Source organism: Rhamphochromis sp. 'chilingali', assembly GCF_963969265.1.
Source record: "Rhamphochromis sp. 'chilingali' genome assembly, chromosome: 10".
Lineage (NCBI taxonomy): Eukaryota > Metazoa > Chordata > Actinopteri > Cichliformes > Cichlidae > Rhamphochromis > Rhamphochromis sp. 'chilingali'.
The window spans coordinates 30814284-31092828 of record NC_137937.1 but is presented as its reverse complement, the minus strand read 5'-3'; the positions used below and the strand labels follow the sequence as shown (position 1 = coordinate 31092828).

Sequence of the window (278545 nt, the reverse complement as noted above, 5' to 3'; positions counted from 1 at the left end):
AGGAAGAGGAGGAAGAAGAGCCAGCAGCAGCTGACAGATGGAGATAATAGACAGACTGTTCCCTGTTTGTGAAGGACTGCTAGGAAAGTTTAACATAACTAATTGTCTGTCCTAAATCAGTCTTATTAGGTTATGTTCAAATAATTTTATCATTCCAGTGTTTTCAGTGTGGGAGAAAGTACTCAGGGCCTTCAAGTTACACACCATGAAAGGCAGCAACAAGTTTAACATTCAGAAACCTAAAGTATGTATCTGCAGCAGAATGGACCTAAAAATAAATGTTTGTTCCAGTTCTATGAAGCTTTGAGTATTTTGGATTAGTAGTACTGCTGTGTTTGTTGCATCATATTGCTGTAATTGTTTATATGCTTTATATATTCTGAGGTAAGTTGATCTATATTGTTACATCATATTCTATAAGGATGTTATGTGTTTGTATACTTTCTGCCCAGTTTGACCCATTTAGCAGAAGTCAGCCTGTTTAAGGCTCTGATATCTATTCTGTATGACTTAAAGCAGTTATGACATGGTCATGGTCCATAAAGGAATATTTAATATGTCAGTCTACTCTTCATTCTATCAGAAACAGTTTTCACAGCTTGTACATTTTCTTTTTATAAATATATGTAAACAATGAGCCAAATTTAGTAATGCCAACATACTGAAGGAACAACATTTGTCTCTTATATAGATTAGATTAGATTAGATTAGATTAGATTAGATTAGATTAGATTAGATTAGATAGAACTTTATTAATCCCTCGGGTGGGTTCCTCTGGGAAATTCGATTTCCAAAAAAGCACAGCACCGACAGAAGTTACAGAGTTACAGAATATTATATATATATATATATATATATATATATATATATATATATATATATATATATATATATATATATATACACACACACACACACACACACACACACACACACATATATAAATACAGAGACAATATAAATAAAATATACGAAGGGGATAAATAGAATAAATAGGAATAAAAAATAAAAATACAAGTGAATGAATTGCACATTTCAAGTATTGAGGTCTATTGCACTGTTGACTATTTACAAAAGTATTGCACAAAAGGTATTGCACAGTGAGGTGAAGAGGCACTACAGCTTAGTTGTTCCCCCCTCCTTTGTCCTCCTGTTTCCCCTCCCTCTCCCCTCCAGAGAGGAGTTAAACAGTTTGATGGCGTGTGGGACAAAGGAGTTTTTAAGTCTGTTGGTTCTTGTCTTGGGGAGAAGCAACCTGTCACTGAACAGACTCTTCTGGTTGTTAATGGCCGTGTGCAGAGGATGCCTGGCATTGTCCATAATGTCCATCAGTTTCTTTAATGTCCTTTTCTCTGCCACTGTCACCAGAGTGTCCAGCTTCATGCCAACCACAGAGCTAGCCCTCCTGATCAGTTTTTCCAGCCTGGATGAGTCCTTCTTTGCTGTGCTGCTCCCCCAGCACACCACAGCATAGAAAAGTACTCCAGCAACCACCGACTGGTAAAACATCCTCAGGAGCTTCCTGCAGATGTTAAAAGATCTCAGCCTCCTGAGGAAGTACAGTCGGCTTTGGGCTTTTTTGTACAGGTGCTCTGTGTTGCATGACCAGTCCAGTTTATTGTCCACCCACAGCCCGAGGTACTTGTACTTGTTGACCACCTCCACCTCCTCCCCCTCTATCTGAACCGGCAGTGGACCTGCTCTAGACCTCCCGAAGTCCACAACCAGTTCCTTAGTCTTTGAGGTGTTGAGTTGCAGGTGGTTTGTGTGACTCCATGCGACAAAGTTTCTCACCAGACTTCTGTACTCCTCTTCCTGATCATCCCAGATACACCCCATGATGGCTGTGTCGTCTGCAAACTTCTGAATGTGGCATAATTCAGAGTTGTAGCAGAAGTCAGAGGTGTACAGGGTGAAGAGAAGAGGGGACAGCACAGTTCCCTGTGGTGCTCCTGTGCTGCTGACCACTGTGTCAGACGTGATGTCCTTCAGCCTGACGTACTGTGGTCTGTCGGTGAGGTAGTCGGAGATCCAAGCGACCAGGCAGGGGTCCACCTCCATCCTGTTCAGTTTTTCCTGAAGCATATATATGCATATATATGCAGTTTTTCCTGAAGCATATATGATACACCTATATATGCACTGTCAAAGATACTTGTCTTTGAGTGAAGATTTAAGGTGATAAGACATAAATAACTGCAACTTGAATCTGTACTGAGGCTCAGTATTTGACACAGAGTTCATGTTCACTGCTGTAATAGCTAATAATGATTAATATAATAACTATAATATTGGCCATATTATATTTACATTACCAAAGTGATATGACTTTAGTCTCATGAACAACATTAGCTAATTGTTATTTACTAACTAATGTTAAATGACTGTTCAGTACAGAAATGAAGCCCAAAAATCATGTTTTACTGTCCTGTGGTCTCAGCCTCAGATACTTATCAAATCACACAAAGCTCTTGCAGAAACAAACAAACGAACAAAATATGTTCTCCTTCATTTCTGTCAAACAAAGTTGTATAACACGTTTCCAGCGGTTAGTATCATGGTTGCTAGGCAACCTGGGCAGTGTGACGGAGACTATACCGTCCCATACAGCCCAACAAACTTGCCGTTTATTTTGCAAATCGAGCTCAACACTGCCCCTAGCGTCCAGGAGCACTTCCATTGTGATTTGGAGTTTGCATGTGTTTTGGATTTTGTAAGTGTTTTGGATTTTGTACGTGTTTTGGATTTTGTACGTGTTTTGGAGTTTGCATGTGTTTTGGATTTTGTACGTGTTTTGGATTTTGCATGTGTTTTGGATTTTGTAAGTGTTTTGGATTTTGCATGTGTTTTGGATTTTGTAAGTGTTTTGGATTTTGCATGTGTTTTGGATTTTGTAAGTGTTTTGGATTTTGCATGTGTTTTGGATTTTGCATGTGTTTTGGCATGTGTTTTGGATTTTGCATGTGTTTTGGATTTTGTAAGTGTTTTGGATTTTGTAAGTGTTTCGGATTTTGTACGTGTTTTGGATTTTGCATGTGTTTTGGATTTTGTAAGTGTTTTGGATTTTGCATGTGTTTTGGAGTTTGTGCATGATATTTGGAATTTGTAAGTGTTTTTGGAGTTTGTACACCGGGGCCACCGTAATAAAGGTCTAATGAGCATAAAAGTTCAAGTACCACAAAGTTGTTGTTTTTTTAAATGTATCTCTTTATTTGAATTTTTTGATACAAAACAACAACAAACAACAAAAACAACACAATAATGTCACGGTTCTGGGTCAGTATTGACCCAGCATTCTGAGTTCTGATCTATTTTGAATGAACGTTTTGTTTCTCTGGTGTTTTGTTGATGATGATTATTATTGTTTGAGTTCTATGTGTTATATTCGGTATGCCTGCTTATGAGTCTGCGTCTGTGTCTCTGTCGTGTGCTTCCTGTTTTATTTTGTAGTTCTGTGTCCTATGTCAGTGCGTTCAGCTTTGTGCTCTCCCTGTCTCGTCAGTGTAATCAGCGTCAGCCGTGTCTCCCAGCTGTTTCCTCTTCGCTCCGTTCACCTCTTGTATTTAGTGTCTGTGTCTTCCCCTACTCGGTGTTGTGTCGTTAACGTCTGTTCATCCTCTTACCTTCTCCATGCTGTGTGTTTGTCATGTTCCAGTTCTCCAGCACCACTGTTTGTAAGTTTTTGTTCAGTTTTGTGACTCATAGTTTGAGGAGTTTTTCCAGCAATAAAGCTGCGTTTTCAGTTTAAGTCCTGTCTCCAAGAGTCCTGCGTATTGGGTCCACCACTCCTGCCTGCCTGCCACACAGTCAACCATGACAAATAAGCAGTCTGAGACATGTAAAAGGAAAACTAATAGAGTATGGTAAATAATTGGGTCTACCAGCCATTTACACATTTGTCCTGACAAACCCAACCTGCCATTGGAATGGGGCTGCCCCTCTCACTATAGTTTTCCTCAGATCATCAGGTAAGTAATCACTGGAGGGCGCCATATATCCAAAAAAAGTGTCACTTCAATTCAGTCTCTGCCTCTGCTCTGGCCCCAATCTGTAACAACCACCTATTGCCACCATCCCTCGTGAACTCGTGTATATGGGAGTCCACGAGGGATGGGTATTACATGTTTTTAGGATTTTTTTTTTTTAAACATAACACTATTCTAAGCTTTAGTGACCTGTCTTCTTTGTATAATTTGTATTATTATAACTTGTATCATTTCTTCCGCTATTGTCAAATAAGACACTGTGCATCTTCTATCTTGCCAGAGTTTCCAAGTCAGCCCCCTAAGCAATGGTAGGAAGAATTATTTGAGCTGAAGTCTCACAGTAAGGCTCTTATAACACAAAAAAGGGCGATCGTGGCTCAAAGAGTTGGCATTTCGTCTTGTAACCGGAAGGTTGCCGGTTCGAGCCCCGGCTATGACAGTCTCGGCGTTGTGTCCTTGGGCAAGACACTTCACCTACCGCCTACTGGTGATGGCCAGAGGAGCCCATCGCGCGATATGGCAGCCTCGCCTCTGTCAGTCTGCCCCAGGGCAGCTGTGGCTACAACTGTAGCTTGCCTCCACCAGTGTGTGAGAGTGAATGAATAGTGGAATTGTACAGCGCTTTGAGGGCCCCGAAAAGTGCTATATAAATGCAATCCATTATTATTATTATTAAATACCTTAATTAAGACATGGGGCAATTACTGAACCCCCCCCCCCCCCCCCCCCCCCCCAAAAAAAAAAAAAAAGTTGGGAACAGGACCTGGGCCTTAAGTTTGGGAAAGATTACTGGGACAAAGTAATTGACAGAATTCATACCTCGTCCTCATGTGCAAGACTCTCTCTTATTCAGTTTAAGACGGTGTACAGATTGCACTTCTCAAGATCTAAACTTTTTGCAATGGGTACCACCTCATAAAATATATGGCTCTTAAAGTAGCATGCTTATGACCGACATTAAAGTACAGTAGTATAGGCCTATTTAACACCTACATACAGTTTACACAAGACAATTTTATGTCTTATATGAATATTATTTATTTTAACTTTCATAAACAAGATGTGACGAGTGATAATATAACAACTGTACTGCATCAAAACATTCACAGCAGGTGGGATATCCAATCTTTAAGTGATTACCTGATGAATCCTGCTTCTGGGTCCAAACTACTCTGCATTTATTAAAGCGGTTTTAATGCTTTTTATTTTGTTCTATTTATTTTGAACAAGCCCCTAAAAACAGTCAGTGATCACTGTCGGCCTCTCTCGGTTTTTATTACTGCTAATCATTTTAAAGCTCAGTTTTTAAAACCTTACGATGTAACTACACCCCAGCCCATGCAGCAGAATATTAATGACTAACCTTGGATTGTGGATGGATTATCTCAGTTTTTCTCCTGACTGAAGTTTGGTCTGTTTACAGCATCCAGCCATTATTCGATTAAATTTGTTCCTAATCATCAGGAACTCTCGCGTCAACTTTTATCGAGTTGTAAAAAGTTACCTATCATACTCCAGCTTCACTGAGTTTATGTTATGCTAACATAGCTGTGCAGCTAGCCACCGTGCAGCACATAATTATATACCAGCTAGCCCAACTTCAGTAACCCTACAAACGCCACTGCTGTTTATTTTTCAGTCTTCATTTATGTTGGAAGTGATAGCAGAGCTGTACATTTTATCTTTTGCTGTTGCGGTTAAGCTGCCGGAATTATAGCTTCACGACCCTCCTTTGTGGTTCATGCTTATCGAAGTTCAGTTTGCTCTCCATGACGTTTCAGCTGACAACATGAATTACTATCGTGTGGTGGCCTCGCTGGATCCGCTGTCCACCCGCTGTGTGATGACCCTCCATGATGATGATGGTGATCCCCCCCACCCAAGGGAAATACACCCCTCTCAAGGCACTGCTGCTGTGGTGCTACTCCCTCTCCGATGCAGAGCTTGCTGATAAACTCCCTCTCTCAGGCCTGGGTGATGGTACAGCTCTCAAGCTCATGGAGGGCATGCTGCCCTTGCTAGGAACGGATGACGTTGGATTCCTCTTTCTCAGACAGTTTCCGTTGCGAGGTGACCTCGCCAAGTCCCCACTGCTGGCCGCAAAGGATTACCATTCACTCGCAGGAGAAGCAGGTTGCCTTCTCCTGGCTACCAAGAGCTTCGGCATCCAGGTGATAGTTCCCGACTCACCAACGGCATCTCCCGCGCCACGGATTCTCCAACTCATCGATTGTGGCTAGGATTGTGGCACTGCGGAAAAGGGCTGTGTTTTTACCATCAGTGCCGTTCCATCTTTGCAGTTTTAAGGCCCAGGGAAACGAGCCTGCCAGCGCTCTGTAGTTGCCGTGACCACTGGCAGGCTGCTCTTCACACAGGACTCGCGGTTGGAGAGACGTTTTCTGGTTCACTCCGGCTCACAGAAGAGCCTCGGGAGTCAACCCGAAAACGTCGGGAGCCTCCACAATGGCACATTATTTAATCTTTAAAAAAATTGGAGCTTTCCCATGTACCACCAGAGAGAACCCAAGTACTACTAGTGGTACGCATACCACAGTTTGAGAAAGACTGATCTAGACTATCTAAAATATACCCCGACATTCCTGACCTGTGTAACAGTGGCAACACATCCACCTCGTATTTAACTCATGTGTTTTTTACCTGCACAACACTTCAGTTATACAGGACTTTTTATTTTGCACTGCTCTCTCCTGTTTTGAGTGTTACACTCAAGCCTTGCCTATTTTTTATTTTATTTTATTTTTTTTTTGGATTGGACGTTTGGATCAGGACTGGTTATCAGCTGTTCACTAGTTCTCAAAAATTGTAATTGCCTGAACTGTAATGAGGTATATCTTTGTATCATTTGGTACTTATTTTATTAGCCCTGATATGTCAAGCTACATGTAAAAATTCTATAAATAAAGAGGAAAAAATAATAAAAATGTAACAATTCAGATTATGTTTTTTAATTCATATACACATTCACAGGTACAAAGAAAATGCTATGCAGCTGTCCAGCATCCACCACGACAGACCCATGAGTGCTCTGGAAGAGGCAGTATTCTGGATTGAATTCACACTGAGAAATAAAGGGGCCAAGCACTTGAGGGTCCAGGCCCATGAGCTCACCTGGTACCAGTATCACAGCCTGGATGTCCTGGGCTTCTTCCTCACTATAGTTCTACTTCTCATATTCATCTTCATCAAGACCTGCAGTTTCTGTTTGAACAGGTGTTGTGTCAGGAAAGAAAAAAAGAAAAGGAAGGCTAAATAACAGACTGAACTGAAACAGAGATGTGGGACCAGTGCAGTATTTGTTACTTACATGAGATTTTCTTTCATGTATGTTTAGTTTCCCACCATCTTATTCTTTATGTATCACCACTGATTACTTTAACTAATTACAAGTGTGTTAATTTGCATAAATGTACCTGAATTTAATCTGACATTAAAAACCAAATGCTGATTGGCTGTTGAGTATATTTTTTTAAGAAAAGAAAATTCATTCTATGCCTTTAGCTGAGTAACACAAGTTTCTCTTTTAGTAATCTAGGCATACATCCATGCCATCAACAGTTATATAGATATAAAAGGTTCAAATTAAAATTTTACATAAATTATGTTATTATGAATTATGAGGAAAAACAAAAAAAACACTAAATCATGTTATGAAAGAGGTTGATACAAGCTGATACATTTGGATGACAAAACTTCGTAAACATTTCCTTTGTATGAACATGTTGAAAAGTACAGGAATAAGTTTTTACTTAAAGTGCTGCGGTGTCCTAAAACTCAATTTTCCATTTTTTTTGACGATAGTTCAGAATATGAAAAGATAAAAAAATTAATATGAAAAAGCAACCACTACATCCTGGTGTCCTGAACACGATGTAATGTAATGTGGCTATATACAGTGTTGTGATATTTTGATACCATGGTAGCATTTACAGGATATTGCTTTGTAGTGAAAACTGTTACTCAATAAGGCCCATTTACTAGTTGTTTTTCTCTTTCTCTCTGACCCAAGAATTGATGTGTAAGACTCACAGGCTGGTACCCCAAGGTCGAAAATACCACAGAGACGAGACCACTTCCTTACTCCCATCCTCCCTTCTTTATCTCTTAGAAAAAGGCTCGTTAAAGGCCAGGTGGTTTGTTTCAGAATTCACTAATGAAAGAACTCTGTATTCTATGTCTAGGAGTGTATTTTGCTGGGATGATCATAAATTGTAGCTGAACTGATAAACTACACAAAGGATACTTCTTTGCTCACAAGGCAGGAAGACGTTTCCTTATTTGGTCTGTACTGGTTTGAACTGAGAACTTGCTGACACACGAACCTTTTTTTCCTCTATATAAGCTGTTATGTACTAAATAAACCTTTGAGTTGATTTGGGAAGGCAACCTGAAGCAGTCTGTGTTTCCTTGTTCTCCCAAGCTGCTCCCGGCGCTGTAACTAACCCAGCTGAACGGCATACTTGAGTGTTACTTTGAATAATTAGGAATCTAATAAAGAAAGGACAGAACTCTGCTTATCGGTGCTCGTGCCTTGGAGGGAAACCGGGACGGAGATTTTCTCTTCATACAGTATCTCACAAAAGTGAGTACACCCCTCTCATTTTTTAAATTTTATTATATGTTTTCATGGGTACAACACTAAAGATATGACACTTTGACACAATGTAAAGTAGTCAGTGTACAGCTTGTATAACAGTGTAAATTTGCTCAAAATAACTCAACATACAGCCATTGATGTCTAAACCGGAACTAAACTGGAGTCCGCTTCCACTCCTCCATTATGACATCATGGAGCTGGTAGATGTTAGAGACCTTGTGCTCCTCCACCTCCCATTTGAGGATGCCCCACAGATGTTCAATAGGGTTTAAGATTGTAGACATGGTTGGGCAGTCAAGTACCTTTAACCTCAGTTTATTTAACAGGGCACTGTTTTGGGGGGGAATCATTCTCTGTTTCAGTATGTCACAGTACATTAGCATTCATGGTTACCTCAATTAACTGTAGCTCCTCAGTGCCAGCAGCACTCTTGCAGCCCCAAACAATGGCATCCCACCACCATGCTTGACTGGAGGCAAGCCACACTGTCTTTGTACTCCTCACCTGGTTTCTGCCACACACCCCTGACACCATCTGAACCAAATAAGTTTGTCTTGGTTTCATTAGATCACAGGTAATCCATGCTCTTAGCCTGCTTTTCTTCAGCAAACTGTTTGCAGGCTTTGTTGTGCATTATCTTTAGAAGAGGCTTCCTTCTCGGACAATGACCATTTGATGCAGTGTGTGGCATATGGTCTGAACACTGACAGGCTGACCCTCCATGCCTTCAACCTCTACAGCAATGCTGACAGCACTCATACAGCTATTTTCTAAAGGCAACCTCTAGATATGATGCTGAGCACGTGCACTCAACTTCTTTGGTTAACCATGGTGAGGTTTGTTCTGGGTGGAACCTGTACTCTTAAACTGCCTTATGGTCTTGACCACTGTGCTGCTTCTCAGTTTCAGGGTGTTGGAAATATTCTTATAGTCTAGGCCATCTTTATGTAGAGTAACAATTCTTTTTTTTTTTTCAGATCCTCAGAGAAGTCTTTGCCATGTTGTGCCATGTTAGACTTCCAGTGACCAGTATGAGAGAGTGTGAGAGCAATAACACCAAATTCAACACACATGTTCACCATTTGCACCTGAGACATTGTAACACTAACAGGTCACATGAAACCTGGAAAGGAAAATAGCTAATTGGGCACAATTTGGGGTGTACTCACTTTTGTTGCCATGGGTTTAGGCAATAATGGCTGTGTGTTGAGTTATATAAAGGTGACAGCAAATTTACACTGTTGAACAAGCTCTACACTGACTACTTTGCATTGTATCGAAGTGTCATATCTTCAGTGTTGTTCCATTAAAAAATATATATACAGTGAGATACTGTCAGCTGAAGTTGAAATAGGGCCGGTGTTCTAGATTAATTGGCATTGTAAATTAACTGGTGACGGTCAAAGAAATGGGTTTATGTATTTATTTGTCGGGTGGTTTGCCATGTGTTTTTTTTTTTAGTTTTGAGGTTAGAGATTTAGAGATTTTTAGTTTTAAAGCCAAGTTAAGAATATTCATAGTTTAATTTCCAAAACTTGCATATGATCTTCAATTTGTAGCTGATCTACTGACGTATCACATAGCAGCTGGGGCAGTCTCAAATGGAGGTTAGTCCACTACTGCCACCTGTGGCCAAGTGCCATACTACTACCAGATTAACTAGTGACCATCTGCACCTGGTTCTATGACCACCTTGAGTAGAGGCTGAGTGGCTGCACTTAAACCTGGTGCATTCAGATCTACCCATAAACACGTTGAAAGATGCAATGCTAGCAATTTTGGATTGTCAACACTTAAACCAATCATTGAGCAAAGACAACAGGGATAATTTTTTCTGTGTATTAAGCCTGGGTAACATTTGTAGTCGCCTTCTGTACAGGGTAAGTCCATGCACAGTCCTTGTACGACTTTCCACAGCAGGTGCATTCAATAAGAAAGAAAATTTAGATTGTCAGAATCATTCATCTAAAGTCGGGCTGTTGAGTGAAGCAACTAACGATGATCCTCTAATCGCCTGAGCCAAGATAGATGGCAGACCAACTGTCTGCCATCTATAATCCAGTTTTGAGTTCCCTCCCCAGACACCTTAACGCCCACTCACATCCTGGGCCATCTGACCTCAGGAATTTGCATGATAAGGTGAGGCTAGGTTTCACGGACGATCTGATTTCCTCGTGTCAGCATTGTTCCCACATCATCATAATTAATGTTGTTCCAGGTTCAACATTGCAAGTGACCAATCACCTTCTTGTGACGTCATTCCTTTGCGACTTCGAAATACCCGCCTTCGAGTATTTCGAAATACAAGTGAAGAAGCGAAAAACCGCCGCCTGTCCGCCGAATTTGAAGTCAATTTAGGATACTTTCCTTTAATAAACGGTAAGCATTATACATATGTTCCTCACTTGGCTTGCTGTTTGCTTGCTAGCGATAGGCTACTTGACGACAGCATTAGCTAACCAGTGTTCTCTAGACCAGCGTTCCCCAACTTTTTGGGTGTTTCGTGGCCCGGGGGTTGGGTCAGGCAAAATTGCAGTAGCTTCCCTGATCATTTTACAAACATAAGTGAAGAGAATCTGGACTAAAAGGCCTAGACTTATGGTTGTGTGCTGAATCTATGAATCAAACTATCACCTGGAAACATAATTAACTGGTCCATAGCTGTGAAACTGGACATGAGTTCTTGATTCTATGGAGATTAACAGTAATCCAGAAATTTACAAATTTGTCCTGGTACATCGCGTAAATGTTGTCCCTGAGACATCGCGTAAATGTTGTCCCTGGGACATCGCGTAAATGTTGTCCCAGGGACATCGCGTAAATGTTGTCCCTGAGACATCGCGTAGATGTTGTCCCTGAGACATCGCGTAAATGTTGTCCCTGGGACATCGCGTAAATGTTGTCCCTGGGACATCGCGTAAATGTTGTCCCTGGGACATCGCGTAAATGTTGTCCCTGGAACATCGCGTAAATGTTGTCCCTGGAACATCATGTAGAAGTTGCCCTGGGACATCGTGTAGATGTTGTCCCTGGGACATCATGTTAAAGTTGCCAGAGACATACCATATGAAAGTTTAGCTTCTTTTAGCCCCTGTTTGTTTTATATTATTTTATATATATATATATATTTTAATATTATATTTAATATTTACATTGTATTGCAAAAAACCCCACAACAAGTTAAAATGAATTAATGAATATTGACTAATTAAACCTTCGTTATTTTTCCACCAGAAATGGACGACATAATTAGAAGAAGTGTTCTGAATGACGAAAAAAAAAGAACTGGAAAAGACACACAACTTTGTGTGCATGTGTCACAATGCCAGGAGGACCCATTCAGTGTTGTGTTAGAAAAATTGAACTCATTAACCCTTCATGGACATTATAAATGTTTAAATGTTGCCTCAGGTAAAGACAGGAAAAGAGACTATTACAAATTCAACTGCATCAGAGCTGGGAAAAAAAGTCGAAACAGCTACAGAGCAGTGGGCTGTAAGGCCTATGTTTCATTTAAAGTACTCAAATGTTGGAAAGACCACACAGTCATCGTGCAGCGTACATATGATAAGCATGATGGGCATGATCCTTCGGACCCAAAAGACGCACATTTCAACAATATTTCCAGTGATTTGAGGAGGAAGATTGAGGAACTGCTTTCCCTTGGAACTAAGCCAGCCATCATACTAACCGAATGTCATAAATGGGCCAAAGAACATGGACACAGAGATCTTCACAACAGAGAGCATTTTGTCACACCACGTGACATTGACAGTGTTAGAACCTGCATGATGAGGAAGAAGCACTTTAACTGTGGAGACAGTCAAAGTGTACATACCTTACTTAATGGAAAACATCAAGAACATGTTCTCTTCTATCAACCATACACATCTGACCAAGAACTAATGATTGTTTTGCAGACACCTGTAATGAAATCAAACATGGAGAACTATGCAAAACAGTTAGTATTTGTTGACACCACGCACTGCGTTAACCAGTATTCATTTCCCTTATTCACACTTGTTGTAAGAGATGATCATGGGCATGGAGTCCCTGTGGCCTATGCTATTGTCAGCAACGAAAGTCAGAAAACCCTGGAAACTGTTCTTGGAATAGTTTGTGAGCATTTCCCAACTTCCCCGAGGTAAATAATACATTGACAGCTATTGATTTTGAAATAATTCCTTTTCAAAAAAGTTATAACATGCCAGAATCTAATGCTATAGCTGCAGCATGGGCTGCAAAAAACTTTCCTTTCCAGTTGTTAAAGTTATTCCTATAGGCTGTATGCAGTATTTTATATATCTACTTGTGAGTTGAAATGTTTAATTTGGCATTGAAGTGGTGCTTTGAGATAGCAAAAACATTTTCATACTGTTTAATCTCATTTAGTGTTTTCTTTTTTTCTGTAGAGCATTTATGGTTGACAAAGACTTTGCGGAAATAAATGCTTTGCAGAAGGTTTTTCCAGAGTCAGCTATCCTTCTATGCTGGTACCATGTCTTGCAGGTAAACCACATTGTTTTCTTTTCACGTTGTCTAAGATGCACCTGAAACACATTTTTACAACAGGGTCCTGTTGTCATGATTTGCCTCATTGTGATATTCACCTACTCAGGTTAATGAATATAAAGGGATAAAATGTTGAGTGACTATGTCCATCCATTTAAGACCACAGTGCACTCATCTTCTGGTGGCTGCTTCCCAAAGCTCTTTTTGACATTTAAAAATATGTTTGCCTGGTTGATTTCTGTAATGCACAGGTCCTCTTGTCCAGTGAGTGACAAAGTTATTTTTGGACGTCAGCTTTCTTTTATGCTTTTTGTACAGCTGCTCCTCTGTCTCTCTCTCCAGATTAACTTTTTTTCTCTTACATTCACAGGCTGTTAATCGATGGCTTTCAAAATCAGAGTCCGGGGTCCATGGGCTTTCTAACACCCAAAAGAGAAATGAAATCATTTCTTTCTTTTGTAAGCTGAAAGCTTGCACATCTGTAAGTGTAATTTGTCTATTTCACATTTTGATTTCTTGATTACACTAAGAGCATAATAACTTTCAGTTGCTAAAAAAAAGTTACAGAGAGATACAAAATAGATTTTTGAAACAATTTCTAAAACTGGCTTCTTATCTTGCTTATCAAAACAAGTACTTAAGCTGTGCAGAACATCATTGTGTCACCCACTGTGCAGTAGAACTTGTGAGTGGGATTCTTTCACAGACAGATGCTGAAACCAAATATGCTTATAGGTTTAGTGTTCCTTCTTAGCCATTGTAAGGGAAGAAATAATTGCTTCTTAATACAAAAACACGACATATTATTAATAACTTAAAATTCTTAATGTTATTCAATAAAAGGAAAAGGGCTTCAATACATAATATTAAAGATTTCAATAGGTCTGTTAAATGGGTTGAAATATATTCTGTTGCATCCAATTCTCTTAGGAGGACGACTTTAAAGCCACATCAGCAGAGTTCTGCCAGACATTTAAGCAATACCCTTTGGTGTGCCAGTATTTTCAGAAGCACTGGGAAGGCATTGGCCACATGTGGTGTGACTACGGCCGTCGCTTCAGTCACGCTCGTTCTGAAACAAACAATGTGATTGAAAGGTATGATTTATTATTTTGACCTCATTCAATTGTATTGCTGAAAAAAAGATATTATGCTTTAATCCAAGAGGCTAAACTGAGTAGGTTCGTCATGTCATTGCCAGAACAGGTTTTAGGCAAATCCTTTAAATTCTAGCAGCGTTTTTTATGTTATCACAACAAAAAACAGAGTAGGTGGATTTGCCTAAATCAGCTAAACCGGCACAGAGCATTCCTTTATAAAAGACGTGTGCAATAGGTATTCCAATTTTTAAAAAAATAATACAGTCTTGATTAAAACTTTAAATTCCTTCAATTACAGTTACTAATCATTTCAAATAACTGTTTTTCAGATTTTTCCACCGCCTGAAATACCAGTTTTTATCTGGCTACAAGAATAGGCGTCTGGATGATCTGATTGAAGTGCTCCTAGGGAAGGCCGACGACTACTTGTCAGTCATAAAAACCCTGCAAGATGTGGGCCGCATGAAAAACAGGTTTGCTGACACCTTGTCTCAAGTTTCAGACTCTGCTTCAAGACTGATGGAAAGTGGTTGGGCTCTTAAAATTACAGTCAAGAACAGCCATGGAGTTAATGCATATCAAGTCCCATCTGAGTCAAGAGAAGACATGGTGTATGATGTCTGCCCTGTTGAGTCCTACTGCAACTGTACATATGGCTTACGAGGACTTCTTTGCAAGCATCTAGTGTTACTTGCAAAATTAGCAGAGGCTGACAATGACATCTATCCAAACAGGGAAACAGACATTTCTACCTTGGCAAGAATTGCAGTGAAAGAAAGGCATTACTTTGTACACTGTGAGGACTTGAAAGTGATAAAAATGCCAAGTTTGTTTGGAAATCTGTGTTTTTTTGCATCGGCTGCAACACTTCAGTGCACTTGTTGTACGTTCTCTCACTATAACACATGTGCTTGCCTGAAGGTGGCTTGTAGCCATTTTAAACAAATGAAAAACTCTCTGAAAAGTCCTCTATCAACTTTGAATGACACTCCTGTAGTTGAAAGCACAGACAAAAAATGCACAGAAGATGCAGTTGGAAAACTAAATGCTGTTTTAGACACAGTTAAACAGTGGGCATTCATTCCAGAGGGTATTACTCCAATGATAGATGAACTGCATACAAATGTCTTAAAAACAAAACAAGTAGGCAAAAGTATATGCCAGTACGAAATAAAGACGACAGATAATGCACGCAAAATTAGGCCATTGTATTCTAGCAAGAAACGTTCGGCCAGCATCGACATTCCAACAGTCTGTGAAAATGAATGTGAACAGTCGATAACCACTGAAAGAGAGACATCCTCTGGAGAAAATGAAAACCTTTTGGAATACAAAACAAAAAAGAGAAGAGTTAAAGCTAAGTATATGCACAAGTAGACTTTTGTGTGACATTTCAAAGGGACTGCATCCATTACTTCTGTTTATTGAAACCTAAAGCTGAATAGCTGTCTTAACTTTCTGCCAAGGAACAGTTGAAAAGAAATTGTTTGGTCTCTCAAGCAGTTGTTATTTATGTGTGTTATTCATTACTTTGGCTTGGTTGCTGTTTTTGATACAAATTCATCTGTGCCCATTGTAATATTTTCATATGTTACTATTTTTATATTGCTATGCATTATAAATAAAGGATTACTTATTACTATTAAAGGTCTGCATTTGTAATTGTTGGTATTATTTATAAAATATGCGCTCTTAAGTTTTTTGCTCCATAAAACGATACCTGTCACTTTTTGGACATAGAGTATCAGCTGTTGAGAATCCTGGCTCATACAAAATAGAAGTAAAAGGTTTCAACATCCAGCCTTTTTATGATTAAATACAAAGTGTAATAACAGAGTTATTGGGGTGTGATTTTGTTAATAGTTAGTCTTAAGTATAAGTTTAATAGTAATGAGTAAGAAAATATAGCCAGAATAATGGAATGAGACTAACACCTGACCTCACACTGAGATTTGGTATGAAGTGGCATGTTTGTGCTAATGCTGACATTGGGGCTCAGAGTTCCTCTGTGTGTATATATTTGTGAACGTTAACTTGGCTAATGTCCAAGGGTTTGACTGCTTTCCTGTTGGATTGTATCACAAAGAACAGGGATAAGAGCACCAGTGGCCGTGCACACCCTCATCTCTCTCCTTCACCCGATCATTAGTGTTGGAAACCGGCATTAGCTCAGAGTAGATTAGACTTCAGTATAGTGCAAGTGATTTGATTTTATGATTATTTGATTCAGTTTTTTCTGTGTTCAAGCTCAATTACTTTAATAAAATATGTTGAATTCAAACAAATAAATAAACAAATAAACTGTGGACATTACCCTTTTAAACCTTTCTGAAACAAGACAGGTAAAAACCAGTGTATAAAAGTTTACATAGGTATAAATAGCTCTAACACTTTACTCCAGCCTGGCGTCCACACATGTGGACATCACATTTTGGGTTATTTAGACCAAAATACTAAATCTTGATCAACAAGTGCCTGATATACAGTTATGAGGACATTATACTGCAACTGTTCTATCGAAATTTCAAATCAATGTCCTCATATGTGGCTCTCATTTTTCTCAGAAACAAAAATTAGGTAAAAAAAAAACAAAACCTGGTAATTCTTTCTTTTTACATTCATCGGGTTCCAATCGGCCCAAATATCAAAGAGAAATTAAAAATGCATGCCATGGAAGATTTCGGGTCTTAGGGGGTTAAAATGACCAGACCCCTCCGGCCTGTTTTCCAGGCCACTAAATTAAACCCAGTCAATTACCAATTGAACAGAATAAAAACCTACGAGGTCCACTAATAGTCCAAAAGTCCAAATCTTTAATAGAAAAGACAGGCAGAACTCAAACAAACAATAATCCAAACGAGGAGCATATATACACACTGGAAAGTAAATAATTATAAGTTATTAAATCAGACTAATTAAATACAGTAAAACTAATAAGGGAAGACGAACACACGGGAAATAAAAATAACAGTGTAAACATACCAAAACTCAAAATAAAACAGGAAAGCTACTACAAACAGAGTGTGACACAATTACATTCATATTGAAACATATGTGATAATTTTCTTTCTTTGTAGCATTTTTAAGATATGTGTTAGAACAGTCATTATGCTGTTTGGATTAGGAACCAATCATTTTTGCCAAATAGTTAACACAAACTTAGAACAACAATGAACAATTTTCAAGATTCTGATTTACAGAACAAACAAAAGTCACAAAAGGTTTCATTATTTAAGAAACAAGATCAAGTTTTTCACACAGGAATGAAATGACAGAATCCAGTGCAGCGGGGCCAAAGGTGTGTGTCAGCAAACTGAAGGTTGAGGAATCAGTCAGCTCATGTTTAAGATTGTGTTGGATTTTGAGAAGAGTCTGTCTGTTATTAGAAAGTAAGATTAACAATGTTACACCAATAACCCAAATACGGGGAAATGACAAATAATACCAAAAAAGATACAACTTTCATATTGTTTTACTAACTTACTTTGTCATATCAGCACTTGAATGGTCGATGCCTTTACAGACCATGTCTGTTGTGACATCGCAGGCCAATCTTCCGGCAAACCCGAGGGCTAGCTCCCCAGCCTCCTCTTCACTCAGAACACTAAACACTGTTACTTTAGTTTTGGCCTTCTTAGGCCTGTCAAGAATCATTGCGGGCAGTTTGGCTTTACGGCCCTAAAAAAGAAAAAGTGCAAACACCAAAAGAGCAGAGAGAGACACACACACGCGCACAAAGTTAAATGCTTTTGTTTACATGGTGTAATTGTGTATATGTTGCAGCAAATGCACAATTTCCAGCCACATTGTCACTTCATTGATACGAGTAACCCGGATTTATTTCAGGTGACATCAAAATCACGAAATGTATACCTACCCCAATCAAACCTCTGAAAACATGAACTGACATGTTCTCTGCGTTGATTCTGCGCTTGATCTCGTCTTCTGTTATTGTGTAGGTTTTCTTTTTTGAGCTTGGTACAGATAAGCGACCATGCACTCTGTAAACTGTACTAGTTCCTTCTGAATCAGTTTGGAATTCTGTATCTGCATCGATCCTGTCAACATCATCAGCAGCAACATTATCTGTACTCAGACTTGTGCCGTATACTTCTGTTTCTTTTTCTTTGTCTTCAGTCTGTGTACCTTCATCTCTGACTGTCAGTCTTCCTATCTCACTGTTACTTGTCGATTTGCTGCAGATGTTCTCTCCCTTAGGAACTTTTCCTTTGTCATTCGCTGCCTGATGCTTTCCCTGATGACATTCTTCACTGGCTACTTCTATTGCTCCTCCTGTATAGCCACCCACTATGCTGCACAACTCCTTTCCCTCTGCTGTGCTGCACTGTGCTGTTACATAAAGAAGAATGATATAAACAGCATGTGGCGTGGGTGTGGTCCTTGGCCAGCTGCAGAGGAGGCGTGACGCAGTGAGCTCCCGGGGCGGCGCAGGGGCGGGGTGAACAGGTGTGCTGGGATCTGACAGTGATTGTGTCTCTTTATGTGTTGGCAGTGACAGACGGAGAGGGAACGTGACAGCAGAGAAAGAGAGCGCGGAGTACATGTGTCCACTACAACCCGAGCTTAATAAAAAGTTCTGCACTGTCAAAAGTCGCTCCGGCTGGTATTTCTTGGGTCCACCGTTACACAGCACTATATCAATTTAATTGTGAAGAGAAATCCCCACAATACGACACAGTTATGTCTAAAATAGTTTTGTGTAAAAACTGGATCTTGAAACGTCCACTTTAATTACACAGTCCGGGTGTGCAAAGGCAAAATTACGAAAAAAAAATTCACTTTAAACATTTTTGGACGTTGTTTAGTTATATTGTGACTTACTCTCACAGAAGATACAGATGCCACAAACAGACTTTGAACAACGCATGTGCTTGTATGCACCACATTTCTGGCACTGCACCTGTGAATTAAAAAAAAAAAAAAGAAGAAGAAATAAACAAACAAAAAACAAATGAACAAAGTCCATTAAATAAACAATCTATATGGCTAAGGACATGTCATAGTGTACCCGGTCTTTGGCTGCAATCACACACCAGCACTGACTGCACTTCCTAGTTCGATCTGCAAAATATAATTTGTTTAAGTACAAGTTACATTTTCCAATGTTAGAGAAAAAGAAGGCAGCTAATTTTATCTTTACCTATTGAGGAAAATAAGTAGTGGCAAAGTCGGGACCTGAGCTTTGTGATTTCAGTGTTGTACTCCTCCACTTGTGTTTTACCGTCAATGAGAGATTGGGCAAACTAATAATTGACGAAGAAAAAAAAAAAAAAAAAAGAACAAAAAGAATTAGATTAACAAAGAAATGTTTGTTTGTTTTTAACCCCCCCCCCACCCCCACCCCCCCACCCCCGAGAAAAAAAAAAAACAGAGCAACCAAAGCAAAGCATTACTGCTGAAATGGTTCAATCTACAAAAAAAATTGAGATTTTACCATCCTGCCTCTAAGGCTTTAAAAACTGAATAGGCAAAAATGTAAACATTACTTATATAGGTTAAAGCTATAGTTTTCAGTACCATTATGACATGCACTCCACATGAGTTCCCATCCTGTTGATGTGGGTGGCTCACATGTGACAAGGTCCACTCTCCAGCGCAGCCTCTTGCTGAAGCAAATGAGCTGAGAGATCGCAGTTATTACAAATAAAAAGCATATAGAGAAATCAATAACCACGTTCGGTAATGCTTTCAATTAAATTAAATATGTTATGTTAAATATGTTAATTAATTACCTCCAGTTTTTCAACACCGCACTTTTTCTGACCTCCGACTCGCCAAATGAATTCATATAGACTATGGTCCTCTTGGGTATGTCACAAAACTGTTTTGTAAAAAGATGGATATGGTAGGCTTGAGCCTTGAGAATTCCTAATGAGGGACACTGAAAAGTATCATGCACTAGAGAGAGTGCAAAATCTGTGCAACTTACAAACAAGGTCCAGTGGCTGCCGTTTTCCAGACAGGCTCCAATCAATTTCTCATACATCTGAAAGATGTTTTTCTGGAAATAAAAATAATGTGACAAGTATGTTTTTCTGTCAAGAATGACACTGCAAAACTGCAAAAGCTTGTCAGGTGAGACTTGTAATTAATTCTGCAGATACACAAACATATAGAAAGTGTCATTTTTGGTTTACATTAATTAATTTCTATAGTGTGTACAAAACAAATCAAGACCACAGACTCAACACGCACCACTCAATTTTTGGTGTTCTTTATCAGTTGGCCAAGACAGAAATGTTTTAATCTGTGTGCATTGCTTTTGAACAAGTCTTTACACAGAAAAGGTTTCAGAAAGGTATTTTTCAGGTTCTTCTGACAAGGCTTCAATTTTGGAAAATGCTGTTTGTTTATAGTGGCAACTTATAAACCCTTTGTGATAAGAACATAGTTACCACAGTCCAAGTCATACCTTCAAAAAGTATGCACTTTGTGCTCTTGTGGACCCATCCAAAATTTTTCCAGTGATTTGGCTTGGTATTGGATAAATGTGAGGGAAATTCTATAAAAATAACATAAATACACCTATGTTTTCAAATACATTACAAAAAACGTAAACATGCTATGTCATTATGATCAAACAAGCTTTTCAACATACCTCACACTGCAAATAGATTAGGCCATCTATTACCTTATAAAACAAATAAATAAATACATATAAATAAAAACAGAACTAAGGAACACGATTCATTAAGTAAATTGTACAATAAAGTGTATTTAAAGCAGAATTTAACATTAGTTTTATGACAACATAAAAGGATTTTTATGTCAAGAGGTACCTCATCTGAAATGTTAGTCTGGTCAAACAGGGATTTCAAACTTGAAATACCAATAGAGTTTGGTCCAGCTACTCCCACAAGGTAATCTGTGAGAAAGCATATGCTGTAGTCAACAGATATCATTTTCTTTTTGCATGCTGCAACCATCATCCATTTCAGTCTTCTAGGAGCTTTGTCTGGTTGTAGTTCTTTTTTCTCCTCCTCTCCCCTCATCTATTAATTAAATTGTTTTCTGACCTTCCTAACTGTTTCCGACCTGTCTTCCCAATGTGATGTTTAAGCAATATATGTATGGTCAGAAGGGGGTGAAATTTTCATTGCAGTTGTACGTGTAACATTGCATGTGATAATAAAAGGCTTGATTGGTTGATTATTCAACATGAGTTGACATTTACCTGACATTGTGAAGGAGTCACAGTTTCTGTAAGGGTGTAAGAACATAACATGTGGATTTGTTACACTTCTTTTTCACAAGTTAATAACAATCAATAATTTTCATTCCATTATTTACAAGCTATCACACGATGTCCCTGGGACAACATTTACACGATGTCCCAGGGACAACATCTACACGATGTCCCAGGAACAACATTTACACAATGTTCCAGGGACAACAATTACACGATGTCCCAGGGACAACATTTACACGATGTCCCAGGGACAACATTTACACGATGTTCCAGGGACAACAATTACACGATGTCCCAGGGACAACATTTACACAATGTCCCAGGGACAACATTTACGCGATGTACCAGGACAAATTTGTAAATTTCTGGATTACTGTTAATCTCCATAGAATCAAGAACTCATGTCCAGTTTCACAGCTATGGACCAGTTAATTATGTTTCCAGGTGATAGTTTGATTCATAGATTCAGCACACACTTCTTCACTTGTATTTCGAAATAATCGAAGGCGGGTATTTCGAAGTCGCAAAGGAATGACGTCACAAGAAGGTGATTGGTCACTTGCAATGTTGAACCTGGAACAACATTAATTATGATGATGTGGGAACAATGCTGACACGAGGAAATCAGATCGTCCAGGTTTCACAATGAGCTCACCCGAAATCCTGGCTGATTGGGACCCACACCCAGTTTCACACCTTGGCTAAGGGGATTAGAGGATCATCAGGGGGTCCTTTTGTCCCTCTGTGGGGGGTTACTCCCACTAGGTTTAAATCTGGGACTCTCCACCATTTGACATTAGAATGGAAGAAGCTTCGTGGATGAGAGGTGAAACGTCTTCAAGCAACTTAAAGAAGTCCAGACACTTTTCTTTGCAAGCTCCTTTGACTACGATGACCTGGATGACTGAGAACCTTCAGAGACACAATCACAGACAGAATTGAGTAAATGTTCATCTTAACTGAGTTCAGAATTATCTTTCATAAAATACTTTCACCAAAGGATCAGACCACAGCTGGTTATCCTGCTGACATTCAGACACCATGGATCTGCGTCTCTCTGCCTGCATCCTGATGGTACTTTGTGCAACATCGTGTGCAAATGGAGGAAATATTTTGGTGTGGTACGCCGATGGCAGCCACTGGATAAACATGAAGCCTGTTCTGGAGACGCTGGTTGACAGGGGACACCAGGTAACTGTACTGATTCCGAGCTTGTCAGTATACATGAACACCAATGAACCCACCCGCTTTCACTATGAGCCCTTCAATGTCTCTTTCTCATTGGAGGCTTATAAGAAGCTTCTAGAAGACTTCCTCCAATTCTCCATATACGAGATTGATTATATGAATTACTGGAAGATCTACATCAGATACATTAACATTTCAAAGACAAACCTTCAGTACAATATCCAGTATTTGGACGGTGTGGTGAAATCAGAAGCCATTATGAAGAAGTTGAAAGAGGGAAATTATGACCTTCTCTTGGCGGACCCCATCAAAGCTGGCAGTGACTTGGTAGCAGATATTTTGGGGATCCCACTCATCTTCTCCTTGCGCTTCTCCTTAGCTAATAACTGGGAGAGGCATTGTGGTCAGATGCCTGCTCCACCATCCTTTGTTCCCGGTGCCATGAGCAAACTCACAGATAAGATGGACTTCTCAGAGAGAGTGTGGAACTTTCTCTTCTACGCTCTCCAAGACATCGTGATTGATCACACTTTTTGGAACATATTAGACAGATATTACTCTGATGTCAAAGGTGAGCAAATAGGCGTGAAGCACTGATTTAAAAAATATTAAAAATTTGCAAATAATGTAAACACAGTGTTTTAAAATTTTCTGATTAAGAAAATATGATCTCTTGCATAAACTATTGGTGATATGTTAATGTTTTTGGAACGTATTAGACAGATATTACTCTGATGTCAAAGGTGAGCAAATAGGCTGATTTAAAAAAACTATTTGAAATCTGCTAATAATGCAAACGCAGTGTTTTAATATCCCATCAGATCTGATTAAGAAAACATGATGCCTTGTATAAACTATTGGTGATACATTGATGTCCATTACTTATGCATTGCAACAGGAACTCCCACCAGTGCCTGTGAGTTGATGAGTAAAGCAGACATCTGGTTAATCCGAACCTACTGGGATTTTGAATTCCCTCGTCCTTTCCCCCCCAACTTCAAATATGTTGGTGGGATCCACTGCAGACCTGCTAAACCTCTACCAGGGGTAAGGACACTCAACTATTACCATCTGATTAATCATTACATCACAGAATATTCCTGCCAGGAGCAGTGAAGCCATCAAAATGTTGCAATGAGAAAACAGCTGGTTGGCTGGTGGTGGGATAATATTCGACTTGTTACAGGATCTGGAGGAACTTGTGCAGAGTTCTGGAGATGATGGCATTGTGATCTTCACTTTAGGATCCATGATCAACAACGTCACCAAGGAGAAGGCCAACATGATAGCCTCAGGCCTCGCTCAGATCCCACAAAAGGTCAGAGGATAATCTTTGTTTCAGCTGTAATTAATTTTCTGAAAAGCATGGAGTCGTTTTTCATGTTTCAGAGTGCTCTACTTCTGACTACCAGAACTACAAAAACTACATGTTTTAATGAGATTGCAGACTTTGGACATTTTAGGCTGCATGTTTGTGAGAATCAGCCATCTCCAATTTTACATCCATCACGCACTGCCGCTCAAACTCTACTCACACTCGCTCCTCTTCGACCACTCACTCTCAAATTCCACTCACGCTGCCACACACAGGAATCTCAGGAAGGGTCCACCAACAGGTCCGGGAAATCTATTTAAAGAAACAACGGTTAGTTAAAGACAGACAACTTTAAAACAGAGCAGAGAGCATGAACTATGCGGGTTCAACGTTTCAGCGATGAGGTGCTCAGAGCCCTACCCTTAAATAGCGCCAGAGTGATCAGGACAGATCAGCAGGAGGTGGTGGCAATAAACCCAGGTGTGAAAGGTGCGAGCCAAAGGCAAGAGCCCAGTAACTCTGAACTCTGCCCAGGCAAGCAGGAGACAGTAGGGAGGAAAGAGAGAGAGAAACAAAAACCCAACCTGTAACCAGTGTGGGCCAGCCAGAGAGACACCGGGACCGTGACAATTCCTTTGACTGTTCACAGCAAGCACCACCCTTAAATTTAACTCCAGGCCTTTTATCTGCTTAATTGATAATGACATAACAAAGGAATTGCCCACACCTCATGATGAAATGGCCCTTTAGTCCAATTACTTTTGGTCCCCTTAAAAAAAGAGCATGGCACATGTTAAGGAGCTAAACACTCCTAAAACCTTCATCCAATTTGAATGTAGATACCTATCTGAGAGTCTACAGATTATGTCGATGTAAATGATATAACTACAAATAGAACAGGTTTCAGTAAACAGGTAAAAAGAAAAAAAAACTTGCATCAATCTTGTAAATACATATATAAATCTAACTTTAAAATAAAATCTAAAATTAGCATTCAAAGAGTTTTATACCCAAATCACTCCGATTATGCAGCTTTAGATGACAGGTAGAAAACAGCTGACTAGAAACACATACTGCAGTTTTATTTTCCCATAATATTTTGTGATATATTGCCTAAAGTGTGGCTGTAAGTATACTACAACAGAAAACAAACAAATCATGTAAGCTAAGAAATATGTTACCTTTTATAGGTGGTGTGGAGGTACATAGGAGAAAAACCAGAAACCTTGAGTGCCAACACTAGAATATATGACTGGATCCCTCAGAACGACCTCCTGGGTACGTAAACTTGGCACTAAACACAGATTTTCTTAAAACTGCAATGACATAAATTAAACGCACATTCAACATGAAATGCAAGCTGTGAGCATTCTGTTTATTAACAAAAGGAAAAATTGATCAATTATACTTTTCTAACAGACACCCTGTGCAAATCTAATCTGTTGCACTAAAAGATTAGTTGAATGCACATAAGTATTAGAACGTGCAAATCAATTTCAACTCAGCACTTATGCCGGGTTATTGAAATTCTCCTGTTGTTCACGTGAAAAACTAACTTTCAATGTCACATGGTTATTTGGCATGTGTTAGGTCACCCTAAAACTAGAGCTTTCATCACTCATGGAGGCACAAATGGGATTTATGAAGCCATCTACCACGGAGTACCCATGGTGGGCATACCCATGTTTCTTGACCAGCCAGACAACATGATCCATATGAAGGAAAAAGGAGCTGCAGTTATTCTCAATTTGAACTTCATGACAGCTGAGGACCTAAGAGATGCAGTCAACACCGTCATCGATGACAAATCGTGAGTTCTCTGAACTATCTGCACTTTAAATTAGGCACTGGAAACAGGCTTTAAAGGGAAAAAATGTAGCAGGGTCAGAGTATGAAACGTGAAGAATTTACCTTGAACCCCTTTTTCTTGGAGCCAGCTAACACAAGAAAGCCTTGCTGAGCTGAACTTTCATGACCTGTGTAAACAATTTTTTATGGTCTCATAGCTTTTTGATTAATACTGCATGATATTCATTTTTACAATTTTTTTTCTCATTTATATACACATTCACAGGTACAAAGAAAATGCTATGCGGTTGGCCAGCATCCACCACGACAGACCCATGAGTGCTTTGGAAGAGGCAGTATTCTGGATTGAGTTCACACTGAAAAACAAAGGGGCCAAGCACTTGAGGGTCCAGGCCCATGAGCTCACCTGGTACCAGTATCACAGCCTGGATGTCTTGGGCTTCATCCTCACTATAGCTCTACTCCTCATATTCATCTTCATAAAGACCTGCAGTTTCTGTCTGCACAGGTGCTGTGTCAGGAGAGGAAAGACCAAAAGGAAGGCTGAATAACAACTGAAAAAGGTGCTGAGTGTGTTGTGCCGGGGCAATATTTGTTACCTACATGAGACTTTCTTTCATGTATGTTGAGTTTCCCACCATCTTATTCTTTATGCATCACCACTGATTACTTTAACTGAAGACAGGTGTACCGATTTGCAGAAGTGTACCTGAAGTTAATCTCACATTAAAAACAGAATGCTGATTGGCTGTTGAGTTTTGCTTTTTTAAGAAAGGAAAACACAAAATTCATTCTATGCCTTTACTTGAGTACTGCTCATGAAAAGTCACCACTGTGGGTCCTCTTGGCACTACATGTGGTCAACATTTATACAAATATGGAAGATGGGTTCCAAATTGAACTTTAACATACAGAACTCATTAACATAAATGTTAATGTGATTGTGGCTCAAGAGTTGGGAGGTCATCTTGTAATTGGAAGGTTGCCGGTTCGAGCCCTGGCTGGGACAGTTTCGGTGTTTGTGTCTTTGGGCAAGACGCTTCACCCGTTGCCTACTGGTGGTGGTCAGAGGGCCCGGTGGCGCCAATGTCCGGCAGCCTCGCCCCTGTCAGTGCGCCCCAGGGTGGCTGTGGCTACAATGTAGTTTGCCATCACCAGTGTGTGAATGTGTGCGTGAAGGGGTGGATGAATGGATGTGTAAAGCGCTTTGGGGTCCTTAGGGACTAGTAAAGCGCTATACAAATACAGGCCATTTACCATTTATATTAACAAAAAACAAACTGCCCTCCGTGTCCTGAACGAGGTTTACACAAAATAATACATTTGAATCACAGCTAGTATTTGTTCCCCCTCCCCCCACATGAACTGTACAGGAATAATTTTATTTCCATCATTTTTTCAATTTTCCATCTTCTTTGACTTTCCACAACATCAGCTCCATACAGGCAGTAGCATCTTCTGCAGTGTCATGGCCACAAACTAAGGGGTATAAAAATAATCTTTTATTGGTGAGTGACTCAATGTAGCATGCTCTCTGCCCTGAAAGGTGTAGGAAATATAATGGAGAGTCAGAAGAAGTACTGGCCTTCTATTCAAAGGGACAGCAAACAGTGGATGAAACACCTTTATGGTAGCCCCGTCATCACCACTAGATCCTCCCAGAACGACACCATGTTCAGTTCAGGAGAAAATAACACTGGAGCAGCTTTCCATCACTGCACACAGCTCTTCAAGAATAAAATGAATCAATGATCCTTGAATAATAGATCTTTTTTGACTGCTACCTGTTAATAACTGTTCATATATGTTTTCTAAGGTAGCTTTTTGTGAGAGACTTTATATACAAAACAATTGCTGTATGTGATTTGCTTAATTAGGTCACAGCAAATAGTGACTTTTTATTTCTACTTCAAGACAGGGATTGGTAGTTACATTACACTGAGACTTTACGGTAATGTGCTGCCACCTGGTGGTAAAAGCTTTAGATAAAAATTTGGTTCAGGTAATTACAAATAGTATAATTAAGATGGAAAAAATAAAATACTTTTAGAGGACATCAGAGAGAAATAAAGTGAGATTACTGTATCATGACATTTCAACCCTTTTGTCCAAAAATGACTTATGACAAATTAAATTCAGGGTATACAAGACAAGACAAGCAGACCATGACGAATTTTCAATATCTGTTGGTCTCTGTCAACTATGTGTTTGAAATACACCATATGGAAAAGAAATAGTAAAAACTTATGATTTATATGTTATATTGGTTTAGTAAGTATCCAAAACATACAAGTTTCATTTATATAATTTTTCAAGGCATCTTATATCTGTTTTCACTCTTGTATGCTTTTCATACAAGTTTCACACAAGACAGATACAAACTTTATAAGATTTATATATATCTTTTCTATATGGGACACTACCCATCAAAAGTTTTGAAACACCTCAATTGTCCAGCTATTTATTCCAATTTATGTAATTCAAATCCAATGAATAGGTTGAAATGGTACAAAGGTAAGTGTTGAACTGCCAAAGGTTAAAAAAAAAAGGAAGAAAGGTTTCCCTTGATCTCTTTTTTGACTTCAATTGTTTGTTTCTACTATGCTTTCATTTCAGACTGCAATGTGACATTAAACAGCATGATTTTCAATAGAAAACTGGAATAATTGGGGTGTTCTAAAACTGGTAGTTTTTTAAGAAGACACAGTGGTGTATAGTATCTCATCAAATCGAATGCCTCAGAAGTTTGTATAGCTAACATTTTTGTATTTTCACAACAGCTGACCTCTGACCTTAATGCTGAGGGCACTGGGGTAAAAATGCGTGTTTTAAAAATCTTTCATTGATTAATCTAAAAAGACAAAGGAAGTCCTTGCAGTCCCCATGTGCTGCTCATAGGGGTCTGATTATTGGGATTCAATACCCGTTGCCGTGAACTTGTATAAGCTGCAAAATTTCTAGGCGAATCCTGTTGAATACTTTGAGTATATGATAAATAGAAAACATAACATTTAAAAAAATAAGTGTAACAAAAAACAAAAAGGTCCCAAATGGTATGTTCACAACCAATCAGATGTTTTGTACTTTATTTTACAAACGCCTTCCATGGTTCTGGTTCAAAACAGACATCCAGATGATTTTGTGTTAATTATTTGCACATTAAAGTCTACTGAGGACTGCAACTGGAAGATGTGAAATAAGCTGTGAAAAACTTAAAAAGAAAAAAGAATACATTTTTAAAAAAGGAAGTGAAGAAGTCACCTTGAGTAAACAGAGGTCTTTTTCCAGGCAGTGTCCAATTAGAATCGTGTCAGCATTTCTGAAGCCCAACAGCATCTCCTGGACATCTCTTAGAGAACCATGGTGACCCTTCACACCCTCCTCACTAACACCTGAAAATCTGGCCAAGTAAGTTGTCACACGGGTTCTAAGCAGAGCTGCATAATATGCGTTATAAAGCAAAACCTTACCATCTTTGAAATACTGACTAAACCTTGCACTTGGTGTTGACCAAATTTTCAATAGACAGAAAGATTTTCAGACTTCTGCCACACTTCTGTAGTGACAGAGCGAGTTGGTATAGTTTATGTAGTGCACAGAGAAAGATGAGGGGTATATTATCACATTACCTGGTGCTATAGTCAATGACATCATTTTCAGGTTTAATCCAAGGTGTCATATAGAATTAGCTGACTCGAGTTGACCGTTACTCTGGATAACTCCAAACCATGAATGGTTTAAAACTACAAAGGTAAACATATGTTTTCATTGCAAACTGATTAAAACAAAAATCAAACTTCAGACATCTTTTTCCACACCAACAAGTTCTGACATAAAGCCCATGGGCACAAGAGTTAAAGGTAGAGTATATAATGAGGTGAGCTGAAGTGTCATACAGCAATCCTACACACATCAACAATCCTGCTGTGTTGTGCATGTGTCACAAGATATACTTAATATTATACTTAATTAATAATGCCTCCCGGAACCAGAGGCAGACAGAGAAAGACCTGGGTCATCCGCAGCCACCCTAGGGTACTAGGTTAGAAATCAGTCTTGTTTCTCAGTACAGTCAACTTTACTGTGACTACCTTTTAACCCATTGTGATAGCACAGACAGATATGAGTCAGAGTTCAGATTTATTGAGTTAATAATTATCTTTCCTGATATACTTTCACCAAAGAATCAGACCACGGGTAGTTTTCCTGCTGACATTCAGACACCATGGATCTGCGTCTCTCTGCCTGCATCCTGCTGGTACTTTGTGCAACATCGTGTGCAAATGGAGGAAATATTTTGGTGTGTACACTGATGGCAGCCACTGGATAAACATGAAGCCTGTTCTAGAGACGCTGGTTGACAGAGGACACCAGGTAACTGTACTGGTCCCAAGCTCATCAATGTACATGAAAACCAATGAACCTGCCCGCTTTCACTATGAGCCCTTCAACGCCTCTTTCTCATTGGAGACTATAGAAGATTTTTTGGAAGAGCTCCTCCAATTCGTATTATACGAGTTGGATTATATGAACTACTGGGAGATCTTCACCAGATCCGTTAAATATGTGAACACACACATTCAGATTTCTTTTCAGTATTTGGATGGTGTGGTGAAATCAGAAGTCATCATGAAGAAGTTGAAAGAGGGAAATTACGATCTTCTCTTGGCGGACCCCGTCAAAGCTGGCAGTGACTTAGTAGCAGATATTTTGGGGATCCCACTTGTCTTGTCCTTTCGCAGCTCCCCAGTTAATAACTGGGAGAGGCATTGTGGTCAGATGCCTGCTCCACCATCCTTTGTTCCCGGTGCCATGAGCAAACTCACAGATAAGATGGACTTCTCAGAGAGAGTGTGGAACTTTCTCTTCTACGCTCTCCAAGACATCGTGATTGATCACACTTTTTGGAACGTATTAGACAGATATTACTCTGATGTCAAAGGTGAGCAAATAGGCGTGAAGCACTGATTTAAAAAAATATTAAAAATTTGCTAATGATGTAAACACAGTGTTTTAAAATTTTCTGATTAAGAAAATATGATCTCTTGCATAAACTATTGGTGATACATTGATGTCCATTACTTATGCACTGCAACAGGAACTCCCACCAGTGCCTGTGAGTTGATGAGTAAAGCAGACATCTGGTTAATCCGAACCTACTGGGATTTTGAATTCCCTCGTCCTTTCCCCCCCCCCCAACTTCAAATATGTTGGTGGGATCCACTGCAGACCTGCTAAACCTTTACCGGAGGTAAGGACACTCAACTATTACCATCTGATTAATCATTACATCACAGAATATTCCTGCCAGGAGCAGTGAAGCCATCAAAATGTTGAACAAAAATGAGAAAACAGCTGATTGGCTGGCAGTGGGATAATATTTGACTTGTTACAGGATCTGGAGGAATTTGTGCAGAGTTCTGGAGAAGATTGCATTGTGATCTTCACTTTAGGATCTGATAGGTTTGTAGCTTGAACCTATTCGCTGGAACGTTGAAGACAATATAATTACACAGCAAAAGCATTGAACACCAAGTAGACAAAGTTCTTTGTGTTACTCAACAATACAAAACCTAACAGGATCCCTGATCAACAACATCACCAAGGAGAAGGCAAACATGATAGCCTCAGGCCTCGCTCAGATCCCACAAAAGGTCAGAGGATAATCTTTGTTTCAGCTGTAATAAACTTGTGCAAAGCATGGAGTAGTTTTACATGATTCAGATAACCAGTTTCAGAGTGCTCTACCTCTGACTACCAGAACTACAAAAACTAGTTTTTTTAAATTACATTGCAGACTGTGGACATTTCAACGTGCAAGTGTTCAATTTCCATGTTATTTCCACAATATTTATGTTCGTTTTCCTAATACAGAGTGCGAAAAATCAGATCAACAGCTGATGATTTCCAATGACAGGTCAACCCTGATGCACCCGCCAGGGGGGAGAGCGGCGGGGTCGGGGGATGCGGGTCCCCCGCGGAGGGAGGGAGGGATGGAGGGAGGAGGTCGGGGTCGCGAGAGCCCCCCCGAGGGGATGGGACGGGATGGGAAGGGAGGGCGGGGCCGGGGGATGCGGGTCCCCCGCCGAGGGAGGGAGGGAGAGAGGAGGTCGGGGTCGTGAGATCCCCCGAGGGGATGGGACGGGATGGGAGACAGAGAGAGAGAGAGAGAGAGAGAGAGAGAGAGAGAGAGAGAGAGACGTGAGTTTGACAGAGAGCACACGTGCAAGCGCGGACGATAAAGTCTTGTAAAAGGTGGCCGAGAAACACCCCAGCGAAAGCACAGCGCGTCGCGCGGCGAGATGGTAAGAGCGTGGATGGCGGGTACAAAGCGCGTCTGGGTTACAGGTTACAGAGGCGGTGTCCGGGCGCGTGCCGTACAACAACAACAACAACAACAACGACGACAACAACGGCGACAAGGTGCCAACGAGAAAGAAGAAGACGAAGAAGACAATGTCACGCACTAGACCGTGGGAGCCAAAGAGCACTAAGGTCGGTACAGGCGGATCGCAATCGCCGGCGGTGTCATCGTCGTCCTCCTCCTCCTCCTCCCGCTCACCATCACCATCGCCGTCGCAATCGCCATCGCCAGCGCGTTTGGCGTACGCGGCGTGGTCGGCTCCGGTGGCTCCGTTGTTGCGACCGGCCACGTTTCGCTATCGAGGGCTAGGGGTCGAGGATGACCAAGAGCAGCAGCGGCGGCAGCAGCGGCGGCGGCGGCAGCGGCGGCGGCAGCGGCGGCGGCAGCGGCGGCGGCAGCGGCGGCGGCGGCAGCAGCGGCGGCAGCAGCAGCAGCGGCGGCAGCAGCAGCAGCTACAGGAGAACTTGGAGGAGGACGAGAGCGAGGAAGAGGAGCAAGAGGCCGAGGGGGACGACAACGACGACCCGACGGCCCGAACGCTCGCAGATGAGGAGCGCCACTCGGAGGAGCAGGAGGACGAGAGCGAGGAAGAGGAGCAAGAGGCCAAGGGGGACGACGACGACGACCCGACGGCCCGAACGCTCGCAGACGAGGAGCGCCACTTGGAGGATCAGGAGGACGAGAGTGATGGGGTGGCGGACCATAGGTATTTCGCGGAAGAGGATCACGGTTACGAAATGGCGTCGCAACTTTGCCAGGACGGCGGCTCGCAAGGCGAGTCGAACCGCCGAGAGGGAGAGGAAGAAGCAGGCGCCGAACCGGGGCGTGGGACTCGGGAGGTTTGGCGAGAGGACGACACCGGCCATGCTGCAGTTGGCGTTCATGATCTTGGGCGCGATCGCGGCCGCGGCGCTGTCGGTGAAACTCGTGACGCAGATGTAGCCGACGATTATGACTACGACGATGACGAAGAAGACAAAGACTATGAAGAAGAAGAAGACGTCCTCGCCGATGATTATAACGATGACTATGAAGAAGAAGACAAAGACTATGAAGAAGAAGAAGAAGAAGAATTAGAAGAAGAAGAAGAAGAATTAGAAGAAGAAGACGACAACGACGACCTCGACCCGCCAGGACGAGGCCCCACCGAAGAGGCCATGGCGGCGGCGCGAGACGAGGCCTCCGCGTTCATGGCCTACTTCCCGCCGGATGTAGAGGACTTGGTGATCGCCATGACCAACCTGGAAGCGGACAGGCGCGGGCCCGCCATCGACGGATGGAAGCCCATGGGCCGCGTCGAGTTCGAGCCTACGTGGGGCTGCTCGTGCTCGCCGGCGTGTACAGGTCCCGGGGAGAGGCCTGCGAGAGCCTGTGGGACGCTGAGAGCGGCAGGTCCGTGTTCAGAGCCACGATGCCGCTCAAGACCTTTCGAGCCTACTCGAGCGCGCTGCGCTTCGACGACAGAGAGACCAGACAGGCCGGGCGAGGCGAGGGCAACGGCGTCGGCGATAGCTACGACAAACTGGCCCCCATCAGAGCCGTGTGGGACGAGTGGTGCGCGAGGTTGCCCGCCATGTACCGCCTGGGACCGGAGGTCACCGTCGACGAGAGACTGGTGCCGTTCAGAGGTACGTGGTGTGTGTGTGTGTGTGTGTGCGTGTGCGCGCGTGTGTGTGTGCGCGCATGCGTGTGTGTGCGTGTGTGTGTGTGTGTGTGTGTGTGGCTGTGGCGTGCGGATGAGAGGAGGAAGAGGAGCGGGAACAACGACAACACTAGCTTTCTGCTGTCGTCGTCGGGTTCTGCGGCTGTGCTTTTACACGACTTTATCGTCCACCACGCTTGCACGTGTTTGTGTTCCGGCTGTGCTTTTACACGACTTTATCGTCCACCACGGATCAAGATACGGGTGGCGTGCGACGCGCGTTCCAGCTACGCGTGGAAGATGCAAGTCTACACCGGCAAGCCCGACAAGCGCGGCCCTCCCGAAAAGCACCTGGCCACTCGAGTGGTCATGGACCTCACCGAGGGATTGACACCGGGACGCAACGTCACGTGCGACAACTTTTTCACCTCGCACGAGCTCGCCGACAGGCTCTATCGCGAGAGAGGCCACACCGTGCTGGGCACTCTGCGATCGAACAGACCCGAGATCCCCAGAGAGCTGCGCTGCGTCAAGGGCAGGGCCGTGGGCTCCGTCGAATCCGTAGTACTCGGCGGCTCCGCGGGACGAGGAGGAGGACGAGGGCCCGACACGATCATCCTCTCCTACGTGGCCAAGAAGAACAAGAACGTGCTGCTCCTCACCACCGCTCCTCGCTACCACCACCACCGCCGCCATCGCTCCGGCCCCGAGCCCCGGCCTAGCCGCCGCATCAGCGACAGCAACAGCATCGGCATCAGCAGCGGCAGCGGCAGCAACAGAAGCAGCGCAAAACCGCCCTTGGTGCTGCATTACAACCGCACCAAGGGAGGCGTCGACAACCTGGACAAGGTCGTGAGTACGTACAGCTGCAGGAGAAAGACCCGCAGGTGGCCCGTGGCCCTTTTCCACAACATGGTCAACGTCGCGGCCTACAACGCGTTCATGCTGTGGAGGGAAATTCACCCCGACTGGATGCCGGGCAAGCTCAACAAACGACGGCTCTTCCTCGAGCGACTGGGCAAAGCGCTCGCGCGCCCCATGCTCGAAGCCAGGGCGTTAGCGCGAGGAGGAGGCAGAGGAGGAGGAGGAGGAGGCAGAGTTGCGGCCCGAGGCACTACCGCCGAGGCCGACGGTGCCGACGCCGACGAGCGCGATGCTCGTGCCGCCGCCGCCTCTGACGCTACGCCACGCGACTCCTCTCCGGTCAAGAGGCGAAGGTGCCGCGTGTGTCCCAGGAGCAAAGACGTCAAGACCAAGATCCTGTGCCGCGAGTGCCGAGTGCACGTGTGCACCAACTGCGCCGTCACGTACTGTCCCAACTGCGCCGCTTCTTCCTGCACCGCCGCTCCCCAGACGCCACCGACGCCGTAATAACACAAGCGGCCCCGCGCATATGTGTACACATATATACACATATGCCCCGGGGGGGTCCTAGCGACCCCCACCCTAATCACCATAACACACATATGCCCCGTGGGGGTCCTAGCGACCCCAACCCTATCATCGTCATCATCATCATCATCATCATCATCATCACATATGCCCCGTGGGGGTCCTAGCGACCCCAACCCTATCATCATCATCATCATCATAACACATATATACCCCGGGGGGTCCTAGCGACCCCCACCCTAATCACCATAACACACATATGCCCCGAGGGGGTCGCTAGGACCCCCACCCTAATCATCATACAACACACATATGCCCCCCCCCCCCAGGGGGGTTACCAAGACCCCCCATCACCACCACCACCCCCATCATCATCATCATCAATACCATCCTAATAACAACACACACGCCCCTCGGGGGGTCACCACGAGCCACGCCCCGAGAACAGGCGGGCGCACAAGGGTTAAGTCTAATATATACTCTGGTAAACTATAGTACTTTTTCTGTTCTGTTGAAGAAAGATGTTGAATCTATTTAATTATTGTAGAAAAATAATTGATTTCTGTGCTTTTTATTTTTTTACGCGTGCATTAAATTAAAGTTGATTAAACATCACGAGGCGGAGGGTAGTTCCCTATTTTTTTTGCTGGGAGTCGGCAACCCTATTAGTTAGGTTGTTTAATATTTCTGGTAAGTACTCTTTAAAATACAACAATAGGGAGGATGGAGTAGGTTTAAGTTTATTAGATTGATCAGTTTTGCTGAACTATGAAATGTTTTGGGTGCAGTGTATTTTTTGCATACAGGTATAACAGAATAGCTTTAGTGTTTTGTTATTTAAAACTTGAGTATGAACTTATACAAAATGCAGCGAGATATTAAAAAAACAGTTTTATTGATTAAGAAATACACTATATCGGATTCATATCGTATCAGCAGATATCCAAATTTATGATATCGGTATCAGACATAAAAAAGTGGTATGTGCGATCTCTGGTATATAATGAGGTAAGCTGAAGTGCCATACAGCAGTGCTACACACAACAATCCTGTTGTGTTGTGGATGTTGTTAGATTTGTATTGTTTATTGTCATTTATGCTTAGAAATATCTACTCATATATGCTTAGAGTTGTATAATCAATGCCATGTTGGTAGAGGGTTGATCCTTAATAGTCTGCAAAGACTTTGTGTGCAATCCAGAGTGTTCTGGCATTCACACCTACATCCTGGGAGCAGGGGAGAGGTCCTACCTTGTTTTATTGTTTTATGGTAGGATAAACGTAGCTATGTCAGTCTTAGTCTAAGTGCGTTTTATTTAGATGAACTTCCAGACCAGCAGGTTTAAGGAAGTCATTTATGGGGTCACACACTGACCCCCCCCCCCCCCCCCCCCCCCCCCATACACACACACACACACACACACACTTACACAACGCACAGGCAAGGTACTCTTTGTGTGTATGTAGACATCATATGTTAATGAACCTATGTGAGCTCAATAAAAGAACAATGTTATGGGGGAGTGGACGAGAGCGACTGGGGTCAAGCGAAGGAACGGCGCTTGTCGTGGTCCTCTCCCTCATGCATGAGTAACACGAAGAACTTTGCCTACTTGTGTCTTGCTTTTGCTGCATAATTAAATTGTCTTGAACGTTCCAGTGAATAGGTTCAAACTACAAACCTATCAGATGTATCACAAAATATACTTAATTAATAATGCCCCCCTGGAATCTGAGGCAGACAGACAAATACCCAGAAGACCTGGGTCATCCACAGCCTCCCTAGCATACTGGTACAGGTTAGAAATCAGTCTTGTTCCTTCAGCACAGTGAACTTTGCTATCAATACCTTTTAACCTATTGTGATAGCACAGTTAATAATTATCTTTCCTGGTTAGAAATCAGTCTTGTTTCTCAGTACAGTCAACTTTACTGTGACTACCTTTTAACCCATTGTGATAGCACAGACAGATATGAGTCAGAGTTCAGATTTATTGAGTTAATAATTATCTTTCCTGATATACTTTCACCAAAGAATCAGACCACGGGTAGTTTTCCTGCTGACATTCAGACACCATGGATCTGCGTCTCTCTGCCTGCATCCTGCTGGTACTTTGTGCGACATGGAGTGCAAATGGAGGAAATATTTTGGTGTGGTACACTGATGGTAGCCACTGGATAAACATGAAGCCTGTTCTGGAGACGCTGGTTGACAGGGGACACCAGGTAACTGTACTGGTCCCGAGCTCATCAATGTACATGAACACCAATGAACCTGCCCGCTTTCACTATGAGCCCTTCAATGCCTCTTTCTCATTGGAGACTATAGAAGATTTTTTGGAAGAGCTCCTCCAATTCGTATTATACGAGTTGGATTATTTGAACTACTGGGAGATCTTCACCAGATCCGTTAAATATGTGAACACACACATTCAGATTTCTTTTCAGTATTTGGACGGTGTGGTGAAATCAGAAGTCATCATGAAGAAGTTGAAAGAGGGAAATTACGATCTTCTCTTGGCGGACCCCATCAAAGCTGGCAGTGACTTAGTAGCAGATATTTTGGGGATCCCACTCATCTTGTCCTTTCGCAGCTCCCCAGTTAATAACTGGGAGAGGCATTGTGGTCAGATGCCTGCTCCACCATCCTTTGTTCCCGGTGCCATGAGCAAACTCACAGATAAGATGGACTTCTCAGAGAGAGTGTGGAACTTTCTCTTCTACGCTCTCCACGACATTGTGATTGATCACACTTTTTGGAACGTATTAGACAGATATTACTCTGATGTCAAAGGTGAGCAAATAGACATGAAGCACTGACTTAAACTATTTGAAATCTGCTAATAATACAAGCACAGTTTTTTAATATCCCATCAGATCTGATTAAGAAAATATGATGCCTTGCATAAACTATTGGTGATACATTGATGTCCATTACTTATGCACTGCAACAGGAACTCCCACCAGTGCCTGTGAGTTGATGAGTAAAGCAGACATCTGGTTAATCCGAACCTACTGGGATTTTGAATTCCCTCGTCCTTTCCCCCCCAACTTCAAATATGTTGGTGGGATCCACTGCAGACCTGCTAAACCTTTACCAGAGGTAAGGACACTCAACCATTACCATCTGATTAATCATTACATCACAGAATATTCCTGACAGGAGCAGTGAAGCCATCAAAATGTTGAACAAAAATGAGAAAACAGCTGGTTGGCTGGTGGTGGGATAATATTTGACTTGTTACAGGATCTGGAGGAATTTGTGCAGAGTTCTGGAGATGATGGCATTGTGATCTTCACTTTAGGATCCATGATCAACAACGTCACCAAGGAGAAGGCCAACATGATAGCCTCAGGCCTCGCTCAGATCCCACAAAAGGTCAGAGGATAATCTTTGTGTCAACTGTAATCAGTTTGTTCAAACCCTGAAAGCATGGAGTAGTTTTTCATGATTTAGATAACCAGTTTCAGAGTGCTCTACTTCTGAAAACCAGAACTACCAAAACTAAAAAATTTTAATGACATTGCAGAGTGTGGACATTTCAACGTGCAAGTGCCCAGTTTCCATGTTATTTCCACAATATTTATGTTTGTTTTCCTAATACAGAGTGTGAAAAATCTGAGTTTGTCAACAGCTGATGATTTCTAATGACAAGTTAACCTCACGCTTCAATATACAGTTAGGTCTATTAATATTTGGACAGAGACATCTTTTTTCTAATTTGGCTTTTGTAATTTTAAATGATATAACTCGGATGCCATTGTAGTGCAGACTTTCAGCTTTAATGCAAATACCTTGTAACTAACAGTGAAGTGTTCCAATGTTTTTCTTGTGTTTATATTTGTAAGTTTCCTTTAATTGTGGAACTTTGTTTTGTAATTGGTGGTAGCGGAAGTAACGTGCAGCACGGACTGAGTTTGTGGTGACACTAGAGCAGAGAAGCATGGCGCTCTGTGAGTTCAGCTGCATCGTCCTACTGCTTTAAACTGGACTTAAGTTTTAAAGAACACATAAGTTAAGTTAAGTTAAATTAAACCCAATTGTGGACTCACCGTTGAGAGGAGTAGCGGCTCGCGCGAAGAACGGACTTTCTCCCGTTTGGCTACAGCAGGCAATGAGGTGTGTTCAGGGTGCCTCTGTTAATTTCAGTTTCAATGAAAGTGCCATAAAAGGGCATTTATGTGTCTATACCTTTATTGTTTGGATTTACTGTGATATGAGTTATTGTAAACATGTTGCTTATTGCAATCGTTTTCTTTGGGTAGTTCTCACGATGATGATGATGATGACGACGCTGAGTGATCTTGTCGCCGAACATTGAATAAATCATCTGTAAACAAGAACTTGTCCGCGTGGTGGCTAACGGGAGCTACAGTGAGAACTCATCTGCTCCTTGTGAGTGGGCGAGAAAGAAAGGAACATAAGTCATCTCTAGCGTGTCTACAAGGGTCCCCAAGCTCCTGCCAGAAGCCAAGAACGGGTTTGCTCATCCTAACAATTCAAAGAAAGGACATATTGATCTTCTCAAGTGTGCTGCAGAAAATTAACCTGAAGACCATTTGCAAGTTTGGATGCTTTAAAGTGTTAATAAGGGTGTCCTGAAGTGGCTTCATTGTAGCTGCAAGCAAGAAGGTTCAAGTTTACAATTGATCATGAGTTTGAAAAATATGTGTCTTTAAGGGTTGTTAGTGATTTCAGACATGTGTTTAAGGGTTATAAGAATAAGCTACTAAAGCAGTCCTGGATTTTATGCAAGGTTTTATTCAAAGGAAGTAACCAAGTTTGTTACAAGCTATAAGCAGTGTTATTTTATGTTATCAGACTCCTTTACTTAGCCTAACATGTCAGTCACAAATCTCTCTAAACTGAGTGACAATCCTGAGGCAGAGACTGTGACCAGGCCTCAGCAAAACCCTCCACTGTGCAGTTCTCCTCTGCAAAATACAGATGGTCCACAAGAAGTTCGAGTAACATCAGATGTTCATCCATCAACAAGTAAGTGTGCGCAACAAAAAATTCAAAACCCACCTCGTAAAAGCCAGAGGTCAAGAACCTTAACTGAAAAGGGAAGAGGAATGTTAAACCAAAGGATTAAGGAGTTGGAGCAAAGTTTTAAGATCAAGTACGAAAAGTGGAAGGTTCTAGCAAAGGATGCTAACCATTCAATTTCTGACAATTGTTCAGATGAAGAGCTGCAAGCAATAATAAACAACATTAATACTGCTTCCAGCGAACTAAACACAGCATATGAAAATTGGCGTCAGGTGGACATTCCTGATAACAATGCACGCCGCAGAATTGATACTTGCGAGGAGGTAACAAGAACTGTTATTAAGACTGCACAAAGACGTTTGAGAGGAAAGGCACCAGTCAAACCACAGTTTAATGTAGATGAATCTTTTTTAATGTCTGAGAAATCATATGGCGTCAGTAAGCACTCACAGGTTTCCAGTCAATACAAACAGTCACACGTTGCATCAAGAGTCGCTTCTAAGTCCTCCAGTGCGTCATCCATGAGCAGACAAGAAGCTGCTGCTAAAATGGCTGCAGCCCAAGCAACACTGGAAATCCTTCATGAACAACAGTGTCAGCAAGCAGAGCTTCTGCAGCTGGAGGCTGAAGATAAAAGACAGATTGCAGAACAAACAGCTGAAGCCTGCAGACGACGTTTAAGAATGGAGGAAGAAGAAGCACAGTTACAAGCAAAACTTGAGGTTGAAAATGCTGCCAGGCGAAAGCTTTTGGAAGACAAACGCAAGGAACTGGAACGATTGGAAGCACTCAAACAGTTAAGGGTGGCTAAGGCAACCATGCAAGTGTATGAGCAAGAGCAAGATGAAGATTCAGAAGAAGAAATTAAGCAGTTACTGCATGGATGTAAAACTGAAAGCCAAAGGGAAGGGGACCGATTTCAGCACACAAGTCACATACATAACTCACCAGAGTTACACTTACCACAACAAGCTGTTATACATCCACAGCATGATGGTGGCATCGCAGCACTTGCCATGTTATTAGCAGATTCTATTAGTGCCAGTCGTCTTCCTATGCCAGAGCTGACAACATTCAGTGGTGACCCCCTAAAATATAAGAACTGGAAGGCTGCCTTTCAAACTTTAATCGAAAGAAAAAACATACCAGCCTCTGAGAAAATCTACTATTTGTGCAAGTACGTTAGTGGACCAGCTAAGAAGGCTGTTGAAAACTATTTCCTGTTAGGCACTGAGGCTGCTTATAAGGCAGCATGGGAAGTATTAGATGAGAGATTTGGAAACTCCTTCCTTATTGCCAAAGCCTTCAGAGACAAACTCAGTGCATGGCCCAGAATTGGCTCCAAGGACAGTCTGGAACTTCAGGAATTTGTGGACTTTCTACGGAGCTGTGAAGCTGCGGAAAGCCAGATTAAAGGTCTAGAGGTTCTTAATGATTGCAATGAGAATCAAAAAATCCTCTCCAAGCTCCCCGATTGGTTGACATCAAGGTGGAATAGGAAAGTGTTGACGATAGAGGAGGAGACTGGCAGATTTCCAAGCTTTAGCCAGTTTGTGCAGTTTCTCATAAGGGAAGCCAGGATCGCATGCAATCCTGTGACTTCACTCCATGCCTTGAAACAGTTCGATGGAGAAAAGGTCAAGCCACAACGAAACCAGACTCCTGCAGCTAAAGTTCTAACAACAAACACTGATGAGAAGATTGCTGCCAGCAGTTGTCTGTTTTGTGAAAGACCAGGCCACAGTCTGTACAAATGTAGAAAATTTTTGGAACGACCAATATTGGAACGACACAGGTTTGTTCAAGATAATAAGCTATGCTTTGGTTGCTTAAAGCCTGGACATCACTCGAGAGACTGTAAGTACAGAAGCACTTGCAGTACATGCCAGAAAAGGCATCCAACTTGCTTACACGATGATCAAAGAGAACAAAAGACACGAAAGACTGAAGGAATAAGGCAGGAAGCTAGACACAGAGAACAAAGCAATGAACAGCTAGAAGAAAGAGAAGCTATAGCAATACAGTGGGGCAAAAAAGTATTTAGTCAGCCACCGATTGTGCAAGTTCCCCCACTTAAAATGATGACAGAGGTCAGTAATTTGCACCAGAGGTACACTTCAACTGTGAGAGACAGAATGTGAAAAAAAAATCCATGAATCCACATGGTAGGATTTGTAAAGAATTTATTGGTAAATCAGGGTGGAAAATAAGTATTTGGTCAATAACAAAAATACAACTCAATACTTTGTAACATAACCTTTGTTGGCAATAACAGAGGTCAAACGTTTACTATAGGTCTTTACCAGGTTTGCACACACAGTAGCTGGTATTTTGGCCCATTCCTCCATGCAGATCTTCTCGAGAGCAGTGATGTTTTGGGGCTGTCGCCGAGCAACACGGACTTTCAACTCCCGCCACAGATTTTCTATGGGGTTGAGGTCTGGAGACTGGCCAGGCCACTCCAGGACTTTCAAATGCTTCTTACGGAGCCACTCCTTTGTTGCCCGGGCGGTGTGTTTTGGATCATTGTCATGTTGGAAGACCCAGCCTCGTTTCATCTTCAAAGTTCTCACTGATGGAAGGAGGTTTTGGCTCAAAATCTCACGATACATGGCCCCATTCATTCTGTCCTTAACACGGATCAGTCGTCCTGTCCCCTTGGCAGAAAAACAGCCCCATAGCATGATGTTTCCACCCCCATGCTTCACAGTAGGTATGGTGTTCTTGGGATGCAACTCAATATTCTTCTTCCTCCAAACACGACGAGTTGAGTTTATACCAAAAAGTTCTACTTTGGTTTCATCTGACCACATGACATTCTCCCAATCCTCTGCTGTATCATCCATGTGCTCTCTGGCAAACTTCAGACGGGCCTGGACATGCACTGGCTTCAGCAGCGGAACACGTCTGGCACTGCGGGATTTGATTCCCTGCCGTTGTAGTGTGTTACTGATGGTGACCTTTGTTACTTTGGTCCCAGCTCTCTGCAGGTCATTCACCAGGTCCCCCCGTGTGGTTCTGGGATCTTTGCTCACCGTTCTCATGATCATTTTGACCCCACGGGATGAGATCTTGCGTGGAGCCCTAGATCGAGGGAGATTATCAGTGGTCTTGTATGTCTTCCATTTTCTGATGATTGCTCCCACAGTTGATTTTTTTCACACCAAGCTGCTTGCCTATTGTAGATTCACTCTTCCCAGTCTGGTGCAGGTCTACAATACTTTTCCTGGTGTCCTTCGAAAGCTCTTTGGTCTTGGCCATGGCGGAGTTTGGAGTCTGACTGTTTGAGGCTGTGGACAGGTGTCTTTTATACAGATGATGAGTTCAAACAGGTGCCATTCATACAGGTAACGAGTGGGGGACAGAAAAGCTTCTTACAGAAGACGTTACAGGTCTGTGAGAGCCAGAGATTTTCCTTGTTTGAGGTGACCAAATACTTATTTTCCACCCTGATTTACGAATAAATTCTTTACAAATCCTACCATGTGAATTCATGGATTTTTTTTTCACATTCTGTCTCTCACAGTTGAAGTGTACCTCTGGTGCAAATTACTGACCTCTGTCATCATTTTAAGTGGGGGAACTTCCATAATCGGTGGCTGACTAAATACTTTTTTGCCCCACTGTAAGTGAAGCAACATCCAACAGAGTTCAGCATGACAACACCAACATTCAGACATCTACAATCATTCCTGTGTGGGTTTCAATGATGAAAGAGCCTGACAGAGAAACACTTGTGTATGCTCTCCTTGATACGCAAAGTGACACAACTTTCATTCTTGAGGAGGCAGCAGATTCTCTAAATGCAAAGGGGGAACAGGTCAAGCTAAAGTTATCTACTATGGCCTCTACAAACAAAGTTGTAGCTTGCCAAAGGATCTCTGGGTTGCAAGTTAGAGGATTCAACTCAGAGAAGAAAATAACTCTTCCTACAACCTACACAAGAAAGTTCATTCCGGCGAACAGAGACCACATACCCACACCAGAGACAGCAATGGCATGGCCCCATCTTGAGCAGATTGCAGATAGGATTGTTCCTCGTCAAGGGTGTGATGTTGGTCTACTAATTGGCTACAACTGTTCTCAGGCACTTCTTCCTAGAGAGGTGGTGTGCGGTGAAGAAAATCAACCATTTGCACAGAGAACAGACTTGGGATGGAGCATTATTGGACATGGCAGCCCATACGTAGACTGTGGAGACACTATTGGAGTGAGTCATCAAGTCATCACAAGGCAAGTGACACCGGAACTTCAGCTTCCATCAAGTCCCAAACAGGAAGTTCACTATGTATGCAGAACACAGATCAAGGAAGTCATCTCATCTGACATAATTAAAGAGCTTGAATGTGACTTTAATGAGAGAGTTGCTGAGGACAATCACTTCTCTCAAGATGACCTCCAGTTTTTGTCGAAATTGAAACAAGGAATCAAACACAAAGAAGATGGTCATATTGAGATGCCTCTTCCATTTAAACGAGAAAGGCCGAGCTTGCCAGACAATATGGTGTGTGCTATCCATCGCCTTAAGCACCTAGAAAGGAAATTAAGGAGAAACAGCAGATATTACCAGGACTACAAAACCTTCATGGAAGAGACCATAGCGCGTGGAGATGCTGAGAAGATCCCCAAGGCTGATCTCCACAAACACCCAGTGTGGTACATCCCACACCATGGTGTTTATCACCCGCAAAAGCCTGGGAAAATCCGCATTGTTTTTGACTGTTCAGCCCGGTTTCAGGGGACATCTTTAAATGATCATCTATTGACTGGTCCAGAGCTGACAAATTCCCTTGTTGGTGTCTTGTGTCGGTTTCGCAAGGAAAAGGTTGCAATCATGTGTGACATAGAACGTATGTTCCACCAATTTCACGTGAGGGCAGAAGACCAAGATTACCTCCGCTTTCTCTGGTGGGAGAATGGAGATTTAGAAGCACAGCCAGCAGTCTATCGCATGAGAGTCCATTTGTTTGGAGCTGCTTCGTCTCCAGGCTGTGCTAATTATGGCCTCAAACATCTTGCTGCAATGGCAAGGGGGAATTTCAGCGAAGCATCCGTCCGCTTCATAGAAAGAAACTTTTATGTTGATGACGGTTTGACTAGTGTATCCACCGAAGCAAAGGGAATCCAGCTAGTGAATGAAGCAAGGGAGCTTTGCAACACTGGCAACTTAAGGTTGCATAAGTTCATTTCCAACAGTAAGCAGGTGTTGTCATCAATCCCAAAGGAAGAGTGTGCTGGAGGAGCCAACAACTTGGATATGGCTCTTCATGAACCACACATGGAGAGAGCCCTTGGTGTACAATGGTGTGTCACATCAGATGATTTCCAGTTTAGAGTGGTGGTGAAAGAAAAACCCATGAGCAGAAGAGGGGTATTGTCCACCGTGGCCTCGGTGTTTGATCCGCTTGGCTTTGTCGCACCTTTCATCCTTTTAGGAAAGAAAATCCTCCAGCAAATGTGTCTCGAGAGAGTTAGTTGGGATGATCCTCTTCCAGACCATCTGCTGCCCCAGTGGGAATCCTGGTTGAGAGGACTGCAAGATCTAGCAACCATAAAGGTACAACGATGCTACCTACCAGGAAGCTTTGGCAAAGTTGTGAAATACGAGCTGCATCATTTTTCAGATGCCAGTGCCTCAGGTTATGGAGAGTGCTCATACCTGAGAGTAATAAGCGCATCGGGAGAAGTGCACTGTTCCCTCGTGATGGGGAAAGCAAGGGTAGCTCCTTCAAAGGTAACAACTATACCAAGACTTGAGCTCTCTGCAGCAGTGGTGGCAGTGCGCACAAGTGACATGCTCCAGAGAGAGCTTGAAATGGAAGGCCTGCAGGAATACTTTTGGACTGATTCAAGGGTTGTCCTTGGCTACATCAACAATGATGCAAGGAGATTTCATGTTTTTGTAGCAAACCGTGTCCAACGTATCAAGCAGAGCACACATCCTGACCAATGGAACTACATTGCTTCAGAAGACAACCCCGCTGACCACTCTTCTAGGGGACAGACAGCAGAACAGCTCAAGGCATCTAACTGGTTTAGAGGTCCAAATTTTCTGTGGCAGCTAAACCTCCCAAGTAGTGTGTTCACAGTGGGAGAAATATCAGAAGATGACCCAGAGTTACGAAAGACTCATGTCCACAAAATTCACTCAAGGGAAGAGAGGTCACTGCTAGATCGTCTTGAAAGGTTTTCAGATTGGGCAAGAGCAGTACAAGCTGTAGCCATACTGAAACGCAGAGCAAGGGCAGCTAAAGGCCACAAACCAAGGTTTAGTGAACCCACCACTTTGCAGGAGCGTAAGGAGGCAGAAGTTTTTCTCATCAAACTGGTTCAAGCAACACACCTTGCTGAAACCATGAAGAGTCTCAAGCTTAATGGGCAAATCAAGGCAATTGACAAGGCAAATAAATTGCACAAATTAAACCCATTCCTTGATGAGCAGGGTGTACTCAGGGTTGGAGGGCGCTTAACAATGTCCAGTCTTCACCCCCATGTGAAACACCCAGCTATCCTTCCTAAAGGAAGCCATTTGGCAACACTGCTCATCAAGCATCATCATGAAAAGGTGCAGCACCAAGGTCGAGGTATGACTGTTAACGAGCTGTGAGCCAATGGTGTTTGGATTCTTGGATGCAGTAAGGCAGTCTCCTCTCATATTTACAACTGCACAAAATGCAGGAAGTTTAGACGGAACACTGAAGGACAAAGGATGGCGAACCTCCCACAAGAACGCACGGAGTTGTCTCCACCCTTCACATATTGTGGGATGGACTGCTTCGGGCCTATCTATGTCAAGGATGGCAGAAAGGAGCTTAAGCGTTATGGGCTTTTACTCACATGCATGTGCTCAAGAGCCATACATATTGAGATGCTTGAGGACTTAACAACTGATGCATTCATCAATGCCTTGCGTTCGTTTATTGCATTGCGTGGAAGTGTCAGGCAAATTCGATGTGATCAAGGCAGCAATTTCATTGGTGCAAGGCACGAGTTCGCTGAAGCCATGAAGGAGATGGATGGAGAGAACCTCAAGAAAATTGGATGTGAGTTTGTTATGAACACACCATCTGCAAGTCATAAAGGTGGGGTTTGGGAACGCCAAATACGCACCGTGCGTAATGTTCTGGCATCCGTTCTCGACCAAGCAGTTAAAAGGCTCGACAGCAGTTCGTTAAGAACCTTCCTCTACGAAGTTATGGCAATTGTGAATAGCAGGCCATTAACATCAGAGCATTTGCACAATCCATCTGGTCCAGAACCCTTGACACCTAACCACATTCTGACAATGAAGTCAAGCATTATTCCCCCACCTCCTGGAAAGTTTATCAAGGAAGATGTGTACCTGCAAAAACGATGGCGCAGAGTACAGTTCTTAGCCAACAGCTTCTGGGAACGGTGGAAAAGGGAATATCTGTTGAATCTTCAGAGCAGACAAAAATGGAACAGAGCAAGACGAAATGCGAAAGTCAATGATATTGTGCTTCTCAAGGATGATTCTGCTCCACGTAGTCAATGGAAGATGGGAAGGATCATAGATGTCTATCTGGGACAGGATGGAAAGGTGAGAAGTGTGAGGTTGTTGATCAGTGACTCAACTCTAGATGCTAGAGGAAGGCGCACCACAAAACCAACCTATCTGGAGAGACCTATTCAAAAGACTGTAACTCTACTGGAGGCTAATTGAAGAGTCACTTTGCCAATCCACAAGTTCAATTAATGTTAAATGTGATTTCTTGTTATATCCATACATGTTACGTTTTATGGGAAAATCACAGGTGATTTGGTGGGAGTGTAACTAACAGTGAAGTGTTCCAATGTTTTTCTTGTGTTTATATTTGTAAGTTTCCTTTAATTGTGGAACTTTGTTTTGTAATTGGTGGTAGCGGAAGTAACGTGCAGCACGGACTGAGTTTGTGGTGACACTAGAGCAGAGAAGCATGGCGCTCTGTGAGTTCAGCTGCATCGTCCTACTGCTTTAAACTGGACTTAAGTTTTAAAGAACACATAAGTTAAGTTAAGTTAAATTAAACCCAATTGTGGACTCACCGTTGAGAGGAGTAGCGGCTCGCGCGAAGAACGGACTTTCTCCCGTTTGGCTACAGCAGGCAATGAGGTGTGTTCAGGGTGCCTCTGTTAATTTCAGTTTCAATGAAAGTGCCATAAAAGGGCATTTATGTGTCTATACCTTTATTGTTTGGATTTACTGTGATAAGAGTTATTGTAAACATGTTGCTTATTGCAATCGTTTTCTTTGGGTAGTTCTCACGATGATGATGATGATGACGACGCTGAGTGATCTTGTCGCCGAACATTGAATAAATCATCTGTAAACAAGAACTTGTCCGCGTGGTGGCTAACGGGAGCTACATACCTTGCATGAAAATGTGAGGAACTAAAGCATTAAAAAAAAGGAAAAAGAAAACGAAAACACACAATCCCTTCATTTCAGGGACTCAAAAGTAATTGGACAAATTACATTGAATAAAAATGAAAATAAAATGTTCATTTCTAATACCTGTTTGAAAACCATTTGCTGGCAATGACAGCCTGAAGTCTTGAAGTCAAGAAAATCACAAGATAGTAGTGGGTTACCTCCTTTGTAATGCTCTGTCAGGCCTAGGGATGGGTATTGATAAGATTTTCACGATTCCGATTCCATTTTCGATTCTGTTTAACGATTCGATTCTTTATCGATTCTCTTATCGATTCTTTTTAAAAAAGGAGAACACTAAGTTCGATTAGCTTAGAACTTTGTTTTATATCTTCTCTTTGAACAAGATAGAAATTTAGGAGTAACATGGCCTTACAAACCCAACAGTGAGATCTTAAGAGATCCAGCCTACGGCTCTTCAATGGGGTGTCACAGGGTCCCCAGGAAAAAAAATTGTAAATGTAAAATAATAAAATAAATATTCTTCTGTAGCAATAACAAAGCATAACATAAATTATTCAGTAGCAATTACACAAGAATATCCAGTAATGTCCCTGCCTACAATTAAACACATTCACTTACCTAAAATTGGGGGCATCTGCTGTGGCAAATGGGTTCAAGCCAGTGTTGCCAACTTAGCGACTTTGTCGCTATATTTAGCGAGTTTTCAGACCCCTTGGCGACTTTTTTTCTAAAAAAAGTCGCTAAAAAAAGACGTGAAAGCGCGTATCGCTTTTACTCTCAACAAGCAGTGGGTGCTGTAACGCAGTCAGTTCTTCTTTTACTCTTTTACTCTTATGCTGTTTTGTGGATCACAAGGTTTAAAACTACTTATAAACACACACACAAAGTAACTCCACCAGAGTGCCTATTTCAGGTCACTTTTGCCGGTCCAAGCCCGGGTAAAGGAGCAGGGTTGGAATTGTGACATTAAAAAAACAATAATTGCTAAAATAAATTTAATTTGTAGTTCTAAATAAACTCTAAATGCATTTAGGACGTTTTTTACTCACTTTGTCTCTTCCACGATGTTATTTCTCTCTCCAACAACATAGGTTACAATTAGATTAGCATGACCAATTATGCAAATTAGGCGATGACGTCATTTAGCGACTTCTAGCGACTTCTAGGACAACCAATAGCGATTTTCCTTACTGAGGAGTTGGCAACACTGGTTCAAGCCTTTTACCACAAACTTAGTCACTGCTCAGTGACATTCATCTATCCTGGCCTGAAAGGAGACGCTACCGGTAGACTGCAGCGAGAACTGCCAGCATCTGAGCCAGCCAGACTCTGTCTGTCTCATCATGGTCACCTAAATGCACAGTAATAGCAGGTTTTGTAATAAGGCAGATCGCGCTAACATAATATGCACTGTTAGTTAATTATTTACCTGCCGCATTAACGGGAGAGGACGTGCAAACGTTACCGCTGCTGCTGGGTTGAGATTCACGAGTCCGGAGCGGAATTAAAAACATGACATTCATTTAAGGTTATCACGTGTTTTGTGACCCCTCCTTGAATCGCTACCTTATCGTGGTGGAGGGGTTTGTGTGTCACAGGGATCCCAGGGGCTATGTTGTCTGGGGGCTTTTGCCCCCTGGTAGGGTCTCCCATGGCAAATTGGCCCTGGGTGAGGGACCAGACAAAGAGCGATTCATAAGACCCTTATGAAAAGGACACCGAGGGAACAGTTTACCCTGCCCGGGATAGGGTTACCGGGGCCCCGCCCTGGAGCCAGGCCCGGGGAGGGTGCCCGAGGGCGAGCGTCTGGTGGCCGGGCCTTAGTCCATGGGGCCCGGCCGGGCACAGCCTGAAGAGGAGACATGGGCCCATCCTCCCGCAGGCCCACCACCCGCAGGAGGCGCCATAGGGGTCGGGTGCATTGTGTGCCGGGTGGCGGCCAGGAGCGGAGGCCCTGGAGGACTGACCCCCGGCTGCCAAGACTGGCAATAGGGACATGGAATGTCACCTCTCTGGTGGGGAAGGAGCCTGAGTTAGTGCGTGAGGTTGAGCGGTACCGGCTAGATATAGTCGGGCTCACCTCTACACATGGCTTGGGCTCTGGAACCAGTCTCCTGGAGAGGGGCTGGACTCTGTCTCAGTCTGGAGTTGCCCCTGGTGAGAGGCGGCGGGCTGGAGTGGGTATCCTAATATCCCCTCGGCTTGCTGCCGGTATGTTGGGGTTTTTCCCGGTGGACGAGAGGATTTGTTCCCTGTGCCTTAGGGTCGGGGAATGGGTCCTGACTGTTATCTGCGCTTATGCGCCGAGTGGCAGTTCAGAGTACCCAGCCTTCTTAGAGTCCCTGGGGGGGGGGGGTGCTGGAGGGTGCTCCACCTGGAGACTCTGTTGTCCTGCTGGGAGACTTCAATGCTCACGTGGGTAACGACAGCGAGACCTGGAGGGGCGTGATTGGGAGGAACGGCCTCCCTGATCTGAACCCGAGTGGTGCTCTGTTATTGGACTTCTGTGCTAATCACAGTTTGGCCATAACGAACACCCTGTTCGAACATAAGAGTGTCCATAAGTGCACGTGGCACCAGGACGCTCTAGGCCGTAGGTCGATGATCGATTTTGTAATCGTATCAGCAGATCTGCGACCATATGTTCTGGACACTCGGGTAAAGAGAGGGGCTGAGCTGTCAACTGATCACCACCTGGTGGTGAGTTGGATCAGGTGGCGGGGGAAGACGCTGGACAGACCTGGTGCACCTAAACGCGTAGTGAGGGTGTGCTGGGAACGTCTAGCAGAGGCCCCAGTCCGCGAGATCTTCAACGCACACCTCCGGCAGAGCTTCAACAGCATTCCGAGGGAGACTGGGGACATTGAGTCCGAATGGACCATGTTCAGCGTCTCCATTGCCGAAGCTGCTGCATTGAGCTGCGGCCGCAAGGTGGTTGGTGCCTGCCGTGGTGGTAATCCCCGAACCAAATGGTGGACACCAGAGGTGAAGGGAGCCACCAGGCTGAAGAAGGAGTCCTATCGGGCTTGGTTAGCCTGTGGGACTCCGGAGGCAGCCGACAGGTATCGACAGGCCAAGCGGAATGCGGCTCGGGCAGTGGCTGAAGCAAAAACTCGGGTGTGGGAGGAGTTCGGAGAGGCCATGGAAAAAGACTTTCGGACTGCCTCGAAGAGATTCTGGCAAACCGTCAGACGTCTCAGGAGGGGAAAGCGGTGCTCTACCTGCACTGTGTATAGTGCTGGCGGAGCGCTGCTGACGTCGACTGAGAAAATTGTCAGGCGGTGGAAGGAATACTTCGAGGACCTCCTTAATCCCACTGACACGTCTTCCGAGGAGGAAGCAGAGTCTGGGGATGAGGGGAATCACCCGCCAATTTCCGGGGGCGAGGTCACTGAGGCAGTTAAACAACTCCTTGGTGGCAGAGCCCCTGGTGTTGATGAGGTCCGCCCCGAGTTCCTGAAGGCTCTGGACGTTGTAGGGCTGTCCTGGTTGACACGCCTCTGCAATGTTGCGTGGAGATCAGGGGCAGTACCTGTGGACTGGCAGACCGGGGTGGTGGTCCCCATCTTTAAGAAAGGGGACCGGAGGGTGTGTTCCAACTACAGGGGGATCACACTCCTCAGCCTCCCTGGGAAAGTCTATGCCAGGGTGCTGAAAAGGAGAGTTCGTCCGTTAGTCGAACCTCGGATACAGGAGGAACAATGCGGTTTTCGTCCTGGTCGCGGAGCACTGGACCAGCTCTTTATCCTCTCCAGGATACTTGAGGGTTCATGGGAGTTTGCCCAACCAGTCTACATGTGTTTTGTGGACTTGGAGAAGGCATTCGACCGTGTCCCTCGGGGTGTCCTGTGGGAGGTGTTGCGGGAATATGGGGTGTCTGGCCCATTGCTACGGGCCATTCGATCCCTATACAACCGTTGCAAGAGCTTGGTTCGCATTGCCGGCAATAAGTCGGACTCATTCCTGGTGGGTGATGGGCTCCGCCAGGGCTGCCCTTTGTCTCCGGTTCTGTTCATAATTTTTATGGACAGGATTTCTAGGCGCAGCCAAGTGGCGGAGGGCTTTCGCTTTGGTGGCCTCAGAATCTCATCTCTGATTTTTGCAGATGATGTGGTTCTGTTGGCTTCATCGGGTGAGGGCCTCCAGCTCGCACTGGAACGGTTCGCAGCCGAGTGTGAGGCAGCGGGAATGAGGATCAGCACCTCCAAATCTGAGGCCATGGTTCTCAGCCGGAAAAGGGTGGAGTGCCCACTCCGGGTCGGGGATGAGTTCCTGCCCCAAGTGGAGGAGTTCAAGTATCTCGGGGTCTTGTTCGCGAGTGATGGGAGAAGGGAGCCGGAGATCGACAGACGGATTGGGGCTGCAGCTGCAGTAATGCGGACGCTGCACCGATCCGTCGTGGTGAAGAGGGAGCTGAGTGTAAAAGCGAAGCTCTCAATTTACCGGTCGATCTACGTCCCTACCCTCACCTATGGCCACGAGCTGTGGGTAGTGACCGAAAGAACGAGATCGCGGATACAAGCGGCAGAAATGAGCTTCCTCCGAAGGGTGGCTGGCCTCTCCCTTAGAGATAGGGTGAGAAGTTCGGCCATCCGGGAGGAGCTCAGAGTAGAGCAGCTGCTCCTCCACATCGAAAGGAGCCAGCTGAGGTGGTTCGGGCATCTGACAAGGATGCCCCCTGGGCGCCTCCTGGGTGAGGTGTTCCAGGCATGTCCCACCGGGAGGAGGCCCCGGGGCAGACCCAGGACACGCTGGAGAGATTATATCTCTCGGCTGGCCTGGGAACGCCTTGGTATTCCCCCGGATAAGCTGGAGGAGGTGGCTGGGGAGAGGGAGGTCTGGGCCTCTTTGCTTAGGCTGCTGCCCCCGCGACCCGGCCCCGGACAAAGCGGATGAAGATGGATGGATGGCTGGATGTGTTTTGTGAGCAAATGCTTTTGCATATTCGTAGTGTTTCCTCCCTTAAATTAAGTATCTACTTTGCAAGTATTGCAAGTTGCCCTGTTGTCATCCGTTCTCGTAAACTTTTGAGCGTTTGAGCCGCTTACGCGCCGTGTTTCCTGCCAGGTAAATGACGCTCCGCAACGTGGTGACGTCATTCGGGGCGACTGGAATCGATAAGGGAATCGTTTGCAAAAATGTCAAACAATTCCAAGGAACTGAAACAGTGGGAACCGGTTCTCAACAAGAACCGGTTTTTGATACCCATCCCTAGTCAGGCCTTTACTGCAGCGACTTTCAGTTACTATTTGTGGGCTTTTCTGTCCAAAGTAAGAAATTAATCAGTCTGTCAGAAATTTGTATCAACAGCAGGAATGACCCCACTTTTTAAATTGCTCCTGTGAACCCATTTTTGACACCAGGAACATAAAAACACACTGTTGTGTAGACATGTCCTCACGGTTCAAAGGGTCTTTTTGATAGGAGTTACGGTTTTGGATTTAGAAGCAGTTTTTCAACAGGTGCGGTCAGGGAGATTTGACTTGGTTTTGCTATAGAGTAATAGTATTCCAGTAGTTAGTGCAGGCCAACTGGATAGAGCATTCTGATTGGCCTGTTAAATCCAAGCTTGTTGTTCATTGGAGGATTTCTTTACAGCAGACAGGTGGTTCAAATCTGGGCAGTTGGAGTCAGTTGATCGAGTTTAGAATCATCTTTTCTGACTGGATGATCAGACATGAAACTATTTACCTGTCTGTAGTGGATTCACCCACAATTAAACTCATCTAACCTAATTTAATATCTCTGTTATTACTTTGACACACGTGCATAAACGCACACAGACACACACGAACACAGAGACAGATATGTGCACAGATGCAGAAACATTTTTTGCCATTTGTGATTCTTGATTTTAGACATTTAAAATACATAATTCCACTCTTCTACTTTTTAAGGAATATAAGCTGTCAACACTCATCTAGATTTGTTCTGATTCAATTTTTTTTTACATTTCACATATGTACTTCCAAGTCATTTAAAGAATATCAGATTTCAATATTCATTCAGATGTTTTCTGACTCTAAATTTTCTTTTGTCATTACTCAGCTTTTTCTAATGTGTATTTAAACATGTTGAGCTACCTTTCAATTTTGAAACTTCTTCTGTGTCAGCTTTCAACTGTTTAGCACTTTTATTTTCAGGTGAAAAATTCTCTTCTTCAGCTCATTCAGCATTTTTAACTTAACATTCAGGAATCATCACAATCCAGCTCAAAACATTCAACTATCAGCATTCACACTGCATTTTCTTCAGGAAATGCATTCTGTAGCGAACCCCCCCGAATGAAGGATGACACTTTACTGATGACGTTTTGAAGGTTTAATGGCAGTAAACCATCAATCTCACCGTAAGAGCTGGGGATGTATACATAGAAACAGCGTGTAAGCAAAAATAATCCACACTCTTACAATCGTAAACCTTATAACATGAAGTTCGTTTCAACGTAACATTTAACAAATGTAGCGACTGTCACAAAAACATCTAAACGTGTCCTTATTTATATCATAACCATACCTTGTGCCTCTATCAAGGGGGCTGCTAATGACAAAAGAAATCTCCATAGGCTCCGTTAAGCCATCACATTTCAAAACTCCCGCGACTACCGCTGAAAACTGCGCCAAAAACATTTTACAGGAAATCGTCCCATCAAAATAAAAGCTTCTACACCCGAACAGGAAGTTGGTAGTAGAAGACAGCAATGAGTGCCAAAATAAGTTGCAAGGAAAGGCATTCAGGGTTATTTACACATTCTCTAGTTTTTCTATAATACGTTGTGATATATTACTTAAATATACTGGGCTGTGAGTATACTACAAAAGAAAAAATGTAAAGTAAGAAATGTTATTTTTACAGGTGCTGTGGAGGTACAAAGGAGAAAAACCAGAAACCTTGAGTGCCAACACTAGAATATATGACTGGATCCCTCGGAATGACCTCCTAGGTACGCAAACGTGGTACCAAACACAGACTTTCTTAAATCTGCAATGACATAAATTAAACATGCATTCAACATTAAATGCAGGTTGTTAGCATTCTGTTTATTAACAAAAGGAAATTATATTATATTATATACTTTTCTAGCAGATGTGATCTTGATTACATATTGCACCCTGTGCAAATCTACCCTGGCTAATTCTTTTTCTCCAAGAGGTTGCACTAAAAATTAGTTGAATGCACAGAGGTATTAGAACGTGCAAATCAATCTTGGCTCAAAAAACTTGTTCCAGGTTCTTGAAATTCTCCTTTTTTTCACATGTGAAAAACTAACTTTCAATGTCACACGGTTATTTGGCATGTGTTAGGTCACCCTAAAACTAGAGCTTTCATCACTCACGGAGGCACAAATGGGATTTATGAAGCCATCTACCACGGAGTTCCCATGGTGGGCATACCCATGTTCAGTGACCAGCCAGACAACATGATCCACATGAAGGAAAAAGGAGCTGCAGTTATTCTCAATTTGAACTTCATGACAGCTGAGGACCTAAGAGATGCAGTCAACACCGTCATCGATGACAAATCGTGAGTTCTCTGAACTATCTGCACTTTAAATTAGGCACTGAAAACAGGCTTTAAAAGGAAAAAAATGGAGCAGGCTCAGAGTATGAAACGTGAAGAATCTACCTTAAACTATTTTTTCTTGAAGCCAGCTAACACAAAAAAGCCCTGCTGAGCTGAACTTTCAATTCAATTTTATTTATATAGCGCCAAGTCACAACAGCAGTCGCCTCAAGGCGCTTTATATTGTACAATAGATCGTACAATAATAGATACAGAGAAAACAACAACAACAATCATATGACCCCCTATGAGCAAGCACTTTGGCGACAGTGGGAAGGAAAAACTCCCTTTTAACAGGAAGAAACCTCCGGCAGAACCAGGTCCAGGGAGGGGCGGAGCCATCTGCTGCGACCGGATGTGGCGAGAGAAGAACTTTAATGACCTCTGTATACAAATTTCTGGAGTTTTTATGGTCTGGAGTTTTATGGCTTTTTCATTAATGAAAAAGCAAAGAAATGGTAAATAGCCTGTATTTATATAGCGCTTTACTAGTCCCTAAGGACCCCAAAGCGCTTTACACATCCATTCATGCACCCATTCACACACTGGTGATGGCAAGCTACATTGTAGCCACAGCCACCCTGGGGCGCACTGACAGAGGCGAGGCTGCCGGGCCCTCTGACCACCACCAGTAGGCAACGGGTGAAGTGTCAAATCAAATCAAATCAAATCACTTTTATTGTCACATCACATGTGCAGGCACACTGGCACAGCACATGCGAGTGAAATTCTTGTGTGCGAGCCCCACAAGCAACAGAGATGTGCAAACACAACAACACAAACGAGCAAAATACAAGAATGGCCAACCTGAAACTAATAAATATATGTACAATATATAATAGTGTATGCATTTCTGGATGTGTATACTAAATATTTTCCTACGTGTGTGTGTGTGTGTGTACACATTTTTACAAATTAAATAGTAAAAAAAAAAAAAATAATAATAATAATAATAATAATAATAATAATAAAATATATAAAATATACAGAGTTGAATATGTGCAAAACAAGTGGCATTTATATACAGTGTGGAGTGCATAATGTTGAAGTTCCAGTAGTGAAGCTGAGGTGTCTATGACGTGTTCAGCAGTCTGATGGCCTGATGGAAAAAGCTGTCTCTCAGTCTGCTGGTACGGGACCGGATGCTGCAGAACCTCCTTCCTGATGGAAGCAGTCTGAACAGTTTATGGCTGGGGTGACTGGAGTCCTTGATGATCCTCCCCGCTTTCCTCAGGCAGCGCTTCCTGTAGATGTCTTGGAGGGAGGGAAGCTCACCTCCAATTATCCGTTCAGAGCACCGCACTACTCGCTGGAGAGCTTTGCAGTTGTAGGCGGTGCTGTTGCCATACCAGGTGGTGATGCATCCAGTGAGGATGCTCTCAATGGCACAGTGATAGAAGGTCCTGAGGATGCGGGGGCTCATGCCGAATCTTTTCAGTCTCCTGAGAAAGAAGAGGCGCTGCTGCGCCTTCTTCACTGTTTTGTTTGTGTGTACTGACCACGTAAGATCCTCAGCCAGATGTACACCAAGGAACCGGAAGCTGCTCACTCTCTCCACAGCAGCGCCGTTGATGGTGATGGGGGTGTGTACTTCTCTGCACCTCCGGAAGTCCACTATCAACTCCTTTGTCTTTGCGACGTTGAGGGTGAGATGGTTGTCTTGACACCAGTGGGTCAGGGCGCTGACCTCCTCCCTGTAAGCCGTCTCATCACCGTTGGTGATAAGACCCACCACTGTAGTGTCGTCCGCAAACTTCACAATGATGTTGGAGCTGTTAGTGGCTGTGCAGTCGTAGGTGTAGAGTGAGTACAGGAGAGGGCTCAGTACACACCCCTGTGGAGCACCAGTGTTCAGTGTGATGGGGGATGAGGTGATGCTGCCCAGTCTGACCACCTGGCGTCTGTCAGACAGGAAGCTAAGGATCCAGCTGCAGAGGGAGCTGCTCAGTCCTAGATCCTGCAGTTTCCTGTCCAGCTTCGAGGGAACGATGGTATTGAATGCTGAGCTGTAATCTACAAACAGCATCCTCACATACGTGTCTCTCTTCTCCAGGTGTGACAGGGCAGTGTGTAGTGTCAGGGCTATGGCATCATCAGTGGACCTGTTGTGGCGGTATGCAAACTGTAGAGGGTCCAGTGAGTCGGGTAGTGCAGAGCAGATGAAGTCCCTGACCAGCTTCTCGAAGCATTTGCTTACGATGGGGGTCAGGGCTACAGGTCGCCAGTCGTTCAATGAGGAGATGGTGGAGGATTTGGGTACAGGGACGATGGTGGCCATTTTGAAGCAGGCTGGGACTACAGACAGAGAGAGGGAAAGGTTGAAGATGTGCGTGAACACTCCAGCCAGCTGAGCCGCGCATGACCTGAGGACGCGGCCGGGAATCCCGTCCGGACCAGTAGCTTTGCGTGCGTTCACCTTCCTGAAGCACTTCCGCACATCCTCCTCAGACACAGTGTGCGCACTGACGTCATCCGCGGTGCGCACACTGTCCGGTCTCATGGTGTTCGCTGTGTCGAATCTAGCGTAGAATACGTTTAGATCCTCACACAGAGAGGCCGTGGTCTGCGGTGTGCTGGTTTTCCCTCTAAAGTCTGTGATCGTGTTTAGTCCCTGCCACATACTCCGAGGGTTGTCAAACTGTTGCTCCACCCTGTCCCTGTACTCACGTTTGGCTGCTTTGTTCGTCTTCCGGAGTTGGTAATGTGCGTGTTTGTAGTCCGATGTGTTCGCGGAGGCAAAGGCGGTGTTCCGTGCCGCGCGAACATCTCCGTTAATCCAGGGTTTTTGATTTGGGAAGGATTTGACTGTTCTGGATGGGACGACATCTTCCACGCATTTCCTGATAAATCCACAGACTGAGTCTGTGTATTCATCAATGTCTCTGGCAGCCACGTGAAACATTTCCCAGTCCGCGTGATCAAAACAGTCCCGCAGGTGGTCTGTAAGTGCGCCGTCTCAGTCGAACCAGAACGCCAGATCTTCTCCCTCTGCGTCGGCGTTTGCGGCCTCCAGGGCCAGAGAACAAAGGCGTCTCAGGTGAGATGAATGGGGGGTCTGCAAACGGAGCGTCCGTGTTGCAAAACTTGAACTCCGGAAAGTTATAAGAAAGACCGTCTTTTATGTCCAGTAAGGTTTGTCGGTCGTACACAAGGAGACAAGTGCTGCTCGTGAAAAAATAAAGGAAAAGTAAAATTAAACACAGAAGAAAGCCGTTGCTTGGGGGAGCTCGCGACGAGGCTGCCATACTCGGCGCCATCTTGAAATCTTGCCCAAGGACACAACGACCGAGAATGTCCGAGCCGGGGCTCGAACTGGCAACCTTCCAATTACTAGGCGAACGCCCAACTCTTGAGCCACGATCGCCCCATAATGAATGATATTCATTTTTACAATGTTTTTTCTAATTTATACACATTCACAGGTACAAAGAAAATGCTATGCGGTTGGCCAGCATCCACCACGACAGACCCATGAGTGCTTTGGATGAGGCAGTATTCTGGATCGAGTTCACACTGAAAAACAAAGGGGCCAAGCACTTGAGGGTCCAGGCCCATGAGCTCACCTGGTACCAGTATCACAGCCTGGATGTCCTGGGCTTCATCCTCACTATAGTTTTACTCCTCATATTCATCTTCATCAAGACCTGCAGTTTCTGTCTGCACAAGTGCTGTGTCGGGAGAGGAAAGACCAAAAGGAAGGCTGAATAACAACTGAAAAAGGTGCTGAGTGTGTTGTGCCGGGGCAATATTTGTTACCTACATGAGACTTTCTTTCATGTATGTTGAGTTTCCCACCATCTTATTCTTTATGAATCACCACTGATTACTTTAATTGAAGACAGGTGTACCGATTTGCAGAAGTGTACCTGAAGTTAATCTCACATTAAAAACAGAATGCTGATTGGCTGTTGAGTTTTGCTTTTTTAAGAAAGGAAAACACAAAATTCATTCTATGCCTTTACTTGAGTACTGCTCATGAAAAGTCACCACTGTGGGTCCTCTTGGCACTACATGTGGTCAACATTTATACATATATGGAAGATGGGTTCCAAATTGAAATTTTACATACAGAACACATTAACATAAATCACACTAACAAAAAACAAACTGCCCTCCGTGTCCTGAACGAGGTTTACACAAAATAATACATTTGAGTCACAGCTAGTATTTGTCCCCCCCTCCCCCCACATGAAGTGTACAGGAATAATTTTATTTCCATCATTTTTTCAATTTTCCATCTTCTTTGACTTTCCACAGCATCAGCTCCATACAGGCAGTAGCATCTTCTGCAGTGTCATGGCCACAAACTAAGGGGGGAAAAAAAAAAAATCTTTTAAAAAAAAAAATCAATGCAACTGAAGTCAGTATCTTCAGGAATAAATCTGATATCTGCTGCATGAGTCTGTGGCATTTAATGTTATAATAAGTCATATTAATAAGTCATCTTTATTTGGAATGTAATGATATTATAGTGACAGAAACCATTTGCATAGTGGTAACCCACCACTCTCTTGAATGATCCTTCTGAGGTATTCAGCTGTGAGCTTGTTGAGGGTCAGTTTGTGAGGGGGGCCCAGGCGGTGGGGAAAGACTACCGATGTATCCACCACCATCCCGTGGAGCAGCTGCAGTAAACAGGAAGATATCTCAAGCTTTTCTTATAGGTTCAAACTTGATAAATTACTCTGTTTTACTTTCAACATGAACTATAGCTACAGCATATGAACAAAATCTGGAGAAGTAACCAGTGAATCTTACTGCCCAAAACACTTAAAGAGGATATATAAGCTGAAGCTGAAATGGGGCCCAGCAGTACTTTCATGTAATACCACTTTGTGCCATAAAATGGTGCAGTGACTCAATGTAGCATGCTCTCTGCCCTGAAAGATGTAGGAAATATAATGGAGAGTCAGAGGAAGTACTGGCCTTCTAGTCAAAGGGACAGGTTGGTGGCCCCGTCATCACCACTAGATCCTCCCAGAACAACACCATGCTCCGTTCAGGAGAAAATAACTCTGGAGCAGCTTTCAGAGCAGCTTTACAGAGTTTGTCGTTTTTGTTTTGTTTTTTTAATGAGACTACTTCCCGTTTCTACCAGTTCATATATGTTTGCTAAGGTAGCTTTTTGTGAGAAACTTTTCATACAAAAACAATTCCTTTATGTGATTTGCTTAAGTCAGGGCAAATGGTGACTTTTTTTGTATGTAGCTCCCAACTTGAGAGGGGTTGGGAACTACATTACATTAAGACTTTCCAGTAATGTGCTGCCACCTGCTGGTGAAAACTAGATAAAAATTTGGTTTGGGTAATTAGAAATACAGTGGTCCCTCGCTATAACACCTGTTTTGCTGATTTTTTTTTGTGTGCAATTTTGCGGGCTTTTTTATTTTTATTTTATTTTTTATTAAATTTAAACAGCACTTTGTGTTCCGCGTCCTGATCAGCTGTAGACCATTGTCAATCCCGTGCCGTGTCTGCTGTCCAGTAGAGAATGCGTTCAGCTTGTCAAATTTACATAAATCTTCAATTTCTACCAGTGTGACTAAAGTGCTGTACTTTGTTGTTTGCTGGGGAGAAAACTTACAAACATAATATCAATGAAATGTTTTGCACTGTCAAAGGCACCTGCAGGGGCCGTTGGTTTCATTCTATAATACTGGACTTATTTTTCTACAAAGGTTTTAAGTTTGAGAGTGTTTAAACAAGAGGAAAAAGTGAAAATGTTCATGCCTGTCTAAGAAAAGTGTATAAAGTGTGTAGTGAGGGGTTTTACAGCCTTAAAACATCTATAATAATTGTAAAAATTAAAGTTGGCTACGTCGCAGATTTCACCTATAATGTAACTGCCGCGATAAATGAGGGACCACTATAGTGCAATTAAGATGGTCAAAATAAAATACTTTTGGAGGACATCTGAGAGAAATGAAGTGAAATTACTGTATTATGACATTTGGACCCTTTTGTCCAAATGTCATACAAAAAATTAAATCTAGGGTATACAAGACAACCAGACCATGATGTAGTTTCAATATCAGTTGGTCTCTGTCAATTATGTGTTTGAAATAAGTTGCCGGTCAAAAGTTTAGAACACCCAAATTTCTCTATTATTTACTGCAATTTATGTTGTTCAAGTTCAATGAACAGGTTGAAATGGTACAAAGGTAAGTGTTGAACTGCCAAAGGTTTTAAATAAAAAAATTAAAAAAATTAAAAAAAAAAGGAAGAAAGGTTTCCCAAAACTGAAAAATAATGTCCATTTCAGAATTCTACAAAAAGGCCTTTTTCAGGGAACACAAAATGGGTTAATAATTTAAAGCGGTTCTACAGCAGTGGAGGTTGATCAGGCCTTGAAAGCTAGAGGTGTTCCAACTTTTCTGGATTAGTTACAACTATCCTGTCTGCATAAAAGCAGTGTTGGAACACACTGTGATACCATACCCTCGTGAGCATCAGCTGAACAGTTTTGTGCTGCAGAAAGTACTGTGTTCCTACAAAAATGGTGAGAAAAAGGCAATTAACAATGGAAGAGGGACAGACCATCATAACACTTAAAAATGTAGGTCTTTCCTACAGAGAAGTTGCAAGGAAAGTCAAAATGTCAGTGCGTACAGTTTCCTTTACCATCAAAAGGCACTCAGAAACTGGAGAAAAACTGGCAGAAAGAGGTCTAGCAGACCCAAAGCCACAACTGAATCAGAGGACAAGTTTCTGAGTGTTAACAGCTGATAGGCTGCTCAAAGGACATCAGCTTCAAACACAGCTTAATAGTGGTCGTAGTATTTAAGTCTCAGTTGCAACTGTGAAGAGAAGACTTCAAGCTGCACGTTTGACAGGACCAATTGCAGCAAGAAAGCCATTGCTGAGATTTCAGAATAAGACAAAGAGGCTTGGCTGGACCATGAAACACTGCCATTGGACTACTGAAGACTGGAAGAAAGTATAATGGATTGATGAAAATGGATTTGAAATCTTGGCTTCATCACACAGGATCTTTGTACACCATTAAGTAGGTGCAAGGATCGTTCCACAGTGGTGGCATCAACTGTCAAACATGGAGGAAGTGTGAAGGTCTGGGACTTTTTGCACCCAGAACCAAAACAGCTACCACAGGGTTTTGCAGCACCATGCAGTACCCTCTGGTATGCGCCTAGTTGGTCAGAGGTTCATCCTACAGCAAGATAATGACCCAAAACATAGTTCCAAGCTACGCTAGAAGTACCTCAGGAGAACGAACAGGGTTGTAAGCTTGAAGACATGGAGTGGCCAGCACAGCCTCCAGATTTAAACCCCATCAAGCTGGTTTGGGATGAACTGGACAAAAGGGTGAATGCAAAGCAACCTACAAGTGCCACACATTTATGGGACAATACCACTTTTTTTTTTTTTTTTTTTTAATGTCCGATACCGATATCATAAATTTGAATATCTGCCGATACCGATATGAATCCAATAGTGTATTTCTTAATCAATAAAACTATTTTTTTTAATATCTTGCTGCATTTTGTATAAGTTCATACTCAAGTTTTAACTAAAGCTATTCTGTTAAACCTGTATGCAAAACATACACTGCACCCCAAATATTTCATAGTTCAGCAAAACTGATCAATCTAATACACTTAAACCTGCAACCACCTCCCTATTCTGGTATTTTAAAGAGTACTCAGAAATATTAAGCACCCTCCGTCTCGTGATGCTTAATCGACATAATCAACTTTAATTTAACTCACGCATAAAAAAAAAAAAAAAAAAAAGCTCAGAAATCGATTATTTTTCCACAATAATTAAATAGCTTCAACATCTTACTTCAACAGAATTGCAGACTGCACAGATGGTACATTTCTGAAGGAAAAAGTACTAGCTTACTAGGGTATATTAGACTTATTAGTTACTATATACAGTAATGGACTTCTATACATTTTACATCAGATTAAAACTTTGGTTGTAAGATTCAGATAATTATTTATTAAAGCGAGACATTTTAAATGAGAATAAGAAAGAAAAGTATTTCTTTGTGCCCTTTCCCTGTTAATGCCCTACCTGGCCCCCCCGGCTAAACTTTGCTAGACCCGCCCCTGCACAGTAGAAAAGGATCCTGGTGCTGGTTTCCTCTTTCTGGTACAAAGTGGGCGATAAACTTACAAGAGAGACGAACTCGCGACAGAAAAGCCGATCAGCTGATTATTGATCAGTTTCATGATTGAAGAGAGGCAGTCGCTCCATATTTCGGTTGTTAAGCTTAACGTGGGAATGCTTTACAAACATCCAGAGATGAACTTACACACTTGCTTTACTTCTCTCTGGGATAACTTTCTCGGAGATGAAATGCCGGTTTGGTAGCGAGGCTCCAAATGCTCAACCTGACCACAGACAGGTCTCACACGCCACAGCCGCTCTATCACGTGACGCATACTGCTCCGACGAGTTACGCCATGTCGCAAGTTTTCTGAGGTGCTTTTGTGACATTTAATGGATCGGATTACATTTTTTATTTCTCTCCGATATCCGATCCAGTAATTTAGGTACCGATACGCAATATCGGATCGGTCCATCTCTAGAAAGAACGCAATGGGTGTGTTCAGCTGTTATATCTCCCAAAAGTGGCTACTTTGATGAGTCAAAAATTTAGAATACATTTGGGTCTAATAATTTATTCCTTGATTTCTTTTTTGACTCCAATTGTTTGTTTCTACTATGCTTTCATTTCAGACGGCAATGAGACATTAAATTGCATAATTGTCAATAAAAAAATTTTTTTTTAAAAACCCCTGAAATTAGTATTGTAAAACCAATAAGTTTTTTTTTTTTGTTTTTTTAAGAACACCCAGTAGTGTATAGCATCTTATCCAATCGAATAGCTCGGAAGGTTGTAAAGGTAACATTTTTCTAAAAACTTGAAAATCCTAGGTCTTTTCATAATAGCTGACCTCTGACCTTAATGTTGAGGCCACGGGGTTTCAAAGTCTTAAAATATTATTAACAAATTCACCTATGCATGTATTTGAAAACCCCAGGTGACTTCTTTCTTGATTTATAACATTTACAAGATTTTCAGAAAATCTGATGTTAAGGTCACTGGGATTCAAACATTCAGATTTTTAATAGCTACACCTAGGGTATCAATTTCAAACTCCTACGTTGCCTCAATCTCGAATTACTCAATTCACAAACTGTGTCCACGCTGCCTGTCCAGCAGGGTGTTGAAAATACCCCATCACTTTTTTTATTTTTATAAAACCGCCTGGGTGGTAAGAAATGCCTTATGTAGTTACAGAGTTGTTCATTCAATAAGTGTTCTAAAAATCTTTCATTGATTAATCTAAAGAGACAAAGGGAGTCCTTGCAGTCCCCATGTGCTGCACAAAGGGGAATCTAATTGAGATTCTCTCAATAACAGTTGCTACAAACTTCTTCCATGGTTCTGGTTTAAAACAAAAAGCTATCCAGATGAACCCTCAATGAACTCACTAGAACCATTACATCAGTGTCTCGGTGAAGTTAAATCCTGGATGGCCTCTAACTTTCTTAACTTCAATGAGAACAAAACCGAAGTGATAATTTTTGGACCAAGTGGCAATCCCTTTTATCAAATCGCATGCCAAAAATTTGGTCTTTTATTTGACAGCAATTTCACCTTTGAAAAACAGATTAGCTCAGTTGTACAGCAGTCCTTCTTCAAACTGAGGCTTTTATCTAAGGTGAGATCACTTTTATGTTTTAAAAGCTTTGAACTGGCGATTCATGCTTTTATTACATCCCAGCTGGACTATTGTAACTCCTTATAAGCTGGAGTTAGCCAGACCTGCCTGGCAAGACTGCAGTTGGTCCAGAATGCTGCAGCTCGTCTTCTGACACGCACTAAAAGACGTGAACATATTTCCCCCGTACTTGCCTCTCTTCATTGGCTCCCTGTCCACTTCAGAATTGATTTTAAAATTTTATTGTTGACTTACAAAGCCCTGAATGGACAGGCTCCCGGGTATTTGTCTGACCTCTTGCAGCCTTATGCGCCCTTTAGATCTCTTAGGATCAAGTGATCTTTTGTTTTAGCCATACCAAGGTCGAGGCTGGTTCATAGAGGCGATTGAGCATTTGCAGTCGTAGCGCCTAAGCTGTGGAATAATTTACCCCTACACATCAGACAGGCTCCTACTGTCAATCTTTTTAAATCTTATCTTAAAACTCATGCTGTATTAAAAGCCAGTAAATACAAATGTGAGTTATTTGTTCATTTATATGTGATGTTTGGTATCAATATTATCAGGTATTTTACTAGGCATTTTGTATTCTTGTACAGGACTTTAGTCAACATTCCTGTTGTAATTAAATGTGCTATATAAATAAATAAACTATAACTATAAGGACTGCAGCTGTAAAATGTGGAATACGCTGTGCACTTAAAAAAATAAAAATAAACAAGAATATGTGTGAAAAGGGAAGTCAAGAAGTCACCTTGAGTAAACAGAGGTCTGTTTCCAGGCAGTGTCCAACCAGAACGGTGTCAGCATTTATGAAGCTCAACAAGGTCTCCTGGACATCTCTTAGAGAAGCATGGTGACCCTTCACATCTTCCTCACTAACACCTGAAAATCTGGACAAGTAAGGTGTCACATGGGCTCTAAGCACAGCTGCACTGGTCTTGTTAGCTTCATTCCATCATCCTCATCATGTGTGTCATAAAGCAAAAAATCTTCCCCATCTTTGAAATAATGGCTAAACCTTGAACTTAGCATTGACTAAATTTCCATTATACAGAACAATTTTCAGACTGCTGCCACACTTCTGTAATAACAGAGCGAGTTCGTATAGTTTATGTAGTGCACAGAGATATATTATCACATTACCTGGTGTTATAGTCAATGACCTCATTTTCAGGTTTAACAAAGGTGTCGTATACAACTTCCAGACTCGAGTTGACCACTGTCACTCTGGATAACTCCAAACCATGAACGGTGTAGCACTACAAAAGCAAACACATGTTTTCATTGCAAACTGATTAAAAACAAAAATCAAACTTCAGAAATCTTTTTCCACACCAACAAATTCTGACATAAAGCCCATGGGCACAAGAGTTAAAGGTAGAGTATATAGTGAGGTGAGGCTGTTTATTCTGTTAGTGTAGCTTATAAAACTATCTATTTAACTGCACATTTTAATAAAGCCACATGTAAATCCCCAAATCCAACATCACCATTTCACAATCCAAGGAATAGACACCAGGACAGCTCCTGTCTGAGGGACCCCGGGAGATGGTAGACACAAACCCATCCAGGCTGAGGGCATCATGGACATGTAACTGGTTGACAAAACAAAGTGGTCCTGGTACATATGAAATATTTGACAAGAATTCCTTTAACTCAGAGGACTTTTCCTTCCCCTTTTTACCTTAAACACTTGACATCCAGGGGCTCCCATGACTCCCTGACAGCAGCTGTAGCGAGTTTCCACTCCACCGGGCACTGGAAAATTTTATTAAAGTTTTAAAAATGTACCAATGCTTAAAAACTGTTACTGCACAGCCCTCAAGTCTTCAGGTTGCTTTGAGGCTGCTGCTTACAAAAGGAGAGCTTTGAACTAGTATCAGTATGGTGCTCCTAAAAAGATGGTCTACTAGGACGGTGCGCACCTTCAAGCATGTTTATATAGCACATAGATTTAACATTTAGATGGTGAAAAGACACCAGTCAAAATATTTTATAAAATAGTCAAGAATAACCTGGTAATGGTTTCTAACCTCTATTCTCAACTCCTTTCCCATAATGGTAGTTGCATTCCTCCTTGCGAATGTGTTTGCCACTTTGGCTCACAGAGTATGTAGCACCACAGCGACAACAGATCCTCTTCAGTGCTTTTAACAAATAAAATACAACACTTAACAGAGAGAACCAACCCAGAGTCCAAATACTTTAGTCAAGCACGCCCTCTAGTGAAATAATATAGAAATACCAGGGAGCATGGTTGGATATTTCCACTTACCATCTGGACTAACTTTCTTTTCAGCAAAAAGAACTGCAGAACCACATTTCTCTGGGTGTTGAACAGGATAGTTACTCTCAATTAGCTTTTCATCAGTCAAAATATAATCCTTCAGACTCTCACACAATGCCATGTCATCTGCTGGAATAATAAAAACACTCATAAACTGTCAAAATATTTAATAATTATAAAGTCTACATTTGTACAAAGGAAACTAATGCTCACAATTTCCTTTAAACTTTGTTGGGTTAAGAGGCATGTTCCCTTTCCGTTTTTGACTGTAGACTTTGTTTTCATCTGCAAAACAAATATTTAAATGTCCGTTATATACCAGATCAAAACATCTGTTTATTATTATCTTTTTTAAGTCAAAAAAACTCAAGATATATCAAAAACAATAAGCACAAAATTACAATTACGAGATATTCATACCAATTATAATGTGGTTTATCTAGTAGCCCATTCATCCCTTTTAACACTCTAATCAGACAGGTAATTGATTTATGAAAGACCCTGCTTGAGGAACTGTATCCAGTCCCCCCCGTAGTACATGTCCTTATTCCGAGGCCACCTATCAAATGTTTCAAGTATTTTTAGATTTAGTGTAGTATAATTTTTCTTGCTAGTACTGTGAATGGGGAGATGTTGGTCCATCTGCTCTAAACAAGTACAGTTAGAAAGCAACAGGGAATTTCCTTATTTAAAGCCCTGGATAAGAATTTAAAATAAATTATCCCAAAAAGTCTGTAACACTGAATGAATTATCAATGAGTTGAACATTTTGACTATTTTATGTAATTCGGTGAACAAAATGTACAATAATTGTACAGTGAATGAATTGTATGCCCAACATCTACAGAGATTCTGGAGATATTTTACAAACAGGTAATTTCCTACAGCTTTTTCCATGAAGTGCTCACCTTTAGCAGCAACAGTGCTTTGACTCTTCAGCCTCTTGAGTGCATTCACTGCAACACTCATATACTTGAGCTTGTTCACACTCCGATTGTACACGGTCTTCTCTTCAGCAAGAGCCTATCAACAGAAAGATCAGAGAAAAAAAAAATACATACATATGTCTCTCTCTTTCCACACTAGAGTTTGTTACTGAGGAGGATTGTGACATATGCTCACCTTTTCAAAGGCATCATTAACATTGGGTGTCGTTTTGAGGAACTCCTCCGTAAACATGTTGACATACCGCTGTCTGACATCATGGGGCACTTTGTCTTTGGCAGCCTCACACTGCTGCTTCAGTTTTCGTTTAGCAGGCAACGGCTGTGGGGACAGAACCACATAATATTTATTAAGTGGGTTAAGCATTTCTAACTTGTACTGACGATCCAGGTTTAGTTGAAGTTCTTACCTTTGCAGAAGCTTGACCAGAATTTTGAGGAACAGTAGAAATAGTTGAACTTGAACGTAAAGATGCAGATGTAAAAGTAGAGTTTAGTAAAGGTTTGCGTGCAACAGCAGGAATGAGCACTGGTGCTGCCAGGCGGCATCGCTGCATAGGATGCATAGGAGTAACTGCATGTGGATGGTATGTTTGTTTTATAGCAAGGGCCCTTGTGTGAACCTGATTTATTGGAGTTAAAACTGGAGTAACTGGATTGGAATTGGAAGAAATGGGCACAGGGAAGGCACCGTCTGGAAGGATCAAATGCAAGTTGTTGCCCACTTCAATAACAGCTGGTCCCAAAGGTATATAGTTCACAAAAGCTATGGAACAGAAAAAATGTGTACTGAGGAAAAGCTAGTAAGAGCATACTCATACTAGACATGGTTTACTTGTACTGTGCCAATAATTAAAAAAAAAAAAAAAATACACAACTTGCACAGAAGTTTGAGAAAGGATGATAGAGCTACACAGAGCAATGCAAGTATGCTTTAGTGATAAAACTTTCTATATCAAACACAAAAATACAATTTCAATGAAGTGCTTTCATTTGTTTATTGGAATGGTTTTTGTATACATTATTGTATATACATATGTACCTACATTGTTTGCACTTCAGATTAGATGCCAAACTGCATTTCATCTTTTGAGTTATACTATCTCAATGACAGTAATCTGAATCTAACCTAATTTACACGTTATCATGCTCTTGCATTTTTTATTCTTAATGTGTCTAAGAACTAAACAATCATCACTACTACTGCCAACAGATACTTACCATTGCGCACAGGCTGGAGGGTTGCAGGGTTTTGAGTTAAAACAGAAGGTGTAAACTGGGTCTCTGGTTTCTTCTGAGAGGTGGAGGAAACAAAAGCCTGCCCACCTTTAACTGAAGCAGTCGGAGTGGAGGCTCTCTGCTGAACCTGCTGGGTTTTGGAACTGACAGAGGGTCTAGAGCCATATCCTGAAGTTACTGGCTCACAGAGTGGAACCAAAACCTGCGGCTGAGGCCTGCTCTTAGCTACTGGCTGCTGCACAGAGGAGGTCATTCAAAACACATGCTTAACTTTGATTATGCAATCCTGGGTAAAGATTAGTCAACTTACATCATGTCACAACAGATCTTAAGAAAAAGGCCACGACTTCTAGTGAGTCATTATGGACATAAATGGCCAACCCTACTTTTTAATGTTCCTGAGTGTGACCTTTCATCTGCCAAGCATGGTGATTTTTTTCCCCCACATTTCTGTCATATTATTTTTAATACATTATTCAATTAAAATTTGTTATCATTATTAAAAACTACTAGGTTAGGCTTGGGTATTAAAATACTGTTTAGGCAATAAAAACAGTGTTTTGGATTTTAAAAAAAGACATCTCCTGTCTTTAAAAAACACATTTTGCTATGAGACTGGACTGTACCTACCTCTGTTTGTTTGGCTTCATGAGCCACTCTTTTCCTTCCTGGTAATCCCTTGGGTGTGACATTTACCTCCATCTTCTCTGCATCCACAGCCCCTAACTAAGAAATACAAGGGGAGAGAAAAAAATCTTTATATTCTCAAAAGAATTTCTTCATAATGAATTTGCAGTCTCTACAGGCTACTTACATGTGCACCAGGAGTCTCTTCAGTTCCTTTTTCCTCATTGTTTGCCTCCATGAAGATCCTGTAGCATTCCTCCATTGGGTCGCTGTCTGAGAGCTCCATTCCTGAATGGTTGAGCCCTTCCTCCTCCTCTTCATCAGAGCTGGAGTTGATTAATATGATCTCTTCAGTATTTACCGTCACCAAATTCTGCTCAGAACACGGTTCGGCTCCGAGTTGTGAGCTGACAGAAGTTGACAAAACATGCCGACCCTCAAACTCGCTGTTCTCTGACCCTTGTTCTGCTTGCTCTAGAGGCAGGTTAGGACCGTCAGCAGCTATTCCCTGTGTCTGTCCTGACATTTTGCTTGACTTTTTCTGGTTTCCTATCACTGCTGAGGGTGTACTTTTTTCAAAACAGCTGTGACTTTGAACTCTGTCCTGAGGCACTTGCCTGCGTGATGAGTTAGAGGCTGGAGATTTACAAAAAAGTAAATTCCTGGGTGTCTCCTGCTGATTAATTTTCTCAAAGATACTGAGCAGGTCACACTGAGGATTGTTCAGGTTGTGATCTTGTTGTTCGGGGATCTTCTCCAATACAGATTTGGTAATTTTTTGACATTCATTTACAAGGTCTTCTGGACTTTCTGCTAAGTCCACTACATTGCCACCATTTTTTAGATCTTCAGACTCTTTGTCAGCAAGTATAGTTAATAAAGCTTGACTGTTTTCAACATAATGATGAGTTTTATTTGAATCTGATGAAGACAGAGGTATTTTATAGTGTCGTGATGGAGAATCAGGTAAATTAGGTTCTTTTTTTTCCTCCGTTACCTCCACTGCTGTCACCTGAGAGGATTTACCTGCTACAGACTTAGCAGTTCTCTGACCAGTTTTGTCAGGAGAAGGAGGAACATCAATAATTAGGTCTTCACCTTCAGAAGAAACATCAAGTGCCTCCGGAGATGGTGATCGGGAAATCGGAGCCTGATACGCAAATGGTTCTTTATCAATACATGGGGCAGTGTTTTTTGGACTTTTGTCTTTTACTTGTCTACTTTTCAACTTCTGGTCCTTTGTCAATGAGCTGAAAGAGAGCAAGTCTGCAGAAAAGTTAGACAGTGGGTCATACTCCAAATCAGTCCTCGGTTTTGAGTTGTCAACCACATACTTCTTTCCTCGCTGGTGTGCTTTAGTAAAATCTGTGCGAGACGATGGCCCATAAGCTTTTCTGTCTACAGTTTTACTCTCACGCTTGGAAGCAGGCCTGTTGTTTATGCGGTCTGCTTGTACAGTCTGGTAACGTGACAGTCGCATCCGCTCTTGCTCCACCTCATGCCTTACAGATTCAATCTCCTTGTTGATCCGCTCCAGCTCATGAAGGCAGTCATCTCCACAGCCCGTATAAGGCCTCTGTTCTTCTGTTCAACGTGAATATGAAACAGGATAAGTATTTACTTAAATGTAAGTGACAGCTTGATAATTTGCCATTTAGTTTTTGTGCTATTTGATGTGTGAAGATCCTATCGTGCCCCTTTAGTGACAAAATAGAACTTTTAAAGAACACAAGGTAGATGGTAGAAGTTGTTTTTTTTTTTAAGAAAACACTTGTCCTTACACCTGTAACGTTAAAACCCTTTTAATCGATTTAAAAGCTTCTTATAATTCCCAGGGTTTATGGGGTTTTTCTTAAACAATTAAACCTTTTTAACAGGTAAAACGGCAAGCTAATGCACAAGCTGTTCGAAGTCAGTTGGCATAGTTGAAGCACTGACCTGTGAAGTCCACTTTGGATGATTCAAATGAGACAGCAAACCAGTCCCGCGCCTGCTTTGTAGGATGTTTGTATAAACAGTGAGGCCGCTCACAACGCCCATGTTGTGAGAAGGGACAGTTTATATCAGCAAAAAAGCCCGAAGAAGGAAACATTAGCTACTTTCCGCACTTTTTTTCCTCAGATTTTTTTATAATTAACAAACGGACGTTAGCAGTTGAAGCCTCCGACATCAGGTGACGTCAGCCTTGTTTATATACGTTGTGGTCAGGTCGCTTGACGACTGTCGAAAAACCAATTTTAATACCTTCAAATAACACAGTATTCCGTAACATTTAAAATTTTAATTTTATTTATTGTGTTTGTAAATTTAAAAAAATGCATTTATAGAAACTTTTTTTGGTAGTTGCTGCGTTGCAGTAACCCCTCCATGTCGAGAGATGGCAACGTTGCACGTAACTGAATTGGGACCTACAATGAAAGAACTATTACGACAACAACAGCAGCAGTAGTTGTAGCAGTCTATATTTCAGCAAAATGTATTACATTTACGAGCTTTGAGATGGAAAACAGCGAGGATGAGGAGGATGAAAACGAGTGGAGGAACAGTTTCGTGGATTCACCGACACATAGCCCCCCTGCTGCTGCTGCTTCAGGTAAACTTGGAAACTTAAGCTAGGCAGTCTGAAACTGAAATCTGACAGTTGCTCTTTGCTTTCATATGACTTTCAGAGTTCGAGATATGGTAACTGTTGTACATATAATGTGTGTTTCAGGACCAAGCATCAGTAAAACGCGAGTACATGCACACAAAGTCATTTTGCATTTTGACCTAGACTGCTTCTATGCTCAGGTGGAAATGATCAGAAACCCTGCACTGAGAGAAGTCCCGTTAGGTAAACTTGCATGCTATAAAAGCTGAAAAAGAAAAAAGTGTAAAAAAACATTTGTGCCAAAGCTTCCAAATGACTCTCATATCATCAGGTATACAGCAGAAGTACATCATAGTCACCTGTAACTATGTGGCAAGGGAGAGGGGTGTCAACAAGCTGATGTCTGTGACTGATGCTAAGGAGAAATGTCCTGAGCTGGTGCTGGTTAAAGGAGAAGACCTCACACACTACAGAGAGATGTCATATAAAATGACAGGTAAGCAGTGTATCACACCAGTGTGACATGAAAATAGTGCTCTGTAGTAAATAAAGTAATTTTTGTCGTAGTGTGCAGTATGATATTAAAGTGTACTCTGAGAAAATGAAATTGTAGTTGCTGCAATAAAAGAAGCTTGGAAGGTCAGGCTAAACATGGAGATTAAGGTCGCACCATAGCAATCAGGTTGGACTTTGGTCCACTGCAGCATCTTAATTCTTTTCTTTTTCAGCCATTCTGCTGTAGATTTGTGCTTGGAATTATTATGATGTTGATAACCCAGTTTTAGCCAGGCTTTTGCTGTATTTTGCTGTGTATGCTATATTTTACTCTAAAATACTTTGGTATACAGAGATGTTCGTGGTCAGCTCAGTGACTCCAAGATGTCCAGGTTCTGTGGCTGCAAAACAAGCCCAGATTAGCACCATGCTTGACAGCTGGTATAAGATGTTTGTGCTAATATGCTGTTTCTGTGATTTACAGCCAAATATTTCCGCTTTGGAAAAAAATAGTCATCCTTGATTTGTGCCGAATGCTTTTTATAGAGGTTGTCACACTTAGTGATGAAAAAATAATCAGCTGCATTTGATTTGCAGTCCTGTAAAAACCTTTCACATGACTGAAAGATGTGGGTAACAAGAGGGCCTTGCTGTAACTTCTTTTGACTAGCCATTTATGCCAGATGGTGACGTGACCCTTAAAGTTTATCTGGGATGCCGTTTTTCTCCGGTGACTAGTGTTTGTTTCTATGACATGGATTTATTTTCAGCTTGTAGCAAGCAAATTAGATAGTGAGCTGCTTAAAGCAACAAGATATCAAATTTTGGAGTCGGTCTCTTAAAGAAAATCATGATTTGGTCAACTTTTAAATTCCACAATTCATAATGAAAACAACCCTTTTTGACTAAACTGCTAAAATCTCTAATTCCTACATTTCAGCAATTGTTTTACTCAAGAATGTAAACTGTTTTTAACCCACTGTTTGGTTCACCACCCTGCTGGTGTTCCTTGTTGGTTATTAGAAACTAAATGGAATTGATGTTTTCATCTGATAACCGTTTGTATATATTTACCTTTTCTTGTTTGCCATCCAGAGCTGCTGATGTCTTATTGTCCTCTCGTGGAAAGGCTTGGATTTGATGAAAACTTCATGGACGTCACTGAGATGGTAGAACAAAGGCTTGCACAGCTAGTGAAGTCTGAAGACTTTTCATTTAAAGGACACGTCTACAATCATCCAAGTAAGTCACATTTGTGCTTCTCAAGTGTAGATGTACATCTGGCCCACTGAAACTGGGAAATGGCTCGTAAAAATAGCTCAAACTCGTGAGATATTTGCATAGTGCTTTCAGTTTTGTTCTTCATGAACAACTCACCTGCAGATCCTAAACTGTATCGCGTGTGCTCATACCCACAGTTTTTCCCCTTCCTGTTCAGGTGCAGATGTTAAAGCCAGTAACTACCCAAGGTTGGCTTTAGGTTCACACATTGCAGCAGAGCTCAGAGAAGCCGTCCACAGCAAACTGGGCCTGACCGGCTGTGCTGGCATCGCCACAAACAAGCTGCTAGCCAAACTGGTTTCAGGCACCTTCAAACCCAACCAGCAAACCACTCTGCTCCCAGAAAACATCAGTGACATCATGGGCTGCCTAAGCAGTGTCCGCAAAGTGCCAGGTATAGATGCTCTAAAAGATAGTTAATCATCAGTAGATGGCAGGTAGGTGAACAGAAATGCATAACATGATATGCATCGAGATTGAGTTTTAATGAAGTATAGTTGTTACACTGTTGTCCTTAACATTTGGAGCATTTTTAATTAAAGATGCTTTTATCCAAAACTCACTGATGCATTTTTGTTGTGTGTCACATGTGTTAAATATGCCTGACAATATATTTTGTGGTGCCATCTTGTATTCTCAGGGGTGGGTCACCAAACTGCTAAGAGACTTCAAGCCCTGGGATTGGTCAGCGTAAAAGACTTGCAGCTGTGTCCTCTGAATTACCTGGCGAAGGAGTTTGGAAGTCCCACTGCTCAGCGTTTGAAGAATCTGTCCCTCGGTGTTGATGACTCACCTGTTACTTGTACTGGGGCCCCTCAGGTAGGATGCGACATCTGAGATTCCCGGTATCTAAGAAAGCTAAGGTCGGGAAGCTAAATGAGTTTTTCTTTTTTGTAGCTACAACCTGCATTTTTTCTGATGATCAGCAGGGAGCGGCTGCAGTATAAAGATTTATGAATAAATGGGTGTTTGCTCCATTTATTCAGGCCCCCATTTTTGCTGTGCAGAAACTCTTGCAGTACTACAAGATAAGAAACTATTGGAAATTAATTACTGCTATCTACAGCTTATATAGTGTGAGGTTGTATGTTTTTAAACACTTCACTGATAAATAAGTTTTAGTAGTATTCAAACAAAACATCAGTGACTTGGTTTTAATTTGGCGTTTTGAGTTTAAGCAATCCAGTTCAGTTTAGTGAACCATAGTTATTTAGTTTTAAAATATAGGGAAAAAATCCAGAAGTGACCTTTAAGGAAGCAGATGAAGAGTAAAAATGGAAGTTCATAAATAATATTGATTCCTGTGTTTTTAATATGTAAATTGCCGTAGAAATCCTTTAATTCTAGTCATGTTTGATGGGAAACGATTTTACATTTCTTGGCTGCATTGCTCTCCTCTTTATGTTTCAGTCTCTCAGTGATGAAGACTCTTTCAAAAAAATGTCCTCAACAAAAGAAGTTTCAGAGAAGACACAACAACTTCTGAGCAGTCTGGTTGAAAGGTCTGTTTTACCAGCTCAAAGCTGAATCGCCACAGGGGGATGGCTTCCTTAATCTTACCTTTGGTTTTATATTTGAAAGCAGGATGCGCAAAGACGGCAGGCAGCCTCAAACCTTCAGGCTCACAATCCGTAAATACACAACGACCAACAAGTGGTTCAGTCGGGAGAGCCGGCAGTGTCCGATCCCCAACCACATTGGACAGAAGATCAGCTCTGGTATGCTCACGTGTCAGGGAGAGCTCAGAATGATATCTGTAGAGGTTTTATCAGGTTTTTAATTTTCTGTGTGTATAAATTTTTGAAAAATGTGCTTCCACACTATAGTGGTTTACACATTTGCCTAAAGAGCAAGAGTTACCCACTCTGTCTATCCCTTGTCAATAATTAAATTTTGTTTTTTCAAAAATCTTCTCTCATAAATGTTTTACAGATCCTTTTCTTATGTTCTGTCACACATGTACTGCTAAATGGTAGATCCTCAAAATAAGATCATTTCTAGATGAGCCCTTTGATCCAACATTTCAGATTTCAGATTGCTCCAAATGCTCTGTTAAAAGCTGTTTATCATCCACTTAGAGTTTTACAATGTCACTCTGAGCAGATATCTCTATAAATGGTCATCACACAGGAGGCTCCTCCTCCTTCTGCTTAACAAAGCGCCTCCTTTTAGAGGAAAAAATAAGGTTTAGTTTGAACTGTGAAGCATGCAAAACTTCTCTAATAGAGTCAAAAAATAAAACGTAGCCAAAATATTAAACAATGTATACATTTTTTAAAAATATATTTGTCCTGGCTCTCTGCCTTTGAAAACTACATCCTTTTCCCCGAGATTTTGTCAGCATTCAGCAGTTTCCCCTCAGGCTAACTATAAATGAATATTCCTAGTTTCAGACAAAAATGTCAAGCACTCACTGTGCGCCTTTACCCAACACAAACAGGCTACGCTGGGAAGGAGCTTAACCTTGCAGACTTTAGTTGCTAAAGTTGATTTCTCAAGTCAAAATCAGAGCATAAATAAACTTTTTTGATTTTGAGTTTAAGTCGGTTTACAGTGATTTCTTGCTTTTTCGCTAAACAAAAACATAATGAAAAGCTTTAGTCATCCAGGTCTGACTATAACTAGAAGTCTAGATGTACCATATCTACTGAGCCTTTGTAATATCTGGTAATGTCTTCAATCACGTTAATTTAAATTAATCAGTTAATTAGTTGGTTAATGAAAGCAGTTAAAATCAGCTCAGTTAGGAAAACTCTTTCCATTAAAACAGTTTTTCTCTAATGCGTCTATAGGCAGCAGTGATAATGCTGTGATGCAGCTGCTCCCGTTGGCCATGAAACTCTTCTACAGGATGGTGGACTGCGGCGCCCCCTTCCACCTCACCCTCATTAACGTCTGCTTCAGTAATCTGCAGACCAGAGCAGCTGCCGTCACCGGGAAGGGCTCGATAACATCGTTCTTTTCACAGAGCACATCTCCCAAAAAATCCCAGGCCGTCTTATCGCAGTGCCAGGTAAAATGTAACGTGGCTTGTCAACACTGTTAGATAATCTTAGTTTGATTTTTCCATAAAAAGGAAAATGAAAGGGGTTGTAATAAAAAACATAGTAAAATCTTTTAACTGTAGCCTATAAAAGTGAATTTTTTTGGATTGCCCGCTAAGGCCTTCAGAATCACTCATAAAAACTGTTGGATCTGATTTCTGTCTGATTAGGGCTGCAAATAACTTTATTTTCTATCATATTAGTATATGAATTAATTAATTAATTATAAAATGTCAAACCATAATGGAAAAAAAACAAATCAGTCACTCTTAATATGTCTTATTTTGTCTCAACAGCCCAAAGAAATTAATTTTACCTTTCTTTGTGACAAGGAGAAGCTAGGACTTGACCGTTTGTACAGTTTCTTAATTTTGTCTGAATGGCAGGAATTATTTATCATTTTCTTTCATTCCTATTACTAAGCGCCATTAGAGTTGCACTCGACAATTTCAATACTACGATTTGCAGTAGCTGGATCACTGAGGATCCACTGCCAGCATCCTAATGTTATAGACACCCAGAGGATTTTTGTCCATACTCTGATGGGTCAGAGATATTGAGCCAGCCATGGAAACCATGGCACATCACTATAGGCAAATTGATGTAATGAAATCATTGGATTTCCTGTTCTAAAAATATGCTACTGTAACCTGATTACCACCATTGGCAGTACTCCTCTTTCTTATTTGGCTGTTAGGGGCAAATATTTGTGGGTTTCTAAAAACACTCCAGAGCAACTTCAGGAGTTTTTCCTGACTTAAAATTAGCCTTTCAGGGTCAAGTATGGACGTAAGCACAACTAGTCATCATATTCTTAAGGCAATAAGTGTGTGTAACCATACGTAAGAGAGGTCCGCACATTATTTCTGGCCATGCTTGAGGAAATGAAAGCCCACTTAAAATATTACAACCCCTGCGATTTTCTTTTTAGGTAGCAACAAAACGTCTTTGTTAGGTGCCAAATTTATTATTCCGAAGAAAAACTGAACTGTGTTTAAATAAGTAATGACAGCTGAAACTTTCCTTCATGTTCTGCCTCAAAATGTCATTAAAGACATAATTTATCCAGATCATGTGGTCTGAGCTGATGGGCTTTCATGAAACATGTTTAACTTGAGTGGACTTCATATGTAACCAAACTCCATGAAAACGCTGCTTTGTGTTAGCAGTGGGAAGTCCTGAAAAATGTATTTAAGGCCATATTGGCTCTACTTTGAACATCATGATCATGAAATAGGTATTAAATTAAAGTCAAAGTGGTATTAGAAGGGTTCTTAAGAAATAATTAATGTTGGTCAGTAGAAAGGCTGTTCTTTCACACTGCCCAGTTACCTAATGCAGGATTTTTCTTTCCTGGAAGGAATGTGCTAGTACTCTGAATTTCCTCACTTCACTTTTGTTCCTCTTTCATTCTCCAGTGTGTTGATTCCTCTCAGGGTATTGATATGGATCATCAGTTTGGCACAGATGGCATGATTACTCAACACAATAAACAACCCGCCATACAAAGCTCTTCTAGTTCTTCTAGCTCTGAGGCACCATTACACAGGTTAAGATGGAAACAGAACTCTGCTGTCATTGTAGAAGAGACTCGAAATGCATCCTGCAGTACAGCTGGGTGCGACCCTGACGAAACTGCTAACGCTGTGACACGGTTGCCTCCCAATGTTGACCCGGAGGTGTTCAAGCTTCTTCCAGAGGACATCCAGAAGGAGCTGTTATCTCCTGCTTATGTGAGCTCCCTGTACAGCACTTCTAGCAGCCAGTCAGGCACTGATGTCCCCAGCACATCAAAAAGCAAACTTCCTGAGACACTTACAGACTCAGAAAGTATTAGTGACACAAAAGATGCTGCAAACAAGTTGAACTCTTCCAACAGAGTGACCACCGTCAATCACCAGGGGAAGGCAGGTACAAGCGCATTCCCAGAAGAAGAAGTCATGGAAGAAGGGGGTCTGTCATTCCCCCGGTTATCTGACTGCGAGTTCCCGGGAAATGTGGACCCTAAGGTGTTTTCTGAGCTTCCGCCAGATGTTCAAAGGGAGCTGATGTCTGAGTGGAAACAGCAGAAGCCAATTCTGAAGACTTCCTCATCTAAGAAACCAGGAAAAAGCTTGATGTCCAAAGACAGAAAGGCTCCAGGAAAAGGCAGCCAGGCCAACAACTTGTTCAAGTATTTCAAACCCAGTTAGAAACTATGTCACGAAGATAAATGAAAGTTTTCTTGATGTTGGGTTGTTGAACAAACTGAGCAACTTTTCTTAAGTAATTTATAACCTAAATTGACTCAGATGACCTTGAATGTCAGAAAGTTTGTTTTTCTTAAGCATTAAATAATTGATATCTAATACTGTGTGATATCTTTACCGTGTGTATAAAATATATTTTCTATCATACAACATATTATAATGGTAGATGTTCATATTAAACATGGTCAAACCATTTTTTGTGAGAGGCAACCAATCTGTATGTAGTTCACGTAAAGGAAGGGGGACTTTAAAAGGAGGGGTATACTAAGCTTTTAATCCTGCTTTTAACTGTTTAAGTATATATAGAAAAGATACAGAACCTGCCTAGCAATAAAGGAGGAAATTAACTGATTCCATCAATGATCAGTAGTTAAGCTCAATAATGGAATAACTAAACTATAACCTTAAAAATGAGTATGAGCAGAAAGCCTCACTTCAGACATTACTGATTAACCTGACAGTGCTGACAATTGATATATATTTAAAGTTCTTTTTTTTGTACCACAGCACATATAAGTGACATAGTTTTCCTTTTTAGAAATAAAACCTTTTATAGAACTTAAAAACGTCTACAGGCCGCTTTGTTTTTAGAAGCAGGATTACTTCACTGAGCCTCCAGACGTGAGGCCCGTTTTTTTGGTTGGACCATTTCCACTTAAATCCACAGACGATCCAGTGTTCAAAGAGCCCTTTTTCCTCGTAAATAACAGCGGAAAACACAAGGGTCTGTAAACACAGCAGAAGCTGGTATTAAACTCCTCCCTGGATCACATGTAGCACAGGGGAAAGGTTCAGGCTATGCAATGTACCATCGAATGATGATAGTGGTTATTTAATAAGAACAAGCGGTGCAACTTGTGAACGGATGTTTTCATTTTCTCCACGTAGACTGGTAAGATTTTAAAGTTTTAATGGTTTGTGTGTGCTGAGGGTGTAGTATTGATGTTTGGACTATTTAGAAAATTACTAAAGTAATGTTTTGTGTTAATCTAGTCAGTCTTTTTGTTAATCATTAGAGGGTTAATTAAGCAGCATCCTTGTCACTTGATTGCACAGAGTAAGATATAGTAATATCTCTTTTAATGTAGTTTTTTTTAAGTACATAAGGGAGTAAGAAAAATACTTTTAACTATTTGGCATCATTAAATGGGATTTCCCATCCTGCCTTTACTGGACTAGCCCCAGCTGACAGTGTAAGCAAAGCATTGCGATGACATAGTTGCGTCATGCACTGCTGAGCTGTCTGCCCATAGCTCTTTAAGTCAATAAAAGGACTTCTGTGTGCCAAACAAGCTGGGTTTTGCTAAGCAAAGTTAGAGAAAACTCTGGAGAGGCATTTGACTGCTCATGTGGAAGCCAGCTCCAGTCATGTGCTAGTCCTTCTCTGATCAGTGCCTAATGAGTGGGGAGTTATGACGTCCTGCAAAGCCTGTGTGATGGTCCTACAGCCTCAGACTGAGAACTGCAGCTTAGGTTGAAGAATTTAACCTTATAAGTTGTTATTTTCCCACATGTGTCTCAGCTCTCATGGTTTGGGACATGTGAAAACCAGCAAAGTGTTGTACTGTGAGCTAAACTCTGTGGCAGGTTCGGCACTCAGCTGTACAATGGCTAACTGGGACTATGACTATCTGATCAAGCTGCTGGCTCTGGGGGACTCAGGAGTGGGAAAGACCACCTTCCTCTACAGGTACACTGACAACAAGTTCAACCGCAAATTCACAACCACAGTGGGCATCGACTTCAGGGAAAAGAGAGTGGTGAGTACATGTTAATGGTATTTAAATTATAGGGAAAAAAACATTTCAAAAACTCAGTAAGGCCAGGTAAGCCTTTTACACATTTATCTTTTTAAGTATTTTATAATAATTGGCAGATAATGTTTGATACAGAAATAAGTGGCCATTAACTTTTAATAGAGTACACAACAAATTATTATTTGTCAGGTTAATGTGGGATCACTAGAGTCAAGAAAGCATTCTAGTGGAGATATATTGTAGGAAATATAAAAGAAGCAAAGATATGTTTGAAGGGATGACCCCCAGACTCCCTCCAATATTGATCCCCACCAGTGAAATCTGCATCTTTAATATCAAATGTTATTTAAAATGTTTTTGTTGTCTTTGTGTTAACAGTCATATGTGGTCTTTTTTTGTTAGTTAGTTTGTTTGTTTGTTTCACTGACTTCTTGCAGCAAGTCACAATAAATTGAGGCGTTCAGGTTGCTCTATTTTAGTAGAACTTTTCACATTTATTGAAACTATTTTAAATTTTACAAGAAAGACAAAGAAAAATCTGCAAATACTCACTGGACTAAAAAACTATCTCAATCTGAGAGTGTTCTTCTTACTTAAAACAATAATAAAGAAAAAGTATGCATATAGAGGGTAAAATTATTTTCTGGCTTCATCGTCTGTTAGAAAAAATGTGTTAACTCAGGTTGTTAGTAACATGGTAATAATCTATTGAAGAAAATCTAACTAAATGTCTAATAAACACTTAGACATGCCAAACTCGTCTTAGGGAAATAATTAAAACAAAGTAGAGAATTACAGACCAAAAGTTTAATACTTTCTTCTTGAAAAAATATAACAAAGAACAAAATGAAATCCTGTAAATCCTTAGTGAGTAAAACCACGATTTTGAAGCTGAAGTAGCAACCCTAAATGTATTTTTCCTGATGTAATCAGCTATACTGAAAATGCTAGGTTTTTATGTTATATGAAAATCTCTGTAGTCAAGTCTGTAGCCAAGAGAAAAAAGACGTCTCTATTAGCTGCTTATATGAAACTAAAACATTAGTGTGGTATTATGTTGCCAGTACAGCTATGGTCACGTTGAGTTTTGTCCATAAAGTAGACCTGTTATATCAAATTATCTATTTTGCTTGATCCCTATCATAAGTGTAACTGTGTTGCATCCGTCCACGCATCCTGCTAATCCAAAGAAATGACACAAAACGTAAAATAGAAATCGTGTAATTTGGTTTGCATGTGGAGCATTTTGAACTTTTTGAGTTGATTACTGGGCTCTGTGTATTGCTTTAGGTTTATACGGGGACAGGTGTAGATGGGGCAACTGAGAAGAACTTCAAAGTTCACCTTCAGCTCTGGGACACAGCAGGACAAGAGAGGTAATCATGAAATTTTTCTTTGTTTCATAATTCATAGTTAATATTTCATAAATAAGTGTGTGTGTGGAGGATCGAAGCATTATTTATCATTTTAAAACTCTTTGCACCTGATAATTAATTCCTCACACCTGGTTTATGTAGTCCGGAATGTCCAAATTTAGCTGTCAGGCACATGATACATGATGTGGTTGCAAAACCAGCTTAATTCTTCACCCTCCACTAACAGTCTTGACAGGTGGTATAAGGTGTTTGCCTTGATATACTGTGTTTGGTTTCCTCCAAGCTAAACACTATATTGTGCATTATGGACAAACATCTCTGCTTTGGTGTCATCTGTCCAAAAGATATTGTTCCTGACATCTTGTCATTTGTTCTGACATGTTCTTTTTAGAGAGAACAACTCTTGTTCAGTCTTTTGCTAATTGTATTGTCACAAACTTTCAGTGTTGGGGAGTAACGGAATACATGTGCCGGTATTCAGAATACAGTTACTTTGTTGAAATAAATGGATTACACAGCGGTCTTTTCCTGCTTTATATGTTAAGCTATGCCCTCTCTATTTTTGGTAATTCCACACTGGTGGGAACCCAAACAAATCACATTAAGAGACTCTGTCTGTGTCTCAATCTCACGACCCATGTCACCCCTACTTGCAGCCCCATACAACGATGTGAAGGAATATCTTTATTATTCAAAACATTATTTAATATGAAGGCAACAGGCAGAGTGTTACAGGCATAGCCCTAAAGAATGTAGCCTCATGGGCAGTGTAGTCCGTGCTGCAGGGAGAATGGACTGCCATACTCATTATCTGTCTGTGTGCAAGGGAGGGAGAAAAAGAAGAGTGGAAAAGTACAAGTTGTCACCGACCAGAAACAGGAGCTGGAAGCATGTAAATATAAAAATAACCACTGCAGCCAAATAGAGTGCCTGACGAGCCCAGTTGTAAGTAAGCTATTAAGGCTCGACTGTACACTGCGTTCGTGTTTTCCTCCGAAACAACAATAAGTTCAGTTGGAGCCGCGTTTCAACGCCTCTCTCTGTCTCTCGCAAAGTTCACCCAGAAAACAAAGTAAAGCTAGTTTTCGGCTATGAGCCCGACACAGAACCCAACGAATTAGCCAGAGGTCCCTTTACTACGGTTCGGAGCCGCTGACCTGTTTTATAGTTTTCTATATGAGATCGCTGCAAAAAATGCAGCCTTACCTAATGTCCACCCTACTGTTTCTCATTTTATATTAAGATTTAAAAATCTAGTTAGTATTGGTATGGCGAGTAGCCTTCAGTAATAGTAATAAATCACACAGCAATAGTACATTCATGTAGTTGTAAAAAGCATGATAATATATTAAGTAATCCAAAGTATTCCGAATACGTTACTCTCATTGAGTAATGAAACGGAATACGTTACAATATACATTTTGGGGCTGGTATTCCGTAATCTGTTGTGGAATACATTTTAAAAGTAACCTTCCCAACGCTGTAAACCTTAGCATGCTAACTGAGGCCTGTAGAGTCTGAAATTTGGCGCTTGTCTGAATTTGTTGTTTGATCTGAGAAAGGTTGTAGGATTGTGCTAACTCACCCTTCAATGCTCCAGACAAGCAAAATGCAATAGATTCTGCATTTAAAGAGATCCTCACACTTGCTGATGATCAGTTGATTAAATGTATTTGATTAGCAGCCCCCTGCTGCTACTTACCTTCCTGTAGAAGCACTAAAGGTGTAATCAGGACTGCATAGTTCTTACTTTAGTGTAGCCACTCTGATGTCACCCACTTGTTACTGAAGTCCTATTTCTTTGAGCCCTCTCCATCATAGCTTTATGAAACCAGACACCATGTGTACAAGGTGGCACAGACTTTATCAAGTAACCCACACGTTCATAAGGTAGTGGCTAAAGCATACTCTGCTTTTATCATCATACTTAATGTTACGCTAAGACTTGAAACTAGTGATAAAGACCATAAACTGGAATAACTTTTGCTGAGGCCACTGAAAAACCAAACTGAAAGCTATTTTCTCTTCTTGGAACCAGAGTAGTTACCTCCTAGAAACAATGCAAGTAACATCTTCCATCCTTTATATACAGTCTGTGCTAAGAAAAAACAATTTTAGCCTTGTGGGTCTGCTGGGGATGCAGTTACAGAAATCCCAAACGCCAGTAGGATTCTTGGGACCATGAATGTTGTATTGTATTTAAATCCATTCAGCAGGTGCTTAGACATGTCAGTTTGACATCTGCTTTCTAAAAAATCTGCTTTTTCTTTAGGTTCCGCAGCCTCACCACAGCTTTCTTCCGAGATGCCATGGGCTTCCTGTTGATGTTTGACTTGACCAATCAGCAAAGTTTCCTCAATGTCAGAAACTGGATGAGTATGTTTCCACTGAGCCCCCTGTTCTGCTTCCAATCAATATATTTAGTTTTATGTTGCTGCACAGATAATAATCTCGACTGATTCTGAGTTTCTTCTCATGTATGCTGAGGCTTTACGTGACTTCCTCTGTGTTTCAGGTCAGCTGCAGGCCAACGCGTACTGTGAGAGTCCAGATGTGGTGTTGGTGGGTACCAAGGCAGACGTCAGAGACATGAGAAGTGTTCACGCCAGGCAAGCCAGAGATCTGGCAGACAGATATGGGTAAGGCCTTACAAACACTGTATTAATCATAAAAATATGTCTGTACCCATAAAGAGACATAGTAGTGTACTTTCATACTTGTTTTTTCATTTTTCTTTCCTCTGCGCAAACATAATTATGGCTGCTGTTTGTTTGTTTATCAATACTGCCATGGTATTAAATTAATAACCAAACTTCATGTGACAACAGTTTACAGTTTTGTGTATGACTTTTATTGATCTTATGTCCTGTTTTATTTTTTTAATATTCAGAAGACTTATTAAACCTGACGTTCTACCACATTAAATATAAGGTTACTGTAACCTTTTTATTGCTATTGTTTTGTGGTAAATTATTATTTTATGAATTGTTTTTACTCATTTTAGCTTCTCCAATTTTAGTAGGTCTCTCAAAAAACTTTCTCTTGGCCTTCATACATTATCACCTGATTCTAGTAACGATGCCAAGTGTACAACATAAAAAAGACATCCAGTGTGTCCTACTAGATTTCCTACAGATTTATAAATGACAGATGAGAAGGGGATAACTTTTGGACTTTTTGCTGATTTGTACACAATATCCATTATTATGAATAGATGAAAGTGGTTGCCTGAACTGATGAGTTCATTTGAGCCAGAAGTGTGAATTATCCCAAACGAGACCCCATTTTCCAAGCTGGAGCCCAAAGGGGCTTTTCAGCATGACCTACAAATACAAACTGACAGTGGGATCATTATATTTTTATAGCCTAATTGCTGAGAAAGACATTATTAGCCAAACCAAAACGAAATGACACTTTATTAAAATTGTTTTCTATCACTACTCTGGTGCCATTTTAAATTTTAAATTTAATATCATTTTATATTTATATAGCTTCATCTGGTAACTGTGACTTAGAAGTTTGTGTTTTCCACAGGTTCATGATGAGTTAATGAGTTCAGATTAGAAATTATTTTCTCTTTTCCTTGAAGATGATGGAAATCTAGTTTTAATTCTGTCACCATAAGATGGTGCTGGTCAACAGTTTTCCCTGATCTTGGATCTGTAAAAAAAACTTTTACAGCAAAGACTTATTTTGGATTGTAAAACAATCATTTTTAAGATCAGCTAATGTTTTTGTTTTTTTTTGTTCCACATTCTCCTAAGCATCCCGTACTTTGAGACGAGTGCAGTGACGGGTGCTGATGTGGACCTGGCGGTGACCACCCTGCTGAATTTGGTGATGAAGAGGATGGAGCAGAGCACATACGGGGGCCAAGGCTCAGAACCCAATGGCAGCCCCGTCTCCAGCCATGAAGTGGAGGAGGCATCTGTGAGGAGCAGGTGTGCCTGCTGATGTTGCAACCATCAGCTCCTCTTTTCTCTTTTACACCATATATCACTGCATTTTGAGATCCTACCATTTTCTCGAGATCTACAACAGCCTGTGAAATGAGACATTTGAGATCCTAAAACCAAGCAAAATATAAGCCCATACTGTACATGAAAGGAGAAGAGCTTTGGAAAGTTTCATTTAAAGCGTTATTATTGTTACAGTATAAATTCGTCTTCTAGTGTTATTTATTCACACACTTTGTATTGTCAGAAACAACATAAAAGAAAACTGCAAAATGAAACAACTGTATGTCCACTTATAAAAAACTGCAGTACTATGTAAAAGTCTTGAACCCCTTATTTCTTTATATTTTGCATCCAAGGAGCCAAACTTTCTTATTATGTTGGTCTTTACTTTCTGAAGGTCATTCAAAGTTTTTCTTTGGACACTGGCTGTTTTTAACACATTATCTGAAGAATGTTTATTTAAGCCACTTTAGCCTGACTTATAATCATTCACCGGAAAATATGCAACTCAACAGATGAGCCAGTATTGTGTCTACACATAGGAAACAACTTGGCAAATAACCAGTCAATACCCGTGTCTTTCAAGTTCTTTCTTTACGATTGAAAACTCAATTTCTTACTTTTTAAACTGCATTTCCATATATGTCTGTTTGAAAAACATTCCTGGCCCTTATTCCCATTTTCAAGTAAAGTAGTGGTCCAAAGACTTACACAGCTCTGTGAACAGGTCGAATATTGGCTCTTTTGACATGTTTGTACAAACACACCACAGATAAAGATATGGGTTCAAACAAATGCCCCAGAGTAATTTTTATAATTCAAAAAAATGATTAAAAATATAGATAGATACAAGACAGATAGAAAAAGTAAGTACACACTGATACATTTATCTTTCTTTAAGTGTAAAATTAGGTGGTTGGGTTGCTAGTGTTTTGAAGAACTTTATGCAGTGATATTTAAACATGTGGTCTGTCTTATTTAAACCTTTGACATCTTGGGTGTGTTGTTCTTTTTGTCATTGAAATGTGCGGTGTGAGTATCTGAAGAACTCTCAGACTTTCTACAGAATCCTGTGAAATCTTTTGAAATAATCATTCCACTGTAAAGTAAATCATATACCAGTGGCAAATATAGTCCCCAAAACTCAGTCGTAGTATGTGCAGGTAACTGTTGGTGCCAGTGCGTACATGTCTACTCTCCAAAGAGGCTCAGAATGCTGATAAAGACAAAAGCCTTCTCTGGGCATACAAAATCTAGGAAAGAGAAGACCAAAGGGTGCTTTCCAGAGGAAAGTCATACCAAGTGTGATGCATGATGTTGGAAATTATCTGGTCTGGGGTTGCTTTGCTGCCTCAGGTAGCTGGTAGTCAATGATTCCACTCAGTCACAGATAATATGAGGAAAGTTGTCTAAAAGTGGAAGTTAAAATTATCCAAATCCACTAACTGTATATAAAAGATGGACATAGTCTCTGGCTCTGAATGCCAATTCCAAAAGACTTCCCGTTCCAAAGACGTTTTGGGGGGAAAAGGCCCTTGGCTTTCAATAAACATTTTCTTGATTAATTTATGGGCTTGTGGCAGTTTCCAGTTATATTAAACACACCCAGAAGTTCATATGTTAAAATGTAACATTTGTGATTAAAGATTTTTGATTTACAAACTGTAGATCCTGTTGTAGTCAGATCCAACACTGGGCTGGTAAGGTGTAGTTTTAAAAAGGTGTGATGGCAATGGTGAAAATACCCAGTGTGGGGCTTCACAAGAGGACTTCACTAGCCACTTACATACAGTCTATGTGTGTCCTAAGCACCACTGCAAATCCACTCAGGAACGGTTGGAGGGTTAATAACAGTGTGAAATAGTCTATGCAATAAAACCTTTGAGCATTTTAGCATCTTGCAAATAGAGGAATCTTGCATGGAACAGTAGTAAAAACGCAAGAAGCTGAAATTCGGGGACAATAAAAATGTCTCTACATGTAAAGTATATGTGACTTTATGTGTAGCCACTATTTCAAGCAGAATAAGATTTTTGTGTGTGTAAATATATTGCAAAGCCAGCAATTTCATTTAGTTTATGTAGTTGTTGTTAGTTTACTTTTTAAAAAAAATATTTTAATCTCCAAATGGGTCATACCAGAGAAAAATACTGTTTATTTGACACGTTGAGGCATTGATGGAAGGAATATGCAGGCACATAATGTATATTTATCATGGAATATAATCAAAAAACATTTACTGTAGGACATGGTTTCTTACTTGGATGATTGCTGTTGATCGAACAACCAGGATAGTACAGTCACTTACATGATTTATGACTTTTATACAACATGTACATAAGCAGCATAATGGAACAAAATCGCCATGCAGATCAAACACAAGTACAGAAATGTTAAAGGGTTGTTAAAGAACAAATCCTGTATAGTGCTCAATTTGGAATAAACACATTTAATGTTTAGGTAATGCACATCACTGTCTGGTCATTTAAACATACTGTAATGCACAAAAAATATATATTACTCTGACTGGAATACAATCATCACAGAGTTTCTTGGCATCAGCATATTTTACACACATTCTGCACATTGATTTTTAATGTTACGAGAAATTTTCTTAGAGGAGGAAGTGCCCAGCAGTATACCACTGGATATTTCCAACAAATAACTCTGAAGGAGGACATTCATAGCTTTACAAGGAAATTCTACAAATGTAGTTAATTAGGGAAATCTCTGCAAAACAGTGGCCATTAGGCAAGTGTCAGCCCTAAAAACCTCAAATGTTTGTGGGGTTACCCTAGTGTTCTGAAGCCAAAGTGCCTCAAACTTGTATTCCTTTTGCATCCAGCAGGGGGCGACTCCCTTGACTTCCTGTCCTATTACATAGAAATATGGAAAAACACCCTTCGCTCCTTCAGTCTGTGACATTTATAAACATTTTTATCATTACTTAATCAACTCAATAGTTTAGTTTTGTAAGTCATGATCAGGATATTGCAAGTCGTTAGCTAATGAGAATACATGTACGCAGCCAGATCCAGCCCTCACTTGCCACAGGCAGTCTCAAAACACCAAGGTGATCACGGCAAAAACACTTAGCTTGAGGCTTCATATTCAGACTTTACAAATCAGTGGAGGTGTGCAGGGCTGCCACTTTCATTTTTTATACTGTCTACTGCCATTAGTTTTCATAGAGCTTTCACAAATCAGTTTCCATTATTTCTTTTAAGCACATGGTCTTTGGTGTACCTACAAAACATTCAGTGAAGGGACTGCTTAAATTATTCTTACACATCTATAACAATCAAAGTCCTAAAATTTGGCTGTCTTTTTACAAGATGTGCAGTTTCATGGTTGTTGCTTTTAATGTCGTGACTGCACTGTGATTTAAAGGTTAGACACACAAGTTAACGATTTGAATTAGTTCGTTTGAACAAGACGAAAGAACAGACACTACATATGGTAAATGTGCATGACTGCATTTCTCTGTGTGTTAAACCTCAGCCTAAGCTGGAATTTGCAACAAGGAGCACATGTTGCAGAGTCATGGGATGGTCATGTGGCCAGCTTTTATTGTTTGGGTCCAGTCTTCCTCACCCCCATATCCACCAGTCTGTTTCAGTCTGGCACGATAAGGTGGACTGTTTAAGACCCCAGGACTATCTACAGTTATAAAAAATAAAGCTTGTTCATTTTTAAGTTGATCTGTAGAAGTTTGGTCCCATGTGGAATACAGCGTTCTTTTTAGCCTTCAAACAGCTCTCATACAAAGACACCAGTGATATTCTTAAGGAATACACCACCAGGAATACAAACAATAGCAAATGACTAAATTTTACCCTTCAAAAAGGTTGTATAAAACTAGCCTAAAAGATCTGTTAGTGCCTCACATGCATTACCACTTAAATATTTCATGCTGTTTGTACAAGATGCAATAAGCCATATAACATTCATTCATTTTATCTTGCATCACGAATATTGAATTTGATACAGTTACGGTCGGAATAAAGAAAATTTCTTCAGTCAACAAAATAGTGAAGTTCAATCGTCGTTTGGGACATAGTGGGAAACCTCAAGATCGGTTATTATTTAAAAAAGTTCTATTTCCTGATGTTTTAAGCCACACTTGAGCCATGATTTACATCACAAGGTGGTCCGAGTCTGGTAGCCCCTGGTCAAAAATGATTTTTGACATTTGTTTGTATGCTTAAACCAAGCTTGTGTTTACTAAGTGAGAATTTAAGCATACATATTGAAGCATGTTGCATAAATATGTTGTTAGTAAATAATAAATATCATAACCCACTTAGACTCTCTCATGTAACTAGCTAGCTAACATTAGCTCCCTAATGTTTCCATTTAGGCAGGAGAAAAAGAAACAATCTGAATGTGTAAACATAAACTTACAAGATCTGAAATTATATCATGTAAAAGCAAAACTACATTCCACTAAACAGCATTAAGTAGGCTAGCATAATCAACTATGCACAACTCCCTTTAAGCTAACAGTGTGCTAACCACGAAACCGTTCAGATTTGGAAGATATGTTACAGCTCAATAATAAAGTCTTTACTAATGATGATTTGGGGTTTTTCTGTTTGGAAACGACCAACATTTTCACATATTTCCACAAGGTTGCTAGGTCAGTGCTTTCTATTTTGGCCTAGGACACCCTCGCAAAAGCGATTCTTAATCTCAAGAGTTCAATTCCTGGTACACTTAAGGTAGACATACAACTTCCTCACTGAGCATTTTTTTAGCAGTTGGTTGGTTGCTCATGAACACTTCAGGCATTTGGTTGTGTAGGTCAGTGGTCCCCAACCTTTTTTGCGCCATGGACCGGTTTATGGCCGACAATATTTTCACGGACCAGTCTTTCAGGGGTTGCGGATAAATACAACAAAATAAAACCAGTACTGGTACCAAAAAAACAAGAAGATTTATTCATAACACACGGGAAAAGACCCAGGGAAACCGAGTTAACAATAAAACCGATAAAAAACCCTGAAAACCATAAATTCCATAAATCACACCCAAGCCTCAACTTTTGCGGCCCGATACCAAACGACTCGGAGACCGGTCCGTGGCCCAAAGGTTGCGAACCGCTGGTGTAATTAACCCTCTGAAGTATTTACCAAGTACTCATTTATCCACTTAGAAGTCAGCAGGGCTCCTGAACAGGGGTAATTAACCTTGTTTCACTAAAATCTCACCAATACTCTGGGAGTAAGTAGCAATCCAACACTGCACTGCACCACATTCAAGAGCAATGCATGCTGTGTGGAAAACCCACTCTGGCAACACTCGTGCCTTTAACTGTGAAATAAATATTTTTACCTAATAACTTAAGTTTGATTAAGAGTGGTGAAAGAGCGGAAATAAATAGCTTGGCTCTTCTGAAGGATCATAAATTTTGGTTGGCAGATCTTTTAAAACTCACAAAATAGCATCTTGCATCTGCACGGGTAAATATTTTTAGACAATGTGTGAAAGATTTGCAGTTTTACAGAGTGGTTAGGTCAGGGATTACCATGTTTTGGGTTTGACCAGTGGCTTCCTGAGGTCCCAATTTAGTAAGCTAAGTTTTAAACTAGCTTAGGTACGATATTCAAACTTGGTAATAGAATAGAATAAACCTAGAATAAACCTTTATTATCCCACAAATGAGAAATCTGGGATTTAATCATGAATTGGCAAAACGATGGAGCTGTTGCTCCAGTCTGTCATGTATTTTGATAATATTTTAATTGTAAACATTGGTTCTTTTATACATGATGATAACAAAACTTGATGATCTCTTATCAGAAATTACTTGGCTAAATTTGATCCTAAATCAAGTAAGTTTACCATTACATACAGTGGGGCAAAAAAGTATTTAGTCAGCCACCGATTGTGCAAGTTCCCCCACTTAAAATGATGACAGAGGTCAGTAATTTGCACCAGAGGTACACTTCAACTGTGAGAGACAGAATGTGAAAAAAAAATCCATGAATCCACATGGTAGGATTTGTAAAGAATTTATTCGTAAATCAGGGTGGAAAATAAGTATTTGGTCACCTCAAACAAGGAAAATCTCTGGCTCTCACAGACCTGTAACGTCTTCTGTAAGAAGCTTTTCTGTCCCCCACTCGTTACCTGTATGAATGGCACCTGTTTGAACTCATCATCTGTATAAAAGACACCTGTCCACAGCCTCAAACAGTCAGACTCCAAACTCCGCCATGGCCAAGACCAAAGAGCTTTCGAAGGACACCAGGAAAAGTATTGTAGACCTGCACCAGACTGGGAAGAGTGAATCTACAATAGGCAAGCAGCCTGGTGTGAAAAAAATCAACTGTGGGAGCAATCATCAGAAAATGGAAGACATACAAGACCACTGATAATCTCCCTCGATCTGGGGCTCCACGCAAGATCTCATCCCGTGGGGTCAAAATGATCATGAGAACGGTGAGCAAAGATCCCAGAACCACACGGGGGGACCTGGTGAATGACCTGCAGAGAGCTGGGACCAAAGTAACAAAGGTCACCATCAGTAACACACTACAACGGCAGGGAATCAAATCCCGCAGTGCCAGACGTGTTCCGCTGCTGAAGCCAGTGCATGTCCAGGCCCGTCTGAAGTTTGCCAGAGAGCACATGGATGATACAGCAGAGGATTGGGAGAATGTCATGTGGTCAGATGAAACCAAAGTAGAACTTTTTGGTATAAACTCAACTCGTCGTGTTTGGAGGAAGAAGAATACTGAGTTGCATCCCAAGAACACCATACCTACTGTGAAGCATGGGGGTGGAAACATCATGCTATGGGGCTGTTTTTCTGCCAAGGGGACAGGACGACTGATCCGTGTTAAGGACAGAATGAATGGGGCCATGTATCGTGAGAGTTTGAGCCAAAACCTCCTTCCATCAGTGAGAACTTTGACGATGAAACGAGGCTGGGTCTTCCAACATGACAATGATCCAAAACACACCGCCCGGGCAACAAAGGAGTGGCTCCGTAAGAAGCATTTGAAAGTCCTGGAGTGGTCTAGCCAGTCTCCAGACCTCAACCCCATAGAAAATCTGTGGCGGGAGTTGAAAGTCCGTGTTGCTCGGCGACAGCCCCAAAACATCACTGCTCTCGAGAAGATCTGCATGGAGGAATGGGCCAAAATACCAGCTACTGTGTGTGCAAACCTGGTAAAGACCTATAGTAAACGTTTGACCTCTGTTATTGCCAACAAAGGTTATGTTACAAAGTATTGAGTTGTATTTTTGTTATTGACCAAATACTTATTTTCCACCCTGATTTACCAATAAATTCTTTACAAATCCTACCATGTGGATTCATGGATTTTTTTTTTTTCACATTCTGTCTCTCACAGTTGAAGTGTACCTCTGGTGCAAATTACTGACCTCTGTCATCATTTTAGGTGGGGGGAACTTGCACAATCGGTGGCTGACTAAATACTTTTTTGCCCCACTGTATATTTTCATTGTTACTGATGGAAAATTATCCTCCTAGTCTTTTTGGTAGATTTTGGAAATGTCTCATTTTCTCAACACCTACGTAATGAAGGCCGGTAACACGTTCTGCAGTTCTGATCTAATGATCACAAAACACCTCTCCATGAATTTATGGCTTATTGTTGGAATGTTGATTATTATTCCAAAAATTTTGAAGTGGACAGTCAGGCTGTCTACAGAGAAAAAAGACACACATATATTTATATAGAGTACAATCTTGTAAACAAATACCATCTTCTAGAGCAGTGCAGATTGTCTGACACCTCGTGGGGGAAAAGGCCTGAAAACAGGAACTGCACCTCTCTGGAGGCATTAAATCTGATTACAAAAAACACTGATCTAACTCCTTCCCTGAGATTAGGCAGTGATTTCAGTGTACAGAATTGGTATACTGTTGTAAAGGTGATTAATCGATCTGTTTCAAGCAGAATTGGAAATTTACTGCGTCCCCACAGCTGAATCCCCCGTAGACTCCAGTTAAAATAGATGTCTGTTTGGCTCAAACTATTTAGCCAGCAGTCATGCAAAGGAGAATAATGAAAGCAACTGAGCTGCATGAAAGCCCCTAACTGTGGTGCTGAACACAACATGTTGAATGAATAACAACGCTGGGATCTGCAGCTCGAGTGAGCCTGACATCTTCATGTAAAATTACAACGTGACACGAGTGTGTGTTTGCAGGATGATCATAAACTGCCTAAACACTTATCATGCTTATCATGTGTGCCACAACAGAAGTTTGAACTGAGCTGATGTATGTTGGTAATGGTCTCTGGAGTCACGTCTTAAACCATCCCGGACTCATCGAATGTCTAAGAGCAGTGCGTCAAGCTGAGTTTGATCACGCCTTCCCTGTGCAGCTTGTAGAGCAGCTTGAACTCGCTGGGCAGCTGGTGGGTTTCCTGCCACTTAGTGGTGAATTTGGTCCCTTTCTTGTCGTAGTAGTGGTACGGCAGATCCTTGCCTGTGTTGGGGTCCCAGCCAAAGGGCCAGAAGCCGTAGAGGTGGATCTCGTCACATATTGCTGAGGCCAGGGTGTACATGAGAATACCAGTGCTGAGACGCTTGGGAGAGAGGTTTTTAGTCTTCCAGTATCTGAGAAGAAAACAAATAGATCACAAATTGACTGTAACTTTGTGTTGTCTGTTCAACATTTTATCATGTGATGTACAATTAAGCACATACATGTTTGGATGGTGATACAATTTTTGTGATTTTGTGTCTGTTCACCACCACAATGAGTTTTAAATCAAATAGTCAAGATGTGATGGAGGTGCAGATTTTCCATTTTAAATCAAGCGGTTTAACAAAAGTATTGATGTAACTAAAGTACAACCAGTCATTCACCAACTAATTATAGGCCTGTGTGGTCATGGTTTTAGTGTTTGCCACACTTTAAATAAAACTACCATGTTGGTGACACCAGGGTTTCAGAAATACTCCCACAATATGCCCACATTTACATCAGTCGGTGGTGTCATATCAATGCTTTCATATTAGCGGTGGATTAAATTGGTCTTTGTACTGCCTGTGGTTCAGTTTTACTTGTTACATATTAACAAGACATCCAATAATTCTCTGATTTTTAGCTCATCTGGCCAAAGGACAGCGGCCAGGTGTCTTTCCATCTGTCCATTTCATAGTTCATAATAATTATTATTCCTTCAAGATTACCATGCAGGTTTTTGTGAGATTGCGCAATGATCAACAATTGAATGTGATCAAGGTCAAGATCACATGCATTTTCAAAGAATCACTTACTTGCTCCCAGAGTATTGGTCACATTTTAGTGAAACACGATTCATTTGTCCTGTTTAGGAGCCTCCCTGACTTCTCAGTGGATTTCAGTTCTCATTAGTTTGTGTAATACAGCCAAACAATAACAACAAAACTTATAGGTTCTGTGATTCACATATTACAATAACCTGTCAATTGTGATGGATCATGAGTCGGATGAGCTAAAACATCACTGGCATTCCAGTTATTGTTATCCTGTTTTTTCCTTTTGCATGTGCATCCTGTGTTCCTGTGTGCACTTCTTTGTCTGCATGAGTTTTGTCCTGGTCCCTCCTTCACTTATTTCTTGTTTTATTTTGAAGGTCATATCCTCAGGTGGTTGTCTGTGTGTGTGTGTGTGTGTGTGTGTGTGTGTGTGTGTGTGTGTGTGTGTGTGTGTGTGTGTGTGTGTGTGTGTGTGTGTGTGTGTGTGTGTGTGTGTTTTTTTACTGCCTTCCTCTGTTCTTTTCCCAGCTTTGTTAGTGTCCCTTCACTCGTACTGTGTATTTAGTTGCTGTCTTTCCTTTTGGTTTTAGTAAGATTATAGTTTTTGCAAACCCTGTGTTTTCTCTGCTAGATTTCTGTGTTTGGGATTTATGTTAGTTTCTCATTTTGAGATGTTTCTTCATGGATTTAAGTTGTTTTTAGGCTTTTTGGCTGCCAATAGAAGCAGCCTGTTTTATTTTGTTTTGTTTCTTTTTCTTCAGTGTGACATAAACCTCTCTGTTCAGTCAATAAAGTTAGAAAGCATTTCTACACCTAACCGATAAACATTTCTCTGAGCAACAGGTGGAGAGCAGAAACTGGGTGACAAGGAATGTGAATATAAAGAGCTGCAGGAACCTGGAACTGATTGAGGATTTTGCATGACTGGTTGACCTGGGATTTTTCAGTGGATGTGTGGTTTGAAATAAGGAAATAAGGTTTTTGGTTAACAGAAGCTTTAGCTATTTTAACATTGTGTCCCATAGTATAAAATTTAAAACTACAGACCTATGATAGGTCTATAGTCTACTGTCATTTATTCATAGACTTACAGTACAGTATTGCAGTACAGTAGCATGATAGTCTTTATAAAGGCTGCAGTAAATTGTGAATTCTGATGATTATTAAGCATAATAAAAAATTCTTTATTGCGGAAATGTTTCATTTTCTGTGATAATTAAAAAGCCTATGGAAAAATCACATTGGTTTCCAGGTTTGCCTAAAAAATCCTCCATCCCTGCAAAGCTCAACAGAATCAGATCTTACTTGTTCACGTCGTGCATGATATTTCCTGGCCAGGCCAGTTCAATCTTCAGCTGTCCCTTGTGCTCCACAAAGAAATCCACCAAGGTCCGAGTTACTGTAGCTGAGGTATGAAGGAAGAAGGCAGGGATCCACAGGATGGCTCCCTCCAGTTTCTTTAGGTTGAGGAAGAAATTATTTCTGTCTTGAATGGTCAGCAGGTTATTGTAATACCTCTCCAGGATGCTGGGGTTAAAGGTGGTCAGGTTGGTCTTCTTGCCTACATCCTTGGAGTAGATGTCGGTGGGGGCAAAGTTGCAGCGGAAGACAAAATCGGCTTGGTCAATTTCAGGGCCACAGTGGCTGCCGGTAAGAATGCCACTATTTCCCACCACGGCACACATGCTGTAGTGCTTATTGAGGATGGGAGAGGTGTCGGGAAGCAGGGATTTGAAGTTGTTACTGATGGAGAAAACATACTTGTGGCTGGAGTAGTCAAAGTGCATCAGCTGGCCAACACGCACGCTGTTCTTCGTAAGGGAAAAGTTGTTGGGAATGTCGATGTAGTTGAAGATATCTTTCCTGAAAAAAAAAAAGATGTTAAAAAAAAGTCCAAAACCAATCACAGCGACTACATCCCTTTTTTTATTTACAGAATGTTACAGGCACATACATACATACATACATGCATACATGCATACATATATATGTGTACACATATATCCCATATAACAAATATGCAAAATTAGACACACTTGTTGGTTTTGAATGTTGGTTGGACAACACAAGCAAACAGAAGACAAAATGAAGAGGAAGGATGTTTTATGCTGTCTGATTTCCAGACCAGAAAATACTCAAGTTTCACAAAGAAGACAAGCAGAATTCAGTTAGGAGTCAAATCTTTTACCTCTGATGATAAAAAGCTGTCTTGTTGAACTTCCATTTGGACGGTTTTCCTTGGAGCTCTTCGTTTAGGGCATTAGTTAAGGGGATGAAAGAGGGGTCCAGGAAATTCATGGCGAACTGAGACCTGAAATTAATGTCCACAAAACATTGGAAGCTGAGTCATCATGTAATAACAGCAGCAGCTATACTGGCTGCGGTTTAGAAAGATCCAATCAGATCTGCTCCTGGCACACTTTGGTCAATCTGCTTTTCATATCAGTCCCTCAAAAGACTTTCATGTTTAGAATAATTACAGTTAAAAATGTTCAAATGATTCAACTGTTTTTTTGTTTTTTCTCTTTAAAGAGGAGAGTGGGAAAAATGAAAATATTTAGATATTTTTCTAGTTAAAACTTGGATTCATGTTAAGACTTGGGCACTAGTTTTGTATTAATAAAGGAAATGTGGAAATCACACTTAATACATTTCCATTCCCTTTATGTAAGTTACCTTGAGTTATTTTTCTGTATACGTAGTATATGGTCAACAAGTCCAGCACCTTGGACAGCTTTATGTTTGATTTAAAGGAGGCATAAATGAGTTTAGACCCCTTTGGGTTTTTATTTTATTTATTTATTTTGTAGACAGCCCCTAAAAACTATTATTAGTATTAATTGTGGTGTATTTTATTATTATTTTCTGGAATTATCTTCTAATGGTTTGTTTTCCTAACTTTTCTATTGACAGCAGTACAGGAAAGAATGAAAACAGGTTTTATGTCCAGTGTTGTTGATGTCATGATGTTACAGAGCGCTCACACACAGGCGTGGCTCGTGGCTTCTCAAGAATAATAAGACTTTTGTTGCTGCAGCAGAAAGAACACGAAGAGATAATTACGTGACACAAATCAGTGATGCAGAATTAAAACACACTTTAACTGAAATACAACAAAACATTGCCATGACTTATAAAACCCATGTACATTATTATTTTAGTTTGTTAAAAATTTCGATTCCTATTCTGATTAAATTGGGTTTCAGTGTTTGTTTACGATATGCTCCAGATCCAGGTGGCAGCAAGTCAAAAGGATGTTACCTGTCTATGTCCTGCAGCAGCCTGTATTCAGTTTGAATATTGCTATAAAATGATATGGATCAGTTTGTCTTTCATTCACTATAACAATTCACCAAAAATGATAAAGCTGTAGCTTCTGTTTTACCCACATTCGCATAACTAAGCAGTGTGTTGTCTTTTTGTCGACAACTAACCCTAACCCTCTTATAATAATTATTATATTATTATATTTTTGTCATTTTCCAGTTTCTATTTGAGTGAGGAGGATGGAGAGCGAGGGGGAGGACAGAGAGATCCTACAAGAAAAGTAAAAAGGAGGGAGCAAATAGTCAAGGTAGCTGGAAAAACAAAAGTTATTTTTCATATGCAGTTTTTCATGTAAATGGTAAATGGCCTGTATTTGTATAGCGCTTTACTAGTCCCTAAGGACCCCAAAGTGCTTTACACAACCAGTCATCCACCCATTCACACACTGCTGATGGCAAGCTACATTGTAGCCACAGCCACCCTTGGGCGCACTGGCAGAGGCGAGGCTGCCGGACACTGGCGCCACCGGGCCCTCTGACCACCACCAGTAGGCAATGAGTGAAGTGTCTTGCCAAGGACACAACGACCAAGACTGTCCAAGCTGGGGCTTGAACCGGCAACCTTCCGATTACAAGGCGAACTCCCAGCTCTTCATGGAGGCTGTTGTGCTTTCCAGTAGCACACTTAAAAAAGAGAGTTTGTATTGTATGAATTCAGAAACCTTTACATAAAAGAACTCTATTATCAGTTTGTTTTGTGTGATTTTCTAGTGTCTGTACTGAATAATGATACTTTAAATGCTTGATGATTTGGTGAACTGAAATAATGTTGTGCATGTTTCTCCATTATTGAGTGTGTCATGAATCTCTGTGTACAGGCAGGAGATTGGAGCCAAAATGCAGGACCCACAACACACAAAATACAGCTTTATTTACTGACTCAAAGGAAAGATATCAAACTAAACTAGACTGGGAAAATATAAACTAAACTTTACCGAAAGGCACACAAGGGATCACACAGCATGAGGGACGGTGCGACATGGAACATAGGGAGATTCTGACATAAATACACAGAAGGTAATGAGGGACGTGGGAACACACGGGGAGCACAGATGATGAGGGTTACACATAACAAGACAGGGAGGACACGGAACTGACAATACTGACCCAAGACGCGGACCTTAAACGCAACACAGGAAGGACACAGAGACGCAGACAGGAGGGGGGAGAGAGATCACGGGGAGATCACAGACATAACAGGCTGGGGAAACACGATAAACATGATGGAATAAAACACAAGGGGAAAAGGGCACACGAATTCACAATTAAATAAACACAAACACACAAAGGGAGACAGAGGGCAAAGACATAAGGGGAAATCTGATCAACCATAGGCTGCTGAACAGACAACTTAGGGATCTTAAGAATGCAAATGAACTTAATACAGAATGACAAAACTCACAAAACTCAAAACACTGGGTCAGAAGTCCCGGGACCATGACAGAGCCTTTGCCTGAGTTTGATAACTAAAGCGTCCGCCTTAAAAACGGGTGGATTCGATTAAAATCTGATCAATAACTCTAAATTATTCATTCTTAGACACTACACTTAGACACTATAATAGGTCATCCAATTAATTGGGTTGCTTTTGAAAGTAACGTTGTAATGTTTATTCAATTAAATGGAGGTTTGCAAATGTGAAAAGGATTGATTACATTTGGAAACAGCATACTCCATTAACATTAATTACAAGGTACTGCGTGAATGACATTATGATTGGAAGCTGAGGCCCACTTAAAGTTTGAACCTAGACAGCAAGTATATATAGAAGGTAAAGTATGAAGTCTGGAGTCGTGCACAAAAGGCCACACTGTTTACATCAACCCAATTCTGCATCTGATCATCCAGCCTCATTGTGATGGAAAAAAAAATCTCACTCACCGAAAGCCTGCATGAAACATAATCCTCGGGCCTCCCATGTAGTATTTGGAGGAGGAGAAGAGGCTGTCTTTTCTCAGAGACACGTAGCTGATGAGGGATAAAATGAGCACGGCGACGCACAGAATAACCAAACCCAGGGCCTTGGCGATGCGGACCATCTTGGGAGCGTTTTCATTCCTTGTATGTAGCTGCAGCGAGGTGTTGGCCTGTGTTGTTATTCCCGGGTCTGCACAGCGCTGCCGCCCGTCTGAAAAGCACACATAAACTGGCGCCCATCGGCTCATATAATCGTGTAAAATGGACGGGTGGTGATTTTCTGCGGCTGCATGATAAGGATGCCGCTGCTCGGTCCGCGCTCATTCCTCTTCCTCTCCTCTGCGGCTCGAAACCATCCAGGCTGCCGGGTTAATCAAGGAGATGGGAGCAGAAATGCGTGTCAACACATCCCAGACAGCTCCACCGCAAGCCGCGTACTTCAGCAGCACCAGCTGCACCAGCAGCATCACCACCTCCAATCCCACCCCCTCACACTCACGCTGATGCAGCTTTCGGCACAAAGAGACGCTTGTTCGGTAATTAGTTGAATGGGGCTGGCAGAAGATTTAAAAGTTCCGAGCATCAGTCTAATATGTTAAGTCATGCGCACTGGAATTTAATCTCGATATCCCGGCAGGGCATACATTTTAGTATTTAACTGTATTTTCGTTTTATGGAGTTTTCTTACTGTACAAGACTTTCTGGGCCACCTGTGTTACTTCATCAATTCACTTACTATGTACAGGTATTGCTGTCAGATGGTAAATGCCTAACAGCCTCTAAATAAATAGAGCGGTAAATAGACTGCAGCATGCATTTAACACAGGGGGCATCCGGACTTAAACCAGAGACCTCTTGATCTGCAGTCAAATGCTCTACCAGTGAGCTATACCCCCTATTCCCTTTCACGTGTTTAAATTGTTTGTTTATATACATATATACAGTTTATCCAGTCTAACGTATTCCTGTAGTACAAACCTGATACTGTCGATTTTGATTGTTTGTTAAACAGTAACACAAACAACAGCATCTGGATTTGAACTGGAGACAATCTAAGCTGCAGTGCTCTTCCACTGAGTTATCCCCCCTGTGTATGACTGCACACAGTGTGGAACTTGAGGTCTCATCTTTCAGTTGTGGCGCTCTGGGCTTGTTTTCTAATGCATTCTGATATTTAATCTCAACACTGAAGCTCAAATGAAAAGCAGGTAAAAGCTGAGTAATTTATTAGGGTGAAAACAATCTGCGGTCATACAAATAAAGTTAATGGGTTTTATATACTGGGTTTTAACTGATTGAATTTCCTTTACTGTCTTTTTGGGGCTGAAAAGTACACAAAACAAAAGCAAGCACAGGTCAGAATTTAGAACAAAAAATAAATGCTAAAATGTGTGGGAGGAGCAGATCACCTGCTCACATCTCATCATATCCTTATTGTCACAATAAAGCCTCTGCATGTCCTGCTTCTTTAGCCAGTGTTAGCACACTGGCACACTGTTGGACAGCAGCTGACATTAAGAATTTTATCTGCCTTTCAGATATGTTTTTACAGGTTGACAGGCAGGAAGGATTTACTTTTACTCTTTTATAGAGAGACCTAAGTGCTATTAGATTAATGAATCTGCAGAGTGTGATTTTGTCATCTAGGCAGTCTTCTAAAGGAGAACTCTTGATCTGCAGTGACCTATAGTGTGTGCCTCTCAATGACTCTCTACAATAGCAGTGCTTAACAGGGATTTTGGGGGTATAGCTCAGTGGTAGAGCATTTGACTGCAGATCAAGAGGTCTCTGGTTCAAGTCCGGATGCCCCCTTTTTTTTAATATCAGAATTGCGTTTATTGACCATGTATATGCACCATGTATCACTGTTTAACAAACAGTATCAGATTTGTACTACAGGAACTATATAGATAAATACATAGATAGATATAGATATATAGTTTAAGCTAAAGAGTTCCTGTAGTACCAACCTAATACTTAAAAAGTGATATTAAAAAAAAAGGTGGCATCCAGATTTGAACCGGAGACCTCTTGACCTATAGTCAAATGCTCTACCACTGAGCTACACCCCCTACAGCAAGTAGCTCTGCATCATTAAGACTGGTTCTCAAGCGATCTACACATGGCCCACATACCGCAAAGAATGACGGCCCTTTGGTGGCCCAGACCTGGTTTGCCAGAGGTGGCCCACACATGGGCCAGCACAAGGCCAGTTTCAGACACACTGGTGGTCCTTTGCTAGCCCATGTGTGGATTACCTCTGGCAAACCTGATCTGGGCCACCAAAGGGCCATCATTCATTGCGGTATGTGGGCCATGTGTAGGTGGTGTGCAGCCACGGGCCAGTTGTTGACACACTGCTTGCCCTGTGCTGGCCCAGAACAGACAGTTGTTCTGTTCAGACAGTGAATAGACTGATTTTTATATAGCGCTTTTGTACTCTCCCAGATTACTTAAAGTGCTCTATACAACATGTCACATTCACCGACTTTCGCTTAACTGAGTGCTTCCTAACTACATTCATACACATTCACACTCTTGACATGCAGACTGGAGGAGCCAGGGATCAAACCACTAACCTTCAATCAGTTTGTAACCTGCTCTACCACCTGAGATATGGCATGCCATCGCATAAACAGTGGCATCATTGCCAGACCTGGCACACATCTGGTTGATATACACTCAGCCAAAACACCAGTCAGTCAGAAATGCCAGCTTGATGCCAGATCTGAGCCAGACCTGTTTTCTGTAGGCCTGGGCCTCATAAACCAAACCACAACCAAGCCAGATATGGCATGCCATCACATAGACAGTGCCATCTATGCCAGGCCTGGCCCATATGTGGATGATATACGTCTTATCATGCCAGAAGTCAGCCAGCAGTGCCACTTGATACTAGATCCGGGCCAGACCTGCTTGCCATGTGGCCACTAACACACACACAGACACAGTTACTTTACCAACGGACCCCTGAGCTCCTAAGTGTCCCTCAAACCTCATTCAGGGATCCACTCCTTTACTTCACTGTCACTCCCTGAAAGCTCACTGTCCTCACTTTCTGAGGACAGAAAGTGCACATTCCCTTGGTTTCCTTCCATAAAAGGTATTCACATCCATGTCCTGTAATTATGAGTAGATTGTAAAGTAAAAAACATTGACTATGATCATATAAATGCACACAAACACATCTCTACACACATATGCAAATGCATTATATTGCCTGAAAAAATTGGGCTAACTGCGCAGTGTTGCCTTGAGGCAACGAATGAAAATTAACATTTTCACAGTATAAATACATTTTAAAAAGTAGAACAAACAATCAAATATGGTTCTTTACATATTCATGCACATACAAGTATTTTTTAATATACATTTATTTCACTATAAACATGTAAAATAGTGATCTTTATCTTTGCCTCCTAATAGAGATGTCTCTCATCAGAATCAGAATCAGAATCAGAATACTTTATTCATCCCGAGGGAAATTAGGGGTTACAGCAGGCAGCACGCTAATGGCGCATGCGCACTCACAAAGGAACCTTCTGACCAACTTTACACAAACATCACATTGGGCAGACATGTCAGAAGGTAGGCTGATAGGAAAAAAACAACGAAAATACACTACATGAGGAGAGGAGGAGAAAAAAAACTCCACTCAGACTGAGCTCCTAGTGGGAGAACAGTTTGATAAAAGAAAAAACACCTCAGCACAAAAGCACATGACTATCAATACACCATAGAAACACGAGACAAGCAACAGGGCGGGTAAAGGGTAAGAGAGAGCCGGCGTAGACAGCGCATCCGGTCCTGCAGCATCTGTGCTGGTCCAGTTGACTGCTATCATCCCCGGTAGGGCACAAGCATCGAAGGCGTTGGAAAGGGAGGGGGATGAGTGAGTGCTTATCAGTGTAAGTGTGTGTGTGTGCGTGTCCATAGTTTAGCTGAGACAGTGTCCTTCGGCCTATCAGGCTAAGTAAACAGTCCTCCAGCCAATCCAGGTGTCCTTCATGGGGCGGGAAGAATAGTCATCACACAGTCGTTATCAGGGAGTTGTTTTGGTGGGCTCCAGCCTTGGGCCTGCAGCTGGGGCCGTGGTGTCCAAATGTTGAGTATTGTTGATTTCTCCTTTGTGAGCAGCTCGAATTCTAGCACTCCGAGGCTGGTCTCTCGATCTCCCGTTGAAGAGCTGCGAGCCTCCCCATGATGGTATCAAACTTCTGTTCCGTGGTGTTGTCAGTCTTTTGATTCTGAGACCTCACAACTGCAGTGATCCGTTCCGCGATGTTTTCCAACTGTCGCTCAAGGGTCTCATTTTGAGCAGGCCTCTCTCTGATGTTTCCCCTCATACGCTCAATGTTGTTGCTTTGAGCCTTCACAGCAGCTGTAAGCGTCTCCAAGGTGTTGACCATATTACGTTCGTTGTGAGAGGTCGCACCTCGTCCCGTCGCTTCGAATCCAGCGGGCAGCCTTGTGGGGGTTTGAACAGCCGGTTCCGCTTTCATGTAGTGCAGCTTGCCCCCCAATTAAAAGTCACACCACCTTCAACTCATCATTTTATTGGAAAGACATGTGCCTGGTGGCATTATTTGAAAAAAAGAAGGGTTTTTTTGAAGGGCCAGTGTAAAGCATGAAAATGTGGTTTGTTGCCTCAGGGCAACGCTGTGCAGTAGAGGGATAGCATGGGTTTCATACTATTTGAAGCTCCTCAAGGTACATACTTCTAAAATTAATCTTAAATTACTTTTAACGTCAGTGGTAAGAAGGACAAAACTCCATGTCAAATTCAAGCTTTAAAGAACATAATTCTAAATTTGGAGGTGTTGAACTGTCTTGATGCATTCTCAATCATCCAGGTAAGTAAATCTCCAAAGGTTGATTCTGTTCATCTGGACGTAGCGTTTTCAGTGGGAGAAACGTTTCGTCACTCATCCAAGTGACTTCATCAGTCTCAGCTGACTGCAGGTGCCCCCAACCTTATAAACAGTACCTTTGCACAATGACTGAAACTAGCTGTGAGGTCAGTTTCTTGATCATTCTGTGGGCTAGTTTCAGTCATGCCAGCTAAACAGAATTAACTTTTTGGGGTGCTCAGGCTAAGTTTTGTAGTGCATTATTATTTATAATAGATATATCTATTTGTAATATCAGCAAGCCAAAATACTCATTCGTCACAGATTATTTCCCATAGCAACATCTATTTTGCTAGAAGAAGGGGGCATCCGGATTTGAACCGGAGACCTCTTGATCTGCAGTCAAATGCTCTACCACTGAGCTATACCCCCTTATTGACGTCACCCTAAACTATGGAATCTGAAGGCATCACGTGATTCTGTGACACAAAACACAGTAAACACAAAATAAAAAGAAAAAAAAGCTAAAAATACAGAAAACTCCCCTCAAGGGCCGTGATTCCACTTTTAAACACGCAAATAAACAAACCAGCAGTTCAGGGTTACGTCTAAATTTGGACAATACTGAGCCTGTTCCCGGTGTAGAATCTTCACATCCACATTAAACAAATATGTAGAACTGCTTTCTTTCAATATTCTTAAAAATTTAAAAGATTAAATTAAAACCCTTTTCTCAGTCTTTCAGTTATCTGCCACTTCTCCATGTAATGCGTTGCATGTCTACTCTCTCCTATAGCTTTGTTCTTCTATTTTGTCTCTTCTCTTTCCCCTCACCTACTAGCCCAAGACAGCAGCTCTCTTCCTGTTAAAAGAGAGTTCTTCTTCCCCACTGTCCGAAAGTGCTGCTCAAAGGTGATCATTTGAATGTTGGGTTGGGGGATTTTTTTTTTTTGCCATTATAAGGGTTGTAGGGTCTTCATAATACACTTTGAGACAAAAACAAATCTAACTGAATTAATCTTAGAGGTCAAAATGATAAGACTTGACAAAACCTCAAAAAGTAAGAAAATAAAAACAGAACAAAACACTTAAAAAGTATTTTTTTAATTGGAGGGATTATTACTGACCTTCCAACATATTTCACATTATATCTTAATACAATACACATTGAGCACCATGTTTTTTTCTTATTTTTTTACATGTTATGTACATTTTTTTAAAATGTTTTTTTCAGTAAGCTTATCTTGGTAAACATGAAAACATTCACTGTCACATATTAAAAATCATCCATGCATTTACAGGCTGGTATTTTCCCACCACAACGTCATATATTTCACATTAGAATAACATTTGTTAGTTAGCACACTGACATCTGCAGAATACTGTGAGTATGTGTGGCATATAATATATATTAAGAAACAATAAAAGGATGTGGATGTGCTAGTGTGTTAGCTGGTACTCAACAGTGAAGGTGTCTAATTACTGACATCCTAAAGTTGTTACTTGTGCCTCACTAGTTTTCCTGGAATGTGTCGAGTTTAGACACAAACAGAAGACATTCACATGTATTGCCATTGAGCTGCCGAGATATTGCAAATTTCTATTTTGCACTATTATGATATGTTTTTGTTTTTTAGTTTGTTTTACATCAGAATAACAGTAAAATGAATTAACACAGGCACTTAATAATCCAAACCCGTCACTTGGCATACATACGATACACGATACACAAGTGAAACACACAGGTCTGCCCTGAAATCTGTTACAGTTCAGGGGACAAATACACATCTGGTGTTACTGCACAACTGGGAGTCGTTATTCTCTGCAGTTGAGAAAAGTGGAAGGGAAGAAGGCTCCTTCACCGTCGCTTCCTAACGAGCCGCATGGGCTGTCCTCTTCGCAGCTCATGTCCTCACAGGAGTCCTCGCTATGAGACAAGACAGCATTAATACTCAATGTTTCCTTTGTTTAATCGTTACAACCCTACTTACAGTCATTTTGAATGGGATTTAAGCAAAGTCCCACTCGAAACAGCACCAGCACCGTTATTTTTATAGCATTTTCCAAATTGACTTTGATTTCATTGGTTACTGCTAGATAAAATCTTAATCTTGAACAGAATCTGTTATATCTGATAGAAAAACACCTAGAAGCTTTCCTGATTTGACCTAAAATAAGGTTTTAAACAAGCAGCAACCTCCGCAGCAGAAAAACTGAAGTGCCTCTCGTGGCTGCGTGAAGCTGATGGTGGAATTATGGGTGTGGCTGCCTCACACAATAGGACAGTGTCCCATCATAAGCAGCTTTAGCCAATCGCTCTGCCTCACTTTGGTTAATGTGACTCAGTGAAGTGGAGTCTTCACTGTTCAATTTTAGTGAGTAATGTTCTACATTTTGATGCATGCTCAGCCAGTCAGATAAAGCAATCCCAGAAAGTTGAATCTGTTCATCTGGACACGGCGTCAGAAAACATTACGTCCAGATGAACAGAATTAACTTTCTGGGACTGATGTTTTATCATATTTGTAGGTGACCTTCTACTAATAATAAGATTTTTGGGTGTGTGTTTCTGTCTACAGTTTGTAGATGTAGCTTCCCTGCTAGTGTGAGCAAAAAACATTCAAAAAGGAATAAAAGAGAAAACATATTTGATACAGCGGTTGCTAAAACCCTTAGAATTCAGGTTCAAAATGCAGAGTCCTAACTCACAGAGTAAAGTTAGTCTTTGTTTTTATTTTCCTCTGGAAGTTTCTACATTTCTACCACCATCTTTGCTCTCCAAGAGCCACGCCTCACTCTTTTAATGTTTCTGGTTTTGGTTTAGTAGTGAAATCAACTAAGGGAATAATGAGTCCAGAGTTCTATTAATGCTAACCATAACCTAATTGAAAGTTAATTGAGAATAATTCTTCTTCAGCACATATTTAACCAATCATTTTTACAATTCTGCTGTAAAATTAGAACTTGAAAAATGACGTTTTGACTTTTCTTAAGCCATTTGTACACAGCAGTTCTGCAGGCTCTAACCTGCTGGATCTTGAAAAAACAAAACAAAACACACACACACACACAAAGTATGCATGTTAGTACTAATATGTGAAGGACAAATTTGTGTTATCTGAATGCAGCTTTACAGATCCTCTTACAAAGTAAATACAATAAGCATGGTGGAAAAATAAAAGGCGAATCTATTTTTTCACCTGCTGATCCATCTTATCATCACTTTTTAATACAGTTGCATCCATAGAGCACACATCTCTTTTTTAGGGCATGTTTTATTGTGAGAATTTTGTGTCAAATTATGTACACTAGAGAGAGTCAATATGCAGGACAGAGGATCAAAGGATAAACATAGCAGTCTAACATAAACTGTATCCTAGTATAAAGTCCGTGCGATGTTAGATTGCACTGATATGAGAAGAGATCGGCTAAAACTCCTAAGCGTTCATTGCTATCGACTGTGCTGTTTCCTGTAGTTACCTCTTCTAAACCACTGCATTCCATTAATGTGAATACATTTGCTGTGTGCTACACATGAGCTGTGGAAAATATTCTGACCTGATTTTACCATAATTATCCCATTTAGTTTTCCAAGGAGCCCAGCACACCCGAGAAATCATTATAACACAAAGAAAGTAGAAAAGATTAACTATTAACCTCTCGCTTTCATCCCAGCTTCTCTCGGGAATAGTTGGCAGACCGGGCACACTGAAGTGACTAGTTTGGAGATTCTGAGCCGTCCTCCTTGACACGATCCAAACAAGCTTTTTGTTGTCTGGTTTGTTGCATTCGCTCGAGCGGTACTCCACCATGCACTTGGCCACATGTTCCTTCCAGTGGAGTAGCTCACTGTCACTGATCTGAAGAGAAGAAGAAAAACAGGAAACATCTGAGAGGTTACAAACAGGAATGGCCTTAAAATATATATTTTTTAACAGTTTTCCCATGCACTCTACATGCATTTGGCCAGGCAACAATAAGTAATTTTACACATTTTACAGTCTCCGCGGGATTACACCGGCCAAACTGCAAACAAGTTTTCTGAACACAATTATCTTTAAAAATATAACAGGCTACGTTTACACACCAGATACAGGTGCTTCATCTGGGGGAGTAACATTTACTCTTGACTTTTGTTTATAGGTTAGACTGGATTTTTAAGGGTTTTAAAAGCATATTAGTGGTCACCATGTCTCTAAGGGAGAGACTTTGTCTGCTGCTTGTAAATTTTTCAGTTTTAATAAAAATTAGACTTGTTTTGCAGTCATGTCTGGTCGCACCGTTTCTGTTTGGACTTTCATGTTGAGTGGGGTGAGACAGCTCCTCCAAACACAGGGATAGGTGAAACAAAGACAACATGTTTTTGGCTGGAGACAGAAAAGTTGGTGCCAAACGAGTTGGAAGAAAAAGTCTAAATATAAATAGCTTCAAATTCTCATTTCACAGCTATGATAAGACTACAGTGAAACTGCCAAAACATTAAAAACCACAACATCAGGGATGTGGAAGCTCATCTGGCTCCATCACAATTCCCGAGTTGCTTCCCATTGAAAGAAAAAGAAAGAAAGAAAAGAATTAAAAATGTGACCTTGACCTTGGGCAAAAGTTGGGTGAAGACGCATTAGGTGATAATTATGTGCAATCCTGATTAAATAATGACCAATATTGTAGCAGGAGTCGCAATTCTTGTGAACTGTGAACAGATGCATGGATGGATGACGGACTCCTGACTCATAAGTACATTAAACCTTCAGCTCGATGAGCTAAAATATCATCAAACAAAATTTTTCTTGTGAAAAGTACACTATAAAAACTAAAAACTAATATGATAATACCCTGATAATACCCTTGTTACTAATATATTATGATGGAATAATACTGACTGTTTGAGAGAGGATTTAGCTGCCGCACCCTATTCTCTTCATACCTTTACATGTCTTTGGAACTGCTGGACAGTCTTCAACAACATGACTGACTGGGGGGCTTCAAATTCCTGAGCAATGAGGGCCAGCGCCAGCACGGATGGCTGTGAAGAAGAACAGATTAATTAGTCCTGATACTCCAAACTAATGCTGCTATGCTGTAAAAGTGTCACCTTGCTTACTTTTGCTTTAGAGAAAACAAGCCGGCATAAGCAGGCTTTTAGCTGGGCTTCCAGTCTCCCAATGCTTGGGATCTCCTCCCTTAAAATATAGAGGGAATCCTAATGTGATCTGCTAGTACAAGCCTCAGTCAGCAGTAACTATTTGACCAGCTCCAATCAGTCTGGAGCAGCATTAGCAACAAGAAAAAGTAAATACAAAAAAATATTTACCTTCCAGCAGACAGGGATGTGAAGGCGGAGTAGTAGAGGTGTAGAAAGGTTAAGGCTGTCACTGCTTTGGGCTCCACACTGAGCTTCTCTGAGATGATCTTCTCCATACGACACAGGTCTGACACGGTGAACTTGCTTTGGCTGATGCGAATAAGCTCATGAGTGGGTGAGACATTGCTTTCCTCCTCAACCATTTTGGCAGCAATGTGAAGACAGCAAACTCCAATACAGGGCAAATGCTTAGGCTGCACCTATCATCAACAGAAATGAGCCAAAATCCAATGAATCAAAGTCAAAGGAGACTAAAGGGCATTAAACATGCACAGTTGCAGTCTTGGCGTTTAACTTGGAATTCTTACTTTCATAATGGTGAGAAATCTATCAAGTAAATTGACAGCTTGAACAAAAGTTTGGGTGCAGTAGCCAAAGAAGCTGGTCAGGCTCCACAGTTCTTCCACTCTGGTGTCTCTGCATTTTGCAGATACTCCGCTGTGATTCTACAAATGTACCACTATATATTAGAAAGGCATCACTGAAAATAGCAGTCATTTTAGCAAACACATATGCCTGCAAACACAGCTTTAAAAAAAACTCCACAAAAACAAAAGTAGGTCAGTGGGCTACCTCTGTGGAGGCAGACTCCATCAACTTCAGGCCAGTCTCCCTGGGAAGAAAGTTGTACTCTGTCGCACAGCATGACTTCAACTCTTTCAAGAGCAAACTGTCAACGTCCTGAAGATCCCTCATCTGGAAAACAACACAGTGTAATATTTGTATCCAAGAGACTGTCAGAGTAACCCTATGTTGACTGTAACTGTTGCCTCCTAAACCACACCTACAGGCTGTCCGGTATCCCTACGAAAAAATAAATAAATAACTAATCTGGTATATAACCTGACGATCGTTACAATATTATAAGTGATTTATTAAGTGAATGCATAAAATATGCCGAAGCACAACTACTAAACCACCACTAAATCGAAGTAGATGTAGATATTTGAGCTAAATGACCACTGACCTGAAACTAGGTCACCGGGCTAATCCAAACAGGGAGATGATTTCATATTACAGAGTTAATAGAGCTAGGCTATTTCCTTCTTTTGGGTTTTAGAAATTGTGTTTTGAAAAACAAAAACATCAATAATTGCCAAAAAAAAAACCAAAAAACATTCGGGGGCGTCACCCACACAAAGTACTCCAGCGTAAGCTAACTTAGCTAGCGCTAATCAAGCAGTCGTTTTACCTTGCCCAGGAGCGGAAGGCGTGCAGGATAGTAACAGCTCCGTGACTTCAATTTAGATTTCACTCCTCCATGTTTCCATTTTGATTGGGATGATTGACGAGAAATAATAAAATAAGACCTCGATCACCGTCGAAGAGCGACGACCCCTTCCCCGCCGCCCGTAATAAACAAGCAGCTCCGGACCTGCTGGGGAAAACTACTTTAACCATCATGCATCTCTAGAAACGCAACGTCTTGCCTGTTGGCGTCACAAAGTGGCACAAAAAGGCGCCTGTTGGCGGTGACAGTCGTCGGCAGTACTTATGTTTACGGTTTACGGTCACTTAACCGATAAACTTGCAGTTCATCGGTTCTGACTTTCACATACAAGTCTGTCATTATATTTTAACGGTTACACTCAAAGACCGCTCAACTACGTCGGCCAAATTAGCTACGGATTAGTGATGGCTCTTGTGGCACGGCTCCCAAAGAAGAGCTGGCTCTTTTGGCTCCCAATTGCTCTTAATATATTACCATCTGTAGCCTCATATTTTATCTTTATTTGGCAAATATGATGGGAGTTGGCTCTTCCAATTAGAGCCGATGCTTTTGCGCATGACACGTCACTACCACCGATGCTGTTTCCATGGTGATGAAACTGCGCGCTCTAGCAACTCGTTAGCAGTTGTCATTTCCAGGTTCTTGTAAATGTCTTAATCAATGACTTGACATAAAAAATGAGATGTCTTCCACGGGGTCCCAGCCCTCTGAGCCCCAGAGCTATAGGCTTTCCATCAATAGTGGCACTAACGTTTTACGATACCATTACACAGCGAAAGATAGAACAGCAACAGCGGCAGGAACTGGAACCGCTGGTAAGCTAAATAAGCAAAGTATTGCCTGTTAGTATGCTAAACTTTGTTTCAGTAACTTGGACGGTTCCTATTTACTTTACAGATCCCCATGATGGCCCTCTTCCGTTGAGATTCAACAGTGTGACACTGGAGGAGCTGAGGTAAGGTTCCTCACCATAACTTAACAGCTTTTGCACTGAAAAAATGACGCGCACTACGTTTTTTGTCCCAAAGATGCTAAAGGACAGACCCAATGAAAGATAAACATTAAAAAAAAGAACTTAGACTTGCTTCTTTCACTCTATTGCACTGTATTGTCAAGATTAAAAATGTCCTGTCTCACAGTGAACTGAAAGGTAGATCATGCATGTGCCACTCTTGGATGGACTGTTATAATTCCTATTAATCCGGCTGTTCTAAAAGCTCCCTGAAAAAGCATCCAAATCATCAAATCGTCATCCAAGTCACAGCAGCAAGAGTATTAACAGGGACTGGAAAGAGAGATCGCATTTGTCCCGTGTTGGCTCCCTGTTGAAGCCAAAATTGAATAGGGAATGGTTCTGGCTCCGTTCCTCTTCACCATCTACACTGCAGACTTCTCCCACAATTCCACCCAGTGCTTCCTGCAGAAGTTCTCTGATGACTCTGCAATAGTCGGCCTCATCACTGATGGGGACGACAAGGAGTACAGAGGTCTGACCCAAGACTTTGTGGACTGGTGCCAGCTGAACTACCTCCAGATCAACGCCAGTAAAACCAAGGAACTGGTGGTAGACTTCCGCAGGCACAAGCATTCTCCACTGCAACCACTGAACATCCAAGGTATGGACATTGAGGCTGTGGACAGCTACAGGTACCTTGGTGTTCATCTGAACAATAGACTGGACTGGACTCATAACTCAGACGCCCTCTACAGGAAAGGGCAGAGCAGGCTGTACCTGCTGCGGAGACTCAGGTCGTTTGGAGTGGAGGGCCCACTCCTGAAGAAATTCTATGACTCTGTTGTGGCTTCTGCTATCTTTTATGGTGTGGTCTGCTGGGGCGGCAGCATCTCTGCTGGGGACAGGAAGAGACTGAACAGGGTGATCCGAAGGGCCAGCTCTGTTCTAGGATGCCCTCTGGACCCAGTGGAGGTGGTGAGTGACAGGAGAACGGCGGCTAAGCTGTCATCCCTGATGGACAACATCTCCCACCCCATGCAGCAGACTGTGACAGCACTGAGCAGCTCCTTCAGTGGGAGACTGCGGCACCCACGGTGTGGGACGGAGAGATTTCGCAGGTCTTTCCTCCCCACTGCTGTCAGACTCCATAATAAAGACTTTAACTGATCAAGCACACACATCCATACATATGCAATAATACTAAGTGCAATAATCCTTTCTGTCATCGTTGTATTTTTACTCAGTTGTATATAGTATTTGTATTTGTATTCTATTTTTATCTTATTGTATATTTATTTTATTTTATTCTACTGTATATAGTATTTTATTTTATTCTATTCTGTACAGTTGTGTACTGTATTTATTCTTATTGTATTCTAATTTTTGCCTCGTAACTTTTGCACTGTCCACTTCCTGCTCTGACAAAACAAATTTCCCACGTGTGGGACTAATAAAGGTTATCTTATCTTATCTTATCTTATCTTATCTTATCTTAATATCTTAGAGACCTCATAGTACCATATTATCCTAACAGAGCACTTCATTGTAAGACTGCCCTGTCAGGCTTACTTGTGGTTCACTGTGCTTTAAGTAAAGTGGGAGGCAGAGCCTTCAGCTATCCTCTCCTGTGGAGCCAGGTCCTGGTTTTGATGCATGGCAGTCTTCCTCACAGCTTTAACGATTAGGCTTAAAACATTCTGTTTTGATCAAAGAAAATAAATCAGGCTGTGCTGCAGTGGGTACCATTAGTAAACAAATCTGAACTGAATTCACTGTATGAGTTAGTCTAAGCCTGAGCTTCTATGTATTGACAGTGATGAGCTTGATCGCCGCACCAAAGAAACCCAGAGACTACAAGAAGAGGTGGAAAATGCAACTAAGGTGGTTCTGGAGAGATTTGGCGGCAGCTGTAGGTCACCTGGACAAAGCTGCCATGATATTAAACCTCATATCTGTAAGTACAAGTGTTTCCACACATCTTGTTTATGCCGCTCTAACTTGAAAGATGGGGGGGGAAATGTGTTATCTAATGGCTTATTTATTATTGTTTTACAAAATCCAGAGTAGAATAAAATGGCTGAAAACTAAAGGCACAGAAGTACTGAAGCTCAAATTCTTCTAAGCTATTTGGGTCTCAGAAAATGTTTAAATCCAAATAACTAGCATGCATACACAGATATGAAGGGAAAGAATTCAACATAAACAAACACCCTAGCTTAACAGTGACAGTGTACGCTCTGAGTGTTTTAAACATCTGTTGCTGTTTTGGCAGATGACTCTCCTGGAGATTCCTCCTTTCTTCCAACCCACCAGCAGGCAGTGACTCAGCCTTTGGTCTTTGGTCTGGATATTTTAAACCAGGAAGTAGCCCAAAGGGACATCAGCTCTCCTGGAAAGCAGGTGTTAGAAAATGCAATGGATGACTGCCTTCAGCAGCTGTCAGACTTGCAGCTCAACAAGGTTCATATTTTATTGCAGCCATGAAATCTTATGTAATAGTTTGGTCATGTGTGATGTTAATAGCAGAGGAGGGTAGTGCACTCTCTGCATTATGTATCTTTTATGTTTCATCTCCCCAAACACAGACAGTTAATCAAGCTGAACAAGAAACATGCTGTCCTCAGAAAGCCATCACAAACCTGAAAACTGAGCTGCATAAAGTCCAGATGGAGAATGATGCCCTGTCTGACCTGAGGTGAAAACACAGATACAGTTCTACATATATAAAATAAAATGCCTGAATCACTTTGACCCACAAATCTTTTGATTTATAGATTAAAGGATTCGAGGAAACACGTTGATCAGATGGAAAAGATGCTGTGCTTGTTGGAAGAGCTTCAGAAACTCAAAAGGTCGAGGGACAAGAAGCTGCAGGAGATGGAGAATGAGGCGGTCGCGCTTAATAGGAAAGTTGAAACATTGGAGCAGACCATAAAGGAGGTGTATCATACATTGGATGGGAAACAATCTGAGCACTCAGTTACCAGCACTAAACATGAGAATCGCAAAACGCAGCAATTTATTCCTAATAAGGCAAATGTGGATCTCAATGACAAGCTACAGGGGAGGCCTTTTTTGGTAAGTGATAGCATTCAGTAGAGTACAATAATGGGTGTATTTTGCAAAAAAAATATGACTCTCATGATTTATTTCTTTCTGTTTCATATCAGTCAGAAGAACAGATGGGGAACAAGGAATACAGTGGAGCAATTGAACAAGAAAGGTATATCATTTTCCTAACTAATCAGTGAATTCTGTCATTTACTGAATGTCAACAACTGCCCATCACAGATTCTTAGAGCTGGGTTTGTCAAACCTGTTGTACAAAAGCTAAAGATTTTCCATTCACTCACACGAAGTACAAAGTAAAGCAGCAAATTTACATCAAAGAAACAAAGTAAACTTAAAAAGTTGCTGTGCCCTACCTTAACCGTGTAAATAAACCCTGTGCAAAATGTGTCGACTTAGACTGGAACACCTCATTTCAACTCTTGGCCAGGAGATGGCGATGTTGACTGATATACTGAGCTCATCGAAAGACAACAGCTTCAACTTGTGTGCCAAAGTGGAATTGCTCAAGTAAGTGGCTGTGAAAAAATGTCTTCTTTTTATTATTCATCAGATAGTTTGCAGTGATAACTCCCTGCTGGTTTCTGTATTACTGTAAACCTGTCAGACAATATGAGAAGTATTCACTCATGATTTGTATACCCAGAAAACTCACCGTGAGACCGCCCTCACTGCACGAGTATCAGGCCAGAGAATTGGAGTCAACCTTTTCCAGCCTTAAAGATAAGGTAAAGATGATGTTGAAAAGATGAAGTTATTAAGTAAGGCACATATAAATTCGCTTCTCTGAACTGTGCTGCTTGGATGTGGAGAAGCAGCACCAGTAAATGGCCAGTATGTGCGTCTTTTTTATGTGGTTTGTGAATGTGTTTTGTCATGTTGTAGGTTTGTGGTCTGGAGCAGCAGCTAAGTGAGGCTCAGACGCAGCTCTTGAGTGCTCAGCAGCAAGAAAAAGACAAATCATTGCAACAGGCAATGGAACTTCATTCTCAGCTTAAACAACATAAGGTGTGGTACCACAGTTTTGCTTCTGTGCATAAACTGTTATGTCGGTGTATTAAAGTACAGTGGTTATGCCGGATTAAACTTTGTGTCAAGTTTAGGTAAAATTATGTAATTTATTTAATCTGCTTGTGAAAATTCTTTAGCTGTAGGTGGGAGTGGTCAAAGACAATTAGCAAAACCAGAAGGAGGCTTTTTATAAATGGATGGGTTTTAAGGTTACTAAGGCAGTATAAACTGAGCCTGTACCACCCCTCTTGTAATAACTAATATTTTCATACTGTTCTTATGTACTGCACCGCCATCTATACAATAGGGCAACAATTTCCTTTATAGCAACTGAAGTTTGAACATCCTGACTGATCAGGTCTTTCTGTAATGCCAACACTAGAAGGCTGGAGTTCATTGTTGCTGTGAGGCAATATGTAAAAAACAATGTAACTGGGCATGCAAATTACAAAGCAACAACACTATCCAAGAGACCTGGGTTTTTTTCTGTCTTAAAGTTAGCCTTTGGGCATTAGCTAAGGATGGAAGCATGATCATTGAGGTAATGAGCCTGTGTTACCTCAGTTAAAAGAAGTCTGTGTATTTTCCTGTTATTTGATAAATAAAATGTGTTGCCAAAGGCTGAGGAAAGGAAATACAGTGTTTTTTATACAACTCTGGTGATTTTTCAGTCACCCAAACAAGCTATTTAGGCATACACTGGTCATACACTGGGCAACTGCTATCTCCCGCTTGGCATTAGTGTTGTGTAACGAATAAAGTTTTTTCCCACATGCCATCTAAAGACACAAAAGCTAATTGGACTCAGTAGTTGTCATTTCCAGTTGGCTATTTAGCCCATGTGGATTCAACAAGGTTGCTGTTAATTTTGGCCTCATGATTTACTATACTCACAATCTTACTATGTAAGGAGCAGTTCTCACCACCATAATCCCTGTCCCCAAGAAACCTAGGATCACTGGACTAAATGACTACAGACCCGTGGCTCTGACATCTGTGGTCATGAAGTCTTTTGAGCGCCTAGTTCTCTCCCATCTCAGGACCCTCACGGCCCCCCTCCTGGACCCCCTGCAGTTTGCATATAGAGCCAACAGGTCTGTAGACGACGCCATCAACATGGCCCTACACTTCATCCTGCAGCATCTGGACTCCCCAGGAACCTACGCCAGGATCCTGTTTGTGGACTTCAGCTCTGCCTTCAACACCATCCTTCCAGACCATCTCCGAGACAAGCTTTCCCAGATGAATGTGCCTGATCCCATCTGCCGGTGGATCACTGACTTCCTGACGGACAGGAAGCAGCATGTGAGGCTGGGAAAGAATGTCTCGGACTCCCGGACCATCAGCACCGGCTCCCCTCAGGGCTGTGTTCTTTCTCCTCTGCTCTTCTCCCTATACACCAACTGCTGCACCTCCACCCACCAGTCTGTCAAGCTAATCAAGTTTGCAGATGACACCACCGTTATTGGACTCATCTCGGACGGGGACGAGTCTGCCTACAGGAGAGAGGTTGAACGTCTGGTGTCCTGGTGCAGCCACAACAACCTGGTGCTGAATGCCCAGAAGACAGTGGAGATTATTGTGGACTTCAGGAAGCACACAGCTCCACTCCCCCCCATCATGCTGACTGACACCCCCATCACCTCTGTGGACTCATTCCGCTTCCTGGGTACCACCATCACCCAGGACCTGAAGTGGGAGCCCACCATCACCTCCGTCATCAAGAAAGCCCAGCAGAGGATGTACTTCCTGAGGCAGCTGAAGAAATTCAACCTGCCAACACGGACGATGATGCAGTTCTACACCGCAATCATCGAGTCCATCCTCACCTCCTCCATCACCGTGTGGTACGCTGGAGCCACTATCAGGGACAAACAGAGACTGCAGCGTGTTGTGCGCTCTGCTGAGAAGGTGATTGGCTGCAGACTCCCATCTTTGCAGGACCTGTACACCTCCAGGACACTGCGGCGTGCAGCTCGGATCTCAGCTGACCCTTCACACCCTGGACACAGTCTGTTTGACCTGCTCCCCTCAGGCAGGAGGCTCCGGTCCATTCGCACCAGAACCTCTCGCCATAAGAACAGTTTCTTCCCCTCTGCTGTTGGACACATGAACAATAACCATATGACTGTTCCCACCACTAACACATGACCCTACGCTGTGTCACTGCATCATTCCATGTTTGGCACTGATCACCACCTGCACTCATGTATATATCTTTCAACGTAGCACTCTTAATTCTTATTCTCATGTATATATCTCATGTATATCTCATGCACATATCTTTCCACGTAGCACTTTTAATTCTTATCCCTACTTTTATTTTTTTCCATGTCTATTTAAGTGCTATTTATGACACTATGTTTGCACTGAAGCACCGCAGCAATTTCCTAATGTTGTAAACCTGCTCAACATTTGGCAATAAACCCCATTCTGATTCTGATTCTGATTCAACGTTCAGAGAGGGTTGCCTTAATGTGTAAAATTCCAAAAGATTATAATTTTTGCCCATTCCAGTGCAGGCAACTCACTGTGCTTCCTGCTTTATCCAGAGGTGCTGTGACCAGCAGCAGTGTGAGCTCCAGGAGGGATTAAAGGTCCTTCGAGGGCAGCTGAAGGTGACTAAGGAGCAGCTTCACCAAGCTGGGGAGGAGAAAACCCGCCTAGAGGCCCTGCTGGAGCAGAGGGACCACGAGGGAAGGAAATCCCAGGAACTCCTGTGGGAGAAAGACAAAGAATTCCACTTAAAGCAACAAGAAACTCATCAAGTAATACACTTAAGAAAATGTGTTTGTGTCAGGTGCTTTTTTTTCTTTAGAGAGAATATTTTTTAATGTTTTTTATAAATTTTTTTGTGGGGGGAGAGATCACCATTTTCAGTGAATTCAGGCTTAAATATTTTTTTAGCATCTTAACAGGTTAAAAGAGGCTCAGAGTCAGTGCCAGACCCTGCAGATAGAACAAGAGACATTGAAGCTGAAGCTGAGTGACAGAGAGAAGACGATAGATCTTCTAAAGTTCCAGATCGAGAGCAGCATCCAGATGACAGTCCAACAAAGCTGCACCATCGATGATCTTCAACAGGAGAACAGCCTCCTCAGCAACCAGCTCAACCAGCACAAGCTGGAGATGCAGCAGCTAAGGGTCAGAAGCAAGTATTAGGTCAAAACACATTTTTCCCTTTCTTTTTTCCTGTTGACATGTCCTAATGCAGGGGTGGGCAATTCCAGGCCCCGAGGGCCAGTGTCCTGCAGGTTTTAGATCTCACTTTGGGTCAACACACCTGAATCACATGATTAGTTTGTTACCAGGCCTCTGGAGAACTTCAGGACATGTTGAGGAGCTAATTTAGCCATTTAAATCAGCTGTGTTGGTTCAAGGACACATCTAAAACCTGCAGGGACACCGGCCCTCAAGGCCTGGAGTTGCCCACCCCTGTCCTAATGCCACCTTTTCTCTTTTTTCTATTACCATTTGCCGGTAAGGCTGAGGTAGATCGCCATAAGTCCCACCTGGCTGCTGTAGAGCATGAGAGACGACAGCTTGAGGCCTCTGTAGCTGAGCAGAGCCAGCGCATCCGGGAGGAGACTCTGGAGAAACAGCAGCTTACCACCCAGCTGGAACTGCGACGTGTGCAGTTAGTTAGCCTTACTAGTGAGTTGAATGTACCCTGTTTCACAATCAGTGAAATAAGGTGACTGGTTAAAGCGTAGTCTGATGAAAGTTTAAAGATGCTGTTCAGCTGATTAATGATGATTCTGTTGACAGTAATGTTTAAGTGATCTGTGGTTAACACAAATCTGCCATTTCTCTTGTTATTCATTCCCTTTAAAGAAAACTGTGTAATTAACCAAATTGTGGTTTAGGAGAATTGTTTACACCCTTACTGTCTGTGACATGCAGTTTGTCTCACACTATGCAATAGAATATCTTAAAAAAGGCTTTAGGTTTTGTAAGAGAGGCATTCCACTCAGACACTCAGACTTTGAGGAGAATTTAGCAAAAGCATTGTAATCTTGGTAAGAGTCTGATTTCCAGGGAGAAAAAAAGCTGTTTAAAAACTTCTCTTTGGGAAAAGCCAGCAAATAGATTAAAGTTATTACAGTTACATTCAGGTGTTAACCAATGAAATTGAATTTAATTTAGATAACACTCAAAAATACCTTCATAGTAAGCACAGAGAAGTGTTTGAAGTTTTGTGCTTGATTACCTTGAATGATAGACCCTGACTCTGTTCTGTTACTGAGTGGAGACATGGATAGTTATTTATGTGTTTGTTTGTTTTTATCTTTCATTTTAAGAGGAATTCCTGTTGAAATTAAATCTCTTTTACCAGGGTGACCTTGTTCCCTTGCCCTCATTACAGTACTAACCTAAGTATCAGTGTCCAGGTTAATATAGACATGTCTGAAATGTGCTGCCTAGAATAGTAAGCTGGCAAAGTACATTTTTACTGTATTCAGGGTTTTCCTGCACATATCAACGACCCTCACTGAAGACAGCTTAATTTTCTCAATTTTAAAACACATTATTTCTTATCAAATGGACAACAACGACAGGAGAATGCAAAACGTTTTGTTAAGTGTAAGAACACTGTGTAAACCCTGTATAACATAAGCTAAGCATCCATCTTTGGGTCGTCTGATACCTCTAATCAATAAACTGCTGAAGTCAAGCCTTCCATTTACCAGGAATTACTGTGTAGACCATGGAGGCGTTTCTCGAAAAACTTTAGCTCTCCTGGCTTTTAGTCTAATCAAATTATCTTCTTGTCCTGCTGTGTTAAGAAAGCAAAGAATTATGTTTGGTATGTTTACACTGTTAACCAAGCCCTTCTGTTGTGGTGTGTGTTTGCTTATGTGTTACCGTCTATTTCTCTCTCTGGACGTAACACGTGTTTGTCCGGGCACGATTTCAGAGGAGCACAAGGAGCTGCAATGGCTGCACAGCTGTAAGAACGAGGAGCATGAGGGTGTGGTGCTGAATCTTCAGAGTCAGATAAGGAACGCCCACGATGAGCTAGATCAGATCCAGAGCACCTTGGGGACCCTCAAAGGGGCTGACAGACATGGTTTGATCAATGTTTATAATTTAAAATGCAACTTAATTAAAAGTCTTCATGAACAAATAAAACTCTGAGGAACTGCTTGTGATTTTCATATATATTTGGTCAGGTGCACAGATTACAGTGAAGTACTTTCACGTTAGCGACCTTTAGTATCACAGAGACATTTTGCATTTCAGAGAACAAAAAATTTAATATTAGTGAAATGTATTCAATTCACTTTCTGACCTCCTGTGCTTCATTTCAGTCTGAGAGATGTAATCTGTAATTCCCTACCCTGTAATCCATCCTAAAGAAGAGCTCTGTGATTATTTATGTTGCCATCTTTCTGTCCCATGGTTTGACTCCACTTCAGGCCTCCAGGTAGCCTTGGACATGCAGAAGGAGATCACTGGCAGGAGAGAGCAGGTGGACTTGATGCAGAGCAAAATTCAACATCTGGAGGAGAAAGTGGAGAAGCTGCATCACGTGAGCTTTTACCATGTTAACTTTTGACAAGTTAGCTCTTGATGACATAGCAGTCAAAATGTCTTAATCAGTAGTCTTCAAATATGCAACACTATACAACTGTTTTTTTGGGGGGGGTTTTGTTGCTTTTTTGGCAGTTAATTTTTCATACTTTTTCCAGTTCTTCACATTCATCTGAAGTGAGATAGGCATTACTCCATGTTCTCTTCTTGTCCAGGAGAAAGACTGCCAGAACTTGGAGACCGAGCGTCAGCTCCAGGAACTAACCTTCGTCAGGGAGGAGAAGAGACAACTTGCTAACGAGCTGGAGGTGCTTCGCTCCAAAGATCAGCAGTTAACAGATAGGATCAGTGAGCTGGAGGCAATCCTTCACAAGGTGGCATTCATTTACACTTCATTTTAGTCATGACACAATTTTTGACACCTGCAATTTTTAGAAGCGTGAACATGTTGGTGACTGCCTGAAACATGCAGAGGTTTGAGTGTAAGCAGTGTGCGGTGAAGAATAAATGTTTTAAAATACACTTTCTCCTCAGGGGGTAACTGTTTTCTTTTTTAACAGTTTCCCCTGTTTGCTTTTTTTTCCTTTGCTGACACTGTTTAATAAAATCATAAAATGCTCTTTACTCTTCTAATTATGGCCTGAACTTTACTGGACCATTGTAACACCTTGATTCTTTTCTTTTCGGCCATCCTGATGTAGATTTGCTGCTGTGCTTGTGATCATTGTCCTGTTCCGTGACACAGTTACGGCCAAGCGTCAGCTGACACATATATGACCACATATTTGATTTTAGAATACTTTAACATACAGAGGAGTTCATGGTCGACTTAATGACTACAGGTCCCATGGCTGCAAAACAAGCCCATTTCATCCCTTTGACTTGGCATGAAGTATTTAAGCTGATAATGCTCTGTTTGGTTTTGTAGCTGTGCATTATGGCCAAATGTTTCCACTTTGACTTTGAAGAACATCGTTCTAGAGGTCCTGTGGTTTGTTCAGATTTCACTTAAGCTGTGTAGCCTGTTCTTTTTAGAGAGAGAGGAAGCTTTCTCCTGGAAACCCTTCCAAGCAAGCCATACTTGTTCAGCTTTCTTCAATAGTCATGCACCGGAACATTTAACATGCTAACTGGCCTGTAGAGTTGGAGAGGTAGCTTTTGGGTTTTTTCCTAATTCTCTGAGCAATGCGCAGTCTGATGTTGCTGGGGTATCCATTCATGGGACGATTTTGGCATTGTGTTAATTAAACAGCTGAATGCACCAGACCAAGCTGCCAAAATTCTGGTTTTATACAGGTGTTCAAGTCTGATGATTAGAAAATCCAGTGCATTTTGATTAGTAGCACCTGGCTGACTCTTATGGAAGCAGTACATAATCTTCCCCATTTACATGATGGGCCCACATGCTTCTGTTAATGTTCATTATCCTTTTTAAATAAAAATTAATTAAAAGATTCTACAATTGGTAGCATCATACTTTCCTGTTTCCCAAAGAATAATTGTGTTCCTTTTGAATTAAAAGTTCAAAATTTTATAGAGACAAGTATAAAAAGGAACTTTGTCAGTCCTCTTGTATCTCTGTTTGTGTCCCAGTGTGACCGCAGTTTCTTTTTGTATTTCAAAAGATGTCGGAGAGCTTTGCAAACTGTCAGGATTTTATCCAGCTGCGGGAGCAGGAATATTTCCGCTTAAAACTCCACCATGCCCTCCACTTGAAGGTAAAGCTGTTCTACATAATTAGTAGGACAGAGCTTTTTTATAATCAAGAATATGCTGTATTCTATGTCTGTGTATAGAAAAAAACACAATAAGTGCTCAATGCTAAGGTTCTCAGCTGTGTGTTAGGCTAGGCTATAATTTTTAAATATTGCACATCTTTCAGTGGGAGACATGACCACATTTGTTTTCTGTAGGAGCTCCAAGGTCAAAATCTGCACACAGCTCTGAAAGTGTGTCCACCTGATCTGGACTCCCTGATCCCATCTGCACACACTGCTCCACCTTCCTCCCAGCATGCCTTCAACGCCAAGATCAAGGTACAGTGAGAAACTCCCTATATCTCGCCTATCCCTCCTGCTTTCAGTCTGTCAAGTGCTTGTGTGAATCATTTTATTTGGCTGTACAGACACAAGACATCTGCTCAGCCTTTGAATTGCATTCCTGGAGCTGGGAAAGAAAACAGACTGTAAATAATTTCAACACAGGGTTGAAATGCTATTTGTGTTGGACTGCGGAGACAGTTTTATGTGTTTTTATTGATTTAATTCAGATAAAAGAAGACTGTCCCATATATTTTGATTTCACTGTTAAAAATGAACATTTTAATAAATATATTACCAAATATCACTTCATTTACATTGTCATGCACATCTTTTTGGCTGCTGAAGTCAAGGAGGCAGCTGGAGAGCCCCACTTGTGAGCTCAGATCTCTTGACAAAATCCTGAGAGGAGGGATTTTGGAGAACCCTGGACCACACACCGATAACAGCACCACTGGCAGCAGCTTCCACAGGAGGAGGTCTGCACCAGAGAGAGTACACAGAACCGCATTGTACGTCTGGCTCAGTTCCCACACACCCCAAGCATTAGCTTTATTCTTAGGCCGACTTAGGTCACATATGGAAATCATGTGATATTTCTAAGTGAGCAAGAAATCATAGATGAGCCCTACGTGGTGAGTGCTTTCACTGACCACACAGTTTCAAAGTCTATGTTGTAATATAAAATGTAAAAAAATTGCCTTTTATCATTCAAATGCTTGTATGTACCCAAATTTCTGCTGTACTCTCATACGCTCTTGTTATATCTCACTTTACCCATATTGTAATATTTCTTTTGTCTGTGACGCAGAACTGATCATTGCGATACTGGCTACAAACTGAGGAGAAATACCTTCAGCAGGTAGGGAAAGTGCCCCTTGTTTTTGTTTTTCTAAATATTTTGCATGACTTTGTGAGTGTGACTTGCCCTAAGGCTGTGAGATGATCCCACCATATAGCCATGTGACCTGTTACCTCTCATGAAAGGTCCTGCAGTGTGCTACAGGCCTGTAAAGCAATGTAATAAATCTCTGTTTGCACACACACTGTGTACAGCGAGCTATGTTTCCTGAAGACAGCTGAACCAGATGAGAAAATAATCAAGTCCTTCAGTCAGAGTGAGTTTCATAAGCAGTTTTTATTTAATATATCTAATTTCTTATTACTAAGCATTAATTTATTTTATTTTAATTTAATTTTAGACCTGCAACAGTTTCTTATCACTATTAATTGGTCTTGGTTGTTGTTTGGTTAAATACGCAGGTTTTTTTAAGTTACTGAACAAGAAAATCATCAAGAAAATATTTAATAGATAGTTTAATAGATAACTCTAGATAATGCAAGATAGAGCAGTTTAATAAAATAAGATTTGGTTTAAATCTGTAACAGACACTCTGCTTTTTAGGCAATTTTATATTAATACCAGAGACTGCAGTGAGGGATACTTCCTCACCACCGCTACTCTCACTGGGTCGCAGGTCACCAGTCCACTCTCTCCTGACCTCTGACCCCAACAACTAACAGAGACACGTCAAAATGCTTCTGAACCCCTCTTCTTTTATCAGTAAGTTCTTAAAGTTCTTAATGATCACAACTGAGCAAAACTGAGGTCATTCAGACAGTAGTCAGGAACAAACCAAACTGATTTGAACACTTTTACTTTGAAAACTGTTTCCTGCTGTTGATGATAGTTACAGTTACATTGTTTTAAAAAACATGTTACAAGCATTGTTCACTCTACATCGATATCATGACATGAGTCAACTGTTTGTACAGATTGAGTCATTTATAGTTTATTCTTTTACTGGAGAGATCAAGGCAACCATTTCAGAGTCTTTGAATGTGTAGGAAAGGCTGAATAACATCAACAAGAAGAGTCATGTAGTTAAAGGTAAGTCAGTAACAGATGAAAAGACTTTTAGGTGTGACAGCAGCTGAAATCCAGTTCTGCGTTAAAGGCTATTACACTTGTCCTTTAGCATCTCACAGCATCTCATGCTTAACATTCCATTGTGTTTCTGATTGATCATAATCTGTCAAATATCATACCTTTATGTTTTTTTCTTTTTTGTCTTACAGATGCCTCATTTTTCAAAGGTCACAAGAATGAACTCTGACAGCAGAAAGTTTTGAAAAAACAAGAATTTCACTCACATGTACTGTACCAGTGTACCTCCACATGTGATGTGACAATAAAAGTGATTTGATTTGATTTGATTGATTTGAAAAAACAATCAGCTGTATTATCATGTTTAAATAAAGTGCTTGAAAAATGTGAAGTCTCTTAATAATTATTTTATTCATAGCATAGATTTATAATAAATTTACAATAAAAGCTGTGATTCAAGTAGTTGGGACACATGCTGCCCATACAGTACATCTAGTACAGTTCCAGCTGCTTTTAGGGACTCTGGAAATCTTCTGCCATCCTTTGTTTATAAGCACTACTTAATTATCCATATTTCCTTTATATGATAACAAATATACACACCTCTTGTTATTGATCTTTATCTTACTCTTCAAAAAAAGGAGATTCTTTAGAAATAAAGTCATACTTAAACACCCTTGTCCTTTGTATCCTCTTGAGCTTTTTCCATATACAAACGATGTGGACCTACCACACAGAGGTCTTTAAATCCAAATATTTTGTATCCTCTTCACTCTTGATGGTTTGTGTTACTTGCCATGAAACCAGCTGTTTGTTACGTTAGACGGGAAAGGACGATGGGTTTTCTTGAGATTTGTGCCAGATCCAAGTCCCCATTCTATCTCTTGTTTACATTTTAGTTCAGCTACTTGGACCTGTTGCCAGACTCTTGAATTTGTTTATTTTTGCACGTAACTGTTTTTTTCCTCCCCAAGTAAAAGATATCAAAATTTATATTTCACTTATATTTGTGATCTGTACTGAATTTTGTTCTTGCTTTGGAAATATGAATAGCCTTCCTGGTTGGGATTTTATACAAAAACCTGAGAAGTTGCTGTGTGCTTGAATGGGCACAATTGGTGGCAAACAGACTTGAAGGAGGAGCACCATCAGAAGCATTCATCCTGCAAAAGTCAAACATAAGTATCATGTCATTATAATAGTTATTTTGTAACTTCTGCGAAACAGTAATGTGCTCTCTTGTTAGTTTGTTATCTCAAACTGAAAAGTTTGAGATAACAAACCTTTTACCAGGAAGGCAGACTATCTCCTGAAAACTATACTTTGATGTCCTTAATTGTGTTCAGTTTTACTGAGACCAACTGGTCTCTCTTGATACTCTTTATATGTGTTTTTTTTATTATATAGAAGGGTTTCTTGGAGTTGGATTTTGGACATCGTGACTTCTCTGCATTTAAGCAGAGAAGTCATGTTGGGCATTACTAAAATAGCCAGGTATTTCTAAGCTGCGTGTGTACCTACATTTTAAGTTTGGCTGTTTCCTGTTTTGACCTCCTCCTCTGCGAGGTCTTCTGAAGGTGCAGGAAGTGCAGAGGCATTGCTCACACTCAAATCTGGGTCCAAAACAGCCACCACCCGATTAAATAACTAGAGAACAATAAGACCATGTAAATATGTTTTAACACAGTGTGAAGGTATTTGCCTTCATTCAGGCATCATTTATCTGCCTAACCTGAAGCTATGTCATTCTGGCATAGAGGAGCTTACTTCAGGAGTCAGGTGATCCTTATAGTGAGGGTACATAGCCAGAGGGTGCTGCTTGAGTTTTTCCTCTACAGAAGCGACATACGTACTGCGAATCTGCTTCTGGATCATCTGCTTTGAGAAGCAGGCATGCTCTTTAGAGATGCTCTTTCTAGGCGTTTGACTGGAGTTGTGCTCTTGAGTCCCCGGGAAAATAAGAGGTGAGACTCCTGTGTAGACCCCAGGTGTCACTGATGAGCAGAGACTGGTGTTTGTGAAACGCCAACACCTGATAGATGACAGCTTGTTATCCGGGGCTTTAAGATACTTTGCTTGCAACCTTTCCCTGTACCTGGGGATTTAGAGAAACGTAAAAACTTTGTGAAACAACATGAATACAACCCAGTAAAAGCGAATTTGTGTTGTTCAGAGAAACAAAAGCAGATATATCAAAGCAGACACTCATTGTGCATTTCCTGCTGAACAACACAGATATTTTTCTAGAAGCTGTTTTTCATATTCTGTTAAGAAGAAGGTTGAAAATGTGCAATTTATATATATCACAACAGCAGTTGTGACAGAAGTGTTTGCCCCTTTCCTATTTTTTTGTATGTTTGTCACAATTAAATGTTTCAAATCATAGAATTTAAATATTGGACAAAGATAGCACAAGTAAACACAAAATGCAGTTTCTAAATCGCGGTGTTTATCATTAACCTCCTATGACCTGGTGTCCACATAGGTGGACATCACATTTTGGGTTGTCTAGAACAAAATACTAAATTTTGCTCTACAAGGGCCTGATATCCACTTACAAGGACATTATACTGCCAATGTCCTATCGAAATTTAAAGCGAATGTCCTCATATGTGGATCTTATTTTTCTCAGAAACAAAAATCAGGTAAAAAAAAAAAAAAAATCGCGTAACTCTTTGTTTTTATATTCATCAGGTCCCAGTCAGCCCAAATAGCAAAGAGAAATTAAAGTCAAAGTCCTGACCTGAATGCAACTGAGATACTGTGGCATGACCTTAAAAAGGCGGTTCATGCTTGAAAACCCTCCATCATGGCTGAATTACAACAATTCTGCAGAGATAAGTGGGCCAAAATTCCTTCTCAGTGCTGAAAAAGACTCTTTCACAGTTGTTGCTGCTAAGTTGGCCCAACCAGTTACTAGATTTGGGGGGCATGTAGGTTTAGATATTGTTTTCTCCCTTAATACTGTCATTCAGAAATTGAATATTTTAATTACGGTACTTGTGTTGTCTTTGTCTAATATTTAAATATTTTGGATAATTTGAAACATTTTTGTGTGACAAACATACAAAAAATAGGAAATCAGGAAGTGATGGTGGAGAGGAAGATGCTCTTTTTAACAGGAAGAAACATCAAGCAGAAGGAGGAAGTGAATGGAAAGACACAATGTATAAAACACTCTCATAGTCTATGAGAGAATGCTGTAGTGGGAGTGGAGAATAAAAGACATGCAGTGCATCGTGGGAAATCTCCCAGCAGCCTGACTGTATAGAAGCCTAACTAAGGCATGGTTCAGACTCACTTAATCTAGCCCTACCTATAAGCTTTAAAACAAAAACTAAAAGTAGGTAACGTCTGTCTCCTGATCATAGACAGATAGCTCGTTCCACAGGAAAGGAGCGTGGCAAGTGAAGGCTCTGCCTCCCATTCTACTTTTAGGAGCTTTTCTAAAGTTTGGTAATGTGAAGTCTTTAATATGTCATGGAGCCTGGTCCTTCAGGAATGAAACTTTTTTTTTTTTTTAATTAAAGTGTCTCATCATGTAAGCAGACACTTTTTGTGTATTTGAAAAGGTAACATGCTTCTGCTTCACATACTTGCACTCTGTTCTCTGAGTTGTCTTTATATTTACCTCTGCCAGCTAGACACTTATGTAGTCTGTACTAACTCCCATGTCCTTCTTTATCTGCTCAAATGATAAAATGGTTTACTTTTTTTAAAAAGGCTTGATAGTTTATTTATTTATTTAATTATTATTATTATTTGCTGGAATGGAATTCAACAAAATGTTCTTGTGTTTAGACTTTTTGATACTGCAAAAACATTCTCCTACATGAACACCCTTATCTGTCTTTCCAAACTTTTGGCAGTAGCAATATCATATTTTGTAGCATAGCGCAGTTTAAAGCAAGTTCAAGTTTCAGATTCTTACTGAGGGAAATTGGAGTAGTCTGGTGTATGACTTTTACCAGTTTCAGATATATTATGCTACAGTCTGCAAAGAAAGCAATGTTTACTTCTGGTAGTGTGACCTTTATAAGCTTTCCAAGGGTATTATTAGTTGTATGACAACTGTATTCATCACCTTTGTTAACTAAGAGTCTCCTTGGTTGTTCAGATCTTTATGAAAAATTCAGGTGAGGAGTGTCCGAGTTAATGTGCCATAACATTTGCATGATGTCTACAGAGACAATATATGCGAAAATCTATCAACAAAGACGGTGTTAGTATATCTTGTTGGGGATTAAAAATCTTATTTTGGGACATAGCCAGCAAACTTTTCAAGCACTCTCTATCTAACTTGAAAAAATGTTATTGTTTATTTATTAATTCTTGTGGCATGCCAGCATTTAATCCTTTTACCCGCTTAAGAACAGTGGCATTATATTTTGTTATTTGTGTTTCTCTAGTTCCCTTAGATTACCTGCAGACTGGTGTTGTCTTATTATTTATTCTGTACTGTGTTCTCAATCTCAGAGATATTGAAATTCTTAACCAGGGTAAAGCGTCCAGCTGTGTCGCCTCTCTCTCAGCAGCATAATGGCATACATCAACCCCCCCCCCCCCCCCCCCCCCCCACTTACATGCACATCTCTCATCCTTTAGAATATAAATAAAGATATAAATAAAGCAGCTCAGTGACAATTTTAAATAGCACTCTTTCCATGTGTGCGGTGATGTAGAGTACCATGTTTGTCTTCTCTAGTCCTGCCTCTCCCTTTTCCTCTTCCTCATCTGAATTCTATGTATTTCTCAAGTCTCCTCATCCCTGCCCTCATACTTGTTCAGGTTAGGTGGGCAAACACAGGAAGTAGGTCTAAGAGGCAGCATCAGTGATGGTGAACAATATGTGGACATCATATTTTGGGTTGTCTAGACCAAAATACTAAATTTTGCTCTACAAGGACCTGATATCCACTTACAAGGACCGTATACTGCTACTGTTCTATCAAAATTTAAAACGAATGTCCTCATATGTGGATCAAATTTTTCTCAGATACAAAAATCAGGTTAAAAAAGAATCTGGTAATTCTTTGTTTTTACATTCATCAGGTCCCAATCAACCCAAATAGCAAAGAGAAATTAGGAGGTTAAACCAGTGCAATGGTCTGAAAAGTAAAAATGAAATAGGTATTAGAAATGCACACATAAAATACTGCCAATAATACAACTAGGAAAAATGCTCTTTGAAGCAAATTGTCCCTCAAGCGTAGAAGCAAAATATGAGTAGGAAATTAGTATTTTATGTAACTGTCCTATTGTAGCCATTTTATAATATTATATTTTATTGTTGAACCTATGTGAGATGGAGTTAAATTCATTAGATAAGCCCTTATGTTACTTATACGGTGTTTTATACGCATAAGGTTACTCAGCATATAAATTAACTGGAGCATGCAGGCCTGCTGCACTGCAATACAACATTAGCATAAAGCTGAAATAATTTTACTTTTAGATGAGTAAATGCATTTATTGCTGTTTGCCAGAAATAAAGCAGTCTGAAAGGGGATGTTATGTATTAGTTCGATTTCTATTTACAAGTAACATTAGTTAACACTATTACATTACAAGTACATCTTTTTAGACAGTGCAATGACACTTCTCTTAGCAGTGGTTAAAAAGGGCGAATGCAAATATTTTCTTGTAAATAAAAGAAAAAGTACAGTAAAAAAAAAAAATTAAGTGACTTACCAAGGAAAAACTGGTTGTTTGGTTTTAGACTCCATCTTCGTAAATATTATCTGTTAATGAGTTTTGGAAAACCCCACGAAAAACAAGCGTTACGTTTGCTGACTCGTGACGTTCGACGGCGGTTTGTTACTCAGTAACTATGGTAACAGCGGAAGCCGCAAAAACTCTAGTTAATTTGCTAAAACTGCTAATTTTCATATGAAAGGAACCCAGGTTAAAATAACTTTTGCTTTCATTATGTCTCCGCTGTGTCACATTTAAGGTGTACAGCAAACAAGTACCGACGAGTATTTGTTTATTTTACCGCCAAATCCAAATACCCAACCTATGTGTTTAATTTGCAGTGAGCGTGTTGCGGTGTTCAAAGGGAGGAGATCACAACTTTGTTCCCCAGTAGCAGGCAAAAAAAAGATGAAAATCAGAAACACTTGAATCACATTCTGGACAACAGCTTTATGGCCAATGTCTGCTTTCTGTACGACAGAAATAATAACTGAATAACCTAAATGTTTTACTACAGAGCCAAAACTGTCATTAACACTGTGTACATCTAAAGTCAAGCTTAACCTTCTTTTCGACTGAGTTGAGCAGAGGGTGCATTTTCCGACACTCCGCAAATGCATCTCATCACCGGCCCAAGTCGTGTGATGACTGATTTCATAGCGAAGTTGAAAGAGAAGCTTTCTGGTCGGTTACATGGACTCGTGGTGTTGTAACAGTGGGGGGCTTTGCGGTGAGCCCTTCCACTGACGAGTTTTGGACTGATGTCAACACCCACCAGTTTCCTAACATTAAGAAAGTAGTAGTCGTCATGCTCGTTATGTTTGGGTCGACATACACATGTGAATCAAGCTTTTCACGTACAAACTCGATAAAAAAAAAAAAGCAGCTGTCATTGTTCACTGATTGACAGTCCTCTTCACCATTGTCTTCAGTTTGCACTGACATCTTATAAGCCAAGTCGCTGCCTTATTCAGAAAAAGAAATGTCACTTGTCCCAGTAAGAATGCCAGTGTAACTAATCTACATATCAACATAATGTGGGTGTGTAACAAGCCATGCCTAATCAAAGGTGTTGATTTAAAACAAACCTATGTCCCCTCAGTGTGGATCAGTAGATGTTGTTTTCATATGTGCTACTGCAACTACAAAGTCAAACATATCTTTAGATACAACACACATCTCCAGTAGAGATAAGTTGCCTAAAATCCTTCTGTGTTTCCCAGGATACATTTGTACTTGACTCTTAAAGCATACTTTCCATATTTTTCTGCTAATGTGAGAAATTGTTCAGATTGTATAGAAATTAATGACAAAACCTGTTGTTTAGAAACATGGCTGTTGCTGCCGACTGCATTAAATCACATGTTGCTCCCTTCAGGCCTCATGAATTAGCTAATTAGCTCCAGTTTAGGTCCCCGGACTCTCCTGCTGTTTAAACATCAGGGAAAAGACTGCTGGGACAGAGAGACTTCTGTTTCCCCTCTTTGAGCTCTGATGATCCCTATTTATAGAAACAAACTGAGTTAGTAAGCTGTTCAAATGCAGTCAGTGAACTGTCTAATGCGCAGTTTCAGTTTTCTTTGCCAGCAACACAGTCCGCTTGAATGCAGCCATGTGACAGTGACACCAGAAACCTGCCTATGTTAAAATGTACACAGGTGCATACAGTACATGGCCCCTTTGCTGATGGAGCAGCACCTGGTGTGCTCATACTAAATTAAATTTGGTGCTGAAAGCAAGTACTTCTCCATAGACCTTTTGGCTGGAGCTATGTACCATCAGCTGATGGAAAAGGCAACCACTAGACTGGAACAAATTCTTAGCATTTAAAAACTGTGCTGGAATTTAAATGTCAGCAAGTATAGCGTTCAGTAAGACCAGTGTTGGAGCTGATACAGACTGTGAATGGGTTGTTTGTCACTTTAGACACGATGCATCAGCAGCAACACTGATCAGTAAGTGGTTGGTCATAAACATCTTATGCCTAGAGTTATAGCCGTAGGTAAAGTTTCACTTTTGCAACTCTGCTCCACCCAGAAGGTGTCCTAAAAGCTTTTTCTGCATACATCAGTCAGATTGAGTGGCATTCAGTGGACTGCAAAGGTCAAGTGTCAGGTCAGAGTGTCCTCTTCCTTCGTGCTTATGACCTGAGTTTTCTGTTGCATCAAGGGCGTAGATTTGGTTTTGGCATTGGTGGGGACGGACGATTCAACCACCGAACCCTGCCCTGTTTCTTTTTTTTTTCCTTTTTGTCTTTGCTTTTTGATAATAAAAAAAAAGGAGAAATATACTTGCCTACATATGCTATTCTACGTGCTTTTAAACCATTTAAAATTACAATTCATAGTTTTATATGTGAATTATATAATGTTAAGTTACTATTAAACAAATGACTAAGTATTTTATACTTTAGTTTACTTCAACCATATTTCATATAAATCAGATATCATACAAAAATAAAAATAGCTTAAAATACAGTCATGACAATAAAAGAATATGACTTTAAGGACTTAACAACATTACTTCAGTTATATTACACCAACATCTCTGATACATTAGCACTAAGGGAACACTGAATGACCTGGTGGTTTTTGTCCATAAAACTACTCATCTAAGATTACCACAAAGTAAAAGATCTCTTAGCAAAATTATGCAACATTTTAGGCACACTATTGCCCCTATCAAGTCAGTGAGCTGGGGTGTTTTACTCTAAACATGAACTACTGTTACAGCAACAGACATGGACTACTGGTGTCCCATACAACAACTCAGTCCACTATGTGAAGGAGCCAAACACATGCCTTCTCCTCTCATTAACTGAGATAAACTGCTGGCATATTTGTTTTACATCTATACTGTCCAGTCTCTCCTGGTGCACATGGTAACACGTTATTCATGGTTACATACAATTTTAGACTGATGTGGGCCAAAGCCTAAAACGATGTGCCGGAAGTTTGCTGTTCTCCCCGGTTCAGATATTTGAAGTTTGCACAGCTACATTCTCGCCTGAAAATTTTTTAAAGTTTATTTTGCAACCCAGAAAGAGTAATAAGAGGGGCACTGAAAAACGGGAGGGTTGGCATGTATTGCCTTGCATTGCCTGTAACGTTATTATGATGGACAGGTTTTATGAGTGAACTTGACTTTAAGTGACTTACAGGTTTCTTTGAAAAATACTTTCTTATATCCAGGTTCTTTTTGCTGCCATCCTCCTCCCCTGCTCGCAGCGCAGGATTGCCGCTGCTAAAACTAAACAGAGCTCCCTGAAAGGCACAGCCAATCACATTGGCCATATTTGTCACATGATATAGGACTCCAGTAGAGAACGTAATTTAACTCTTTCTGCACCGCTGGGTGAATGAGACGTTGACAGATCGCCTTTTTTTTTTTAAATTTCTATCTGTTTTCTTTTTCTTTACTCGAAGAGATTAAATTATTGGTGGGGACATGTCCCTTCCGTCCATGCCAAATCTACGCCCTTGTGTTGCATACAACAAAATTGTCACCCTTACTAATTTTTAGCATAGTTGTTGACTTTTGAACTTTCCAGTTTGTGTGTGGCATCACTGTGACACTGACAGCTTTGACCTGCTGTTGGCATTTACCTAAAATGTGTTTTTTACTTTTGTCTGTAAGTGCAACCAAGCTAACTGTAGTTGGCATCAGAATATTTTCCATGTTCCTATCTCAGACTTGAAGCACTACCTGTCTGTCTCAAGGGCAGGAAAATTCAGTCATCTCTGCCTTTTTAGGCCGCCTTTTACTTCTTTGAAAGTTGTATGTCTTATTTAGTTTCTAGTGCTGCTTTTAGGGGCTGCAAAGTCACTGAATACTGATTTCTTTCTTTCTTTCTTTCTTTCTTTCTTTCTTTCTTTCTTTCTTTCTTTCTTTCTTAACTGGGAACATATTTTCTTGTTTAATCTTTTGCCGGCAGTGAGGAAATTCTTGAAACCATATGCACTCTAAGTTTTACATGCTGCACCTTTATTCTCCAGAAGAATTTCCTTCCCATGCACTCGAACTTATCAAGTTGTTTGACAATGACCAATTGCACTGGCGTGAGTGGACATTGTCTGCAAAGAGCTCTCTAAATGGTTGGACGGAGATGGCCTGACTTTAGAAAGTTCAGCCCCATTTGGAAAAAAAAAAACGTCTTGGAGCAAACACTGGGATGTGGACCAGTGTGTCTACAGTATTTACACATTCAATCTTTAAGATACTGTGTGTGCTGTGATCTGTGAAAGAGTCATTTGTTATTACATTACTGAAACAAATCCTACTTTCATAAATTTATCTATAAACAAATCCAATACAATGGTGAAGTAATAATTCAGATGAATTGCTTAATTTTCTTTATTTTTTGGGAGGAGGGGGGTTATCTTGGCCAGATATGTCAAAAGTAAAAAGAACTGATTTTATTATTTGTTCGATTGCATGCATTTATATTTATTTTGTTTATTGCACAAATGCACAATAAAATAAAATTTAAAAAACAACAGGTCAACATTAACTTTCCTCCAGAGAGTTTCTATCTTTCATCAACGGGAATCGGAAAAGTACAATTGAGGGAAACTATTACAATAAATAGGAAATGTTGTTGTTTACAGTGAAATCAGAGGGGTTGCCAGCATGCTGGCTTTCCAGTTATAAAGTCTTTGCTGCCAATTTTAACAATGTTTTACAGCCTTTAGGATGTTGAGCAACCGTACAAAACAATACACCAAAGAGGATGTGCAAACCTCCCAACATGCTCTTTGTAAGGAGTACAATACATCTGTTGCACGATAGGTCATCGCTCATCTTCAGGGTCCTGTGGTCAAGGTCCTGTCAGCCTTTGAGGGAGTGAATTTCTCTGAACTTTACTCACACTTTGTCATATAACCACCTCCACATCTAAAGTAATGCTTTTAAAGCAGTGGTTACTGCTTTTTAATGGGAAAAAAACACTGACCATGCTATTTTTCTATATAAATATTTTTGTATTCATTTTTATATTGTTTTTAATGACACCTGTTTCCAGTTAGGCTGTATCTAAGAGAATACATAATTCAGGGTGCAAATGACAGTTAGTTTCAGCATGGATAAACACTGGAATTCACTTTCCATAAGTTGCTAATAAATTCATAAATTCAGTCAATAAATTGTAATAGGACAATTATTCATCACAGTCCCAAATCGCAGAGAGGCATTAGCAAATTGCTGATCAACAAGCTGAAATAATAAATGTCCTTATATTAATCAAGTTGTTCATTTTGCCTGGTATTAAATAATTTCTTATCACCCCTACAAAACAACTATCATTTTCCGCTGCCTTTCCAAGCCATCCTGCAGTCCCGCAACTTTTACTGAGTGAAACAGATTGTGGGCTGGATTTGTCAGACTATGCCTAAAGCACAATGCATACATTGTTGCATGACTTTCCTCTAAAGCCCAGAGACTAAGCCGGGTCAACTCAGTATATGTTTAAACCAGGTGAAAACTCACTGATTATTTCTCAGCCATTGTGATGTAATGTGAGAGAAGCGCCACCTTGAATTCTTAAATTAACGCTCTGGAACAAAGAGTCACTGGCTCCAGTTAACAAAACACATTAAGCTGAATGGTGGGAAATTAGCCACACCTAGGCAGACAAAGAAATACTGTGGTCAGTCCATCACTTAAACTCAGATGAGTAAATAAACTATGGTAACATACCATGAGAACACGCATTCATACAGTGAGAAAGGAAGATTGTCTCTTAGGTTGCACTACCTAGTAAAGTAAAAGTACTTTCATTACATTTTTTTTTAATTACTTTAAAAAAAATGTAAAACTGCATTAATTTGTCACTTTTTAAGGTGGAGCTAGTCCTGTGGTTTTTAACCTAGAAGTGTGGCGCTCTTCAGAGACTCAAAAACTACTCACTTAATCAATAGACTATTGATGTTTGATTGGAATTGTGTTGCCTGACCTTTCCTGCTGTGAACATGAAATCTCATGAGAAGTTTAAATGAAACTGAGTCTTTGGTGGAATTGCTAAAGCTGTATACTCACCAGTACACACATTTAGGAACTACTAGGTCCATGTTGAACAGTATTTCTATCTGAAAAATAGTCGAGTCAGAGTATTAAGTTGCAGAAAGCACCTAAAATACTTCAAAATTGTGTGCTTTCACTGCTGTACAGGACATTGTCTTTGATCTCTGTGTTGCTTCTTCAGCAGTTATTGGATTTCTTCTCCGATTACCTAACATTTATTTTTCCTGATACAGCGCACTTTCAGTCACTGTGAGTCCGTACAAAGAGAACGAGGAATGGATGAAATAAATTTAGTGTTCAGTCCTCTTCCCATAGTACTTTATGGCTCTGTTTGCATTAAATTACCTCCAGTGAAATTTTCCCAGCACTCCTCACAAGACCCCATGCCCACAACTATGCCTGTATATCACGGCTCGAGCCTTACAAAGGCTGTCTCTGCCTCGCTAGTATCATGACTTAATGTTTGGTACCAGGCTCCACTATGGTGCGGCCCTATGTCAGCTTATGTCAAGCAGTATTTACAGAAGGAGTTAATGGTGTTTCTGTTGTGTAGTTTTAAGGAGGGAGGTGCAGAATACAGATGATAAGATGTGCCTGGTGGATGGTGTGGTTGGTTTTTACTTTTTGAATCTACAGAAAGTACATCGTTTCTGTCAAGTAAAACTATACCGTGCTTCTATTTTTTTTAATAATTAAGAAAAGCTGCCTTCATTTTGTTTTATTACCAAGCAGCTTTAACATTGCCTGGGTTAACTAAACGGTTAACCATCTAACCATCTAAAAGCTCAAGTTATCTTTTTTTTTTTTTAAGATTATGTTTAAAGGGTGATGTAGACCATGCTGCTGTAGTGTTTAAGAAGTCCCTGATGGTTCTCACAGCGTAACAATGTTGTGTTTTTAAACAAACTGCCACAGCTTTGTTTACAGTTATTATAACGGAGTTTATCATTTTAGATTTGACATTTTACTCCATTCCAAATGAGAGTCTGGGGGATATTACTCCATCTTCTGAGAGGAAAACTGAAGATGAATAAAAACAAGGAAAGCAAATAAGATTCCTTTAAAATTCTTTCCAAACTCAAAATCACACTTTCTCAAATGTTGCATATGAAGCAAATTAAACCTAAAGTCTTTAGACCTTCAAGTATTCTAAAACATTTAGATTACTTGAACAGTTAAACTGTCATTTTACTCATGCTAGCATGACTAGTTTAGAGACTTCAGTGTATGGTAGACTGAAATATCCCAGCAATTTAATTAAGTTTACATTCGTGGCACCCATAGCATAAATAGCTTTGGTAATCTCCCCCAGTTTTCCTAGTTTTATTCGGTACAATATACTGACAACTACTGGTCCTCTGATTTCACATCAAGCTCAATCATCAAGTCACATTTCCATTTTTTTTCCCAATGTGTAATATCTGCAACATAACCAAAAGCATTTACATCAGCTCAATTCATCCATCCGCCCATTGTCTTAGCTGCTTATCAAGTTCAGGGTTGCAAGACGCAATAATTAGCACATAAAACCATACAAGGCTACCATACTGAACTAACAGGAACACAGTAAACGTCAGCATGTTAGCTAAAGTTATGAGGATGTTAGCATGCTGATGTTGGCATTTAGGACAGTCTTAGTTTTCCATTTACAACGGTCTTAGTTCAGACACACCTCTTTGTCCCTGTTTACACGTGAAGATATAACCTGCAGCTACTTTTGTGAAGTTGTGAGGGTGTTGGCTGTATTATTCGTACAGTGCTGCTGATGAATACACTGAAAATAAAATTCAGTCTAAAGACGTGAATCATTGTTTGCATACCGCCTGTGTTATCTGACACCTTCTTTATCGGCTAAGATGTGTTTACAATTGGCCTGTGAACAAATATGAGACAGGATTTACTCTTCAGCGGTGCCCATACTTGCAATAGAACCACACTTAATAACAACTTTCTGTTCACAATATGAGACTAAACAGGGGCCAAAGAGTGACTGACTCTAAACTGACTGACTCATTATAATTGTTGGGCGTGTGAGGTTGGTGACCTGAAGTTGTTCCCAGGAAACAATGTGAAGTGAAGTCCCGTTTCACCATGTAATCACGGACCAAGCTGCCTCTGCAGAATGACAGATACGTTCATAGAAGACTTTCTTTTCCAAAGTCATGAATGGCCATTTGTTTAAAAATAATAGGGCTTGCTGTTCAACCACATTTGAACTTTAGCCATGTCTTCAAAGCACAAACCAGAAGCTATTGGTGTAGCCCTGTGGATTGGGGGGGGGCTCAAAAATGTGTCAGAATACAGTGAATGATCTATGTGGGCAACAGACACTAGTTTGAAGAACTTGTCTGAAATTATTTACCCTACAGATAAGAGGCTTCTTGTTGGGGCATGTATAAATAGTTTCCTTTATCTCACCATAAGCCCCATTATTTGCATAAAACAGTTTTTTGTCAGCTTTCAAAGTTTGATGTCTTCTGCCTCCAACAAGTCCAGCAAGAAAAAAAAAAGACATCAGTGTCGCTCTGCTGACCGAACATAAAAAGAGACCATTACAAAGGTTGAACTGTTTTACCCCGCTTCACCCTCCCAGCCTTTCTTTTGGCAGAAACAATGTTGCAGCATTACTTGTTATCCTTCCCCCCTGATGATTTTCTGTAGCATTTTTTACTCCGCTTGTTTGAACAGATGCTGCCCCCTCCTGTAGCCCCCATCCTCTGGGATTGCCATGAGGCTCAGCACAATGAGGTAACACTCAATTTCATTAATGGTGAGAGTCCGGTCCAGTAAGTTCCTTCCACTAACAAACATCAAACAATGTATATCTCTTCCTAAGAAAAACCTGTGCTCTTTTGTCCTGTTTTATTTATGAATGGATTATGAAAAAGGCCGCTGCATGACCTTGCTCACCTTACAGGCTGTCCATTACTGCATAGACAGCCTTTTATAGCAGGGTGAATCCTAACCTGTTGGCCACCGACCAAACATCAAATAACATCTAATCAATAACAAACAGATTACTCAAGAGATTGGATCTCTTTCACAGGGGTCATTCAGATTTCACATTTATTGCAGAGAAGAGCTGCAACCACTGGGATAAATTTGTGAATGGGTGATTGAGCTGGGAAGCAGAGTCAGATTTAGCCAGGTTTTTCTTTTTAATGTGTAAACTGGTGTCTGCACTGGTATCTCCTTTACAGCTGGTGTTGCCTGTAAATAAGGGTGATGGTGGCTCACACTGGCCAGTCCTGTTTCAGCCTCATGCTGTTTTCATACTAAAGAAATGTCATCTCTGACCTTTTCTGATTAAAAACATCATCACATTTCATACAGACTCTGCTAGCACAAGGTCCATTTTGAGAAGAACGTTGTAAAATACCAAAAGACAAACATTAGAAAAACTACAGAAAACTTCAGGAAAACGTTGAGAAGAATCTTATTTTCACGAATTTCATCTGGTCATAACACATGGCTGAAAGTTTAACATATTTAAAGTGAGATTAGTCAACCCTCCTGGCATTGTTTTGCAACAAGTGCTACCTTTTTATCTCTGTCCCTACTTCCAGGACTAATTCATACATACATACAGAATCAGCATTCACATGAACAGATGTCATGTGAATACATGTACAGCAGTAGAAAAGGGTTTTAAAGTGCTGACACAAATTATTCAAGTGCAGCTGCAAAGTTCATGGCCCTGGAAAGTGATCAGTGTCCCCACAAATGTCATCATATTTTGAATGTTTAAAAATAGTAATTGGTGCAAAGCCCTGCATACTTAAAAACAACATGACCTTGTGTAAAACCAACTAAAAATGTATTCTGTAAAATACCAGTACATGTAGTGTGCCTTTACTGGAAGGAGCTTACTGAGAAAATAGGCCTTCAGGGCCTTTTGATGAAAAGTTGCTCAATTACCCTGTTTGTGGAACTGCACACACGTAAGCATAAGTATAATGTCATGGTCCCCTTACATTCCTGTTCAGAGAAAAAGGGTGTGACAATAAACTTCACATGTACGAGGCTGATCACAGAGTGTAAACAGTACTACATTAGGTAAATAGCAAGAGAGCATGCCAGGACAGCTTCTCATGATGGGTGGTTATCGAGCTCTAACATCTTAACTGTTAGAACAAGCATGAAGTGGGCCTGCACATTTATAAAATGGGCAATAATCCATTATGCATCAAGAAGGAGGTATGAAGAAATAACTCTTTAATTTTTTACTTCCACACAGCTATTTTTTCAAACATTTTATTACTTTTAATTAGTTAAACTACACAAATAAACTTACAAACAAGGAACTTCAGGGAACACATTTTTAAATCATTAAAAAAACCCCAACTTGTATAGTCCTGGTGTTGTTATGTTTAATGAAACATGTCTACAAACAAAAAATACCAAACAAAACTGATGTGTTTCCTCGGGAAGTTAAAACTGACAATGGCTTGCATGCCAGTCATTTTAATTGTTCGTTTTCAAGTCTCTATATATAGATATATAACTTACAAGAAGAACCTCAGACAAAAAACAATATGAATCCAGGAAGCTCCTACTCAAATAATTTCCCAACTACACAAATACACTGATCTATTTAGATGCCCCAGTGTGTGTGAAATCAAGGCTTTACAGCTCTTGCACATCCGCATGTAACTAAACCAAACATTATTCATTGTTTTGTTTTGAAAACAGCTGTACTTTCCTGTACGTGCTCTATAAAGGTCATTCATACGTGCTTTTAGTGTAGTTAATAAAGTAAAAACATAAATTTTTCAACACGATCTGTTTTTGCTTGTATACAAGACCTAAAATATTACACTTTTGCCGGTATTTAATCGTACTTTGCCTCACGATAACTGTGCAATACAAGCAATAAATCTTCCACATTCTTCTTGTTCTCCACAGCATCATGCGTGGGCTCAGCCGTGTCCTCACAAGCCGCTGAGAATCCACTTTCCTCCCGGCGGAGAGCGTCACATCGTCCGGTTCCCCCTTTATAGAAGCCCCGCCCAGAAATCAGTCGATGAATTCAACGTCGTACTCACCAGCGTCTGACCAATCAGCGCCTCGAGGGGGTGGTCTCGAGACGGTGGTCCGGGAGGACGATAACCAATGAAAACGTGTGCTGGTCGGACAAAGGGCTCGCGTCAACAATCGTTGGTTGCTTGAATGGGACATTATTCATGTCCACGCGGTTCGTATTTAAGGAGGTAAGATGAGGCGAGCTAGCGGTCTCCGTATAAAAAGTAACGGGTCCTAGCTGTCTGCACAGTTGATGTGATGTGCCACGAAGCGAGCTGAAGGTGTTTCCTTCCCAACGTCACTTTTCCCAAAAACGGTTACCGCCAGTATGTGCGGTGCAGCTCGGTCCCAGTAAGCTTGTTAAAAAGTCACCGGGTGTCACACTACCGGCGGCGTGTGGATGTGCACGCTGCTGCCAAATCATTCATAACCCTGGTAGCACTGGGTGTACTACTGCCAGCTCGTGTTTCACTGTGACTTAAAATATAATCACAGTTGTTAAGCATTAACTCAAAGACAAGCTGTCTGGGGTCATCTGGCTACAACAAAAGCAAACAAAGTGTGCGCAAAGACGCACAAAAAAATCGATATATAGAGAAATATAAAAACATAAAAAAGAAAGACAAAATAGACTGTTTTGGTGTGTACGTGTTTTGCTGTGTTTTTATGTGACTTCGGTCTTGTAAGAAAAACATCATCACCGCCGTTTCTTTCTCTTTGCACACGCCCACCGCCCCTGCAGCCTACCCAAACAACGCTGTTCGCCTGTCGCCTGACCGGGTACATTAATACGTAGAGCAAGGGGAGGAGGAGGTCAGCTCCTTTTCTGTGTCCCGGTGTACCGAGAGCTGCCGTTTCATTTCATCACCGCCTCCGAGCAGCTCCGTTTTCTCTCTTTCTAGGTACCAGATTTTAGTAGTATCTGGTATTTTAATGAAGAAGTGCCAACATTTTTGATACATATTTCCTCCTCCACCTCGCCTCTGCCTGACTGGAGCTCACGCCGGAGCCGTTAAGAGAGAAGTTTAAACCCTAGCTGCTGCTCAGGAGACTGGGGTTACACCGTCCCACACCTCCCCTTCGCCGTCTCTAGTTGAAGATTTTTGGAGAATACCGTCCAAAAGTTTTCGTTTCTTTTTTTTCCTGTGTGCCAAGAGGACAGCAAAAGACGCCCGGCAGCATGACTCGGAGATCCTGTGCCATTTACGCCACCGGCTTCATCTGCGCTCATCTCCTGATAGTGGGAATCGCCCTGGTCGTGGCTCAAGTCTTCCAAACCATGATCCACAGCCGCTTAAAAAAGGTGAGTTGAATCTCTTAAAAAAGAAGATTTCTTTACGTTTTCGGTTCATTTGCCACTCTTCACATATGTCACACACGAGGGGTTCAAATGTTAGCGTTTCGTCTGCAGTAGCCAATCATGCACCTACAGCATCTCACCTGTGATGGCACATGCAGGGTCACACGACCGAGTAAATTGTATAGATTCAACTGTTCACGTTATTATGGGCTGTTTTTTGCTGCATTCTGTCCCTCCAGCGATGCGGGATGAACCCAGAGCCTGCCCACCTTCACGAATCCGCAGGATCCGAGGCTTATACTTTGTTTTTTACAAGCTTCAATTAAGACAGGCCATTTAACGTGTTTCGGTTTGTTTTAACGTTTTCCACAAAGACCGCTGTAGGTAGAAATCCCCTGTAACTCTCACAGTGAGGGGGAATATGATGAGGTGAGCTTGTCATGACCTTATCTCATTTCATAATGATTCCTCTTATTTGTTGGCTACCTTGAACAGTTTTGGGTTTTTGTTTTTTTTTTGGTTTTTTTTTTGCATCAGTTTGCTTATATTAGATGCGGCTGATTTTTGGGTGAAATGAGAGAAATATATAATCTATCATCAGTATATCATTTCATAACCTTTCCAGTACCAGTCAATGACCTGATGGCACATTTCTATTCATACAGGCACCATGCACTGTCTTTTTCAGGTGTTAGGTTTCTGAGAGGGATCATCAGTAGTAGTAGTAGTAGTAGTAGTAGTAGTAGTAGTAGAAATCTAGTTTTGGGGGGTGGTCTGCAGGTCTGGAGGGATATGGGGGGAAGGGAGTCGAGTGAGCGGGCAGGAGAGACTGAGAGTGGTGGATCTATATCTCTCTTTGCATATTGTAGAACTTGTCATTCTTTCTGAAAATCAAGCATCCAACTTGTATAAATCAGGCAAATCTGCATCTATTTGATTGATAAATCCTCACATCTTGCCAAAGATAATTGGCTCTTTGGTGAAGTAGGTCCTTAAAATACAGCTGCACGCAGTCCAATCCTGTACATTTCTTAAATTGCAGCACTGCTTTATTTTGTGTCTTTGCTGTGAGCAAAATTTTTCTTGTGCAATTTTATCTGGGTAAAAATTACTCAACATAAATGCTTAATTTTAGTGGGTTTCAGTTTTGTGTAGTGATTTTACAAAATAACGTTCACTTGAGAAATAACTCAGGCTAAACATTTGTGTTTTACTGTATTTGGATTCAAATTTAGACAGAAACAGCTTTTGCTTCAAAAACCTGCTTTCACCATTGCACTTTTGCAGTTAAGTGTCTGCATGCTTGCGGACTGGTGGGGCATTAGGGGTGGGTCAGCCTGAACCATGAATGTCTGCTTTTTATTGTAGTTTAGGACATGGATGGGGTGATGGAGCAGGGGTGCTGCCAGTTGACACCCTCTCTCAGATAAACCTGCTGCTCTCTGCCCTTTAAAATGCCTCACATTCCTCTTACTGACACAAATTGTGTTGAATGCCATCTGCAAATCCTCATCAGTACTTTAAAACCTTTCTGCCTTTTCTTTCCTGCTTCAAAAAAAATTGCATCTTCATGTTAAGGAGGAAAAGGCTAAAATCAGCTCAGCAGAAAGGTTTAACATTCTATTTGTTTCAAGTTGGTGGCTCAATAACAGCTGCCTCACTGACATGGTTTCCCCTTCCTGGGGTTAAATTTAAGTCGGGGTCGCATTTTTTTCTCTCATTCGCAGTCACGGCACCATCCCAGGGGACCCAAATTAAGAGAGTTAGTCAAAGTTCATCAACAGGGGACCTAATTCTGATGTGGCTGGCGATTACATGAAATGACAGCATAGCTAATCCTCTTTCACCACAGTCTTCCCGTTGAGTTAGGCTGTCTTGTACGCGTTGAACCAACTCCAAACAAATCTATCTAATCTGACTTTAAATTCGTCTCTTTGTAATAAGAAGCAGCCGATGTGTTTGGGGCAAGTCTGCGTTACCTCCAGGCACAAACTCTTGAGTTAAGCCGGATGTGGAGGAAGAGTCATAAAAGCCATGTGAGGAATTTGACAGACGTCTTGCCCCCAGGGGTATGATTTTTGTTTAGGAGCAACCTCTCCTAATTCCTTGCTGTTGTTCCGGGCTTGGCCTAGCCCAAGTCGTTGAGCTCAGATGACGAAACTGAAAAGAAGAGAACACCCACTCACGCCACTCCTCAGCTGTGTTTTCACTGTAGCATAAAAGCCTCCAAGACCAAGGTCGTGTTGGTAAAACTCAAAATGTGGCACAGTTTAAATGTTAAAGCTTCAACATTGTGGAAGCACAAAGAGAAATTTACAAAAGCTTTTATTTTCACAATGCCTACAATGTTTGTTTTTCTTCTTTTGCTGATCAAAGCAGGAGCTTGTGACGCCACACCTTAGTTGTACCTGAAGTTGCTTGGCAAAGGTCCAGTTCATTTCAATTTTTCCACTAGCAAATTCCACCGCAGTGTGTCTGTGTGCACTGAAAAACCTCCCTGCTTTGTCCCTTGGCTATCTTTTTTATTTTATTTTTTATTTCAAGGTTTTTCTGGAGATAAATTATGTTAATACAACTTTCATGAAGGACTTTCCAAAGACCTTTGTTCAAGGTTTGGCAAACACAGGGAGCCATGCGGGCTGTCACACAGAAAAAGCCCGACGTTGACTCAAACCTGTTTCGAAAGTGAGACGCTTTCTTTTAAAAGGGAACAAATTGGGTCATTTTTGCTTGTTGTTTAGCGCGTGGACACATCTTATGATGGTAGCACTCTTTCTCACTTCATGCAGTGTTATTCGAGCTCTTAATTAAGAAACAGGATCTTCAAAACTCAAGAGAGTCTCACTTCTTAAGTACCTCAAGTTCTGTTCTTCCACATACTGGATAGTCATCTGCCTGGGATGTCAGGCTGAAAGTAATTATTCACAATTTCGGTCTCTGAATAATTTACATTGCACTATTTTTCACAGAATAAATACTAATCGGCAAAGAAACTAATTGCTGATTGTAGTCAGGTATGAACAGAAGACAAAAAGGGTAAAATCTTTAATCTCATCAACACTAAATCAGCTAAATTTGTCTTTTTCACTCAGTTGTAGTTTGCTTTAATCTTATGTTCCCCTCTTTAATCAGTTGTCTAACTTGATCAAAGTAGATATTTTAGCTGACCCCTGTGATAATCTGATATGTGGTTTTCTTAAGCAGGAAAAGAGGAACTGATGTAACAAAGCTCGGAAAACAATAGCTTTAAGTAAAACAAGATGTTAACCCAAACAGGAAGTGCAGCCACACCTTAAGCTATAGTTTCACAACAGTAAGTGCCCGTGAGAAGCCATAGAGGACTATGTATAGGATCTCTAAAGAGCACCGCTCAGCCGACAAATCATTTGAGGAATGAAAGACACAGACGGAAGAGGGTTGTTTCTCCACACTAAGTTTAGAAAACTGGCAGGAATGGGAGGGGAAAAAAAGTGTTTTCTTGTTTTTTCTGGTCAACGAACGGTCAACATACTTGAAGGTCTTTAATTTTCTTTTTACAGCTGGCAGTTCAAGTTAATTGTTACCGTTCCTCATGTTCAGCCATGTGGTGTCCAGGTTAATCTTACAGACGGTTTATGTACTAGAGACCTTCATTTTTGTTTAGGTTTTTTCCCATAGGAGTTTAGCCAAAGAATCTGGGAAATGTCTGAAGCTGTTTTCAGCATTTTTGTGGTCATTTTGTTTTTCTGTATTTTGGCTACAAATCTTACCTGACATCCTGCATCCAGTATGATGGCTAACGCCACTAAGTGCAATGTTTTCTCATTCCAATATGCGAGTACCGTGGGCGGACTGAAAACCCACTGTCAGATTCTTGCCTAGGCTTGCTGAAGTTGGAAGACTGTGCTCAGTTTTTGCTAAGACTGGCTGGCTGTGCTGATGGTTTTTCAGCTGTGAAGGACTTTCCTCTGCTTCCCTCTGGGTTTTGAGGTGTTGGCCCGTCACCAGCTCCTTGCTGAAAGGTGCCGTGTGTTCTTTCAGATGGCCCTCTTTGAGACTAGAAAAAGAAAGCACTCCTAATATCAAATGCAGCGCAGCAACATTCTCATCACTTCATGCTTTGGGAGATATTATTCCTGTTTTTTGAATGTTTTTTTTCTTTTCTTTTGTTGATAGGAAATTACTTTAACAGAGAAGAGCCAAGTGTTCGAGTCATGGAAGAATCCACCTCCACCTGTTTATATGGAGTATTACTTCTTCAACGTCACCAATCCAGAGGTGTTCATGGCAGGTGGGAAGGCATCTGTTAAACAGATCGGACCTTATACTTACAGGTTAGTTTGTGAAGAAATTTAAATGCGTCTGTAATATGTAATGTTGGAAAAGTGAAATATTTTAGCCATGTTTGCAAAAGCCCTGTTTAAGGAAACTCATCTGAAGTTATTTTGATGTGTGAAATCAAAACAAAAGAAACTTGGAATAACTGACAAATGTCCTGTCCACACCAGGGAGTACAGGCCACGGGAAAATGTAACCTTCCTGGAAAATGGCACCAAGGTTTACGCCTTGAACCCAAAGACTTTTGTCTTTGTGCCTGAGAAGTCCGTCGGAGACCCACAGGTTGACATCGTCAGGACTGTCAACATCCCGTTTGTGGTGAGCGAATGGATTTCTATGACTAGAAGCAGAAAGGTCATATAGATTTTGGATGACATCCAAACGCATGTTCCCAAAATTTTCATTGTAGCATTTTCATTTTTTTGAACGGATAAACAGAAGGCAGCAGGCCAAGGAAGATGCAACTAATGACTCAGTGATCTTTTCCACTGTGTGTGATGGGAGCACTCTCACCTTTTGCCTCCAGCCTTCTGATGGTAGCATTGTTCTCTTTGTCCGTCTTCCTTAGGCAATAATGAACGAGCTGAACTCCTACTCCTTCTTCTTGCGAACTATTGTTTCCATGTACATAAACAGCCTGGGTATTGAACTGTTCATGACCCGCACTGTGCACGAGGTTCTGTGGGGCTTTAAAGACCCTCTTCTCACAAAAGTCCACTCCATGAAGCCTGAAGTAGATGAATATTTTGGGCTAATGTGGAAGGTAAGCTCAGCTGCCATTTAAGTTTTACTCACTTTGTTGTTTCCAGAGATTTTTTTGTTTCTCTTGTTCTTAGGGGTTAGTCACACAAGAGGAAGTCTGTGGTAATGTCATGTAAGAAAATTCTGAATGCTCACATGCTGATGGATGACATTTTTATTTCCTGTTTATAGAGTATTGTTCGCATCTTAGCGACGCCACAACCACGTGATCCTGAGTGTAGCATTTAGAGTGACTTAAAGACAATTACTAATTTGTTAGTCTGTTTGTTTGTTTGGTTTTTTTTGGTAACAGAAAATTTATGTATTTGGCCTTTTTGTGTTTGAACTGATTTCTGATCAGTTTGTTGTTCAAAATATTGATTTAAACTGAAGTTTAATCTTCACTTGGTTACTTGTGGTTGCGCTGACAAATACAAAAGCTGAATCACATTTTTTTGCTGATGTTCTTATAGCAGCAGAATATCTGTTTACCATCCCGCACAGTTTTCTATCACAGCAGCTGACAGCAGTTTTATTGTCTGTTCAACAGAAAAACGGCACCCATGAAGGAGAGTTTGTGTTCCACACCGGTGAGCAGAATTACTTGGATTATGGGAAGATCGACACGTGGAACGGCCTGAGGTAAAAACTCATACAGGCCACTTTCAATTGTCTTTATATAAACTCTTTTATTTTCATTGTTTCTTGAATGGTAGGAAACACTTTCTAGCCGGCAAATGGCTTCCTCTTCCTTCCACGCACCTTAATAGCATTTACTACGTTATGCAATGTTCATCCGAAAGTCCAGAGGGGAAAGTCTTTGCTCCCTGGCTTTAGGGGGAGAGGGGTTGCAAAATGGATATTTGGATATGTACATCAACCTTGCACTTTGAATGTGTGTTTAGAGTACTGTGTGTGCTGAAAAAAGTACTCACTTTGATGAAGCAATACAGAAATACTCGGTTTCTGACACAAAAACGGTCAAACTATACTGAAATTCCTTGTTCGTACAAAATGGCTGCTGTTGTAGTGACTCTGTAGCACAGTGGCGGTATGGGTGTAATCGCAGTCAGCAGTTTGATTTTTCAGCTTGAGAGACCTTGATAATTCCCTGCTTTCTATTCACTTGTCGTATAATACCGGAAATGTGAGTAAGGCCAAATGCCAAAAACATAATGTCTCTCAGCTGTGAGAGATGTGAAATATTTATGGGTTTCCCCTGTTTATTTCAGCTTTCAGGAAGATTGTATTGTTGTAGAAGGTGAAGGCTGAGAACGAGTTGCAAAATAATTCTGAGGGAGAATTGGGGGGTGGGGTGGGGGTGGGGGGTTAAATGAGTATAATTTCTTTTAATATTTGCTTTTTTGTGGAATTGCAAACTAGAGCAGTACTAATACTTGTTTGTTTGTTTTTTTTGTACAAATTAATATCTGGTTCTTCTTGATCAACAGGGAAATGTCGTGGTGGTCATCCAATCAGAGCAACATGATCAACGGCACCGATGGCGCAGTTTTCCACCCGCTGATAAACAGGAACGAGTTGCTCTACATCTTCGCTGCTGATCTCTGCAGGTGTGCATCCTTATGTGGCTTTAAATTTGTTTACAGGCAAAGCACCCGGTGGGGTGAGGACAAGAACTTCAACCGAGGTTAATGAAAGGAAATGCCAACTGAGTCGCACAGTGTGTGCTTACAAACACACTGATAAGGGCAACTTCTGAGAAGGCATCCAGTAGAAACTCAGTTGGAAAGAGTTAGGCCCAGACATGCCAAGATTGAACAGGAAATGAGCGTTGTCATTCTTTATTCTGTTTAGAAGATTTATAAATATAAAGAGAACTATTTCCTTCTTGAATGGCACTTGAGGTCTTTATTAAACCCATCCTGAAGTCCTTAAGTGATGAGTGCTTTCTTTCTCTCCTCAGGTCTATTCATTTAGCCTATGTGGAAGACGTGGAGGTGAAAGGGATTCAAGCGTACCGCTTTGCACCCCCTAATGACGTCCTCATGAGCCCCAAAAACAACCCCGCCAACGCGGGCTTCTGTGTGCCAGCTGGTGACTGTCTCGGCACCGGAGTGCTTAAAGTCAGCGTTTGTCGAGAAGGTAGGAGCACCGAGCCATCCCACCGTCAGCCTCTCCCTTGCCCCAATTACCCAATTCCCCCACACACTGGCCCCATGACACATTTTTGTTTTTCTCCTCATTTCCCCCACCCCTCAAAAAAAAGGTCCTTCCACTCAGCAACCCTGTGCCCTGGCTGCTATCTGACATTCCCACTGTTTGAGCAGGCCAGATTTTACTCAGTGGTTCAATAATTAACTGTGCCGACTGAGATTGCAGTCGGCACAGTTAAAATATTGAACTATTTTATGGTGGTTATTAAGGGAAGTACAGTTGTTCTGATAACATGATCTTAACTGGGCTTTAAGGAAAGATGCTATACCGTAACCTCTAAACTTTCCTGTTTGTTCATTTGATTAATTACTTTTATAGTTTTATTACATTTGAGTGAAAAAATCCACACTGTAAGAGTCTTAAATAGGAAATGTTTTATGGTTTTATATTAGGCTGCTGCTGATTAAACTCAGCCGTAATCGAACACAATTGGCTGTTGGCATCACTTCCTGCAATTCAAATGTAAAGGAAACTCTGTTGTGGTGTGACATTTCAGCAAATCAACATCAAGGCCTGCTGTGATATGCAAAGTGGTGTCATCCTGAAACTGTCTGAGTGCTGTAACCACAAGGAAAAAAAACATTATTCACTGTAGCAGTGATGTGACAGTTACAACCTGCACCCACCTTTTTTTTTTTTTTTTTTTTTTCTTTTTTTTTTTAGAAACAGCAGCTTTCAAAGGTTGAATTAATATAATTAAAGGAAATTTGTTTAGGCTACAATCAAATGAGATTAAATTCTCAAATCAAATCTTTAGCACAGACTGTCCATGCTGCAAGTGTTCAAGATTTGTGCATGCAGACTTCACCGACCCATCTCCATAATTGGAGACTCGGCTTTCCAACGTGACTTTTCTTCCAGCATTTCTTGTACCGACACTTTGTCTGCCAGAGGGTCCAGACTAAGACGAAAAGATGAGGATGTTGCATTTCAAACCACATCTAAATGTTTTTTTTGATCTGATGTGGAGAAATATTTAGTGCTCAACACTTTCTAAAATCTAAATATGTTTTAAAGAAAAAAGGGGAAAAAAAAATCAAAGTTTCGTTTTGATTGACTAAATGAAAACTACTATTTATACTTTACTCCTATGACAGAGCATCTTCGTGTTTCTGTTTTGCTAATGCGTCATTTTAAGGAGTAACGTCTTCTTTGCTAAACGACTGATCACATTAGTTTTCTTGTTTTTAAAGAAAAGCAGCGTTCTCAGCTAATCATTACCAACGCTCAATAAAACCTAAAACACACATTCATTAGCTATCATTTCTATTATATCGTTTAGTCACGAGTGCATGTTTCCGTCACACAAAGCACTGGCTGTTATCTTAAGTTACTACTTTTATCGTTTTTTCCTTGACCCTTGCTGTTTTAATCTTTAGATAGAAATATGACTCTGATTTGTTTCCCTCAAGGCGCTCCCATCGTGGTGTCCTTCCCACACTTTTATCAGGCTGACCCCGCTTACATCAACGCCATTGATGGCCTTAACCCCAACAAGGAGGAGCATGAGACGTATCTTGATCTGCAGCCGGTATGTTGAACACTCAGTGCTGTTATCATGACTAATGGGTGTGTAATGGACTTCAATCTGTCCTTCCAAATTAGAGTGGTTGCTTTATAAATTTTTTTTTTTTTTTTTTTTTTGAGGGGGGGGGTTAATCCCTCTATTTGGTTTTGTTCGGACTTCATTTTATTTTGTGTCCGGCTCATTGTAAGTATTTTTACTGATCAGTGCTCAACACGCATGCAACATTATTTTTTTGTTTTTCACTCCTATGAAAAAATAATAATAATAATAATAATAATGTTCAGCTATATTATTATTATTATTATTATTATTATTATTATTATTATTATTATTATTATTATTATTATTATTATAATAATAATAATAGTCTGAATTGTTATTGCTATTGTACTGATCATCCCTACCACATAAACAGGGCATCACTTTAACATTGAGTGAGTTAAATTAAGTCTTTTACTTGAGTGTTTGCACAAGTCACTTTTCAAATTGCACGTGATGTTAAAATAACAGATTTAGCTTTTTTTTTTTTTTTTTTTTTTTTTGTGATCTACTTTTGCATCAGAATGGTCCCACCACCCTCCTTGTTTCTGCTGAGAAATGCTCAGAGCACATACTTGCGGTAGCATTGTGACTTGGTGGCTAAGAGTTTCACTTCCTGGTTAAATAAAGATTCAAATAATACACAAAGATGGAAAGACGACAGCGATCGCATTCTTCTGACGATGGGGGGAGAAGAATATCTATGTGATATCATGCGTACAGTAATCCAAACAAGGAAAAGAAAGTTTTCAAACAATAGCTAAAGTATCTCATAGTTTGGGAATTATAAACACATATTTCTCTGATACTGTCTAACTTGGCCTCTAAATTCTGTTGTTTAGTTTTTCGGGGGTTTTCATGCTTGTTGCTGCAGTTTTTCTTAAAAGAAAAAGAGAAAATTAAACTTCTTCCCCAATTTTTGTCTTTGCTCTCCTCTTCGTAGACGGCAGGAGTTCCCATTCGTGCCTGTAAGAGAGCTCAGCTCAACATCATTCTGAAGAGAGTCCAAGGCTTTCCGTAAGTCAGGCTTTGTTGAACTCTGATCCACTGTTTACTGTTGCCACATGCACTGTGACACCATTTCAGCCACATGTTGAAGCCACATGTTGAGCCAGATGTCTCCCCCTGACCTCGCCGTGCTTGTCTTTCTGCCCCGCAGCAAAACGAAGAACATCACCGAGACCATTTTCCCCATCATGTTCGTCAATGAGGTGAGGATCTAATCTTTTAGCACAGCTTAACGTGTTTGACTAACCGTGAGTGAACTGCTTAGTCAGTACTGTCATCTTTCACAACTCTAGACGGCGACTATTGACGATGAGTCAGCAGCCCAGATGAGGTCACTGCTCCTCATCGTGACTCTTGTGTCCAACTTCCCCGTCCTCATCGTGGGCTTGGGCATCATCCTGCTGCTCGTGTTTCTCGTCTTGTTCTGCCGAAACCGCCAGAAGAAGGTAGGGACTGCCACATTCTGCCATGAACTAATCTGCAGTAATGATAGTTACTCTGTTTTGAGGTGTGTTTGCTGCCCACTGACATTATCTCACAGTATAACTAAGTCTGGTAGTTAGACGTTAGTCATAAGTTGCAGTAAACACTAGTCTTAAAAGTTTTGATCATTTGGTTCCTGCATGGACAACTTCCTCTACCATTGACCCTGAGGAGCTGCAAGTTTAACCCACAGCTGCGTGCATGTTAACTAACACATTGCATGATATCTGTGCAGCAAAGTCAGCATGAGCAGTTTTCCACAATACAAATGGATCACGTGATGCGGGTTGGGATTTTTTTTTTTTTTCCCTTGTTGAACGTTCCCTAACAGCTGATGCATGTTTGAATTCAGGAAGCAAAAGTTGTCCAACATTTCCTTTCAGTCAGACCAGACATGAATGTAGCGTAGTAGCTGCAGTTCATTGAACGATAGTAGCCTAGAGATGATGTACAACACATGTTCCCCCTGTTATCTCTAACAGTGCAGGACTGCTAGTTTGAAGCCCCAGCTCTCAGATTATTACAGTTTGCTATTCTGTGTGCAGAAGGAGGCCTGCTACATGTTACAGGAATAGCTTGAAGAACTATTTGCTTCTGTTGCTAATCTCTTAAATGAGATTGATACCACTGTGTGCGTCTCTGCGTGGCCACATATGAAACTTAATCATGAGGACAGCTTGCCTAGCTTAGCAGAAAAAAATAGAAGCAGAAATTTACCTGCAGGCACCTACTTCTCTGGCTTTTGATTACACAATATAAATGATCTGAGAGATTTGGAGATGGAGCCAGGCCAGCTGTGCACCCCTGTGCTAAGCCGAGCACTGTCTCATCTACAAAAGCAAATATTTCCAAGAGCTGTTCCTGAACATGCGCATGTGCATCCAAGTTTATATGTCGGCACAAAGAGGATGTTGATGCTTAATTGCAATGTGAAGAAATGTTGTATTAACCATGTTCTAATTTTAATTTTCTGTAACCCCCCTTTTTTCCTTTTCTGTTTTAGAATGAAGTAAAACGTATTGATTTTGCTGAAGCTTTTCATTCTTTTGCTGTAAGTCTTCAGTTTTGCCTTGTTTTCTGTTCTCCTTTTTAATTTGTTATCCACCATCTCTCATTGTTATCATTTTAATTATCATTATGGGACATTTTCTCACCTCACAGTAGTTGTTGTTATTATTATTATTATTATTATTATTATTATTATTATTATTATCCCTAATTTAAGTTAATGTTTCTGTGGTGGCTTTGTTTTTGTACTACTGGTGCACATTTGCATTGTAGTGTAAACATTTCAGAGCATTTATTCATATCTTTAATGTTAATGAGCAGACTTTTTGCCACTTCTGTTGTTTGTACTGACGACGTCTATCCTCGATTCTCCACGCGCAGACGGCGAAAGATGACACGGCCTACACTCCGGTCAGCGACAAAACAGACGAATCGTCAGAGACGCCGGCCAGCCAGCCAATGAAGAACGGTTCCTACATTGCCATGTCTCCAGTGGAGGCACAGAAGTGTTGATCGAGGATCCCCTCAGGAAGGGGGCTGAGGAAGCAGAACGAGGGTTTCACGTTATAACGGGCGGGCGGGGGGGTTGCATAAACAGTGGGCTCATTTTCACTTCACTTTGGGGGTTGGGGAAAGCAGTTGGACACAAACCCCAGTAATTGTTTAGTCAACAAAGACATTGCTCCTCTCACTGAGCCTTCTTAAGACTGTCTGTCCTCCTCCACTCTACCTGCTGAGCATGGCCCTCTATGCCTGCTGCAGCACAACCAACAACCCTGCACTCTAATCCTCATTTCTGTCCTGGTTGGCCCTAAAAGATAAAGGGACTGGCCGGGTGGGCTCAGCCAGGACGCGGCTTTCTTTATTTCCTGTAATTCTTCTGAGGGAACATGGTAGCATACATAGGTGTCACTCTAGCACTCTGATGCATGACCTTCTGAGCAAAAATTTAACGGTTAACAAGACACGCAGAGCATTTTGCATACACGCGAACAACAGTGGGGGTGTTGCTACTGTCGCATTCCTTCTCTATCCTGTCAGTCAGTGTTGTCCGAGGAGAAAACTTTAAGCCAACAGATTAGAAAATCCCTGCAGAGTAAAGTCTGAGCTCAGAAGACTTGACGGTTTTCCTAGCCTGGTATTTTCTTTTATACGTGGAACAGACTGAGCCAAACCATTTGCCTTTTTTCCTAAGATAATGGAATAGTACAGAGACACACGAACACACACACACAGGACTTCTAGTATCAGTCAGTGAACGTGTGTGTGTGGACCTTATCTTACACTTCAGTGTCCTGTTTTCATGGACAACGTGCAAATATTTTTTTTCCCCCTAACATAAGCGTGATAAAGTGAAACACCGGAAATGGTTTTTTTGTAATTGCTTACTCCTTGACTCATTTTTATTTGTCTTTCCCAGAAGAAAAAACACTGGTTTAAAAATGGAATTATTCAGACGTCAGCTATATCCGAGTCCTCGGTTGAGACCTTCACTCGTTAGCTGTAAAACCGATAGGACAAATGGCACTGAGCATCACTGAACACTTCAAAACAAAAAGGAAGAAAAAATGAACACCCACAGAACTTACGAGGGAGTCTTGAACCAGTTTTCTGCCTTACAATGGTTCAGCGTGTTCTTTATTTTCGTGCATCGTTCAAATAAGCTGGAAAAATCTTGTACATATGTAAAGGGGAACTGATGAAATACCTCTGACCAAATCCAGCAAGCAGTCCTTCTCGGTGTGCTGAAAGACACTAATCTTGCTCTGGTGTTCGCGCTCCTGCACGTCTACACTGTTACATATTAGAGAAAGCACAATTTGGATTGCTAAAACCAGTCCTCACACAAGCCTACCGTTTTGGGGGGTTTTTTGGGAGGGGGAGGGTTGTATTTTTTTCCCCTTTGGTCCTGTTATGTAAATGTATTTACAGCTGATCTGTCAAAGACACTGTCGTGTGCCGTGACCACTCGCTGTTCATTCAGTTTGCCAAGGAGCTATAGACACGGAAGGCAAACTCGGCACGCAGCGCTCGAATCACTGTCTGTCTTACATTTCACGTTTCACGTCAGGCACGCCTTCCAGCCCACAGGCGATGGAAGCCAGTGGGGAAGTGAATTTAAGGCCATAATACTGTCTGCGTGGAAAAGTTCCCTGCACTTTGCCTGGAAATTGTGCCCTGTATATTTTCACTTCTTGTCTTTTTGTTTGTGTTTTTTGTCATGTTTTGTCCTGACAATGCAAAGTGGTCCATATGTTAAGAACATTTCAACAGTTTGTCCTGGCTAGTATTGTTTTTGATGGATGTTGTTGTAAATGAACAGCGGACATCCATGCCTCTGTGTTACTTGTGTTCAGCACAAGGAGTGTCTTCTTTTTTTGATATACTTTTGTATTTGTTATTGCTGCTAAAAATGCCATAACCTATGAACATGTATCTGAATGTGGGGTCCACATGTGCTCACATGAAATTTCGGGTTGAACCACAGGGGCTTTTTTTTTTTTTTTTTTTTTTTTTTTTTTTTTTTTTTTTTTTTTAACCGACCCTCTGACACCTGAGCACAGTTTGCTGCCATTTATTGGAATTAGAGCAGTTACAGTTATGAGTACAGATATTTTGTAACCTCTCTTTCCTCTATTGGCAGGTGATATGACCATATCACATGTATCTTTGAGGGTTTTATTAGCAGACAGTTCGCTGGAGGTTCTCAAAAGGGCCGAGCCACTTCATTGTCACCTGGAAGGGGGCCGGAGTCGGAGTTTGGGTTTAATAACACTGTGGTCGAGAGTCCTTTAATGCAAGTTTGGAAAAGACACACATTTGCTTTCTGGTGAACATTTAAATGCCACTCTGTCCTTTCAGACTATGGCCTGCTGCCAGTTAGCATAACTTAGCTTGAAGCTAGGAAACAGAAAAAAGCTTGTCTTGCTTTTCCAGCAGTAACAAAACCAATTCAGCATTTCTAAGACGGTGATCCATTTTGGTCATTATTTAGATAACACAGACTGAATATCTACTCTAAGAGCACTTAAGCCCTCAGTTGGTCCTTTCTGCGCTGTCCAATGAAGAAAAGCCACATTAGTTATAATCCATGCTTGTTGCTATTTAGTTGTGTAATCTTTCTTGGTCATGCTTTCTGAGTAGCTGTAGCCTTCTAAGTCTCCAGAAAAGTTGTCCAAGGTAACCACTTACAATGCTGATGGGCTGATTTAGTATATAAAACACCTGTATCCAGCTTTAATTTGTGGTATCCAAGATTTACCTTGCAAAAGTAATTTAAAAAATTAAAATAATTCGGCAAATGTCAGGATCCTTCGCATGCCAGCTTTTTCCCTTTATTTTCAGTTTCGGCACCGAGTCAGACTAACCATCTTTCTCGCTATAGACTCAATGGACAGATAGTGGTATCAGTTCACAAAAGCAAATATTTCCAACAGTGTTGAAGTCTCATTCTGAAGTGAAATCAATTCACTCAAGGCCTTTAAGAAAGAAAAAAAAGTCCACACGCATGCGACCTCCACCCTGTGCAAACTCGCGGTTCATCGTTGTTCAGCTTTTTAAAAATGTATCGACTTGAACCTGAAAGACCTTAATCCAGAGGATCGCGTTTGTGTGTTTGACCCATCACTCTCATTCCACTGTACTATACTGACCTTTGAGTCCGGTCCTTTAAGCCCATTGGCTCATTCCAACTTGACCAAAGATAACCCCTATAGATCTGCCCGGCACTGTGTTTACTCTCCGCGATAATGTTACAAAACCTACTTTTTTTTTTTTTTTTTTTTTTCCTCCCCTCCTTCCTTAAACATGTGCCACAACTTTTGTGAAAGTATCTGAGCATTGTTGCAGGAGCTTGAATGAGTGTATGTGCCTTTTACATCAAGGCAAGAGTAAAGAGAGGGGGGAAAAAAGGAAATTTTTCATGTTTAATGGTATTAGTTTTATTTTCACCCAGTGCGATACAAACAAAAGTGATCAATGCTCTTTGTGGGCAGAGAAAAAAAAAATCTCAGTATTATAAGACAAAGCAATACAAAGCTGTGTAAAATAAACTGGATGTTTGCAAGTGGCCACAGAATATTTCAATATTTATGTTGTTTTCCTTTTCTTTTTTTTATTAGTATTGTAATATAGTAATTCATTTTGTATTTAGCCTTTTTTTTTTTTTTTTTTTTTTCTTCCCTTCCCCACACTGAAAAACACTTAGGTATAAAAGATGGCCCAGTATGCCATACTGGGAACAAAGAGTCTGTAACGATGTTGGGCGTGGTTTAAGTTTTGGGTGTTTGTGTTTGATGAGTATGAGAACTTGTGCTTGTGGAATAATGAATTATTTCTGTCAAACGAGTGATTTTTACTGGAAGGCTGATTATCTTGACCTAGTAAAGCGGCGATATTGTGTAACATATCTAGATGAATGAAGCCCTCCTTCAGGGATGAGCACTAGTGCCATACCATCCTTTTTGTTGTTACAGTTTTTTGTTTTTGTTTTTTTCCCCATTTCAATATCCTGAAGTCACTAACAGACACTTCCTTTATAGATATACTAATTTGTTTTGCTGCTGAAAATGACAATCTCCCTTGTCATGTTAGGTGCAAAATGATTTCAAAGTAATATTCATTTTTAGTTTTTGATAATTTACACTGCACAGATGTTTCTACAGTGCTTTTGTAAACATTTCTAGTGTATTTCCAAAAAAAATAAAAGTGTAAAGTTTACACTGTCTTATGTCTTTTGTTTAAACTTCTAAGATGAAGCAGTATAGCTATGAGGCTCATCTTTGTGTTGATGCAGTTTGGATTTGGCTCAAATATTCAGATTTTAAATTAAGCCTAAATATTGAATTTCTCAAATTTATTGATCAGAATTTAAGACTGAGAACAAAACCTGAATATTGGTTAATTTAATAGTGACAAAAACTCTTTGCTGCTTCTCAGAATCAAAGATTGCACTCATGTACATGCCACTTGTGCTTATTAGCAAAAACATAGTTGTGAACTACTACTGCAAGCCAGGATGGATCTGTGTTTTTGATTTTAGCGGCAAATTTGAGGCCTCCTGTCTGACAGCTAAAGCCTGGCTGAAACTAGGTTAGGCAACAGGACAATGATCCCAAGCACATCAGCAAATCTATAACAGGATGGCTTAAAAAGAAAATCAAAGTGTTGCAACGGTCCAGTCAAAGTCCGGACTTCAACCTGATTGAAATGCTGGATTTTTAGCAGAGCTGTGCATAAATGAATGCTCAAACTTCAATGAACTGAAGCAACGCTGTAAAGAAGAGCAGGTCGAAACTCGACCATAATGTTGTGAGAGACAGTCATGCAAAAACATTTAAAGTTATTGCAGATTAAAATAATAAGGGCCAGGGTTTTTTTTCTCTTTTCTTATATCCTAATACAGAAAATATTGAACTGAACTTAAAACTGAAGTTATGAGTTAGCCCTCAATCATTGTTTTAAAAAGGAATTTCCACATTTCCCTACCTCTAGAACAAGTTTAGTGTTGCGTGTCTGAATAAACCAGGTTAAAGTCTTGAGATGTCTCCTTATTAATATTTAAGTAGTGGCCTAAAGTTGGAGTTTCATGTTGTTTTACTGTGATAATAGACAAAAACAAAAAAACTGTAATAACTTATGACTTAACTAGTCAGTTGTTCTTTTTTCACAAGCAAATGGTTTTATTTAAATAACAAATAAGCCAGTAAGCACTTTATGCTCTCAGTAACTACTTTTAAGCTAAAACACACACAGAGACATGTTTTTGTGGGTTGTTTATCAATTGGAATTTCGAACTTTTTCTATTCATAAAGCTTATAGTTGGGGCTGGATCAGGTAACCCTGAATCCTTACTGTCTTACTTGTAAACACATACACAAACACACACACAACACAGAGTGCTGCAAAAATAATAGCATACACCAATAATCTTTAATATCAACAGCAGCCTTCCAGCTTTTGATCAGCACCATGGACAACGACTGCAGTCAAAATTCGGAGAAAAGAACACATTCATCATAACCTCACACCATTTTCTTCAACTAGGCGACCACAAGCTTGAAACAAATGTAGCCTTGCTAAATAAAGACAACTGTAATATCTATAAGCATAGATCAAAAGCAAGAAGTCAATTAAACGTCCTCACAGACTGACATTTACAACCATTTCCAGAGGACCAGCTTCCACACATAACACACATATGCTAGAATATGAGTAAAGATTTTGAACATATAGGTAGTAACAATGTTTCAATTCTTTACAAAAAGTTAAATACAATGAAAAATTATTGACAACACCTTTTCCCCCTAAAACTAGCTAATGTGTTCCCAAAACATTTTCTTTTAAAAATTTACCTGCAAATAATGCTTTTTAAATTATTGCTAATGTTTGGTCTGAATCACCATTAAATTCCAAATAATTACATGCCCTGGAGAGTCCACAAAAGCATGCAAAAATCATAAATGTGTTGACCTAAAAGGAAGAAAAGGGAAGATTAATTTCAGTTTAACTGGACCTGTGTTTTTTTCCAAACAAAACTTGATCATAAACTGCAGCAATAAACTAAATCCCAGCTGCAAAAACGATCACACAACCTGTTTCCTCTTAAAATGATGTTTTAAACTTTTAATCTTCTAAAAATCTTTTGAAAATCTCCAACTTGGAGCTTTCTACTTTTCTGTTTAGCGTAACTTCGAATTAAATGCAGCAGCACTCATTAAAGAAATATTGTTACATGTTTATCCTTCATGTCAACCTGTATCACAGACAAATCTACAAATCCGCGAGGACATGGCATGTGTACACACAGCAGCCTTGTGTTGACGGCCTCGGGGCGGCTCCCTCTCCCTGAGCTCTTCTGAGAATTTACATCATATATTTCTGCCTTCAAGGGGATCATTTCAGGGTCTGCAGGGTCAGCGCATTTTCTCTTTCAGCGGGTAAATTAAATGTTAATTATTTACATTTTTAAGACTTGACTGACCTTCAGTAGAGTTGAGATTATCCTCTGGACTCCTGATTAAGTGATGCCGTTGTTTAGCTCCAAATACATAAAGCAACTGAGTGTAAAACCTACACTTCTTGTCTCTTTATCAACCCAAAATATAAGAAACCACAGTTTCTTTACTTGTACTCTGATTTTATTCCAAATTATGTACGTTTCTGTGATTCCAAATTACTTTTAAAGTTTCCTTGTTTTGTTTTTGAACTATATAGCCTGTAAAAATAGTTCCAACAATTGGCTATAACAAAAACATGCATGTTTTCATTGAACTTCAAAGAAAAGTGATAACAGTTTTCACTATTTGTTAAAAACATCAATTAAGATAAAGGTTAGTGAGCAGAGCAAAGACACATTTTAAAAAGAAAGTAAGAAAGTGAACCACGAGAGAACATCAATATAAAAGAAGATACTTTTAAGTGACAGTTTGCACATCTAGAGTTTAAAAAGTTGCTAGTGTACGTTTAATTTTACTTGTGTGGTGTTTTTTTTTTTTTTTACTTCATTGAAGAATAAAAAGAATGAAATGTTTAAACACTCCAGAGATTAAACACCAGTGAGACATCAAGGACAAACCATGAAATGTTCTGTGTAGAAACAGTCTACACTGGCAAAATCTGATGAATACTCCGATTGTGGAATTGGTGAATTGAGTTTTGGTTTTGACTCTAAAATTTCTTTCTGAATTAAAACAAAAGCTGTGAGCCGCTGAATTACAGTTACACTCGGTGTTTTTGATTAAAGTGTTTATTTGGTGACTCATTTCTTGGAAACCCACAAAACTGGGTCTATCTGTTATCTGTTAATCCATTTGGGCAAGTAGACATGGTCAAGACGGCCTCCTGAGTTCAAACTGAGCAGAAAGAGAAGGGAAAGTGATCGGGAATTTTCCTACATGATCATTTAGAAAAAGAGAAAATATCCAATGAGCGACAACTGTCTGGGTGAAAACGCCTTGTTGATGAAGAGAATGGTTTTACTGCTTTGAGTTTATAGGAAGGTAACAGTAACTCAAATTACCAATAGTGACAACCAAAGTATGCAGACGAGCATTTCTGAACACACAGAAGCAGAGGACCACACCTGGTGCCACTACTGATGCTACAATTCACACAGTCTCGCCAAAACTGGACACTGTTTGTGAAAAATCTCAACTTCTGCCGCAACATTCAGACGGTAGGGTCAGAGTTTTTGTGCTGGTGGTGGCGTAATGGTGTGGGGGTTTAGACAGATATATTAGGATTACTTGAAACTACACCGAAGTGTCCGTTACTAACTATTACTTAAAAGTATAGTCAACCACCTGCAAATCTGTCATGCCGACCTCACCCGTCACTACATGCTCCATCAAACTGTGAGTCTTTCTTTCACATGGTGCATTAGGCCAGAGCTCCAGAAGCTTTTCAACTGTAAGACCACCTGCAGACTGTGAACAATACTCTGGGAAAACTGGGTCTAACTGCTTTCTGCTTTGTCCCATTAGTTAGAGGGTCTCTGTGTTGGGATTGGTGGTGGTACCATTCAGTCTCAGTCTCTGGGGGAGTGGATAATGTTTTAAAATGTTTAAAATTGCGATTATAGGATAACGTCATCACTCACATGTTTTTACAGTGAAAACCAAAGTTAATCAATACTGGGCGTGACCATCCTTTAAAACAGGAGAAGCTTTTGTAGGCTCCTCTGTCCTGGAGAACTTCTACAGTTCTTCATGTGATTGGAGAAAGTGCGGACTGTACAGACTGTAAACAAGCTCCACAACCAGCTGCATGACTTTCAATCACATGTTCAGCATTTGCCACAATCGCTCATGGTGGTCAAGATCATCCCTTAAAACTACACAAGGAATATAAGCGTTGAGTGCTGAACATCTATTTCTCCCATTTTAAGATTTTACTATTCACAGTATGAACCTAATACAACGCTTCATAGGACTTTTAAAGATGCTTACACATTTAAAAAACAGAAATATATTATTCTAACGCTACGTTTGTTTTCTAATTAACAAAATATATTCCATACATTTTTATTATGAGTTATTTCTATGAAAAATCAGAATCAGAATACTTTATTGATCCCTTGTGGAAATGATGTAAATCGATCACAAAATCATTCTGTGACTCCCACCTCAGCTGATTTCTTTTCTTTCTTTCTTTTTTTTTGTACAATTTTTCCAGCCCAGGGGTGAAAGCAAACCAGTTTCCCGTTCTTTCATTTTAATGTTTACCCAGAGAACTGCTGCTCATTGGATATTTCCTCTTTTTCGTGATCATTTCCTGTAAACCGTAGTGACGGTTGTGCAGGAAAATCCCAGAAGTCACTTAAATCGCCTTTCTGCCTCACTTTCATGCTCATTTTGAACTTCTCGACGATGACTGCAGTCTTTACCTGAATGCACCGAGTTGAACAGGTGTGTCTAATTACCAGCAACATTGTGCAAAAAAGGCAAAAAACAAAACCAAATTGTCCTCCTCCAGGTAAAACGTGTACACTTTGTTTTGTGAAACTTCAGGCAGCTCTGGACCTGTTTGAAAATCCACCCACTTAAAAGAGCAGAAAGCTACAGCCCTGGCTTTAAGGGCTCAGGGAGATAATGCGAGTGAAACCACAAAAATTCACTGTTTGCTGCTGCAGCTCAACTTCAGGGTGTGTTAGCTTTTAATCCCAACATTGTTTGCTTTCCCAACTAATGACTCCTACTCTTGTGTTAATCACCTGTCTCTTAAATAGTGACCACTTTTCTTCAGTCCTGAGAAGCCGAGCAGTGCAGGAAAAGCTGTACTCTAGTCTGTTGTGCCCCCTGCTGGTGATTCTGTGAACTCAGTCAATCGTTTAAAAACTATAATATGATTTGACTATTTTTACTTTCTAGTATGCAAGTAAAAAAAATAAAGTGTATTAAATTATACAAGAACTTTATCTTAGTGGACTAGAGACATGAGACCCATCCTTTTCATTGTGTCCTTTCTATTGGTTCTTAGGAAGATAAGAAGATAAAAGATCTGGAGTGGATTCCATGTGTTGAAGTTTCATTTAGTAGCTTTTCACTGGAATCCTCAGTATGAGGACCAAGTAATGGAGGCCACCATTAGGCTGGAAAAACAAAACTAACCTAACAGGGTAAATGTAAAAATTTGAGGAGTGGCGAAATTAGCTACTTGGTAAAGTCTTAAAAAGAAGAAATAATAACTGAATTCTTTCCAGGTTTAAAATCAGCTTCACAACTCAAGAAAACTCTTGTGGAGTTAGGTATGTTATTATAAAATCGACAGTCATCTAAGGAGCCAGTTTTCAAAAAGGTGCAAACCACAAGAACAAGAAGGTCAAATTGGACTTTGCCAGAAAACATCTAGAAGAAACTGCAGAACTCTGGAAAAAACAAAAAAACAAAAAACAGTGTTTGGACAGAAGAAATCAAAGTTACCTTGTACCTTTATGATGGAAAAAGGAAAGAGGGGGAGGAGAAAAAACAGCCCATGATCCGAAGAAAAGCATGTTGTCTGTCAAACATTGTAGAGGTAATGTTATGGCATGGGCACGTATGGCTGCCAGTGGAACCAGTGGAAACTGGAGTTTACTGATAATGTGACAGCTGATAGGTATACATGGACAATAACCCAAACAATGCAGAAAATGAGATATTCTTCAATGGCAAAGTCAATCACCTGAACTCAACCCAATGAAGCTGTTTTTTCAGGTATTAAATACAAAACTGAAAGCAGAGAGACCCACAAGCAAACAGCAACTATAGGCCGAGCAGAAAGAAAATAAAGCATTTAGTAATGACAAAGGTTTCTAGAATTGCCATTGATTGCAAGGGAAATTTTGAGTTTTATGTTTGCTCTTAAATAATAAGGATGAGAAATAAATGAATAAAAAACTGCTACCTTAATTAAACAAATTAGAAACTAATTACATACCTTCAACTGCAACAACTGAACATTTTTTCCACATACGTCTTATGAAAGTAAGACATGACTCACTTTTTTTATTTACAGGAAAGGTTTTACATGGTCAACATACTAGAAAAAAAGACAGTAAAATTCACATTCACACGGACTCACTGACTCTTTTAGTTGCAATTGATAATACTCAGAAATGTGGAACAACAGATTAAACTAAAAAATACATCACGCCTTGACGGAACAAGTCCTGCACAATGTTGGATTTACTGTTAAAAAATGATCAATCATTTAAACACTACTACTATTTGGATGCTTAGCTTACCATGAAGATTGAAAACAGCTGTCCTGCTCTGTATGCTCTCTCAGGGCTCAACAGTTATCTTGAAATGCCTCTGGCCACCTGTTCATGCAGTTATTGCAATGCAAAATTAAAATGAGCTTTAATTTTAAAGGTAGTGCCGGGATTAAAAACTACATGTTTGCAATCAGCAGTCCAATCTGATGAAAATGGGTTAAAAAGCTTTCCTTAAAAAGCTTTTTCCTTTCCCGGAAGTTAAGTTTCTGATGCCATATTTGCTGTTGTAGAATTTTCCTGTAATTCAGGATTCATTTCAGGATTCACCCAGGACCATATTTCTTACTTTAATTCTCACCGATGAAATAAATTACTCCCGTCTGCAACAGGCCTAGAAATGTTTATCTTTTACACTGTATAAAAGAAACAAATGTGTTACTGATCTTCAGAAGATATCACCCACACAGATAACATCTTACATCTGCTGAAATATCAAGTCACTTATTTCTAACCCACACTGAGTCACTGCAGTGTTACAGAACAATGTTGTGTATATGTTACACTTACAATGTAAAAATGTTACTTTTGATAAAGTAACATTACACTACTTTGAATTTAACATGTTAGTAGTATTAGTAACTGGTTATTCTGTGAACATGTAGCTGTAATGATGTCATAACTTACAAAATTGTGACCATCTTCAGCTTTGGCATTACAGAGTGTGTTTTTAGGGTGAATTTAGGTGATTTTGGTTTCCTTATAGCGAGAGCAGGCGAGCTGTTACTTTCCATTTCCTGTCTTTATGCTCAGCTGAGATAACATAATAAGCATAACTCCCAAATTCTCAGACTACACCTTTAAACTTCAGAAACTGGAGGTAGATATACATCCTATGAGTCAAATGAATAAAATCATGAGTTCTCCATTCTGGACGGGTTGGGGGCTCGTTTGCTGCCCGACAGGAGGAGCAATCCCACCACGCTCACAGAAAATATTATCAGTCCACGCGACATTTCAAGTGCTGCTGCTGCTAAGGCACCAGTAAGTTGCAGATATTTAAAAAAAATTCTCCAGGATTCCTCCTAGATGCAACTCCTTCTGACCTCCTGTATACATCTCAATCAACACTCTCAAAGCAAAAATCACTGACAGTCACCCCAGAGTCTTTCCCACATCTTCATGGTCTCCAATAACCTTATCCCACTGTGGTTACTGCAGCTCCCCTGTTCTTTAATAACTTGTACCGGTACACTTGATCTCCATTCCCTCCATCCTCTTCTTACTCTCCGAGACTCCTTTAGCGAGTCTGTTCTTTCCCAATCATCTGGTAACTGTTCCCCACCATCCAGACCCTGTCTCGTTCTCAGCTGGCACCACCATGAGATAACATCCATCCATATGATGTGTTACCCTATCTTCCTCCTTTTCTTGAAATACCTCTTCACTACATCCAACAAATTCATAAAAAAAATATGTAGATGATGTGAAAAATTATTTCAATAAGCTACCTCCCAAAAACCTTTGGCAAGCACTTTTTATATATTTAACACATTTCTTCATATATTTGAAGGATTCTTATTTCTGTGCTCCTTCCCATCTTTTACTCAGTTTTAACTGTTAATCATCACACGAGTAGGATCATTACATGTCCATTTTAACACATCTGGAGTGTGAGAATCTTTTTATGTTGACATGAGTCACATTTGAAGCTGTTAAACGTAAATTCAGTGAATATTAAATGCAAAAATCACCCATTTTTGCATTTAATTAAATTGTTATTTTCTATAAGATGCCTTTTGTTTTTCAGTTTTGGACTATTTTAGGAATATAAAGGAGACGTGAGTTGCTCAAGCTGCTGCGTTTTGCCCAGACTTCCTCCGCTTCGAATGAGCATTCGCCGTCAAACACCCTGACCTCTAACCTCCTCCTAATCCCCTGTGATCCAGGCGGCTGTTGCTCAGCATCATCCTGCATCTTTATGTGCGTCATTAAAAGCAGCTTGCGTTGGCTGCAGCTCCCTCTCCTCCCCTCTGCTGGACGCCGAGCTATCTGTTTAACACGCTTTTTCATCAAATGTTGGGATCTCCCTCCAGCTTGGTGAGGTCGGAGGCCGTGCCCATGAACATGCTGCGTCCTCGTTCCAGCCGGCTCTTCTTGTCCGTGAGCCGAAAGGCCTCCATGAACTCGTCAATGTCTATGCTGCCGTCATGGTTGCTGTCAATTGTGACGGCCAGGTCGGAGATGGCCTCGTCGGTGATCTCCATTTTCAGGTAGACGCTCAGCAGCTTCCAGGTCTGACGGAAGTCCTGCATGCTGATGAACCCTGAGGTGGAGGAGAAGGAGGAGGAGATTAGAGGTTCAAAAAGGAGTAATAGGCAGAAACTGTTAAAGAAAAGTGTTGCTGTCTGTGTTTGCATGTGATCAGAGAGGCGGGATGAAAAGACTAGTAGATCAGTGGGTTAGTCATCGTTAGGAATCAGGCGACTGTAACCTCCTGCTGCCTGTTTCGCACGCTACAGGTGGATTAACAGAGGCTAAGCTCAGCAGACGTCTCCCACAGACACATCAGAGCCCTGACACACTTTACTCCGTCTCTCAATCATCTATGTAGATTATAAAAGTTAAGTAATTCCTTTTTCCTTTGGCAGCAGTTAAAAATTAAGTTAAACATAACTAATATATAACAAATAAATCAAGAGAAAAGTGTGCAGAGTAAATATGACAAAACAATTATCTCAATAAGGTAAAAATCCAAAGCCACAATACATACAGAGACATTTTAGTTATTTAATGAAGAAAAGTATTTCTTTCATGTCTTTTGAAATTAAATCTGGCACCTGTTATATATTAATATTAGGCACATATTACTATGTAATTAGTAAATTAAATGTTTTAAGGCAAAAACTGGGTTGATCACTGGCTGCTCCAGTCTGCTTGCCAAATATCCTTGGGCGAGATACAAACCCCAAGTTGCTCATCCATTGGAGTGTGAATGTGTGTGATAGAAAGGACTTAAACATGTATTTTTTCTCTGTGCTGTTACTTGGGAATGATGCAAAACTGAGCAATCTAAGGGTAATATATTCCATTAGCAGATTTGCTTCTGCATCGAACAGCAATAAACAGTGGGTGTTTTACCTGAGTTGTCCGTGTCTACAATCCTGAAGATTGTCTCCAAAGTGGAGCGGTGGCGATACAACGTTTCCAGCAGACTCTGGTCAATATGCTGCAAAGACCAAAAGAAGAAAGTCTCATATTCATAAAACAACACAAATAAAGTACAAAAAGGAACATCTGCAGCATTCTGGTGATATTTTATATGCAGCATCTTTCAGATTGGTCAGAAAAATAATGTTGTTTAAGCAGCAAAACTCTGTTTGAATACAACCTGGCAACTGAAAAGATTTATTCCCACGCAGATGTTAATTTTAGGATTCTGGTAAAGATGTTCTTAGTCATCTTTAGGGAGGTTTTCACCTTTTCCCAAAAGGCAAAACAAAAACAAAGGTCAATCCTAGAGTGTTCTGAAAGAGGTCACGTTACTTAATTGACTTCTGACATTTATTGTCTCAAGTTGGTGTCAAGGGGCGTGTCATTTCCCTATTTTGTCCATCCTCGCCTCCCCTGTTTTCCTGCCTGTGACCTGGAAATCTATCTCACTGTGCCATCTTGAAGCAACTCATTCCTAACTCATTCTACTTGGGTAGACAGGAAGGTTACAAGGAAACCTGTAATCGATGATACACAGGTGTATCCTTTACAAATAATTTAAGTCAACAACACATGACAGCAGCATGACGCCACGGAATACACACCGTGCCAGGAAAAGGACACAAATCAATGTTCCTTTGTATCCATTTAACCAATTTCAAGGGTGGAAGGGCAATTTATCTTTTCTACTTCTCTACAACTCCCTGAATCTCGGTATAAAGATCCCTTTTCTAAAGTTTCTCCATATTACATTATTGCATTTTCATGTAAACATTGCTACATCAGCTAAGACAGAGCCGGTGAGTTCTTACATCTGTTTTGGATCCTGTGATGGCAAGCTCGTTGAACCACTCGTAGTAGTCTATCGTGCCTTCGCTGTTCTTGCAGGTGACCAGCTGAGAGCGAAGCATCCTCCAGGGCAGATCCAGATGCATCACACTCTCCACTGCAGAGGCCCAGTCGTTCAGAGACAGCAGACCTAATAGAGGTGAAAGGTCATACTAATTATAAGAGCGCAAAGCTCTAATCCAAGTTTGATCACTGTCTACCTTGTCTAGATTATATCTAAGAAGTATTTTGCCACACAGTTTGAAAACATTCACACTAAAATATTATACTTTGTTATTTTGTGACACATTAAAGCCCAGAAAATGTAAACAGCAGGCTTTTTCTCTGCATCAGGAAGACTGTGAGAGCTAACCAAAAGCTAACTCAGTTCTGTTTTCAAGTTTTTCCAATTCTGTGTGTAAAATAATTAATAAACTACCTTTACTTGTAGGCTGTGTTTCAAAGAGAATCAAATGTTTGCTTATCCAAAAATATGTTGAAAAGTCCAACAACATCCATCCAAGTACCTTTTTTTTCACACTATTTTGTGTTAGGCAAAGCTGTTTGTCTATTGTAAGTGAAATTAAATCCCTGAAACAGAAGTTTCTGTGAAACTCTGAAATCTTCTGAGCTAGACTTTCACCCAGCCCACACGTTGTTTTCATCCTGCACGGGGATCATTATGTTCCACACAAACACAAAGGTGTGGGCTCATATTTCTTTCCAGCAAGTGAATATCTCTTGAGAACTACATGGGAAAAAAAGAAGGAAAGATCTGCAACAAAAAGTAAAGACTGATCTGATGAGGAATGAATCAGTTTATGAAACTCAAACTACACACACCTTTGTTCTCGCTGTCAAACTTTCTGAAGGCACAGAGGAGGTCAGACTTGTGCGCAAACAGCTGCTCCCTCAGGACTCTGAGAGCTGAGCGCTCGGTTCGCCCAACACTGCAGGTGACGAACGGCAAACACAACAGCGTGGCAAACAATGGTTATCAAAGAAAGAGGCAAAAACGGTTTCTCATCAACGTCAGAAACATTTCAGGTGCTTAATTTGTGAATTTTTAAAGTTAATAATGTAGATAAGCTGTGTAGACATGCGGAAACCACTAGTTTCATAAAGCTTCCTTATTGTCTGTTTAAAGGGAGCCTATTGTACTTCCCCTTATTATCTGGCCTGTGTATTCTGTTATAATGGATGCTAGTCATATTAAATGTGGCCAAAGTCTGACATTAGAAAGTTAGTGTATCTCAGGCTTCAGTCTGCTTTAACGGGTCCATAGCAAACAGTTTTTTCTACTCTCTCTACTCTTGGCTCTGGCACACATCTCTGACTGTGGACAGAGGTCTGAAGGTCTGCTTCAGACTATGGATGAACTGAGGTTCTGCACCAAGGCCCTGCATAATCAATATAAGGATTATTTTGATCAGTGAATTATGCAAAGCTACTCTAGCCTTTTAAGACTAAACCAAGTTTGAATTAAGTGAAGAGATGATCTGATAATGAAGAATTTATCTAATGAAGTGAGTGTTAGTAGTACCTCTGTCTCACAGTGAGCTCTCTCGTCATGCTGCTGGCCTGATATTGAATCAAATAAGGCACAAGGTCAGGGCCCAGCTTCACGTAAGCCCCCCTATTGCTCCCCACGTCATAGTAATTGGAGGCAGAGAACAGAGTGAGGACCTGGGTGAATGAAAGAAAGGACAAACCTGTCACTGAAGAGGAAGGAAACACTGATGCTGATCAGGGGAGAGGTTTATGGTACATATGATACTTTAGAGTGAGGCTGATTTTGGTTTTAAAGTACTGAATTTAGACAGCGAGCTGTAGGATTACTGAGCTGACCTTACGGTTGTGGCAGAACTCATAGCCCTCCTGTTTGCACTCATGGGAGCGAATGATGAGCTGCAGATTGTGTCTGTTCAGGAAGTCCTCGGTGACATCAGGGCCCCAGTAGCAGCCTCCACCCCTCACCTCGTTGGGTATGCATCCATCCTGAGTCATCGGGTCACTCCACAGCAGGTCCAGGATCTGGTAGGACAAAGAACTCAAAGTCTTAAAGTTTCTCTACTATATTTAATAACCATTTCTAGCATTGGTGCGTAGTCCAACTTTACTGTCTGCTATTCAGTAAAAGATAAACATTAAATAAGATAAAAAATAAAACAGAAGAGTCAGAAAAAAACCTGTGGAAACACCAGCTGGGGAAAAAGCTAGCCAGTTTTTAAGAGTAGACTGAAGTCAGAACAGAGAGATTAGTGACGTGGGGGATTACAGCCTCTGAAGTCTTACGCAGGCAACACACAGCACCTCCTGTTAGGTGAGCGTTGATTACTGTCTGTTTGTCTTTCAGGCTATAACTTGAGCAGGAGTGAGGTGAAAGGTCACGACTTCTGACAAATAGTAAGTCAGTATAAAAATATGTGAAGAGTGTGAGTTTGTGGTCAGGTTAGACTGGTGGGAATTTATTTCATTGTTTAATATACATGGGAGTAAAACTACTAAAATCTTACTACAATTTGTCACAGTTACATGCTTCACATCATACGAATTGTAATATTAGGCAAAGGCAACAAGAGTAAATAGAGTAATATTTATTAAGGAAAAAAAAAAGCTATCCAAACCTACCAACCTAACATGAAAAAGTAGTTGTCCCCTAAATCTAATCTAATCTAATCTAACGTCCTCACCAGCATGACCTGCAATCAAGGAAACAAGTTTTTCAGATTGCTGTGGAGGAATTTTGGCCCACTCTTCTTTGCAGAATTTTTGAAATTCTGCCAAATTGGAAAGTTTAAGGCTATGCCAAAGCATTTCAATGTAAGTCCAGACTTTGACGAGGCCACTCTAAAACCTTCATTTTGGCAGTAATGAGGCCTGAGTGTGGCTAGTGAATGTGAAAAATGTGGTTAATCACAGTTACTTCATGATTTAATCAGGGTGGGAGTCTGGTAGATTTGGTTAGCTTTTTCTCTTCCCATCATCATTTTAAAAAAGACATATTTTTATTAAATTGGGTTTTTTTTGTCTGTTTTTTAAAAGAATTTGAAGCATGCACATGTGAGAAATACACAAAGAAAGTGGATTTTGTAGTGGATTGGTTTTTTCCCCCTGTTTCAGCTGTCTCCCGTTAAACATCTGGCTTGTTTACATTTTTCTAGTTTGGGAATAATAAAACTGATTTCGTTCTAACACCGACACAAAAGACTCATTGTTTACTTAGCAGCTTCTAAGAAAACATCTCTGCTCCATACTCGCCTGTTTCCACTCATCCACGGTGTTGTCACTGCTGACAGAGTCGGTGGACAAACACAGAGATTCTTGCTCCGGTTTGTTGATCTGGGCGTTCAGAGTTGGCTCTTCCCTCCTGCTGAGCTCCAGCTGGTTCTCCATGTTCACTCTGATCCGATCCGAGAAGTCCTGCAGCGAACGATTTTGGAAGCAATATCGGGTTCCCATGGGTTTGGGATACGTGAAAGAGGCCCGGCGCTGGAAGACCCTGCTGATGGCTGCGGTGTCCACATCTGCGTCCGAGTCGATGGATATTCCCGCCAAGCTGTGGTGTCTCTTCTTCGGAGGTCTCAGAGCCGAGATGTACTGAAGGAAAACAGGAAAACACAGATTACACACATTGCAAGGATAGTGATGAGTAAATAACAGCTTTACTCATCACATGCTGGTTCCTCACAATGTGTCTGTCAACTCTGGCGAGGACGCCGAGGTCCGTGGAGTCAGAGATCCCCCCGTGGAGGACCAGCACCTTCTGGTCGATCACTGTTGCTAATGGCAACCAGCTGAAAATCTTCTGCAGCAGCTTCAGGATCCTCTTCCCGTGCATCTGATGTAAAACACAATCAGCAAAAGTTACTCAGTTAGTGCTTTTTTATTTCTCTCCTTTGTTTTTGCTCTCCTTGCAGACAGAAAGTCAGTTTGCTAAGCGGTAACATGTTTGTGAAGAGTTTATAAAGTTACATTAACAAGGAGATGCTTAAAAATAATGAAATTTTCAGTTTTAGTTTACAAAAATTAAACTCCATTTGTTGATAAGATTGAATGAACCCACAGTATCTGTCTAACTTTAGCATCAAATCACAACCTTAATCATCTCAAAGTGCTTTATATATAGAAACCCAACCATCTACCGTTGGTTAATCCACCTGCAACTGGGAACAGTGGGAACAAAGAACCCTTAGACAAAACTAGTTTATTTCTGTGTGTGACTGAGATGTTGCACTGTAACTTAAGACAGCATGCAGTAAGGAAACCTCTGTTTTGTTTTTGTATTCCTTCTGTCAGTCTTTGGACCAGCTCAGTCCCCCTGACTCAACAGAGACCAGATGTCACCTTCTTTAATGACCGTAAATCCTCTTAGCAACGCGGAGGAGTGACTGGTCTTATGTACATAAGACACTGGTTTAGATTGAGCTTTCCTGGGAAGGCATGGGTAAAGGTAACCACATAAGTTTTGATTTGCTGCTGCCTAGAAAAGCAGCGATAAGGAGGTGCAGGTTTGCATGAGATGAACCTACCTTGTACTTATTCAACACCTCCTTGGTGAAGCCGTACCTAAACCATCCAGAGGAGTAAAGAAATAAAAGTTTGAATGACAACAGATGAATTTGTGTATACATACACGTGGTGTATGTTTATTAATTTCACCTGAGGTTGACTATGTGGTCCTCGTGGTTTCCTCTGTTCAGGTAGACATTACTTGGGTAAACGAGCAGGAATGCAAACAAGATGAGGAGGATCTCAATAGAGTCCCTGCCTCTGTCCACAAAGTCTCCATTAAACACATAGGGCTTCTCTAAGGACGGCATGCCGTTCTGTCACGTAAACAAGATCGAAGGAGTGCACAGTTAAAGGGACAAGCCGCAGTTTAAGTGTAAACAAATCAACCACATACAAACAAACCAAACAGTAGATTAAACCACTGATGCAAAAAAAAGCTGCAGGTAAACTGAAACTAAAACCACCTGATTAACTGACAAAGAAGTTAATCAAAGAAGCACATCAAATACTCTGATTACAGCACCTCAATGCAAAACATGAAAATCATTAGATTCTCAGGAGTTTAAAATTATATATATTAATCTTTTTTAAATTATTTAACTACACAAAAACATTTTTTAAGGACATTTTTGGAAAATTATCCTTAAATTATCTTGAACATATGTAGCAGGTTTGAAGATGAAGCAGTGATAGCAATGAAAATGATGAATTTTTATTGATTTTAATAATCGTGATTTGTAAATTCCATTTTTAAAAATGGTATCTAAAGCTCATCAGATGAAAAAAATCATTATTCTGGGTTCAAAGATGGGATTAATTCAGCACATTCAAAATGTTTAAGTTTTCATACCTTATAGAAAATCAGCAGCAGGTCTTCCAGCTGTCCGTGCAAATCACCTGTAACAACAGGACAGAAGGGGCTGGCTTAAAAATGACTGGAATTTACAGCACACTTAATTTGTATCTATACTTTAATTTAAATTCTGCAACTTTAATGTTTCACTCTCTTCCACTATGAAACAATGGTTTCTGTTGGCCAGCAGAATTGACCAAAGTCCAGTTTCTTATAATAAAACAAGACTAACATTTTAACGCTTCTTTGATTTTTCATTGTCTTTACTAAATATTTCCAAATTTCATCAGTTCCATGTGCTTTACCACCACTATCAAAGAATATCTTTATCATACCACAAATCGTGATTTCTTTGCTGTGGCAGGTGGAGATACGGTTGATATTTGGCAACATGCAGAGCAGTTTCCACGTCTCCAAGAGGAGCTGAAGGACGTAGCGTGAGTGCAGCTGCTGCTGGGAGAGAAACGTGTTAGCAAGAAGGCCTCCAAAACAGAGAAAGCAAAGTCATAAGCATATAGGAAATAACTAGGACCACTGCAAATAAAGCTTTTTACATTACAATGCAGTCAATTAATGGCACGTGCTGAACTTGGATGTAGAACATTTTCTCCAAAAAGACCTACTTTCTTATTCCTGAAAGCCTCCACCAGACCGACTGCTTCCTCTACCGTCAGAGGAAAGGTGAGATGAGGTCCCGAGTAAATCTCCGGCACCTCGATGTTCTTGTAGCAGAAGTACCTCTCCCACTCTGCGTCCCGGCAGACCTCGTTCTCTCTGAAGATGTGCGAGATCAAATTTCCTGCAAGGTGGAGATGGTTCAAACTCAGAGATTTGATTTACAGAGGAAAAAAACAAAAACAAACTCAGAATAAATGCAGAAGTCTTACGTTCATTGCTCGATGGTGTGAAATTGTCCATGAGGTAGCCAAGGAAATTATAAAGCTGCACAGGAAAGAGACAAAAAGGTTGTAGTTTTTTTGTTAATTGCTTTTTATTAAACACTCAGGTCTCGACTGGTTTGTGGCAGCAGTTTCTCACCTTGATCTGGGCCTGCTCTCCAGAGTATTCGATGGACTGGAAGATGTTCCAGGTGTATCTCCGCCTCATCTCTGTGCGGGCGACGTACTGACGGTACCATCGCTGAATCAGGGTGGCAGCTCTTATGGCTGAAACACAGAACACATGTGATCAAGAAAAACCTCACATTTTAATCATTTTTTTTCACATGCTACTATTGACACACACAGTATAAGAGGCGCTGCAACACAAAAATCTGCTGTTTTTAAAACCTTTTTAAAGCAAAGCAGGCAAAATTTCAAAACACTTTTGTATTATTAGACTTGACTACCAATTCTAAGACTTTTATTTCCTGATGTGCATTCAAGTTACAAGAGAAAGCTTTAAACTGACTTCTCAAATAGTGCTTGGAGGATAAACCAAGAGGCCAAACAAGGGTATTTATACTATAGCGGTACTATAGTGGATGTGGTGTCATCACCTTTAGATGGGGCTGAATTCAGCGCATTAGATACCCAGAAAATGTCTCTTTCTGAATTAGTTTAACATTGAAAAAGGTTTAATTTTAACACAAGTTAGGATCTTTTTCTCCTCTGAAACAAATATTTTTCTTCCTAACTGTAACTAAGTATTGGCACCAAAACCCAACCAAATGTGAGTTAAAGCTGGAGTTATAGGTGTCCGATACCCTGTTCTTCCAATTATCTCAGATCCTTTTTTTTTTTTTTTTTTACCTTGAAATACTCTTAAAGGACTTCAGGAACACTTTTATTTCCATTCAGATTGGAGGAACAAACAGTTTAGCTGGATAACTTGTTCCTAACTTCCCTGAACCAACACTTAGCAATGAATTTCTACAAGTAATCTAAGAGTAAAGTTACTGTTAAATTTAAAAAAAGGCATAGTGGCAGTTTTATATCTGTATGGTTGACTTTAAAACCATCATCAGAAACAGATACAGGTGTTTACTTTCTCCACTTTTCAATTAAAGCTACATCCTATCTGCAACTTTTAGTAAAAATATTTCCACCTTGACCCAGATACCAGAGGTCTGAGTTTATGTCCAACATCTGCCAAACAGAAACATCAACAAGACAAAAAAAGGTCAAGCAGATGTGGCTTACTTGTAACAGCTGCAGGCAGCAGAGAAAAAAGAAACACCAAAGGACAAACACAAAGACAACACGTAAGAGCCAGAATAAGGAAAAACAGGAAAGAGTAAAACTTTTGCAATCAGCGTGATTGGTCATCGACCATGTATGTCAGTGTATGCGTATCACCTCTTCCACTGGATGTGGTGTGTTTGTGGAGATGGTTAGACTTTGTGACGCCACATCCCATGACTGTTCCTGTTCAAAGGACCAATCAATCATCTCATCAGTGCAAAAGGATTCAGAGTACATTCGGGTAATTCATCTGCTAGATATAATACTTGAGCACATATTTACACGGGACTGCTTAAGTACTAAAGAGTTTTAGGCTTTGAAGCCACTACATTGTTCTCAGGCTGAGATAGAAGTTCATTACTCTGCTTCGTGCACGTTTTTTAATAGCTCTGCTTCTTTTTTTTTTTAACTCTAAGGCACCCCTTCATTGACACTGAGAAATGCTGAGCATGGCTCAGAAGCAGCAGCAGTAGGCAGAGAGCTGGAGGACACTGAACTCGTTCGACTTTGTGGCCTTTTAATCTCATTATCCGCTGGTTGGCCTCAATCCTGCCACACAGGACTGTTTTGTCTGAATTCTACGAAGGGTTATGTAAAGCAATCTATGGAAAAAAGGAGGCAGAAATACCTTCACAGCTGGAAACCATTTGGCACAAATCAGCATTGAGAATTTGGAAAAAATCTAATAAAACAATGAGCATTGAATTCTGAATGGTTTGGTTTGTTTGATTATTTCATATTGTATCACATTTCAGGAACAAATTAAAGTCTTGTTCTATGCCAAACGTGGATACAAAATTTAGTAATATATGACCATAAGAAAAGAACCAAAACTGTGATGTTTAGCATCTTTTTTCCCAGTTTGAACCTGCTTTTTAGTTAGCTGCTGTAGAAATCCATCTATACAGACTTACTCAACTATTACATCTTGAAATCCGTTGCTTACTTACGCAGTCACCTTCTTTATCCAGTCACCACTTCCCAGGTTATTTGGCTGTCAGCTTTCAGTTCATTTGAGTGTTTAAAAAGCCCTTTGCTGTGTTGCATCCTTCACCAGAATAGCAGCAAGATGTCAGTTAGACCGGTCATTGTACAGAAGCTTCATGTATGAAGCAACCCCGACCATGCAGCTCTCCTGGAATGTGGCTGAAGCTGCTTTAGTCTTTAGTCCCTTGGTGTGATCACATAATCAAAGCACAAAGCCACAAGTGGATAATCTGATCTAATGACCTGATAGGTCCAAATGGGTCTTCATGTAGGGAGATGGAAAGGTTTCAGCGGTAAACATTGGTGGCAAGAGGAGACCAAGTCTGTGTTTACATGTGAGCACCTACTGATGATATGTCTGTAGATAAAAACAAATTCAAATATTCTTCACCATTGACTTGATTTTATTTTGGATTTCACTGACCGTTTTCTTGAATACTCAACCCCCAAGCGCAACAGTTTCTTCAACTCGGATCCTTTTTTTATGATCGCTAAAATTTTGGTGTGTGGGATGTTAAATTTTTTTTAAACCTTTGAAGTGGTGACAAAACATATCTCCAAAAGTTGATTCTGTTCATCTGGACGTAGCGTCATCACTTGGATGAGTGACGAAACGTTTCGTTTTACTTACCTGGATGATTGAGTATGCATCAAGAACATAAAGGCTAAATTTATACACCATCCATACCCAACGCATAGATTTAACCTAGAATAAATAGCATCAGCATAGAGCACCGAAGAATAAATTAGTTTTTCAAAAATCATTTCTGGTTCAAATTTCTGCTGACTTTATAGCTTTTGTTTTTCACAAGAAAATATCTTAAAGTCGAAGATGTTTGATTTGGGTTTTAAAAAACCAAGCAGACGTTACATTTTAGAAGTATTTACTGCGAAATTTGTACTTGTAGTCATTGGAAATATTTACACTAACTTTCTAACTATAACTTCGACATTAGCTTTGAGGGGGTCATGTTATCTCCCTCTATATAACGTCAAAACAAAACATTTAAATCTGGGTTGAGGATAAACAATTACAACGCAGCTGAACGCTTTCGCTCTTGAACGCCTCCCTCACGGGACGCTTTCATAATGGCGCAGGTGAGTGAGGAGCTAAACGTCCTTTTCTGCATGCTGCATGACAACAGACTAATAATTTGGGTTAATTTGGCTCGTGGTGTTTTGCGCTAAATCTTTTTCTTCTTTTTTTTGCCTCTAAATGAATAAATGAAGAAAACAAAGACATAGCAAAAGCGGAAATGCAGCTACTGGTTTGTGTAACATTAGAGATCATAAAGGTTCAGGGTGGCAGTTATTCCCTCAGTTTCCGGTTTAATAGGCATTTAAAGACATTGAATACAAAAGCCCCGCAGTCCCAACGTGTTTAGCAGGAGAAGCAGTGCCCCACAGCGTCATTGCAGCTACTGCAGTGGGAAACTGTTGTGGTTTATGAAAAAATTACAAAGTGACTTTAGGACTCACACACAGGCAAAACTCTACAGGCTGTTCAGTCCATTAAGCCCAACCAGTCATGGCAGATGACCTGAGCCCTGTTCTGCTGGAAGTTTCTTCCTGTTAACAGGGAGTTTTTCGTTCCCACTGTCACCTACTGCTTCCTTAAAGGGTTTTTTTTATTTATTTTTTTATTGCTGGGCTTTCCTGTCTGTTTCTCTTTCTCTCTATAGCCATTGTTTGGCTGTTTATATATTGATTGATTGATAATACTTTATTCATCCCAAGGGAAATTGTTTTAAAGGCTGCCAGGCGATCCAGCGCCATATGTCTGTGTTAACAAGCAGTTGGAGTGGTGTACATATTAAAGTCACTGATGAATGTTTATATAGAACAGTCACTACTGATATAAAACTGTTGAATGAGGGAAAATGGTAAAATTAGAGTCTGCATGGGTGGGTCGCCTGTTTGAGCTGCAGAGTTACACAACTGCAGAGAGGCTGTGGTCCTGATCAGTCCTACTGGAGGTAATTAATAATTGTAATGGTAATAATTAGAATATAAGAGTTACTGCAGGTGTGCTTCATGCAAAAAATGCACTCTCCATTTGGAGTCGCTCATATGGATCTTGCTGCTGCATGCTCGATAAAGATTTTTTTGACTTGCGACTCCTACAAAGGGTAAGCAATACACCAAAACTGGATTGCATTTGTACTGACCATTAATAGAGCCAAATGGCTGGTGTTTTTTAAAAAAATTTTTAAAGCTCTGTGAACAAATTTGTCATCTCCAGGTTTTTGTGGTGTTGATGCACTGGTGTTGGTATGAGTGTTACTTACAGTAAAATTGATGTGGACACCGTTAAAGCTAGATCACTAGATGTCTCATACCACTAACAACACATAAGCACGGGATGTAACCTAACCCCTAAAGCTCTGTGTTGTGGCCACCAGTTAAATCTTTTTTCTTTTAAATACTTCTACTTAATTTCTGAGAGAATCCAGTTATTCCATCATTTTGGGATGCCACTTGGCTTTAAAACTGAAATCACTTTTAAGCCTCAGCCTCAGGTGCAGTTATAAAAGTTGAATTCTTGAGTACAGTTCTGTTTTGTAATTGTCTCTAATATTAAAAACCAAAGAACTAATTCTTAGTGGCAGCGGCATGGTGTTTGACGTCACCATTACCCACAAATGAAAGGACTGCCAACAATCTGAGGACAGACGGTTCACTGCAAAAATGCCTGTGTTGTCCGCAAACAGTGCTCATTTAACATAGCTTCAAGGAATCAGCTCAGAGATGCTTGTCATGATCTTCTAAACAACATCAGTTGAAATTCAGTCAACAATATTGGCTTAGTTTCTGCAGCGAGCATCTGACCAACAACCTCATCATCATCCTCTGCAGTGGAGATGATCCATTTACCCCAGTCTGGATAAAACAAAGGGAACCAATGTGCAGTTTTGTTTGACTGATAGAATGAAAGTTTTCATCTCTCTTCATCATCATATCATCGTTTTCATCCAACCAGATTTAATAATTTTTAAAAATTATGCTTTCTTTTCTTTCTCACACACATCCATGTTTCCAGGCTGGAGATGTGATTTCACAATCTTCTGCTTTGACTTCAGGTGCCAGATTGTCTTTACTGCACATTCATTTTAGCTCTTAAGAGATCAAGAATTGTAGTAATTCATTCATTCATTCATTTTTTGGGGGGTTAGTGATGCACAAGGACAAGCTGTTACATGACAAACCTAAATTTCTCTGAAAGGACATTTTTATTGCACGATAAAAGTAGTTTTATTATGCTTGTGAAAGGGGGAGGGAACTTCAGTGCTGTTAGTTTGAGCGATCAGAGCGTTCACAACGTTGTGTTCTGCTTTAGTTGCAGTCTTGACTTGGCTCCAAGCGTTAGAGGATGAAGATCGCTGTGGTGGGAGCCACTGGGCAGACTGGACAGTATCTGGTCAACCAGGCCCTGCTGCAAGGCCACGTGGTCACAGCCCTCGTCAGGAACCCGGGGAAGCTCACCGTGACTCATGAGAATCTCAAGGCAATTATCTGTTTTAAGCTCTGTTACGTGCAATCAACAAAAGTAATCATGCACATTTTAACAGTCAGTCTTGTAACTGTTTTCCAGGTGGTGACGGCTGATATTTTCTCGGCAGACAGTATGAAGACTCATTTCAAAGACCAGGATGTTGTCATGTCCTGCCTCGGCTTCCCAGCCTCCTTCTTCACCGGGGTGACAGGCTACACTCGGTCCATGACTGCTATGGTCAGTGCGATGCAAGAGACCCAGGTGAACAGGATCATCACCATGACCTCCTGGTACACAGAGCGTAAGTGCATCACACAGATGTGGCCCTTTAGATTTGTTTTTTAATGTAACTGATATTTCTGAACTTGCTTTCCCAAAATGTGAAGGACAGGTGTCAAGGTTTGGCTTTGAGTCAAATGATTAAAAGCTTCTTTTTTAGCTGATTTATGAACATAGGCTACGTTGAGTCATGAGCCTGAACTGAATATGTCACTAAGAAAACGGATGGAGGCACTTTCAAAAACTTGGGCTTTGAAGGTTATTTGGCTTTTGTGGCTCAGGCTGTTCACTGTTTTTGATTTACTTTTTTCAGCAAACTCTGGAACTCAGTCATCATACCTGATCAGATTCCTCCTGCTGCCATTAATCCGAAGTGTCCTCAGCAACATGTATGAGATGGAGCAGCTTCTGCAGAAGACGGAGGACATCAACTGGACTGTGGTGCGTCCACCTGGCCTCAAGAACCTTCCGGCCACAGGTAAAAGCAGATGGATTGCATCATGGGTAGGGGGTGTCAACAGAGAATGGCGGAGCTTAATTCAGTGGAAGCTTTCTGACTTAGTGGGATCTATTTTGCCTTAGTGCATAGTCTCACTTTGCTTTGTATAATTTCTCTGAGATCAGCAAATCATGGAGTTCAAGCATGTAACTGGACAAACTGTTAGGTTTTTTACTATCTGGCTGTTGTATTCTTTTTGTCCTTTACAGCTCAAGAGTTTCTAACCCATGAGGGATACTTTGTGCCTGACAACAATGGTCAACCTCCAGGCAGCGCAGTAGGAAGAGGAGACGTGGCTCGCTTCATGCTCTCTCTGCTCAACAGCAACGCCTGGGTCAAGAAGGGAGTCGCCATCACTACTAAATAACAAAGAAGAAGCCAGGCTCTGTGCTCCAACATATTGGCTGTATCCATGCAGGGAGACATTTTTCGGGGATATTAATCTTGCAATATTTACAGTGAAGCATTCAGCGTCTGGTGCATTAAATAATTAAAGTTGTAGTCCTCAGTTTTTTAATGCAGTTGAATCTATTGTTTTGTATTTGCGTTTTACAAATTTAGTGCTTTTATTCAGTCATATAAAGCAACGATCTATAGGCACAACTCTTAATGAAGCTTTGCTTCATAAGATGGGAGTATGTTTATAGTTTATGTGGGTAAAGTATCGTGATTGATTTCTCCTATAATCAAACAGCACTATGTTTACAGCTTGGCTTAAACTTAGCTTTAATAAAATAGCAAGTCCCCCTGAAATCTAGTAAGAACAACCCATCTGAAATTGTTTTTTTTTAAGCCTCCAAGCATGGCAATGTATCCATTGTAAACACAGCCAGAGCTATCTTCATGGTGAGATTCCGCTGAAGCTGGAATAACTGGTCTAACTGGGGTGAAGTGCCTATTAGGAAAAAAGAGTTGCTAGTAGAAATAACTGTCTAACTGATCAATGTTATTTTATTTACTTTTTTAAAAAAAAAAGTGTGTGTGTGTGTGTGTGTGTGTGTGTGTGTGTGTGTGTGTGTGTGTGTGTGTGTGTGTGTGTGCGTGCGTGTGTGTGTGTGTGTGTGTGTGTGTGAAAACCAGTGACTAACTGTGAGTGCCTTCCCATGCATATTGCACTGTCAGACACATGATGGCAGTGCTGTGCCACATCTAGTAGTTTTAAGTAAAGCAAAGTTACTTGACTCTTACAGGTCGTGTCCATAAAAAAAAAAAAAGTAATGACAGGTTATCACCAAGTGCTCTGCATGTGTTAAAAAAAAAAAAGAAATAAAAGTACTGTACAAGTTGTGTGAAATGAACAGTTCTGAAAAGGGTGAAGGAATATTTGTGCTAGAAGTTCAAATACAAGGAGCAAATTTAGGAAATATCAGGTTAAATGAAATCCTGAGTTGAGAATTCTTATCAGAGAAAATTATTTGTTGCTTGTATGAGTTTTAGTTGCAGAGTCGCACCCAGCGTCGTGTTTTTGAAGAAGTTGATTCCAGCGAAAGTTTTCACTACTGCTTTTTTTTTTTTTTAAGTGAGGATGTGGCTGTGAGCTGTATGCAGGAGTAAGAGAGTGTTTCATATTCGGCCACTCACATGAGGTGGGGGTTTTTTTTGTTTTGTTTTTTTTACCTGCTTACATAAAAGCAAACTGGCAAGTTACCAGAAACCTTAAGGAAAAGAATTCCAGAGTTTCCAACCCAGTCACAAGCAATCGTTCAAATGCTTTTCATAGCTAAGCACCTGGTCCAGAATCCAGACACACCTTCTCACTCTGGTGGTTACTGTATCTTGTCCAGGCACACTTTCACATGTAGACCGGACCCACTCTACTTACCGAAGTAGAAAAAGAAAAGCCTCACTTCATTTTTTTGTTTTTGAATGATGATATAACTTCCCAGTGTCAAGTTCGTGTTAAGGTTTGTTTTTCATTTTCACATTTACCTATTAAAAGTAATTATTAGCACAGTTTGACTACAATGTAAAAAAAAAAAAGTAAAGAGATGTAAACCTTCTCTGTGGTATTACTCTTTTCCTCCCATCTGGCAGCTCCATCCTCAACATCCTTTGTCCAGTCTATCCACCATCGCTCCTCTCCAGATGTCTGAATCACTGACTCCACAGTCATTGGTTCTAACCATCAATCTCTTTTCAAACAACTCAACCTGAGCTGTTTCTCTGATATACTTATTTCTAATCTTGTCCATTGTGGTCACTCTCAACAAAAGCAAGAATCTTAGCATCTTCAACTATGTAAATTCACATGAGTAAAAACCTTCCTCTTGCAGATAAAAAACAAAACAGTTATCAGTACTGGAGACTGCGTTGCTGATTCAGCTGATAAATGAAAAAAACTGAGTCAGTTTGGCTCTGACTCTGTGAGAGGACGCAGATGAGGATGACATCAGCTGTTTTAATCAGATGCCACATAAAGAAAAAGGATTACATGCTCAATGTTCTAAAGCAGGGGTGGGGGAACTCAAGGGCTGGTGTCCTGCAGGTTTTAGATGTGTCCTTGATCCAACACAGCTCCTCCTCAGCATGTCTCAGTTCTCCAGAGGCCTGGTAATGAACTAATCATTTTATTCAGGTGTGTTGACCCAAGGTGATGTCTAAAACCTGCAGGACACAGGCCCTCGAGGCCTAGAGGTCACCCACCCCTCTTCCAAAGTAATATGACAGCTGATGGTTCCTGCAGTAAAATGTTTGTATACATTGCTTTTCTGCTGCTTTCGTCCACTTACATGCCAGCTTAGTGATTATTTATTTCCAAATTTTTATTAGAATTATCACGTGTTTAAAGATAAAGAAACTTGTTTAATTTTGGTAACTGCAGCTTGACCCTTACACTTGTGAACATGTCACATAAAAATTTTTTTCGTGGATCAGTCAAGCTCTGCTGGAGCACCTCTGTTCATTCACAAGTGAGAGAGAGAGAGAGAGAGAGAGACAGTGGAAAACATCTTTCACAGAACATTGTGTTAGAGATCATGATAACAAACCTGTATTCTGCTTTCTGTTCCGTGACAGAGTAAGGCATGCTGTATCATGTGTAGGCGATCTGATATTATCGTACCCTATTTCTGTAGTGAACATGAAACCACATTCCAGTACAAAAAAGTTGAGTGGACAAACAATGCAGGAGGATAAGATGTAAATTTTCTGCTCAGTTGAACAGACTGTCTCTGGCCAAAATGCCATCTTTATCTGAAACAAGTTTATCCAAGGATGTAATCTGATTTGTCGGAAAGTGGAAAAGCAGGCATATTATTCCAGTTTATCCTAAAGACGCCTCTGTGTGCAGTTGACATGTGATCTACCATGCAAGTCCTGAAATTAGGCCAAGCTAAATGTAGCTTGTGTTTTTCCCATGCTTTAGGTGTTGCCTCTGGCTTTGTTGCCTGCAATTGTGCACAGTCTCGCTACTCATGCACTTAAAAGCGCAATACAAATACAGGCCATTTACCATTTAAATATCCCTAATCTAGCTGGATCTTTTTGGTAATGAGGTTGTCCACACTTAAAGACTTAAACTGGAGCCTGGGAAGCTTTTCCTTATTCGTGTCCAAGAAGTTTTTTTGTTTGTTTGTTTCTTTTTTAGAAGAGCTGAGAAATGTATAGTCATTATTGCATTATTGGCTCAGTGCTAAACTGACAGCTTCACAGCTCCCCGAGTCTTCAGTTGCTCCAAAACACAACAGGTGGGGTAAGAGAAAGAAATGATATTTCTCCCATACTGGCTTCTCATCACTGGATCTGCCGCACCTTCCTGAGCCTGGTTCTGCCTGAGCTTTCTTCCTGTTAAAAGGGAGTTTTTCCTTTCCACTGTCGCCAAAGTGCTTGCTCATGGGAGGTTGTCCCATTGTTGGGATTTCTCTGTATTATTCCAGGTCTTTGCCTTACAATAGTAAGTGCCTTGAGGCAACTATTGTTGTGATTTGGCGCTAAGTAAATAAAATTGAATTGAACTCTTTTCCTCACATATAAAGTCTTAAATAATCAGGTCCCATCATATCTTAAAGACCTTAAGATATCATAATTTCTGCATTTATTCAGGTCTGGATCAGGCAACCCTGAGCCAGGTTATGCTGCTACAGGCTCAGGCTGATGAAGGATGCAGGGACCTGCGGAGCCTGGTTCTGCTGGAGGCCTCTTCCTGTTAAAGTGAAGTTCTTTTCGCTTTAGTAAGACTTTTACTAATGAAATTGAAGGTCTGTATCCTTGAACTTCAGGCACTGAAGCCTTATAATGCATATACATACCTTTTAGTGAAACAATAGGCCATATACATTTTAAATATAGGACACAGACACATTTTTTAATTACAGTTTGGTCATTTTTAATTGACTATCATAGAATGATAAAAGAACCCACCCACCACTTTAATCACACTCTAGATCTTGTTTTAACATATGGCATAGAAACTGAATATTTAACAGTGTTTCCTGAAAACCCTCTCCTGTCTGATCATTTCCTGATAACATTTAAATTTAGAATAATTGATTACACAGCAGTGGAGAGTAGACTTCATCACAGTAGATGTCTTTCTGAAAGCGCTGTAGCTAAGTTTAAGAATATAATCCACCCACTGTTATCATCTTCAATGCCCTGTACCAACATAGAGCAGAGCAGCTATCTGAACGCTACCCCAACAGAGGTCGATTATCTTGTTAATAATTTTACCTCCTCACTACGTACGACTCTGGATACTGTAGCTCCTGTGAAAACTAAGGCCTCAAATCAGAAGCACCTGACTCCGTGGTATAATTCTCATACGCGTAGCCTAAAGCAGATGACTCGTAAGCTGGAGAGGAAATGGCGTGTCACAAATTTAGAGGATCATCATTTAGCCTGGAGAAACAGTTTGCTGCTTTATAAGAAAGCCCTCTGCTGAAAAAGTTTTTCATACATTTATTACTTCCAGGCTGGACTACTGTAATTCATTATTATCAGGATGTCCTAAAAACTCGCTGAAAAGTCTTCAGCTAATCCAAAATGCTGCAGCAAGAGTGCTGACAGGGACTAGAAAGAGAGAGCATATTTCTCCTGTTTTGGCTTCCTGTTAAATCCAGAATTGAATTCAAAATCCTGCTCCTCACATACAAGGTCTTAAATAATCAGGCCCCATCTTATCTCAATGACCTTGTAGTACCATATCACCCTATTAGAGCACTTCGCTCTCGCTCTGCAGGCCTACTTGTTGTTCCTAGAGTATTTAAAAGTAGAATGGGAGGGAGAGCCTTCAGTTTTCAGGCCCCTCTTCTGTGGAACCAGCTTCCAGTTTGGATTCGGGAGACAGACACTATCCCTACTTTTAAGATTAGGCTTAAAACTTTCCTTTTTGCTAAAGCATATAATTAGGGCTGGACCAGGTGACCCTGAATCCTCCCTTAGTTATGCTGCAATAGACGTAGGCTGCCGGGGGATTCCCATGATGCATTGAGTTTTTCCTTTCCAGTCACCTTTCTCACTCACTATGTGTTAATAGACCTCTCTGCATTGAATCATATCTGTTATTAACCTCTGTCTCTCTTCCACAGCATGTCTTTATCCTGTCTTCCTTCTCTCACCCCAACCGGTCGCAGCAGATGGCCCCGCCCCTCCCTGAGCCTGGTTCTGCCGGAGGTTTCTTCCTGTTAAAGGGGAGTTTTTCCTTCCCACTGTCGCCAAAGTGCTTGCTCATAGGGGGTCATATGATTGTTGGGTTTTTCTCTGTATCTATTATTGTGCGATTTACTGTACAATATAAAGCGCCTTGAGGCAACTTTTGTCGTGATTTGGCGCTATATAAATAATATTGAATTGAACTGAATATCTCAAAATAAATATTAAACTGTGTCAAACTGTACATGGAGAAGCACAAATGTAAAGTTTACAATTTGCACATGTGTGATTGGATAAATTCAAACTACTGATATTCATCTCACATTATAAAAATGGCTTTAATCTCCAGTCTTTGCCAGGTGAGATTACCTTTAGGAAACTGGCAATTAACGCTGTAAAAATCATTAAATACACACAGCTGCTTCAGGTATATAATACATATCTTACATATCTTTTGAGCTACAGTGGGATTTATGATTCATGATATTTCCTTCAGAAACTGACAGACACCAAGCAGTATCTGTGTCATCATACAGTCTATATGTGGCATGTTCGAGTGATATGTTTGGCAAAATTTTGACTCTGACTTATGTCTTTTATTTACAAAAAAGTATGTATGTCCATACATCCCATGACCTCCTCTCACCCCTGTGCAATGCACTCTATTGTTTTCCTGCAGCCACTGCATACATTTCATTTATTTTCTCCTGGTACATTTTCACAACAATGGGCCTCCTCAGTTTCATGGTGGGTCCTAGAAGGACAACAAAGAAAAATAGGTTATTTTGATCTCATGATAAAGTTTAGCATTCCGCTGAGCTTAAAGAGATTAAATCACTGCTGAAAAGACTCCACGGAAACACTGTTTGGCAGTCACTCCAGTTACAAAACATTGACCTCGGTTAAAAATGATTAACAGTAAGTTAAAAAAAAAAAAGCAGAAGCAAATACTTACTTTAAATGGCAGTGCTACATGTACTATACTTGTAGGAAAAGGAAAATAAATTTCAGATAGCTGACCTAGCTCTCCTCCGGTGACGGAGAAGTCTTGTTCCACTATAACCCACTTCTGGACTTTCTGGGCATTGGATGTTGATCGGGCATTAACACGCTCAATGCCAGCCTGAATGGCACTGTAAATAGCTGGCTCCTTATTGGCTATAATCTCGGACACCTTGGTTGCTTTTACGCTGTGCTGTCGGCAAAATTCCAAAGCCTCTTGATTCAGCTCATCTGTGGGCTCGCCATTGTCATCCACGACACACTGCAGAAAAAGAAACAGAAGTGGTAACTCTTTTTTTTTTTTGCTTATTCAGCAACAATGCCTGTATGCAAAAAGAGAGGATCATTTACTTTAAGTGTGAGCAGCATGGAGAGGAACTTGAGCTTGTCTCCAATTAGCATGGCGTTGCTGATGATGGGCAGTTCAGACTTCACTGCATCTTCAATGGGGACAGGAGGGATGTTCTCGCCACCCGCAGTGATGATGAGCTCTGTGCAGGAAAGACAAAAACGCGTCACCTCTTATTAAGTTGGCGTATCTCAGTATCTGGTTGTAGGGTTTTAAACAACTAGCAGTGAAAATAGGTAGTTAGTTCCACGCTTGACTTGACTTTTATGCACTCACTACACAAAAAAGTGTGATTAGACAACAATTCTGAAAAAGCATACTTTGAATTCTGCTGATCATTATGTCCAAATCACTATTTTAATTTATTATACAAACAGATGGGAATTACCTTGAGTAAAATGTCAGTTAATGGTGTAAAAAAGAGAAGAAAGAATTAAAGCTAGAGAAGACAATCATCTTACACCAGCTGTAAGTGGTATTAATTCAAACTGTAAGTCTCTAGGCATCACAGGAACTCAGCCATGAAATGTCCAGGTTCACATTGCCGAAGCTCTAGCTCTGCTGACTCAGTAATTGCAGAGTATTAAACCTACTCTGGCATTAACATCAGCTCAAAAACTGTGTGCCAGGAGCTTCGTGGTGGCCGAGCAGCTCCTGTAGGTTTAATGTGTAGGTGGCCCAGTATTTTTGTCCGCAAAGTGTAAGTAAGTTATGTGTTTGCTTGTTTGTTTTTCAAATGTATAATGTACACTTTTCAAAACATAAGATGTTCTTCTAAAGTGTGTGCTATTTTTCCCCCAAAGGAGTTAGATTTTAATGCTGGTAGTGCTCAAATAATCAGATGGTAAATCTGTGACATGTTTGTGTCAGCTCCTCTGGCGTTGTATTATTAGGGTAATATTTCAACTACTGTTAAAGCTAAGGTAGCTCTGACAACTTTATATACGCTCACAGTCGCTTTATTAGGCACACCTTGCTACTACTGGGTTAAACCCATTCCCACATAGCAGACAGGTCTGGCCCTTTTATACACGTGTGTGTGTGTGTGTGTGGGGGGGGGGTCAGAGTGTGACCCCATAAAGACTTCCCTAAACCTGCTAGTCTGGAAGTCCAGCAGTTCATCTAAACAAAAGGCACTTAGACTAAAACTGACATAGTTACGTTTACCCTACCATAAAACAAAAAAAGGTACGACCTCTCCCATGCTCCTAGGATGTGGGTGTGAATGCCAGACCACTCTGGAATGCACACAAAGTCTTGTAGTGAACAACAGCCTAAGTCATCAAAAGGTCAACATGCAGTATTCTACCATATGCAAACTTATATTATTAAAAGATTATACTGACTACTAAGTGCAATTTTCTATTGACAGCATGCCACATCCGGCCCAATTGTGGTTTGGTTTATGTGGCTCAGGCTCATAGAAAACAGGTCTGGCATCAAGCTGGCATTTCTGACTGACTGGTGTCATGGCAGGGTGTATGTCAACCAGAGGTGGGCTAGGTCTGGCAATGATGGCACTATTTATGTTCCTATGTTCCTATTTTAGTTAGAAGATCCATATGCCATGTTGCAATACTGTACTGCTATGGTAGCCAACGTTTCAAAAGCAGGTTTGACAGGTTTGTGAGTGTACACTTTATCCAAAACCTAGTGACGGTTTACTCATATTTGCCACCAGGTGGCTGTAGAGCAGGTCACCTACTGGTCGGAACGTTAGTGGTTCGATCCTTGGCTCCTCCAGTCTGCATGTCAAGAGTGTGAGTGTGAATGAATGTACTTAGGAAGCACTTAGTTTAGAGAAAGTGTGTGATTGGGCCATGTTGTATAGAGTGCTTTGAGTGATCTGGTAGAATAGAAATAAGAATCAGTCCATTCACTGTCTGAACGGAGGTTTGTCAAGTTACATTTGCACTATTATGTTCTGGCACACAACTTACACATGGCCCACATACCGCAAAGAATTGTGGCCCAGATTTGGTTTGCCAGAGGTAATCCACACTTGGGCCAGCGCAGAACCAACAGTATGTCTACACCTGGCCTTGTGCTGGCCCATGTGTGGGCCACCTCTAGCAAACCAAAGGGCCGTCATTCTTTGCGGTACGTGGGCCATGTGTAAGCACATAGTGTGGGCCAGATCTGGGCCACACCAATTTTGCTATGTAGGTTTTTGCCTTCAGAACTGAACTTTTCTCTCTGAGCAAGGTGCTGGAAACAGGGCAGCAGTTTGAAATGATTTATGCTTTGTGACATGGCATGTTTACCCACTGGGTTATATCTTAGACTCTTCTTAGTGCTTGAACTAGGAAATAGGAAAGCATTTCTGAACTTGGTTAGAAACAGGTTCAGCTGTTTTGTTGCCAGTGGCAGTCAATAGAAGTGTGATAAGTGTGTCACAACTATAACCTAAATGTGTCTTTTGGTGCATTTTCTCCCAGATTCAGAGCTATAGCTTACCCTTGATCCTTCCTGTGATATACAGAAAGTCTTGTTCATCATATCTTCCCAGGTCTCCAGTGTGCAGCCAGCCATCCTCATCCAAAGCCTCTGCTGTTTTGTCTGGCATGTTCAGGTAGCCCATGAAGATATTACGACCCCAGAAACAGATCTCTCCATTCCCATCCGCATCTGGATTCACCAGCTTTATCTTACAGCCTATCATCACCTTTCCACAGCTGGAAAGACAAATCAAAAGCCAGTGATGTGACCAGAATCTGCATTAAAACTTTTAATTGAGCACATAGAAATCAGAGCAAAATAACACAAATGTGGCTTAAATATGATCATTTAACATTTTAAGGAGATGGTTGTACTCCTAAAAACAACAATAACTCCTGGCCCTGACACTTTTTTTTTATATTATTGACTTTGTACAGTAAGAAGCTCCGTAACAAAATTAAATATTTTAATACGTTTGGACAAACATTTTCAAATTGTGTCTGTTTTCTGATGCTTTAGTCTAAATGAACCATCCTCATTTTTATTTAGACGGGAAGTATGAATATATAAAGAGCTGTGGCTGCCTCATGAAAAAGAGAGATCATCTGCAGACTGCAGAGATATTTGAAATAACACATGGTAATAATAGATAATGGAGTCAAAAAACTAATCATCACACAAATTACTAAAACTAAAAATATACAAAATATACAAAAATATGACAGAAAGTGTCACAGAAAGAGCCCAGTTAAGCAGAAGCATCGAGGTTGTGTCATATTTTTTTTTATGTTTTTATTGTTTTACATGTAAACAGGTGTTTCCTCAGGCTTTTAGGACTTATTCTTATGCTTTTAAATATATTTCGCTCTTTCACATACAGTTTTTTTATTATTATTATTATTTTAGAGTATTTCTTCCCTCTATTTATGTGTGAGCATGAGCACTGTCATACAAACTTCCCCTTCACTATAAAAGAGTTCACTTTACTTCTGCTCTATTTTGAATTTATTAGAAAGCTGGTATTTTATACTCAGGCTGTTTAACCAAATATAAGGTTGTTGTAAGTTCCTGGTAATATGGGGATTACCCTGTAACTAGTTTATCAAAGGTCAATGTCAGCACTGGACAACGTGGGCACTTGTAACATACCTGCTCATCTTTAAAGAAATATGCCTCTGCAGTCATCCTGAGCTCTACAGAGCTTGAAGTGACTTTCAAGCTCAGCACAAAAACAAACTCCAATAAACCCACTGTTCAGCACCAAGGAGCAGACAAAGTTAAGTTTTTTTCCCCCTCAGAAGGCAGTAAAAACAAATTCAGAGCTGGAAACAGTGAATCTAGGACTTCAGATGGACTGAAGTGTTGATTCAAAGAAGTTTTGTTGCTGTGATTAAAATAAATAGGCCACTGCTAAGAAGTCTATTTCCTTATTAGATGCTGTCAGGTTTTTGTTTACAGTTATTACGTTGGCTATAATCTATCAGGTATGCTTGATGAAAAACAACCATCTATCACCTTCAACACAATATTTTTTGACCCCTGCTTTAACCACAATCCAACACTTCAGTCACGTCGATGTCTACCTTGTGACGCGGTATTCATCGATGGAGATGGTGTGAGGGCCAGAGCTTTCACTCATGCCATACAGCTCTTTCAAAGGGATGTTCAGGCTCATGAAGTAATCCAGAGTGTCTTTGGTAATCGGTGCAGCTCCAGTGCAGCATATTCTGCAGCGGTCCAAGCCCAAAGCAGCACGCACCTTCTTGAAGACCAGATTATTAGCCAGCATGAAGCCCCACGGCACCTGATTCTGTCTGTAACACACAAAATAAACCAATATTTTATCAAAATTATTGAGGATCTTTTTTGTTTAGGAATAATGAACTTAACGAAACTTAAAATATGATTTTAAATAAGGTTTTTCTAGGTAAAGCTGAGCATCACTGGCCGTAGTGCAAAACGCCTGGCCAGAGTCTTGCATGATTTTTTTTTCACTCTCTTTCTCCTTTTATTTGTTTAACCAACACAAAGAAAATCAAAGTAATTTGAGAACTGACCAGCTTCAGCCTAAGGCACCTTCTTTTATGTTGTGCAGACCTGATTGGCCTCACCCTGCTGGGTTATCCTGCAGCCCTGGTTTGAGACTTTCCTCTTCTCTTCATGTTTCTTGCTTTACTTTGTAATTTTATAATTTATTTATTCTGTCCTCTTGTACACTGTGCAAGTTTCTTAATGTTTTTCTTGTTTCTAAAATTATTCTGTAAATAGTCCGCTCACAGTGTTTGGGGGCTTGTCCGAGTTACTTCAAAACTGCTTTGAGAAAGGCAAATTTACTACAGTTCTCAACACTATGAGATAAACAAATACGTGAAGAACCGATGACATTACCATCACTCACAACTGCACAAATAAATCTTTCTATGCATTATGAATGTTATAAAGTGATGGCCTGGGGATGTTAAACTGTACAAACATGTGACGTGTTCGTCTAACATCCCTGCTGCTGTCTCACCCGTTCATGACACTGTAGTTGTACTGCAGGCCAATGGACTTGGCAAAGCCTGCCACTCTCTTCTTCATTGGGGATGCTTTGGCTCCCACAGCTTTCATCTTCTCCTCGATCTTCTCCCACACACGAGGAACTCCCAGGAAACAAGTTGGGCGAACCTCTTTAAGTGTGTTTACTAAAGAGCCCTGGAAAAATTAATGGTCATTACAGTCAAATATATTTAGTTAATGTTTCCTTTTTCATGAGGTAATAGTCATGCTTACTTTAAGGGCATCTGGCTCTGCAAAGTAGATGGTCCCAGCAAAGCCCATGCAGACCCAAATATCAATCATCTGGGCTGCGATGTGGCTGAGCGGCAGGTAACTGACCAGGATCTCCTCACCGCCTTTTGCTTTTAATATGGTACATCCCACATGGGCAGTCCATGTTATCTGCACATTTAAAAGTGGGGAAAAAGTCACCAGGTATTTTCTTTCGCCAAATATTTGTCTTGAATCTTTAGAGTACTCCTCTCACACATTGATCGAAACAACATTATGAAATTACAGTAGAAGAACTCGCCAGATTATATAAAAGCTCTCTGGTTGAACCACTAGTGCTATGCTTTAACTCTTTGAAGAGTTAAAAGCTTGTCCTTACAACCTACAGCCTGCATAAGATATGCTGCAGTAATTCAGCTTGTTGTGCAAATTCAATTTTATTCATGTTTATTAAAGGTGCTAGAACTAAGCTAATGAAGTGAAAACTGGAGCTTCATAATGAACTATTCCTGATGCAAATGAAACATAAAAAATAGAGCTCAAATACTTAAAAAGCAGTAAATTGGTACAAGACTATCTCTCTATCTAAGTTTTTATTATTTCAGTTTGGTATGTTTTCATATGTTATGTGAAGTGTAACATTTTGCTCTTTCTTGCAATGATAAAAAATACCAGATCCAGATTTTGGAAAGTTGTTCACTTCTAACTTGAATCAGGCTCAACTTCAGGCAAAATGTTTATGTAAATCCATCCATGAATTGAATGAATTGTGCTAACAAGCGAAACTAAGCCAGTTATTTTGGCTAATCTCCTTCTACGTGAAATTTGTGGTTTTTCTGACTTTTGATCATTTAGAACAGGGGTGTCAAACTCAAGGCACACTTTAGGTCACGGGCCAAACAAGATAAATATTTATTGAACACACTGTTTATGTTTTTTAAACATAAATATGAATTAAAAAAAGACAGGAATAATATTCCAGATTAAATAAACTTAAAAAAATAAACTTTAACTTTAAATATTTTGCTCTTCATAAAAATATATCCTGTCAAAATTATGCAAGTTAGAAATATGAACATGCTGCCAAAACCCCCAGAAAAAATAAATGAAAGCATATACAAGGTTGGAGCCGCATGTAGACGGAGCTGGGCATTGCTTCAGGAATGGAACTAATAAACTGTGCGGGCCATTCAGTGTCGTACTTTCCCTTGAGTCTATCATTACACTGCAGCTCCATCTGAATCTGCACATGTGCAGTTCAGCAAAGTCCGCTGACTTGGTTCAACATTAATTGGCAACAGGGAAAGTGAGGCAAGTTGCACTGGTGCATTTGTGACAACTTCACTTGAAATGTCTTCACCGCATCATACATGCCATGTCCATGAACTGACAGATTTCCTTGCTGAGCTCAAAAACTCTATTGAGAATTTTTATCCCAACTCAGCCAACGGACCTCTGTATGATGAGGAATGTCGGCAAACTCTGAATCTATTTCCCACATAAAAGACTGAAATTGACGGTGCTTTAAACTTTTAGCTCCGATAAAATTTACGGTTTGCGTTACGGTGATCATTACATGCTCCATTTTTAGGACTTTACCACACAGCCTTTCCTGCTGTATGATGCAGTGATATGCAGTTCTCCCCCTGCATCTTTACTCGCATCCTGCTGACTAGTCCACTTTTTTCACCGCACAACACCGGCGCTCCATCTGTTGTAGGTCCAACAAGTTTGTCCCAGGGCAGTTTCATGTCGGTTACACTTTGACATACGTTTTAAAAAAAGTCTTTTCCTGTCATTGTTCCGTGCGATTTAATGTTCAATATTTCCTCTCCACGGATGAAGATGGCCAGCTGTGCAATGTCCATCATGTCTATACTTTTCTTGTCTATACATGTCTGTACTTTTCAGCTTATCCTGACGTTTTGTCTCGTAGTGCCGTCTTAAATAAAATTCCTTAATTACAGCCACATTAGCTCCACTAATAAGACACACGGGTTTACCAGCAATGCCAGTGTAACTACCGCCCCTCCCACCTCTGCCCAGCGCAAAGCACAAGGCTCGCATGCAGAGTGAAGCGGAAATAAGTGCGAGAGAGAGAGAGAGAGAGGGTGAGAGAAAGAAAAAAAAAAAAACAACCCATGGCTCGCGATAAGGAGCCGGCTCACGTCGTTCACGTCAAGGATCCGGCTCTAAGAGCCATTTCGTTTGCAACCGACACATCACTAATGCATAACAATAATAATACAGCTATATAAAATGATCTCGCGGGCCAGATATAAATGTACGCCGGGCCGGATGTGGCCCGCGGGCCTTGACTTTGACACGTGATTTAGAACAAGACAGAAAAAAGCTGCAATCTGAGCCTTAACAATTTGATGGCTACTTAATAAAATTAACAGTATTCAAAGACTTTTCAGTTCAATCTTAAATCTTAAAAGCCAATACCTTTTAGAAGAAGAGAGAGAGAAATCTCTTGTCAGGGCTACTCACATTGTCATGGCTCAACATGACTCCTTTAGGGTTGCCAGTGGTTCCAGAGGTGTAGATGAGGGTGCAGCACTCATTGGGCCGAAGACTGTCAATCACAGCATTCAGCTGCTCATCGGGCACATCCTCTCCCAGCTTCATGAACTCTTCCCACTACAGAAATAAGGAGGTTGAATCAAAACAGTGCATCAATGATAAGTAAATAAATGTTTGCTATGTAGACGTACTGTATACAGGAACGGAGCTTTCTGCTGTAGCTCGCCTTTGTACTGAACAATGGCTCTCAGATGAGGTAGATGATCTTTAACCTGTTAAAAGATACAAAGATAACATGTGAGGACAGAACCTCACTCACAAGTAATACATGTATTACTTTATAAAGAGATGGTGGTGAATTAAGATGAAACTGCCGACCTGCAGGATTTTGTCGAGCTGTTTCTGGTTCTCCACAACCAGGACATTGGCCTCACAGTTGGCAGCCACATACTGACAGGCCTCTGGTGAGTTTGTGGTGTAAATCCCGGCTGCCAGCCCTCTAAGGGACAAACAATTGCTTGAGCTATATATTACCTTGTATGAGTCACTGTCATGTGTTACCAGTTTGGCTACAGCTTGATGTGAAGTGGAAAATAATTAGATATTTTGTTTGGTGAACAGAAATGAGTATTTTTTTAAACTGTAGATTAAGCAAGAAAAACTAAATAAAGTGAGGGGTGATTACGCCTATCCCAGCTGGCACAGGGCGAGAGGCAGACGGCCTTTCACAATCACACTGATTTTAGAAATTAAAATCAAAAATTAACCTAACCCTGTTCCATGTCTTTAGACTATGGGACACAAATGGAATTCATTGGAGGAATTCTATTTGTGCACTTGTGCAGTTTGTGGCGGTGTCCGAACTGCACAAGTTGAATGTCCCTTAGTACTTCCTGACAGCTTGAAAAAATGCCAAATATCACATCCATGTAATTTTAACTGAGCCTCATGTGGGTGGAGACACAAACAGAGGTTCTGAGATAAGAAAGGACAAAGATAAATGTGCATGTCAGACAGTGCAGAGGTAACACAGGTCCAAAAGTAGACTAATTTAAAATGTTATCAGATTCAGTTCCTTATAGAGTGATCTTACCCGGCCAAGATGCAGCCGATGTCTGAGATGAACCACTCAGCGGAGTTGAATCCCAGAATCCCTACACCATGGTAACGCTCCAGCCCCAACTGATAAAAACAAAGGACAGGTAGATGCTTTTAAAGAAGAAGTGACTTTAATTACACAGCGCAGCAGGCGTATACCTTCGTTACTTCTGCGTCTTGTTGCATTAGCCACTCCACTCACACGGGACACAGATATGGCTGTGAAACATAAAACGTAACACAAGCTGGGCATTTCACACACCCAAGTTTCCAGCATGCTGTTCTCACATCAAGAAGATTAAGATAAGAAGTGCTGTTTATAAAAACTGGGCCAGGAGTTAAATTATTTATGCAGCCTTCAGTTCAAAAAGTATTGTTCAGTTACATAAACACAGCTTTCTAATTAAAAACAACCAAAAAACAAAACAAAAACCGAGTCGATGTTTGTTTAAATCAGAATTCTAACAATCATTTGGTTACTTTGTTTCTAATTCAGAGCATTTGATGACTTAAAAGTTCTAAGTTTGCGCTTTATAGGAGCACAAGTGTCAAATCCTCTAAGCGCCTGGGTTTGAGGTTAATGCAGGAGGCAACAAAGACCTTTTAAGGCCAAAGAGCAAGAATGGGTGCAGGAAAGGTCTAAGGGAGTGATCCCCAGCATCTGCTGATCTCTTGGTTAAAAATGACAACTCTGGCAACTTGGTTTACAACTAACTTTGTGAATGAATGACAACAGCATATGTTAAAATGAATGACTGCACTGTATGCTAAATAAATGCTTAAATTATTTAATTATTTCACAATTCTTAAAATCCAACTTTACTCTATGAAATAATGTTTAAGGCAAATTAATAACATTCTAAAGATCTACGACTGCCAAATAGCTTCTTTGCATTATATTTGAAGTTCACTGAAGTGTAATTTTTGTTCAACAGATGCAGGACGATTTGCAAAACAAGCAAACAAACCTTGAGAAAACTTTTCGCAGCTGCACGACACTGCTCGTAGTATTGGTTCCAGGTTAGAGTCATCCACTGGCCATCTTTTTTGGAAACCAAAGCTGGATGATTCCCATACTTCTCGACTGTCTCCAGGAACATCTGATGGACGGTGATGGGAGCCTCTGAGCCTGGCCCTGATTCCTCCATTCTCAGCCTCACTGCCTGCTCTCTGCCGGTGCTCCATAACTGGTCAGCTGGGGCTAGATTTGTTGCCAAATGGGCCGTCGACAGGGGAACTGCCTTGGGCTCTTCTGTATTGCGAGAACAAGGGCAGCTGCATATACTCTCCATGAATCACAAGTCAAAAGACACAGCTAGTCAGGTGTATCACAGGACTGCAGATATCTCTGTGCTGTTACCCTAGGTGAGTTACTTTAATGTGCAGTGTGCAGTGAAGGCTCTGCTGTTATCTGAGCTGAAACAGGAAGTTCCACATTACAAATGCGTACCTAACAAACAGGTTCAGCCAGAAGAAGTCATGTGATTTTAGTTACAGGACTGAAAGAGCACACAGACAACATACTAAATTCTGCCATCCAGTAAAAATTCTCGAGTATTTCACGTGGTTTTAAAAGGCATGTTCAAGACGATCTTTAGCACTTGATGCCCCAGTAATCCTGTATGCTTCAGCATTCCTAAGAAATTTTAAAGCCTTGCAGACATCTGTCTTTATGAGAGGAGTGATTTCTTTTAAGTGTTATTGTCTTTTTTGTTTTCATATTTCCCGAAAATTTATTTTCCTTCCAGCTTGCGGTCATTTTATGTCTGAAAATATCTAAAATGATATTTATTTTCTTGTTTCCCCACAGAGTAGGTTATATCTAGCCTTAAATGCCTTTGTGTTTTGACATTTAAAGTGACAAAGTTTATTCATTAGCTTTTTTACAGTTTGCAAATGCTTTTACGTATTCAGTCTTCTTATTGAAAATAATTATTTAAATCAGCCTAAAACAAGATAATAAACAGAATTTGTTGAAAAGAAGTGGGTGTCTTTCACTCTAGCTTCTTATGTGAAAACTTTGTGGTTTACACCCAAAGGACAGACAATTTTCTTTTAGTTTGGAGGCATACCGTTACCATCGCCATTTCACCCTTACCTGTGGAAAATCCTTCAGTAGCTCCCTTCTGCTCAGACGATATGGGAGGCTGGGTCAGTAACTCAGTGTTACTGAGTGGATGGATCTTTGGAGGCAGTGTTGCACTGAAGTCGCCCGTCTTGGCTTTCCCATTGAGTATGACAGATGTGTGGGTCTTTATATCTGTGGCATCTGACTCAGTTTGAGCAGGAATGCTGGAGCAGACATTGAGATGACACGAATGAGAACTGATGATAATCGTAAAATCTAATTTTTAGATAGTTTGAAAAGAAGTGGTCCTATATTATCTATTTGACCTGCCCAGGGACTCATCTCTCTTTACATACCTTTCCATGTTACCATCCATAACTGCAGGGCTATTGCTCTTCATAAATTAATTTTCTTTGAGCTTATGTCTGCTAGAAACAGAGAAGATGAAATTAGCATGAAAACCCTCCAGAAACCCTCCACCGAGGACTCTCCAAGCAGTTAAGATTATGAAACAGCATCACTCCACTCATTTATATGTGACTGACATTCACCAAAGTCAGTGCAACAGGTCACAGCCAGTGACCGCATGTGCTGCCAATCACACACGCAGCAGCAGTGCATGTTGAAACTACTAGTATTGCGGCAAGAAGCATTGCTAAATCCACGTAGACTTACTTTGCCTCCAAGCAGCACCTTTCACCCAGATAATCGTGAAAGTGCTGCCATTACCAGTTAACATACTGAATAACAATCATGTCAGACTTAAAATAACTCTTCCTTGGCCTGTGCTCTACACAGTGAATGAATGCCCTCTAATGTGAATATTTAGCAACAGCAGAAACAAGTGAAAAGTTTTCTGCAGATATTTTCCTCCAAGTTCAATTAACTGCACCAATAAAAGCAATCAGTCTTTTTGCAGGGATGTAACAACAATAAATCTGATAATCAATGTTGCACCAGATTTCTAACAAATGCTGACTTTGTGTTAAAGATTGAAATCTGTCAAGATAAGCAGGATCTCAGTCCAACCTCAAAATTTCAAGATTGCCCTTGACAAGATTTCTCTGGACCAAAGTTCATAAACTTACAAAACTGCAGTTTGGCAACATTAAGTAGCAGAGGAAAAACCTTTGCTCCAGATTATGTAAAAACTTTATAAACTGTCCTGTGATGCAAACAAATTCATTTTAGCCTCACTGGTGACTTAGTTCTCACATTACACAGAAAAACACCTTAACTATTGAAAATGCATTGGAAAATCTAAAAACAGCAGCAGTGAGAGATGTTAACTCTCTGTGGATGTGCCTGCTCACATCTATTCCTACGTTTCAGTCATATGTTTGATTTAACACATTCACTATGCATCTCCAGAGCCGTGTTTAACCTGAAGTGTACATACTCAGTGAGGAAAAATGGAAAAAACAGCACAAACAAGTCTGAATTTCTATGAGTAAAAATAAATCTTTATGCACATCCTGCAGTCTAAATAGCAGTTTATTCTTTTCTCACTTAACACATTCAAAAGACAGAAATCTCTGCTGTAGAAATGATATCCTACCTTCTCTGCTGACAGACCCAAGTGGCATCAACTTCAAGGCTGCAGTCAGGTGTGAGACAAAATTGCATCAACCTTTGCTCAATGCAGGTTCACAGATGTTGCCCCCTGGGGTAAATATCAACGCACAGGGGATTTTGATAAGATTGACGTGTTCCTTGGTCTCACGAGACTTGCACAATCCTTTCAACACCTCCTGCAGAGGTTGTGTCAACCAGATAGAGCTGTACAAGGAGAACTGGCTAAAAAAAGTTTGGATTTGCACTAAAAAGAAGTGAGTTTAATCCAGTGGGTTTCAGATCTGCTTGTAGCTTTGTTTGGAGTTTCTAACAGCTATAGGCACTGGTTATATTCAGTTGCAGGATTATGTGTCAAGCATCCAATAAGATAACAAAACTTTGATGGGTGGGGGTATTATTAAAGTGTTTATTGTCTCAGTTAAACTTGTGATGGCGGTTATTATCACATGAAGGATGAGGCCGGTCATAGAAATAGATTATAAAACTAGATGATATCTCTCTGGGTTTATGAGGCGATACTTTGACCTAGCAAAAAACAACAACAACAAAGTTTTCAGCATAAGGACAACTTGTGCAAATCTTTGCCCACCTGACTTTATTGGCACATCAAGAAAAAGGAGATGTCAGCAATAAAAAAGGATGCATTCCTTTAAAAAAAAAATCTCTTTAGTTCTTTTCTGAGATATAAAAAGAAATCAATAAGAAACGATAATGGAAAAGAAATATTTAATCATTAACAGAGTCCTCTTTTAACCATCTTCTATCCTCCCTGCACCATTAAAGGCAGTGAACACTGTTTTCTAAGCAAATATAGGGGAAAAGTTATGCTTTTGACACATGGTTACCTTGCTCACAGGAACTAAGGTCACTGAATCATACCACCTAGTCACACCATAGCCACTCCAACTGTGACTCACAGTGGTAGTCTGGGCACAAGCCATGTGTTTGAACCATTAATCAGGGGCTTCATCAGTGCCAGCAGCCATACCGACCAGACGGACACTAAAATACACACAAAAATGAGCTGCAGACTGCCTCCCTTTAAACGGGGTCCAATTTGTGATAAGGCTCCACAGAGATAATAATGGTTATTACATAATAGACCATATACATTTCTCTATTATGAAACGTCTCCAGTGGACGAACATTGCTGACTTGTGTTCAGTGCAAAGTGTGAAACAAAAATACTTAAAACATCAAACTTTTTGCAGTTTTAAAGGTTTCTTCCTTATTAACAACTACGGAAAGCTTACTACTTATTAGTGCTTTACAGCAATACAGCAAGTTCGTTCTAGGAGCAAAACATTTAACCCCTACAGGGTGTCAAATCAAAGGGCCCACACATAAGAAAGCAAATATAAAAATAACTCAAGTGTTTTAAAAGAAAACAAATACAAGTTTAAAAGGTGTTGAGTACAGTCTGGGCAGGTCACTTGTATTTACTGTCTAGGTTTATTAGTTAATATATGCTTATATCACACATATATATTTGCAGCTCCGTTCCCGAGGTTACACTATCCTGTGGGGGGTTGCAGGAGGAGGAGGATTTTCCACAGCATGGCAACCTCAAACACTTCATTACTGTTAAAGCATTAGTATAACATTATATAATTAATCTTATCCTGGGCTTGGGCGTAGCTCCTCAGTTCATTTGCTGTCTGAAATGAGCTGTTGAGAAGGTTTGAAGAGCAGGTGGGTGAAGGAATAAACTGCCTGAAGCTGAGTGTTTCTGGGCAGAGTGAAGCATGAACTTTTCCTCTGAGAGGGATTACTCGCACATATCTGACCTCGTTGTTTTGAATCTTTGCTCTTAAATGTGAGCTGCTACCATGGTAACAGTATCCTGACTTGATTAGAGATTAAAGAACTGACTTGAGCTTTATTGTTCCATAACAGAATGTGTCTTTATTTGCAGCCATATCAAACATCAACTTCTGACTTTTCCTTTTCACACATTTTTTCCAACATATTTACATTGACATCAGCTTTGTGTATAAACAGGTATTATGCCATTATTATTGGATTAAACTGAGACACCACAGTAAATGTGAAGCCCTTATCCTGGTGGCCATTTCATCTGTCTTCCTCCCAGGACGTGGATGTGAAGGTGGTAGACGGACTGAGCACCGTGCTTCCCGTCGTTGATCACTGGGAATTCAGTGTGGATGTAAACAAACAGTCTGTATAGTCACATTAATGTCTGGAGAATCATTACGGTAAAATGGTCTAACTTACCCACTCTGTACCCTTCAGTCAGAGATTCTTGCTTTGCCACATTTTTGGCAACAACCAATAAATGTCCTAAGAGCTGAAAGTGGAGAAAAGGAGAGCTGCAGAGATTATTTCCAGTCGACAGTGAGCTGTAAATGAAGCAGTTATGACTTCTTAAAGATTAATATTTAGCGTGTCCGGTCACAGAGGAGACCAAACTGGATGTGAGACCTACAGCAGGCTCATCCAACTTCGGGACTGATCCTGGGATTTCTGAACTACTTCTTACATGGTAACTTGCTGTGATACTAACCTGGACTAGAGCAAGTTACGTTCCAGATCAGTAATCATCAAGTATGAAATCAACGCCTACTGACCACTCAGATCTCCAGGAAATAGCGTCACCTTTCGTGAAGGATTCCTCAGACGTCTGTGCACGTACAGTAGGAGGTTTTAAAGTTTTTTAAATATCGTCTGAAGTCTTTGTCTTTTGGTAATGAGCACCAATAATAACAACAGATTCATACAAGAAACTATTTGTTGATTTGTTTTCTTTTTCCAATTTTACAACAATGTTATTGCTCTATAAGTGTTACTATCAAATCCTAAAACAGAACACATATTTGTGCTTGTTGATTTTTTTTTTTTTTAAATCTGATTTAAAAGTAGTATACGCCTTCTGTTTTTAGATTTCTTCTTTATTCTTAGACTGTTAAACAAGGGAATCTAGATAACAACAGTAATATCTGTCTGTATATCTACCTAATCTGTGTTTGAATTTTAATCTGGACGGCTCGACTCCTTTACAACTTCCCTGCTATATTATTTTATTTACCTGATATCTATTTAGGATTATAGGTTGCTTCCCTTGTGGGAAATATGAGGCTGCAGACCAGCCCACATTTGTTGCTGGTTATTTGATGTCAACACTGCCCATTCAATGCAAAAACACTCATACTGGTTGTTACATTAGGAAAGCCAGAAAACAAAAGAACATCTGGGCATATTTAACCTGCTCTTTGGTCCAAGACCCTGGTTTAAGGCTACACTCTGGGTAGTACTGGTTTCAAATGAGGGAAAGGTAGTGCCTTTAGTGCTTCACCTATAGATTTCTTCCAGTGCTGTGACAACAGTTTGGGGTGAGCTGGTTCTTAAATGCTCTGGAAATTAATCTCACAGACATGTCAAATAGTAAAAAACATAGACTTATAAAAAGGGAGCATGTGCTGCACAATCTCACTGCTTGTGACATGATCTGAGAGTCTAGACAAGAAAACACCAGTTTACCTCAGCGTCATCATCTTTGGCCTCACTTATTCTGGGAATAGGAATCCTTGGAATAACCAGGAAGTGAACAGGCGCCTGTGGACTGATATCCCTGAATGCCAAACACTGATAAACACAGAAAAAAAAAATCTTATATATGAAGGACTGAACTGCAGAAATGTAACCACAAAATGTTTATTTATGAGCTCAGACTGTACCTTTTCATCCTCATAAATGATATCTGCAGGGATGCTTTTGTCGATCACTTTGGAGAAGATGGTTGGAGCTGGGGAGCCGTACTTCTTGCTGGCTTCCTCTGCCAGCCTCACCTCGTCACTTTTGGTGCACAGGGGTCTCTGGGGGTGAACAACAGGCATGCATCACACATGGGGAAATCAAAAAGCTGCTTTAAGTACGTGTCGCAATGAAACCAAACCTCTTGGTGGTGGTGGGGCACTGCAGGTTCACCACAGCCACCACCAGTAGGACAGGTATTGTCAACATGCTGTGCAGCAGCTAATGAAAGGAATATGTTGACAAGAATGACAACAGGACGGTTTATTTTGATAGCAGATACCTCGCTTCGACAAACATGGGGGAAACGGCTGAGCTTAGCCGCTCTTGTCCCGAACAATGGTGTCCGCAAAATCTGACGACAGTACATAGCTGGCTTTTACAGTTTTGGTGGAAATAATTTTGTGTCTATATATTTTTAAAGGCCGAACAGCCTGTTTATTGACAAAAACACTGCACCTCACCAGAGCCGTTGCACAGTCTTAAAAGTCCAACTTTGACGTAGCCTTCGGGTACTCCCCTACCGTTTGGATTGTTCATGCTGCATCAAATCTCTACTAGCGTCTGCCACCGTTTACAATAAGCTACATAGAAAATACACAGTGTAACACGAGTATGACGTTTTTTGCTATAGTTTTGAATGATTTTGGTTTCAACGTTTAGCGAACGTTTTAGATTTGTACCCACGTTTTTAGCCCGTTCAACTACAAATTCCGAAATTTCTGAGTCAACGTAAATGCACCATCGTTTACGCGACAGGGCTTCATTCAAGACCCTCAACGTTCTCAGAGGCTAAACATAATGCTAATACAAGCTAAGCTTTATTAAATTACACGACCATTTTATTAAATTACAAGACCACTGCCACAAGTAAATAAAATTAAATGTAATGTTCTTTAATACCGGTCTAAGTTTTGACTTATATTACTTTATGTAGGCGTTAGCATTCAGTCTGGCTCTTTTTTCCGCAAGGGGGCGCTGCTCTGAAAGACTGTTAGTTTGTGTGTCAACGAAAAGTGAAGAAGTTAAGCAAACATGGCGGCCCGCACACGGCTACCCTTGCTGTTCCCCAGAAACTTGTTTCCTTTTAGAAGCCAAAAGCTTGTCCACACTGACGTTTCGGTCAAGGAGCCAGCGTACCCTCCAATAGTCCCCTCTCTAACGGCTAAAAGTAAATCTGCGCGGCGGCGACAGATTGAGGAACGGGTGAAGAAGATATGCACCTCCTCCGTGGAGGACAAGCTGTCCCTCATCACTCGCATCCAGCGGGAGAAATTTGTAGTTTACCCTCAAACTTTCGCACGGAACGCAGACAGATGGTACCAGCACTTCACTAAAACCGCGTACATCCCGGGCCTGCCCGAGAAATTCACCCCGGGCTTGGAGAAGACCACAGCCGCGGTTCCAGGAATCGACGATGATGCGTTCGCGGACATACGCTCCTTGGTGACCCGTGTGATCCTGCAAGAGCACTGGCAATTTAGGAAACGCAAGCCTTTCATGTACAGACACCAAGAGCAGGTGGTCGGACCTTTTCTGAGGAGCCTGGTGTCTGGACTCACCTACAGTTTGGCTAAATACAACCCACTGCTGCAGCTTTCCAGTCTGGGTGTGTATGATGAAGTGGAACTAAAGACGCTGTAGTTAGTGGTGTGGATACCTTCAGGAAAATAAAGGCATTCATAGTGAACAACACAGACTTATATAGCAACAAACGTTCCAAGTAGATTTGTTGTTTCGGGCAAAAACAAAACTCGACTAGAGTGGCCCATTAAAATCTGAAACTTATCATATCACAAAAGGGGAAACAGGAGGACAAAGGAGGGGGGAACAACTAAGCTGTAGTGCCTCTTCACCTCACTGTACAATACCTTGTGCAATACTTTTTGTAAATAGTCAACAGTGCAATAGACTCAATACTTGAAATGTGCAATTCACTTGTATTTTTATTTTTTATTCCTATTTATTCTATTTATCCCCTTTGTATATTTTATTTATATTTGTCTCTGTATTTATATATGTGTGTGTGTGTGTGTGTGTGTGTGTATATATATATATATATATATATATATATATATATATATAACAATTCTGTAACTGTAACTTCGGTCGTTGCTGTGCTTTTTGGAAGTCGAATTTCCCAGAGGAACCCACCCGAGGGATTAATAAAGTTCTATCTTATCTTATCTTATCTTATCTTAAAAGTCCAGCCTTTATTATAATAATCTTATGACTATTGCCAAAATAATACGAAGATATTAACAAGTTTTATTGCTCAAAACAAAAAGACAAGGAGTTCCAGATAGCATGAAGTATGAGTGCTATGTTTTTCTACTTAACGATCCTAGTCCTCTAATGTTGATCTATATTTGTTTTCTTAGATCTCAGTCCCCAGGTGAACTTTTATTGGAGGAGGGGTCAGAGAATTATCCCAAAGGGACATCGGAAACGCCACCTCGAGCCAACCAGGTTCCAGATCGACGACCGCCCACACAGTCAGATCAGAGTAACCCAACAGTTGCCTCAGGTAGGCGTCCTTTTCAGACCACATGGATCATGTAATAGCAATAGATGCACAGCAAGGGTTTTTGATGGCCTTGCATAGTGGGGGGAAATCACACAAACCACTTAAAATGTTTTTCAGTGATGTTGTCATTATATATTTAATTCTACTTTATTATATTGCGTCTCATCGCAGTGTTAAAAGGTTTTAATCCAGATTCACACATTTAAAGCATCGCTTTTTCTGCAGTTATATAGCAATTTTCTGATCTTGTCAAATACTCAATGGACTTCACTCAGAGTTCTGCAGTTATTTGTGTATATATTCAACATTATTACCACAAGGGGGAGTTTGGGGGAGACTGAATGGGCCCATGGGCTCTAGACGGCCTATCTTGCAAGTTGGGCTTGCAAATTAATTTGATCAAATTACTTTGTCAAATCGTATTTACTTTTAGTTTATGCCGCTGGAAGCCTCCCATGCAGCTGAAGTTCCAGAGATCACGCTTCGTCCCAATGTGATGCCGCTGTTCAGAAGGCAGTACGACAACAACATCTTCACAGGTGAAACAATGATGTGGGTCATGCAGGCTGTGCTAGGTGGTTCTAGACATGTTTTTCAGTCTAGTGAGTACATGTTCCTGGTTAGTAAACATGATCACATTTTTTTAATCCTGCTAATCTGATGACACACAGCCACAGCACCACTATGTTTTAGCAAAAAGCCCTGTGGACACTGTGTTTCAAATCGAATCAAAACTACTTTAAGTTTGCTGACTTTGCCCTAAAATCAGACTTTGAAAAGCTGTTTTTCTTTTTTTTTCCTATAGTTTTTTTTTTTATCACTCCTGCCACCATCTTTGCTGCCACGGAAATCTCCCATAAATCTTATTTCGGGATTCTTTGAATGTCCCGTCTCCCTTTATTATAATATATCTGATTCTATCGATCAGTCATGTTTGAACAGATTTTAGTTGCAAGCTCAGTAAAACAGTCCGTGTAGGGAGCAAAGGAGGTAGAAAATATATATATACTGCCTTAACCCAGAGCCCCAAAAACTGGCCACTGTCCCAAAGGCAAACTGATTCGTTCCCAAATTGTAATTCTGGTCTCACTAACAGGTCATCAGGTTGATTTTTCTCATTATTTACTTATCGTAATGGTCAGCAGGGGGCGCCAATGTGGAACTGACTGGTATTTAGTAAAAGGTATAGATTGTTTTTTGAGAACAATTATTTTAACCCCAACCTTGCTTGTTTTTAATCTTTCTGCTTCTATAGCAAAGTATGATAATAATGTAGCTGCAGGTGGTTTTATATTTGAAGTTTTCATTATCACAGAGGTTACCCAGTGTTTGGCTCATTTTTTTCTTTATTAATCCCCTCTACTTTCTGTTTATAACAAGCCTCTCTGTTTCATTTAAAGGTGCAAAGCTACCAGACCCAGTGTGCTACGGTCACACTCAGTTCCACCTGGTGCCCGACCGATACCACAGAGACCGGATGATTCGGCAGCAGCAGGCTGACCAAGTGGAGGTTTTCCTCAGAGCCAACGCGCTCGCCAGCCTCTTCGCCTGGACAGGAGCTCAGGCCATGTACCAAGGTGAGTTCCTAACACAGCAAAGGTGCAACAGAACTGAGATGCTGTGTTTATAAAACATTACAATACATATTTATGTCTTCATGTAGTTGATTTACTTTGTTCGCTGAAGAGATTTAAAGACATGTCAGAAAGTTAACAGAGCAAATGTCATCATGAAAAGCTTTTTCTTTATGTTCAAGTTGGTTTCTAAACATTTTCTAAAAAGGTCACACACTCACCAGCCACACAATAATATCTATCAGCATCTATCGGCAGCATTTCAGTGCATTTAGGCATGAAGATGCGGTCAAGAGCTGCTAAAGTTCAAACCAAGCATCAAAATGAGGAAGAAAGGTGGTTTAAGTGACTTTGAATGGGCATGGTGTCGTTCGTTGTTCCTCATACACCGGAAACTTCTGAAATTCTTAAGTCAACGCAAAGTCTTTAGCATTTCTTAATACGAAGGATTCTGGCGTAACTATTTCCTTCAGCCTGGTGTTAGTATTTCAGAAACTGATGATCTACAAAGAAAATTCCAGTGAGCAGCTGGCTGAGGCAGGAGGAGATTGGTCAGACTGTTTCAGTTGCAACAGTAACTCAAAATCCATCAGTCTTGAACTCTGCTGTGACATTCAGGTGGTAGAGTACAACATAAAAGCATGGATCCATCCCACTCTGCATTAACGGTTGAGCCTGGTAGTGGTGGTAGTTTAATGATGTGGGGGATATTTGAATGGCACACTTTGCTTCTTTTGGTACCATTTGAGCATCCTTTACAAAATCACAGCCTGCCTGAGTATTGCTGGACGTGTCCATCCCGTTATGACCACAGTGTACCCATCTTCTGATGGCTGCTTCCCATCACGAAGCTCAAATCATCTCAAACTGGTTTCTTGAACATGAAAATGAGTTCTCTGTACTCAAATGGCCTCTACAGTCACCAGATATCAATTCAATAGAGAACCATTTGGATGTGTTGGAACAGAAGATTTACATCATGGATGTGCAGCTGACAAATTTGCAGTAACAGTTGTGCGGTCGTGTCACTATTGACCAATCTGAGAAATGTTTCCAGAACCTCGATGAATCTATGCAATGAAGACGTAAGGCGAAAGGCGATCATCCACTTAGTAGCCAAGTGTACCTAATGAAGTGGCAGTGAGCGTTGTTTTGCTTTTTATTAGCCTGGCAGTGCTATAGTGTCTCTGAAATCTCTGGGTATGTGTCGACTATCATAATTAATATTGGTCCAGAATCGTCATTGCAGCCGACCAATCACGTTCTGTGATGTCATAGCTTTGTGACTTTTGGGGGGAGAAGTTTGCCTTTTTGCAGCAAAGCTTTCTGACCAAAAGTCTGATCATGCTTCAGGTTGAAATAAATTTTCAAAAATAATAACTAAGTGTTTAACAAATGTAATATTAAGGGGTGTCTTGTTCCACCTGTGGACACGCAGTGTTACAGGACAAATCTATGACATATCCACTATGTTTAGTCTGTTTCCTCCAGAGCTGCAGAGCTAACAAAGTGACTGGTCAGTGGCATTACTCATGATGCTGCAGGAATAACGCTGATACAGGAATATGGGATTACTGCAGTGGTCTACATTTGGCTTTAAATCTGAGAGAAGGCGTAGCTCGTGTTGATGCTTCCCTCTCCCCGCTGTAGGTTTCTGGAACTACGAGGATGTCACCAGACCCTTCGTGTCCCAGGCCGTGATCACAGACGGCCACTTCTTCTCCTTCTTCTGCTACCAGCTGAACACAGTTGCGCTCTCTGTGGAGACTGACGCCAACAACCCCAGGAAAAACCTCCTGTGGGGCACAGAGAGCCTGCGACTGTACGAGAGCGTGCAGGACGGAGAGGTGGTGGGACTGAACGACGGCGTCGTCAAGCTTCTGGTTCAATTCTTCATGAATCAGCCGTAGTTGGATTGTAAGGGAAGGGGTGGAAATCTTTAGGCAGATTTCACTTAAGATTTTGTTCTCTAAAGAGCAAGATGGGAGTGAAGTTTGCCAGTTTGTATGAAATGTAATGTTGAAAAAAGAAGAATCTGTATTCCTGTGAAAGTAAGTACTGAAAAAATACTGTGTACACATCCCTGATTATTACAGAGGCCTGAAAGGTCACAATGGATATTTGCGTGTGTTGGGTATTATACACAGAGTTAAGGGAAGCATAGACAGAAGCAATAATTTAACAAATATCTGTAGCATCTTGGGCGAATCTGTTGTATGAATACATATTTCTGACTCCCGTCATCTCAGCCTGGGCTGTTTCTGCGACAGACGTGTTGGCGGCACACAACAAGAGTTCAGAAATATAGTAGCTTCAACACATTTAAGTAAATTCATTAACTCCAGCCAAACTCAGCATGTCTCACACAGGCTGAGGAACGAGCCGCTCTAGTTTACTTTCTAAATGCAGTGATACAGATTTGTTTCTGACAGTCGCAGCTGAGGGTGTGTCGCCTCTCGCTGTGGTCACAGCTACAACGGTCTACACGATTGTGTGTCGTGGTATAGCTTAGCTTTTCTCCGTGGGGAAGAGGAAGTACAAAGGTTATTCAGGACAAAAACATCCACTGTATTTATAGAAAAAATAATAAATGGCGGATTTTCAAAACTGACTCTTGTTATTGTTGCTTAATCCATCCTAAACTTTTTTTTCTGTTGACTGCTCTGCTGACGTGTTAACAGACACATTTTTGAAGTGTTTCTTTAGTGCTCGGAAATAAGTTTCAAATGAATCCAACACTGAAACGGTGGTTTGTGTAGTTTTTAATCGGCTTGTTTGCATACGGTGCAGTCATTTTTGGGGAAGAAACTATGACTCTGTGACTATTCTCCTACACGTAAACGCAAAACAGATGCACAAATATGATGAATATGTGAAGATATATTTTGATTTACATGTTATTCAAGTACTGTAGATAGATTACTGCAAGGACAAAAGTCATTGGAAGCACAGTGAAAGGTTAGTCAAAGAGTGTAAGGCACTGCTACGAACCACAGAGAAGAAAAACGGGTAAAAGTCATTTGAAGTTTACGGTGTTGCCAACAAGAAGAGAAAGTCACTTCTGTTATGAGAAAGGGGAGGGGACAAAGATGACGTGATGTGTCAAGAGAAGCATGTCTGGGTTTCTGCACAGGAAGTAAACAGGAAAGGAAAGAGGCCACTTGTGTTGCAAACTCGAGTGTTGATTAGCTGGAAGCTGTTGCACTCTGAGTGTTGAAACAAAGTGATGCAGTTATAACAGATGCCACAATAACCGTATAAATGTTGCTAGCGTTCACTTTTAAAAATGAGTTTTAAAGCTGGCTGCAGTCTTTAAACTTTGCGCTGCCTCATGGACGTATTACCCTCCAGCTCCTTAGCTTCTTCCTGAGGCCTGACAGAAAAAAAAGAGAAGTCATTCTTGGATTATGAAATCTGCAAGTATCTTAAAAGAAAAACTGCGTCATTGTACTCACAGCTCGTTCTTTTGGTTGCCGTTCGGCAGATTTTCTGAGAATGAGACCGATAAATACAAGTTAAAAATAAGTTTTGTCATAAAATGTTGCAAAAAGTATATGATAGTGATACAAATAAGAGCTGGATGATGTTTATCTACCCTCTTCTGTGTTGTTCTTCCTGGAATGAATTTTCTCGTAGAGCAGGATGGCAGTGACCAGCACGATAACTTCAGCCAGGATGGTTAAGAAGGGTTTCAGGGGCTCAATGAAGCTGATAATCTTCAGTACAGAAAGAGGAAATATTATATATCACTACTCCTACTGTTTTCAGTCACATCCACAGGAAAGAAGTACAGATGTTTTATCTTATGGGATTAGTAGACCGCACTCGGTGTCTATTCTGCCAAGTAGTTTTAAAAGCTTTATATGTTTGAGTAGTTTTTGTAGTTTGAAGCCTGTGGAGTTGGGCTCTCAGTGGTTCACCAGACCAATCATGACAGGCCATGATTAATAACATATTTTTTTTATTTTACAAAAGCAGTAACCAGTGAGTTTAAAAAAAAAAGGGATGCAAAGAGAGACAAATTATTTATTTATTATCAAACTAATAATGAATCCTGGGTCTGAATTACAAACTGCTCAGGGGCTGTACAGGTACAGAGTTCCTTTTGTTTACTGACAGCTCCACAAGGTTTACTGACCTTGAGCTCCACATGGCTCACTGAGGTGCCGACGCGGTACACCGCCCCACAGTAATAGGAGCCAGAGTCTTCATCTGTCAGGTTGCTGATCTTCAGCTTCGTCTTCCACCCTTCATTGTGGATTTCATAGCGCTGAGGCTCTTCAACAACGAGGATCTGTTCCCATATATATCAACATACGTTAACATGACACCGTCTGGATTTTGCTGAACGACACAGTAACAACAACAAATTTAAATGTCTTTGAAGCCAAATGAGGGAAAAGAAGGAGAATTAAAAGGAAAGATTCACAAAGCTGTGCTATGATCCCATTTGACACCCAACCTGCCTCCCAACAGGAGCGTTGTAGGTTTTTGCTTTTTATTTTTTCCACTTAAAAAGATAAAATGACCCACACAACAAAAAATCAGATAAATAAATCAAGTTAAAAGAAGACCCCAGTCCATTGGGATGTTATCCATTGCATCTATTATCTTAAACTAATACTGCATCACATTACAGGCACAATTAAAATATCAGTAATACTGAACTTGTTATCCCATTACAAACAGCTATAACTACTAGATACTGAAAATGTGTATTTAGCATGCATAATATAAAGCATGACAAGCTTTAAAAAGTATGCACACTTGCACATATTTCCCCCACTGCCCCAGCACATTCTGGAAACGCATGTATTGTGTCATAAATACAGGTAATTTATCATAAGTACAAGCTCTAATGTTTCCCACCACTGTGCTTTAATGCCTGCTCATGTTCATTTATAGGATCTTATGCAGAAAAAGACCAAACATGAGGAATATGGATAAAAGGATAAACCATCCACCTATGAACAGTAATGAAAAGGTTTACTTCGACTTTCACAAAATATGAGGAGCTGTTAAAAATAGACACTTTGTTTGGTATAAGATAATTAAGATAAATAAGGATAATTCAAGATGTGTAACATGCAAAGCTGCTCTTGAAGAATATTCTTGAGAATAAAAACATGGGAGATGAACATAAGAAATCCTACTTGAAGGAATGTCAATTAAAAATGATCAGTGACACAACTGTACCGGCTCTGAGCAGCTTACCTTTTCTGTCCCATTGACTTTATACCAGGTCCAGGTTCTGGGCTCTGGTTTGGTTTCCTCCATTTTACAATAAATCACCACAAAGTCCCCCAGATAGCTGACTATCGGCTTGTCTCGCACCTCACTGATCTGTGGAGCTGGAGGAAAACGACTGAGCTGATGATGCTTATGAAGACATAGCAGCACTGCACAGCCTCAGTCGAGTGTTATATATTGATATTCACTATAAATAGCTTGAGCAGGGACTTGAGGAGCTGATAGCAAAACAAATGAAGCTGTGAAATGTCTTGCAGAGATTCATTGTTTATTTCCTTACCTGCCAAAATAAAATCTATTTGTGCTTCAGTCCCAAAAACACAGGAGTAACTTCCAAGGTCTTGTTCACTGACAATATGGAAACTGTAAAGCAGAAGTCAAAGAGGGGTTTTAGATATTAACATAATAAATCAAATGCTCCTGTCCTCCAACTATCTGATTATTTTAACTAAACTGTTGCCCTACTTTCATGTAAAGATAGTTACAGCTGACATGGACAGGCATGAGCTGACACTGCAGTTCTATTTAAAACCTTTTATATATTCAGGTCTTTTGATAAAACGTTGTAACAGTTTTTGAGCCACTCGGAGGGGAACTGCAAAGTGGATTTTCTAAAGCTGTCAGATAAAATATGCACATGAAGTACTTACTCTTGTTTGAGAGTATACTGCTCATTCTCCAGCTGCACAGAGCGCTCACTGTCCTGGATCGTCTTCCCATCTTTTGTCCAATAAACGCTAATGTTTGGTAGTTTCTTCTGATTCCCAGTCCACGTACAGGCTAGCGTTAGATTTACAGGCTCATGCAGCTGGATTTCCTCTGTGTGATTTTCACCTGTGTGGAGTTTTGTGGAACAGTTAGAAACACACACACACACACACACACACACACACACACACACACACACACACACACACACACACACACACACACACGTCTCGTTTGTATCTTCATGGGGACATCCCATTGACCCTTACCCTAAATCTAACCATAACCTAATTGTAACCCTGATACTAAAGCCACATTTTGAGTGTGAAAAATGGCTTCAACCCTGTGGACACACACACACACACACACACACACACACACACACACACACACACACACACACACACACACACACACACACACAAGGCAAAATCAGGCTCTAATTTAAATCCAGCGCCACGTGGTCACAACAACATGGAAATCCTTACATCTTTGTCATAGCACAATATTTTACAAGATAAATAACTTATCAACATGTGTTCTTTAGCCATATTTACATGAGCAGTAATAAGGAAACACAACATGCAGAAATTACCTTTAAGAACAACACTTTTTACAGTTGTTTTAAGAGCAGTGGTGGGAACCTGTGGCGCTTTGGTTGAGCCCAACGTGTCTGACAGGAAAAGAAGTAAATGTATAAATATACAGAGTCTTTTACTGTGTGTAAAATAATTCAAAAGGTACAATATTATTTATACCAATATTTTAAGGTGATTTTAAGGCAGATATCAGTGTTGCTACTTTGCTGCCGTGTGAAACAGCTCGTAACTGTCTGTGAAAAGTGTCCTCTACATAACGGCAACAAGGTTGTTTCCTTCATCATCTTTTCAAAGAGATGTTTTCTTAAATAATTACATAAATATCATAAGATTGGGATTAAAATGTATTCAGACAAAAAAAAAAGAAATAAGCACTGAGTAACTTTAAGGTTTTATCTTTTGTCTGTTATATAGTTCTTAAACTAACACACATGCACAATCGCAGAATGAAGCATAATGAGGCGACAATTAAAATCATATCAATATAAAAATCCTTTGCAAGCACGATAATTAAGTAACCTAGTGTTTTGATTTTTCCTTTTACATTTTATCCTATGATGATTACAAATATTTGTCTTGAGGGAAACAGTTTGAGACACATGTATAAGGTGAAAAATCATAAACAATCACTACCAGTATGCTTCAAACCAAATTATGTTGCACACAATTATGTGAAAATCTTATGACATTTTGTTCTGGCCCTTACAAGGTTACGGGACCATTTGGTGGAACAGAGAAAAGGCTGAACAGAGCTTGAACACAACCACAAAACACAGCAAAAATGAAACCCAAAATTAATTTACTTGTATTGATGTGTCTGCAGCAGACGCAAAGCAGGCAGATCTGAAAAAGCGGCTGCTTCCAGGAGGCTGACATGGTTATCGTCCCTCTGTCCTCTCTGTGAGCAGGTTCCTCACTGTCTCTACAGACTGCACGGTATAACCACCCCACCCCTTCTCCCTCATCTGCACAAGTGACGCAGCCATGATATCACTCTGCAGCCTGTGGGTGGCTGCCTCCATCCATTATTCACTCAGATGGGGTTCGTGTCTGGATGTTGTGCTGCAGTTTGTGGTGCCCTTCAGGACTGCATATTAACAGAAAATGTTAAAATAATGTGTATCTGTATTTGCGTGTATACTTTGATAAAAATGTTAAATCTGTCCCAGCCTGACTAGGCTGCTACTGTGCAGCTACGTGCAAGGTGTCCTGTTGTGTTATTTGAGAAGGTCACATGAGCTGAATCCCCTCATGAAATATCAAAGAGGGGCAACTAACAAAGTACCAATTCTGTTACTGCAAATGACTCATGCAGTTCTACCTTAATATGAGTATACATTTAATACTATTCAATTGTTCACAGTTATACCAAGTGAAACACTAAAAGTAGCCTCACTCTAGTTCTCACAGCGTGGCGTTTACCTCTAAAGTTACCCATAGTCTAATTCTTCTCCTCACCACAGTAGAAATGTTCACATGTTTTGGTATCAATCTCAATTTGTTCTGCATTTTTTTAATGTTTAATTCTTAAATCTTTTTCAGCCTTAACATTATTATTATTCAGTTGCCTTTTTATTTCCGGTTTGGCTTAAAAGATAGCTTCTTTAACTAACAGTCTTGACTAGGTCAGCCAATACATTGTAAAAATGAAATGGGGCTGCATTGCTAGACTGTGGTTTAGTTGTTTCTGTCACAGTGTGGTACTAATTCTGTATGCCACACATAGTCCGATGAAGTGCAAATGAGTAATCAGGACTATCACCTAGCACGAGTGTTATTATGGAGTTGAGGAACTGATACGCACTCACTGGCCACTTCTTTAGGTATTCTTCGCGAGTGCCGGGTTGGACTGTGTTTGCCTGTAGCACTGCTTTCTTTGTGTCATTCTTTCAACAAGGTGCTGGAAATATTTGTGGTCCATATTGACATGATAGCATCATCCATCCATCCATCCATCCATCCATCCATCCATCCATCCATCCATCTACTGTCTGAATGTCGCAGCAGAAATCAAAACTCATCGATCCGATCTGATCTCATGCAGCTCCATCAGCACTCCCCATTCAGGTCAGAGGAAATTGGTCAGACTGCACATCGTCTTCATAGATGAAACAAGCGCATTCATTTTTATTCAGTAATAGCACATACCAATTATATAATTGAGACAAAAGAAGTGAAATGGTTAGATATTTAGTGGTTGAAAGAAACTTATTGTGGTTGAAAGAAACTTGAAGTACCTTTTTTTTTGTTCAAAACTATAATTTATTTATTTTCTATCTTCTGTCCCTTGTTGTGGACATCAGATCAGTTGCTGTAATTTTGTTCCTAATGCATTCAGATCATGTTGAAATGTTCACTTTCAGTGTTCACTGTGTGTGAACAGCTCCAACAATATATATGAGAATATGATGAAGACAAATTCTTTAAGCACAATATACTAAAAACTAAAAATTGGCAAAGGCAGAGAGACATACAAAAAAACAATTTCTTTAAATCTAGTTTAGTAGGTGGAAAATTCCCTTTTTCCTGTTCTGATTGTAGCTATTCTGTGAATAAAATGAATTGACTGGTGTGAATCGAAATGATTGTGTGACTTTAGCTTGATCTGATTGGTCAAACAATTTATTTCTATTCATTAAGAGAGGCAAACTGGGCCTGGGCCAGGCTTCCTGGAGTGCTAGGCCATGTTTCACCACTGATTTACCACATGAGATTCAGGAGGGCGCTATTTCACACAGGGCATTATACAGTCAAGGAATGAGAAAAAGATAAAAATAGGGAAAGCTTGCCTTTTAATTAGCGAATATCAATCAACTGTGCAGCAGACTGTGTGTACCCTCAGCCAGTGATGTCTCAGCATCAGGCCAAGGCCTAAAGCAGCAACACCAACTTGGGGGTGATAATGTGAACAGTGGCAGAAATCCCAGGAAAGGCACTGGAGTGGAACACTTTTGGAAAGTTTCATGGTTCATTGACAAGACAGAGGCTAAAAAAAGTCCTCTGCTATAGAAGGGTGTAAGCTGGGCTCATAATGTAAGGCAGTGAGTTCGAGAGCAGTGGGCTCAGAGACAGAGGCTGACAGCAGAGAGGTGTTCTGCTGCCATCCTGAGGGAGTCAATAAAAATAAACAGAAAAACATAGGTAACTAATTTTTGGGGTTGTTTTTTTTTTTGTTGGTTTGATTGTTTTTATTTCAGGTGTATTGTTAGAGATCAGTAGTAGAAATTAACAAACATGAGTCATTAATATATGTTTAAGGTACTTTAAGGCTCATTTTCAGCTCCAAGTTTTATAGTAAACCAGCCTTATATGACTTCCCAGTAACACACACAATCAAATTAAAAACAATACTCAAGTGACTACCTGCCACACGCCTTGTAAACGTTACTTATGAACTCGATCTCCCACTCCAAAAGTATGAATATTTTGGAGCAGCCCGGTGGTTAGCATGGTGGTTAGCACTGTTGGCGACTTGTCCAGTGTGTACCCCGCCTCTCGCCCTATGACAGCTGGCTCCAGCACCCCTCCACTCCAGCAAAGGATATGCGGAAGTGAATGAATGGATGGATGGATTTAAATTCTAATAAGTTACTTGATTGTAACCACGTGTTGCACTCTACATAAAGTGATCTATACTAATTAGAAGTCATGACTAAAGGGGACAAGAAATGCTGCACTGTTGGGCCCTACTCTCAGAAACTGAAGCCAGGTTTAATAACTAAGGGGTTAAAGTCTCGTGTGGTTGGTTGGTTCCGAAACTAGTGACAGAATCGATAACGCAGAGGAAAATAAGGTCACTAAAACTAAAATTCAGTTTAAGTTGATCACATCTGTGCTGTCTCCCATTGCAACAATGAGTTTTATGTTAAGGATTTACTGTTCACTTTCACTCTGTCTCTTCAGCAGTAAGTGGCTCTTCGCTGTTTGGCTAGTTGCATTCAAACGGGAAAATCCAGGGTTAGCCGTAATGTTCAGGTTTGTAAAGCACTTTATAAATGAGGGCCATATCTTACATATATACTTTAATGGTATATATGTAAGATAAAATAAGGAAAGGGCGATCCACTATAAGATTATTTCCAATTTATGCTATTTCTACAATTCAGAGGAAAATAATATTATAGAATTATACTTTTTGAACCAGTATTTGATGGCTGTAATGATATATCACCAGTTAACCCATTCATATATTTACACAGTGAAAGCAGAGAGAACATAAAAATACACACAAATTCCTCATCCAGCTGGTGGATTCAAACCCAAGACCCAAGACTTTTGCTGTGAGGCAAGAGTGCTAACCACTGCACCACCCTTAACCTTCATATATAATACCAAAAAAGCTGCCAAGTCACAAATGTATAAGTAATAATTATAAATACAGGAATACAAACATGGATGTAAACCACCTCTTTTTCTCAGGTTTATTTGATAAAATGCATACCATGTACCGTTTTTATTTTAATGCCCACCTAGTTTGTAGTTTAAATGCATCTGGCTAAGAAAAATAGTTTCAGCTCTATTTTTAAGTCTCTGAAATACTGTTACATGAGGACCTATTAGTCAGTTTACTCAAATACATGTTTTCAGTTCTCAAAACAGATTTACAAAGGTCAGCATAACACTTTCTGAAACAACCGATGTATAAAATATACATTTGACATATGTAACAACAAGAGCAGCAGTAATATAGATTCAGAACTACAGACATTTAAAGCTTCTATTCTGTCTCACTGTGGCTGTAGCTGCAGACTGTTGATGAACACAGTCTGCAGCTCGTTGATGTCGTCTGTGGTCTCTATGGGAATGCTGAGCCTGCCTGGTGAGCTCGAAAGCCCACCGGAGGTGTACGGTGGGTCATAGCGACACTGGCTGAGATTTTCATAGTAGATATCCCCGCAGCCTCCAACTGCGCCCTGCAGATGCTCACCGATGTCCAAATAGCGATGCTGCGGGGAGAGGCGGTTGTAGTCCTGGGCCTGGTGTGACCCGTGATAGAGGTGGTGGCGGTGTTCGGGTCCAGGGCTGTGACAGGGGCTGTGGGATGGACTGTGGGGCATCAGGCAGGTCTGCAGGCAGCTGTTTCGCCGCATGGCCCGGTGGAGATCCAGTCGGGCTATCAGCGGCTTTCCAATGTTGACGCTTTTCGTCCAGTGGATCGGATGATCGTCGTCCATAGCAGTGAAGGTTCCCTGAAGGCACACGGTGAAGACCAGCTCCTCCTGTTGCATGAGGTGTTAGCACACAAAAAGTTGTATTAATCAACACTCAAAGCTGTTGTAGCACAAAATGAAACCACATCAAATAATTTCTGAATTATAAATCATCTTAACAACTGTGAATAAACTTTATGGTGACCAGGTAAATCCTCCTACTTCCAGTGATCCTATAAGTTTTCTATGTGTCAACTATTCAATAGTTTATCTATACAAGAGGAAAAGTTTAATGACTTTTCCTTTACACACGCAAACATCACTATATCTATTAGATCAGAGATTAGCGAGGATTAGCAAGAGGAGAAGATCTTAATAAATCATAATCTGGGGTGGCTGTGGCTACATGTAGCTTGCCATCACCAGTGTGTGAATGGGTGGATGACTGAATGTGTAAAGTGCTATACAAATACAGCATTTAATAATGCCTCACAGCCTCCTAGAAGATCCACATGTGAAAATCCTATTTGATTTTCAACAAATTTGATTTTCACATTCGTTGATCTCTGACATCAACATGTTGTGACCCTGACCATTAACCATCATCTTTTATAGCTGAAGAGTAAAGATTATCCGCAGATGTCGATGTAGCAGCGGAGCAGATGTTACAGATGTTATACAAAGCTTCTCTGCCTATCCATTAAGTGGTGCAGAAGGTGGTCAGGAGAAATCATTAATTTTCCATAAACATTCATCACAGTTATTCATTTGGATGACCTCTGATGGAAAGAATAGCAAATGTGTACTCATTCAAACTAAATTCAAGCTGAATTCAAACAGCAACAGGATTGAAAGGATATAATTCCCTCAGCAAGTAACATGAATGCACTCCACAGCTGGTAGCTTAATATCCAGACACACGTTAGGGATTGCTCCACCCTTTGTGTAATATCTCCACATCTATTCCTACTCCTCAGATCAACTTATCCATCAACCAGAAAAAAGCCAGTTACATTCACACTGTGGCCTGGGAAGTGCGAGTATAGTTAAAACTCCATGAAACACATCCCACTACGCTCCGATCAGCTCACCAGTCTCAGACCTCAAATTAACCATGATGTTAGCTGGATCCAGCACTCTATATTTCCTCCAGTTATGTCCAGCTCCGAAATCTAGCACACTAAGCGATATACTGTAAATATTTATAATTCTTACCCTAAGCTTCTGCAGTGAGCTGAGTCTGGTGTAGAGACAGTGTTGCGGCAGACTGCTGGACAGGAGGTAGATCCCTGTCTCCTCTGGAGTTTCTCTATTCATCAATTTAGGATCCACATCAAGGTCCTAAGGGAGTTTTCACAAACAGAAAAAGTTGCATATTTACAGACACTTATGGTGTAACTTCTCCTTCACTGCTTAGTGATAGACAGATACAAATGTATGTTCTGCTTTCAGATTCATGAGAGCATACCTGTGAGAAGTCAGTGACGTGTGCTTGACAGAAGGACATGTCTGTAGGTTTCTTAACGATGTGAGTGTAAATCACGAGCACATTGGAGAACTCCGCAGCGAAGCCCAACTTAATCTGAGCGCCGCAGTCAAAGTTGAGACACATACTCTCAGGAAGTTCTGCAGTAAAATACAGAAACGAATTTAGACTCACATACATTTAAGTTTGCATACATTTGACCGAAAGTCCACCTGTAACCATTTACTTAAAATGAAAACTGAAAAACTTTGACTCCCATGTCCCAAAGATTAATAATAACAGCTTTATTATTATTAATCGTGTGTGTGAATAGTTTTTTGTTTTTACATTGCCCTTGTGCCTAAAAGAATTGAAAGAAAAATGCTAAATATGCATTACAGTCCTTTTAGTACAACTAAATAATGACTAACACAACAATATGTCAAATATATATCACTCATTCACCAAAAATGTCTTTAGTTTGTAAAATACTGAATGCTTTCACTGCTTCTCTCTCAAATGCCACAAATAAAACAGGCACGAAAGAAAAAGCAGCATTTAAAGTGAGAAACCTAACAGGTTGGGACAATATTTAGAGGAACTGGGTCCCCCTCAGACACTGTGAAAGCAAGATTTACAACAGTAAGAGCGAATGACTTCTCCATTGTAGGGGCAAATACTAGAAGAGGCACCGTGGCTGTTACAGGGTGCGTCTCTCACTCTACTGATTGTTGCCCCTTCACCAAGTTTCTACCAGTATAAGCTGAGCACTTTTTCACCATTTGTAAAAATCTGACTGAGCCTCCAGTTCTGAGCTGCCATAGGCAAATAAGGTTTTTAACATATAAAAAAAATGCTTTAAATCTCTAGTACTAAACTCACCGTGAGCTTTTGCCCACTGTCGGCTGTGGGCATGAGCGAGATCAGCGCTGTCTCCGGGCAAAATAGGATCCGTCAGCGCTCTCCTCTCCGACAGACTGCTGCGGATCTCCAGAGCCTGCTTCCCCTTTGTAGCGTCAAACTGGCCCATATCTGTGCACAAAACATAAATCAGACAGTCTGCAGTTATTATAACACAAAAAGCCAAAACATCCTTACATGACCTGAAACGCAATCAGATTACCGTATTTCCCGGACTACAAAGCGCACCTAAATATTAGCCGCACAAGCTAAAATCAGGGGAAAATCCTGTTTTGTACATACATTAGCCGCACCTGACCAAAAGCCGCAGGTGTTTCAATGTTGACTTATCATATGTAAGAGAATATGCACAAAGGGAATTGTCAGGAAAGAGATGGCTGTTTGGAGACATCACTTTTATTAATATTTTGAAAAACAAGTTATGGGTACATATTTGCACATGTAGTACATAACAATAACCTACAGCACACCAGAACAATAGATTCGGCCTACCTTTTAGGCTCAGGTGCAGTGACACAGCTTTAACAAGAAGAAAAGTCAGTCATTCACCACCATCTTTCTCTTCTTCCTACGCACTAAAACCACCAAAGTCCTCTCCTCCAGTGTCGGATACAAACAGGCTCATGATGGCTTCGTCATCCACTCTTCTTCTCTCCTTCGTTGTCACTTTCAAAACCAAAGAAATCCTCATTGTCAGTGTCAGAGTCGAACAGCCTCAGAAGGGCCGTGGCGGTGTCCTCCTCTCCATCATGCAGCAGTCCAGCCCTTCAAAATCCGTTGGTGATCGTGGATGTTTTCACACTTTTCCACGCTGTCAGAATCCACCGGTGGAGTTGGGCATAACTTGCTTTTTGGGCATAACTTGCAAGTTTATCGCCGCTCATCATCCACGACTCCCGCTGAACGCGTAGCGCTACTTTGAAGTTTGTTTTTCGCGCTACTTCGTACGGCACTACGTTGCCTGGCGGACGGACATGTGACTAACATACCACTCTTGAACCCCGATCCTTCCGCCAGGCAACGTAGTGCCGTACAACAGCGGAACACACAAAACAAATCGTCTTACGATATGACAAAAATCACGGACAATCCATAGAAAAGCCGCACCTGACTAAAAGCCGCAGGGTTCAAAGCTTGTGCAAAAAGTAGCGGCTTATAGCCCGACATTTACGGTAAAAACATTGCATTGGGAGTTGAGAGGCATTGGATTTTTAATTTAACAAAAGCTAATGGATCATAAACTTGTGGGTCCTTGAAGGAAACTCCATTAGCCAACAAGCATGGAAGAATAATGGAAAGCAGAATACGTTTAATTAAATTGTTTTATTCTTTTCATTAAACTGACCGCTGAAACACATCCTGCAGGAAACACAGTAACTGAAATGCAATTTAATTTAAATTTTGCCAAAGGATTCAAAATGCTCTGCTGATCATCTTTTAACTAAGTGCTTCCTACATTGTCTCTGATGTTAGCATATGCTGTACTTTTGTGTTGTTTCTTACCCTCGGCGACTCTGTCCAGCACCACAGTGATCTTCTCGTCATCCAGCAGGCGCTTCTTCAGAAACTTGACAAACACACCGTTGGTGAAGCCGGTGGAGCTCAGCTCAAAGGCCTCTGCATCTTGGCACCTGAACAGCCAAACAAATAATTCAACACTTCATATCTGGGAAACCAAAACCATGTATGAAGTTAATTTATGGACTTACGTAGCATATCCAAAGACAATGTTGGCGGTAACCCTCAGGACGACGTTTGAAGTGCTGTCATCGTGAATATTCCTGAAAATAAATATGTAAAATTTTGATACTTTCTAAACTTTAAGCTAGAGAGACAATAGTTTCCTAACTGTCCTTTTCTTAAAGAAAACAGAATATATGCAGTGCTCAAAGAAAATTAGAGGAACACTCAAAGCAGACATTGGGTCTTGAAGGTCGACGTACATGCTCGTAATGAGATGCCGGATTACATCCTGTTTGATCTTCTCACAGACCTGGATCAGGACATCGAGAGCTCCTGGATAGTCCGTGGCTTAATTTGACACATGGTCTTTTATCCCCATACCAAACAGCAATCAGTGTAGTGCTGGCTAGCATGTTTAGGTCTGATCTTCAAAGGATATGCCTCCCCAGACCAACACTGACCCAATACAAACAAATCATGTTGGATGATGTTACAGGCATATTGTTCACCAAGGTGTCTCCAGATACTTTGTCACATGTGCTCGGTGTGAATCTTCTGCTACACCCTCCACAATCTTGAGACTGTGTCGGGAGACACAGCAAACCTTCTTGTGATGACACATACAGATGTGCCATCCTGGAGAAGGTGGACTACCTGTGCACCCTGAATGGGCTGTAGATACCATCTCATGGTATGAGCAGTGACAATGCCACTAACAAACACCAAAACTAGAGAGAATCAGTCAGGAGGGACGAGGAGAGAGCAATTCAGTTCAATTTTATTTATATAGCACCAAAACTGTTGCCTCAATGCAGTTATAGCAGTGGTCAGTAACGGCCACTTGTGCAACCTTTCCTTTTGGGGGCGATGTCTTCTTGTTACCTGCTCAGTGCCACTGGTATCACTTTTATTTGAACCAACGCTGCTAAAATGGGTTCACAATGTTTCCTGCTTTGTAGCAGGACAGACGGATACCCCGGCGGTTTAACTGACTGTGTGTTATACAGTGATGATCTGTGTTCTCTTGATTTTTTCTGAATGACTCTAGCACTCACCTCTTCCTGCACATGTCCAGCAGAAAAACATTGAGGTCCGTCTCCTTTTCCTGCATCAGTTTAAGGATGCTCTGCACACACAAACAGTTGGCTGAGCGGTACGGATTTGGAGCATCTACTGGCACCATGAAACTGTTTCCATAGTTTTCATATCCGTGACCAGCATAGTACAGCAGACCTAAAGAGGAAAGTCGGCATTTCAGTCAGGCAGCTGAGAGATACAAGATCTGGTTGCATACAGCTTTTTTTACTGTTGTTATTTAATGTTTATTTAATTAGAATAACATTTGTTAAGTTATAAATAATCTTGAAAATGCTATGCATTCATTTATATTTTCTTATTTTATCTAAATATTGTTTATGCTTAGATTAGAAGGATTAAAATGGTAGTGTTTCTCTTTCATGCTGTGTTTTGGGATCCGTATATTTCTGTCACCTTCTGGGCTGAAACAATGGCCCAAACCGCTCAGAGGTAAGTCAAATGCAAACGTACCATAGACTCCTTTGTGAAGCAGCAGTAGAAACTCATCTACAGCATTTCTCATCTCTGACTCTGTGAGGTCTAGTAGCGAAACCACCTTGAAGTTTAGCTGCCGCAGGAGGTTAGTGAGATCATAAACATCCACCATTGGAGCTTTAAGCTGCGGGTGGTTCTGGTAAGACAGGTTTCCGATCAGCAGGGCCACTTTGTCAGTTGCTGGGATCAAACACATGAAAGGGAGAAAATGATGAATGTAATAAAAGGAATACCATCCAAAAATCAATGACATACATGGTTTCAGAACTGGAAAGTGAAGTGGAAACAGAAAATAACTGAAGGCGGAAGCGACATGTGTGACAACGGTGCAAAATCCAGTTATGAAACCTTACAGGTGTGTAGCGAACATCAGAACAAAGGCAAAGTTCACTGGAACATGACGTTAAGTAGTATCGGTTTAAAGGTGTTATAACGCAGGGGCTTTCCTTTTTCCCCCACATACGACTCATCTGCTTTGCTTACTTTTAATATCATGTAAATGACAACAAAGTCCATGTTTTTTTCCTGTCCTTATTTGAGTAAATCTGCTGGTACTGTTTTGCACAGGATCGTTTGTTCAGTTAGACTACAATAAACAATGATTTCCAATGGCAGTTCCTATTTTTTTTGCATGGCTGCACAGTACATGTTAGAGCAAGAAAAACATCCATCAGAAGAAACGGGAAATTTACATACATTCACAGCATTTGTGGTTTATTGTTTGCACAAACTAGAAACTGAGGTAGAGATGATAAGAATCATAATAACCAAGAAATGGAGGGAGGAAGGAAGGAAGTGTTTCATACAACAGTGACATTATTATCACGCTGATGTCATAAAACACGCCAGCCTTTTGTGAAGCTTTTCCTTTTTTGGTGAGTAGCTTTTTTTAGTGGGTGTTATTCTCTGGTGTTTAGTGCATGATGCTGCAAAGTGTTATTTTGTCCTTGTGTGTGGCTGCTAACACTGTGCTACAAGAAGGTTTCACATCTTTGTGTTGGCGTAAGTACTGAGACTGAAACTGATCGCAGTAGTATCGCACATGCAAAGTAGAGGAACTGTGCACCAGCTATCAGTCCTGCATAAAGACACTCACCATAAAGTTGTTCAGGAATACTGTTTAGGAAGAATTCATTGGAACCTAAAAAACAACAAGAAAGTCAACACAAAGCCAAGCATAACATAGGAAGTGCTGTTTAAGAGAAATATTTGATGTCTATGCTTGCTGCGCGTGGTTCCTCTTACCTTCTCCAATGGCGTAAATGTCATCTAGGAAAAAAAAATATCATTATCACTCAAGTTTAGCGTACAAAACTGATTAGTTAAATGAAAGGGTGAAACTTAATAGTAATAAAAGTAATAGTAATAATATTCAGAATTAATAAGAAAGAAAAGACCAAAACCAACACTGAAGTAATCTGCTAACGTCTCTTTGTGCACAAGGACACATGATCAGTCTGCTCTTTGTCTACATTTCATTTATAGACTCTACAGAGATTCAGGGGAAGCAAACAGATGCATGAAACAGTGAGCAAAAAGCATTTATTGTTTCAGTATTTAAGTAATATTTTCCCCTGTTGCATCTGATTCAGCTCAAATAAATGTGACTGAGCATTCAACTTAAAATGGCTTGCAACTGTTCTCATAGTGGTCCACAGTGGGATACTACACCACTGGATTTAAATGATGTGTTTCAGAAACATTTTTACACAGATTTCTTTTTTTTTTTACTTCCAATCTGGCCAGAAAAACAACTTGTTTAAATGAGTAAACACTTTTTAAATGATGCTGGAAGCTCGTAGGTTGTTTTTTTTTCCCGCAGTAGCAAACACTGTGTCATGTCACTCCTAGTTCCCCTCAATCTCTACAACTGAAGTAGAGAGTACAAAATTAGCATGACCCACAGAGCCACAAAAACCACAATAATTGAAAAAACAACAGAATGATACACAGAAACTATTTGGTGGTCTAAATGTTTCTTTGTGAGTATTTGTAACAGTCAAAGGATGCTGAGTGTGGGACTGCAACAGTCATCATCACACGTAATGGACACGTAACCACAACTTAGTGCTGCAGACATTTTTCCCCATACAGCAATCGAGCTCTGTCACACAGACAGAGAAACACGATGAGTGGTTGAATTGGATCACTTCATTAAGTACCACAGATAAATATGAAATGCATTAAAGATGACAGGAAGGATTGATTTTAGTACAATCAGAAAGCATGCATGTGAGTTTTGTGCTGATTAGTGAGAATAATCCAAGACCACGATCCACATGCAATCTGAATGAAGTTGTGATTTCCATTCGCATGCAGCTAACACCTGCTAACTGTTACCCAATTTAAAACACCATGCACCAGTGCCTTCAACTCTACCTTCAGAGCACTCCATTGCCCCTGAAATCTGGACTGATATCCTTGGTGCTTTCAGTTAAGAACAGAGGCAAATAATCGCTCAAATATGATGACAATGAAACTGGTTCAATAGTAATTTTAAACAAAATGTCTTCAAGTGTGACATACCTATCACAACATCAACTTCATTGGTCCACATTCTCTCAGAGCTGCTGCTGATCTCACAGCGATACCTGCCTTGTTGTTCCTGCATCACGTGAGGAATCTGAAATATACACACAGTTATGCCACAACAGTTTTAATGTCTCAAACACACACACACACACACACACACACACACACACACACACACACACACACACACACACACACACACACACACACACACACACACACACACACAAACAAGCAATAAAAGAAAAACATTTCTTCCCATATCCTCTCACCATGAGTTTCCTCTTTGTAGAATTCGGAATTGGGACTCCATTTCTGTGCCACTGGTATCGAGGAATCGGCCGTCCCACGGCTCCGCATTCCAGCTGCAAATCTTCCCCAACATGTAGCCGCTGGGACTGAGGCTGGATCACCACCTTTTGTCGACCATCTAAAAAGTGATAACTCTGCCCTGATGATGTGAGGAAAGAAGACAATTACACACAGCACTGCATAACGTATTCTTCATCCGTTAAAGGATTCCCATTTGAGCTGGAAAAAGTGACAGAGTTTCAGGTCCCGCAAAAATAAACAAGTCCTGTTCAGACAAAGAACAGGAAACTGAGGTCAGTGAGCTTCAAACACTAATAATATCTCAGTGATGAATCATTTGTTTTCAATGGAGAAAATCTACATAAAGTCAGAATAAAATGTTGGAATACTGGAGAAAACCTTTGTACACAACACCAAGAAAGAAACTTCTGATTAACTGTGTAAACTGCAAGATTTTGCATACTGTTTTTTATGTTATTTAATTACTAGTACATTATTAGGTTGCAACTGTTGGTTGTTGTCCTCAAAGAGGGATATAGGTTAGCTGGGAAAGTTATTTTTATTAACAGTCAACCAAATCAGGCAAAGCTATTTTACAGTGACAAAAGCTTGTAGTGTGCCATTTATTAGCTTTGAGCAATAAGGCCACATCTTCGTCACAGCATCCATGTTATTTTCATATTCCAAGCACAGGAGCACAGGGTAGCTGGAAGGAAGTAAAAAAAAACTCATAAAAGACAAACATCTGAAGAGCATATGTATTAAATATTGCAAGTGTGCTAGCTATGTGCACAGTATATAGCTAGCGCACACTGCAAGGCATCAGGTCAGAACGATCACAGTCACTGGTCCTTTTTTGAGGATTTAAATTCCACACTTAAACTTCTTCTCTAGTACCACACATTCAAGATGTGTACCAGCAGGCGTGGCTCTGGATTATGAAATACTTCGCCTGCTATCCAAACAATATAACAACAAACTGTCAATCACTGCTGCTTTGCATTGAATAGACAAGAGCTTTTGGTCTTATAACTAATCTGTAACAATTGTGATGTAACAAGAGTGCAGTGTTTAACACCGCGCTAATTCGCACACACGCTAGATTCTTGAGATTCTTGGCTGAGCAGCTGTAGCGCAGAATTAATATTTAGCGCATTTATGCTAATAACCACAGCAATTAACCACAGGAATTACAAAATCACTTCTGCATCACGCTAAAGCCATTCACAAACGCTGCTAAAGAAACTTCAATGTTTTAGCTTTAACTGGAGATAAGATTACCAACGGCTCTACAAAAAAGGCCCTTTCTCTAACAGTAAGAACTCATGACAGCCCTCCTGTCTTGGCCAGAGTTGATGTGTTTTTGGAGGTTTTTTGGTAGGCGGAGTCAATCAATGCAAATGGGAGCACTTGGTCAGTTTCCAGCATTTGAGCTGTATCCCTCTCTCTCTCTTATCTACCCAGCATTATGTTACTTGTTTTGCCTGCTTCAACCTTTTAATATAGTTTTGCATAGTACAACACCTGACACCAGGCGTGGGGGAACTCCAGGTCTCAAGCGCCAGTGTCCTACAGGTTTTAGATGTGTCCTCGATCCAACACAGCTGATTTAAATGGCTACATTACCTCCTCAACATGTCTCGAAGTTCTCCACAGGCCTGGTAATGAACTAATTGTTTGATTCAGATGTGGTGACCCAGGATGATATCTAAAACCTGCAGGACACCGGCCCTTGAGTTCCCAATCCCCGCTCTTACACTCACCATTTTAACTCCACCTGCTGAGATGCTGACAACACTGACCTCATAACCTCTTTTCAGTTAATACTTTTAATTTAAACTGTGTCTCTTTCAGTTTTTGTCATGGCTCATGAGGTGAATCATGACCTGATAACTTAATTTCTTCTATCCACACAGCGGACAGCATATAGACAGTGATGTAATTCAACTCCTAAAGCCCAGAGATGTGAAATATATACAATCAGAGCTGTAACATCAAACATCACCTTAACTGAATATGATTTTTGGACAGATCTACTGAATATAAACCTGCACAATCTTACCGTAACACAAGGTGACATTCAGGACATCCACCTGAGCCCAGTGGCTGAACTCAAAGGCATCTCCACAGTTGACTCTGCAGATGTAAAAACCAGCATCCTTCATCTGGACTGGACTTATTACCAAGTCTGGGGAGAAGCTGTTTGGAACCTGAAGTTTGAAAACCACATTTATTAGTTTACAAGGTTGTTCCCAGCTCAGAAGTGAGACAATTTCGACACCACAGTCATTTTATCTAATGCCTGAAAACTCTGCATGATGGAAACATTATGTCATCATTATGGACATAATAAACTGGAAGGTATATGCATTTTTCTCAACTTGGGCCTGTGAGCTTTGTCTTTCTTTGATCTTCTACTGTCAATGATCTTTATGAGTCGCTGAAATCCAAAAAGGGATGATAAAGTCTTTTACATCACAAGATCAGGAGCAAGCAGGGCATAAGGAGCACTGTTTCTATTTGAAAAAGGTGCTGATTGAGATCACTTCAAGCCCAAACTTGTTAATTTTGTACTTCAGCTCAAGTTTGTGACTCACTGCTTAAAATCCTGACTTCCTTAAAGACTTCTGCCAGGAAGTACTGCTTAAGGAAATGCATTTCAGAGACCGTGAGGCAAAGTTAACAGTTTGGGGAAAAATATTTTTTAAAATAACCTTGCAGTTACCTAAAATTACATTTAGTGTCTTGAAAAAAGATTGGAAAAAAATTGTGTATTTATAAAACTAATGTCCTTAGTTTTAGTCTGTTAGTTCATTTAGGGAAATCAGGCTGAAGAGGCTGACAAACAGCCTCCTTATAATCATTAAAAACACACAAACAACACTGACACTAATGAAATTTAAACATTAACTACACAACACAATGAGCAAAACCACTCTGTAAACTGAGTGAAAATAAACTAAAACCAAAACACAAACTCATTAGAAAAGATCAAAGCTTTGGGTAGAAACTTAGACATGAGCTCCTTCCTCCTAATAATACGACAGCATCTGAATGTGTCTTTTTCTATGATTGAGCACCCATGATGAAGGAAGGAAGTGTTTCATACAACAGTGACATGATGATGAAGGATGTAAAAGTTACATCCTTCAAGTCAGAATGAGTAACACTTATGTATCCCTTTCAGCATGGCGTCACAAGACTGAATGCATGCTGACGCTGACACATGCAGACAATTGCAACTGTGCACCTTTATGAGTTGCTCAGCTCACTAAAAAACATCCCTGCGCTATAGGAAGAGATTCAGGTAAGTTTCTTAACCACTTATTTAGGATCACCCATTAACTATGATGAAACAACAGTGCTATTTACTGCATCGATGATAGGGTAATCATGTCTTCTCACTATTGGAAATACTCTGTTTTATGGGAAAGTCCTGACTGAGAAGAGAATGCAACCGCAGGACTCACTAGTGGTGAATTTACCGGATCATGCAGGTGGACTTTGTACTAGGAAGTTGTCGGTTTAAACACCATTTAATGTTTGATCAGACCATGTTGGACATTTTTGATCTCACATGCATTTCAGTTGTGTCATTTCTAGTAAAGTTAGTAAAGTTATGGCTGCAGTGAATGTGTGAAAAAACGCTAAAGAGGTTTTAACGCAAGTACTTCAATTTAAAGTCAGAAAAAATTCAATGTGTGTGTGTGTGTGTGTGTGTGTGTGTGTGTGTGTGTGTGTGTGTGTGTGTGTGTGTGTGTGTGTGTGTGTGCGCGTCAGAGGAACTCACCTCTTCCTTAGATTTGAACCACTGGTACTGTACTGGAGACTTGCCCACAGCATGGCAGCTGAGCCGCAGATTGTGGCCACATATAATGGATACAGACTGGGGCTGAATGAGGATCTGGAGGGCTGCACATGTACAGGATAATTACTGTGAATTTACACTGATTTAGATGGACTGTATACAGCAGAACTTTGTGGTGCCTATAAGTTTCATCCAAACAGCACAATGAACTGCGAGCTTCAGATGAGAAATAAAAAGAATGCAGAAAGTGAAGATTAACCTGCATGATTGACAACATAGCAGCATCGATGTGGTTTTACTCTACCTGGCGGTTTCAGGCACTGCAGAGCCTCTGAGTTGCCTAAAGTTTGGAGGTAGTCCATCAGATGGCCTGTGGTGCAGCCTCGCTCTCCCATCAGCCTTAGCAGCATGAGACTCGGGCTTCCCTCCAGCTCCAGCACCTTCAGCGAGCACATCTCCATGTCGTCCGAGCTGGAAAACATGTAGGTGATTGTCAGCATTTCATATTTCAAATCGTATTACAGTAAAACTCGTCTTTACCATTTTCACACACGAAAACTCAGATCATAAGAAACTGTTAGACAAAGATAAGGGAATAAGTTTACACAAATTTAAAAGAAAGGCAAATTAATGATAATCTTTAAACCATCTGCACTGCTTAGTGCACAATCAGTGAAACACTTTATCTAACAGATAGATGTTAGTGTCATACCGTAACACTTGTATTTGTTGAAGCTTATTACAAAGCTCCTTAATAAGTTATATTTAAGAGCTGATATGTCTTGCTGTTCAGTTTTTGTGATTCTCTATTTACCTGAACTCCCTTCTTTTGTGCTATTTTACACTTGTCTGAGCTTATTTAGTTTGTACTTATTTGATTGAGCCACGTTGTTTTTTAAGTTTTGGCTGCTGTTTTGGTATAATAATGCATATTTCATCTTATAAGCAGACTGCACTGTACGGGGAATATATGTACTCAAACACACGGTGTAATAGTGATATTAGGCAGGTGTGATATCATATGATAATGTTACAGCTGTACAGTAACAGCTAGGATGAAAAAAACAGAGGCAAACATTAGTCATCATCATTATTTGTTAATAAAACTGCATATAAATAATGACTGGACCCTACACTTTTGATTGATAGTTTCATTAACTGCCATTAACCTGGAAGACGCTGTAAGGAAAAACAAATATTTGTCCAATTTAATCTCTCAATGAGGGTTTCTTGATTTTATTAACTTGGAGTTACATATTTATTTATGCCAGAAAATATACAGGTTAATTGTGCATTACTGTATTACATACTCTACACCTTTATTTTTTAATATAAACCACAACATAAAATTGACAATAACCACCAAACCGAACAGTGTAACTATAATGAAAGTTAATCGCATTAGTCTCCATTAGCTTTAATAAATAAACCGGTGGTTAAGTGTATGCATGCAATGATTTCTGGTCATTTGCTAAGTACAAGTACTAATAGTAATGTTTAACCCACCTGACTTTAAACCGTCTATCATTGCCAACAATCTCTCCAAGTTTTCGCCATCCTTTAGTGCTGGATTTGTCCAGCACCTCACACAGCCTCTTCACAACCGGCTCCTTCAACGAGTTGATCTTCGTGGACCGTTCCAAAGAGTCCGACATGACAGTTCCTCAACCAAAGCTCACCATCAACGTGTTTCTATCGCACGCAAAAGAAAAGTTATGGCACGAGAAATAAAATATGTCTACTTCCTGAAAGAAATGATAAAGTTGACAGACACGCCTACAGCGTCGTCTTGGTTTTTCCCCGTGGTGCAGCTCAGTTGTGGTTTCCTTCTAACAAAGACCACTTATGCGTAAAGAGGAGTCTCTGCATGTACGCTTGTGAAGCGAGAGGCGAAAAGAAAATCCCGAACTCTGGCCTGTTTTCAGAGTTTACCTCCTTTCATTAATTCAACGCCATTAAGATAAACCAAGTAACTTACTCAAAAATTAACCTGTGTGATATCTCATTTTCTATTCGTAATTTTGTTTGGCGTTAATCGAAAGAGGATAGCCTACTAGCTAGCTCTGTGCAAATGCCAAAGAGAGTGTAGCTGCCCTCTACTCGCCATTTGACTGAGCCAACACGATTATTTGGTATTTGTTCAGTGTAGTTAAATACGTCACTGTTTTTTTTTTTACTGTAAACGCTGCTAATACTAGCTAGTATATACCAAATAACCCTTATTTATCAAGGTTAATCTATATATTCTTTTCTTTTAACATGCAACGTCCTCGTATATTAAACGAGTGCTCAGGCTTAAAATCACAAACCAAGTGGCACAGACACAGGAACTTGAGGAGAGGTGAGTCATCTCGCTCAGTTTGCACTCTTTGATTGCAGTCAGCCGCTCAGGTGGGAGCCGGTGACCTCCTCAAAGTGAAGGAGCTAGAAATTTTCTATAGATTATTGGTTGGCACAGAAAATGAACAGGTTTTTTTAAGGATCAATCCTGTTTTCATTTATGTAGGCATCACTTCCTGGAAAGATACATTGAGGACTCAAACAGTTTTTACCCAGTACTGACATTATCAAGTCAAAACTGGTTGTACACAATGTACACAAAAAGGTTATATCACAAAAAAATTATTCTGTTAATCTGGACGTAGTGTTTTCAGTGGGGAAAACATTCACTCATCACTCATCCAAGTGACCATTTAAGTCTCGGCTGACTGCAGGCTTCCCCCACCTTATAAACTAGCACCACTGACTAACCCTAACCTGCAGTCAGCACTGGTTTTGTGAGTTGACCAAAGGAGAGGCTTGACACCCCTTGTCTCCTCTTACAGAATCTCAGAGCTTTTCTTCTATATACTCATATGGAGACTGGCTCTCTGTAAATCCTGTTTTGTCTAAAGGTACTTTTTGTAATTGCCCCCTGCAAGCTGTAACAAAGGTATTCACCACAAGGTGGCACTGTTTTACCACTGGAAGCATATCTTTTCAGGTGTGTGCTGCTGTTCAATCAGTCCAGTACCATAATAAAACAAAACCTGACAAAACTAACCTGTCTAAACTTAACTAAGCAGCATGTTGTTCATTAATAATATTTTTAAAAGTGATGATGCATGAAAATATTTGAGATATACAATAGATTCGGTATATAGGAGAATGGAGGGATGAAAAGTTCAAATTTAATGCTGGGAAATTCATGTTGAGGAACACACAAAAGAATAAAAGTTAATGTACAGAAACACAAACTAATAAAATTATAGTTGTGACTATTTTACAAACTGCAATGAGACTGCATGGTGCTGTTAGTGTACTCCTAGTGCCAGTCCCAAGCCTGGACTTATTTCCTCACATACTTTTGATATTTTTAGTTATTTTTTTGATGTCTTTAAACTTGTTAGAGTCCTGGGTAAGTGACCCAGTGTTTTGTGTTATTATAATTTTTTGATTTCATCACGGTTTATCATTACTAGTCTTTTGGTTTATGGTTCTGTATTTGTAGCTCTCTAGTTTTTCGCTTTCTGATTTCTTGGTTTTTGTTCCTGTGCATCTCACATTTAGTGTAGGTTTAGTTCTGACTTCACGTTTTTCTCATTCCCCAGTCAGTCGTGTCTCATGTCGCAGTTTGTTACTGTGTCAAGTCCATGTCTGTCGTGTGTTTTCTGTCTTATTTTGATAGTCCCTGTCCTGTGTGCAGTGTGTCTGGTTTTGCTTCCCCTTGTCTCATTAGGTCTGATTTGTCCCAGCTGTGTTACCACCTGTTCCCCATCCTCTCATTAGCTGTGTCCCAAAACTTGGATATTGTGGGCCACGAAGGATACATCCAACCCATCCTTCAAATCTGGGGAAAATGAGGACGCATTTGTCGGCCGGATTAAGAGGAGTCTACGAATTGAGACAGCCTTTGTCGCGTTGCTGTGACGTAATCGGTCTACAAATGTGCCCTCAGGAAGATGCAGCCTATGTTTAAAAAGTTAATTCCTATTTCTCAGTTCCTGGTTTATTTTCTTGTGTTTTAGTTTGAGTTTTTGTGTTTCTAGTTTCAAGTTTTGCTTTTGTGTTTGTAGTACACCCTGCCTGCTACACAGCAAACCTTGACAAAACTGTTTGTGACATACAGTGGGATGCAAAAGTTTGGGCAACCTTGTTAATAGTCATTATTTTCCTGTATAAATCGTTGGTTGTTACAATAAAAAATGTCAGTTAAATATATCATACAGGAGACACACACAGTGATATTTCAGAAGTGAAATGAAGTTTATTGGATTTACAGAAAGTGTGCAATAATTGTTTAAACAAAATCAGGCAGGTGCATAAATTTGGGCACTGTTGTCATTTTATTGATTCCAAAACCTTTAGAACTAATTACTGGAACTCAAATTGGCTTGGTAAACTCAGTGACCCCTGACCTACATACACAGGTGAATCCAATAATGAGAAAGAGTATTTAAGGGGGTCAATTGTAAGTTTTCCTCCTCTTTTAATTTTCTCTGAAGAGTAGCAACATGGGGGTCTCAAAAACAACTCTCAAATGACCTGGAGACAAAGATTGTTCACCATCATGGTTCAGGGGAAGGATACAGAAAGCTGTCTCAGAGATTTAAGCTGTCTGTTTCCATAGTTAGGAACATATTGAGAAAATGGAAGACCACAGGCTCAGTTCAAGTTAAGGCTCGAAGTGGCAGACCAAGAAAAATCTCGGATACACAGAAGCGACGAATGGTGAGAACAGTTAGAGTCAACCCACAGACCAGCACCAAAGACCTACAACATCATCTTGCAGCAGATGGAGTCACTGTGCATCGTTCAACCATTCAGCACACTTTACACAAGGAGATGCTGTATGCGAGAGTGATTCAGAGGAAGCCTTTTCTCCCCCCACAGCACAAACAGAGCCGCTTGAGGTTTGCTAAAGCACATTTGGACAAGCCAGCTTCATTGCGGAATAAGGTGCTGTGGACTGATGAAACTAAAATTGAGTTATTTGGGCATAACAAGGGGCGTTATGCATGGAGGAAAAAGAACACAGCATTCCAAGAAAAACACCTGCTACCTACAGTAAAATATGGTGGTGGTTCCATCATGCTGTGGGGCTGTGTGGCCAGTGCAGGGACTGGGAATCTTGTCAAAGTTGAGGGACACATGGATTCCACTCAGTATCAGCAGATTCTGGAGACCAAAGTCCAAGAATCAGTGACAAAGCTGAAGCTGCGCCGGGGCTGGATCTTTCAACAAGACAACGACCAGAAACACTGCTCAAAATCCCCCAAGGCATTCATGCAGAGGAACAAGTACAGCGTTCTGGAACGTTCATCTCAGTCCCCAGACCTGAATATTATTGAAAATCTGTGGTGTGAGTTAAAGACAGCTGTCCATGCTCGGAAGCCATCAAACCTGAATGAACTAGAGATGTTTTGTAAAGAGCAATGGTCCAAAATACCGTCAACCACAATCCAGACTCTCATTGGAACCTACAGGAAGCGTTTAGAGGCTGTAATTTCTGCAAAAGGCGGATCTACTAAATATTTATTTCATTTCTTTTTTGTGGTGCCCAAATTTATGCACCTGCCTGATTTTGTTTAAACAATTATTGCACACTTTCTGTAAAACCAATAAACTTCAATTTACTTCTCAAATATCACTGTGTTTCTCCTATATGATATATCTAACTAACATTTTTTATCGTAACAACCAACGATTTATACAGGATAATAAGGACTATTAACAAGGTTGCCCAAACTTTTGCATCCCACTGTATATAACACTGACTTTTTCTCCACTATGCAATCTTTTGTCCTGCACCTCCTTAAATTGTCTTACTCACTGTGATTCTCTGTTCTTAATGATTTTACATATTGTAATTTGATAGGTATTTCCATTCATTCTTATTGATTTTTAATTCTTTGTAAAGTAACCTTCAGTGTTTAGTGTTATTATTTAATAAAATATATTTTACCCTAAAGATTAATGGGGTCCAGCCATTTATAACTTCCTTGTTAAATCTTCTTAGAGTTATAACAATTTTATCAGCAGCTGGTTTAAGAGGATGACATTTTACATAAAAAAAAGACATGCAGAGAAGCCACGAGTTTATTCTTCGAGTTAATCACCATGACAGTCTATGAAGATTAGAGATGTGAATCTATGAGGAGGTGCAGCACAGATTTAACATTTGTTTATGTAGAGTCTATTCAACACAGACTGCAAAACATGCAATTGTCTTGCAATAACATGACAAATTGCATTCTTAGGATTGAAAATGCCAACTGGAACAATGATGGTAATAACAACATAAACTCACCTTTATTTAACGTCACCAAACAAACAGGTTCTTTTGATTGTTTATGGCTATATAAGTAAGTAATGTGTTTAATATAAAATGTGAACATGACTTAAACAGAAACTAAAGGTGTGTCACTCTTAACTGACACGCCAGATGGGCTAAGCACTGCCCAGATAGACAGGCGTGTGGAAAAGTACTGGGGAGCTTCTCTGCTGAACGCAAATTTTTGTTGCTGTGGAAGTTATCCCGCAAACATGTAATGCTTCGCCCAGCCTTGGGGCAAATTACAAGTAGTCACAGTTAAAGCTTTTCACTGAAACCTGTAATTTTACCACATTTGTTTTAAAAATCAGCCCTTTTTAATAAAGCATTTTATTCCTATTGAGCGATCATGTGAGAAGCTTTATCCTATCTTAAAATCAGTATGAGTAATTTCCAGCCACACTTTCCAGTTTCAAATAAACACGGGCAAAGAGTTGACTGAGAGAGTCCAAATGTAACAGTAGAGAAAATCCTGAACACTGAATCATAGTGGATATATTTAGGCTTTTTTTGGTCAGCTATTAACTGTGACTCATCTAGAATCAAAAGGCCTAAAAACTGTATGACATGACAAATACTACAACAGAAAACATATCAAATGTTTGAGCTGAGAAAATGCATTATTTAAAGCAATATACTAACTAATTAACTAACTAACTAAAAAGAAATAAAAATATACTAATTTTGAATTTGATGGCAGCAACATTTCTCCAAAAAAGTTGGTGCAGAGCCATGTTTACCACGGCGTAGCATCACCTCATCTTTTTACAACAGCCCATAAATGTCTAAGACCAGCTGCTGGACTGTGGAAGAAGAATGCTGTCCCTTTCTCGTCTGTTAGAAGATTCTAGCTGCTCTTTCATGATGGACTGAATGTTTTCATTGGTGAAAGGCTTGGACTGCTAGCAGGTCAGTTCAGCACCCAGACATATATGCAGTTTGACAAGCTGAAATACCCACGCTCTTCCCTGAAAAATACATAGTCTGGATGGGAGTATTCGATGCTCTAAACCTTTAAGCGTTGATGGTGCGTTTCTAAATGTTTCCACTTCCACAGGCACTAATGCACCCTCATACCATAAGTGATCATCTAGATCATGTTCACCTAAAGCTCCTTTCTTACATGACAGAGTTTCAACCGGCATTTGTGGATGCACAATGAACTGTGTTTACAGACAGTGATTTGTAGAAGTGATCCTGAACCCATGACGTGATGACCAAAGCTCACAGACAACCAGTATTGATATTCTGTCTTGTCTCTTGCGCACAGGGATTTCTCCAGATTTTCAGAATCCCTTGATGATTATGTTCTGTAGATGATGGGATAAGTTTTTCAATTTTACATTGAGGAACATTATTCTAAAATTATTCCACAATTTGTGGACAGTTTTTTTTTCGTAAAATGGTGACCCTCTGCCCATTTTTACTTTTGGAAGCTCTGCCTATTTAAGGTGCTTTTTTGATGCCCATGCATGTTACTCACCAGTTGCCAATTAACCTGATTAGTTGCAGATGTTCCAATTGCTTTTCTACCATTTTCCCCCATCTGAACTTTTTTTTAAAATGTGTTAGTGCTATTATGATGCTATTAATGGCAGCAGGCTTAAGGGAGCTTGTATTTTTCATAAAATACAAGTGAAACAACGTGAAACTTGTGCACACTCTGATCAGGTTTCACGTCATTTGTTTGTTAGCAAGGAGCTGCTTAAGTGAACTCAAGAAAACCTTTGTGGACATGGTGATCTGTAGTCTGTCCTTGACCAGTGCCCCTAAAAAATAACAACACTGATGATGGTGGACAAAGAGGAACGTCCACACCTCCATATCAGACGAGAGCATCCCCATAACATCATTTCACCTGTTGTACTTAACCCTTTCATATTCCAAAATAGAGGTTGTCGTCACTGGAAGACAGCTGCACCTGTTTGCAGCAAACAGTGTACAAGCCATCTAGAAATCAACAATACCGCACAGATGGATGCTTGAAGTAAAATTCAAAGATAAGGCTGGTGAGATTCTATATTTTACTTTTTGTTGCCAAATCCTAAAGTAAGACCAAAAGTAGCTACGGCTAAATCTACATCAGAGAATTAACACCAACAAGGAGATGTATATGGGACTGAATTAAAAAAACAAATTCTGTGTTCATGGTAACAAAAGAGTTAGTGTGGGGTGTATGTTAATATATTTTTATTTTACAGCAACAGTGTGATTATTGAATTTTATTACAAATTTCAACATTTAAAATGTTGCTCTCATACTGAAGGCCTTATAATTTACATAATGATGTTAGTGAAATCAAAATTCCCTAACATCATTCAACAAACCCATGTGAATGTGTGATGATTAGTGTTTATCTGATAACAAACCTAGTCATGACCCTCATATACTCACTCGAACAATTTAGGGTTTTGAAACAAGCTTTTATAAGCTTGTAACCAGTATCTGTTTAATTCTGTTTTCTACACCCCTCGTTCATTTCTTCATTTTATGTTTGTTGGCTATTTAAAATAATGAAATAGGTGCAGAAATATTAATCTATCACAGAAATGGTAAACGGAAGAGAAAGTGTTAGGTACAAGAGGAGGTCGCTCAAAAAACTCTACTGTAACTTTCTTGAGTTTACAACCTTTTCTTCATGTGACCTGTAAAACATGACAGCAATATATTTTAAGAGAAAATGTGAGACAGGTGTGCTGCTCTCGCTCTGACTGAGTTTATGCATCTTGATGAGTCACTGCAGGCAAATATTCAGGCAAAAAAGTACAGTGTACACAGTGTATATATACAACAATAAAATAAAACAAGAAAACGTGAATATTTTTAGAAATCTGCCAAAGACCTGTTTAAAATTTTTAAATGGTTTTGTTTTTATTAGGCAAGTAACAAACTGAATTCACGTTTTTACACCAAAATGCAAAAATAATGTGTTTTACAATTTTTTCTGCCTTTTTTTTTTTAACTGTAAATATAAACTCGTGGATAACAAAATAATCAAAGCATTAAAATATTTTTGGAGTAGCTTTGATATGCGTGTGCATACTGGTGGATTAACCATTATAGGAACATTAAAAAAATGTAGCTAAATTTGCTAAAATACCAATAAAACATCATGAAGGTATGAAGACTGCCCTTTAAACCTGTTACTAACCAGCCAGTTACCATTACTGCTGGCACTTTCAGGGAATTAAGTGAAGTGAGACATCTCGCTGTGTTTACTCTCTCGCTCGTACTCAGGTGGGTATGTCGTGACGACAATAAGCCCCTCCCCCGACTACTAACGAGACACCTCTCTTCCTTATTTGTGGTCATACCTGGGGTGTTAGGCGCATTGGTTGCCAGGTGTGCGGAGCTCGTCTGGAGCTCGTTTGGCTTTGTGTCATGACTGAAGAAGGCTACCTTTTTTGTTCTGTACCCGTCAACGTCCGATAAATATCGATGATAAACATAGCTGCCAAGATCATAAAGTGGTGAGTGAACGCCAGAGCGCGTCTATTAACCCTCTACTAACCTTTAGTTGTACTTATTTGTGTGTGTGTTTTTTTCCCCCCCCGCGGCTTCCTGGTAAATATCACACCTGATAGGGCTGCATGTAATTCTTTGGTAATGGATTCTGTGCGTGTTGTGTGCTCGCAGGTTGGTCTACAGAAAATGAAAACCTAAATGTGCTATGTAATGCAATGCAGGGTATTAATCAGGCTTCCTATCACTGAGTAGCTGAGAGTATAAAGCGCGTAAATCCACATGATTTTTTTTTCTGAATTTAATGTGGGTTTTTAAAAAAAAGTTATTTCTTCCGCTTTAACACAAAAAATCTGATAGTAATAAAAGGAAGCAATTAGTTAATCAGTATTAGTACACATAATAAATATTATACATATAGTACAGTTTATATCCTTAGGTACAAATTATTAGGCCTATATTTATACAGAGTGTTGACTGAACATCTATGCTGTTGTGTGTTACCCTAGTAACAGTTTTTCAGCATGCGTCTTGCCAAACATTCTTATATTTTTGCACTTTAAATACAGCATAATAATGCAATTTTTTTTCACTTATCTTTAAACATGTAGAATATTATATGTACTTCATTAGAAGAATATTAAAATATATACGTTATACTAGATTCAAGATAGGATAGGTTTACTCCCAGACCAAATGTTTATTCTGATTGCCAAATAGAGTATTTAGCTTTGGGTTTTAATTTTGGCATGTAATTGAGACATAAGCCCGATCCAAGACTTGCTCCACTGAGCGATCCTGTTAAAACTTGTCAGAATGGGTGTCACAGCAGGGAAAAAAGGAGCTTGTTGTCTCTGTTTGTGCTGAGCAAAACAACACAAATTACAAAAAGGGAAAAGGTGTGGCCCCTTTGCGATATTCTGTACATTACAGGTTGGTAACCAGTAAAAGACGGTTTCCTACACTTCCTGTGGTGACTGATTGCATCAAGCATGTTAAGGTGGCAGAAAACTACTTTGGTGTCTGAGTTCCCACTGAGCTGAGCTTCAGTAAATTTCCAGTCCATGTAGAAAAGCCGTGCAGCAGTTTGCAGTGACGTGCAGTTATTCATCAAGCATTTCCAACATAATTGTGCGTACTTTGTTTCTGTGTGTAATCTTTATCAAAGTATCTCTCAGGAATAAGGAAGTGCATAAACAGTCCAAAGTGCGTGTTTGTGAATTAGATGACTTTTTTAAAATCCCCTACACACATATTAACGTATTCATCTCCAGCATTTTTTTTAGACAATGTAAAATTTGCTTAACACCAAACGGCATGTTTCAAACTCTTTTTCACGTTTTGTCTGGCAATTTCTGGCAAATCCACTTTGCTTTTGAAATGAGCAAAATGAATCTAACATCACACTTTCAGTTTATTTATTTACTAAAACACTCATATAATGTTTGAAGTCCTTGATTACAGCTGATGATATTGCCAGCCAATTATTAACAGTTCATTTTAACGTTTGATAACCATATGAAAATTGTTACTGACCCGTATATGTAAATGAAAAACTGGTATTATTGGTTGTGTTTGCTGTTTTCCCACCATATCTGCTTGTTTCAGGTAACAACAAGACATTCTGCCTCAAGCTCGTATCACACCATTGCCACTTGCTTGTGATGTCACTTCCCTGTCACAGAGTGTGATGGCTTGTGCCAGGATGGTGAAGCATCTCAGGCTGCCATTGCTGCTCCTGCTGCTGGCATTAGCTGCAGAATGCAACAGTAAGTTAAATCACTGAGGCTCGATTCGCTCAGAATATTTACTTACGGTTAGACGACATTTCAGCTGAAGTATAGACGTTTTAGTGTTAATGCATGGGGTTTAACAGAAGTATTGCTCCTACATCTCTTTTGACGTCATGCTGAGAGGATTGATAATGAAACATCCATCACTGGGCAAATTATCAAATTATTTTTGAACCTCTGAAAATTGGTGACATACATAAAAGTGGCTGTAACACCCAAACCTCAATGTGATTCTTTTGTTAAACCCTTTGAATTAAAGCTGAAAGTCTGCACTTCAATCACAGCTTGACTAAAATCCACTGTGCTGGTGTACAGAGTAAACGACTACATCATGGTCCAAAACTGGGCCTTTAGTGCTAGTGGCCTACAGACTATAAAATGCAGATAGTTTTGGATTTTTTTTTTTTGTAAAAGGATATTCGGTGCTCATTATCCTGAATAATTACATTTAAAAATTAAAACGAAACACCTTTTTTTTTCTTTTTTTCTTTTTTTTTTTACTTAAGTTTTCTCTGGTGTGTTATTCTGTTATTTGTAATCTAACAAAAAGCAGCAATGGTTAAAATCTCAGTTTGAAAACACTGAATCCAAGCAAGATTTAATGTACAGACTAATAACTGTGTCTCTACATTAAATCAGTCTGAAGATTAACTGTGAATCTTTGCAAACATTAAAGTCCACGAATAAAATGAAATGAAGTTATGTTTGATATTAGTGGTTTCAATTCTGCCTACTTTCCGTAGCCATGTTACGTCTAGCAGCTGGACATTTCTGGGCTCCTGCTCTCGAGCAGTAGGAGTTTTACCCTCACTTTATCCTTTCTTTTGAGCCAGAAGCTCCCTTGTTGTGCCTCCTCCACCAGATATTTGAGAGCATTTATCAGCATGGAGTCTGTCATCGCAATTCCAACACCCCACACTCTGTTCATGAGCCCACATCTGGCAGTCCTCAGTAATTTTCCCTTTTCCCACAGAGCAGGCATGGTAGTGGTAGATATGTTACCATAGTGAGGTTGTGGTTTTCTGTTGTGGTAATTTTGATTTTGTATTGAGCTCATGTTCTATTTCCTTTCAAGCCACAGTAGTTGCCAACACCTCCAACTGCAAATCTGAGCCCCACCTCTTTGCCTGACAAACAGGATCAGGCACTCTGATGTTATCATGCTCTCTGTTTGCTTCCAGCCTTATTGCTTTCAGTTAGGTTATACAGGACCCTCATATCAGGCCTATGTTACTGCTTCCTTCTAGAAAACGTGCTGCAAGGTGGTAGCTCTCCTCTAGGCCTCCTACATAGCCTTGATAATGATGCACAGCCTTGCTTGGGGCATCCACCATATGTGTTCTCATAACAGCCCTTCAATAACAGCCTCCCAGGATGTCCACCTACTGTGCTCCTGTTGGCTAACAGCTCTGATTTTATTTGTCTTCTCTTTCATTTTCTCAGTCTCAACCCACATCTATCAATCTGTCCTACATTTATAGAAACAATCTTGTGCTTTTTCAGTCTAATGATGACGGAGTTTACTGAGATTCCAGACCACTATGCCCTGTGCTTGAACATGAGAATGACCCAGTCATATACAGATTTTATTATTGTTTTTTCTTAATATTATTCTTTTAGTTGCTCCTTTTATGGGTCTGCCTCCATTTCACCCGTTCCCTAACATCCTCCTCTGTCACACCAACCACATGCATGTCAATGACTATATCCATTAATCTTCTCTGTGGTCTTCTTCTTTTCCTCCTCTCTGGAACCTTCACATTCAATACCTTTGTCCTATATACTGACTGTCCCCACCTTGCCTCCCTAGCTTTGTCACTTAAGTATCAAGAAACCTATTAAACTATTTTTGACAAATTTTTCCACCAATCACTGTGGAGTTTTATGTCTAAATAAACATTATAGAAAATGCCATTTCAAATGGTCACAGGTTGAGTTGCTGTGAGCACAGCTTAAATGAATAAACTCTGGGTGGATGAGTGAAACTAAGATAAGTTATCAAAGGTAAGAGACAACGTTCACTTACCTGAGATAAGTGAATGCTGTCCTTTAAATAACTGTGCCAAGTTTTTTTTATCATATTGTTTATTGGAAGCTGATGTCTCTTTGTCACGTGTGTTGCCAGGCATGTCTCCACCAGAAAAACCAGACAAACTTGGCTGCAGGTCCCCCGACAAGGAGACTTTTTTCTGCTGGTGGACCCCAGGCTCTGATGGAGGGCTGCCCACTGTGCATCACCTCTACTATAAGACAGAAGGGTTAGTTTAACCTACCAAGTCTGTTTTCTTGTTATTTTACACAATAGAGATTGTGGGTCCTCCGCTGGAATCAAACTGGAGTTTTAAGTACGGCATAGTGTATTTATCTTCACCCCACGCTACCAGATACTCCATGAAGTTTCAAATTCTTTATCACCCGCGTTGAGAAATAGTAAAGGTGTTGTTTAGTTGTACGTGGTGCTAGATAAGTAAATGTGGGGAAACTACTGGGTCTCTTTTCACACCCTTGTGAGCTGAGCACAAATCTTTGTGGCTGTGCAAGTACACCAACGTAGACGTGGCTCACCCAAATGACCCACATTTCTCTAGCTAAATCCTAGCACTAGCATTTCAAGAATCTTCACAGATGAAATGCCACAAAACTGAGTCATGGTCCTGAGAGGATGGATCTCGAAGATGTTTGTGTGTTTGTGAAGCCCTGACTTGGTGACATTCTAAATCATTAGTCATCCCAGCGAAGAATATAATATAATAACATGCTAACCAGCTCATATTATCATTTAGGTTTCCAGTAGTTGTCTTTACTATAAATAATAAGGATATTATATGATATTTTTAAGTGTTTTTTTTTTCTTTTTTCTTTGCTAATTTTGAATCATCAATCACTTAACACGCATATTGGGTTAATTGATTGATTCCAAACTGGGCAAACTTGAGTATGTGAGATACACTTAATGCTTAAGCCCATAGAATATGATAGTAAGGTGCAATAGAAATGACTGTACATGCTTACAGACTCATCAGAAAATCCAATTATTCATTTCTTAGGAGATGCAACTGAAGTCACATTGCAGTGATCGGTGATGACATGTATTTTGTTCATGTGCAGTCAGGAGAATATGCGCCAGTGTCCGGACTACCACAAAGCTGGAAGTAACTCCTGTTTCTTTAGCAAGACCTCTATCTGGGTCGAGTACACTGTGATTGTGGAGGCCTCCAATGCCCTGGGGAATACTTCTTCAGACCCCCTTACTTTTGACTTGATGAACATTGGTAAGTTTTTCTAGTTTTAAATAATTTACATGAAATATATAAATCAAACATGATTTTTGATTGTTTTGTGATAAACAGAAACCATTAAAAATAGAAATATGAGCATATATCATTTCTGTAAAGCATTCTTGTACTAAAAATATCCTCAAAGTTTATTTATTTTTTTATTTTCTGGGTTGTAATGGTGGCACGGTGGTTAGCACTGTTGCTGCACAGCAAGAAGGTCCTGAGTTCAATTCCACCATCAGGCCGGGGTCTTTCTGTGTGGAGTTTGCATGTTCTCCCCGTGTTTGCATGGGTTACCTCCGGTACTCCGGCTTCCTCCCACCGCCCAAAGACATGCAGCTTGTGGGGATAGGTTAATTGGATAATCCAAATTGCCACTAGGTGTGAATGTGCGAGTGAATGAGAGTGCAAGTGGTTGTCTGTCCCTGTGTGTTGGCCCTGCGACAGACTGGCGACCTGTCCAGGGTGTACCCTGCCTCTCGCCCTATGACAGCTGGGATAGGCTCCAGCGCCCCCCGCGACCCTGAAAAGGATAAGCGGAAGCGAATGGATGGATGGGTTGTAATGATCATTTAAAATATGATTGCTTTTGGCCTATCACTGTACTGTGCACTAAACTATAAATCATGCTGACCTTTCTTTAGCTACACAGGTTATTATTTTACAACACTGAAGCTTGTTGATATAATTAGGATTTTCTGGTAATGATTAAGGGTCACTTCAAACTTTCTCATTCAGAATTAAAAACTTTTAAAATGTTAATAATAATAATCTGCTCAGATCAAAATATATTTGTGTCAGAACAGGAGTAACACAAAAATCTGTACGGACTGAGCTAATGATTGGCACAGTTTTATTGCCCAGACTGCCTTCTTGAGGCTGGTGAGGAATGGAAAAGTACTGAGTGACATACATGAGCCGCAAATAAAAACCTGAACAGAATGAGGTGGAACTGGTTTGTGCACAGCAAAACTTCTGTATACTCCAGCATCAAATTTCACACCTTTTGTTGGGGTTATACAGGCAGAGCGGTATCTGCGTCCTGTCCTGTAAGCAAACAGTAATTTCACTGCATTAGTTGTGGAGGGTTTTTGGCCTCAGAAAACACACTTTACAAGCACCCATGCATGAGACTAAGCACAGATCAACATGCTGGTTTCTGAATAGGGCAGCTGCAAACCAAAGTAGAGGTGTGGCCATAGGGGAGGCAATGCTAGTCTGCTGGTTGGTTGTTTCACATGTTTGCCTGCAAACAAATCATGGGTGTAGGGTTTCTGTTGAGTAGCACGAGAAAATATAGAGTATCGGACTCTTCATTTGCTAAATTATGATTACATTTTATGCACTAGAGTGGGTTTTTTTGTTTGTTTTTTTTGTTTTGTTTTTTTCTAAATCAGTTCATTCAGTTCAATTCAGTTTCATTTACATGGCTCAAAATCACAACAACAATTAACTCAAGGCACTTTACATTGTAAGGTAAAGACCCTATAATAATACAGAGATGGCCCCCAACAATCAGACAACCTCTTATGAGCAAGCAGGTGGTGATAGTGGGAATAAAAAAACTCACTTTTAACAGGAAGAAACCTCCAGCTGAGCCAGGCTCAGGGAGGGGCAGCAATCTGCTGCAACTGGTTAGGAGGGAGAATGGACAAAAGACATGCTGTGGAAGAGAACAAGACATTAATAACTAACGATTAAATGCAGGGTTTTGTATAAAAGAAGTGAGTGAAGAAGAAACATCATGGGAAACCTTCTAGCCGAATAAACCTATTGGGAGCATTCTGTGTCGCCTGATCCAGCCCTAACTATATGCTTTATCAAAAAGGAAAGTTTTAATCCTAATGTTAAAAGTAGAGATTCACACTGGGAGCTGGTTCCAGAAGAGGGGCCTGGAAGCTGAAGGCTCTGGCTCCTATTCTATTATTGGATAGTGGAGTAGTGAAGACAGGAAAGGGTGAGTGGGTGGGGGTGCAGCAATGGGTCGCAGGTCAGACTAAAACCTGGGCTGCTGCATTCTGGCCATGTTGAAGGCTTTTCAGAGAGTTCATTGTAACAATAAATTATAATAGTACAGCTTAAAAAGCAATAAATGAACAGAAGAGGATGTTATGGATAGGCTGAGATGAAGTCAGGAAGTAATTTTGTTAAATGAGCTTGCTAGAGACCAAAATATTTACGATTATGATTTTTGCCTCACTTTAACAGCCCTACCTGATAGCTTGACAGTAAACGCACAAACTGTGGGTTAACTCTTGGACACCAAGAACCTTGTGTAAAGTCACTCCTCACTCCAACATGCCCATCTGTATCTACGCTGGTGTTATTGGATAAAGGCAAAATGACAAAAAAAATACAATCACTTTTTTCAGCCTAGTTCAAAATTTCAATATGTAAACAAACTAAAGTTAATGCTCTTCTCATAAAACTTAATTTCATTTTGCTTTTAGTGCCAAATACCAAATGTTGGCATGCAAATATACTGAACTAAGTTTGTACCTGATAAACAGCATCACAGTCTCTGTTTCTCTCTATTGATGAACAGTGAAGCCCTTTGCACCTGAAAATGTTACAGTGGTGGTCAACATAGAGGACAGCCCACACCTCACCATCCAATGGCATACACCGTCTAACATAGACACAAAGTCAGGATGGGTCACTCTGAAGAATCAACTGAGAGTCAAACCAGACAAGAGCAAAATATGGAAGGTGAGTGGCTGACAGAGCTTCTCTAATATTGCATGGAAACGTTCTTACACTGTGCCAAAAATGAGTCCCCATGGAAAATTACCATTGGATGAATGAAACATGTGCCAACCTATTTTGTTCTCACCACTGTGTTAGTAAATTATAATTGTTCAGAACAAACAGTTTTGTAGACTCTTCGTGCTATTTGGATACTATCTACATGCTAACCCTCCCCCACCATATATAAGGAAACAAGTTTCCGAAATGACAATAATAGTTATTATTGGTATTATCAGTAGAGGAGGTGGTTGTTGTTGTTGTTGTTATAGTAGTAGTAGTATTAATTTTAAAGATTTGTATTTGTTTTCCTAAGGCAGCCAAGCTGTGATTTGTTTGTATGCATTTTCAGGGGGGCTTCTAAATGTTACTTTTCTTTTTTTGTTTTTTAAGATACATGATTTATCAATATTTTTATATTTTTCCGTGAAACTTCATTTAGTCAATTGATGAGGTCTAGTTATCCCAAGCACAGTGGCAAATCTACTACAAAATAACTTCAAAAGAAAAAAATTAAGGTATTGCAATGGCCCAGTCAACGTTCAGACCTCAACCTGACTGAAATGCCGTGGCGGTACCTTAAAAGAGAGCCATGCATAAATGAATGACCGCAAAACTCAGTGAACTTAAGCAATGCAATAAAGAGGAGTGGGCCAAAGTTCCTCCACAATGAGGTGAGAGCCTGATAAAGTCATACGGAAAATGATTGCTTCAAGTTATGCATGACCTTGTGTTTTTCACACACTGCCTCTGCCTTTTGGCTTAGTTTTTGTTGAATAAATAGTGACATGGTGTAATATGTCACCTGCTGCTGTATCTGAGGTTGTGTTTACCCAGTTTTAAAACCTGGAAAGGACTAGATTTTTTTTTTTTTTTTTTTAAATGTCTCTGTATATAAAACCTTCAAACTGACACAGCGCACGCTTCCTGTTTGTATTGATTGTATGTGAAAATTGTAAATAACTTTCAAAAATCTGTGGATCTGAATGCCAATCAAGTCTAAAAGTTACTTCTTCTTAGAAGTCACTTCTAAGTTTGACCAACATTAATTTTATGCAAACCTTTTAACAAATATACAAATCAAACCGACATAACATTTTAGAATTAAATGTGAAATCAAATTAAACTCCAAGTTTAAAGTAAATTAAGTATTATTATTATTACCATTTAGATTTTCTATCCAAAAAAACAGAAAGCCACACAGTGAAAGCTTAACATGTTACCCATTATGAGTTGAAACCTCAAAATGTTACATTTTGAAAATTAATGCAATCACAAAATTAATTTTAGGTCTAACTTTTAGCAGTCTTGGCTAGTAGCGATTATCTCCTCTGTCAGATGATGAATCCATGTTGGCAAGTCAAGCATGAAATCAGGCTCTGGAATGAACTGCACCAGCCCAAATAGGAAATCATTAAACAACCTTTTACTGTCATGTGAAGAATAAAGTTGTGGTATAACCTGTCACACACGATTAATCAGTAAATCAGTATACTGCAGTTTAACCATAAATTTTATGGTTAAATTGTTTTATTTCAAAGTAAACAAATGTATTTTTAACTCTCATTTAGTCCAAAGGTGATCTTAACAGTAGTAGAAGTCAAATGTTTTGTGATTTCTTTTCCTCTTTCTTTCTAGAATTACGCGTCAGAAACACAAACACATTTCACCATTTACAGCATTGATCTTGGGGTGGTGTACATGGTTGAAGTGCGCTGTGCAATAGACAATAGCTGGAGTGAGTGGAGCAACACTACCTTTGTCAAAGTCCCTAACTGTAAGTCCCGAAAGCCCTTTACGCCTTCTTTACAACATATTGGCAAGTGCTAACAGTTAAAGATTAATAAAAATGTGCCTTTTTTTTTTTTTTTTTTTTAAAAACAAAATTCAGTTTCTCGCAAGGACAATTCCTTTTGGATACTGGTTTTCAGCCTCTGTCTAATTCCATTGCTTGCGGCAATGATTATCTTGATCCTGAAGAGAAAAACGTATGTATCTGATATAAAGTCTAAATCACTCTATTTTACATGAAGACAAGATGTGAAGACTTGACTCATGACTGTTTTCTTTCTCAGTGTGAAGAAGTATATTCTGCCCCCTGTCCCTAGTCCAAAGATAAGAGGAGTTGATGTTCAACTTCTCAAGGTGATTGCCTCTCCATTCTGCTTCTAGAATATGCACACACAAAAAAAGCCCCATTGTTTTGGTGCTGATAATAATATACTCTATTAACCTTTGCAGAGCGGCCAATCTGAAGATGTCATTAATGCCATGCTTCTCAACCAGAGATTTCCTGTTATGATACCCTGGAAGGACCAGAAAGAGGATTACCTGATCGTGTCTGATAAAGAAACCTCGTATTTGCCATTGGAGAAAAAGAAAATATTCATTCTGCCACTTGCCATGGCATTAGACTCAGAAGTCCAATCTAAGGAGACAAGTGAAGTGGATCACTTTCCAAAAGACAGCGAGTCTTCCTCAGAGGAGAGTTCAGATAAGACAGAGTCGTCGCAGCTTCTTACTAAATGCTCAAGTGCAAACGTTTTAAATGATGAGAAGGCAAATCAGCTAAAAGGTGTCACTGAGAAGATCTTCCAACCGTTTGGAATCTGTGGTTATGTGGATATTCCGAGACATGAGCACATGCAGGAAGCAGACTACAGCAGAGTGAACGAGGTAAATGGTGACAATATTTTAATCATGAAGAAAGAAAATATTCCCCATACTCTGGACACACAGGGACAAGAAGGCAGTGTGCCTGATAACTACAGCATGGTGAAAGAAGTGAATAGTGACAACGTGGTTTTCCTGGAGAAACACAGTGAGTCAGTTAACGCTTCTTTTAAGGCTAAAGGCTACATAGACTGGGTCAATCAGAAGCCAAAAAATCTTCATATGACTGGGCACAGTGAAATGGGAGTGTGCCCACAACTAGTTGGTTGTGAATATGTAGATACTGTCCCTCCACCAGCTGTAATCTAAAACTTTTTATCATATAAAAATGCTATTATAAGGTGACAGCAGACATTCATCATTACTTACTGTTGAATCAAAGCTGTGAATAGTCTATATTTTTGCTGTTCTCGTTGGATGTACGGTTGGTACAGACATTCGTAAAAACCATAAAATATACCATCTCTGGTCCAGGGGTACTTGGGCTACTGAGTATAAATTATACTTGCACCAACAGCAGGTAAAAGTTTGTCCTTATTCAGTAGAACAGTTTGACATGTGCTCATTGGATTTGCGCATTTTGTCCAAACATCCATGAGAATGATAGTGCTCTGTTTCATCTCGAGTTATCTGGGGGCTGACTTTTTGTTTTGAGTAACATCCAGTGAATGGATTCTTTTCAACCAGATTTGGCTAATACTGTGGTTTACCAATTAATACCTGCAAAAACCTCAGGTGTAATTTGTGTTTAGTAGAAATTAGTATTGCCAAAGTTATGCTGAAATAGATCGAGACTATACCAGCTAAACATCAAATCCCTGCTTTTAGCTCAAAGCATGATGTGTCCGAGTACAGCATGACTGAATTGCTTTTAAGTCAACTCTTATATTACATTAGCCATGTCAAGCTTTCAAAACATTATTAGTAGAATGCTTAATTTGTGGTATAGCTAAGTAAAGTAACCCAAGTTTAATCATTTAAGGCTTGTTGGCAAAGAGACTGTTGCTTGATGGCTTTACAGTTACTGTTTTCCTTTTTTGTTTTTGTTTTTGTTTTTTTTGCCTCTGGAAGGTAAATTGTGGTCTGTTTCATTATCAAGAATGTACACAAAGAGCATATCCAGGTTTCTAAAGTCATTACAACGCAATATTATTGGCACATTTTTATTTATTTTTTTAAAGTGGTGGCATACTGTGCTGTAACTGACAAGCAAATCTGCATATGAACCTGTGCCTAGTCTAATCAAGTGATTATTTTACAAGATATGGTATCATTAAAAAAGCTTCAGACTTAAAGAATAGATTTGTTTTACTGATGTAAATTTATAATTAGATTTTTAAAATGCATCTTGTAACATAATACAAGGACTTCCAGATAGGTAATACTTATGCATTACGCATGTAAACAAGCTAATTACATGTGGAATTTAAAAGAAACTTTTGTTGTGTGTGTTTGTTTGTTTTAAACACTCAATTAGAGAGATGGGGAGAGAGAGCGAGATCAGAGGGAGCAGAGTTCAAATGGGTTAACAGAGATGACATAATAAAATATGGAAAAATCATTGTTTGTTCATTTTTCTTCTCTGCCTGAATCTTAAATACTCTCTATGGTCTAAAGGAGCATTTGGCTACCATACATTTCATTTTTTTTCAGAACTGGTTCATGTATGAACTAGCTTACATTCACCTCAAAAAAGGTGAGATATATAGATATAGATATATCTATTTTTTTTTTTTTTTTAAATTTAAATAAATTTTTATATACCAAAACCTGAATGTCAAAGATGTATCGGCTCATCCAGCTCACAATCCATCACCAGTCACAGGTTATTGCCTGTAAAATGACAAATGTGACCTTGGGGTGGCTGTAGCTCAGGTGGCAGAGCAGGTCAGCCACTAATCAGAAGGTCGGTGGTTCGATCCCTGGCTGCATGCCAAATATCCTTGGGCAAGATACTAACCCCATGTTTGCCTACTGGTGGTGGTCAGAGGGCCCGGTGGCGCCAGTGTCCGGCAGCCTCGCCTCTGTCAGTGCGCCCCAGGGTGGCTGTGGCTACAATGTAGCTTGCTATCGCCAGTGTGTGAATGTGTGTGTGTGAATGGGGGAATGACTGAATGTAGTGTAAAGCGCTTTGGGGTCCTTAAGGACTAGAAAAGCGCTATACAAATGCAGGCCATTTAACAATTTGGATAAAAACCCATTAGGTGATCACCGTGTGCATGTTTCATTACAACCTGATCAATACTGTTGGAGCGGCAGCGATTCTTACTTCTGTTTAGCATTTATTGATAAATGCTGATTGAACAAATATTTTTATGTTTATTTGAGAAGACAACTGAAGGTTGTAGACTTGCTGTTCTCTATAATATTGGGGGTGTCTCAGCCAAATGTACTCAAGCCTCTACTCTTGTGCATTAAAGATTCACTTATTAAGTTGTGATTACACAAATGACACTTAAAATTGAAATTTAAAATTAATGGACTTCAAACTGATCACAAAATGTAATTCCATTGTTCTTGGGACAGTATCTTTTCTATAGTTAAGTATTTGTCAAAAAAATATATACCATTTTAAAAAAAACAAAAAACAAAAAAACAACAACACCTCAACAGTGTGGCAATACATACTTATCAGCACTTTTGGAGCTTACTAAATATTTATTATCTGTAGAATTCGATTATAACAAATGTCGTAAACTGACAAATGTGATTTCTTACAACTTTTTCAGGTTTAAACAAATCTACACAAACAATACACAAATTAAATGAATGAGACTAAACATCTTAAACTTAAGACTATGCACAGACAATTTGACACAACACACACATGTCACATGACACTGTTACCTTGCAAAATGTCTGTTATGAAATCTATTTTATATCTATTTCTCCCTGGCTTGAATCAAAATGTAAATGTAATGACTTAAATGCAAAACCATGTAATATCAGTCAGTCATTCAGATATTAAAATCCAAGCTTGGTTTCTACTTTTAAAAAATAAAGCGCAGTTTAATGGATTTTAGTTTTTTGCCCCTGTGAAATATTGCATGGTTTAAGTTTATTACCCTGTGAACCTGCCAAAAACTGAACCAAATGTGTAGAAAAGATTTGTATTTGTGGGTAAAATTTTGAAAATGTAAAAAACAAACTTATTAACATGAGTGAAAGTCTAAGCAGGTTGTTTCATCTTTCATCCAAGTGGATTCTTCAGTAATAAAATCAAATTTATTTAAACCCTACTGAGGGTTGTGCTACATATGCTAAATACCAATTCTAAGCAGTGTGAAAGTCACAAAAGTCTGTATTTTTAAAAAAAAAAAATCATTGACTGTGTCATATGCACTCTAAACAAATCACAGGTATTATGTTTATTGTGTATATATATATATTCTAATATACACTGCTTTATGTTGATTTCTTGTGTACAGACAGTATGCTATAGAGACTGGTATGCAGCATATGTTATATAACATGAATGAGAACATTGAAGAACATAAACATTGGTTTATCATTGTTCTTAAATTAATGTGTAACTTCAGTGTCATGGCAAAATAAAAGGTAAATTTAAACCATTAATTCCTTTAATATGCAATCTTGAACTTACTCCACATGTTTACAAAGGATGATACACAACTCTTTATTCAAAACCTTCAAATTTTACTGGAGTCAAGGAATGTCACTATGTCAAAATGTCATTTCTTTATGTAAAATGACACTAAAATGTCAAAATCGTTTGAACTGAAGTTTATTATAAAGAAAAAAAATGCAGTGTTAAATCATCATACATCCCCTTAACAACCTACACACACTGTCATGAAGCTGCTGATCATTCAGATTGTGGGATCTCTTCAAGTTCAGCCCTACTAAGAAGAAATCATAAATAACTGGAATAAGCACTAACATGATACTGACAAAGTCCTGGAAAGCTGCGAGCCGCAGTTTGAGAAACACCTGCAGCACTGTAGCCTTGGAAGGCTCTTTTTCTGCCAGTACGATGAGAAATAAGGGGATCCATTTTTCAGGCACAAAAGGCTTCACAACTGTTAGCTCTCTTCATCATCAGTGTTTTCAGTACATTCATTGTCCAAGTGCATGGACCGCAGCTCCACCTCAAAGTCCATTAATGTGTGGTTATACTCCTCCTCCAACATTTTCTTCCAGATTTTTACTGAGAAAGGGAGACAATATGTAATTATTTTTTACTGTTTCACGATTACTGTTAGAGACACTTTGTTTTTTACTAGACAGAGCAATATCATCGCTATCCAATGTTACAGTTACTTACTGTATTGTGGTTCCCCTGGCTCCGTTACATCCGGGTCAGGCACAGGTTCCTCAGTGTTTGTTTCAAGCTCTGCCTCTTCCTGGTCTCTCTGCTCCAGGCTTGACACCATCCCTTCATAGGCTGTCCTGGCCTCAGAAGACAGCTCGATCATCTTGTGATAATAATCCTGTAGGTACGAAAGTTTTCAGCTCATTTGAAATTACCTATTAATGTCATCTTAAAACAATAATTGTGCGTACATTTGCATAACAATAACCCTGACCTGTGCACCATCATAGTTGAAGATGCCGACCAGGGTGACAGGCACGGCCTTGTTGACACAGCGTCCCAAAGCTTTTCTAGAGAGTGCAAATATGAACGGCACACCCTGCTCACGACATGTATCAATGATTGTGTGGAGAGCCTCATCCAGGCCGCCTGTGAAAGGTGATATTTTTGCCCTTTTCATGCAATTGTAAGCATTCCTTGTACGTCACAGCTCTCCCAGGATCACATTTATGAAAGACTATATGACAATTCTCGCTTTTCCATGTTGCTTGATAAATCAGAAAACAACAAATTGTATTCTCTCCATTTTGTCTTCTCTCTAATTTGTGATTTTTAAGACCAAAAAACATTTCTGAAATGCCAACAGGGAATAGTGTGCTTTTTAAAAGCAATAGCATAAAACTAGAAAAAAAGGAGATAATGAAGTTCTGAAACTGTAATGGACATGTTTAAAAATTATTAAGTGACCATAAAGAATTGGGATGCATACATATAACTCCTGCTGATCATAGCCTAGACTTGAATTTTAAAGTAACAACACAAAGAACATGAAAGTTGGACTGGCCCAAATTTAAAGAAAACGTTCAGAATTCCTAGTTTCCAAACTGAAAGCCAACTATCAGGTCTTATAGTACCTTTGGACTGGATGCGTTCACAGTTAGGTGAGATAATGACACACTTGATCTTCCTGAGTTTGAGGTGCTTGTGGACCTCCCTAAGGCCCATCACGAGCCGCCTCTTCATGCGGGCCTTCATGGGGTCCTTCTGGTACAGGCGGTCCTGGAACCGAACCAGCTCCTTTAGCAGCAACATCACGCACTCATCCACATCTTTGCTCAGCATCTGGCTGCAATAACTGAAATGCAAATGAAAATGGAAACGCGATATACTCAGGGTGCAAGCAATCAACATCAACTTGTGACTGGTCATGCAGTGAAGCGTGCAGCTTTGGCAGTCTTACTCTCTGAATTTTCTGCTGTGGATTTTAGGTGCTGGGTATGACTGAGGTGAGGGGATTTGTTGCTGTATGGTCTCATTTTTGTCCGTCTCTTCAGCTTCTCCCACGATCTGACATGTGTCATTTAATTCATCAAATCCCTCTGCAGGAGAGCCAACCTCATCTATGGTTTGAAAAGCACAAAATTAAAAATATTAGCTGCAATCATTCGTTTCCAACAGCTCAGAACAAAGCATACTGGCAGCAATAATTTCACTGCATGCTCTGACCTGTGGCGTTTGCATCACACTGCTCTTTTTCTGTACAGTTACTCGCAAGTTTATACTCGCTTTCAGGCAGCAGTCCTCTCTCCTCCAGTAAACGCCTCTGCTTCCTCTCCTCTCTCTCCTTCAAAATGACCTGAGGAACCAAAACATGAGTTCAAGTCTATAAACAGAGCTACACAGCTGAAATGAATTCTCATAAAATTGATTATATTTGTCTTTATTGCATAGTAAATAAATGAACTTTGCCTTCTTCAGAGGAGTTGGTTTCTTTGCTTTGGGCACCTCTCTTTGCTTGCCTTTCTTTACCAAAGGACTAGTTGAATCGAGGGGATTGTGTGCAATTTTATCCTGCTGCCACAGAGGCTTCTTCTGGGCAGATGTTTGCTTCTGAACAACAGGTAGTCCTCCACCAACTACACATACAGGAATACTTATTTTTCATCAGGTTATGATAGCATGCACTCCAAGATCGGGGTTAGGAAACTACTTAAATTAGCATTATTCTTCAAAACAAAGTATAAAGTGATATCTATCAAGCCAACCTGTGAGAATAACTGGCTTAGCGTCCTGCTTGGCTTTCTGAGACTGCTGCTTCTTTTCCAGGGTGGCCAGCATGTTTCCGATGTCCAGTTGCATAGGAACCTTGCTCTTTTTCCCAGAGGCTTTCTCGCTTTTCTAGAAATCAGGTAAACAAGAACAGAACTGCACATTAAAATCAAACCTGTTTCCAATTCTAAAGGTTAACTTTAATGTACACAAGACACAAACCTGTCCTTTTTTTCCCGTTTCAGTGGGTTGTGTCTTTGCTGCAGGTGATTTTCCCTGGTTCTGGTCAGCAGATTGATGCTGACTTCCTTCTCTTTGGTTTTCCTTAAAAAGAATGTAAAAATCACTATCATAAAAAAACACTATAAAATGTAATTTTAGACTAATATTAAATATATATATGATGAAATGATGAGTACCTCATTGCATAGTTTTGTATTGCTGCTGGTTATTAACCTTTCAGTCTTCGACAAAGCAAGAGTCAAGTCTGGGAACTCCTCTTCATCCTTCAAAGAAAACCATACAACAGAAGTAATCCTTCTCCTAGGAACAGAACGAGTTGAACAAAAATTCACAACTCAGATTTTCTTCACCTCAAATTTTGGAGGCTCTTGAGAAATCACCGGCTCTGACGAGTCACCTCCTGCACCCTCACTGCTACTTTTCGGCTTCTTTTTTTTCTTTCGCTTTTTCCTCCCTGGAGCTATCTCTTCCTCCTGTGCAGCCATGCTCTCAATCTGATAAGATATAAAAATGACAAAGCTCAAACACCCCATGAAAATATAAAGGCTTACTGTGAAAGTTTAGCTTTTTGTTATGTTGAGCAACCCATTTGATAAATTCTGTTATATCAAGGATGTAAACACCACGATATATAGTCTGTGTGTCTATAATTACATGTTTGCTTGATGTTCACAAATAATGTCTCTTTGGCCTCATTACTCTGTTGCCTTGCTTATTTTGGTTTGGTTTACAATGTCTTTGTAAATAAAGAACAGCTCTTCACAGAAACTCTCCAGTGTTGCCATAGTTTGAACACAATTTTAAGTACTGCACTCTAAAGATAATGTTAGAGATTTCCATGGCTGTTGTGAATGGCATTGTTTGTTGTTGTTAGATCAATAGATTTCTGATAATCCACAATGAAAGTTCAAACAAAGTTGAAAAAGACTTTTGGAGGGCGGTTAGACAACATAATCATATGCATACTATATGCAACTATATCTGCCTGTGCTAGAATGACTTAGACGGTTATAAGCGATATGTGTCTCACACAGTGCACAAACTATGTCAGGGTGCTGCTGCTTCCTGAACATAATGGAGGGAGGTGTGCCTTATTCAGAGCTAGAACACGAGTCCCTCTGTGCTAATTGCAAAAGAGGTACAAATTGCAAACCTGCAAATGGAGCTGCTAAATGTGGAAAGTGAAACGAGGCATAATAATCTCTACTTTGACTGTGACGCATGTCAGGTGTACAAGCTGATATGGTATTAAAAAACTGTAATTACCTTGGACTTCAGCAGGTGTGCTGTGTCAGATTTTATAACTATTGCAAGTTGGCATGCTGTAATTTCATTTACATTTATGAATAAAATGCAAGCTTCGAGAGAACATTTGTTGCTTCTTGCTTTTTCTGTGATGGTGCTCAGCCTCTGTGTGGATACAGAGTGTAACGGGAGAGCAGTGGGAGCTCTGTTGCAGAGTAATACTGTCCACATATTTTTAATTAGCGTGAAAAATCTACCTACATTTAAGAAAACCTAATAAAAAGGTTAATTACAAAAAACACCAAAAGCTACTAAATGGATGGTGCATAAGTGAAATTAAGTGTGATGGTTACTGCTGTGCGAGAGACATCAAGAGCCAAGAGTGAGCTATTTAAAAACAAAACAAAACATGACAACAAATGGTAAATGGCCTGTATTTGTATAGCGCTTTACTAGTCCCTAAGGACCCCAAAGCGCTTTACATATCCAGTCATCCACCCCTTCACGCACACATTCACACACTGGTGATGGCAAGCTACATTGTAGCCACAGCCACCCTGGGGCGCACTGACAGAGGCGAGGCTGCCAGACACTGGCGCCACCGGGCCCTCTGACCACCACCAGTAGGCAACGGGTGAAGTGTCTCGCCAAGGACACAACGACCGAGACTGTCCAAGCCGGGGCTCGAACTGGCAACCGATTACAAGGCGAACTCCCAACTCTTGAGCCACGATTGTCCCAATACAACAAAACGAATACATACACAACTCACAAATACTCAGATATATCTAGTAATATTTAGTAACAGCCTTACAGATTTCTTTCCATCTTGTAAGTATATAAAGTGTAACGCAGAGCAGGGGTAGTGAGAAGGCTGTTTCGCCTTTCTTGTAGAATAATGAAAAAAAAATAAATAAAGTGTTCACACCTATAATACTCACAAATTAACTTTTAAGTGTCCAATTAAATCTTTTTTTTTATATTTACTCAAAATTTATTTAAAGAAGTTAATTTCGGCTGCTCTCTTGTCACAAGGGACGTAGGAGCATCCTGTGTCGATTTGGCAAAACATGATGCCCTTCCGAATGCTATCCCCGAAGGGACTTGTGTTTCCAGCTGAAATCAAAACATGGGCCCAGATAAGAGCCAGAAAATAAATGGTAGGTTTACCTCATGAAAATAATTAATTCACTTACAGATTGTTAAGATTTGCCAATTGCCTAGGAATCTGGTATAACTGTTGAGAATCTAAAACATGCATCATACCTGCATACTGTTACAGCTGATTGTCTTGTCATTGGGATCAAGTTTCTTCGGAGGCTGAGAGGCAATGTTAGCCCAGGACGTCACCACCGGTTGGACTGTGCACACACACCAAATAAAGATAATCAACGTGTGAAATATTTTTAAAACTGCCTTAAAATTGCTGAAAGACAGACTAGAGTAAATCTGAGCCTACCTGCTTGGATAACTTGGCTTTCTGGCTTGGCATTAGTGGCACACACCTGGGGACCAGGTAGGGTTGGAGATCCTCTGCTGCCAGACTATGCAACAAAAAATTACAGCAGCACCAACATCATGAGTATAGCTTTCTGTAATGTGCAAGAGCTGTCACATAGCTTAACATTTGATATTCCCATGAGCTGACCATCCAAGAAGATGCCAATTTTGGAGTTTGGGAGCTTGTGAATGGAGGATCCCAGCACTCTTTCCGAACAGTAGGAGCTGCTTTGGCCACTGAAACACCACCCAATTCCGGAAAATCAGCCATCTTCACTTCAAATGGGACAGAATTTGTCTGTGCTGGTTTTGGCTTCCCTGCAGAAGTTGGGGCAGATCTTGTACCTTTAAAACCTGGGAATGAATTATGAAATATTAAAGGAGAAATATTTACATAAAGCAGCGGGTTTTAAACATTTTGTGCCCAACATACTACAATTCTGTTCATCAAAACTGAACAAACAAACAAAATCTATAAGACAATAATATGCTAAAGAATCTCATCAAGAATTACTGCAATTCTCACTGTATTGACACCTTTGCTCTACATCATCTCAACTGAATGTTGTCAGTTCATTCTTTAATTGCATTTCAGACAGTTACAGTTTATCTGCAGCATCTAGATCTTGCAAGATACCGTTACACAAAAACCATTAAATGGTCTTGCAGCTTCAGCTGTAGAGCTCCTTTAAAGTAGGCCAAGTTTCTTTCAGAATCTCTCTGTGCCCCTTTAGCTTTCTTGGCACCATATTAACATTGCCAAACTGCTGCCAGAGGTTTATGCACTTGGGCTAAAGGCCACAGACATTCCAAATCCACGTGAAGCTGTAAGACAGGCAGCTTTCACAATAATATCTGCTGGGTCATCAGCATAGGTTGTTACTTGGAGTTTGAGTAACATGAGAAAGCAACAAGGTTGGTGCACAAACATGCCCAAGGCACTAAAGCAATAGCCAAGCCTTTAATGTGTGGGCAACTCACAAGTTAGCCGATCATTCGTGTCGCTTTGCCCTCCTGTATATGGCAGTAATACGTGCAAGCTTGATACCAAATCCCATGGGATATTTGGGAATCACTTGACCACAAAATGATTTCCAATGTTAAAAATATTTTGTTTGTACATTCAATACAAAAACTAGCATCTGAACCAAGAAATTATTCCCAAAAAAAGTTAATACCATGTACGCCACTTACCTTTTTTCTGCATGTCCACTGAGGTTTTGCCCATGAATTTTCCTTGAGAGTCCTTTTTGTTTTGAGGCATCTGTGAAGATTAGAAAATAACAATTTACTTCATGAATAAAGTTTGTTTACATGTAGGTTTCTGTAAATAAAAATAAAGCCAACCTTAGCTTGGGGATCCTGTTTGGTCCTATTGCTCTGTAGGAAGTTATCACTGGCCTCTCTAACAGGGCGGCTGCTGCTGTAGCCATGACTCCTCGGTGCATCTCCTCCTCTGCCTGCTGGTTTTGGGCTCAGACCTGACTGGCTTCTTAACAAATTGTAACAACATGAGCACCTGATGAAAAGCCAAATGATTAAATACCCCTGAAAATGATAACTTCCTACCCTCTTGAAAACTGATCGGAGGTATAAGGGTTTGGTAGAATCAGAGGTTGCGCTGATGCTGATGTGTGGGGCTCTGCAGGCGGTTTCCTCGACCCCCTCTGGTGTCTATGGTCAAAGTCCTGGAAAGCAAAGCACATGACAGTTTTTTCTTCTGCCACCAAACAGCGTGTTGGTGTTTGACCTTTGATAATCACGCCATTAATTCCAAATTCGAGTAGAATCTGCATAAAGAAATTTAGCTTAAGACTAACCGCTATATCGATGTTTTGGACTCACAATGCACTAAAAACGAAACGCATCCATCTCCACTTGATTACAGAACATCCAGCTTATGTTGCACAATAGTAACCGCCGGGTTGAAAATGTCTTACAGTATAACTGAACTATTAGCTCATTATTGTGTTCAAACCACACATTGTCTTAGCAGTATCTCACTCGTGTAACTAACAGTTAAAGTTTGCTAAGAGTTAGCTCACGCTCAGCTGCAAAAACTAACATTCGTTAGCTTTCTAGCTAACTAGCTAGCAAAAGAAAAGAACAAATGTGGCATTCATTTTCATAAAATACCTTGTCCATCACTCTAGTTGAAGTCACATCTTCGTATCTTCATATAAGCTCATACAAGTCGCCAAGCTCCATCTTACGAGTGTACAGACAATAATCTACCCCAAAAGTGTGTGCATGGCTAACCAGGCTAAGCAACCTGTTTGACAGCATGAAGCCGGAGCAGCTAGCTGCGTGAAACAGCTGGTGTTTACATGTGCAGTCAGGAGATCCACAGCGACACCCTCTGATAAAACAATGTAAACCGTTTAACGAGTATTCCTGTTAATTAAAAAAGTATAATAAACTCTATGAATCCATCTTTTATTGAGACCCCGAAGGCTAGAAAGACGCATAAACATATCTATAACTCTATACTCTGTGCATATATGTGTAAATATAAAACACTTAACATTATCTAAACATACCAGGAGGACCCCAGATTAACGTTGTTGCTTGGCCCTACTTAATTTAAGTTGCTTAAAATTGCACTACATACACATTATTACTGACGCTGGCTCCGTAGTGTAGTGGTTTGCACATCTGCTTGGAACGATAACACATTATTAGTTATATTTTGTTGTAGTTTGCTTGGACTTCTTTGAAACTCCAAAATAAATTGTTGTGTATTTATTTAGTATTTCATGAAAGAGAATTGCGTCTTTAAATTTTCTACTTTGTTAAATTAACAAAACTAAAAAGCTTTACTCTGAGTACCAAAAGTCAATGTCTGGTTTAATTATATAGCACATTTCATCATAGGCCTGCTTTAACTCAATATGCTTTACACAGAAGATAAAAACACCTATGCAAGTTTATGATGAAAACAAAATGAAGTAAAGTGCACATCCATGCACACAGTTATTAACTGTAAGCCTGTGAGAACAAAAAGTTTTTGAACACAGATTAGATTAAATTTAGGTCTGTAGACAGCTTAATCCAGAGAACACGACCATACGTGTAAGCACCCTCAGCACACTTAGATTTATCTCTGGAGACAGTTAAAAGATCTGCAACTGAAAATCTGAGAAGAACGACTGAGTAATAGACACTGAGCTATTTAGAAGTTTACTGGAGGAAGTCAGATGTGTACTATACAAACCACTGAGAGCTTTATGAGCTAATAGAAGGATTTTAAATGTAATTCTGTATTCAGCTGGGATCCAGTGAAGTGACTTTAGCACTGGGATAATATGGTCCAATTTTCATGTCAGGACTCGCCGCTGCACTCTAGACAAGCTGAAGTTGTCCTACTAGTAATTTGGATAATCCTGCAAACAGAGCAGTAGTCCAACTTGCTGAACACTTGGACCAATTTCTCAGTTAGTTTGTGATTAGGATTTTCTAACTATATCTGTGGTAGAAAGCAGTTCTGGTGACCTTATTGATGTGATTATTAAAACTGAGATCACTGTCCAAAATGCTGCAGAAGTTCCAGACAGAAACAGAGTGAGACTGTATGGGATGATAAATATGAAAAAATTTTCTCTCTCTGACTTTTTGGACCAGGGACAAGGATTTCCATGTTTAAAACGTCTCTAGACAGCCAACTGTTAATGTCATCAGTGCATCAGTTTGTGAACAGAGGTTAGATCATCAGAAAGTGATAAGTACAGCTGTGTACTATCTGTGTAAGTATGATAGGCTATATTGCGATTCTTTATGATAGTGCCAAGGAGGAGCATGTAAAGGTTAAAGAGTAATAGACTAGTAACAGACCCCTGATTTAATTTCTGTTACACTTTAGGGGGCAGATGTTTTGCAGTGGCACAAATGTGTGTTTTAGAGTAAAAAACTTTTTTTCTTCTTTTTTAGTGCCTTTTAGTACAGCCATTTCATTTTCAAGGTGCAAAATGTAGAGAGGAGAATATTTAAATCAGTGGTACAAACTGAATTGAATCATGTTTTCAGCACACAACTGCTGACTGTGTCAAAATTTAACACTGAAAAAAGTATACCTTGCTTTTTGCACTTCATACTGACATGAACTGACTGTGCCTATGAAATAATTGCACCTTAGAAATGAGCGCAACTTTTGTAAATCAGCCATAAAACTAACCACACCAGTTTGGGTCTTGTGCTTACATGTTATTTTGCCCCATGATGAGAACTGGTTAAGAACCTGAACTGTTAAACCAATTGAATCACAAAGTCGTTGACTAAAAAGTCACACATAATATATCAAATTTAAGTTTCTTTCATATCGTACATTGAGTGTAAGGATTTTCATGGATGGTGCTTACACTTTCCTTTGTTTTAACTGGACTTTACATTTATTTTAGTTTTCTTGATATGAAAGCATCGAACTGTGTATACTATGCTCAGAATAAATCAAGTTAAACTCAGATTAAAAAACAAAACTCATGAAGAATTTCCCTTTTTTGCATTTACCAAGAATAAAGATTGTAATCTTTATTTTTATATACTAAAAAAAATATCAAAAACATATCTTACCTTTAAAAATGTATTTTAGATACATATTGTGAAGTAAAATGTATGCAGCAAAAGCATTAAGTAGACCCAAATACTAAAGCATAAAGATGTTGATCAAAGCTGTACTTGAGTACAGTATTTAATGTGTAGTTCACATAGAATGAATTAGAAAAATTATACAAAAGGTTCAAAGTAAGATAACTGTTCATTGCCATGGACTGATGTTTCATTCTCTGTAGTAAAGAATAGAACATCAAAAAGTTTTATGTGTGTTAATGCTAAAGTATCCTTTGCAAAATAGAAAATCTTAGTGATTAATAAAATACAACATTACAAAAATATCTGTGTACCAGGAGCACTAATATCACATGGAATTCCTTCTAACCCACCCAGTCTACAATACACACCGGTCTATAAGAACACACAAACAACATTATGTTCATTCATTCATTTTTGGTATTTGTACCATCTTCTCATATCATTTTGTTTCATTTTTTGATCTTTGGCCAACAGCATGGAAAAGTAAACATCCTATTACTGTGAATTTAGTGCTTGCTTTCCCAGAAGATGTAAACATCATTGCATTGATGTAGGTAATGAAACAAGGTTTTTTAAAAAGTCTTTAAGTTGCTCATTCCTCTTTTAGTCTCCTGGCTATGCCCAGGAGAGCTAAGGGCAAGACGAAGGAGGCCGATGTGATAAGAAAGCAGGTCTGTGCTCCAGCAATCCAATACACTGCAAACAAATCAGTTAAAACAAAACAAATATGAATATATAACAAATAATTCAAATAGCACCATCTCAAGAGAAAAGCAGCATATGGAAAGATCCTTTAGTTTCAGTTTCCTCACCTGAGGAGGACACAACTGGGCCCAACGCTCTGGCCAGGGCACCCAAACTACGCAGAATCCCCATCACAGTGCCCTTCTGACTGGCTGAGCCTAGAGGAATCAGCAACAGTGGGTAATCAGCAACAGTACCAACATTATAGCAGGATCAAAATATTTTTGATACTTTGATTTGATAAAAGGCTCACCATGGTCAGAAACTAGAGTCGACAAGCAGGGGACAACTATGGCAGCCGCTGTAAGAATAGGATACATAATACGTTGGAACAATTTTATAATTTAGGGACATTTAAGTAAAATGCTATATAGCACAATATCATACAAAACAGTAACAATCTGATATTTTGCTTCTTAGAAAAGTTAGAGGACGACTTGATAAGAATAACACGAAGTATTTAAACTAAAGTGATATTATCCACTCCTGTTAGGGAGCAGACTAAAAAAAAAGGATCCCTACTTCAATATGCACACATATTCTGATCAAAACAACGCCTAGATTTATGGACTTTGCATCAGATTAAGTATCAGGTTAGACACCATGTTTCTAAAATTTTGGGGGCCAAATATAATAACATTAGTTTTTATCTCAATTTTGAAAATGAATGAAAAAAAATTCCAGACATCCAGGCCTTTGTTCTGTAAGATATATCTGTGGTTTAGCTACATAATTTGCTGTAAATATAGCAGCATATAATCTGTATATCAATGAAAATGTATGTAGGATTTTCTTAGGGAAGAATGTAAAATGTAAATAGAACTGGTCCCAGTACAGAACCCTGTGGAACTCCACATGAGTATAATTCATTCTGAAATTTGACTGAAACTCTTCAGATAAACCACTCCTCTGCTAATGACTTCTTGACTATGTTATAGTTGTTCGTTTAAGAATTTTTGAAATAAGAGAAGGGATGGGGATTGGTCTATGATTACTTAAGACAGCTGGATCAGGCAAAGTCTTCTTAAGCAATAGTTTAATTACTGCATCCTTGAAAGTGTTCTTGGCAGTGTTCTTCTATTTTAACAGTGTACTGTCCTGTTATGTATTTTGGCAGTAGTTTATCACATAGTTTTTAGATTTATTTACACATTCTTGGGTGCTGTCAAGACAAGACAGATGAAACTGAGTTACTGCATATTTCGAATACAGTAATTTTGACTCACCAAAGGAATACAGTGACAACCCAATGTACAGCATTGTTACATTCCACGATAACCCGATGATTACAAAGGCTGGGATCAATGCTATGATTGCCTAAAAACAAGAAAAATGGTTCAGTAAGGTAGACATTTGTGCAGTGATTTATCCTGTTCCATTAACACCAACAACGGCATTAGATCAGTATTTGCCATGCAAGCAGTTGGTGACTTTACCATACGAACAGCCCTGATGTGCTGCCCCGGTTTTATTCTGCGAGCATAACCACCCTGGATTAAAGCCATGATGACACCAATAAAGAAGAACATCTTTCCCTGCTCCATGCTGTTAGAGAGAAAAACATAAGGTTGCTGTTTGTCAGACTTAAAAGGGAAACTCAGAGTACACAGCCTTATCTTTGAGTTCATACCTTGTAAACTGGAAACGCTGGTGAGTAAGAAAACTTAAGGTGAACTCCAGACCAGAGAACAGGAAGAGGTAGCAGAAATAAACCAGCCCCAGCACTCGAAGGCTTTGCATTCCTGTGAAACACAGCCCAATAGTGCAGCACTGTGTTAAGGTTTATTCACTCTTTATAAACGGGACAATCACAGATGAATGCAGCGTATACACTACTCACCGTTTCTTGAAAGTTGATCTTTTTTCTTACTAACAGCTGCAAAATAGAACAAGGATAATGGATGCAGCAGGTCCCTGCAGTCCCCACAGCCTGAAGACAAAGCCTAAAATGGAACAAGAAAAATGATCTGCATCTCTCTCTCAGTGAATAATGATTTGAAAAAACAATGCTGTTTCTTCAGAAACAATAAGAATTATGTGAACTTGTAATTTTATTTTATTTATGTATTTTTTCTGCAGTGGGTAGGTGAAAACTGAGAAAAATCAGACATGTTCAATCCAAACAGTGATCACTGTCTCTTTGAAACATTCCTCGCCTGGTGGTTTCAGGTATGTTTCTCAATCTGGCAGACATGCACATAAATCATCGCCTTACTAATAAGGTGGTGTACACAGTGGATCAGCAGCCATAGACCTGTCCAGACATGCGTTAAGTGGAATGACAAAAATTGCTTAAAGTACACCTCATAAGGTTTTTTTTTGAAAAACTTTCATATAATTTCTGTTGAAGAAGGAATAAAGAGGGTGGAAATACTCTAAACATTGGACATCAGTATATCCTGTGTTTAGCAATGTTCTCCCTGTGTTTGAGTGGGTTCTCTCTGGGTTCCTCCCACAGTCCAAGGACGTGCAGTTAGTGGGGTTCTGAACTGCCCAAAGGTGGGTGAATGTGGTTGTCTGTCTCTATGAGTAAGCCTTGGTCAGATTGGCAACCTGTCCAGGGTGTACCCCGCCTCCTTCTCTCCCTATGGTAGCTGAAATATGCTCCAGCCACCCCACAACCCTGATAAGGATAAGCGGAAGAAAATGGATGGATGGGTGTTTGTTGGCGGTGGTCTGACTATTTCAGAAATGGATGATCTACTTTGATTTTCACACACAACCATCTTTAGGGTTTTCAGACTATGGCTCAAAAAAGACAAATTACTCAGTGAGTGGCAGTTCTCTGGATGGAAATCCAAAAGCCAGAGAAGAATGGCCAGACTTCTACGAGCTTTTAGGAGCACAACAGTAGCTGAAATGACCACTTACAACAAAGGTACGTAGAAGAATGCACAACATGTGGAATCTTGACGCAGGTGGGCTAAGGCAGTCAGAATTTGGTTTAAACAACATGAAGGAATGGATTCATCCTGCAGTATATCATGATTCAGGCTGGTAGTGGTGGTGTAATGTGTGGGGGATAATTTTTTGTACACAGTGAGTATTGTTGCTGACCATCCCAATCTTACTACAGTGTGCACATGCTCTGATGACTGATTAAAGTAGTTCACTGCACTCAAATGGACTCCAAAGTCAGCTGATCTCAATCTAACAGAGCACCTTTGTGAAATGGTGGTAGTGAAATTCCCACCATGTATGTGCAGCTGACAAAATCTCCACCTGAAACGGTTTGGTGCTCTCCTGTCAGTATGGACCAAAATCACTGAGTTTTTCCAGCACCTTGTTGAATTTATGTCTTGAAGAATTAAAGTAGTTCAAAAGGAGGGCAAAGGGTGGTCCAGCACCCAGCAGCCTGTTACCTTAGCTCAGCATGAAAAATTGAAAACATTGGAAAACAGATAGTCACTGATACTGGTACTGATATTGGCCCTTATTGAAGTACTTTGTATTTAAGGTGTGTGATACTTCCTCTTCATGGGAAAAAAGTACTTTTTTACTAAACTAAATGTATTTTTCAATCATAGCAATCATTTTTAGAGAAACATATTGTAAACCCAATACAAATATATGGTTACAGATCAGTATGTTGTCAAATACAGTGGATGTCCTTACATGGTCATTTCAGACAAACAGCTCTGGCAATTACTAAAGCGGTCTAACCCATCTCCTGTTGGGTAATAGGGAAGGAGAACTGAGCTAAAGACTTCTTGTTTGAGACAAAGCCCAGTGTAAGATAAATGAGCACTGTTTTGAACTGTGAGTCATGGAAATCTACACAATTGTAGCATAATAGGTCAACTTTAAGTGAAAAAGGTTCATACTTGTTCTACCACAGGGTGTTTTGGGAATCCATACAGCACAACTGATGGCTGGAAAATGTATGTCTACTGTTTAAAACTGCATTTAGTTCTGTTTGCATTAGCAGGAGTGTTTCTAACTAACCTTGACGTCCTTTGTTAATGTTTCTGGCAGCATCAGCCAAATAAAGAGCAGATCGGCAGTGCTGAAAGCCAGGGCGAGCAGAGCTGGAGTGAGGTAGAAGACATTTCCTGTTGCTTTGGAGGTGATAGCAAAGTAGGCGCCCATCAGAGGCCCCACAGTGAAGCCCAAGGAGAAGGCAACGCCGATCATGGCCTGATTACAACAGAGGGAAACAGAAAACAGAAAGACACTTTATTTATCTATTCTCAATACATGTGCTAAGCTAAGTGTACTGATAACAAAAAAAAGTATGTATAAATATAACACAAAGTAATTTTAATTAATTTCACTTCAACAAAACATTTCCTGTAATGACCACAAATATTTCTGCCTACCATTCCTCGGTTCCGTGCTTTCGGGCACGGCAGGTCAGCTATGATGGCAGTGCAGAGGCTGACGTTGCCCTTACAAATGCCCCCAATTACCCGAAACAAAAGGAACATGCTGAAGCTCCGGGAAACAGCCCAGACTGCATAGGAGGACATCAGCCCTAACTGAAACACAAGGCACCCAATTAGATGTGAATGAGTCAGCTCTGGAGAAAGGGCTTTGTGTTTTCTTACAGAACGAATAGTGATAAACAAAACTTTAAAAAGTCTTAAAAAAGTGATGTTTTCCTCACTGTGGTGAGCATAAGCAGGGGTCGCCGGCCATATGAGTCTGACAGAGCCCCGGTTACAGGTGATGCCAGGAACTGTAGCAGAGAAAACAGTGAGCCAATCAGACCTGGGGGGGGGGAAGGAGCATTATTAAACCAATGAGCCTGCAACACTGAAAATGTTGACCTTAACGTTGAATAAATCTGATGTTTAAAATTAATCCAATATACCTCCAAACAGGACACTGTTGTATTTCTTTTCCAAAGGAATCCCAACAGCCTCCCGGAACCAGTCCACAACAGTTTGAAGAGACTGATACACACCATCCTGCCCACACACAAACAAAGCATCACAGAGCTATAGTATAAATACCAGCAAAGTGGTTGCTTCACCATGACTCAGCAGGCGGATTCACCCACGGACTAATCGAATCAAATCACTCATGAGTTTGTTACAGTTTTTATGGAGGAGATTCTTCAAACAAAACCATCTTTGTTCGAGGATGTGTTCACAATGTAGAAATGGTCCACTGAGGGAATTCCATTCAAAAAAATCCTATCTAACAATTTTCACACTGCAAAAAAAAATGTCTTCAGTAAACACTGTTACCCTTTGATCATCACTGGCAGGAAATAAGGCTGCTGGAATCACCTTCAAAGTTTTAATGCTTTTAACCTCTTTCCTTGTCGTGTATAGCAGGCTTATCAGCTTAATGGACTGGACTGGTTCTTATATAGCGCTTTTCTACTCATCTGAGCACTCAAAGCGCTTTAATATCTGCTGTGATTTTAAAAGTGCCTTTACATGATTATACTGCTATAAATAAATAAATAAATAAATAAATAAATAAATAAATAAATGAAAGACCAACCCTGCTTTCTGCATAGTGATCCAAAATAGAAGGCAGCAGAGGTAGAATCAGAGTGAATCCCAGCAGGTCCAGCAGCAGGATGATAAACACAATCTTGATGACCTTTGTGGAGAAGTTGCCTTCATCTTCCTTGGATTTGTTTACGGCTGACATTTTTCCACCTGATAGTGTTTCTTTTCCTGCTGTACAAAGAGCAGCACTTTTAATATAGTGTGTTAAAATGCCCCTCGTGACTTTTCTCAAATAACACAAACAAGCAGAGCCATCCTTAAAAGAAATTCACCCTTAAAGAGTTACTATTGTAGGCTATCCCAATCAAACTGAAGTAGTTTCTTTACATTTCCTTGAGTTTCTTGCTTTGTACAAATCATACAAAATCATCATTTAAGTACTTTTTCCTTTTAAATAAACTGAATTACTGTAACTGAAATAGGTCTCTATTTGTCTTATCACTTAAATGTGTAGGTACAGTACCTGTACCATGTGTATTTTTAAATACACATGATATTGTTTTGCACATATTCAACTCTGTATATTTTATATATTTTATTATTATTATTATTATTATTATTATTTTATTTTATTTTTTTACTATTTAATTTGTAAAAATGTGTATACACACACACACACACACACACACACACGTAGGAAAATATTTAGTATACACATCCAGAAATGCATACACTATTATATATTGTACATATATTTATTAGTTTCAGGTTGGCCATTCTTGTATTTTGCTCGTTTGTGTTGTTGTGTTTGCACATCTCTGTTGCTTGTGGGGCTCGCACACAAGAATTTCACTCGCATGTGCTGTGCCAGTGTGCCTGCACATGTGATGTGACAATAAAAAGTGATTTGATTTGATTTGATTTAAATCTATTTTTATTTAGTTAAATTTAGTAAAATGATGTTTATTCAGTTACTCAGTGTTCTGACATTTTACTCCAACTGCGGAAAACTTGTTAAAAACAGAAATAATCATTCATTCAGATAAGCAGGAGCATCCAGGGCTGGGTCGGGGAGGGCATCCAGCATAAAAAGCAGAGCCAATTTAAATCAAATATCAAATCGTTTAAGTTGCATATTTTGGTTTCAACAACTTAAAAAACGAAATAAAACTGAGAAGGTCGCTTTTACCCCAAAGGTAATTACAGTAAGTATCACTACAGTGTCCTAGAGAAGTATACTAAAACACTTAAATACTCAAAGAAGCACCTGAAGACGGTACAATATTTAAGTAGCTGTATTTTCGCGTTAAGGTTATAAAAATGTGGACGCTATTAGTATGTAAAAAGAAGCGTTTCCTGGACTAGACAGGTTTAAAATACAAAACGTTTACACCAGTTTATGCCGGTAAACGTGTAATTACCGACACCCTTAATTAACCACATCTACTTACAGTAAGTAATCAGGAAACAGAGGGAGAAAAACGTGTTGGTCAAGGAGGAAGGAGGAGGAAGGAGGAAACAATTCCTGCAGCC

General features: G+C 40.3%; 22 protein-coding genes and 2 pseudogenes across 48 annotated transcripts in view; 12 read left to right on the top strand and 12 right to left on the bottom strand.

The window, feature by feature from the left end:
• Positions 1-7260, top strand: part of LOC308404366 — a 32350-nt pseudogene extending 25090 nt beyond the window's left edge. Inside the window, exon 13 of the transcript in view lies at positions 6975-7260. The product of the transcript in view is annotated as an uncharacterized misc_RNA (transcript). The remainder of the gene's footprint in view (positions 1-6974) is intronic.
• Positions 7261-10858: 3598 nt separating this feature from the next.
• LOC308404401 (uncharacterized protein) lies at positions 10859-15860 on the top strand. Of its 2 annotated transcripts, XM_080894427.1 has the most exons (5): positions 10859-10980; positions 13014-13110; positions 13484-13594; positions 14044-14210; positions 14543-15860. In XM_080894427.1, the coding sequence occupies exons 2-5, from the start codon at positions 13021-13023 to the stop codon at positions 15588-15590; spliced, it is 1416 nt and encodes a 471-aa protein (XP_080750553.1). In that variant the 5' UTR covers positions 10859-10980; positions 13014-13020; the 3' UTR covers positions 15591-15860. The 2 variants fall into 2 exon arrangements, with proteins under 2 accessions (XP_080750553.1, XP_080750552.1); XM_080894426.1 differs by lacking the exon at positions 10859-10980 and having other exon boundaries at positions 12774-13110.
• A 1149-nt stretch (positions 15861-17009) lies between these two features.
• Positions 17010-21465, bottom strand: LOC308404404 (uncharacterized protein). Of its 4 annotated transcripts, XM_080894431.1 has the most exons (12): positions 21409-21465; positions 21014-21099; positions 20833-20865; positions 20647-20736; positions 20164-20235; positions 19967-20055; positions 19752-19854; positions 19375-19477; positions 19243-19295; positions 19056-19134; positions 17698-17891; positions 17010-17589 (listed from the first exon to the last, which is right to left on the bottom strand). In XM_080894431.1, the coding sequence occupies exons 1-11, from the start codon at positions 21452-21454 to the stop codon at positions 17884-17886; spliced, it is 762 nt and encodes a 253-aa protein (XP_080750557.1). In that variant the 5' UTR covers positions 21455-21465; the 3' UTR covers positions 17010-17589; positions 17698-17883. The 4 variants fall into 4 exon arrangements, with proteins under 4 accessions (XP_080750557.1, XP_080750558.1, XP_080750556.1 ...); XM_080894432.1 differs by lacking the exon at positions 21409-21465 and having other exon boundaries at positions 19410-19477; positions 21014-21402; XM_080894430.1 differs by lacking the exon at positions 21409-21465 and having other exon boundaries at positions 21014-21401.
• Positions 21466-22149: 684 nt separating this feature from the next.
• Positions 22150-26465, top strand: LOC308404400 (UDP-glucuronosyltransferase 2A2-like). Its single transcript, XM_080894425.1, has 6 exons — positions 22150-23182; positions 23510-23658; positions 23798-23929; positions 25117-25204; positions 25517-25736; positions 26001-26465. Exons 1-6 carry the CDS (start codon positions 22465-22467, stop codon positions 26284-26286), a joined length of 1593 nt encoding a protein of 530 aa, XP_080750551.1. The 5' UTR covers positions 22150-22464; the 3' UTR covers positions 26287-26465.
• A 3495-nt stretch (positions 26466-29960) lies between these two features.
• Positions 29961-33041, top strand: LOC308404365 (UDP-glucuronosyltransferase 2B13-like; annotated as a pseudogene). Its single transcript has 8 exons — positions 29961-30677; positions 30834-30986; positions 31131-31194; positions 31316-31389; positions 31653-31844; positions 32084-32410; positions 32546-32805; positions 32858-33041. The product of its transcript is annotated as a UDP-glucuronosyltransferase 2B13-like (transcript).
• A 4134-nt stretch (positions 33042-37175) lies between these two features.
• LOC308404402 (UDP-glucuronosyltransferase 2A2-like) lies at positions 37176-59920 on the top strand. Its single transcript, XM_080894428.1, has 6 exons — positions 37176-37927; positions 38088-38236; positions 38381-38512; positions 55377-55464; positions 55826-56045; positions 59507-59920. Exons 1-6 carry the CDS (start codon positions 37210-37212, stop codon positions 59790-59792), a joined length of 1593 nt encoding a protein of 530 aa, XP_080750554.1. The 5' UTR covers positions 37176-37209; the 3' UTR covers positions 59793-59920.
• A 117-nt stretch (positions 59921-60037) lies between these two features.
• On the bottom strand, positions 60038-73051 carry LOC308403740 (uncharacterized protein). 3 transcript variants are annotated; one of them, XM_080893429.1, is made up of 16 exons: positions 72818-73051; positions 71067-72463; positions 70883-70978; positions 70235-70487; positions 69424-69779; positions 69192-69335; positions 68978-69092; positions 68283-68354; positions 68058-68198; positions 67816-67929; positions 67467-67540; positions 67273-67377; positions 66926-67041; positions 66534-66672; positions 60589-60709; positions 60038-60391 (listed from the first exon to the last, which is right to left on the bottom strand). In XM_080893429.1, the coding sequence occupies exons 1-16, from the start codon at positions 72969-72971 to the stop codon at positions 60303-60305; spliced, it is 3486 nt and encodes a 1161-aa protein (XP_080749555.1). In that variant the 5' UTR covers positions 72972-73051; the 3' UTR covers positions 60038-60302. The 3 variants fall into 3 exon arrangements, with proteins under 3 accessions (XP_080749555.1, XP_080749556.1, XP_080749557.1); XM_080893430.1 differs by having other exon boundaries at positions 68058-68195; XM_080893431.1 differs by having other exon boundaries at positions 69424-69707.
• A 247-nt stretch (positions 73052-73298) lies between these two features.
• On the top strand, positions 73299-80481 carry poli (polymerase (DNA directed) iota; the record flags this gene model as incomplete). 3 transcript variants are annotated; one of them, XM_080895017.1, is made up of 10 exons in its annotated part: positions 73299-73472; positions 73670-73712; positions 73801-73965; positions 75060-75206; positions 75403-75639; positions 75886-76064; positions 76656-76747; positions 76830-76963; positions 78038-78258; positions 79708-80481. In XM_080895017.1, the coding sequence occupies exons 1-10, from the start codon at positions 73395-73397 to the stop codon at positions 80479-80481; spliced, it is 2070 nt and encodes a 689-aa protein (XP_080751143.1). In that variant the 5' UTR covers positions 73299-73394. The 3 variants fall into 3 exon arrangements, with proteins under 3 accessions (XP_080751143.1, XP_080751142.1, XP_080751141.1); XM_080895016.1 differs by having other exon boundaries at positions 73593-73712; positions 79726-80481; XM_080895015.1 differs by having other exon boundaries at positions 73593-73712.
• Positions 80482-81317: 836 nt separating this feature from the next.
• LOC308404796 (ras-related protein Rab-27B-like) lies at positions 81318-100819 on the top strand. Of its 3 annotated transcripts, none has more exons than XM_080895020.1 (7): positions 81318-81430; positions 82126-82298; positions 83586-83671; positions 85944-86047; positions 86187-86310; positions 87436-87612; positions 100342-100815. In XM_080895020.1, exons 2-7 carry the CDS (start codon positions 82146-82148, stop codon positions 100475-100477), a joined length of 780 nt encoding a protein of 259 aa, XP_080751146.1. In that variant the 5' UTR covers positions 81318-81430; positions 82126-82145; the 3' UTR covers positions 100478-100815. The 3 variants fall into 3 exon arrangements, with proteins under 3 accessions (XP_080751146.1, XP_080751147.1, XP_080751145.1); XM_080895021.1 differs by having other exon boundaries at positions 81337-81430; positions 82179-82298; positions 100342-100819; XM_080895019.1 differs by lacking the exon at positions 81318-81430 and having other exon boundaries at positions 81446-82298.
• On the bottom strand, positions 95051-102541 carry LOC308404795 (alpha-N-acetylneuraminate alpha-2,8-sialyltransferase ST8SIA3-like). The gene is made up of 4 exons (XM_080895018.1): positions 102063-102541; positions 99044-99166; positions 98161-98718; positions 95051-96228 (listed from the first exon to the last, which is right to left on the bottom strand). Exons 1-4 carry the CDS (start codon positions 102344-102346, stop codon positions 95946-95948), a joined length of 1248 nt encoding a protein of 415 aa, XP_080751144.1. The 5' UTR covers positions 102347-102541; the 3' UTR covers positions 95051-95945.
• A 5510-nt stretch (positions 102542-108051) lies between these two features.
• On the bottom strand, positions 108052-113713 carry LOC308403738 (cyclin-G2-like). 2 transcript variants are annotated; one of them, XM_080893425.1, is made up of 8 exons: positions 113506-113711; positions 112887-113009; positions 112622-112759; positions 112263-112513; positions 112053-112131; positions 111876-111974; positions 110606-110808; positions 108052-108875 (listed from the first exon to the last, which is right to left on the bottom strand). In XM_080893425.1, exons 2-8 carry the CDS (start codon positions 113007-113009, stop codon positions 108764-108766), a joined length of 1005 nt encoding a protein of 334 aa, XP_080749551.1. In that variant the 5' UTR covers positions 113506-113711; the 3' UTR covers positions 108052-108763. The 2 variants fall into 2 exon arrangements, with proteins under 2 accessions (XP_080749551.1, XP_080749552.1); XM_080893426.1 differs by lacking the exon at positions 112622-112759 and having other exon boundaries at positions 113506-113713.
• A 266-nt stretch (positions 113714-113979) lies between these two features.
• On the top strand, positions 113980-145428 carry LOC308403702 (uncharacterized protein). Of its 5 annotated transcripts, none has more exons than XR_013972960.1 (23): positions 113980-114359; positions 114442-114499; positions 116314-116453; positions 116772-116959; positions 117085-117194; positions 117274-117577; positions 117670-117722; positions 117968-118078; positions 118215-118296; positions 118454-118576; positions 121132-121347; positions 121487-121723; positions 122065-122233; positions 123498-123650; positions 124000-124112; positions 124330-124488; positions 125740-125832; positions 126028-126150; positions 126502-126665; positions 126965-127015; positions 127210-127271; positions 127632-127717; positions 128233-128351. XR_013972960.1 is itself a non-coding variant. In XM_080893363.1 (23 exons), exons 1-22 carry the CDS (start codon positions 114227-114229, stop codon positions 127672-127674), a joined length of 2958 nt encoding a protein of 985 aa, XP_080749489.1. In that variant the 5' UTR covers positions 113980-114226; the 3' UTR covers positions 127675-127717; positions 128233-128351. The 5 variants fall into 5 exon arrangements, 3 of the variants coding, with proteins under 3 accessions (XP_080749489.1, XP_080749490.1, XP_080749491.1); XM_080893363.1 differs by having other exon boundaries at positions 127559-127717; XR_013972961.1 differs by lacking the exons at positions 127632-127717; positions 128233-128351 and having other exon boundaries at positions 126502-126788; positions 127210-127272.
• Positions 129065-133858, bottom strand: fam47e (family with sequence similarity 47 member E). 2 transcript variants are annotated; one of them, XM_080893367.1, is made up of 4 exons: positions 133733-133858; positions 129809-130136; positions 129563-129688; positions 129065-129204 (listed from the first exon to the last, which is right to left on the bottom strand). In XM_080893367.1, the coding sequence occupies exons 1-3, from the start codon at positions 133765-133767 to the stop codon at positions 129566-129568; spliced, it is 486 nt and encodes a 161-aa protein (XP_080749493.1). In that variant the 5' UTR covers positions 133768-133858; the 3' UTR covers positions 129065-129204; positions 129563-129565. The 2 variants fall into 2 exon arrangements, with proteins under 2 accessions (XP_080749493.1, XP_080749494.1); XM_080893368.1 differs by lacking the exon at positions 129563-129688 and having other exon boundaries at positions 129072-129204; positions 129895-130136.
• Positions 145429-145592: 164 nt separating the features above from the next.
• scarb2a (scavenger receptor class B, member 2a) lies at positions 145593-161551 on the top strand. The gene is made up of 13 exons (XM_080893366.1): positions 145593-146078; positions 150231-150388; positions 150563-150710; positions 150961-151155; positions 151684-151775; positions 152585-152704; positions 153058-153236; positions 154721-154839; positions 155819-155892; positions 156035-156086; positions 156177-156329; positions 157370-157417; positions 157756-161551. Exons 1-13 carry the CDS (start codon positions 145956-145958, stop codon positions 157885-157887), a joined length of 1593 nt encoding a protein of 530 aa, XP_080749492.1. The 5' UTR covers positions 145593-145955; the 3' UTR covers positions 157888-161551.
• A 6756-nt stretch (positions 161552-168307) lies between these two features.
• Positions 168308-181282, bottom strand: ppef2a (protein phosphatase with EF-hand domain 2a). 2 transcript variants are annotated; one of them, XM_080895298.1, is made up of 17 exons: positions 181111-181282; positions 180275-180343; positions 179016-179143; positions 178865-178919; positions 178601-178776; positions 178313-178427; positions 177975-178021; positions 177272-177438; positions 177142-177178; positions 176301-176450; positions 175871-176209; positions 174458-174643; positions 174153-174295; positions 173453-173559; positions 172594-172760; positions 171710-171797; positions 168308-170894 (listed from the first exon to the last, which is right to left on the bottom strand). In XM_080895298.1, exons 2-17 carry the CDS (start codon positions 180333-180335, stop codon positions 170641-170643), a joined length of 2220 nt encoding a protein of 739 aa, XP_080751424.1. In that variant the 5' UTR covers positions 180336-180343; positions 181111-181282; the 3' UTR covers positions 168308-170640. The 2 variants fall into 2 exon arrangements, with proteins under 2 accessions (XP_080751424.1, XP_080751423.1); XM_080895297.1 differs by lacking the exons at positions 168308-170894; positions 171710-171797 and adding an exon at positions 171838-172048.
• A 910-nt stretch (positions 181283-182192) lies between these two features.
• On the top strand, positions 182193-186480 carry LOC308404026 (flavin reductase (NADPH)-like). 2 transcript variants are annotated; one of them, XM_080893862.1, is made up of 5 exons: positions 182193-182245; positions 184485-184652; positions 184740-184941; positions 185233-185397; positions 185628-186480. In XM_080893862.1, exons 2-5 carry the CDS (start codon positions 184518-184520, stop codon positions 185783-185785), a joined length of 660 nt encoding a protein of 219 aa, XP_080749988.1. In that variant the 5' UTR covers positions 182193-182245; positions 184485-184517; the 3' UTR covers positions 185786-186480. The 2 variants fall into 2 exon arrangements, with proteins under 2 accessions (XP_080749988.1, XP_080749987.1); XM_080893861.1 differs by lacking the exon at positions 182193-182245 and adding an exon at positions 184081-184227.
• A 3256-nt stretch (positions 186481-189736) lies between these two features.
• On the bottom strand, positions 189737-203759 carry LOC308404878 (long-chain-fatty-acid--CoA ligase ACSBG2-like). Its single transcript, XM_080895157.1, has 14 exons — positions 203615-203759; positions 203289-203482; positions 202159-202442; positions 201186-201274; positions 200471-200591; positions 200284-200364; positions 200060-200209; positions 197570-197737; positions 197310-197491; positions 196381-196611; positions 194816-195033; positions 192361-192500; positions 192028-192271; positions 189737-191761 (listed from the first exon to the last, which is right to left on the bottom strand). Exons 1-14 carry the CDS (start codon positions 203656-203658, stop codon positions 191670-191672), a joined length of 2238 nt encoding a protein of 745 aa, XP_080751283.1. The 5' UTR covers positions 203659-203759; the 3' UTR covers positions 189737-191669.
• Positions 203760-206695: 2936 nt separating this feature from the next.
• Positions 206696-209479, bottom strand: hint2 (histidine triad nucleotide binding protein 2). 3 transcript variants are annotated; one of them, XM_080893824.1, is made up of 5 exons: positions 208747-209479; positions 208529-208666; positions 208332-208436; positions 207069-207141; positions 206696-206981 (listed from the first exon to the last, which is right to left on the bottom strand). In XM_080893824.1, exons 1-5 carry the CDS (start codon positions 208972-208974, stop codon positions 206890-206892), a joined length of 636 nt encoding a protein of 211 aa, XP_080749950.1. In that variant the 5' UTR covers positions 208975-209479; the 3' UTR covers positions 206696-206889. The 3 variants fall into 3 exon arrangements, with proteins under 3 accessions (XP_080749950.1, XP_080749952.1, XP_080749951.1); XM_080893826.1 differs by having other exon boundaries at positions 206700-206981; positions 209064-209325; XM_080893825.1 differs by having other exon boundaries at positions 206701-206981; positions 208888-209322.
• A 135-nt stretch (positions 209480-209614) lies between these two features.
• mrps30 (mitochondrial ribosomal protein S30) lies at positions 209615-215316 on the top strand. The gene is made up of 5 exons (XM_080893823.1): positions 209615-210213; positions 210986-211131; positions 211565-211670; positions 212532-212708; positions 214356-215316. The coding sequence occupies exons 1-5, from the start codon at positions 209640-209642 to the stop codon at positions 214613-214615; spliced, it is 1263 nt and encodes a 420-aa protein (XP_080749949.1). The 5' UTR covers positions 209615-209639; the 3' UTR covers positions 214616-215316.
• A 150-nt stretch (positions 215317-215466) lies between these two features.
• emb (embigin) lies at positions 215467-220179 on the bottom strand. Its single transcript, XM_080894803.1, has 9 exons — positions 220066-220179; positions 219259-219336; positions 218606-218789; positions 218236-218318; positions 217920-218056; positions 216844-216999; positions 216301-216421; positions 216161-216194; positions 215467-216078 (listed from the first exon to the last, which is right to left on the bottom strand). Exons 1-9 carry the CDS (start codon positions 220136-220138, stop codon positions 216018-216020), a joined length of 927 nt encoding a protein of 308 aa, XP_080750929.1. The 5' UTR covers positions 220139-220179; the 3' UTR covers positions 215467-216017.
• Positions 220180-222519: 2340 nt separating this feature from the next.
• malt1 (MALT paracaspase 1) lies at positions 222520-238559 on the bottom strand. Its single transcript, XM_080893558.1, has 17 exons — positions 238212-238559; positions 237010-237176; positions 236688-236809; positions 234960-235107; positions 232858-233036; positions 232580-232676; positions 232433-232480; positions 231299-231322; positions 231150-231194; positions 230030-230233; positions 229537-229714; positions 228508-228579; positions 228302-228429; positions 226760-226909; positions 225881-226038; positions 225628-225753; positions 222520-224481 (listed from the first exon to the last, which is right to left on the bottom strand). Exons 1-17 carry the CDS (start codon positions 238358-238360, stop codon positions 223990-223992), a joined length of 2487 nt encoding a protein of 828 aa, XP_080749684.1. The 5' UTR covers positions 238361-238559; the 3' UTR covers positions 222520-223989.
• Positions 238560-246338: 7779 nt separating this feature from the next.
• LOC308403716 (prolactin receptor-like) lies at positions 246339-260145 on the top strand. Its single transcript, XM_080893392.1, has 9 exons — positions 246339-246488; positions 248089-248249; positions 250399-250531; positions 251382-251545; positions 254097-254260; positions 255935-256073; positions 256188-256284; positions 256372-256441; positions 256538-260145. Exons 2-9 carry the CDS (start codon positions 248171-248173, stop codon positions 257276-257278), a joined length of 1587 nt encoding a protein of 528 aa, XP_080749518.1. The 5' UTR covers positions 246339-246488; positions 248089-248170; the 3' UTR covers positions 257279-260145.
• Positions 260146-260282: 137 nt separating this feature from the next.
• Positions 260283-268595, bottom strand: LOC308403715 (selenocysteine insertion sequence-binding protein 2-like). Of its 3 annotated transcripts, none has more exons than XM_080893389.1 (18): positions 268416-268595; positions 267849-267967; positions 267627-267771; positions 267474-267543; positions 266428-266633; positions 266239-266323; positions 266046-266140; positions 263885-264028; positions 263711-263797; positions 263514-263615; positions 263288-263420; positions 262992-263158; positions 262749-262878; positions 262483-262642; positions 262157-262377; positions 261517-261671; positions 261255-261420; positions 260283-261137 (listed from the first exon to the last, which is right to left on the bottom strand). In XM_080893389.1, the coding sequence occupies exons 1-18, from the start codon at positions 268422-268424 to the stop codon at positions 261013-261015; spliced, it is 2319 nt and encodes a 772-aa protein (XP_080749515.1). In that variant the 5' UTR covers positions 268425-268595; the 3' UTR covers positions 260283-261012. The 3 variants fall into 3 exon arrangements, with proteins under 3 accessions (XP_080749515.1, XP_080749516.1, XP_080749517.1); XM_080893390.1 differs by having other exon boundaries at positions 267627-267768; XM_080893391.1 differs by lacking the exon at positions 260283-261137 and having other exon boundaries at positions 261266-261420; positions 261517-261592.
• A 2263-nt stretch (positions 268596-270858) lies between these two features.
• The window catches only part of LOC308404302 (major facilitator superfamily domain-containing protein 10-like), an 8075-nt gene continuing 388 nt past the window's right edge, over positions 270859-278545 (bottom strand). The window contains exons 1-12 of one of the 3 annotated variants that reach the window (XM_080894305.1): positions 277062-277207; positions 276421-276517; positions 276214-276285; positions 275927-276085; positions 275553-275744; positions 273448-273550; positions 273238-273349; positions 273044-273152; positions 272834-272924; positions 271861-271908; positions 271676-271765; positions 270859-271559 (exon numbers count right to left, since the gene is read on the bottom strand). In XM_080894305.1, coding sequence (XP_080750431.1) covers positions 271456-271559; positions 271676-271765; positions 271861-271908; positions 272834-272924; positions 273044-273152; positions 273238-273349; positions 273448-273550; positions 275553-275744; positions 275927-276085; positions 276214-276285; positions 276421-276517; positions 277062-277075 — 1191 coding nt within the window. In that variant the 5' untranslated portion in view covers positions 277076-277207 and the 3' untranslated portion in view covers positions 270859-271455. Of the gene's footprint in view, positions 271560-271675; positions 271766-271860; positions 271909-272833; positions 272925-273043; positions 273153-273237; positions 273350-273447; positions 273551-275552; positions 275745-275926; positions 276086-276213; positions 276318-276420; positions 276518-277061; positions 277244-278545 lie in introns of those variants that run through there. The other 2 variants (XM_080894304.1, XM_080894303.1) reach the window with 2 other exon arrangements.

What these genes read in the sequence shown, in the direction of transcription:
- LOC308404401 (XM_080894427.1), top strand. Translation starts at nt 13,021, where the DNA reads ATGGTTGACAAAGACTTTGCGGAAATAAATGCTTTGCAGAAGGTTTTT. An exon ending in GCTGGTACCATGTCTTGCAG is followed by an intron (nt 13,111 to 13,483) that starts GTAAACCACATT and finishes TTACATTCACAG; the next exon opens with GCTGTTAATCGATGGCTTTC. An exon ending in ACAAACAATGTGATTGAAAG is followed by an intron (nt 14,211 to 14,542) that starts GTATGATTTATT and finishes ACTGTTTTTCAG; the next exon opens with ATTTTTCCACCGCCTGAAAT.
- LOC308404404 (XM_080894430.1), bottom strand. Translation starts at nt 21,226, where the DNA reads ATGAGGGGAGAGGAGGAGAAAAAAGAACTACAACCAGACAAAGCTCCT. An exon ending in GCAGCCACTGGACCTTGTTT is followed by an intron (nt 20,056 to 20,163) that starts GTAAGTTGCACA and finishes TTTACAAAACAG; the next exon opens with TTTTGTGACATACCCAAGAG. An exon ending in GCGGTGTTGAAAAACTGGAG is followed by an intron (nt 19,855 to 19,966) that starts GTAATTAATTAA and finishes GCGATCTCTCAG; the next exon opens with CTCATTTGCTTCAGCAAGAG.
- LOC308404400 (XM_080894425.1), top strand. Translation starts at nt 22,465, where the DNA reads ATGGATCTGCGTCTCTCTGCCTGCATCCTGATGGTACTTTGTGCAACA. An exon ending in ATATTACTCTGATGTCAAAG is followed by an intron (nt 23,183 to 23,509) that starts GTGAGCAAATAG and finishes GCATTGCAACAG; the next exon opens with GAACTCCCACCAGTGCCTGT. An exon ending in TCGCTCAGATCCCACAAAAG is followed by an intron (nt 23,930 to 25,116) that starts GTCAGAGGATAA and finishes TACCTTTTATAG; the next exon opens with GTGGTGTGGAGGTACATAGG.
- LOC308404402 (XM_080894428.1), top strand. Translation starts at nt 37,210, where the DNA reads ATGGATCTGCGTCTCTCTGCCTGCATCCTGCTGGTACTTTGTGCGACA. An exon ending in CTGCTAAACCTTTACCAGAG is followed by an intron (nt 38,237 to 38,380) that starts GTAAGGACACTC and finishes GACTTGTTACAG; the next exon opens with GATCTGGAGGAATTTGTGCA. An exon ending in ACCGTCATCGATGACAAATC is followed by an intron (nt 56,046 to 59,506) that starts GTGAGTTCTCTG and finishes ACACATTCACAG; the next exon opens with GTACAAAGAAAATGCTATGC.
- LOC308403740 (XM_080893429.1), bottom strand. Translation starts at nt 72,971, where the DNA reads ATGTTTCCTTCTTCGGGCTTTTTTGCTGATATAAACTGTCCCTTCTCA. An exon ending in ATGAAGCCAAACAAACAGAG is followed by an intron (nt 70,488 to 70,882) that starts GTAGGTACAGTC and finishes TCCTCTGTGCAG; the next exon opens with CAGCCAGTAGCTAAGAGCAG. An exon ending in AACAAAGTTTAAAGGAAATT is followed by an intron (nt 68,199 to 68,282) that starts GTGAGCATTAGT and finishes TTATTATTCCAG; the next exon opens with CAGATGACATGGCATTGTGT.
- LOC308404796 (XM_080895019.1), top strand. Translation starts at nt 82,050, where the DNA reads ATGTGTCTCAGCTCTCATGGTTTGGGACATGTGAAAACCAGCAAAGTG. An exon ending in ACTTCAGGGAAAAGAGAGTG is followed by an intron (nt 82,299 to 83,585) that starts GTGAGTACATGT and finishes GTATTGCTTTAG; the next exon opens with GTTTATACGGGGACAGGTGT. An exon ending in GAGGCATCTGTGAGGAGCAG is followed by an intron (nt 87,613 to 100,341) that starts GTGTGCCTGCTG and finishes GTCATTTTCCAG; the next exon opens with TTTCTATTTGAGTGAGGAGG.
- LOC308404795 (XM_080895018.1), bottom strand. Translation starts at nt 102,346, where the DNA reads ATGAGCCGATGGGCGCCAGTTTATGTGTGCTTTTCAGACGGGCGGCAG. An exon ending in ACAGCTTTTTATCATCAGAG is followed by an intron (nt 98,719 to 99,043) that starts GTAAAAGATTTG and finishes TTTTTTTTTCAG; the next exon opens with GAAAGATATCTTCAACTACA. An exon ending in ATCATGCACGACGTGAACAA is followed by an intron (nt 96,229 to 98,160) that starts GTAAGATCTGAT and finishes TTTTCTTCTCAG; the next exon opens with ATACTGGAAGACTAAAAACC.
- LOC308403738 (XM_080893425.1), bottom strand. Translation starts at nt 113,009, where the DNA reads ATGAGGGATCTTCAGGACGTTGACAGTTTGCTCTTGAAAGAGTTGAAG. An exon ending in TGGAGTCTGCCTCCACAGAG is followed by an intron (nt 112,760 to 112,886) that starts GTAGCCCACTGA and finishes GTACATTTGTAG; the next exon opens with AATCACAGCGGAGTATCTGC. An exon ending in AGCTGGGATGAAAGCGAGAG is followed by an intron (nt 108,876 to 110,605) that starts GTTAATAGTTAA and finishes CTTGTCTCATAG; the next exon opens with CGAGGACTCCTGTGAGGACA.
- LOC308403702 (XM_080893363.1), top strand. Translation starts at nt 114,227, where the DNA reads ATGTCTTCCACGGGGTCCCAGCCCTCTGAGCCCCAGAGCTATAGGCTT. An exon ending in TGATATTAAACCTCATATCT is followed by an intron (nt 116,454 to 116,771) that starts GTAAGTACAAGT and finishes CTGTTTTGGCAG; the next exon opens with ATGACTCTCCTGGAGATTCC. An exon ending in TGGAGATGCAGCAGCTAAGG is followed by an intron (nt 121,724 to 122,064) that starts GTCAGAAGCAAG and finishes TTTGCCGGTAAG; the next exon opens with GCTGAGGTAGATCGCCATAA.
- fam47e (XM_080893367.1), bottom strand. Translation starts at nt 133,767, where the DNA reads ATGGAGTCTAAAACCAAACAACCAGTTTTTCCTTG. An exon ending in AAACAACCAGTTTTTCCTTG is followed by an intron (nt 130,137 to 133,732) that starts GTAAGTCACTTA and finishes CTAAATCCCCAG; the next exon opens with GTACAGGGAAAGGTTGCAAG. An exon ending in AGGATCACCTGACTCCTGAA is followed by an intron (nt 129,689 to 129,808) that starts GTAAGCTCCTCT and finishes ATTGTTCTCTAG; the next exon opens with TTATTTAATCGGGTGGTGGC.
- scarb2a (XM_080893366.1), top strand. Translation starts at nt 145,956, where the DNA reads ATGACTCGGAGATCCTGTGCCATTTACGCCACCGGCTTCATCTGCGCT. An exon ending in GACACGTGGAACGGCCTGAG is followed by an intron (nt 151,776 to 152,584) that starts GTAAAAACTCAT and finishes CTTGATCAACAG; the next exon opens with GGAAATGTCGTGGTGGTCAT. An exon ending in CCATCATGTTCGTCAATGAG is followed by an intron (nt 156,087 to 156,176) that starts GTGAGGATCTAA and finishes TCACAACTCTAG; the next exon opens with ACGGCGACTATTGACGATGA.
- ppef2a (XM_080895298.1), bottom strand. Translation starts at nt 180,335, where the DNA reads ATGGGATGTGGCGTCACAAAGTCTAACCATCTCCACAAACACACCACA. An exon ending in AGGCTTTCAGGAATAAGAAA is followed by an intron (nt 178,428 to 178,600) that starts GTAGGTCTTTTT and finishes CTCTCCCAGCAG; the next exon opens with CAGCTGCACTCACGCTACGT. An exon ending in AGTTCTGCCACAACCGTAAG is followed by an intron (nt 174,296 to 174,457) that starts GTCAGCTCAGTA and finishes TCATTCACCCAG; the next exon opens with GTCCTCACTCTGTTCTCTGC.
- LOC308404026 (XM_080893862.1), top strand. Translation starts at nt 184,518, where the DNA reads ATGAAGATCGCTGTGGTGGGAGCCACTGGGCAGACTGGACAGTATCTG. An exon ending in TGACTCATGAGAATCTCAAG is followed by an intron (nt 184,653 to 184,739) that starts GCAATTATCTGT and finishes ACTGTTTTCCAG; the next exon opens with GTGGTGACGGCTGATATTTT. An exon ending in CAAGAACCTTCCGGCCACAG is followed by an intron (nt 185,398 to 185,627) that starts GTAAAAGCAGAT and finishes TGTCCTTTACAG; the next exon opens with CTCAAGAGTTTCTAACCCAT.
- LOC308404878 (XM_080895157.1), bottom strand. Translation starts at nt 203,658, where the DNA reads ATGAAGAGCAATAGCCCTGCAGTTATGGATGGTAACATGGAAAG. An exon ending in AAGCTCCGTTCCTGTATACA is followed by an intron (nt 200,210 to 200,283) that starts GTACGTCTACAT and finishes TTATTTCTGTAG; the next exon opens with TGGGAAGAGTTCATGAAGCT. An exon ending in CGTCACCGGAGGAGAGCTAG is followed by an intron (nt 191,762 to 192,027) that starts GTCAGCTATCTG and finishes TTGTCCTTCTAG; the next exon opens with GACCCACCATGAAACTGAGG.
- hint2 (XM_080893824.1), bottom strand. Translation starts at nt 208,974, where the DNA reads ATGTACTGTCGTCAGATTTTGCGGACACCATTGTTCGGGACAAGAGCG. An exon ending in TGCCCCACCACCACCAAGAG is followed by an intron (nt 208,667 to 208,746) that starts GTTTGGTTTCAT and finishes GTTCACCCCCAG; the next exon opens with AGACCCCTGTGCACCAAAAG. An exon ending in CCAAAGATGATGACGCTGAG is followed by an intron (nt 207,142 to 208,331) that starts GTAAACTGGTGT and finishes CTCCACTTTCAG; the next exon opens with CTCTTAGGACATTTATTGGT.
- mrps30 (XM_080893823.1), top strand. Translation starts at nt 209,640, where the DNA reads ATGGCGGCCCGCACACGGCTACCCTTGCTGTTCCCCAGAAACTTGTTT. An exon ending in GCTGCAGCTTTCCAGTCTGG is followed by an intron (nt 210,214 to 210,985) that starts GTGTGTATGATG and finishes TTGTTTTCTTAG; the next exon opens with ATCTCAGTCCCCAGGTGAAC. An exon ending in CGACAACAACATCTTCACAG is followed by an intron (nt 211,671 to 212,531) that starts GTGAAACAATGA and finishes TTTCATTTAAAG; the next exon opens with GTGCAAAGCTACCAGACCCA.
- emb (XM_080894803.1), bottom strand. Translation starts at nt 220,138, where the DNA reads ATGTCAGCCTCCTGGAAGCAGCCGCTTTTTCAGATCTGCCTGCTTTGC. An exon ending in CAGTATACTCTCAAACAAGA is followed by an intron (nt 218,319 to 218,605) that starts GTAAGTACTTCA and finishes TCTGCTTTACAG; the next exon opens with TTTCCATATTGTCAGTGAAC. An exon ending in AATAGATTTTATTTTGGCAG is followed by an intron (nt 218,057 to 218,235) that starts GTAAGGAAATAA and finishes GTTTTCCTCCAG; the next exon opens with CTCCACAGATCAGTGAGGTG.
- malt1 (XM_080893558.1), bottom strand. Translation starts at nt 238,360, where the DNA reads ATGTCGGACTCTTTGGAACGGTCCACGAAGATCAACTCGTTGAAGGAG. An exon ending in GGCAATGGAGTGCTCTGAAG is followed by an intron (nt 231,323 to 232,432) that starts GTAGAGTTGAAG and finishes TTTTTTTCCTAG; the next exon opens with ATGACATTTACGCCATTGGA. An exon ending in GCTCACTGCAGAAGCTTAGG is followed by an intron (nt 224,482 to 225,627) that starts GTAAGAATTATA and finishes CTCATGCAACAG; the next exon opens with GAGGAGCTGGTCTTCACCGT.
- LOC308403716 (XM_080893392.1), top strand. Translation starts at nt 248,171, where the DNA reads ATGGCTTGTGCCAGGATGGTGAAGCATCTCAGGCTGCCATTGCTGCTC. An exon ending in CTCTACTATAAGACAGAAGG is followed by an intron (nt 250,532 to 251,381) that starts GTTAGTTTAACC and finishes GTTCATGTGCAG; the next exon opens with TCAGGAGAATATGCGCCAGT. An exon ending in ACAAGAGCAAAATATGGAAG is followed by an intron (nt 254,261 to 255,934) that starts GTGAGTGGCTGA and finishes CTTTCTTTCTAG; the next exon opens with AATTACGCGTCAGAAACACA.
- LOC308403715 (XM_080893389.1), bottom strand. An exon ending in AACAGGATCCCCAAGCTAAG is followed by an intron (nt 267,544 to 267,626) that starts GTTGGCTTTATT and finishes TAATCTTCACAG; the next exon opens with ATGCCTCAAAACAAAAAGGA. An exon ending in TAAGCCAGTTATTCTCACAG is followed by an intron (nt 263,159 to 263,287) that starts GTTGGCTTGATA and finishes CTGTATGTGTAG; the next exon opens with TTGGTGGAGGACTACCTGTT.